General features: G+C 33.7%; 7 protein-coding genes and 2 long non-coding RNA genes across 14 annotated transcripts; 6 read left to right on the top strand and 3 right to left on the bottom strand.

Moving 5' to 3' along the window:
- Positions 1 to 21995: 21995 nt before the first annotated feature.
- Positions 21996 to 34527, top strand: ptc (protein patched). The gene is made up of 6 exons (XM_075310632.1): positions 21996 to 22977; positions 29564 to 30117; positions 30279 to 32217; positions 32282 to 32489; positions 32560 to 32831; positions 32895 to 34527. Exons 1-6 carry the CDS (start codon positions 22840 to 22842, stop codon positions 33810 to 33812), a joined length of 4029 nt encoding a protein of 1342 aa, XP_075166747.1. The 5' UTR covers positions 21996 to 22839; the 3' UTR covers positions 33813 to 34527.
- A 3135-nt stretch (positions 34528 to 37662) lies between these two features.
- Positions 37663 to 44056, top strand: Oseg6 (intraflagellar transport protein Oseg6). 2 transcript variants are annotated; one of them, XM_075309566.1, is made up of 12 exons: positions 37663 to 37985; positions 38167 to 38448; positions 38507 to 39229; positions 39288 to 39531; positions 40314 to 40679; positions 40835 to 41411; positions 41472 to 41754; positions 41816 to 41990; positions 42056 to 42883; positions 42945 to 43200; positions 43447 to 43816; positions 43875 to 44056. In XM_075309566.1, exons 2-12 carry the CDS (start codon positions 38231 to 38233, stop codon positions 43981 to 43983), a joined length of 4149 nt encoding a protein of 1382 aa, XP_075165681.1. In that variant the 5' UTR covers positions 37663 to 37985; positions 38167 to 38230; the 3' UTR covers positions 43984 to 44056. The 2 variants fall into 2 exon arrangements, with proteins under 2 accessions (XP_075165681.1, XP_075165680.1); XM_075309565.1 differs by lacking the exon at positions 37663 to 37985 and having other exon boundaries at positions 37992 to 38448.
- Positions 44057 to 45210: 1154 nt separating this feature from the next.
- lbk (leucine-rich repeats and immunoglobulin-like domains protein lambik) lies at positions 45211 to 57946 on the top strand. Of its 2 annotated transcripts, none has more exons than XM_075312306.1 (9): positions 45211 to 45650; positions 52075 to 53178; positions 53248 to 53319; positions 53383 to 53592; positions 53651 to 53794; positions 53865 to 54709; positions 54777 to 55154; positions 55219 to 55500; positions 55560 to 57946. In XM_075312306.1, exons 2-9 carry the CDS (start codon positions 52274 to 52276, stop codon positions 56810 to 56812), a joined length of 4089 nt encoding a protein of 1362 aa, XP_075168421.1. In that variant the 5' UTR covers positions 45211 to 45650; positions 52075 to 52273; the 3' UTR covers positions 56813 to 57946. The 2 variants fall into 2 exon arrangements, with proteins under 2 accessions (XP_075168421.1, XP_075168422.1); XM_075312307.1 differs by lacking the exon at positions 45211 to 45650 and adding an exon at positions 50250 to 51097.
- A 3744-nt stretch (positions 57947 to 61690) lies between these two features.
- RhoGEF2 (Rho guanine nucleotide exchange factor 2) lies at positions 61691 to 161996 on the bottom strand. Of its 4 annotated transcripts, XM_075312303.1 has the most exons (26): positions 161508 to 161996; positions 161088 to 161197; positions 153276 to 153342; positions 144632 to 145322; positions 142836 to 142928; positions 142708 to 142765; positions 136634 to 136767; positions 136400 to 136573; positions 134468 to 135649; positions 131844 to 131934; positions 130354 to 131176; positions 130104 to 130290; positions 129886 to 129997; positions 129658 to 129825; positions 129532 to 129585; positions 99803 to 100139; positions 99592 to 99729; positions 89737 to 90146; positions 89079 to 89670; positions 88956 to 89013; positions 88757 to 88876; positions 88486 to 88685; positions 62668 to 64543; positions 62346 to 62606; positions 62171 to 62281; positions 61691 to 62075 (listed from the first exon to the last, which is right to left on the bottom strand). In XM_075312303.1, exons 3-26 carry the CDS (start codon positions 153299 to 153301, stop codon positions 61899 to 61901), a joined length of 8073 nt encoding a protein of 2690 aa, XP_075168418.1. In that variant the 5' UTR covers positions 153302 to 153342; positions 161088 to 161197; positions 161508 to 161996; the 3' UTR covers positions 61691 to 61898. The 4 variants fall into 4 exon arrangements, with proteins under 4 accessions (XP_075168418.1, XP_075168417.1, XP_075168419.1 ...); XM_075312302.1 differs by lacking the exon at positions 161088 to 161197; XM_075312304.1 differs by lacking the exon at positions 161088 to 161197 and having other exon boundaries at positions 134468 to 135223.
- Positions 161997 to 163548: 1552 nt separating this feature from the next.
- LOC142237960 (uncharacterized) lies at positions 163549 to 163916 on the top strand. The gene is made up of 2 exons (XR_012722605.1): positions 163549 to 163645; positions 163703 to 163916. It is a non-coding gene; the product is annotated as an uncharacterized LOC142237960 (long non-coding RNA).
- A 155-nt stretch (positions 163917 to 164071) lies between these two features.
- On the bottom strand, positions 164072 to 164581 carry LOC142241432 (uncharacterized). The gene is made up of 2 exons (XR_012723634.1): positions 164350 to 164581; positions 164072 to 164292 (listed from the first exon to the last, which is right to left on the bottom strand). It is a non-coding gene; the product is annotated as an uncharacterized LOC142241432 (long non-coding RNA).
- A 202-nt stretch (positions 164582 to 164783) lies between these two features.
- Positions 164784 to 166150, top strand: LOC142240603 (PSME3-interacting protein). The gene is made up of 5 exons (XM_075312310.1): positions 164784 to 164934; positions 165002 to 165191; positions 165258 to 165356; positions 165419 to 165579; positions 165649 to 166150. The coding sequence occupies exons 2-5, from the start codon at positions 165095 to 165097 to the stop codon at positions 166045 to 166047; spliced, it is 756 nt and encodes a 251-aa protein (XP_075168425.1). The 5' UTR covers positions 164784 to 164934; positions 165002 to 165094; the 3' UTR covers positions 166048 to 166150.
- On the bottom strand, positions 166062 to 168354 carry Ns2 (nucleostemin 2). The gene is made up of 2 exons (XM_075312308.1): positions 168019 to 168354; positions 166062 to 167964 (listed from the first exon to the last, which is right to left on the bottom strand). The coding sequence occupies exons 1-2, from the start codon at positions 168226 to 168228 to the stop codon at positions 166159 to 166161; spliced, it is 2016 nt and encodes a 671-aa protein (XP_075168423.1). The 5' UTR covers positions 168229 to 168354; the 3' UTR covers positions 166062 to 166158.
- A 96-nt stretch (positions 168355 to 168450) lies between these two features.
- Positions 168451 to 169231, top strand: LOC142240602 (BLOC-1-related complex subunit 8 homolog). The gene has a single exon (XM_075312309.1). It carries the CDS (start codon positions 168495 to 168497, stop codon positions 169050 to 169052), a length of 558 nt encoding a protein of 185 aa, XP_075168424.1. The 5' UTR covers positions 168451 to 168494; the 3' UTR covers positions 169053 to 169231.
- Positions 169232 to 208175: the final 38944 nt, after the last annotated feature.

Below are 208175 nucleotides of genomic sequence, written 5' to 3'. Positions count from 1 at the left end.
TTTATGCTTTTGTACGTTTTGTGTGTCATTCAGAGACCTAGGAAATGTTATATTTGATATACCGCCTTTTATTCATTGATTCATTTCTAGATATCATTGTTCATTCCAGTTCGTTCCCCCCTGATGGGGGAAAAATCTATTTAAATTTGTTGCATGTCTGAAGAATAGTTGTTATTTCTTGGGGAATGTGTGTGGTATATAGAGATGTTACATTTTATTGGTATATGGACGTTTTAATTGGTTTACATTGACTTTTAATGCATTGTTACTGTTATTGGAGTTATGTTGGCGTGGGTTTGCTGGTCTCGATTACCATAGCAGCAAAAAGAAACGAAGAACAAACAAAATACAAACTGGTCTATGAAGCTCTTCACAATAGCGAACAAAATTAGGCATATGTGCAATGTGTGGTCATGAATGTGGCAAGCAATAGAAGTTTGGCACGTGACTGTTCTTACAGACACACTCATGGTCAGTTTCTCAGGGTGTTGTTCTTATTTATTGTTTTAATAAAAAAAAGGTGATCACATAAAAATTTTACAATCCATTTAAGTACTAGTCAAAGGTTGAAAAATCGACTGTTAAACTATAAGAATACACTCAAAAAACAGTGAACCCTCTAGGGCACTAAAGCCAATATTTTAGTTAAAAATTTTTTCAACATGTGAAAGTTCCTTGTCGTATTTTTTTCGCTTTCGTTCATTGAGTGAACTAAAAGCAGGGAAATCAATTATACACAAATGAAGCATATAGATTTACTAAATTCCTTGACCATGTGAAAAAAAATGTCTAATAAATTTTCTTGGATAAAAATTTACTTACTTCTATGTTATCGGTGTTTGTAATACAGTTTAGTTAAAATGTTCTAAAATTAACCTTAATTTTCCTTACTGGTGGGTTCACTTTTGTAGAAGTGTAGTATTACAACAGAACCTTCAGATTATACACAATGAAAACTCAGATGTTGTGATGAACGAACGCATCTGTACTCTATATGAAAAATCTTCATTAGGGAATATATCACGATGAAAATGAAACAGGTTTAGTATTTCCCTAAACTTTGGAAATATGATTTTAAATGCTTTTTAATAAAAGTCATTCATTTTTAATGCTAATATAACAAATAGCAAATATACATAGCTATAAGCAGATATTTGAGTTCACATTTGATAGACACTGTATATTAGGAAACCCACTAAACCCGCAGATATATTGTCGCCCGCACTTTCATTCGAACACGGTATGTCAAGATGATGTTGATACCAGGTACATACAAATTGAATACAAATTTATTTTCATTTTGATACATAGTTTCATAAACTATTCATGTGGGGTGATATTGGATACAACCTTTGTATGAGCTATCCAGAACATCGTTGCATTTATGCTATTTTTATGTGATTTACAATGGGCTAATATTTACATACATATATAGTTAATAAGTTGTTTTGTTCCTTTTACTAGAAGGCGTTGGAACCCCCAATACTAGTAAGAGTTGTAGACAATTTTAAAAATTTCTCTCTTACTAGGTTTCACTCCAAAATTTTTTTGTTTGTCTTTACCCTCCATAATGGAGGGTACATAAGACTCGGCCTGACCGAACTTTCGGTCGTGTACTTGTTATTTCCTTTTTAACGTTTTAAGACACTTGCACGGACGAAAACGACTGTTTTTCATATGTTTGGGTGTAAAAATGATATGTTTGGAACACAAATTTTTTAACACAATATTTTTAAGTACAAGCATATAATGTTCATAAACTAGCATAACATGTTTGGGACATATATGTTGATATGTTAGGTTAGGTTAGGTGGCAGCCCGATGTATCAGGCTCACTTAGACTATTCAGTCCATTGTGATACCACATTGGTGAACTGTCCGATTCCATGTTAAGCTCAATGACCTCCTTTTTATAGCCGAGTCCGAACGGCGTTCCACATTGCAGTGAAACCACTTAGAGAAGCTTTGAAACCCTCAGAAATGTCACCAGCATTACTGAGGTGGGATAATCCACCGCTGAAAAACTTTTTTGGTGTTCGGTCGAAGCAGGAATCGAACCCACGACCTTGTGTATGCAAGGCGGGTATGCTAACCATTGCACCACGGTGCAATTGTTAGCATGCCATTATATGTTAGAACATATTATGTTTGGGACATGAAATGTTTGTAAATATAATATGCTTAGATGCAAACATATATTAATTTAGGAATAGCCTATAAGCATATATGTGTTTAGAAAGAGAGACCTAGAGAGTATGCTGCAAGTAAAATAATGGAAGTAACCAATTGGCGCCTTAAAAATATGTCCACACAAAAAAAAAAATTTCATTAAAATGTTTTCTACCAGTGTATGTCCTGAGGTGAATCATAATATGATTGAACAAAACAAATAATATTTTGTTTGGACCAATCCTGAAAATATATATGCTTGAAGCAAAATGTGTTTTCGGTATGTTATTTGTTACAGAAGCGATTATTTTTGAGGGCGTGGAACACAAAACAAAATTCTGATCCAACCACGAATCTAATTAATCCAATTAATGTTTTATTTGAATTTAATTCGCAAAAATGATAGTATCAATCAAATAATTAATTACAAATAAAAATTATACTTTATTAAAAAAATAATTGATTTCTTCGGCACTTTCATTTAATTTTTTAATTGGTTTAATAATAAATTTAATTTTGGTAGCAAACCTCAATTAATTTTTTAATTGAGGCAATCAATTATTTATTTATAATTATTTTGCCTTTAGATAAAATAAATTTTTGGTAATTTTATAAAAGTTAATATATGTATGTATGTGTATAGAAATGAATTTTCTCCGAACAAAATTTCCGTTATATTTTTAATTGAAAATATTTTTAATAAAATTAAATTGTTTATTGGTATAAACGGAAAAATTTTCTATAATTTTCTTAACGGACTGTATTTTTTAAAATGACTTAAAATTGTATCAGTTGCCCGACCAAATCTAAGAAATTAGAATTTTTTGTCCAAAATGGCAACGCAGATACATACATATATCTCATTTACTACTTTTAGTACGAGTAAAGTAATGGAACACCCGCCTGTCATAACATTGTTTCCTCATTTGTGCTTATAATGAACATCGATTAATTTTTCGATACATGCCAATGTATGGAATTTCAGATGATTCCTTTTATGTACAAATATTAAAATATTTATTTATTTTTTATTTGCTATAAAAATTGTGGATACTACGTGCCGCACAGAAACCAAACCAATAAAATTAAAATTTCGAAAAAGCAAAAGGCGCGTCTTAATGACGCCAATATAAACCAAATTTGCAACAAAAAAAGTTACGAGGAACTACGATAATATTCATAATCATAACTACCGGCAGGTCTGCATCCCATGTTTCTATCGTGGACAACTAAAATTGTTTTTGTTTTGTTTTATTTTTGTGCTTCGGCGGTGGCCAGTTGTATTAGTGGTGTTTCTGATGGATGAGTTACTCAATGACGGAGAGACCCGGGGAGTGTTCTTTGTAAATACGAGAAGTATGAATAAATACGTTTAGGGTATAGACGGCAGCATCAGCGTATACACCTTAATGGTGGATAAATGGTTTGGAGGGGCGATATATGTATAGTTATTTTGATTTTTATTGTTCTGCAAAGACTTTACCATTCAAAGTGCATGATGTAGCTTCATGTGGACATGTGTGCGTGGTATGGACTCTTGTATTTTTTATTTATTTATTTATTTTTTTTTTTTTTGTACGAAAAACGACGACGAGGCTCATTAAAACGGTTTGCCAGGCATTCGCAGAAAACACGGAAATTATCAATATTTTCGGCGACGACGTCGTCTTGTGGACAAAACATATGCCAAGGGAGCCCACCATACCCGACCAGCGAAATGATTATGGACCACACACAGGCATTATGCCATTGACATAAAAACGCGAGTGAGTGGTGCGTATTGAGATTTGAATTTAGCGATGCTGGTGGTCCTTCTTCATTGGCATTTTGTGGCATGATATGGCGATAATAGAATTAATCATAGTACGACCTAGGGTGGTTCGCTTCAAAATGCAGCTTTGCTTATAGATAACATTCCGTAATTATTATCTAAATTTAGAAACTCAATTAAACATATTATTTCAAAAAATATATACATTTTTAATAAATACACTGGTAGAAAAAGCTTCGTTATATTAGTGAAATATAACGACATTTTTCGTTAATGTAACGAATTTTGATTCGTAGTATCGATTATAATTTTTATAGTTTGCTTATATAAATGATAAAATATAGCTCGCTCAATTCTATTGAAGTTTCTTTGTGTGTTTATACTACTATATTGGTGATTAATTCCATTGTAACAAACATAAATTTCATAGAAAAAGTTTTTATTAAATCGTCTTTGTAATTTGCGCCATTAAATTCAAATTTCAAAACACAAAGGAAGACAAATTCGTGATTTATAGAAATAATATCTGTTGACATAACTTAGTTTTGATAATAAACAATCTACTGTGATGTGGCTAGTATGCACTGTTTTTGTCCATTTTCTGTGTATTTAAAAAATTGCAGCTCGCTTCTACTTGATCTCAGTTTATTATCCGTTTTTTCCCTCCTGGTATATCAGCGCTCTCTACTGTAACATAAACCCCAAACACATTTTGCTTCAAGCATATATATATTTTCAGGATTGGTCCAAACAAAATATCACCATAGGCATACACTGGTAGAAAAAAAATTTAATGAAATTTTCTTTGTGTATATATATTTTTAAGGCGCCAATTGGTTACTTCCATTCTTTTACTTGCAGCTTACTCTCTATGTCTCTCTTTCTAAAATATATATGTTTATGGGCTATCTGTAAATTAATAAATGTTTGCATCCAAACATATAATTTTTACAATCTAAGAAGTTTATTCTTATTAATAAGTTGAGCACACTGATGCTAAAATGAACTAATATTTATTGCAAACATTTTATTTTGCTTTAACAGGTTGGCTGATAAGTCCCCGGTTTGACACATAGATGGTCGCTAGTATTAAATGCATATTATTTTTATATAGTACCAACCTTCAAATGATTCGTGTCAAAATTTGACGTCTGTAAGTCAATTAGTTTGTGAGATAGAGCGTCTTTTGAGAAGCAACTTTTGTTATTGTGAAAAAAATGGAAAAAAAGGAATTTCGTGTTTTGATAACATACGGTTTTCTGAAGGGAAAAAATACGGTGGAAGCAAAAACTTGGCTTTGTAATGAGTTTCCGGACTCTGCCCCAGGGAAATCAACAATAATTGATTGGTATGCAAAATTCAAACGTGGTGACATGGGCGCGGAGGACGGTGAACGCAGTGGACGCCCGAAAGAGATGGTTACCGACGAAAATATCAAAAAAATCCGCAAAATGATTTTGAATGATCGTAAAATGAAGTTGATCGAGATAGCAGAGGCCTTAAAGATATCAAAGGAACGTGTTGGTCATATCATTCATCAATATTTGGATATGCAGAAGCTCTGTGCAAAATGGGTGCCGCGCGAGCTCACATTTGACCAAAAACCAACGACGTGTTGATGATTCTGAGCGGTGTATGCAGCTGTTAACTCGTAATACACCCGAGTTTTTCCGTCGATATGTGACAATGGATAAAACATGGCTCCATCACTACATTCCTGAGTCCAATCGACAGTCGACTGAGTGGACAGCGACCGGCAAAGTAAATAATGGCCTCTGTTTTTTGGGATGTGCATGGAATAATTTTTATCGATTATCTTGAGAAAGGAAAAACCATCAACAGTGACTATTATATGGCGTTATTGGAGCGTTTGAAGGTCGAAATCGCGGCAAAACGTCCCCATATGAAGAAGAAAAAAGTACTGTTCCACCAAGACAACGCACTGTGCCACAAGTCATTGAGAACGATGGCAAAAATTCATGAATTGGGCTTCGAAATGCTTCCCCACCCATCGTATTCTCCAGATCTGGCCACAGCGACTTTTTCTTGTTCTCAGACCTCAAAAAGATGCTCGCAGGTAAAAAATTTGGCTGTAATGAAGAGGTGATCGCCGAAACTGAGGCCTATTTTGAGGCAAAACCGAAGGGGTACTACCAAAATGGTATCAAAAAATTGGAAAGTCGTTATAATCGTTGTATCGCTCTTGAAGGGAACTATGTTGAATAATAAAAACAAATTTTGACAAAAAACTGTGTTTTTCTTTGTTAGACCAAGGACTTATCAGCCAACCTGTTTGTTTATTTTTAAAATTTCGTAAGAAATTTCCCAGCTCAACGATTTTTTTTATTTCAAGTATGTCTCAAAAATTGTATGAACTAAATTGCTGTAAAATTTCAATGACATACAAATTAGTTCAATTCTAACCAAAACAGAGAAGTTATTCGTACATGAAAACTGTGTTTTTCTTTGTTAGACCAAGGACTTATCAGCCAACCTGTTGGTTTATTTTTAAAATTTCGTAAGAAATTTCCCAGCTCAACGATTTTTTTTATATCAAGTATGTCTCAAAAATTGTATGAACTAAATTGCTGTAAAATTTCAATGACATACAAATTAGTTCAATTCTAACCAAAACAGAGAAGTTATTCGTACACTTCTCAAAAATAGTAAGAATGAACTACAGCGTGGTTAACATAGGAATGATCTGGCGCCTAAGATTTGTTCTTTATTTTTAGTTAATTTTTGCTTTTCGAGAAGGATGAATTTCGTAAATGGTAATTAAAAATCCAAATATGTTGGAAAATTTTCGTTAATTTAATGAATCTCACAATTCGGAATACAACTTAGTTCAATTTTCGCACGAGATAGTTTATTTTTCCCATAATGTAGTTTCCTTTTTTCCTGTGCATAATCAGTATTTATACCATCAATCCTACATTCGCCAGAAACCCCAGGTTTACCCAAGAGGTTCCCAGACATCATCATCATGATAATTCTTATCGCAATGCTAGAACGTCTATATAGTATGTTGAACGCAGTGTGTCTTTGTTGCTATGCTGTGGTAGGTATTTACCATTATGTAGGGAACACCCTATTCTCATTAAAGATTTATAAATGAATACTATGGTGGTATGTGTCTGTTCGCTCCATTATATTCCTCTGCCTTGTGGTGATGCTATTTGCGAGTGTGTGTGTTCATACGCGTCTTCCTTAAAGTCGTTGAGAATGAAAGGAAAACCTCTTAAGTTCCTTTTCAGCTTTGACAGCTTGAAATATATTAACGCTGTGATGTATTCATCGAATTTCATTGTTGTCAAGCTGTCTGAGGTGTCGTTTGTCATTGGTTCTTCCAGGGGCGGCTACTCACGCATATCTCCTCTCTGTTTGCCTTTAGTATTCAGCGTCTTTTGTCATACTTTTCACTTCGATCGTTTTTAATTTTCAATACCTATTGGTAATGAAGACGATAAATAAAGAAAGAATCTGTATCGCTTTGTTGTTCATCTACAACAATGTAGAACGTAGGAAGCAAGGGAAGCGACCTCCATGGGTTGGCTTGTAATGATGCGTGGGATTGAATTTGACACAATGTAACATTTACCTTTACCTTTGTATTTTTTGGAACCATATCGGAGAAAGTCTAGGTTTAGTAAAAATTAAGGTAATGTTGTTTACATAACGCAAAATAAGAACTAACATTAAATGGAATTGTGCAACTTTGAAATGCATTACGGATTTAAATCAAAGGACATGCCGACAACATTCGTGGGAAATCACTAACACTCTTAGGTATTATAATTATTATCACAATCATAAACTGTTTGGTTATACGGATTATAATCACTTTAGAAAAATGCTTGGTATGAAATAAACGTATGGAACATTCATTTAAAAATTATTGTCCTAGGTGGCGAATTTTCAGCACGGCGGGTTAAAATGCATGTAACATTCTCAATTTGCCAAAAAACATTAATTTTGACTCGAAATGTCTGATGGTATATGTATGCAATGCAGATACCTACCATGACGAATAAATCTATTAAAAATGTAATTTGTTACAAGTGGTACCTGTTTGCTGCCAATAGATACATAATCATTCTCTCGCAGTTGTTGGTATATGCATACTAAACTAATATCACACTTTAATTTAAACATCTCATCACACCTAACATTGAACTAGAAAAGTAGCAATTCTTAATTGAGGACCACACAGGTAGCAAATATCATTAACACTCTTCGGACCCAGTAATCGCAATACCCAAAATGGAAAGCATTATTTCTTTATAGATGGCAAGATGATGACGAATGTAGCAAAGTACCAACAAGGAATTTTACTGGTGAATTAGAATTAAAAAAGTAAGTAAGGGGAAATCAACCGTAAAGTAATGATTAGCAATGCTCGCCTTGCATACATTGCATTTACCAAAAGCAATGAAATATGAAGATGGGAAATTCGCTGCAGAGACTATCACACAAATGAAGGCGCTAGGTTTAAATTTGTCATATACGAATTTTATTCCATAAATGAATCTACGAATAAAAAGAAATCAATGGCATAAAAGTCGGGCAAATTTTCCTCTTTATTAACACTGAAAATTGAACTTTATTAAAATAAAGGAACATGTACGAAACCTAAAGCCGTAAAATGCAAAAGTTGTATGATGTCGGCTTCTATTGTTTTTGATGTTAATATCAGCTGTTTTGATAGTTTTATCAAGTGTATTTTACGGCAAGTTTTTACTATATTCCCCCTTGAAAGCTCTGTGGTGAGTTCGTTGATTAGCGACAAATGTATTCTTCGTTTTCCTTCTCTAACAATTAAACCAAGCTATTAAAAACCTTGGGTGGTCAATCGATAATTGTGGTTTTAGTTATTTAATTAATGTGCCCATAACCATAAACCACCAACTGCCAACTCCAGTCCGTGCACAACACGCGCTGAGTGTGGCTTCATAAAAAAGCTTTTCAAAAAACCCACTGTGATTAAATGAAAGCAGTTTGAATTACAACCACAACATACCGCATGTTTTGCCCATACACAGAGAAAATATACCAGCTTTTATTTCCAAATACGTCTGTTATTAACTAATCAACACATATTTTTTAATATTTTTATTTTTATATTTACAAAGACATTTATTAAAAATAATATTTATTAAAAATGAATAATTGTATTTACAAATTGCTGTCAATGGTGACAATTAAATAAGATATTTAGTTTTTTTTTCTGTGTATGCAGATACTGGAAGTGTGGTCCACTGCAATTCCCGCACACACTGGATATAAATTGCTATAGTAATAGTTTCATGTACAATCGCCTAAACATCTTGGATGAAAAGAATCCAAATTATGTACAATAACACTGTGACGCAAAATTCAACGTTTTGATTCCAAACAAAATATCACTTATTCCGGCCGAAAGTACTCGATGAGTGGAGAAATATAATTTCTGGATTTTGTTAGATTGGTTGCCATTCGTCTTTTAAGAGCCTCTAAAGGTTTGTCGCCAAATTCGATTTTGAGCACTTTTTTTTGCAGTTTTCGTATGACCATATCTCGAAAAATGCTGTGAATTAATGTTTGATGTATTTAGCAAAGTTGTAGCTTTTGACTCGGCCAACAAAAGTGCAGAATATATTAATTCATAATTTTATATGCTACATTTCTTCCCTCGACTGTTTTGTAAAATTTTCAATAGTTCAAGAACTGTAGTTGAAAAACGGAAAAAACGGTGATAAAAGTAATAATTTTTTCGACATTTTTGCAATTTTGAGCATGAAGATGAACATTTTCCAACTTAATATATTCATTGTTTTTGTTTGCCTGGGTCAAGGGTTACAACTTTGCTGAATACCTCAAAAATAAATTAACAGCATTTTTTGAGCTATGGCCATACGAAAATTGCAAAAAGTGCTCAAAATCGAATTTGGCGACAATACTTTAGAGGCTCATAAAAGACGAACGAAGGCAACCAATCTAGCAAAATCCAGAAATTACTTTTCTCCTCTCATCGAGTACTTTCGGCTGGCATGTGTTTTTTTTTTTTGTTGCACCGTGTAATCAAATTTTCAGGATCAATTTATTACATCGTGGATTACACTTTCAATATTTAAATTCACTCGTCGCGTAAATTCTATCGACTATAGGAAAACATAATTTGTTCCATATGTTCGTATTATATTCTTGTCTAATGAGAGACGATTTGAAATTTGAGCGAAATATTGATATGTGACTTACACTTTTTTAAATGTAAACGGACAATTCTTTGAATGTAATTGAAAAGGTTACTGGAAAACTTAGGCAAATTAACAAACGCGTAGGAAGCTTTGCAGATAGAGACATAGTCCCAACATAAATATAGATAATGCTGCAACTGTCACTATGAAGTGGGCAATCACGGACAAATCCTCTTAACACACATTGCACTGTGGGTTCCGGGTCTTCATAGTGAAACAATTAAAAAATCCTCAGGGGTTTTCTTTAGGAAAGGATCGAAATAATTAATAATGTCAAAATATGTTACATGCCTGCGACCTTGAAGGCCTCGGAAAATAATTTGGTTGAATTACATTACTGTGGGGACTATTACACAGTATAAATTTGTTGGATTCAACACGAAATTAATTGACGCAATTAATTTTTTGGTAATAATTAATTTGAAAGTAATAGTATCAATCATCAATGTTTCACGCACATGGCAAACATGTTTACCGCAGCCATTTAATGCTTAAATATTTTGTCTTTCTGAAAAGAATTTTCTAGCCGAGAAAAACAGGGTGGCAATAAATATTTAAATGGTCCTCAAATACGATAAACATGTTCTATTATAAATCGTTGAAAATTGTCGACACAAAAAAATCCAAACATAGTATTTTGCTCTTCGAATACGATCGAACTAATCGAATTTTCAAATCAAGAATTAACTGATGTTTGATATATGGCAATAATTTAATTAATTAAAAAATTAATTGACAATGTAAATTTCGCAAACATATTCTCTTGTTTTACTAATATGGAAAGACGGATTTCTTTCTTACGATATCATATATTGTAGGATCCAAGTAATCCTATATTGAGTGTATTCTGACTGACACATATTCCCATGTATTCATAAATTTTAAAGCATTATTTATTGCAATGTTTAGAATATATACTTTTAATATACCTGTTTAAATTGACATATGAGAAGCAAAACAGTTTTCCTAATTATTGGGCAGCTCTCCCGGTATTAACTTAAAAAAAAAAAAAAAACAAAAAACACAATAATAACAATAAACTCATATTTTCCATTAAGATATATTTTTCATCATACGGTTCAGTGTGCAGAAGAGAGTATGTTCAATATGGTATTCTTGTTCAGGGAGGAGAAGAACATAGAAAATACAAACCTCTGTCCACCGTACAACTACATCGTCGAACAGACTGCAACAAAAAACAACGATGAAAGCAAGACGTATGGGGGACCACCCAAGTTAGACCACACACAATACGTCGGCCGCCGGCCTATGTGTTTGGGAGCCCAGAGCCCACAAAAGACTGACAGTTTGAAAGCGAATGAGTTGCTGCTTGTAGGTCCAACGACGATGACGATGTGATGTTGACGATGGATGGATACAAGCCTCAGAGGCACAATGGCAACAAAAGTCACGCTAATCGACAAATTTAAAGATTTCGCTACTTCAGCCAGCTCGCGTAAAACACAATATTTATACATACTCTTTACATCTATCCAATGATATGATACCCGGTCACAAACGGCAGCAAAACAAAGAAATACGGCTAAAGTGGCCAAGAGTGTATTACCAGTGGCAAGTAGTAATTATTACATTAAGTTGTGAGTTGCGCTTGGCATATGGAACGATTGATCCGCATAACAAAACAAGTAGGAACAATTTTTATGGATGGTCTTCGAAATAATATCACTCTATTCATAGAAAAATTTTCCCCTAAATATTGCCGATTAAAAGTTTGATAAAGTTTCAAACGTAATAAATTAAAAAACTTTAGTGACACTTTACTCATAATATATATATATATATATATATATATATATATATATATATATATATATATATATATATATATATATATATATATATATATATATATATATATATATATATATATATATATATATATATATATATATATATATATATATATATATATATATATATATATATATATATATATATATATATATATATATATATATATATATATATATATATATATATATATATATATATATATATATATATATATATATATATATATATATATATATATATATATATATATATATATATATATATATTATATATATATATATATATATATATATATATATATATATATATATATATATATAATATATATATATATATATATATATATATATATATATATATATATATATATATATATATATATATATATATATATATATATATATATATATATATATATATATATATATATATATATATATATATATATATATATATATATATATATATATATATATATATATATATATATATATATATATTTATATATATATATATATATATATATATATATATATATATATATATATATATATATATATATATATATATATATAAAAAAAATAAAATAATAAAATAAAAATTATGTTTTGTTCCAAAATTAAATATAATGAAATTTTAAAAAATATTTTATTATGTATTTTGCAAAGTATACATACGTACACAGAATTAAAAATTTAATAAAATATTTAATATTTCAATTATTTCTAGAATTTGAAATAGTTGGCAATGTCAAAAGACGTTCTTGAAATACTGTATATATACAATAAAAAAAGGATGGTAGAGAGGTTATCCCTACGATATTTTTCGATCATTTACTGTAGGTGGACTCTTCTATAATGCACAAATTGCATATATAAACATTTGGTTGTAAATATAGAGTTTTATTTAATTTTTAATAGGATACAGATAATGTTAAAATTTTTGATTAGCATACTAGTGGCCCTGATGCTTGACGCAGGCGTGGTACCTATAAGTATCCTTATACGTACCAAGCAACAATATATTGTTTTTGTAGTTGAATGTTCTTAACAAACTGGATTTTTGAAGGAAAAACAATACGATTTTTTTTAGTGGCGTTCGTTTTGCTCGCAGTATTATGTGCGCAGTGGTTGTTTCAAACTTGGTCCAAATTGAGGCACATCTTGCCAAATTCCAGGAGCCGATAGGTCTGGAAAATGTATAGAAATATAAAAACTTATTTCGACCACGATTTCCATGAAGTTCAAATAACTTTTTTTGCACTTTTACTTTCACTATATTGGATATATCAACGGAAGACATAAAATTATGTACTACCAAGCAACGAAACCAATGGAAACTTCAAAAATGACAAATTCTTCCAAATAACGGTATTTTCTGAAAGGATGTTAGTGTTATTAATTGTTCCAAATACGAAAATCGCAATATCTTTACACTGCTTTTTAAACTGTGCTAAAACCACTAATGTAATTAGTAATAGGTCCCATTGGACCTCATCACGCAGAATCGCACTAAACTTTTTCAAATACCTATAAAAACCGATTTAATGATTCAATCACATAAAAATTTAAAGTTTTCAACTTAAAACACTTCAGTACAAGAAGTCATAAACCATCAAGCTGAAATTCATATAAAAGATAAAGTTATGTATGAATAAAAATCAAAAAGGTCCAGCGGGACCTCATCACGCACAGAAGGGTTAAATGTACAAATTCGAAAATAACGTCCTGGTTTACAACACTAAAAAATAATTTTTCATCAAGACAACGCACAAGAGTGTTTTAACAATGGCTAAAATCAACGAATTAAAGTACGAGCTGCTTGACCACCCACCTTATTCTCCTGATTTAGCTCCCACAGACTTTTCTTCTTCTTTATTTTGCATATCCGATATTCGGATGTAAAGCGATCATACAATGTTACATTGTGTTTTTTTTTTTCAATTCTCATTTTCTTATAGTAATTGTGTCAGCTCTCGATTCTTAGCAGCATGTATTGTATTTGTTTCATCCCTGTATCCTGTCCAATCTTGAATGTTTTTAAGCCAGTACATTTCTCTTCTGCCTCTGCTTCGGCGTCCTTCAATATTACTTTTTAATATAGATTGTACAAATTTGTATTTGTCATTTCTCATTAGATGACCCAAATATGCGACTTTCCTTCTTTTGACCGTGTTTAGTAGTTGTCTGTCGGTATGCATTCGTCTCAGAACTTCCTGGTTTGTAGTGTGGGAAGTATAGGGTATCTTCAAGATTCGTCGATAAATCCACATTTCAAATGCCTCAATTTTTTTCTCGTCAGCACTTTTGATGGTCCAGGTCTCCACTGAATACAGTAGTACAGACCATATATAGCATTTGACGAATCTTATTTTCGTTGCGAGATTTAGTTCGTGGTTTGTGAGTGTCTTTTTGTATTTACAAAATGCGTCTCTGGCCATCTCCACGCGGCGCTTAATTTCGTTACTTGTGTTCCATTGGTCGTTTAATAGAACTCCAAGGTATTTAAAGTTTTTGACAGACTTTTACTTGTTCCCAAATCTAAAAAAAAAAACTTTCTGGTAAGCGTTTTACCTCAAATGAAGATGTAATTACAGTTGTAAACCACTATTTTGAAGACCTTGAGGAAAACTATTTTAATCAAGGGATAGAATTGCTAGAAAAGCGTTGGACTAAGTAAGGACTAAGTGTAATGAAGTTTCAGCAGATTATATTGAAAAATAAATAACGTTATAGTAGCCAATTAGTATATATAGTTGTTCTTTCGAGCCTTTAGTCATATAAGTAAATATCCCCATAAAAATATCCATATTAATATTAATGGAATTAATGTAAGAAAATTACCAACTTTTTCTCTGTTAATCTGATCTGAATTAAATGTATACATTTTAAGATTTTTTAGTGGCAGTAAACTATTATTGGCCTCATTTGGCCTTATATGAATATGATACAGTTGCAATGTTCCTTTGTAAGTGAGATTTCACTAACGTACACATCTCTACTTTCGTGTGGATGTTGATTGGAGCATGAATATTTCCTGAAACTTCTAAATTACATAACATAATACTAAATTTCATGAAGATTAGAAAGAAAGTATAAAACGGAGAATAAAATTAGGGATTGTAAGCAGAACCAGGGTTGGCCTGTCACAAACTGTGACTTTTGACATACATTTGCGACGGTATAATACGTATAGGCCGGTACTCTGTTCGGTTTTCGCGTTGAAACTCCATACAAAACCAAAACATGCCAAAAACTAGCGAAATTTTTTCCATTTGTGGTACTTTGTTTTATTTTCGAGTTGAAAAACTGACGTAACTCGCGTAGTCAGTATTTTCATAACATGGCGCCATTTGCAATGTGAATTAAGAAATAATTTATTTATTAAACTGATTTTTGTGAATTTATAACACAAAAGTGGATCTGATTATTATTTAAAAATGTAGTCTGATGATTGATAAAACAAAGTATAACATGGAGTTGTATTTCCATAATAAACTAGCAACAATGTCTAGCCGCTCCCTACTATATGGTAGAATATAAATAATGTACATATATAACATGAAATTTAAACACAAATGTTAACAAAATAAAAGCTTTATTTGGTGAATTATATTTTACAATCGTTTCATTTGTACTGGGCATCGGGATAATAAACACAAAACATAATTTAAACAAAAGGAGGCACTGCAATTGATGTTTCAAAACAAGCATTAGCACTTCAACCAACATGTATAGTACCGAGGTAGCAATGAATGGAATCACAAGAATTAATTGCTATGTTCTAAAAAATAAAATGCAGCACTGTAAAATTTATTTTTATAATTCCAAAGATATTTGTAAAATAACTTCGCCTGCTTCTTCTTTTTCAAATTATTTATTTTGTATGCGTGTGTGTGTAAATCGAGCCACTAGTTGCCTGTGTATATGTAATAATTTCGTGACATTTTGCGATGTTGTCAATACATTTCGATGAAATTAACGCGAAAAAGTTCCAAAATGGATGTTTTTTTCCTTCAAATTATATTGTCAACACTATCATTTTTCAACGCGAAACAATGATTGAGTGGAACTTTTTTCGCACCAACAAACAGAGTACCGGCCTTATGTCGCAAAAGTCGTAAACCTACTGTAGAAAACCAAATTTTGAATAGAAGAAATCCTGAACATTTTTTAATTTAGTTTGACAGCATTCGCTGTGAGTTTCTGCAGAAATTTGTGAAAGTTTTCCCATGGTCAAGCCTATTTTCTTAGGTGGTATCGAAATTCCCATTGGTGAGTGTGCAAAATACCTTGGGGTTATATTAGACAGAACTTGAAAGCTAAGAAAGGACGAGAAAACCCACGGTTACCCTGTACTCGTGCAAAAGGCAATGGGGAAAATGTGGGGACTAAAACCGAAAATTGTGAATATTCCTAAGAATTGAAACTTCTTCGCACATACCACCGTCTTGAATATCGCATTCGCTGCCTAGCTGACGCGACTTAAGTATTTTCAGTTTGCGACTTTTTTTACTTTTTCTACATTTACGACGTGTATGTGACGTTTACAACTTTACGACAGTCGCAAACCTAAAAAAGTTTGATACAGACCATCTCTGAGCAGAACCAATATAACGGCTTTTGGGGTTTTCTACTTTTTTAAAAATTTAGAAAAATTGAACTTTGGAATTTTACACATTCGTATTCACCGTCCATACGTATAACTTTTAAAATAATTTACTTTATGAAAAGTCGATTGGTCGGAAATTCTATTTTCCACTTTTGTCTCCCTAGGGCATATCAATGATAGAAATTTAATATGGCTGTGCGCGAATTATTGTGTAAACAAAACGCTGATGAACTCTTGTCATCATTCTATGCACTATTGTTGCAAGATTGAATACTAAAAAAACTCGGAAACAAGAAACGAGGAACAAGGTTAATGTATTTGTTCGACACGAAAAAATTATTTTTGTACATGAACAAATTTTCTATTTGAGAAAAGTATCATAATTGGTTATAAGATATACTGATTTGAACTGGTGCTTCATTTTTAATTTGTGAACTTAAAGAGGGATCAATAACGTGACACTTGAGTCACAGGGATTCCACCGATCTTTTTACGCAAAATGTAGCAAAAATTTACAAAACGTAACAACTTTACCAAATCTGATAGATACCTACCTACCAAAAATATTTTCTTATGTTATATGTATTTTTTCTAAAGCTCCCCTTCAGTATTTCCCTCTTAGTTGCACTCTCGCCAGTCAACTTGTTGGTGGTCCACTAAATGATACAAACAGCAACAACAACATAAACCACACAAAAGGCAACTTAAATCTATAAATTAAGACATTATATTGCAGCAGGCCTCCACATAAAGATAGAAGGAAAGACAACAAATACAGCGGCGACGACAAAAACACGACCAACAACAACAACAGTACAATAATACCCTAAGCGAAGACATCATATCCAGCAAACCACAAGCGGTGAAATTATGGAATATTGTCAGGCCTTGTCCCCAAATATGTCTTGTGCAACTATTGCCATGGTCTTATAGTCAGCAAAAGCGATATGGTAGTACCAAAGAACCTAAATGGATTTAAGAATTCTTTTACTTAAATGTCTTAACTACTAAACTGGATATTGCAGTTATATTATGTTTGAAACCTTTCTTTATAATTCCATTTACTTTTAAATATCGAACATAGTTCTTCTAGTCTTATTGTCTTGGAGAATTCCATAATATCCTCAAGTTTACTATATCAGTCTTTTATAATAACAATAAAGAGTAGATATGTAGTGACGATTTTTTCCGAAGTTTTATTCATTTTGTATAAAGAGCTTTTACTCTTCTAAAGAGGCATGTACTTGCTAGGCCTTTTAAATTTATTGCTTGTTACCGATTGTAGCACAAGTTTAGTATTAGCCACTCATACAAGTACAAACTTCCCCGCAGCAAAGCCAGTTGTTCCAAGCTTAGCTATGTTGGTGGCCAAAACCCATACCGTACTATCAAAAACTATGCCGAATATGAACTACCTCACAATCTAGAGAAGGTTATAAACAATAAAATTTTCCTTGATACCAAGCATTAGAGAACATAATTGAAAATCTTCAATATAACGGAAATTTACGTCATGTTCCATTTATTGGTAACTTGAGCCTGAGACAAAAAACGATTTAAATACACCCTGATTTAATTTGCTTTTAAAACTGAGGCATAAATATCGACTACAAATCGGAATTTTATCAACATGAAATCGATAAATACTTGTGAAGTCGTTGCTAACGCATTTAAGTACATCGAACTGCCAGACATTAGTGTTGTTTGTATGTACACCAATACCTCGCGTTGCGTCTTTCCATATTGCGTTCTTCGGCGTCGCTTCTGAAGTAGGTTAGGTTAGGTTATGTGGCAGCCCGATGTATCAGGCTCACTTAGACTATTCATGTACACCAATACCTCGCGTTGCGTCTTTCCATATTGCGTTCTTCGGCGTCGCTTCTGAAGTAGGTTAGGTTAGGTTATGTGGCAGCCCGATGTATCAGGCTCACTTAGACTATTCAGTCCATTGTGATACCACAGTGGTGAACTTCTCTCTTATCACTGAGTGCTGCCCGATTCCATGTTAAGCTCAATGACTTCTGAAGTAGTATAAGTTTTCTCTATGCGAGAATTTCGAAGGTGCATTGTTCCTTTATTTTTTTTTTTAATTTTTTAATGATTTTTTGTAATGTATCAAATGTATCGCATGAGGATAGTCAATGAAGTTGTACCGCCTGTTCGTGGAATTTCGTTCACCAATCGTCATAATATTTTCGGTTAGTCTTGGGCAAAATCGCTCACCGTAGTGATTCGGATTTGTAGTTCGTTTGATGAAACTTTCATTGGAATATGCTAAGTTATGTATTTAAGTTATTAATTTCTTCAGCTTTTTGGTTCTACGTTTCCTATTTTTAAACGCGTTTTAGCTTTGTAGCCAAGATACAAAAATCAACAAATTTAAAGACGATTTCAATAATTTGAAGCATTAATGCCAAGTTGAATTGAATCACTTAACTATTTATAAAAACTTTATAGGAGAGAAATGTTTCTTTTATGCTAAGCAAAACTCACATCCATATTTTATGGACAAGAAATTCATATGATAATTAACAATTATTTCAGACAATGATCACGGGGTTTTGTAACCACAAAATATTCAATACCATAGACGAAGAAAGGTATAGACGTCTTAAGTCCATTCACGTAGATGGCTCTTTTTCGTCTGCAAATGAGTGGTTTATTATTTTGACTGTAATTTGGGATATACTACTGAAGCTATAAATTTCCGTTCAAAAATCCAAATTACAATAGACACTTCAAAGTAAAAACGAAAATTTTATCACAAGAATGCAAATCTTCTTAGCCTATGATAAACGAAGTATGAAGAAGATTTCTCAAATATTTATGTTTCATCATGATTCCAATTGCCTTTTTTAACATTGTCAGCTTATCTAAAAAGACGTTTGGGAAGCGCTGCATTCATTTAAAACATATGTATGAAAAGCAGAATAAACAAGTAAATCGGAAACGCGGTTCGGCTGTATCGAAGTTCCACAGTACGTAATAACCGCATAGAGACCACCCACTTAGTTCAAAGCTGGTCTTCATGAAAGAAATTGGCGAGAACCGTCATCTGTGTTGTCTACCTTTTACATATCGACGGAAATTTATTAGATTAAGGTTTATTGGTCAACTCTCATATATATCAACATATGCGTGCAAGGAGTGCCAGACTCAACATATTGTTGCTTGGGATTTGGTGAATATGTTTGTGTGGATTCGCGACACTGAATTGAACATAATTTTACGAATCTCATAAAAAATTTTATGGAACCAATAAAGTTGAATGCAAAAATGATCATCATCGTTATAAGTTTTGGGTGGCAGTCGTCTGTCTGGTTTTTTGTTCCCTCCCCAGCAAACCCCTTCATAAGTGCATTTGCATAATTTTTAAGATTTTTTAACGATGAACGGCAAGGAGTATTTGTGCCTTGTCTTGAGGATTCGAGTCATGTGCGAAATGAATTGGTTTTGAGTAGACGAAGTCTCCACGGCTATAAACCCACTAAACAAACCACTAGCGGCCAAAAGCCACTTTATTACTCAAAGTATTTGATGAATGGTTATGTGTGGGGTCGGACGAATTTTTTAAAATACCACCGTGCTATGTTCTGTTAACATCATTTCGTATAATGTTAACATAGTTTCAAGTAATGACTTCATTTGAAGATATAAAATTCGATGCATCATCACCACATTAGACAGAGACGGTAAATCAAAATGGCCGCAAAAGAATCAAAACTACTGTTAAACGCACATGAGAGATTACAGATACATGATACAACGAGGAGAGTTAAAGGGAATATATACAAAAACCAAAAACTCTCAGCGGAAGATACAAGATGTATTAATGAGAGGCTATATAATGAAAACGGGAGAGTGAGAGCAGTGTTGCCAAATGTTTTGAGATATAAGAAATATAAAATAAATAAAATTAAGTTGGTTTTTTAAACCTAGCCTAGCACCATTTTTTTCCACTTTTAAGTTTGTAAATAGTGCCAGAGCTAAGGTTAAATGTCAGTTTAATAAATATCTCACTCGCTTCCACATAAATTATTTAGCTCTCACAACTTCCTCTTTTTGTAATAGGAAGATATAAAAGCAAATATCAGATTTCATTATTATTACCTTATTTCCAGAACATAGAATTGAATCACGAACCATTCAGTTTGTAAGTCAACTCAATAACACACAAATGACCATCAGGACAGTGTGTAATGAACACACAAGTGTCTTTTGGCTAAAACGAAAAAGGGAAATAATGTACGTTTTCAATATATCCCAAAAACGTTCGCAAAATTTCGAAGGGGTTGTGGGGTTAACATTAAAGAGGTTTCTATGTTCGGTTTTCCCAACAAAACTCCAAGCTAAAGGTGAGTATTAAGTTCGAGTTTAGCCGCTAAAGGTGAGTACTATGTTCGGTTTTTTCACGAAAACACTAAATTAAAAGTACAAATATATTTATGAAGACGATTATATTTTGATCAAATCTTGCCAAATAGTGGATGGAAAAGATCCAAGAAATTGATTGAAATAATTTTATATTTCTAAATGAATTAATTAAAAAATGTAACCGTGAAAACAAGCTGGTTTTCACCTTGAAAACTGAACATAGTACTCAGCTTAAAATCGTAAATTTTTCACTTAAGTGAAAACTGAATAAGTAAAAAAAGGCATAAAATTATACACATTTGTTACAAATTTTATTATAACTTGATGGGGAATAGCCCAAAGCAAATATTAACAAAGTTTGTATTCCTTAAAATTGATTATTAAAGAAAAGTAATCGTGAAATAATTACGATTTTAGCGGCTAAACTCGAACTTAATACCCACCTTAAACGTTAAAAAATTTATCTGACGACGAGTATATTTTTATCTATTTTTTTTCAAAACTTGGATGGAAATGTTTTATAGCATTGAATATGTACAATTTCATTGTGTGCTGGTACAATGGCTTGTATCAGGAAACAAATGAAATAGCCCGGAGTTTGGTGTTTATTGTTTAATTACAGAACGCATGGATAATCAGATTAACTAAGGTCTTCTATGAAAAAGTTAATTTGACAAGAAATGTATTCATTGGATTTTCGTTGCGAAACCTAACATGGATTGGTCCAAATTATCAATTCAATAATTTTTCTTCCCTTCAAATAACAAAGAAATGTAACCGTGAACATTTTTGCTTTTCATCTGAGAAACACAGACTTAGTACCGGCCTTTACAAATAATTGGTATATTTCTCCCGCTTTCTGCACACAACCAAAAATGTTTAAAAAAAAACTCACAAGGCTGTTTAAATGGATTTTTGGGAAATTATTTGGCAACACTGTCAGCATGGCATAAACAACAACAGCAAATACCAGCTGCGCACCACACACTAATGAAGTTGTTCGATTCGTACACTCAAACTGCATCAGATTGAAAATGATCTTCGGGCGAGTAACACGTTTCGACGGTTGATTTTTTTTTGTTATTCTTCATTGCTTCACCGCAACTCCGTCATTGTTTTAACAGGCCAACATAAGAGAAATAGTGAAGTGAATGCAATCAAAAGGGAAATAAAGAAAAAGAATGAATGCATAATAAAGTGTTTTAATAAAAAATATATGCACATATGTTTATTTTTTATATTTTGTTTTGTTTTATCTTTGAAAATTGTTTAAGTGTTCTCAACTGCAATACGCCAAAATCCACTCAATAGATGAACGATATTTAGGAACAACTTGCTATGTTTAAAGTTAAAGAAATCTAAAATCAAAGTGAAAAAAATGAAAACAGCTAAAGCGTAATAGAAAAAACGCTCGTGTAAAGAGTATTTCGCACCGACAGAGAGCGAGAGAGAATGATGAAAAAGAGCATGTGCGTAGAGATGAATTACCACACAATGGTTAAATTACAATACTGAAATTAAAAAAGAAAAACGTGACAAAACACCACAAATCAATGGTAAAACTAAAACAAAACAAAACCAGAAAATTAAAACGAACTTCAGCTAAATTCCACCAAAAATGACACATTGGATTTATCCTAACGATATATACCTATGTAGTACATACAACACATAATTTAATGGCCACCGAGCTGATATTTGGAATTTATAAATACACATTAAAACAATTGGTTAATTAAAATTGAAAGCTATACAATAAAAATATCCAAATATATCACCAATAGTGCCTAAAATTGGCGTCACCGACTGTAAATAAAGGGAATAGTAATACTGCATTGCGCGTATTCGTAATTACTTGGAAATATGGTTGTGCCAACAATGGATAGTCTGCCTCGAGTCCCGGACACCCACGGCGATGTAGTTGATGAAAAACTATTTTCTGATCTGTACATACGCACAACATGGGTTGATGCCCAAATAGCACTGGATCAAATCGATAAGGTATGTCATTATAATTTGTTTAATATATTTCGTCTAAATACATCATGTTGCCTCCTTTATCGACAATCCGACGTCAGTCCTGAACTGAAATTTGAAAACCACTTCAAAAATCCAATTCAATATCATTCTGGATTGTTTCGTAGTTCTTCTATGCTGACTTTGTTGGAAATCTCCTAGTTCTTATGGTTAATGAAATATTTTCCCTAGTTCTCTTGTATAATTTGTATAAATCATGAAACTCTCTGTTATCGATATAATAATAATATAATGTTCGAAAGAAATCTCCCTAATTATAAAATGTTTGAAGTGTACGTATGAAATATATAGAACTATTACTATAAGATTAATGAAAATATAGATAGCAAGACCTCTTTATTCAAGTTAATTCTGCATATGTCCTGCGTTCTTGGAGATACTCGATATATTGCTTTAGCACCTACTTAACTCTGGAGGTAAAGACTTTTTTATCAACAGGCCGACTTCTCAGTCCATGTACGCTCCTATTTCTATGTATATATCTTGTTTTTAAAAGCCGATAGCTTTAGCTGAAAGTGTTTTCGTTTTACACGTTTATTATAATTGGTAATTTTAGTAATTATATAAAAACTATATGTATATAAATATTTATACAAATATCTCTTTGAAATCCTTCTATTTCACCAGTAGAATCGAAATCAAATCTTTTTTTTATTCAAGTATCCTTGTTTATCGTCAGTGAAGGAATAAATTCATAATTTTTTTTTTGAAATTGTTAAAATTTTAAATAGATTAAAACTGCATAATTCATTTCACGGACAAAATTTTCTAATATCAAAAGTTATTGTAAAATTTGTTCAACCTGAATATAAAGTAGACGCAAGATCTGTTGTATGCAATATTCAATTTTGGCCCATCCCATGTGCAAAATTAGAATTTAAAATAGATTTTGGAACGTATTATAATAAAATGGCTTTGTCATTGACAAGGCTGTCTCTTAATACTAAAAGCTCTTTGCCCATTTTTGTATGCATCGAAAGGTTTCGACCTTGACTATATTCTATTCACGAGCATATTGCATAAAAACAGGTCCCTAAAATGTTTATAAATTCCAAACATGTTGACTTAAAATAATAAGTACAATTTAAAATCACCAAATAGAATATTTGTTATGATCGCAAAAGTTATTTATGAAACCCTGAGGACCCCACAAGCTTATTTTCTTAAATTTGTCTACATACACCTATATAGGAATTTGTGAGTTTCAGACTGAATGACAAATCTAATATACATACTTACAGAGTACATCGGGACAATAAACAATACAAAACAACAACCAAAACAAAAAACAAAAAAAAAAATAAGACGGACGGAGGTAAACGTAAATCTAAAATAATGAAGACATTAAAAACGTTAAAACAAGCGGACACACACAGTCATTCGACGGTGGTGGTAAGACAGATAGACAGCCTACCACAGAGAAAGATTGTGGTATCGCTGGAATTGGCCACAATCAAACTCATTCAAAGCATTTCAACAACAACAGCCATTAAGACATAAAAACAACAATGCTAACAACAATACCAGCATCATTATTATCATCTTCGATTCGGCCCTAAAGCACAACTTCATTATGGCGCTTACAAAAAAGCAACGGAAAAAACGAACCTTGGATATTGTACGATGTAAAAAAGAGTTATGGCTATGTGGAAGGCATGGATAGACGGATGGATAGATATACAAAAAACTCGTACAGTGCTAAAGTAAACCAACTCCATTCAAACAATATTATTTAATATTATTAATATAATAAAATAATCTCCCCTTGGATTACATTAGAATGGTTCCAAGTGACCAGAGAAAACAACTTGATGTATATATTGTATCCGATCTTCCATGTTGCTAATTTTACGGGTAAATACTTTAGTAGATATGTGTGTTTTAAGAGGAGTTGTTCAAATTTAATATGGACTGACTTGTCTATGCTCGAGTCATCTTCTGTTCAAGAAACTTTTATGGCATATATATCGTTGTATGTAAGCATCTAAAATTGTAAGCACGCAGACATATTCATAGAGATCAGTCCCGTAATAAAAAAGAACATGGAAAGCAGAAATAATGACTATGATTATTACTATCACTGAGAGCCAAAGTATTGTGTAAACTCAGAAGTGAGCGAAACTTGTAACAAATCAATTTGAACTAAGCTGAAGGAATATTGAACACAGCAAAGGGCTGAGGACAGATACTTATTCATTATGACCAACTTATTTCAACATAAAAATATAAAATACGTTGTTTTTCTGAAAAGTACCTATCTCACAATAATAAACAAGACAACAAGAGTACTACATTTCCGCTTAACGCGAAGTTGTTGTAACAGTTTGTTGTGTTGTCATCCATTTTGTTTTGCGCTATAATTTTAATTTAGCACACTGTTTCCAAAATTTGAAATATTTACAAACATCTCACGAACTTCTTGGAATTGAGCAAAACTAAATTAGCCACAAAGGCACTATAGCGCGACGAAAAGTATTTCCGGGTTTCGTTGAAAATCTAAATAAGCCGACTTCTTCTATCTTTAAATTCCCTATGAATTCCGTATTTTCCTCTTTTTCTCTCTTCACTATTAAGAGGCATATCATTAATAATAAAGATATCACCATTTCCGAAGATATTAAAGACTCTGAGAAAAGAAATTATGAAGACGTTAAAAAGACCACACTTCGTGTTGTTTATTTCTTCATTTTTGAACGAAGAAAAGAACTAAAATTACCAGCAGCCGCCCAAGGCTATGACGCAAGAAAATAACCCGAAACGTACAATGTCAATGGTACCGGAAAGAAAATCTGAATTGTCTTGCATCCACACAAAAAATGGTAATCACATACTACTAAGATTCGTTGAAAATACTATACAGGCATCCAAAAACATGTGGCACTCCAGTCAGCAAAGCACTTAAGGAGATGCCGTGTTTACCTGCGCACAGTTCACAATGATATCCATATTCATGGATTGGCCGGACGGACGAACAAACGGTCGGATAACTCAATCTTACCTGTATTGCTTTTACATTTTGATTTCATTTTCTCTTCAAAGTAAGATGTTCATCCCAGATTTCTTCCAAACACACACACGGATGGTTATGCTGCATGTTTGACTTGATACTATGTCCTCAGTTCACGTCTGCAGAGATGATCCAAGAAAAACATGGGCACCACAATCAAGTGTTTTTGTTTCAAAGAACACTTACTACTCACAAAAGTGATTGTAAACAATAGTTCTAAAGCCAAAAATGGATCAAACATGTCCAGGTGATTAGAAGGGATATATATGTTCATGGGGAATATGATTTACAATATCTCAATTGAAGTTTTTGCATTTTAAAAAGTAATATTGTAGTTATGTTTATTGAGAAAAAAACTCTTCCATCCCTTATGAAGATGGAATTGTAATTTTTGGTATGTTATTTGTATAAAATATACAGGACTATATATTTTTTAATAGAATATTAAAATGGCAATGAACATATTTTAATTTTGCTTTCTGGATCGTTCGGTTTTTAGGAAAATGCTTTGAGTTAAACACCGGCACCAGGTGTGAAATTAATGTTTTAGCTTTTCCTGGGTTGATCCCCAATTGAAGTAAGTATTTGGAGAAGTAGATACAAGTGATTTCAATTACAAAATTGGGTATACTGACGGTTCATAGAAGAGACCTTTTTCAGAACTATTTCTGCATGTCATGAAAGTGAATATATAGGTTAGGTTAGGACTTAGCAAGTGATTTCAATTACAAAATTGGGTATACTGACGGTTCATAGAAGAGACCTTTTTCAGAACTATTTCTGCATGTCATGAAAGTGAATATATAGGTTAGGTTAGGACTTAGCTCTTTTCGGGCCGGTTTCGAGTTCTCGTTCCAACGATTTAACAATTTAATCGTTTGGAAATGAGAAAAATATGGGGAAGATGCAGCGATAAAATTTGGATTTATTTCTATTAAATTGTTTTTATTTCCTGTAAAAAAAGTCAATATATTATACAAATTCTATAATTTTCTTCCAAACTAGGAAAGAAATATGTTGTTGTCTATGCTTGTATTTTTCGTATCATTAGATTGCAACCTGGTTCAAGTTCCTTTTGAGATTCAATTTATTAGCTCAATTTACTAATAAACAAGAGTTTTTGTACTTAAACGGTAAGAGAAAACATTTCGTCATAACGTTGCAGATTTTCAAAAAAAAAAAAATATGGTTTATTACACTAGTAATAAAAATTTATACATTTGTATGTATTTATATGTTTTCTTTGGCATATTCGAAGAAGCAAATATGTACGTATACTAAAAATCTTCACATAAACATAAACCTTGCCTCGTCTTATGTTCACCGTCAAAAGTGTTCTGAAATACAAGCCGGTAACCGAGCAGCTGTTGTACACTTTTATTTTAGGATCATCACACAACGTGGGTGTTCCCCTATATGTGAATGCACAGATACAGATCACCCGTATGTTTATACATTTAGTTTAGTCTCCACCATTCTTAATGTGATATTGCTGCATTGATTCGCATAACGTAATTCAAATGTTCGAATTCCAAAACAGTCATCTGTTATACCGAAAAAATATTGTTTAAATATATCTTACCTCTTTGCTATACACACAGCTCCATTAAAGGCTCTATTACATCTTTGCATTCAAATAATTAATTTCTATATTTTAACTTGACAAACGATTGAAACCAGCATATTTATAAATATCATATTATTCTTTAAAATTCTGCTAAAATTTTACTTACTAATGAAAATTCAAAAATGGCTACATATCTATATCTATTAATTTGCGGGTCAGATTATCAATTCAAAAGTTTTCTTCCTTTAAAAAACATAGAGAAAAAACTTATTACCGCCCAGTAGTAATCGAAATAGATCATCTCAGTATAGGAATTCCCTTCTCTAAAATCCTAGATGTTATAAACCTTTTATTTTCAATTATCAATGGAACAACATTTTGTGGAAATTGAGTTGTACTGACGGACGTAGGCAAAGAAAAATTACTGTGATTCATTGGAATAATAGATCTATTCCGAGCGTATATATCCTTTACATCGTCTGGATGGAGAGGCAAAGAAAATTAAGACTATGTATCCTTTAGAACGTGGTTAGACATTGCAGATATGAAGTTTGCAGTGACACATATACACACGTCGTCTGGGTCCCAAACGTAATTCAATGGAATTTTATCCAAAAGAGGAATAATCACCCTAAAGAAAGGTCTGAATGTTATTGATAGTATAGAGTCATAAAAGTGTTAACATGTCGGTGAAATGACAAGCTACCTAACAACAAATACGAGCACTATTCCGAAAAGTATACACTACTCAAGCATTCATGGAAAACTGTCCCGTAGCGAATTTTAGGATTTTATATGAAAAAATTAAGATATGTCGGCGCAGCGAGTAACAGACATGCACAGCATGACTTTCCGGACAACCGACATGAAATGAAATAAAAACAATGTGTCAATGGCAAAACCGTAGCAGAGAAAGCAATTTTGCATTCTACCTGTAGATCTTCCAATGCAGAGATATCTTAATTATGAGATTATGGGATCTTTGGGATGTTCTTCAAAAAGAATGTTCACTAAATTTTCGCACATTCCTTTGAAACATAAACGCTAGTTGTTATTTTTCAAAGAAATGCAATTCTCGTAATATTTACATTGTTCTCTACATTGAAGAAGATGCAAACATTCAAAGAAATTGTTTTTGGCAGAATCCACTACTCAATCTACTATAATAGCAAAATCATTACTGAAAAGGGGAAGATAATCACTGTTTGCCAAGGTAGCAAACATTGTCTGGTATATACAGCAGAAAATTCTGCTAAACCATCTAAAGGTCTGCTGAAAAGCAAACAATATTTTACGAATTACTCTTTGATAGTATAACGAAAATCAGAGCAATTTGTCAGTAAACACAATGGAAACGCCATATAAAACAGCGAAAACAGGATAGCCCTCCTATGTATTTATTTACTTTAATGACTTCGGCCAAGCTGATTCTCAAATATCCTTTTCTAGTATGTAAAGCTTTAGGACATGTTGCAGATCGAATTAGCAAATAGGATAATAATCGGGGTTGTGTATGAGGGAGCCATAAAAAAATCAGACAGGGCCACATTTCTATTTTACCAAACTGTCTTAAGTTTGTATGTTTTAGGCGCTGCGTAAATGAAAATTAATTTATAATTCGTCCTATATTAAACATTTTTGTTTTGTTAGATTTGGACAAGTCAATCTTCGGGATGCTCAACGAAAAATATCGGTAGATTAGTTTGCGTCGGGGCTATATTGAAAAATAGATCGATATAAATCGTAATTTCCATATCTGTTAATAGATCTAAAATAAGGCCAGATTTCATGTAAATCTGATGAATATTAGAATACACGGCTACTTTTATATAGTGTGTGTAGTGTATTTGTGTGTCAAATAATATGTAGTGCATACACGAAATATTAGTTACATCTAAATCTCTCAATCGCATACAAAAATTTTACTTAAATTTTCGACACCACACAATTGAATGTAATTCTCTTTTCTTTTCCAGGGTAAAGCCCGTGGTAATCGTACGTCAATATACCTGCGTTCAGTATTTCAATCACATCTCGAATCTTTAGGATGTTCAGTACAAAAGCATGCCGGCAAAGTTTTATTTGTAGCTATTCTAGTATTAAGCACGTTCTGTGTTGGCCTTAAAAGCGTTCAGATTCACTCAAAAGTTCATCAATTGTGGATACAGGAGGGTGGACGTTTGGAGACCGAACTGGCGTATACGCAAAAAACCATTGGAGAAACGGAAAGTTCGACCCATCAATTACTAATACAAACAGGACACGATCCAAACGCATCCGTTTTGCATCCTCAGGCGTTACTCACCCATTTGGAGGTACTAAAGAAAGCTACAGCGGTTAAGATACACATGTTCGATACTGATTGGAGCCTGAGGGATATGTGTAACTCACCGACTACGCCAAGTTTTGAAGGTCCTTACTACATAGAACAGATATTTAAACACTTGATTCCATGCTCGATAATTACACCGTTGGATTGCTTTTGGGAGGGAAGTCAGTTGCTGGGTCCGGAATTCCCCGTCCAAATACCGTAAGTAGTAACTGTGATAGGTGGCAGCACATGTATGTCTTTTAAACAGGCAGATATGGAATTTGACTTTAGTGGAATACTGTGCCATATCAAATTTTATGCAATGTTTATACAAGCACAATAACGATATTAAATGAGGATGATTTTTTTTTTCATTACAGAGTCATAGAAAAAAGTATTACCTGGAGCTCACTAAACCCTTCAAAACTGATGCAAACAATGAAACAGCAAATGCATGATCAAAGTTTCGATTTTGACACCGTAGAGCAGTATATGAAACGAGCAGCGATTACATCGGGTTATACTGAAAAACCTTGCCTCAATCCAAAAGATCCGGAATGTCCAGATACAGCACCCAATAAGAACAGCGATTTTCCCCCAGACGTTGGTAGTATCTTGACCGGTGGATGTTATGGCTTCGCTGCCCAGTATATGCATTGGCCCGAAGAGTTAATCGTTGGTGGGGTACAACGCAATCGCACCGGCCATTTAAAGAAGGCCAAAGGTATACAAACTGTAGTACAATTAATGACCGAAAAAGAAATGTACGATTTTTGGAGCGAAAATTATAAGGTTCATCATATAAGTTGGACTCCAGAGAAAGCAGCCGAAGTTTTGAATGCTTGGCAAAGAAATTTCTCAAAAGAAGTGGAAAACATTATGGCTAGTCCCTCAACATCAAAAAAATATGAAGTGTACGTGTTTTCTTCTGCAACTCTGGATGACATTTTAGAAAAATTCTCAAATCCGAAACCATTAAGTATTCTCATCGGGGTTATTGCAACTGTAAGCTATGCATTTTGTACTTTGATTCGATGGAAAGATCCTGTTAAGGGTCAATCCAGTGTAGGCGTTGCTGGAGTATTGTTGATTGGATTTTCTACAGCTGCTGGATTAGGTTTATGTGCGATATTGGGTATAGTTTTTAATGCTGCCAGCACACAAGTCGTGCCTTTCTTAGCATTGGGCCTTGGAGTTGATCATATTTTTATGCTAACTGCCGCATATGCAGAGAGTAATCGCAAAGAGCAAACAAAATACATTTTAAAAAAAGTGGGTCCAAGTATTCTCTTTAGTGCTAGTGCAACGACGGGGGCATTTTTTGCGGCTGCTTTTATACCGGTTCCGGCCTTGAAGGTATTTTGTCTTCAAGCGGCCATTGTTATGTGCTTCAATTTAGCGGCAGCTTTGTTGGTGTTTCCGGCTATGATTTCGCTAGATCTTAGGAGAAGGACAGCCGGTAGAGCTGACATCTCATGTTGCTGTTTCCCCATATGGAAAGAATCACCAATTAGTAACGAGCCCCAGATCAATAATAACTCATCGAGGGCAGCCGCCAACTACAACAGATCGAAGAATGCAGAAATGCCCTCCTCAAAGATGTGTAACAACAGTCCAAGGGTATCTGCACTTACCCCTCAAGAAGAAGCTCTCCTTTCGTGCTCTTCGGAAAAGAGACTTCCTTCATTTTCATTGACAAAGTTTGCGACTAGATATTATACGCCCTTCCTAATGAAAAGTTGGATTAAATTTTTTGTTGTGGTGTCTTATATTGGCACCATACTATTCAGTTTGTATGTCTCGACAAAGCTACAGGATGGATTAGATTTAATTGATCTGGTGCCTAAGGAAACTAACGAATACAAATTCCTAAATGCTCAAACTTCTATGTTCGGATTCTACAGTATGTATGCTGTGACTCAGGGCAATTTCGAATACCCGAACAAGCAACGTCTATTACATGAGTATCACGAAGCTTTTGTGCGTATACCGCACGTAATCAAGAACGACAACGGCGGTTTGCCCGATTTTTGGTTGTCTTTGTTCCGTGACTGGCTGAAAAATTTGCAAAACGTTTTCGATCGTGAGTTTAAAGAAGGGCGTGTGCATGCAGAAGGATGGCATTCTAACGCCAGTAGTGATGCAATTCTTGCATACAAACTTCTGGTTCAGACAGGTAATGTCGACACACCTGTAAAGAAGAGCATTCTACTGCAACACCGACTGGTCGACAACGAGGGCATAATAAATCCAAAGGCATTTTACAACTATCTATCGGCTTGGGCCACAAACGATGTATTTGCTTACGGTGCATCTCAGGTTAGTAAAAATAAAGATAAAATCGCCCCCATTAAAATCTAAACTGAACATTTAATATTTTTAGGCGAAATTACATCCTGAGCCAAGACAATACTACCATGTACCGACAGAATTCGATTTAAAAATACCAAAATCTTTACCTTTGGTTTATTCGCAACTGCCTTTCTATCTGCATGGACTTACAGATACATCTGAAATCAAATCGTTAATCAGTCATATACGAGATTTGAGTATTCGCTTTGAGGCTCGCGGGTTGCCAAACTATCCATCAGGTACGTTCAGACTGGACATTCATGAATGTTATTAATATAAATTAATGCTGAATATATATATTTTTTGTAGGAATTCCTTTCATTTTCTGGGAACAGTATATGACACTGAGATCATCTCTGGCTATGATCTTGTGTTGTTGTGTTGTGGCTGCTTTCATTCTTGTATCCATTTTGTTGCTATCGATGTGGGCTGCAGTTTTAGTAATATTCAGTGTTTTGGCATCTCTAGCACAAATATTTGGGGCAATGGCATTGCTTGGCATCAAATTGTCAGCTTTACCTGCAGTTATATTAATACTAAGTGTTGGAATGATTTTATGCTTCACCGTTCACATAACACTGGTACGTCAAATGTTTGCAATTGTTTTCGAAGGATTTCATTTTTAATTACCCTTTGCATTTCAGGGTTTTATTACGTCAGTTGGTAATCGGGAACGGCGAATTTTACTATCAATGCAAGTTACATTAGGGCCTTTAACCCATGGAATTCTTACCTCCACTCTTGCTGTATTTATGCTATCAACTTCACCATTTGAGTTCGTAATTCGTCATTTCTTTTGGCTTTTATTAGCTGTATTATGTGTGGGAGCCTTTAATAGCTTGATAGTTTTTCCCATAATATTGAGTATGATTGGGCCTGAAGCTGAATTAGTACCACTAGAGCATCCAGACAGAATTTCTACCCCTTCGCCGCATCTACCACGAAGTAATAAACGAATAAATAAGAACATGCCAATGGGTACATCATCACGATCGTCGTCACGTTCATGTGCGAAACAACATTATCTCCACAAAGATATAAATGACCCTTCACTCACAACAATAACTGAAGAGCCACCCTCATGGAAGTCTTCTAATTCTTCAATACAAATGAACAACGAATGGGCCGGCATGGCAGGACATTACGGAAACAACATCAATTATGGTCGTCATACACCCCCACCACAAAATTTTATGCGTCAACCGTCATCGCACTCTGGTCGACACTATTATAACCAGCATCAAAATTATCCCACTCATCCCCCACCTCCGCCACACTATCATCACAGTCATCAACCACCACCGCCATCATCAAGACGTTGCTCAAATAATACTTCAGACGGCTCTTATCGTCCGCACTCTGGAAATATGAATAACATCAACGACAACATGAACAATTTTGCGCCCGAACTTCAGAGCATTGTTGTACAGCCGGAAGTAACTGTAGAAACTCACCACTCAGATGAAAATACCACAAAGACGAAAGTGACGGCAACTGCAAACATAAAAGTAGAACTAGTTACTCCAGGAAGAGCTGTTCGAAGCTACAACTTTACATCATAGCAATAAGGAAACCTTCCGGGAGAATCCTAAAAACAACTACAGAAGTTAGATAATTTTAAACTATTTATTTAAACAATACCACTGTAAATGAAATTCACATAACCCAAATGTAAATATGGTGCACGACGAAAGAGGGATAATATAGCAAATGCTCATATTAAGATAGATCTGAACCTGACATTATGCCAAAATGTGTCGCATGCAGGAAATAGTGTGACTCGAATCAACATTTTTTATGTGTTGAAAATATACTATTTTCTCAAATTATACATAGCAACTATAAAAATAAAGAATATATTGGTCTAACCTTAAGTATATTGTGAGAATGTTCATTAGTAGATATTAGTTCCCCTATAGTTTTATATACTAACTCCTTAATTTATTAAATAAAAATCCCAACAATCCCACATTTAAAAGTCCTATATTGGACAATTATGTAAGACGCAAAGATTGGTCAGAAAATCTACTCATTTCCATTTTAACTGAATATTCTAGTAATGTGATTTCTGTTGAGGAAAATATGTGGATTAGTAAAAATGCAGTTATTCGACAGAGACCGAATATGACACTATATTTTTATACCAGTCCGAACGTCAAATTAATACAATACCCGAAAGTATTCTATTATATAGTATGTAAACATATATACAATCATATCGACAATGTAAATGTAAATATGTAAATAAATAAAACACGACTTTAAATGCGATATATATATTCCTTGTTCGTAATTTTATTCACTTAATCCACAGAAAAGTTGTTTATGTGCTAAAGTACTACAGAAATCTGCAAAGGAATCCCAATTAGTTAAACTAATAATATTTAATATGATTTTATTCTAAAGGATATATATGGACGTGTTGGAAGTTATTGACTCTAGAAAGTTAAAGTTCATACATCGCGTAGATATGGTTTTGGAGAAAAAATAATTCTCTCTTATGTTATCGATTATTTTATGGGAATCGACCTATATTTGAGCATGAAAGGGTTAAAAGGACAACAAACTTTAACCAAAAGATTAACTTTAAACCCGTTAACAATGTTCTATTTGTAACTTCTATGAATTGAAAATATCCGGATAAGATGTTGCAGATGTGTTTTTTTTTTTTTTTTGTTGTTGCATATTTTTTAGAACGCAAAAACACCACAAATGGAAAAATATATAATAAACTATTCAAAGTTATGTTAAAAAGCGATATTTATTACTTTTTATGAAGATACGATGATTTCCACAAGTCGGGATGATATTATTTTATCACTTTCGTGTGAGACGATCAACTCTTCAAGTAAGCAGTATAATTATGCCTGTTCTGAGTCTCACCGCACTGTACACCACACACCACACTTTCTTCGCACCTCTCAAAGAGCTAGTTGTTCGAAAAATGTAAATAGATGATTTTTTCTGCAATACATTTTATTCGCAGAAGCAACCATAAGATAAACGTATTTTGCAGGAAAATTACACCAGAATGTGAAAAAAACCATCTCCAAAAATATACAACAGTCAGAAGATATTTTTGTTCAAATTTTAGATAGTTTTATAAAATCTTATTTCGTGGCATATTTAACTGATTTTGCACAAAAAAATTGCAAAATATATAAAAAAAAAAAACATTAAAGTTTCAAAATCTGCTATTTATATAAGTTAAGAATCTTCTAAACTTTGCATACGATAGCTGTACACTTGGCCCACACAGAAAAAATGCTCGTGTACATTTTTCATGTCTGTGACGGTGTAAAATGTAGTCCAGAACACCTCTTAAGGTGAGTATTAAGTTCGAGTTTAGCCGCTAAAATCGCTAAAGTGAAAACTAAATCAGTAAGAAAAATGCATGAAATTATACGTATCTGTTGCAAATTTTATTATAACTTGATGGGGAAAAGCCCAAAGCAAATTTTTGTATTCCTTAAAATGGATTATTAAAGAAAAGTAATCGTGAAAAAATGACGTTTTTAGCGGCTGAACTCGAACTTAATACTCACCGCTAAATTTCACTAAAGTGAAAACTAAATCAGTAAAAAAGCCATACAATTATACATATTTGTTGCAGATTTCATTATAACTTGATGGGGAATATCCCAAAGCAAATTTTCACAAAGTATGTATTCCTTAAAATGGATTATTAAAGAAAAGTAATCGTGAAAAAATGACGATTTTAGCGGCTAAAGGTAAGTACTATGTTCGCTTTCGAGTTGAAATTTTCGCGGTTACTTTAATAAAACAGTTCAATATGAAGCAGATAAATTAATTCAATTGATGCGCAGTTTCTTGTTCCCCTAGATTTCGGCAAGACTTTACAGGAATATTTTGGTTTTAATTTATAATTTTGATTATTTCAGGAAAAGTAATCGCGAAAATAAAGTTATTTTCAACTCGAAAACCGAACATAGTACCCACCTTAAACTCGAACTTAATACCCACCTTTAGGGATGACACCTCACGAAAGCGATACATGTTTGTATGAGAAAAGGCACGTATATGTTATTATTATTTACTAAAGGGTGATTCTTTTGAGGTTAGGATTTTCATGCATTAGTATTTGACAGATCACGTGGGATTTCAGACATGGTGTCAAAGAGAAAGATGCTCAGTATGCTTTGACATTTCATCATGAATAGACTTACTAACGAGCCACAACGTCGAATTTTCAGTGAATGGGCCCTAGAAAAGTTGGCAGAAAATCCGCTTTTTTATCGACAAATTTTGTTCAGCGATGAGGCTCATTTCTGGTTGAATGGCTACGTAAATAAGCAAAATTGCCGCATTTGGAGTGAAGAGCAACCAGAAGCCGTTCAAGAACTGCCCATGCATCCCGAAAAATGCACTGTTGGTGTGGTTTGTACGCTGGTGGAATCATTGGACCGTATTTTTTCAAAGATGCTGTTGGACGCAACGTTACGGTGAATGGCGATCGCTATCGTTCGATGCTAACAAACTTTTTGTTGCCAAAAATGGAAGAACTGAACTTGGTTGACATGTGGTTTCAACAAGATGGCGCTACATGCCACACAGCTCGCGATTCTATGGCCATTTTGAGGGAAAACTTCGGAGAACAATTCATCTCAAGAAATGGACCGGTAAGTTGGCCACCAAGATCATGCGATTTGACGCCTTTAGACTATTTTTTGTGGGGCTACGTCAAGTCTAAAGTCTATAGAAATAAGCCAGCAACTATTCCAGCTTTGGAAGACAACATTTCCGAAGAAATTCGGGCTATTCCGGCCGAAATGCTCGAAAAAGTTGCCCAAAATTGGACTTTCCGAATGGACCACCTAAGACGCAGCCGCGGTCAACATTTAAATGAAATTATCTTCAAAAAGTAAATGTCATGGACCAATCTAACGTTTCAAATAAAGAACCGATGAGATTTTGCAAATTTTATGCGTTTTTTTTTAAAAAAAAGTTATCAAGCTCTTAACAAATCACCCTTTATATGTAATTGCTTGAAGTTTTAAACATGTATCTTGAGTACCATAATTGTCTCTTGATAAATAACAAAATTTTCTATTTGCCTCACAGTCTGGCTCTATATTTTTGATTTCATTTATTATTTGATTTGAAACGATGTATTTTTGCATGACGTTATATTAAGGACTGCGTACTGACGCACCTACAGGAGAACTTTAATTAATGGTTCTAAACAGGATCAACTGATTAACCACACCACAACCGAATAATCAGATGAGCATTATTTGCAGTACCCATCACAATACTTGTGTTAATAAAATCGCTCCAAACCATATTTCGTACCCTGACTGGTACGATCACAATAAGCGCTTTTGAATTTGGTAGTGCATTCACATGTTTGTTTGAAAATAGTAATCATTGGCGTAGCTAGCGGATCCTGGGGATGCTAAACGTACTAGTACGTTTTTTACTGATTTGTTTTTTGATTTTAGGAGCTAAATTCGAACTTAATACCCACCTTAAAGTAAAACTACTGTGCCTCGGACGTTGGTTCAACTTTCAAAAAAGATCTTGTTAAATGTTTAGATGTCCAAAAATGGAGTACGTATAATTTTAATAGTCACGCCAACTTTTTTCGTTTTAAATTTTTTGTAGAAAATTCCAATATTTCCTTAGGGGCAGAGTGCCCCTCCCCCCCCACCAGCATACATTTTCTAGCTCCGCCAATGATAATAATATGTGTGCATTTTTGAAAGTATTTTAATGTAAGTACATACAAATTGGCAACAGATAATTTGTTTGTTTCTCCGTTTTAAATTCCAAAAAACAATCAATATTCGGATTTTGGAAAACGTAAAGCAATATATAAATAGTGTCATCTTATAAGCAATGGCTAATTGGACGAGAAAATCAAGTGCACAAATTTCTGTTGCTATGGTAACGCAGGCTATGAACACCCGTATTAAGCACCAGAACAACGCATAACGACGATGACACTGACTTTGTAGGGATGGTATCAGATAAAATAATAAAACTCAAGAGGAGGCCTATTGAAAGAATGTCATTTGAAAAGGTTTTGTACAAATACGAAGAACCTCATGGTCCAGGAGATGTGTATTTTATATGGCAAAAGTCACAAGGATCATTTTTGGCCACGACGGGCAGTGACTGCACTGTGGCAGTTTTTAATCGTCAAGGTCAAATGATAGAGAGAATAGTATTACCTGGGTAAGAGTGGAACTCGCCTTTAATGGCTACTTTTATATGCGTGTAATTATTATTATAGGATCTGTTCTGGTTTTGCTTGGGATAATGACGGTGAAATCTTGGGGATAATAACTGCCTCATCCCCGACAATTACACTATGGAATTCAGTAACACTGCAGAAATCTTCAATTGAATCTGGTCTGAGGGATCCACTGTCCTGTGTTGTTTGGTCCAAACAGGAACAAATTATGGCTGTGGGAACAGCTAGAGGAAATTTGGCTATTTACAACCACCGAACAGGAAAGCGAATACCAGTTTTAGGAAAGCATTCGAAACGGATAAGTTGTGGGGCATGGTCTGCTCAAAATATCCTTGCACTGGGATCGGATGACAAAACGTTTTCATTGAGCAATGAAGAAGGAGATTCCGTTCGCGTCGTCCAGCTTCGCGATGTGCCAAGTGACATGTATTTCGCTGAAATGACAAATGACGACCGCATAAATGGAGACAATGCAATTAGCATGATAATTGGAAAAAGAACGCTTTATCTTTACTACTTACCGGAACCGGATGCTCCAACCGAACTTGGATTTCAAAGTCGGTATGGGTCTCTGTTACAACATAAATGGTTTGGAGATGGTTATATTCTTTTGGGGTTTTCGAACGGTCATGTCGTAGCCATTAGTACGCATCCAAAGGATATAGGACAAGAGTTGTGGCAGGTAAAAAATCACAAAGAGCTACTAACTGGTCTTGCATACTGCCCAGCTTTAGAAATTGTTGCTTCATGTGGAGATGATAAGTGAGTTTTACTCATAGCAATTGAAAATATAAAAAATTAAAATAATTCAATGTATTAGTATCAAGATCCACTCGATAACAAATCTTCATGAAACGGAGAAAATCATAACTGTACCAGATCATAGTCCAGTGCAAATGATTGACTGGTCTGCTGACGGACAACTACTTTCGATAACAACAATGACGGGCTCAGTGTACATTTATGTTACGCTTCTGCCACGAGTTTTTGCCGTTTCAGCCCCACGTATAGCAATTCTAAGCAGCTTAGCGGAAGTTTGTATTTACGTTTATTCCCCAGAGAAGGTATGTAAAATTTTAAAATAGATCATTTATTTCAAGGAATAACAAAATGAATAACCCTGCATGTTAGCCTGATTCGAACCAATCCATCCAATGCATGATTTTATATTTTATACGAGGTTTTTTTATATACACTTTTTTTAATTTATAAGTCTGCGCTCTTCTCATAACTACTATAGGCAAGTAGTTACAATTGTTTTCTTTGGTCAAATTTGCAACTGCATTGTAATTACTTTACTTGGCTAAAAAGGCTTAGAATTACTAGCTCTGAAAGAATGAATAAATAAAGAAAATTCCAATTGTAATGGTAAAAATGTTACTTCCACGCTCAAACAAAACTGAATAAACTAGTCTATAAAACGATAGAAAAGGGTTTGTACGTAGTACGAAGTGTCATCGTATCGGGCTTATAACTATATCTAATATTTATTTCAAAAATTAGATGTTCAAATATTCGTGGATACTCTAACGTTTGTACAATGAAAAACATCAAGCGCCGACCAACACCAGTTTTTAATATTCTTTAAATGCAGATTGAAATCAATGTGATTTTATTTCCCAAATTGTCTGATTTGCTAACTTATACATATAACATGTACAAGAGAAAATGGTCTCATAAGAGGTTAGCCAAATTTCAATTGAAAAGGTCCATTCCTTTTTTGGTGTTCTATCAGTGTCTGTGTGAGAACTAAACTTTTTTTAGAAAGCGAATAAATTTTTTTTTACTTTATATTGTAAAACATGAATGACATTTATTGAATTAAAGAACTATTTTGTCCTCGTAGACGAAATCTATTCCTTATCGTCAATCTCTGGAAACGGAACCTCAGTTTTTAGCATTGGGTGCGTATCATTTGGCCGCTGGAGTTGACAAGCACGTATGGTTTTACGATTTAGGAAAAACGCTTGGAGACCGACCAGAAGCTTTAAGCGAAAGGGACTTCTCACATCCTATACAAGAAATAAAACTCAACGCAGATTATTGTGCTGTGTTGTGTACACCTCAGTTAATCTTACAGGCCATAGTTACTGACAACCCCAATGTAAAGGATAAACTTATGCAAACGTTCCCCAATTCTGTCCCTATTCTTAATGACGCTGTGATAACATGTTTTGGACTGACACAAGAGTACTTGATGTTTGCAACAGATGTAAGTAAAAACATTCAATAAAATACCAAAACTATTCCTTTGGCCATGTCTTTGCGTATTTAGTTGACATGATTCTAAATTATTAAGCTACAAAAAATATGTAGTTAAATTATCGAAAGCCTTTTAGCTCATCATGCGTGATAACACTTTTTCAGATAGGACATTTGATGTATTTTTCATTGGAGAAGTGGGAAATTTGCACCACTTATCGTCATAATATGGGCATTGCTAAAATGTTTTCCGACTGTGAGGGAACAAAGTTAATATTCATCGATGATCATTCTCAAGGTTACGTTTTCCTGCCGGCGCTCGAGGAAGCAATTATAATATCAGACTTCCCAAAAAGGTGCGAACTTTGTTTATGGGATTTGGCGCAATCGAACCTGTTCATTACTTATAATGACAAAATAGCGTCCACGCATATTTTTGTTCGATACTCCATTTACGGCAAGTTTACACTTAAAGCAGGAGAAACTAAGCTTAATGCTTCCCAAATTCCGCTAATGCTATGTGATGGTGAAATGGTATTGCATATTGACGGAGGTCAGTATGCAACACAAACATTGAGTACACATTTAACATTACCTGGAGCTAGTCATAGCAGTAATCTGAAAAATGTATTACAATTAAGAAAATACACCGAGGCCTTCAAAGTTTGCGAAAAAATCAATCTGAAAGGTTCGTGGATTGAACTGGCTCAACAAGCGATATCAGATCTGGAGCCATCGATAGGTATCGATATCACACTATTTGGTTGTTTTTTTGATTATAACTCAAATGGTTTACTTACAGCCCTGAGAGCTTACCGTCATGTTGGCGATGCGGGTATGGTGAGAGTGTTAGAGGATATTCGTTACGTGGAGGATATAAATCTTTTATCAGGATTTTGTTGCACGCTTTTGGAGAAATATGAAGAAGCCAAAGAATTTTTCTTAAAAGGATCATATACCAAAGATGCTTTAGATATCTGCAGAGATATGCTGCAGTGGGAACCGGCATTGCTACTAGCTCACAAATATGAGCCAGATGAAGTACCATTTATATCCAGGGAATATGCTCAACAATTGGAATTTAGGTATGAACATGCTCATTTCATAAAGCAACATTAGATAATGACTACATGTTATATTATTCAGCGGAAATTATATTGACGCATTGTACAACTACGAAAAGGGTTATAAAGAAGACTTAATTGACAACACGGAACTTGAACAGCTAATGAATTCCTCTCCTGAATATGAGGAGCATGTCCGTCTCTGCAAAATGGGAATAGCAAGAACGTCGATCAGAACTGGCGATTTTCGGAGAGGTGTATGTGTTTTCCAAATGAGTTTCAATGCCACATGAAATTAATTCAAGACAACCTTTTATTTTAGATCCAATATGCAGTCGAATTGAATGATAGACAGCTTTTATATGATTGCGCTGAGCTTTTATGTACTGTAGGCCACACCCTGGAAGCTGCAGGTCTCTATGAACGTGGTGAATATTTTGATGATGCCTGTTCACACTATATATCTTTAAAAATGTGGAACAAAATTTCGCAAATTTTGCCCTACGTGAAGTCAAAAAAATTACATCTACTGTATGCCAAAGCTAAAGAGTCGGATGGTCATTTTGAAGATGCTATTAGTAGCTATCGAATTGCAGGCGATTTGGATGCATGCGTGCGAATATATTTGGATAATCTATCCGATCCCCATTCAGCATCGGAAATTGTCTTGGAATCAAGGTCAAGTGAGAGCGCTAAACTACTAGCAAAATTCTACCAAAAAATAGGCGATATTGACCAGGCATTACAATTTCTTGTCCTTTGTGGTTGTGTTCAAGAAGCATTTTCATTGGCCCAGAGGCACAACAAACTAAAAAGGCATGGAGAGCTGTTGGAAAGGTATGAAAATGGACGGTCAAGTGATTTCTTGGCGCTTGCTCAGTACTTTGAAGGCGAGAAATATACACTACTAGCTGGGAAATACTATTTTCTTGCTCGAGAATTTACGAAAGCGTTAAGGTTTTTACTAAAAGCCTCCGCATTTACCAGTGATGAATCTTTATCTTTATCTTTGGCCATTGATTGCGTCGCCACATCGAATAATGAACAACTCTCTTCACAGTTGATAGAATTTTTGCTTGGCGAAGTTGACGGTTCCCCTAAAGACCCCAGATATTTATTCAGATTATATATGGCTCGTCGGCACTATAAGGTAATAGTAATGTTATATACGAAAATGGAATACATAGTTCTTAACATTAGTATATATTTAGGATGCTGCAAAAACTGCCGTTATCATAGCAAATCAAGAACAACTAGCTGGGAATTACAAATCAGCTAGAGATCTCCTGTTTTCAATGTATCAAGAATTGAGACGTAACAATCTAGCCGTCACCGCTGAAATGCGTCATAATTTAATTTTGTTACATCGTTATTCGTTGGTACGAATTCATATCAAGTTGGGAAATCACCTCTTGGCGGCTAAATTATTGGTGCAAGTAGCCGGAAATATATCTCAGTTTCCACTCCGTAAGTATTGTATAGTAAAATCGCATTTCCCTCATTCCCTCGATTCCGATATTCTGAATCGCATATCGCAAGAATTTATTTTTCTTTTAAAGAAAAAAATAGTGATACTTTTTGACTCCAATACAATTTTAATTTGAAATTCTCATTTAAGAGAACTACATTGCCATGGTTTAAGTTTGAAAATTTCAGGTTTAAGAAATTATGGTCAAACGATAATCGTATAGCGTTATTTTGTCTCACTTTTAGATGTTATTCCCATAATCACGTCAACCGTCATTGAATGTCATCGTTCTGGTCTAAAAAAATCAGCCTTTATATATGCTTCTATGTTGATGCGTCCCGAGTACAGAAATAATCTTGATCCTCGCTACTCGAAGAAAATCGAATCAATCGTTCGAAAAGCTCCTAAGGGAATCAAAAATTTCCGTGATGAGATCGATGATGAGACAATGGAATGTCCCATTTGTGATGCAAATTTACCTAATATGGAGGTCACTTGCTACAATTGTAAAACAACTCTACCAATTTGTATTGCCACTGGACAACACATAATAAAACAGCATATGACTTCATGTCCGTCGTGTGATTTTCCATGTTTCAGGGCTGAAATGGAGAAGTAAAATAGATACACCCATTATATGTGTAAAAATTATTCAACTGTTTTATACTTTCAGCATTCTATCCGAACTTAATGAATGTCCGATGTGTGGAGATAATGTTCCTCCTGAAAAGCTTTTAGATGTGGAAGACATTAGGCCTTATATCTTGTCATCCTCCCAATAGTACCAAGAGATTTCATAAATATGAAGTAATAATAGCAAGTTATAATATTCTGTAATAAAAATAAGAACAAGAACCCTGCTCCTTTTCAAAGTTTTACTACCCATCGCTACCATCGCCTCTTAAGTGATGCTATAACAATCGTCACCTGTGATGGAAAAACACAAAAAATTGTAAAAACACATCTGCATAAATTGGCCATTTTTTAATGGTTACTTTTCTTTTATAAGTCATTTCACTGAAAATAATTTTTGCATTGGATCATTTCCCCATCAAGTTATAATAAAATTTGCGACAAGAAGAAGGTATTTTGTTCTGTTTTTGCAGATTTAGTTTTGATTTTAGCGGTGGGTACTAAGTTCGAGTTTAGCCGCTAAAATAATCAGAAATCAGAAAAACGTATAAAATTTGTATTACTTCGTGGTTATTAATCCATAAAAAATAAAATTATACCTCTTTGATACAAATTTTAATATAACTTGAAAAAATGGGGATTTTAGCGGCGAAACTCGAACTTAATACCAACCTAAAACTCGAACTTAGTACCCACCTTAAAGATTAACTAAATTCGTGAATTTCGTATGGCACCAAACTATCAAAAAAATCTCCCTCAAACTACCAAATTTTTTTAATAACAGAAAATAATAATTATGTCGAATAAATTTTCTTGAATTTGTCGAAAAAAAAAAATATTTATTATTTTTTTAAAACTTTCTCTTTAGATTTAGAAAAAAAATCTAAGATTCCTTCTTGGCGTTACATACAAATGAACAAATATAATAAATACCGTGATTTTCCATACATTATTTTAAAGATGTTTTTTACTTGAAAATGAATGTGGAAATTTTTGATGCAAAATCCTAAAAATCACTTAAAATGCACTTTTATATAATATCAATTTTTTAAATTTACGATGAGATAAATTATAAATGTATATAAATACTATAAAATTGGTTTATTGATTGCGATTGTTTTATTTCGATTTACATCTCTTTTTACATTTTCCAGTAACAGTTACTTCTAACATTTGGTGTTAACATTTAAACATTTTAAAACAAAAAGGCCTTTAACAAAGGATCGCCTTAAAGCCGGATAACAAAAATTTAACGCCTTCAAAAAGGCCAAGTTATCGATATATCATGCAATCGTGGTATGTATCATCTCTGATAAGAATATCATCTCTGACAATAGAAACGACATAAACGAATAATGTAAATAAATAAAACAATAAAAAAATGTGTAATGAGTGTAATAGGCAAAAGTGGATGTGCGCAGATATAAAATCAAGAAGAACAAAGATTGTTTTATTTATCTTTTGCTAAAGTAGATTTGTTCCCATTTAAAACAAAAAGGCCTTTAACAAAGGATCGCTTTAAAAGCTGGATAACAAAAATTGAACGCCTACAAAAAAGACAAAGTTATCGATATATCCACTAGGAAAGTTGCCGATTTGTCGTGCTATCGTGGTATTTATCATCTCTGATAAGAATATCATCTCTGGTAATAGAAACGACATAAAATGAAAACAGAAGAAAATGATAAGAAATAATATGTGAAAAGTAAATAAAATTAAAATTGGTAATCAGCTTGTAAATGTGCAATGAGTGTTAAGCAAAAGTGAATGTGCGCAGATATAAAATCAAAAAGAACGAAGATTCTCTTTGGAAATCGTGAGTATTTTTTATTTTTCTTTTTTTTCCTTAAAATATGTATTTGCCATCAATGTTGCCAATTAAAGAAATTCTGTCAGTTAAATGGGCAACTTTCAATAACAAGTCGAAATAAAACAGGGTGACATTGACATTCGTTTAGAATGCAATTTGAGTATTGTTTGAGAAAATATAACAACGTTTATTTTTTTATTCGAAATCAATAAAAGTTATAACAATTACAATACTGAAACAGTTTGTACCATGCACCCAAAAGAAATTTGTTAATAGAAACAGCTGAAAACATAATAGCAGACAATGTTTACTATTTCAGCAAACAGTAACTGCTGAAACAAAAAAAAAAAAAAAAACACAATTAAAACAATTTTTTATGAATATCTGTAGTATTTGATCAAAAATATGAATATCTATCAAATTTAGGTCTAACAGCCCCTAATTGCTGATTGCATTTAGGAGCTTATAAGTATATTACAGTGCAAAAATATACCAAAAACTACTTTTGGTTCTCAATTATGCTCTAGCGAAAAATTTAAAAGCTACAAAAATATAACAGCAGACAATCGACTGCAATTTTTAGCAGACTTTTCTATGAGTGTGTACCATCTAAAAGTGTTTACTTATATAACATATCCAACAATTATGAATATAAGCGACATATAATTGGTAGAAAAATGTAATCATATCATACTACGAAATCATCACGAATGTAAAAATGAACGCAAGTCCATATTCGAGCCAACGGAACCAAAAAGACCATCTATAGAATTGAAAGGACATCAAAGCAACTTACAGTTGAGTGTTTCTGGTTGTCCTGCGAAAGACAACATATTTCACTCACATGTTATCCGTTGAACAGAAATTTTAGTAGAGAACGACAAATTTTGAGATTTCATCCGCAGGATGTGAAATGTTTGAACATTTATTTGAGTATAAGACTGAACACAAGGCAGAAATACTTTACGCATTCGTGGTGAATAGTTGGCAGGGCAAGCGAGCAAGTGTCATGTGGCTCTTGGATACACGCGCGGCTACGCTACCATCCATTGCGGATAAATAGGAATTAAGCCGGCTGCTCTTGCCATGAATGCTCTTCAGAATAGTCTGCTAAGCTGATTCATCTAGAGACATACTTTTGTAGCAGTGGATCTAGCTTTCTAGAAAATGAAGATCGACACGGTCTCCACTCTTGTGATTGCGGTAATAACCCAGGAGATGCCCAGGAAGGATCTTGGTCTCCACATAAAGATGACTAGGTGAGGTCATAGTTCTGAGGACAGCATTGTGAGATGTCTGTAAGGTACTCCACCGTGTTGTTTACAAACCCCATCGTGACAACTTCTCTACTATGCATGTTATTAGTAGTGGTAGGCTATTGGCGAAAGAAGGAAGATATAGACCCCTTTATGAACCGCCCTTGCTCTTTGCGTGGCTTCTGTAGTGGTGAAAAATTGATTAGAAACCCTCCATGCTAACTTATGGTTAGGCTAGGTTAAAAAAGAAATGTTTATTTTCTTTAAACTAAATTATTAAAGAAATGTAAATATTTTGTTGTTTGTCCATATAGTTATTAATTATATATGGACAAACATCCATAGATTGGCGTGGTCCTAGAAAAAAATCCTTTAGTTGCATTGATAATAATTTTATGTTTCAACGTCGAATGTTACATCCGCAATTTCCATTTGCATTCTTAGTGAAACCAAATTCACTACGTTTCAATCTGTGGTACCTTCATTCCCATTAAGCTCCGAATCGTTAAAACCAAATATCGAATACTTCCTATGTACAAAACCATACGAGAAAGAAAAATCATGTCGCAGGCAATCTGTACATTTTCTTGACACCTTTCGAGCACAGAAGGTTTGAACTAGCATGCAATTGTTGAGGATTTGGACTTGTTCTTCCTATCATGGCTGTTTCTTCGTACTGATTGTAAAGTTACGTTCGATTGTTCTTGGTCGAGAGGAAGAGACAATGGCAAGATTCAAGTCTATTGGCTTTTGATATACACAAATGGTCGTAGAGTTTTTTATGATAGTATTTGTGTTGGTGTGAAAAGTTCTCACTTCTGCCAGAACATCATTTAGCTTCAAAAACAAACACTTAGCCAAAAACAACACTTTACATCTATTTAATTTACGTTTTCTTTAGCTCACATTGAATTAAAAATGTGTATTTTTTATTTTGAATGTATTGCTTCATTGGGCTTTGTTCCCTTGTTTAAGATATTTTTCAGGGATGTGCAATACTAAATTCTTGCTTTAGCGCAAGTTTACGTAGATAAATTAAATTAAATAAATTATTTTTTAAAAGCTTAATTCCAAAAAGAATTTGCAGATAGAGAACAAAAGAAATTTATTCACTCATCACAAAACAAAAAATTATTTAACCCGATTTTTTTAATTTTTAAAATCTTGACATTTAATATAGGACAAAGCTATTTTATTCTAATATGTTAGGATGGCCTTTCATGCAAAAGTAGAAAAGTATATTTCTCCAAATTTTGAAGCCCGACTTTTTGACAGTGCTTACAATTTCATAGCTTAAGAGCGAATTTATTTTTTGAGAATGCAGAGTACCTGATATTGGACAACGACAAAAAGTCGTTTATTGCCTTTTGATGAATTTAAAGATTGTTGTGTTACCTTCTTTGGGATATTGGGATTTCTTCGAGGAACAAAGGTATCTTGCCCTCTGTGTAGTTGTTGTTGTTCTTCTCTTCTCAATTTAAACCGTCACCTGAGGTGTGAAGAAGAGACGTTCTTGGTATAGTTTATATGCATGAAGATTATGTGTCCTACAATAATACACTGTAGCACAAAATTGTGCATTTATTACCTTCTTATTTTATTTCTTTATAGAATTTATTTATCAATTATGTTTATAATTTTTGTAAATCGTATTCTTAATACTGAAAATTAATGTTGTTCCACGAGTCAAATCATTCAGAAATACAGTATGTCAAGAACGACTTTACACTTCTTAAATAAATTAGAATTTTTAATATCGTCGCCAATATTGTTTTTGTAGTTTATTTTTTCATATTATGTTTATTAGCTACATATGAAATATAATACGAAAAAATAAACCACAAAAATACAAATGTGTTTTTTATTGGCGACGATGTTAAAAATACTAATTTATTTAAAATAAGTAAAGTCATTCTTGAAATACTGTATGTTAAAATTCATTAAAAATGTGTATATATAAAAAAGTGTAACTGAAGGTTTTCTTTTGTACGAAGACCAGCTTTTGGGTATGGTCTATTTTTATATCCTTTTTGAATGTTATTCACGGTTTGAACTTAGGTTCAAATTTTATTAAAAATTTAAAATAAGTAGTAAGCAATATTTAAGGCATAGATATTTACGTTGTAGTATGATGCTCCCATCTTTCCATAACATTTGCATGAGACTGTTAGCACTCTATATACGCTCTATATACGCTTTCAAGCAGTAAGGCGGGACGTCTAGATCATTATATTTTTAGTCATGCTTTTCATTAAATATTGAAATATGATCAGAAGCCTTCGTATGCATATATATTTTAATAGAATCGTAGTGACGTTTGCATTATATATGTACAGTGGTACATTCATTGATGTGAGCTATATTCTGTTAAATCCCTTTGTAAAATTGGAGACTTTACAGATTTTCCCAACCGGGAAAAACTTTTCCAAAATTAAAAAAAAAAGAAAAACCAACCTTGACCGCTTGTCCATTAGCCCTATACGTGCATTAAAACAAAAAAAAAAATACAATCTGAATTTAATACACTTTTTCGGAAGAGCATCTCTATATATAATGCCTACATATTGAAGTTGAATACGTTTAGAATAGGATCCATCGATAACTAGAAAATGTTGAAGAAGCCCAAATGAATTTTCTAACATTTCGTTTTGTGTTTTTCGTAAAGAGCAAATTTGCTCAAAATTAAATTTTGTTTTTCGCGGTTTTAGTCGCAATTTTTTGTTCAAATATCAACTTTTGAATATTTAATTTGATTATAAATCATCTGGTGTATCAAAAGTGTTCAAATTGTGGATAAAATAGGAAAATTGTAAAAACGAATCTCAGAGAGAATTTGAAATTCCCCCTATTTTCTTCGTTTATTCTTCTTTTTGGGAAATGTCAATTCGCGTTTGACACCAATGGGTCATCTATTACTTAGTTATCTATGATAGAATCGACCTGTTCTAATGTACGTGTGTGTATATCTGTCTGTCTTTTGTCTGATGTGGTATTGTGTCTGACGTTGTTTCTGTTCATATGTCAGTTTATTTCTGGCCGGTTTTGGTCTGTATTGAGGTGATGCGGTATGAGAATTGTTGTTGTATTTGATTTTTTTTACCATTAATCTTGATTTCTTTTTGAGATACGTTTCGTCGTTATTTATACCCTACCTTTTTGATTTTTTGTTTTGTTCTTTGTTTTCGAATTAAGTATGTGTATGTGTAGCATGGTGCACAGTCACATAAAATGAATGTGTAAATGTTTATTTTTGTATGTGGAGTACATTCTATGCTTGCCGCCGTTTATGTTGTTTCTTGTTCTGGATATGCTAGCTAGCCTATGGAAGTATCGAATTGAGAATTGTTTTTCTCAGCCAACTCGCACCAACGGACTCACGCGGCAGTTTGTCTGATCTTTTCGGTTGTTGGTTAAATCGTTGGTCTTCCTTGATGCCTTACGACTACCTACTCTCTCAACTAACAGAAAATCAGTTGGCGCGTTTAATGCCATTAGACTGAAACGCGACGCATTTACACTTTCGAATAAAAATAATTGGCAATCATATTAATTGTGGTGCAGTTTGGGAAACATCACTTCCAACACATTTTTGGAAATATAACTTCAAGATACTCCTAAAAAGTCAGTACTTGAATTGACTGACCAATTAGTACCTCATAATCGGAGTGCAAAATTTGATTCAGTTACGGTGATTTACTCTTAAAAATGGTATATTACAAAAAGGTTCGAGGAGGGTGACGTGTACGAAGAAACTGATATGCTCAAACATTTTATTAAATATTATGCTATCAATTTATCAATTGCAAGTGAATTTGAGACATATTATTTCCAAAGAAGTGATAACGTTGATAAAAATATTTGTGATTTCACAGCACATTCGAATAAGAAAAAGCATAATTCAGGTGTTTTTTTCGTAAAAAAAAACATTGAAAACAAAAAAATTGACTATTCCCCATGAAGCTCTCGCGTGAAATAGAGTAATTCCACATTAACTCAATTGAAGATATGACGATATGCAAATGAAGGTGAATCCGATTAGTCTTCAAAACGCGCAATATTCTCTCATAATTTTCATCAGACATGGAAAAATATTTTTCTATGTCAAGTTCAATGGTCGTCATCGTTTGGAGCAGTCTATCATAATATCAAAAACTCTCGTACCAACGAATGCTGTTGGATTTTATTTTTGACCTAATGGTAAGGGAACGATTTCGAACTTTGATAAACTTTAGTATAATGAATTAAAAGTGGATAAACTGCTACCTGTGATAAAGTTGGAGGCGAATCTTTGTACCGATCGATACCCACATATATTGCAAACAGAGAATGACCCTTTCAAGTATAGATTTATAAAGCACATACGAGTACTTGAATGCATGCATTTCACTCAATTTGGTTTAATAATTGCATTAAAATTTTACTGGAAAGTATGTTATGGTTACAATCTATGCATGAAAGACAAAACCAAAGCTCAAACAAAATAAGTCGAATGAATTACAATTGCCGTGGGTAACAATAATCTTCACCCAGGGTCAAACTGAAAACATTGTGAAATGTGGCATAGATCCGTTATTATTATTAACCAATTTAGGTGCACCAAAATGAACACTATGTAAAGAATATAATTTCCATTAATATTGAGAGAATTTCCAACAATGATGATGCAGATTGGATATGCTTTCGGTAGCACTGGAAAAAGTTATTAAGTCCATCACTTTTTCAAGTTTCTGCTGAAACAATTGAGTCCGGCTGAATTTACAAGATAAATACAAGCAGCACCTTTAGTGGCGAATATTGATAATACTCGATTGACATCCAGAAAGGCGCCCAAGAGTGAAGTCAAAAATTAAGAATTATCAACTCAATCTCCTGCAGCAACAACGACAGATTAGAAAGATTTGAAAATTTGAATTGACTTTAAATTTATTTGAGAATAATGAATTAATTTATGCCAAGTTAACAACTGATTTGGCGGCATACTCTTTATGTAGGTTGTTACTCGGTGTTTGCCTTATTAAGTAATTATGAACTTCATTACACGCATCATATTATATTTTTTATACACAAGGAAAGATCGGAGGCAATGTTTTGTTTCCAAAGCTTCTAAATCAACAGATTTTTTATTTCTTGGTTACCTTATATGCAATAAAAATTATGTTTCATTCTTTTTTAAGACAATACTGCGAATTACTGAAATTTCTACTGCGCAACCATAGATATTTTCGCGATGTAAAGTGATCATTGTTACTGTAGTCCTCATGCGCTATTAAAAAAGGCTTTAACTATATTAAATAGTTAGCAATGAAATGATACGGTAAAAGGGGTACGAAATATTGATACTGTAACCAAGACGAGATAAAATTGCAAAAGAATATGCGGAATCAATCAACGTCACCGTGCAATGATGAGGCCGTACAAATGAAGATAAAGTACAAACAACGACAACTGTTATTACAATCATATAAACATTGTAGGCGACGAAGGAGAACTATCCGTGAGTTAGAAGACGAACCATCTTGGATGTTTAAGAATAGAGATAATTTATATGTGGAAAGGTTTAAGAATCATTTTAATGTTCTCGAAAGTAGCTTGGCTTTAATTTGGAGCATATTTTTAAGATACTTGGAAAAGTTACCACTTTTTGTGGTAATTTTGGGAACATGCCTAATGTGTTCCCCTACAATCTATAAACCTGTTGAGGCTACAGTGGTAACGAAATCCTTAAATATCCTATCTACATCGCAAGACAACCAAAACATAGCCCACATAGCATCAGAAACGTTCCAACAGCCGATCGAAAGTACAGACGTGTTTTCATCAACTCCACCAACTACGTCAAAGCAACAGAGACAATTGCAGCAACAACAGCTATTTGCTTTATTGAAATTTGATGGTATGTCAAGGCTTGGACCGTCTCAATCGCCATTGAACAAATATAAGAAGACTGAAAGCGAGCAGTACAAAAATTTTGTGGATGACCATGGAAATAGAAATGGAGGGGATGACGTCAAAGTTGTTAGAGACTCGTTGAATTTCACTGTAAACCAAGCAGCATCCTTTTTGGAAACTACAGGTTACGTATCCGATGATGGCCAGCAATATGAAAAAGCAGAAAAGTCACTGGCGGCTGGAGCAGACGGGTCAAATGGCCTTCCAACACAAGGTGCCAGTAGTAACGTTAATTGTCCCAAGGAATGTAAATGTCTCAATGATTATTTCGATTGCGGAAAAAAACATTTGGATCGTGTGCCTTCCTTGCCAAATTATGTTCAAGTCATGTAAGTCTTTCTCAGTAATTATTTGTGGCCAAAACCTAACAATATACATCCAAATATTTTAATCTGCAGCGATTTTATAGGGAACAAATTGAATGACACTACGGTATTGCAAATTCGAAATCTACCAGAACTAAGTAAATTGTGAGTATTCCAATAAATAAACAACTCTGGACTTCCATTTAAATATTATTGCCACCACTGTAGGATCTTGAAACGTAATCAATTAGAAACGATGCCGGCATTTTCGGGACTTTCTTCATTGAAACATCTGAGCTTGGCGCATAACCGTATACAAAGGATATCATCTGAAGCTATGGCTGCTTTACCTAAACTCAAATCGTTGGATTTGTCAAAAAATTACTTGCATACAATTGATTCAACCTATTTTCCGACTTCAAATCGATTGGCCCATCTGTAAGAATATTTAATGTTATTGTTCACTTTGAGAGTCTGAATTTATAATTTATCGTAGTATCCTAAATGGGAATGAGATCTCCAGTATAGAAGAGGGAGCATTCGAAAATCTTTCAGAATTACTCGACCTAGAACTGAATAGCAATCGTTTGTCTTCTCTACCCGCGGATGTATTTAAAAGTTTAAATAAACTGCGAAAGCTGTAAGTCTTCCTTAGCAGACGAAATATTTCGTTACACATTTAAATAAATTCCATGGTGCAATAATTTCAGATCTTTGAATTCCAATCAGTTGGAGATTATTTGGTCAACATTTCGGGGATTAACTTCGCTGCAAAAGCTATTCCTTAAATCGAACAATATTAGGTCATTGCAGGACGGCGTGTTTCACGTAATGAGATCAATTGAAACTATTGAATTGGATCATAACTATATAAACTCATTGAGCCGCCAGGGGTTGTTCAATCTAACAAAACTACACCACTTGAGTCTTTCCAATAATTCAATATCTCGGATAGAATTGGATACATGGGAGTTTACACAATCGTTAATTAGTCTTGACCTTTCACATAATAATATAAGTGAGTTTAAGCCGCAACATCTAGACTGTTTGCAAAGATTGAAACATTTGAATCTGGGACACAACAAAATACAATATCTCCTGGAAAATACTTTTGATTGTGTAAAAAATTTGGAAGACCTGAATTTGCGACGCAACAAATTGTCATGGATAATTGAGGATCCTGGTGCAGCCCCTCCATTTAAGTCTCTTAGGAAATTGAAGAAACTGGATCTTTATGGAAACAATCTCAAACAAATCAATAGCAAATCGCTAAGTGGCCTATCCAATTTAGAGTCTTTGAATTTGGGAGGAAATTCCTTGGCTTCCATTCAATCTGGTGCCTTCGATGCTATGACACGTTTGCAAAAATTGACTTTTAAATCTTTGAATTTCATATGCGATTGTGAAATATTAGGCTTTAAGCATTGGCTAATACAGTATTTGCAAACAACTGGACAGCGTCCGTCATCAATGTCGTCCCAAGTAGTTTGTGGGTATCCGGAACATTTATTAGACCGTGAACTGCTCTCGTTGCAGCAGAACGAACTGACATGTGGTAAGACCAGTTCCAATCCAATGACCCTAGAATTATAAGAATTTTATTGAACATATCGCTTTTTCAGCTGAGACCCCGAAACCAAAACTAACTCATGAGCCCTCTAATCAACTAGCAGTCAAAGGAGCGAATATTACAATGGAATGTCGTGCAATTTCTCCCAGAGCAGCATCTTTTGCTGCTACTGATGAACTGAAAATAAAATGGCGACATGATAACCACAATGTGAAGGAAAATGATCGAAATGCTCTTATAGTCGCTCCAAATGCAGTCTACACAACGACTGAAACTCAAGTTTACAACGACCCGTCAAACAATCAAACATCCATCATTGGCTACTTGCGTCTATACAATGTTAGTTATGAGATGGCGGGGAAATACCAGTGTGTTGTGTCGAATGCCTTTGGGACGACATATTCCCAAAAATTTAAAATATCGATCGGAAGTAAGAAATTAATACTTGTACAAAAATTGAATTGAATAGATTATAGCCATTGTGTTTGTTTCAGTACGTCCAACGTTTTTGCAAGTACCATCTAACTTAACGATAGATACAGGTGACACGGCTCGGTTAGTTTGCTCCGCTACTGGTGACCCTACCCCAGAGATAGCACTACAAAAATTTGGTGCGAGTGATTTTCCAGCAGCCACGGAGAGGCGCTTGCAGGTATTGCGGGAGGAGAATGCCTTTGTTATTTTGAATGCAAAACCCATAGATAGTGGTATTTACATGTGTACAGCGGAAAGCCCAGCGGGTGAAATACGAGTTAATGCTTCTTTGGTAGTGAATGGTAAGAAGAAAACTTTGCTGCTAGTAAACTTTTCAAAAATATCTTTTGCAATTTTGTAGACAACCCTCAGCCGGACATACCCTCCGTTAAAAAAGAAATTGTTGTGGGCAAGTCTAGTGTATTAGAGTGCTTGAACGATATTACGTCCGAATTAAATCAACCACATCGCGAATGGTACAAAGACAATAAACCATTCCATATCACACCCACTTTAGATTCAGACAGATATTACTTTACCTCCGAAAAGGAGCTCTTGGTCATTGTAAACTCACAGTCTATTGATTCTGGACATTACCGGTGTGAGATTACCGACAATTCCAAAACCTACACTATGCAAATGGAATTGATTGTGGTTAAAGAAGATTTTAGTCAACATATCATTATCATTGGTGTGGTATTGGTTACCGTTGCATGCATTGTGGTGGGCTCCCTCATTGTTTGGGTCATCTTATTTTGTCAGAAGAAAAAGCTTTACATGGGTTCTTCTGGACAGCGGAACGGAGGTGCGAGAGTTGCTGCGGTGCACGATTCTAATCCATTAGCTGCCAGTCGTATAAGTACTTTGGACCAAACTCAAATGACTACATTAAGTCGCACTTATTTAAGGTCTCCGAGAGAACAATATAATAATAGTAGACCTCGTAGTTTGGCTGCATTGGAGTTAAGTGCTGGTCGTTACCAAGCAGGTGAAGATGAACACCAGCCATTAACAGAACAAAGAAGTTGTCTTATAGTTACCACCACTCCGAATTACCAACAATTATTGATGCAACGAAATGCCCATGACCGGAACGTCCTAAGTGATGATGGGGAGCATATAACATTGGAGTTTCTGCGAATGAACACATCTCAGGATACCGACCACCAACAAGATCATCTATCCAGCAAAGACTCTGGTACTGGATCGGATGCTGCAAACAAAAGAAGTTTAGAAGATTTTTCTATTACTTTGGTACCTAACGCTTCGACTCCCACAACCAGCTCTGCTTTGAAATGTTTGCATGGTAGAGCATCTTTGGCTAAACCGGACACAGATGATGATGATGCCACGCCGGAATTAGACACGCCTACGCCTACTAATCATGACGATAACGAGGATATTATAACGTCCCCCGTATTAGGAGTTTCTTTATATTCTTTAGACAACAATGCTCTGTTACAAAATAACAATGATGCACTTAGCAGAAAGGAACACGTTAGTACAAATACCATGTCGCATATTCCGGAGCGAAATTTTGTAATTAACAGTCATATGAATGCCCGCTCCATATCTCCTCAGTCCTCCCATACATCGCAAATGGTAGACATTTAGTTTTTCCTCTTCTAGGAAAAATTCAAATTAAAAACCAAAATACATAGTTAAAAAGACTGTCTTTTAACAGATGTAAGATTTCTATCTATAGGAAATACATCTTAAGCCTACAACACTTCTAAACACATCTTTTGTTTTATAAGTAAATATCTACTCTCTTCCCGCACTTTGATAAATGTATTTTCCAAGAAAATGACAATTTCAAGGCAGCTAAATAGTTGGGATCACTTCTAAAGTTTCAATTTAAGTGAACCCATTATATTTGTAAATAAGTTTTGTATGTACCAAATTATAGTACTCCAATCCAGTGTTTGATTTAGGTTCTTCTATGTACGTGTGATATTATTATTTATTATTAGTATCTTTTGTGTAAATTATTTGTATGATAGGAATTCCTGTGTATATAGCAAAACTACCACTTAGCCCAGCCATTGAGCCAAAAGGTGTTTCTAGTTTAGTTCACCGATTATAATAACTTGATTTCCGCGATAATCAATGAAATGCCGAGTTTTACATACCGAATAAGCAATGCATGCAATTCCATCCCTATTTTCAACCATGGTTTCAGTTTATGTTGTAGCAAAAGTGCAAACCATAATTTTTTATATATAACAAAGTTCGAAAGTATTTCGTGTATACATTGAACATTATTGGGTTCAGTGTAGCTATCAGTTTGTTTTACTAAAAAATAGCAGAGTTAATAGTTACCATCCATCTTTATTTCTATAATACTGCAAGTAAACTTGACCAAACCAAAGAGGAACAAACGATATTGCCCACAAAAATAATAACTTACTAATTAATGAGAGTGCGAGTTTGTGCATAAACACGTGCCTGTTCTTGATAACAAATTTGCCTTAAACATGTCTGAAATTTAATGTTTTATTTGCTATTGCGTTTTAAACAAACATTTTTACATAGAAAATATAACAAATATGATATTATACACATTTAATATATAAGGCAATTAGAAGAAAATGGAGCTAAATAGTAATTAGACATAGATACCATTGCATTAGTATAACAAATTAAAATTATAGTATTTATACATGTAAACTGTAAAAAAAAAACAAATACTTAATATTAAAAAATAAAAAAAAAAAATAAAAATAAAAATACATACATCACAATAAATTACGTATTTATTTCTCCTTTGAGGAAAATCTTCCACTTGTTACAAAAATAACTTTTCCAAAGCCTCGCTTGAAGCCCTTGAGAGAGCATAGACATAACGAAAATGAAGGTATCTTCGAAAATAATACCAATGATGAAAGTGACAGTGAGAACAATCAGTCTCCCAATCAATCTGTTGAAGAACTTCACCCAAATGGGACTCAAGACGATTTGAAAAATATACCACACAACGCGTCTACGTGATATGATAAAAGTAAGTGGTATGATGACTATGTTAGGACTATTTCAAATTGATTTTGTGATATCGAAACACCTTCAACATATATAGAAGCAATGCAAAGTAAAAAAAAACATTTTTGGATGCAAGCAATGAAAAGTGAACTTGCTTCTTTAAAAGAAAATCAAACATGACAATTAACAGATCTACCATACGGGTGTAAAGCTCTTCCGTGCAAATGGGTATACCGAGTCAAAGCAAATCCTGACGGCACCGTAGAAAAATTTAAAGCACGTCTAGTGATAAAGAGATTCAATAAACGCGAAGGTGTCGATTACGGAGAAACTTTTAGTCCCGTAGCTAGAATGGAGACTGTGCGCGCTCTTTTGAGTACAGTTGCCAAAGAAGGACATCATTTAGCACAATTCGACGTCTCCACAGCATTTTTATATGGAAAGCTGGATGAAAATATTTATATGACACAACCTCCGGAATTTGAAAACAATTCAAGACAGGTATATTAACTTGAGAGGAGTTTATATGGCCTAAAGCAAGAACCGCGATGCTGTAATAAATGATTTGGGCCGTTCATTCAAAATAATGGATTCAAGACAAATGAGTCGGATCCGAGCCTTTATATCAATGAAAGAAATGGAAGAAAACTGTTTCTATTTCTCTATGTGGATGATGGATTGATTGCAACAAATGAAATCTATGATTTGGAACAGTTTCTATATGATCTGAAGGAAGAATTTAAAATTGTCCAGAAGGAGCCAAGTTTTTCCTTGGAATCGAAACAAGTAATTGTGAAGATAAAATAACGATTGTCAGAAAGTATACGCCGAGAACATTTTGAAGAGGGTGGGTTTCAGTTCCAGTAGGAAAGTAGATATTCCCATGCTTAAACCAAGCGATCAAGTAGATAATATAGAAAAACCCCTCTGAGTTTTTCTTACAGACAAGCCGTTGGGGCAATTATGTATTTAATGTTAGGCACGGAGTTTTGTCAAGAAAATTGGATAACCCATCTCAAGAAGTCATTGGAACATCTACTGCGGAGGCGGAAATTGTAGCAGCTTCAGAAGCAGCAAAACAAATAATTTGGATACACCAACTTTATAAAGAACTAATCAACATCAGCAGTGTACCCATAGACAATTCCGCCGCTGTACATTTAGCACAAAATCCTGTACTACACAGAAGAACTAAGCATATTGCAATACACACTTTTTTGTAAGAGAAAAGGTAAAAGGCCAAGAAATGCAAGTTCAACAAATAAGTACATCTGAACAACTGACAGATATAATGACAAAACTTTTGCACCCAATTCGATTCAATTTACTATGTTCACATATTGGTCTTCAAATGCAATGATGTAAATAACAAGGGAAATTATTGAGGTTGTTATCTACACATTGGATTCTATTGTATTAAACACTTTGTGTGTTTCACTTGTTACAAAAATATTCTATTTCATGTAGATTTTCTGTACCGACATTATTTCATTCGAATAAAATATACTTTAAAATAATTGGCTGACTCTTGCGTGCGACGCTTTGCAGAAGTTAAGTTCCTATCGTTTATAGCAATTCTGTGATCAAAAATATTGTTTGAATTACTCTTTTCTGGCTCAAAAATGTGTTTGTTTTTATTTAAAATTTAAGCATAATTATATTCAAAATTTAAGCATAATTATATTCATGTAACTTAAAAAGCAAAAATAATGAAGAGGAATGGAAGAAAACTATGAGAAATACTCACAATGGACCAACCTGGTATAAGTGGAAACCAAATCCCTTTCTAAGGATTTGGTTTCTTCTCCATAACCTAACCTAATCTAAAAAGCATTACACATTAGTTAGATGATTCTTTGAGCGAGTCAAAGCTGCGTTATTAAAAAAATGCGATTATTCTGAAAGATTCGGGTATGTCTTGGTTTTCCCTTCAAATATATTTCACCTTTCACTTTGGTTTCCCCCCAAAAACTTTTGTCTATTCTTGGTTTCCCACAAAATAAAATTTTTTGAATTCGCATGCCGAAAAATGAAAGTCTGGAAATTATATAATTTCCAGAAGAAAAAGTAAACAAGTTGGGGTAATTTGATTTTGAAGGTTTCACAAATACTATAGAGTACTTAATGGACGTATTAGCAGCCCACATTCATCCTCAAGGCAAGTCATTTGGATTATCCACATTAGTAAAATTAAGTGCTGCTCTATGCTTCTTTGCCGAAGGTAAGTGTCGCCTGAGCAAAGTTCTTAAAGAAATCATAGATATATTTGAAGAACACCTATGTCCAATTTCATCAAAACGGAAAAGAAAAACAGAAAATGTCAAGGGAAAAGAGAAAAATTCCCCGAGGAGATTTTCAGAATTGGGCTATATATTTTTCTGACCAATATCTGAAATTCTTCTGTTATGATAAACTCATCTACGATATCCAGCCTTTTAATGCTTTGTTTATAGGATGATTCGCAAATTGAATCTTCGAATTTTTAAAATATATACAGCATATTTCGAAAGTTATCGACCCATTTCAATAAAATATCTGAATAAACCAACGTTTTTATTTTCATGGTTTTAATTACTTTAATTTTATTTGCAAGATATATTTTTTATTTATTTTGTGTAAATATTTATGCAGGTGTACTGTAATTTTAATACATTATAGTAAAAGTAAATGTAAACTAAAAACACAATTAGTTATTAATAAAAATATTTTTAAATACAATTCAGTAAGACATTAATGTTTACTTTCAATTTTTTTTCTTGTCTTCCATAATAACTCTCCAAGAGAAAGTAAAGAAGAAACAAAACAAATATTTATCAAATCTATATATATATATATATTCTGTTTTCGTTTTTATTTTACTTGTCCCTAAAACACACATACATTTATAAGGCTTGTTTTTGTAATTATTAGTGGTTTTCGAAAGATTTAGAGAGAGAGAGAGTGAGTGATGCGCATCTGTTATTGGAGGTTACCATCAAAAATTCAGCTAGTTTAGGCAATGATGTCTCGTTTTGTTAAAATATGGATTCATCAGAAGAATTGGCAATGATACATTTCGCTATTACCTAAAGACATCACTCATTTCACCATTGTGGTTTGTAACCAAAATTAGTTAATTCGTTAAGATTTTGTATCTACATGTGTATGTTGCAATAAATGAATATTGAGATGTGGAATTGTTTGTCATGTTGACATTTGATAAGAAATACTTGTATCACCCTGTTTCCTCTATTGTATTGGTGCTATAGGAGGTTTTGAAAATACATGCAATTAGATCAATGCATCTATTTTGCTTTATTACATTGATCACATTTAATATTCGCAAGCATATACTAAGGTACTTCCATAAAATAGCCTGAATATCCATTTACATACAACTTTCAATTCCGGATATCCAGGCTATTTTATGCAAGTACCCTAGTCCATATTCACTAGCATATTTAATATGATCGACAGGAGCGGTGGAAAAAAAGGGACGGGATATAATACGATTTCAAAAAGAATATCTATAGGTTAGTTGTGTATGTGTATGTATATGTATATTTATAGTTTCCTGATCTAAGAGACTATTTATATGTAAGTTAATGTGAATAATATATGTAGGTATATCGATTGTAAATCTTTACTTTATATAAGCCAATTCTATTGGCAGGTGGTTGGTTATATCAAAAATATTGTAATTTTTGTTTACATAACATTTAACACTAAGTCAGCTCAGATTCTAATTTTGTGCCTCGACAGATGGGTCTGTTGTTTTTATTGCTGTAGCTTCATTATCTTCTTCGTAATCCTGTGCGGTGGTGGTCGTGGGTGTGGTTGGTGTTGATGTTGTGAGAGATGAGACATTGATTTCGTTATCGTCCGTTTCGGCACATTTTGTGATGTCACATGGAGTTTCCTAAATACGAAAATGTAAAACGTATTAGTACAAAGAACATTTGAAACAGAGTTAGGCAATAAGCTTAGTAGGTGCTCGTATTTCATTTGACATACCAGTTTTGATTCAACTCTCTGTCGTTCGTGCATCGCATTCAGTAATTCTCTTAAATGTTGATTTTCCTTTCGTAAACGTTCCCGCTCCATGTCGCGCTCGTTTATTTTGGGCTACAATTATATGAAAATGTAATACAAATGAAATTTAAGCACACTAACCGTATTCTGCTCTTACCAATAATAATGAAATTTGTGAATTTAGAGAACTAACAATACTGCTTAAAGCATAACAAGGTACACTTGGCCCTATAGAATTTGCATGTTGAATGCGATTTGGTCCACATAACGTAGCAATGGGCATACTGGATGCAGTGCTGGTTATCGAGGTTACTGCGACGCTGTTGGAGCTCGTAGGTTGAACTGGTGTTGTGGGCAACGTTTGGGTTGAATTGTCGACCATGGAAGAGATGCTGCTAGTTAATGTATTTAATGTAGACTAGAAAAATGGAAAAAGAGCAATTAGTTAGACGTTCTTGGGAATATGTATGTAAACTTACCAAGCACTCATTGGCTTCCTTGACTTCGATGCGTTCACTGCCAAGTGATTCGTCGGCCTGAGTGGCACTGCTGTTATGTCTTTGGGGCTCAGCAGTCATGTGCGAGCTAACTTCTTTCTGAGACTCCACTTCTATTGGCTTCCCGTCTGTTTCTATTTGATGATTTGGGTTTTCATCAACCGAAATGCTTTCACATTCGGCAGTGTGCATAGCCGAATCGTCTTCCTTGTCATCCTCATCATCTATGGTAGCTATAGGAGCAGTCGCTTCTATATCTTCGGAAATGTTGCATTGAGATTCAACCAATGTGCTGGTGATATCTTTCCCGCTTTGTTGTTCGTCGGAGCAATCCTTCAGCCTAGAATCATCGTCAGTACCTTGTTCAACTTGATCTATAAGAGCATTTGTTACGTCATCCGATGACTCCTCGGGAATGCTGCTGGCACTGATTGTACTTTGGCGTTTTATTAATTCCGGTGTTGCCGATGTTGAGGCCGAAGGGCAAGTGGTAGGCATCGCAGGGGATTTTATTGGTGGTGGAGGAGGTGGTGGTGGAGTTTTAAAACTACCTGCTGGGGGCGGCAATGGAGGTGGTGGTGATCCCTTTTTAGCTGCAGATGTCTTTGATAGAGGTGTTGCAGGCGGAAGTGTTACTGTGGTGTTTGTCTTGGATAAAGGAGGCAAAGCTGGTAAGCGCAGTTCGTCAATTTCACAGTATCCGTCGTCATCTTCGTGGATATTTGTCTCTTCCAGGGCACACATTTGTATTTTCGTAGCCAGTGGCGTCGGAGTTTGTTGTTGAGCCTGTGCAGTTTGCTTATTTGGAGGCGGTAAGGGTGGAGGTACATCTATGTCTCCGCCCGAAACATTACCCGATCCATGTAAACGTTGTCGGTTTTGGTGTTGTTTCTCGTGACACTTGTCACACACAGCTGTCGAAACTGCTGATACTTCTTGCTCTGGAGTTACTTTCATGTATTCATTGATCACCTCAGTAAGTGATTGCACCTGGGCATAAGCGGCCAATGCGATATCAGTACTATCCTTCGGCGCCTCTGGCATTGCTGCTATATCAACAATTTCGTGAAAGTGTTCTACTGGCAGACGGAACATATCGCATATTATTTTTTGTTTTTCCAATAAACCATCGCGTATACTGGCATCCAAACGCCTCAATTTTTCGGCGGGCGTTAAAACTGGCTCTGCGGTATGGGCTGGGCTTATGCTTATGTGTATGGCTGTGGGTTCGACCAATGGTGGGGATGACTGCATTAAAGTGCGAGTTTGATTGGAATTATTTGAATAAACGATACTAGCACTGTCCCTCTTATTGCCAACCGATCCAGACGAATTGTCTTCACCCGACCCGTTCGCCTGTCTGGCTGACTGTGTATGGCGCAATGTGACACCATTTGGCCCAATTAAATCTCCGGTATTGCTGTAATTGTGATAAGCATCACCACAACTGCGAGTTGACATGGTACGATTGACAGCATTCGCATTAGCCGACATTTCATTGTGGCTTAATCTCTGTTTTATATTGTAATATGGCGGATATGAATCACTGGCTGAGGCCACTGAAGTGGGTGTACTCTCCCGGCGACCATTACGCATCTGAACATCGCTGCTGTTATGACTACCCAAACCACTTCTCTCGTTATTTGCACCTGGTATTGGCATTATGGGCGCCAAGGGCGTTGTTATCACAGTTGCTGTAGCCGACTGCGGAGGCGGGCGTTCAGGTGTCAAATCCAAGGACTCGCGAGTATTGGAATGCGGTAAAGTCGCAATAGCCGGGTCATCGACATGTTCATGATTGGTATTCTTTGAACGTGGCTTGTATTGCTCTGCAGCATCAGATATGTGTTTAAACCATCTGAAAGAGAAAATGAAACACAGATTTACACAAAGTTCTTCAATTGACGCATAACAAGCTAGCTTCGCTGGTCTACAATGATCTTTTTTTGTTTCAGCAAATCTGAATATTTATCATTTTGCCCATTATTTCTGCCTACGCAATATTACCTGGATACCAATGATGCTCGTCGCACGCCATTGTCTTTATTGGTGCTACCGCTAGTTGCTGATATCGGATCATTAAAGCTACCGCGTCGACGTTCTTTCTTATTTTTATTTGTCGTCGAGGAACTTGATTCGGCATTGTGTTTAGCGGATAGTGTTAATAGGGATCCATTACAAAGGCTTTTGCGTCGGACGCCAGTTAATATATCGTCCGGAGATAAGAAATTCATTGCGTCATAATATAATAGGACATTAATTGACGACTATGTTACATTAACGTTTATTCTCTACTCTTCTTATCTGTGATTGCAATTGAGTTCTTGATGGTTATCCTTAAATCTCATTATATAAGTTCTTGATTCATTCATTTGTATTTTACCTGATAGAAACTAACGATTGTTTTCCTAAATGGTAGTTTATATAACCATGAATTGGTGGTCATTATGTCAGTTTTACCTCCTATTTTCAACCTAATCTAAGCTAACCTGAAATGCAAACATGATGCATATTTTTATTTTGCGAGTAGTACACGTGAAAACCCGAGTTTGAAGAGGGTAAGATATTATTCGATTCTTTCGGTAAGCAGTTTTTCATCAAAATTACGCACCCAATAAATAAATAAATGTGGTTTTTGAATCATAGCCTAATTTTGAAGGTGACTTAACGACAACGTATCCCAACGTATCTTTATGTACCCCATCTTTACATTTTATGCATACCAATAGTACGTAGAAAATATCAGTCCATATCTGCTGTTATATTTTGTAGTTTGCTAACAACAGTTCAAAAAAAATTAGGCTCGCAATATGTTTTTTTTAACCGACTCAGAGCAGAAGGTGGTCATATCAAGCAAAATGAATTGATAATGGAATTTCGGTTGTTTCTACGCAGAAAATAGTAACCATAAATAAAACATCAATTTTTTCCTAGTTATTAATAATTCGTATTGTTTTTCACTATTAGACACTCTTCTTGCCGAAGTCGCCGTCGCTTTTCGTCTGTCGCCACTAATTCGTATTGTGTTTATCGATATCTTATGTTGTTAAGCGGTATCGATCGTCTATATTGTTCATGTATTTATTCCAGCTTCCAGTTATGCTCTCTTTTTTCAATACTATTACTTTGTAATACAAAGCCTTTAAGGCTAATTTCTAATGACCTGACTGGGACAATCTTAAATTAAAATGGTTTCCTTCACGGACTTTGAAGATCGACCGAAACGGGGTTTTTTGCCGAAGCCGATGTTCGGCAAAAAAAGCAATAATCGGCCGAAGCCAAAGCCGATTGTTTTCCTGAAATTTGTAATTAAAGAAGTTTCGAGTGTTTTAGTTCAATATTAGCATATTTTATTGAATAAAGGCATAATAACAAAAAAGGTATATCAGTCCATGCCTTATAATAATCGTTTAGAACTAACAGACTTTTTAGTATTCAAAATACATTTCTTTACGTTTTATTTGTACTGTGTGTTTTGACCGAGAAAAAGTCAACACTGGGACAATTCGAAATGAAATAAATTATTCAAAAAGCTTCGGCTGCGGTTAATCGACCTGTTGACGCCGAAGGCTGATTCGTGGTCGATTATCGATTTTTGGCCGAATGCCGAAGTCGATTCTTCGGTCGAGCTCCAGGACACATAACGTCAGTGTTGTTTCAGTTGTACAGGCTAGTTGTTGTTTTTGTCTTTATGTTAGTATCAAAATATTTCCCCCGTGTTAAATTTAATATTTTTTCAATTCATAATTGGGACACAAAATAACATTTTAAACGCAAATAACCAAAATTTCTGTTGATTGCTTTGTAGCTGAGCATTTCGTGTATTGTATTTGGTACAAAAAGTCGTCGCCTCTGTTCAGGAATATAAAATTCGTCGCTTCGATACGAAAGACGACAATAATACATGTAAGGGGAAATAAATCTGTATGTGAAAATACGTTTCAGCGCCACTTATATGTGAAAAAAATTAGTTATATAGAATACATTTTTTTTTGCGATATAATCCTCTATAGAAATTGGCAAACATCGGCCGAACGGGAAGAGGTAGAAACGCAAAATTTTAACCAAAGATACGATAGAATAGAATAAAACCTTTTGCAAGAAATCTTTCGATTCGCAGTATTGTTGTATATACCAAAACAGAGAGAAATGTGTCCACAGTGGCCAAATGAAAAAAAAAAAATATGGGGTTCCAGATTTATATGTGTATTCTCTCTGTTTTGTATATGCAACAATACTGCGAATCGGAAGATTTCTGGTTTTTATTCCAATCGAAAGCTATCGTTTCAGTTTATCTTTGGTTAAAATTTGTATTCGTATATAACTCATTTTTTCACATATAGATGGCGCTGAAACGAATTTTCATATACGGATTTATTTTCCCTTATGCTATATTCCCGCTGACTCGTTTTCCTTGTTCGTTTTTCTAAAACATTTCACCGTTCACACCGAGTTGAGATGTTTTAGTTTGACGGTTGCCATGGAAAGCCAAAATTTCCATTTACTCTAATTTCAAGTATACGCACCGTTTGTTCAAATAAATACCGCGATCGCAAAGGGAAAACATTTTTTAAAGATATTTTCGCGTCCCTTTTCAAAGCCTTTGTCTAGTCGTTATTTCTATGAATTTTATTTTAATAATTTGACAAATATTTTGGAAAGAGTATGCTCAGTTGGAGCATATTCCAAATTAGGGGCGTTTACATTATAAAATTGACGTGTTTTGGAGGAAAACTTGTGTTTTCAACTTGATTTTTTGTATGGGGAAAACGACTAGTTTTGAAATGCTTATAAAGGGAAAATATTTCAAACCCCAAAACATGCTTGGTGAGAACGCCATATTAGATCAATAATACTACATATTTCGTTTATTTAATATGAATTGAATGAAAGAGAATGCAAATAAAAAATATTACTTTCATTCACTAATTGGATCACCATATTTTCTGGTCAGAAACATGTATTCGAATGAAATATATTTAATATAATGACTTATTAAATATTATTTTTATTACATTTTCCTATGTGTTCATTACCTTATAATATTATTATAAATACTAATCATATATGGGCCCACTATGCTCGGTTAAATAAATAAAATAAATGAAAACACAAATTTTGGGAATATAATAAGAAAGTTGCATTGAAGTACATAAAAAAATAAATACTAACATTATTTATCGAATTTTAAAAACCTTTGGCTTGAATGAAATTCACTTGTGTTACAAACGGCTTCTGCTATGTACCATCATATACCCCATTATTTATTATACCCTCCACCATAGGATGGGGGGTATATTAACTTTCTCATTCCGTTTGTAACACATCGAAATATTGCTCTAAGACCCCATAAAGTATATATATTCTGGGTCGTGGTGAAATTCTGAGTCGATCTGAGCATGTCCGTCCGTCCGTCTGTTCAAATCACGCTAACTTCCGAACGAAACAAGCTATCGACTTGAAACTTGGCACAAGTAGTTGTTATTGGTGTAGGTCGGATGGTATTGCAAATGGGCCATATCTGTCCACTTTTTCGTATAGCCCCCATATAAACGGACCCCCAAATTTGGCTTGGGAGGCCTCTAAGAGAAGCAAATTTCATCCGATCCGGCTGAAATTTGGTACATGGTGTTAGCATATGGTCTCTAACAACCATGCAAAAATTGGTCCATATCGGTCCATAATTATATATAGCCCCCATATAAACCGATCCCCCGATTTGGCTTGCGGAGCCTCTAAGAGAAACAAATTTCATCCGATCCGGCTGAAATTTGGTACATGGTGTTAGTATATGGTCTCTGACAGCCATGCAAAAATTGGTTCATATCGGTCCATAATTATATATAGCCCCCATAAAACCGATCATCAGATTTGACCTCCGGAGCCTCTTAGAAGACCAAAATTAATCTGATTCAGTTGAAATTTGGTACGTGATGTTAATATATGGCCTCAAACACCCATGCAAAAATTGGTCGATATCGGTCCATAATTATATATAGGCCCCATATAAACCGATCCCCAGATTTGACCTCCGGAGCACCTTGGAAGAGCAAAATTCTTCCCATTCGGTTGAAATTTGGTACGTGATGTTAGTATAGGGTATCCAACAACCATGCAGGAATTGGTTCCTATCAGTCCATAATAATATATAGCTCCCATATAAACCGATCCCCAGATTTGACTTCCGTTGCCTTTTGGAGAAGCAAAATTCATCCGATCTGGTTGAAATTTGGTACGTGGTGGTAGCATATCATATTTAACAACCATGTGAGTTGACATTTGTGGATGACAGTCTTTCGTAGAAGTTTCTACGCAATCCATGGTGGAGGGTACATAAGATTCGGCCTGGCCGAACTTACGGCCGTATATACTTGTTTATATTATTATTTATCAACATTTGAAAAGTATAAAACATTTTTTGAATGGAATGGGATTGGTAAACAGGATATACAATTCAATTAAAACATTTTACAGTATTCTTTAGGGTTTATATTTGGAATATTTTATTGAGTTTGTTATGTCGGTTGACAATTCGTCATCGACTGAGTAGACGGTGGGTATGGGTGGGACTTAAAGGGTACACTGTTAGAAAAATAGGTTTTTCATATGTTCCGATATAAAAAAAAATGTGTTTCGGGCACAATTTTAAAACACAATATATTTAAGTGCAAACATGTAATGTTCCTAAACTAACACTAAATGTTTGGGACATCTATGTTAATATGTTAGAATATATTATGTTTGGGGCATGAATGTTTCATAAAAATCATATGTGTGAATGCAAACATATATAAATTTACAAATTTCGACTAAACATACATATGTTGTGATATTTTATTCAAAGCGACAGAGAGAGTATAGAGAAAAAATAGAGATGGAAACCGGGAGAGTTGACGAAAGATATCAACATAACACAACAAAAGAATCAAAAGAGAACAATTTCTGTGAAACCGCTTGTATGTTGTTTCGGAAAACTGTTTTATGATAAGGCCAAAAATTTGATATGCTTAAGTCTAAATATTATTTAATTCGAATAAAGAGAATAGACATTCGGAACCAAGACATTTGAAAAACAAACAGCATATGTTTTCGCCTTGAGAGCAGCATTTTATGTATGTGTGGACATTTGTTTTGTTTATCATTTTGGCATAATGGCACAAGTTTTTTCTTGGTTCGCTAAAAGAAATCAGGGGTCTTCAGAAAAATAACGTGTTTTGATAAAATACTGTTTCCTGAAGGCAAAAAATACGGTGGAAGCAAAAACTTGGCTTGATAATGAGTTTCCGGACTCTGCCCCAGGGAAATCAACAATAATTGATTGGTATATAAAATTCAAGCGTGGTGAAATGAGCACGGAGGACGGTGAACACAGTGGACACCCGAAAGAGGTGGTTACCGACGAAAACATCAAAAAAATGATTTTGAATGACGATAAAATGAAGTTGATCGAGATAACAGAGGCCTTAAAGATATCAAAGGAACGTGTTGGTCATATCATTCATCCATATTTGGATATGCGGAAGCTCTGTGCAAAATGGGTGCGCGCGAGCTCACATTTGACCAAAATCAACAACGTATTGATGATTCTGAGCGGTGTTTGTGACAATGGATGATACATGGCTCCATCACTACACTCCTGAGTCCAATCGACAGTCGGATGAGTGGACAGCGACCGGTGAACCGTCTCCGAAACGTGGAAAGACTCAAAAGTCCGCTGGCAAAGTAATGGCCTCTGTTTTTTGGGATTCGCATGGAATAATTTTTATCGATTATCTTGAGAAGGGGAAAACCATCAACAGTGACTATTATATGGCGTTATTGGAGCGTTCGAAGGTCGAAATCGTGGCAAAACGGCCCCATATGAAGAAGAAAAAAGTGTTGTTCCACCAAATCAACGCACCGTGACACAAGTCATTGAGAACGATGGCAAAAATTCATGAATTGGGCTTCGAATTGCTTCCCCACCCATCGTATTCTCCAGATCTGGCCCCAGCGACTTTTTCTTGTTCTCAGACCTCAAAAGGATGCTCGCAGGGAAAAAATTTGGCTGCAATGAAGAGGTGATCGCCGAAACTGAGGCCTATTTTGAGGTAAAACCGAAGGAGTACTACCAAAATGGTATCAAAAAATTGGAAGGTCGTTATAATCGTTGTATCGCTCTTGAAGAGAACTATGTTGAATAATAAAAACGAATTTTGACAAAAAAATTGTGTTTTTCTTTGTTAGACCGGGGACTTATCAGCCAACCCGTTAAGGAGGAAATAGTGAAAAATTACACAGTAAAATGTATAAAAACAAAGTTTAGTTCCTCTTTATTAATAAGTAGTCCACGAGGAGTTGACGGACACCATCAAATATAAAAGCGGGCATTAAGTTCGAGTTTTGCAGATAAAACAATTTAAAAAGTTTATTTTCTTTAAAATGAATTATTAAAGAAAATTAAAAGGCATTTCAGAGCGATGGTGTTAATGCTAGTAAAAAACTGTTCACGCCTAAATAAATTTATGTTTTTATTATAAATTTATTTATGTATGTTTATACTCGACTCCACGTTCTTCTTTTGTTTTCGAATTCCTTCCAAATTTTAAAGTGTTGTACCAAAAACAGTTTTTTGTTACAAAATTGTTGTTTTTGCAATAAAAAAATATTTTATCCAAAAATCAGTCAATTTCGTTTATCAAGCACCGTTTCTGACAATAATCTTTAATAACCCACATTTCGAAGTTTTATTATAAAAATGTAATATAGTATAAATATAAATGTGTAAATAAAAAAAGTGTTCGGTCGGAGTAGGGATTGAACCCACGACCCTTTGCATGCAAGGCAGACATGCTAACCACTGCTCCACATGGCAAACAAATGTATGTTTCTGTTAAATAATGTTATGTTTGCATGGGCTCGTGGGCGCTGCAAACTATGCTATATAAATGTAACTTATAACGATAATTATCTACTGGTGACTATAACAGCTACGTAGCCCAGTGGATAGTGTGTTGGCTTATAAACTGTATGGTCCTCGGTTCGATTCTCCGTGCAGGCGAAAGGTAAAATTTAAAAAATTTATAAAAGTGAATAATTTCTTCAACATTATTTGTATTACAGAAAAAGGTGCCAAGAACTAAAAAATTTCGTGGAAGTGCAAAATTACGAGTATGTTAGGGAATGAGCACAATCGTCTTTGGGAAAAATTCTCCCAAGCATATAATATTTTTGGGCTCAAAATGCTTCCAGACATATAGTATGTTCACATAAAACAAACATATTAATGTTTCGGCAGTATCCAATAATATATGTGCTTCCTGCAAAATATGTTTGGAACATATGTTAAAGAAGCGATTTTTTTTGAGGGTGTAGAGTTTCAAGAGTATGGGGGAGCACAATCGACAGTTTGCTATGTGGTCTTTTCACTGTTCTTCAATTTTCATGAATTTGTGCAGCCTAAACACGATAAGATGCTAGCTTCAGGACCACTTAGTATCACCCAAGCATCTACTCTAGTTCAATTTAAATCGAATTATGAGGAAGATTTTAATCAATTTCACCAGGATGAAACCATTTATAACTATTTTCTTAGTGTTTATTTTGTAGCTTGCCTTTAAAAGTTTGTGATAATTGGCAATAGAAGCACTTCTCCCATTTTGATTCAAATTGACATACCTACGTCTTGATTTGTCATTACGATTATTAACCGCATTACCTTAGTTGTCCACATATGAGCCTGACGTTAAATTAAAGGCATGCTCATATTACAAAATATCTTGGCATTGTGGAAGCATTCTCTCTATTTATAGAGCTTTTACATTGGTTACGCTTCAAGTATATTGAAATATTTGTAAACAAGACTGAATGACTTTCACTTGTGTGGTTAAGTGTTAATTGCTTAGGACCCCTTTTGAATTTACGGTAGAGCAGTGGGTGATAAAGGGGTTCTTATTGTAACTAAATTAATTTCCCATTGTTTAAAGTGGTTAATAAACGGGTCTATTTTCTATCATCGCTGAACGTAATTTGTAAATTGTGCTCCAGGTGATTTATGTAATACTTTTTTCCACTATTCCTAGAAAATCGTGGTCTTCGATCCCTAACTTGAAGGAATCTATTTGAATTTTGGAATATTTTAACTAAACAGTACTACAAAAACACAGATGTCACCCCGATTTCACAAAAATAAGTAAATATTTTTGTAGTGTCGCCATATGGGGTTTTAAGTAATATTTTGTTAGAGACCTATGGCGTTCACATTTTTTTTGAGTGTATAAGGCAGTTATTTCTCAAGGTCAGTTGATTACAAATTAACATTGGCCAACGGACAACCTAATGGATTTAGGAATTCAGAATGTTGTGATTTTAACTGAATACACTTGAATCTGCTAATGATTTCAATAACGGTTGTCATTGTCTGATATATATGTCCTAAAAATGATAAGATAAATCTGAACAGTCCACAAATAGCATTTTAGTATTCTCTCAATTTTGAGATGTTAAATCGTGCGCTTAAGCAATTATACAAGAGAAAGATTCCAAAACAAAAAAATAGCTTCTGAAGGTCGTCTTAAAATACAGTTCTCAAACAGATTATATATAAAAATAAATACAGAATACATTTGTAAATTTCAGATACATAAGTGTGTCGTGCAGTGTTGCCAATATTTTTTGGGACACTTTCGTTCACGAAAAAATCCCCAATTTCAATTAAAATTGCTCACAAAAATTTCCAATAAATTATTGAAAATTAAAAAATTATGAAAAATTGGACAGTAGTTCAATATGTAGGTGAACCATCTTCATTATTTCTATATTTATGGGAGATATTTTCCGAATCAGTGAGGAACTCCGATGAGGGGGCAATATTTAGGACAAAGTTCTCACAAAATGATTTCATAAATGAGTAAAATGGCATAGAAGCGCTTGGGCCCCCAATATAAAATCCTGTGTCAAATTGTCTATTTTCATCCTATTGTATGCCATGGAAACAGTTTTCTTTTTAAAATTTTGACGAATCATTATGCTTCTCTTTTTTAATCACAATGGACTTTTTTATCGCAATCGTAATTTCATTTAAAAGCGATAGGGATTTAATAAAGGTATTTCCTGTTTTAAGCTACGATAGTTAATTTTGTTAGGATAGTATCACATAGATTGTTTTGCCGGTGCTTTACAACAAGTTTCTAAAAGACATGGACTCTTCGACTCTACTTTTGAAAAACAAAATAGAAACTCAGTTAGCTTAACAGGTTGGCTGATAAGTCCCCGGTCTGACACATAGATGGCGTCGCTAGTATTAAATGCATATTATATAGTACCAACCTTCAAATGATTCGTGTCAAAATTTGATGTCTGTAAGTCAATTAGTTTGTGAGATAGAGCGTCTTTTGTGAAGCAACTTTTGTTATTGTGAAAAAAATGGAAAAAAGGGAATTTCGTGTTTTGATAAAATACTGTTTTCTGAAGGGAAAAAATACGGTGGAAGCAAAAACTTGGCTTGATAATGAGTTTCCGGACTCTGGCCCCAGGGAAATCAACAATTATTGATTGGTATGCAAACTTCAAGCGTGGTGAAATGAGCACGGAGGACGGGGAACGCAGTGGACGCCCGAAAGAGGTGGTTACCGACGGAAACATCAAAAAATCCACAAAATGATTTTGAATGACCGTAAAGTGAAGTTGATCGAGACAGCAGAGACCTTAAAGATATCAAAGGAACGTGTTGGTCATATCATTCATCAATATTTGGATATGCGGAAGCTCTGTGCAAAATGGGTGCCGCGAGAGCTCACATTTGGCCAAAAACAACAACGTGTTGATGATTCTGAGCGGTGTTTGCAGCTGTTAACTCGTAATACACCCGAGTTTTTCCGTCGATATGTGACAATGGATGATACATGGCTCCATCACTACACTCCTGAGTCCAATCGACAGTCGGACAGCGACTGAGTGGACAGCGACCGGAGAACAGTCTCCGAAGCGTGGAAAGACTCAAAAGTCCGCTGGCAAAGTAATGGCCTGTGTTTTTTGGGATGCGCATGGAATAATTTTTATCGATTATCTTGAGAAGGGAAAAACCATCAACAGTGACTATTATATGGCGTATATGAAGACGAAAAAAGTGTTGTTCGACCAAGACAACGCACCGTAACACGTCATTGAGAACGATGGCAAAAATTCATGAATTGGGCTTCGAATTGCTTCCCCACCCACCGTATTCTCCAGATCTGGCCCCCAGCGACTTTTTCTTGTTCTTGAGAAGAAGTTTCTTGAGAAGGGAAAAACCATCAACAGTGACTATTATATGGCGTTATTGGAGCGTTTGAAGGTCGAAATCGCGGCAAAACGGCCCCATATGAAGAAGAAATAAGTGTTGTTCGATCAAGACAACGCACCGTGCCTCAAGTCATTGAGATCAGACCTCAAAAGGATGCTCGCAAGGAAAAATTTGGCTGCAATGAAGAGGTGATCGCCGAAGGTGACGCCTTTTTTGAGGCAAAACCGAAGGAGTACTACCAAAATGGTATCAAAAAATTGGAAGGACGTTATAATCGATGTATCGCTCTTGAAGGGAACTATGTTGAATAATAAAAACGAATTTTGACAAAAATATGTGTTTTTCTTTGTTAGACCGGAGCCACCGTGGTGCAATGGTTAGCATGCCCGCCTTGCATACACAAGGTCGTGGGTTCGATTCCTGCTTCGACCGAACACCGAAAAGTTTTTCAGCGGTGGATTATCCCACCTCAGTAATGCTGGTGACATTTCTGAGGGTTTCAAAGCTTCTCTAAGTGGTTTCACCGCAATGTGGAACGCCGTTCGGACTCGGCTATAAAAAGGAGGTCCCTTGTCATTGAGCTTAACATAGAATCGGGCAGCACTCAGTGATAAGAGAGAAGTTCACCAATGTGGTGTCACAATGGACTGAATAGTCTAAGTGAGCCTGATACATCGGGCTGCCACCTAACCTAACCTAACCTTGTTAGACCGGGGACTTATCAGCCAACCTGTTATATCCAAAGATTGAAAGATTCGTACATTGTGTGATATTTTGAAAGCCATAGGTTAGGCTAGGTATTGTGGCAGCTGGTTATTTTAAGCTTACTTCGACTATTCAGTCAATAATGAAACCAAAAGTGGGCAACCTCCCTCTTATCAATGAGTGTTGCCTTATTCTATGTTTAGCCCAATGACAAGAGGCCTCCTTTTTTATAGTTGAGTACGAAAGGTGTTTTTCCATTACGGTGGAACCACTTAGAGATGGTTCCACTTTGAAGCACTCTGAAATGTCACCGGCATTACCACTTAAAAACCTTTTGGTTTTGCGTCGAAACTGGGATTGAATAAATGAAAGAAACAAGTAAATTCTAGAATATTGAAAAAGCAATGGATGGAATTCCATAAATTTGATATTTTATTGAAACAAATCATAGAAAATATATTGTCAATTTCTAATAGTTACATTTCAATTCTATTGAAATGGCTAAATGCTCTTTGAATATGCCAAAGTTATGGCTCCCCTATATTAGGAGTTTACAAAGTGTCAATTTTTGGGGTTTAAGAAAATTAAGATGTAATAAGTTCAATTAATTTTATATCAAAGCAAAATTGGAGTTGTTCTTCCTTCTCCGATTCGTTCAATTTTACACTTTGTGAAAGATTGTTCATTTTTGATACGAATCAATATTTTGCATAATCTTTAAAGAATACAAAACTCTCAAGCGTCTACTGACATGTTGGCTATAGTTGAAATGTCATTGAAATGTCTACGATAAATGGTTCTGCATAATGTATTCGTGTGTCCGTGAACTTTCTCCCTAGCTATGGAAACGACACTATGATAGATTTCTTTTTATGTATTGTTTCCTTGATGGCTTATTGTCATATTACTCTACTCTTAGTACATGAACCAGACAATGGTAAAGATGTCAATTCTTCTGCTAAGGTTGCGCGAATAATAAGTGCCTCGTTGAAGCATCATAGTGGATACAATAGATTGTAATAACAATCAAGAAGTCGACTTTTCGTATATTGAAAAATTTAAAAAAATTGACTTTCGACTTTTGCGATTATTAGTATTGAAAAGTTGGTTTTTGATGACATGGTTTTCGAATTTTTTATGAATTTTCATGCATAGAAAGATCTCTCTTTAAACCTTGTGTATGTGATAACACTGGAAGCGATACCAGCGTGATGAGGTCCCGTGGGACCTACAATAAAAAAGGATGGTAGAGAGGTTATCCCTACGATATTTTTCGATCATTTACTGTAGGTGGACTCTTCTATAATGCACAAATTGCATATATAAACATTTGGTTGTAAATATAGAGTTTTATTTAATTTTTAATAGGATACAGATAATGTTAAAATTTTTGATTAGTATACTAGTGGCCCTGATGTTTGACGCAGGCGTGGTACCTATAAGTATCCTTATACGTACCAAGCAACAATATATTGTTTTTGTAGTTGAATGTTCTTAACAAACTGGATTTTTGAAGGAAAAACAATACGATTTTTTTAGTGGCGTTCGTTTTGCTCGCAGTATTATGTGCACAGTGGTTGTTTCAAACTTCAAACTGGTCCAAATTGAGGCACATCTTGCCAAATTCCAGGAGCCGATAGGTCTGGAAAATGTATAGAAATATAAAAACTTATTTCGACCACGATTTCCATGAAGTTCAAATAACTTTTTTTGCACTTTTACTCTCACTATATTGGATATATCAACGGAAGACATAAAATTATGTACTACCAAGCAACGAAACCAATGGAAACTTCAAAAATGACAAATTCTTCCAAATAACGGTATTTTCTGAAAGGATGTTAGTGTTATTAATTGTTCCAAATACGAAAATCGCAATATCTTTACCCTGCTTTTTAAACTGTGCTAAAACCACTAATGTAATTAGTAATAGGTCCCATTGGACCTCATCACGCAGAATCGCACTAAACTTTTTCAAATACCTATAAAAACCGATTTAATGATTCAATCACATAAAAATTTAAAGTTTTCAACTTAAAACACTTCAGTACAAGAAGTCATAAACCATTAAGCTGAAATTCATATAAAAGATAAAGTTATGTATGAATAAAAAAAATGAAAAAAAAAATCAAAAAGGTCCAGCGGGACCTCATCACGCACAGAAGGGTTAAATTACACTTTTGTTTTTTTTTGCCGTGAAAAGTCTATTTTCGATTTTTTTATCCCCGTTTAATACTGGGATGCAAAAATCGAAAATTTATTATTTGGCGTTAGGTAAAAACAAAGACGAATTTTCATTATCTCCAAAATTTATAGTTGCAGTATTCTTTGGATTTATTTAACATTTAATGAACCATTTATATAGAAAAACTTTTCAATTATATTTGGACATATTTTTTAATAAAAATGTTAATTGGGATAATGACTGACTTTATGTTTTAATTTTATTAAAAAATTAATTGTATCAGTTAATTTTGTAATTGTTTACGTTTTCATCTTCAAAAGACTTTTTTATTGGAAATATTTTCTTGATATTTTTCCTGTGCAGCCTAGTACAGTGTTCTAGTGATGATTCTCAACGATTTTTTTCATAATAGAGCGGGCAGGCAATTGGTAACGTATTGATATATACCTAAGTACATGTTAAAATTTCGATTAATTTGGCAACCGATTATTTTAGGCTCACTTATACTATTCAGTCCATTGTGACACCATACACGGACGAAAAAGACTGTTTTTCATATGTTTGGGTATAAACTTATATGTTTGGAACTCAAATTTTTAAACACAATATGTTTGAGTGCAAACATATAATGTTCATAAACTAGCATAATATGTTTGGGACATATATGTTAATATGTTAGAACATATTATGTTTGGGACATAAAATGTTTGTAATTATAATATGCTTGGATTCAAACATATATTAATTTAGAAATAGCCCATAAACATATATGTGTTTACAAAGAGAGACAAAGTGTATGCTGGAAGTAAAATAATGAAAGTAACCAATTGGCGCATTACAAATATATATACACAAAGAAAATTTCATTAAATATAGGAAAAATACTATGTGTGAATATAAACAAGTATAAATTTACATATTATGAGTAAACATATATATGTTGTGATATAAGACTTCGCCAAAAATTGTATATGCTTAAGTAAAATATTAAAATTAGTATTCGGAGAGAAAATTCATTCGGAACCAAGATAAAATATATTTGAAAAAAAGAGCATGAGTTTTGTTTATCATTTTCGCATTACGGGCACAATTTTTTTGTTTCGTCAAAACAAATCGGAACGTAGGACGAGATCTCAATAAAAACTAACGAAAGGGCACTATACACTGATCCGGTTCCAAAGATTGTGTCTCCACTTTAACAATTTTTATATTGATTCCGAACCAAAGAAGCGGAGAATACAAGTAAGGATGCTTTTAAGACACAATTCTCTTTTAAATGGTTTTTTTCGCTTTTTAAGCTTTTTTTCATATGCTATAAAATGTCCGCTAAAAACAAGACTTCCAGTAGAAATTATGCTATGTTTCAAGTAAAAAATGTCTTTAAAATAAAGTATTGAAAAACATATCCTATTTTTGAATGATTTTTGCCTTGTAGTCAAGATGCAAAAATGCAACAAATTTAAAGACAGTTTCATTAATTTAAAGAATTTTTCTGAATTATTAAAGTCAAGTTGATCTTAGTCCAAAATTTGTTCTTTCATGTTATGATATCCATTTTTAAGTCAAATCACTTAATTATAACGACAACACGACTTTATTGAAAGTATCGACCTTTGAAGATCTATAAAAACAAAGATTAGTTCCTCTTTATTAATGAGTAGTTCAAGAGGAGTTGACGGATTTTTTCGAAAATAAAAGTGGGCATTGAGTTCGAGTTTTGCCGCTAAAATTATTTCTCATTTTAGCGGCAAAACCAGAATAACATTACAACTTTTTCCGGTAAATTGTATTATTTTCTTTAAAAGAAATTATTAAAGAAAAGTAAAAGGGCAAGCATGGCCATTTTAACGCGATAATGGCAATTTATACCGGCCTTAAGAATTAAATTAAGTACAAAATTATTCGTTAATAAAAATTCATATTTATTTGTATTTCTAAATTAATGGTGTTACATGCTAGCAAACAATTGTTCACACCAAAATAAATTTATGTGCTGTTTTAAAATTACTGTTTAGAATTTAAATATAATGTGCTTTTGAATGGTTATCGTTAACCTTAGGATTCGATGGAAAAATATTTATATATACTCGACTTCACGTTCTTCTTTTGTAAGAGTTTTTGAATTTCTTGGAAAATTTTAAACTTGTATACAAAAACCTTTATTTCTTACACAATTTTTATTGTTGCTATAAAAAAATAATATTTGATTTGAACTCAGTCCATTTCGTTTATATCAAGCACTTTTCTTTTCTGACTTTAAGTCTTTTATAAAACACACTTTACAATTTCGTAGTAAAAATTTAATATAATAGTATGTAGTGCTGAACACCTTTTCGGGAACTTCCGAACGTATCTGGAATATATGTTAAAAAATATATTAAAAAAAAAAATGGTGTTGGTCGAAGCAGGGATCGAACTCAGGTCCCCTGTCACGCAAGGCGGACGACCAACCACTGCTCCACGCTGCCAACAAATGTATGTTTAACAATGTTATGTTGTTAAACAATGTTATGTTTGCATCGGCTCGTGGGCGCCGCAAGCTATGCTATATAAATATAACTTATAACGATAATTATCTCTTGATGACCATAACAGCTACGTAGGCCCGTGGTTAGTGTGCTGGCTTACAAACTGTGTGGTCCGCTGTTCGAATCCCCGTCCGGCAAAAGGTAAAATTAAAAAAAATATAAAATATAATAATTTCTTCTAAAATGTTTGTATTACAGAAAAAGGTGCTAAAAACTCGTGGAAGTGAGAAAAATGTGAGGGAATATACAATTAGGCAGAAAAAAAAAATTGAGCACAATCTTCTTTGGGAGAAAATTCTTCTAAGCATATAATATTTTTGGGTTCAAAATGTTTCCAAACATATTATATGTTCACATAAGAACATATAGTTTTTTGGAAGACAACATTATTGAATTTGGATGGGAAAAATACAAAATGTTTGGAACTTCGACTACCCAAACATATTATATTGTTTAGACCAATATGCTTTCAAACATATTATATATTGGAAGAAATCAAATATATAAATGTTTGGGCAATACCCAAAAGTTTATATGCTTGAAGCAAAATATGTTTGGGAGTATATGTTACAGAAGCGATTTTTTTTGAGGGTGTAGGAGGTGAACTATTGAGTACTGCCCTATTACGCCCTTGGTTTTTATAGCCGAGTCCGAATGGCGTAACCCCCGGGGGGATAACCACCGCTGAAAAAATTTTCGTGTTCGGTCCCATTTTCGATTGCATCCATGACCCTTTGTATGCGAGGCGGGTATGCCAATCATTGCATCATAGAGGCTCATGTAGCTTGTATTTAGATTTGAAATTGTTATCCGGGAAAATAAGAATAGTTTATTCTCGGAAAAATTTTTTTATTTCCATAAAAATATGTCGCCTTGCTTTCTCTAGGTTTACTATATCTTCGGGCTAATACCGCTTGCTATTATTTCTGAGTAATTTCACAAATTCAGTTATCACTTGCTAGTATGACTCTCCTCCAGTAGTTTTTCTATACTTCAGTATTATATCTATTTTTTAAGCCTTAGCTTCTAGCACTTTTTATTTATAAATGCGTTTAATTTGTAATTATAAAAAGGATTTAAATAAAGTAACAAAATAAATCTCCATTTCCCTTGTAGATGTGGTTCTCAGCAAATACACACACTCCGAGACTGTCTTTTAATTTGAACTCAAAGTTGAACAATTTTTATAAACTCAAACAATTGAATCCCAATCGCCAGGCAAAACTATACAATATTCCTATTTGTGACTACAATTTATTCTATGGATATTAATTCGATTATGCCTTGACTTATTTCCGGGAATTTCAACAAGGCAATCGAAAATGTACGTAGTTTTTGTCGATTTGGATTTGTCTTTGATGTTGCAAACACTTGTTTTACCGCACAACAGTTGCTGATTCTGATTATTATTACTATTTTTATTCGCAAAAAATTGGGAAAATAATTATTTGCAATATATTCAGAATATTGCCAATAACATTCCAATTATGTTTTTGTTGTTGTAATCAATTTGATTCGCGTGGCGGCGCTTTTTCTATTAAACACGTTTGAGATTGAGTGTTTGTTTCTTTTTATGGCTGCCCGTGGGTTTGTATGCGTGCGCTTTTATGTTGATATCTATTAACAATTTCCTTATAAGGTGAATTGCAAGGACTCCACCGTAACAACGAAATTACATAGCGGCTGACAATTAATGAATTATTACCATAAATGGTGATGGTATAAACAAAACTAAAATGATTAGCTTTTTCAGGGCAATTTAATAATCACAAAAACAAGAACAAAAAAATAAAAAACAACACACAAAAACAAATGGGAAGCGCGCGACTTAACTTGAAAAAAAAAAAAAAACACATACACACACGACTTCCGAAACAACGAAGCGGTTATGTTAGGTGACAAATGAATACTGAAACACCTATGGAAATAGAGATACGGTTGGTATATTTTGTATACAAGTTTTCCTCGTTGTGGAGACACCAAGAATGAACGCCTTACACACCATACATTCGCATGTGATACTTACGAAAGTGTTCGACAGTAGTTCGAGAGATGTAAAACCACAGAAACACAACAATTGATGGTGAAACTTCCGTTTGTGTAAGGATGCATATAACAGAAATCTGTGAGTATTATGAAGAGAGTAAAAACATATCTCTCAAATTATGCTCTGGGAATTTTTATCGTTTACTTATTTCTCTTGACAGTTTTATTTACATTCTTGGGTACGTAAAATACCGGCAAAGACGATATAAATGTGGAAATTTATTTCTACAACAATGAGTTGGGCTAAGAAAAGTTTGCGGTTTACTAAGGTAACTACCGATGTCGGCCAATCAAATTTTTCAGGAGAGCTAAATAAATAAAATGGTATGAATAATAAATATTGTGTTTAACCACAGAAGTATGCTTTTCCTTGTCCTCAATATTTCTAGCCATGGAATGCTTTATACTAATAACCCTTTATAACAATTGAATTGATTTAATTTTTCGGTTTTCAGAGATTAACATGAGAAAGAGCATTAAGATATGTTAATAGGTTATTTTCAAAACAATTTTTTTAAGTTTATTTTGCACAACCATAAATTGAACCCTGTGTTTAACTAAAACCAGAAGCGTGGTCAATTTATAAAAAAATGGGTTTCGGTCGGATTCTGATGCTAACAATTGTAGTTATATTAACATATGTTCACACAAAAAATACTGTTTTAATCACTTTAGAATGATCTAATTTTTTATTATAAGAAATTTCAACTCTAGCCATCATTGCCTTCTTCGATTCAGTTATCTCCTCAATCGACTCGAAACGCATTCCCCGGAATGGTCTCTTAAGTTCTATGAAGTCACACGGAGCCAAATCAAATCGAAAATTGTGCTTGCTGGAAGATATTATTGACAAAATGGTTACAAAGAACTTCAGTGTGAGGCGGTGCATCGAAAATGTTCCATGTTCACCTTCCAAAAATAACATTTTGCTCTTGAAACATGTCTGGGGTGATCATATTCCTTCTTTGCGTGTGGAAGAATGCAGCGCAATAATGCGAACTTGACAATTGACAACGGTTTTAAGGTGGAATTTAAAATTTAACATTAAACTTCGCTGGCTTTACATTGCATTTTATTCTTGTCTTGGCAGGTCTGTTAATGACATCTGCTGAAGCAAATTTCAAGTCATTCAGGCCTTTACCCAATTTCACAAAATTTTGCGATTCGTATCGAAAATAAAATCGTCCGATTTAGAATTGCTTGTTCCGGAAATCACGCGAAAGCGTATGGAATTGAAAATCGCAAAATTTCAATTCCAAAATATGTCATAGCTGTTAAAATCAGCTGTTAAAGAAAAAACATTTTAGTCCAGCAATTTTTTTTGACAAAGAAAACAATAAATGAATCTGTAAGTTACAAGGAATGGCTTTTTTTGAATGCAATTGCCTATTTCGAATTACTTCGACGCCGCAAAATTAGCGAAAATTAGCAAATTACAAAATAATTATGGCGCCACGCAACTCAGTGTTGCATTGAGATCCTTTCTCACCAGTTTCTAAATAAAATCGTAATATTTGGAACACGATATGCGAATCGCAAAACTTCCCTTCAGTAGATTGTGTCGAAATGGGTCGCTCCAAAATATACGCGATAATTACTTTACAAGTACATTATTTCGATATTTTATATTTTTGATTTACTGCCAAGACATATAGCAATTAATTGTTAAGCATGCTTTATACAAGTTTCACAATACCTTTGAAAAATTGATTAATTTGTTTTGAATTCGCAGATGCAAGTCTCATCGGTTTGAAATCGGAAAATGTTTGCGATTTTCAATGACCGGAACAAGTCTAATTGGAGAAATCGCAAATTTTTGGCGATTACGATTATGGGAACAGGCCGGATTGTCATTATCTGCAGTTATTAAGGCATGTGTTTGCCAAACGACCAATAGTGCATTTTTCGATGCACAGCCACACACTGCAGCCGTTCTTTGTAACCATTTTGCCGATATCTTCCAGCAAGCACAATTTTCGTCTGATTGGCTCTGTGTGACTTTGTAGAACTTAAGAGACCATTCCGGGGAACGCATTTCGAGTCGATTGAGGAGATAACTGAATCGAAGAAGGCAATAATGGCGTTAACGGAGGAAAATGATTATTTGACATGTTTCAAGGATCGGAAAAAACTTTTACCAAAGTACATTTTATCGGACGGGATCAAATTCATTTAGAGGAATAAATAAACATTTTTCACCTTACATTTTAGCCAGAGTATTATATTCCTCTCGATTAAGACTAAATCTACTAACTAAATGGAACAAAAGACCAATATTGTGCAGAACAATTGCCTCGCTTCTCCATTAAACCCCCGGTAGATCGGTAGGGAGAATATGGTAAAATCCCGGGAATTCCCCGAAATTTCTGTTCTTTCTTCTATATAGTAAAATTATAAATACAATTAACAATACGACAACATATTCTGAAACGTTATCTTTTTTTCTAAGTCTCAGTGTGATTTCATTTGATTATTGTGAATGTATTTAAGCGTGATTGATAATGTACTCATTGTTATATCAGCGATGATGTGAAAGTGCAGCTCGATTTTTTTAATGATATTTGTTAATTTCGTTAATACTGTCTTTTTTGCGCTGCCCCAAGGGGGATTAAATAAATGTTTGAATTTCAAAAACAAAATAAGTCTTCAAAACTAACCTGGAATATTAAACGAGAAAAAGTAGCTTCCATATCCACCTTGGAATTTATTGGATCTCTGAGGGTCAAAGAAATCTTCACATATCGATTTCATTTCATCCTAATGCATCGTCGCAGTGTGTAACGTAAAATTGTGCCAATTTACATATAACAAATCAAATATTGTATTGTGGTTGAAATAAAAATGAAGACATGGAAATTGTGAAAATAATTACGATTGCCAACTCGGACTAGGTGGCGGTTAATTTTCGTTGATCATACGCAACAGTGGCCATTGGCATAACGTATTCTTCACGTTTAAGAATATGTTTGTCAAAATTTGTTATTCGGTCGTTTTGGCAGAAGTAGTTCCTCCCTTATTCATTACTGCATCTTCTTTGATGCAGTAATGATTTGCGTTCATTATGTTATCTTAAATAATAGACATGTTCTCCCTATTGTAAATATTTTTTAGTCTAAAACACACATTTTAAATTCTCGATTTTGTTGATAACCCTAAACAATATATTGTTGGTATATATAGCATTACAATAACTTTTCAGGCATTACTCTTATTTATATTCAAATTTTCAACTTAAAATATTCCTGACATTGTCGTAGACCTATAGATCTATTGAGTTAATATCCATTGAAAATATTTTAATATTCACAGTTTGAAATGTTCTTGACATAGTTGGATGTATCAATTGAGTTAATAAAAATATGCACAGAGTTCACCGTAACCAAAAGTATACATATATGCAAAAAATATCACCTCATCAGTAGTTCAATGTTAAAATCGAAATAAAAAATATTTTTAAGTAAAATTCTTTAAACATTTTGTATACATTAGGTTCTATAGCTCATATTTTGTTCTAAAAATATTGTAAATACACTATAGGTCTTCTTATATTACACAGAAAATTAGTTTGCGTTAATATCTATGGGTTGAAAAAATAACCCAGCAAAACCTAGGTAACCACATCTCATTACAATTTACATTACCAGGAGTAAAGCTGTCATTACACGTTGCATTACATTGCGGCGAGTTATAATGACTAACTTGTATGACAAAAATATATACTTCTCGGTAATTTTCGAATTGTTATTCTCAAATTTTTAGGCAGTTGTAGTTAACGAATTAATAAAATAGAATAAATGATGGTACCATTAGGTATAATTATTCACATAATCGAGCACTTATATTTTTCCGTTAAGAAATTTTTATCACAAATATTTCATTATAATTGTGTTTAGTGACATTATCATATTATGTTTTAAATAAATGCTTTCTTATACGTCATTCACATTACACTTCCAAAATGCGCTTAAACTAAATTTCAAATGCCATTAGCCTTATAAAAAAAGAGACTTAAAATCCACTTTTAGTAGATTTCGAACCTTATGTGAATTGGCTATTGGATATATTATAACGTAATTCACGAATCCAACTCACTTAAACAACCTACATTTATTTCTATTTTAAGTGTGAAATTAAATTGCGTGTAAGTCATTACATATTAGGTGATTATATGCTTTAAATGCACTACTTATTTTATGACCGAAAGTATGCCTGGGGAGAAGTACTTTCCTTCTAGGACATACGTATGTAAATGTAATCCGAAGCGATGCCAATTAATAAGTGGTTATTAATTTTTAAATAGGCTTACCTACAAGATTACCGGGTAATGAGAGTTTTTGCTGGGAATGTTTTAATGTCGTAATGTCTTATTTTGGGATGAAGAAAAAATGTGAGTGTTAATATTTTCAGAGCTAATTCTTTATATTTTGAAACATATTTTTAATTAACTCATTAAGAAGATACCAAAAACCTACTCATAACAAATAGAATTTTTCGTGCAACCAAATATAAATATTTTTTTTCTTTTTTCTTCCAAAATACTAATTAAAATATATAAACGCTTTTTACGCTTACCGAACTACTCTTCATCGAATCCGTACTTCGAATTCTGGAAGAAAGTTTTTCTTTTTCCGAGAATTAGAATTCAGATAATGTTTCTGAAGTTTTATTGGCCAAGGGGTTCTAAGGTGCCATCAATTATATATGATTGTATTAAAGAAATGTACTTAGTTTAAGGTGGATATTAAGTTAGAGTTTAGCCGCTAGAATCAAAAACATATCTGCAAAAACAGAATAAAATTATACCTCTTTGATGCAAATTTTATTATAACTCGATGGGGAATAGCCCAAAGCAACTTCATAAAGTTAATATTCTTTAAAATGAATTATTAAAGAAAAGTAATCATGAAAAAGGGGCGATTTTAGCAGCTAAACTAGAACTTTATACCCTCCTTTAAGGAAAAAGTGGATATGGAAAGAGGGAATGTAAATGCCTTGTATGGTTGTACCCTGTGCAGTGTTGTAACATCGCACTCTCAAATTTTACGAAGAACGACACATGAGTTATAATGCTCAAAACTTCTTCATCCCACAATACGCTGATTGGGAAGTGCTATGTGGCATTCCATTCGTACAGGAAATGATACAACTGCAAAAAATATATGCATATCATCTTTAACTATCGACTCTTTATTGGAAATATGTGATCAGAACAAAAATATAATACAGGAACTACATCAACAGGAAACGAGAACTTTTAAATCCAAAATAGGCAACTCCAATCTACCCAATTAACGTTGAAAAATATTCTCTTATATTCTCTCGCCTGGAATTTCTGTAATAGCCAGAGTATTGAGAAAATAAAAGCAGTCATATCTTGTATTTATTACAAGAATAAAATAATCAATACATAAATAAAATGTTATTTATTTTAACAAAATGTTGAGTGTTATTACACAACCCTTTATCGGCAGACAGAATGGCCCATGGCTTCAAATTACAAAATCGAGAAAATAAAATAAAAAATAAGTGGTCAAAAATATGAATATATTGGTAGGGCAAATTAGTTTCGAAAAACATCACTAAAATAATTTATTATACCACTACTCTTCAATAATATCCTAATGTAAACATATCAAAAGGTCAAATTATATTTGGCAACACAAACACGACTTGCACTTATACCTTGGATAAACACCTGGGCAGCGATATTATGGATTATATACAAAAGAAATAATTTTTATAGGCATGTCACATGTGTGAAACACTTTGACACACGTCACGACTTTTCGGCCAAAACTGGGACTGAACCCACAACATGCTAACCATTGCATCACGATGGTTTTCTCCAAGAAACGCAACTTTATCGAAACTCGATATGGCAATACTACTTATATTTGCACTTATGATGTATTCTCCTAGATTGCTATACGCTTTCTTCACACCTCTATCAGGATATTTATCGACTTTAGTTTATGGTAACAAGTACAAATAATTATAAATAAAATTCCTTAAAAGGATTTTGTTTTTCAATTATTATGTAAAAAATGAAGATAAGAAAAATAAAAAGTACTTACGTTTTACATTCTGAACTGCTAGGGGCTCTGAGCTCTAACATTTGTGATGTTTTAGTTTTAATAAGGAAAAATGAGTTCTTATCGGCAGCCTCTTGGCGTACCAAAGTCTCCGAATCAATGCTCATTATGGGGCTGACGGGTTTATTATTGACTTCTGTATTTCGTGGAGCATGCAAATATTTCAATGAATACTTGTCGTCCTGTAAATAATGCGAATTTGTACACATATATTATGAAGTTATTAACCTTTTGAAAACGTTTTTATAATTACCTGTTTAGTTAGCAGCACAATCATTGTCTCGAATAATAGACCATGCAATTGGATACTTGGGTTCTTCTTCATGGTCAAACTACCATCGTGTATCAAACGGTATTGAGTTAGATCCAAATTCTAAAATAAAAAAGCAAGAAAAAAATTTGGAACAGTATATAGAAAAATAATCATCAAAAATACTTCATTTTATTCCCACCTTAAATTCATCTTTATCGAAAGTTGATTTATCCAATTTACGCTGAATATTTTGCAATCTAAGAAAAAATATATCGACATCATTAATATGGTAGTTAATTGTTGCATATTATATTTGTCATACTTGTGTGCATCTTCAGCCGTCTTTACCGCCTGATTTACATCGACCAGTATCTTCTTTGACGATTCCAATGCTTTTTGTATAGCCTCAGCCTCTGATATATCCTCTGGTACTACACGAACCGTTACTTTGTACAAATTTTCGAATAACAAAGGATATTTGGTTAGGCGCTGCAAGACCGTAGGCAACAAGTCCTTCAATTGCAAACGGCGACATGCTTTATGGGATTCTGCTTTTGAAAGCAATTTTTGTAACTGCTCATCCTTGCGACGCTTCTCCTTTAGCGCTTCTAATGCTATTTGTTGGCGTGCACAGAATTGAGCGGCAAATTCTCGCAGTTCTTCTCCAGATTTGCCATCGAACATGCCGGCAAGTAAGTCACCAATGTTATTTACAATATATGAATGATCTATGCGACGTTGCTTGATCTTTTGCTCAAATGATCCGTGCAGATCGCAAAGTGTTAGCAGCGATGGTGGGAAGAGTAGTTGTAAATGATCTTGCGAAAGTAAGCCGCTTTCTTGTAGGGGATAAAAAAATAAACGCTCCAAAAGCTTCAGTGTTCGTACATGGCTACGTTCCGTTTGATAGATTTCTGCAAAAGAAAGAGATCACAGCATTCCAATGGTCTTGCAAATATTTCTGTTACACCCCTACTTACCATTTATAATTTCCTGCCTCTTCTTTTCCGCGTCTGTTAAAGCTGCTAATACCTCTGCAGCGACATTGGAACTCCAGTCGGCTTCATTGATGAGATCATCCTCTTCGTCACTCTCAAAGTTCCAATGTCTTGCCATTTGACCACTGACACCAGGACCACCCCAGAAGCTTGCATTCGAAGAACCACCCATGCTGCCATGAAAGGAGTCTTGGTGACTATGCTGGTGCTGGTGAATATGTTGTTGATGCGGATGTGTAGATGCTGTGCCAGTTGTGGATGTGTTAACACCCACACCTCCCATTTGTTCCATTGACGTCGATGGACTTTCCAATCCACCGCCCGAAGAAAGACTAGAATTTGAACTTGCAGTGAAGTTGGAATTTGATAGACCCAAATCAGGTTGATCATCACTAAAATCAAAAGATATTTACGCAAATTTACAAATGAAATTCTATTCACAAGAGTTTACTTTTTATTGAAACTGAAAACGCATATCTCTGAAATTGAAATTACCTTTCATGATTGTAGCTCAGCATTTCTTTGAAACTTTTACTACGTGTATAACCAATTTTGCTTTTCATTTTCAACGGAAATCGAGATTTGCGAAAAATTTAATAGCTATTTTATATTTAACAGATTTCAGTCCATTTGCATAAACATAAGTTCATACTTTTCCTGCTTTATTCTATTTGAAATTATTTTGACCAATACTTAACTACAATTAAAACTGAAAGGATGTCTAACCAATTCAAAGATTCTAATCCAACTAAAAGCTGGTGGACATAACAAACAGGTTTAAGCTGTCACTGGCAGTACAATTGGCTAACAGCAATTCAGATTCTCATATCTTGTTGGCTACGTGAGGACGAAGTGAATAAGGTTACACCAAGTAGCAACAGGTTGGTGGATCTTGGACATACATGAATTATTGAAGTATATCAGTCACAAAGCATGTCAGTCGCATTCACAGTTGGCAAAGGAAGCAATATACGTTCAATTTATATATCCTTCAGAGCAGGACATGAAACTTGTACTAGAAATAGTTGTTTTTTTTTTCTTTTTGATTATTCACCTACAATGGAGTAACAAAACACACGGATGTGTACATTAAGGAAATTATCGCCAATTTTTATCAAACCTTCGAATCCGGAATAATTGAAATAGAAAAACAAAACACCAATTTCAAATTATTTATTTTTTTTTTTTTGGTAAAATCTACATTGGCACACTCTCAACACTATTCCTTTCTAGGTCTCCCACCAATTTTCCGCAGTACCCTATGGTGATATCATATTGTTGTTCGAACTTTGTAAATCTAATAACTATGGGAGGAAGGTCGGGGTCAGTCTCAACTGGATTTGCCATGAACGCTTTATGGCGCAAACTTTCCGTCTGGTTGCCATTCGTAACGACATTCATAACAACCGTTTTAATATTCATCCCTACAATTAAAGGACGCACCTCAAAAATCGACCTCCAACATTCTGTCCCCTATTTATGGTTTACTATGTGCGTGTGCGTTTGTCACTCCTTCTCCTTCACTCAACACATTTCTCTATTTGTTATGGCGATTGAAAAATCGTCATAGTCCTTCCAACTTCTGCATACTTTCAATTCATAATCAATTATTTTAAATTGATATTGTGTGTAATAGATTCTCCGAAGGGAAAGTATGAGACGAACCCATATGTGTCACGGAGGAAATTTTATGATTCGTTTGAAACTTCCGTTTTCTATTGCTTTTCAATATAGTCTATCAAGAAATGTGAGTAGAATTTTCCATTGACCGCATTTGCAAATAATTTCAATGTCATCAGAAATGGGGTGAAGTTACATTTTTTATCAAAAGAATAGGTAGAATTATCGAAAGAATTTTTATAGGAAGAAATTATGGCGAGATATGTATCGTTCGATTCCCATATACAGATATTTGTTTTATTTCATACCGACATATACTTTAAATCCTTTCCTTAAGGATCCGTCCTTAAGGAAAGGATTTTGCCGTCATCCAGGGAGCCATCGTGGTCGTTGGTTCAAATCCAGTTTCGACGAAACACCAAAAAGTTTTTCAGCGGTGGATTATCCCATCTTTGTAATGCTGGTCACATTTCTGAGGGTTTCAAAGCTTTTCTAAGTGGTTTCACTGCAATGTGAAACACCGTTCGGATTCGGCTATAAAAAGGAGGTCCCTTGTCATTGAGCTTAACATAGAATGGGGCAGCACTCTGTGATAAGACAGAAGTTTACCACTGTGGTATCACAATGGACTGAATGGTCTAGGTTAGCCTGAAATATCGGGCTACAACTATACCTAACCAAACCTTGCCGTCATCCAGCATAAAATATGGATATGCGAGGCAAAACAACAAAAACTTAGCAATCAAATTAACACTTTGTCTACTGATGTCAACTACGGACATTGAAAAAGAACAGCAAACTCGTAAGTCCCCACATAGTTTCGGAATAAGGATTTGCAAATGAATACATTTATTAAGGAAATTTCCTATTTTGCTAGCCGTTTGTGGTACCTCTTGGATGTCTTAAATGTCTATTATAGAGGAGATGGTGTTTGGTTTTTGGAGAAAAATAATTATATTTTCTCTTTATTGTTTTCTATTAATTTTTCGTTGGGTCATGACGTTTGTCCATCATGCAATCCAGTCTGCTGTGGTTACAATGGATTCTGAAATATGTACACATTTATTGGCGGAATGGATGGCACCATCGGTGTTTTTATACAGCAGCGTCGGTTAATGCCACCGTAAAATGCGCAGTTTCTTTGTTTGAATTGCTAACGAGGAGGATTGCTCAAATTTCCGATCTAGAGAATGAGGTAACAGAAACGTAAAATGAAGGCTAATCCAAGTAATGTGAGTAAGAATGCATATATATCAATATATAAAATACATTCTTTGGCCAGATATAATTTATTGGAGGAGCTCTATGGAGCATAGAATTTACGCTTTTCTAAAAATCTGATTTCTGAGGAACCGGTATCTACCGTGTAAGAAAAAAGAGTTGAACTACAATTCTATTTTACCAAAAACGTCTTATATTTCTGTACAAAATTTGACACGAGCAAAACGCGATATTGTCTTAAAATATAAATTAGTACAAGCGTGGCAAAGGTTTTCTCTAACCTATTTCAGTTGTATTTTAATAATGGTTTCAAGCTAAAAGAAAACATCGTTTGTCTAAAATTTCATTTCTGAAAAAAGAAAACTATTCTTATAGTTGGGACACAAGAAACCGTGAAATGAAAAATACATCACGACATATTTTTTTGGTCCACCAAATATTCGAAAACTCTAGCAAAAGAAATTTAAACTTTGCTTTCAGCCCAATTCAATTTTTTTTTCACTGACCATGTACCTTCATTTTATAGACGTGTCCAAAGTTTGGATTCCAAACTGTTTGTCACGTTGTGTTAAGAGGCTCTTTTGGATAAGTTTTTATCTGTAAGGCTATGGTCACACTAGGCAAATATTTGACCAAAATGAGGGTCAAACATTTTTCCATAAGAGTTTGGGAATACTGAGGAGACGAGAAGCTATCATTTCATCAAGGCAGTCCCTCATTGTTTTATTGCTCCCAAATTTCTTTGAGTGTAAATACACAGAAAACTGTTTTACTTTTTATTGATTTTACTTTTTATAGCAAGAATGAAGTACCTTGTGCGAAAATTTAACTAAATTGTACTCCACATTTTGGGATTTCCACAAAGCGTCGTTAAAACAAGGAAAATTCTATGCCCTGATGTACTTTTTAACTGCAATTCACGAAATTACACCGAAATTACTCTCATAGAAGAAAAAATTGACTAAAATTTTATGGAAAAATCTTTGGTGCCAAATCATGACCATTTTAACCATGCAGTAGTTCACTCGTACTATTTTTGGGAATCGTACGAAATTTTTCTTCTGCTTTAGTTCACATTGAACCTATGTGTACCACATATTTTGGTAGCGCAAATATTGTTTGATTCACTCATTCATTCATATATAAAAATGCATCACAACACTATTAATTGTTTGTTTATATAGAAATTCATGCTATAATTTAAACGCTTTCCTTTTCACCATTCATGATGGAACATATACAATATGGTGTCATATGGTGTTTCCCTGCTTTAGGTACGAGATATATAACATTTTTACATTACAGAGGCTCCCACATATATGATGTTTGTTTATACACTGAACCCACCAGGAAGAAAAATTTTGGTTAATTTTAGAAAATTTAAATTAAAATCATCACAACGATATCACAAAAATAAGTGAATATTTTTCGACAAATTCAAGAAAATTTATTGGGCATAATTAATTTTTTTACTTGGCAAAGAAAATTTTGTAGTTTGAAGGAAAAAATTGGAGTTCAAAATTCCAAAAATGTCTTTAGTGCCATACGAAGTTCACATTGGGCGAATTTGTAGTAAAATTTACAAATTTAAAGAAATAATGAACTATTTTGCGAAAACTACGAATTTAGTAAATCTTTATGCTTCATTTGTGTATAATTTTTTCCCGTTTTTTTTTGTTCATTTAACTAACGTACGCAAACATAAATAATAATACCATGAACTAAAATAAAGTTAAATTGGCTTTAGTGAAATAGAGGGATCACTTTTTGTCTTGAGTGTAGAATCTGCACAAAATGGACATACCATACCACAAAATAAGCGATATCGATTTTTCCAGGATGAAATATTTTATGGTTGACCTGACCTGAGAATTCATTCAATTTCTTGACACATATTGTATATGTTCGTTTCGTACTCGACAACAAAATATGAAGTGACTTGCCATTCGACATAGAGAAACCAAAATCAAATTTCTTTCGATTGAAATACGAATTAGAAAGACAAAATATTTCGTAATCAATGCCCTGGACCCAGTGTTACCGTTGTATGACTTTAGTCGCATTTTGCAACTTTTTTGGTGCCAACTTTTTTGGAAATGATTAAATGTAAAGCAATGTTTATAAATGGGAATTCGCCGTGCGCCTTACGCGGAAGCCACCTTGGTGCAATTGCCCGTCTTGCATACAAAGGGTCATAAGTTCAACCCCAGTTTCGACCAAACTGCAAAAAGTTTTTCAGCGGTGGATGCTGAGTGTTTCAAAGCATTTCATTGAAATGTGAAACGCCCTTTCAAATCGGCTATAAAAAGGAGTTCCCTTGTCATTAAGCTAAACATAGAATTGGACAGCACTCATTAATAAGAGAGAAGTTAATCACGTATGGCTTCACAACGGACACCTAATCTAGATGGTGTCCTGGTTTGTTCCGCCGTTGTTTTATTGCATACTATTTCAACCACTGTCAGCTACTCTTCTGTTGTCAAATGACTTTTTTTAAATTTCCAACTGTAACACTGCCTGGACCTTTTCCATCCCTGATTTCACGAAAGATTTTATACAATTTGGTCATTATTATTTAAGACGTAGTTCTATTAAAGACTTCGATTAGCCTAAATAGCAAATATGCATTGAATTCCTTTTCTTCGAAGGATACAACAAATGTTTGTACATTAATGGACAATACTACAGCGTTTTGTATAGTGCTCACGTATGAACATAAATATATTTATATTAGTAAAGTAATTTTACATTCACTTTTCACACAATATTAAAATAGTATATTATTCATGTCATACATGATGGATTTATTTTGTTTTATATGGATGTTGTTGTATTTTAGCCCGGTGCCATTCGACCGAATATTATTATACGCAACAAACATATAGGAGCACGTATTCATGATCGTTATAGGCTTTCATTGTGTGTGACATATGCATGTGAGTGTGTGCGTGTGCAAATATTGTATATATGGATTTTCATTTATATGGAGGAATTATTCCTTGTACATGCAATAATGGTAAAAATTAGCTAAAATTCTTGTAACCGCAGTTTTAAACGATGAAGGAATAATGGAAACACGTCACAATTCTACTAGAAAAGCTAAACAGAATTTTCTGCGTGAACTCCAATGGATGGATGTTGTGAAAGCCGAACGTATAGATACCATACTGACTGATTGTCGATTCTTTTCGTTTCATTGGGAAACAAACGATTGCCAAAAGTTTGCGTTTCGTTTGAAAGCAAAAAATACCATAAACACACCTACATACACATATTTATGACTACACGAATACAAAACAAAACACCGTTCTTATGGTCATCGATGTGCTTCTGTGTTCGCTCAATTGACTGGCGTTGAGAACATAAAGACTTAACCAAGTAACGAGGACCAGATACTAAAAGCTATTGCGATTAATGTTGTGAAATACAATGAGTAACTTTGGTCACGAAAGCTTTCCGGCTTGTGGAAAATCGGTATGTGCTGTGTCAATAGTTTGGCAAAATAAATATTTCAAAAGGGAGGAATTTGTTACTAAAGAATACACTGAAAAAAATCACTTGATACACTAAAAAAGAACGTGAACCTCCACGACACTAAAGCCAATTGAATTCAATTATTATTTTTTAGTAAACATTTCTGCAGTTTGAGAAAGTTTCTTTGACTTTAATAATTTTTGTATACACGTAGATAAGGAATATGATCAACCAAACCTGTTTAAGAGCAAAATGTTATTTTTGGACGGTGAAACGGTTAAAATGTTCTTTTCTCCGCAAACATACGAAGGCAGTTCGTAAACTTCTTAGCCTAGCACAAAAAGCGCGGTATAAACAGAAAAAAGTGAAGTGTTTTGGAAACTTCCATCTCTGTTATGAACACATGTTAAATTTTGTTTCGATCTGGCAAGTCCTTCATATAGAGAAAGGTGTTCAAAAAAGACACATCCGCAATTTTTTTACAATGGAAAAATTAGAAATGCGTGCTGTCATTAAATGTTTACATAAAAAAGGTTTATCGGGACAAGAAATTCATAATGATATGGTGAATGTGTTAGGTGAAAGTGCTCCTTCATATGCAGCAGTAAAAAATTGGGTTGCTGAATTTAAACGTGGTCGTACAAGCATTGAAGATGAACCACGTAGTGGACGTCGAAAAACAGCATGGTATTAAATGATCGACGAATAAAAGTGCGTGAAATTGCTAATATCATGGGCATCATCCCACCTCAGTAATGCTGGTGACATTTCTGAGGGTTTCAAAGCTTCTCTAAGTGGTTTCACTGCAATGTGGAACGCCGTTCGGACTCGGCTATAAAAAGGAGGTCCCTTGTCATTGAGCTTAACATGGAATCGGGCAGCACTCAGTGATAAGTTCACCAATGTGGTATCACAATGGACTGAATAGTCTAAGTGAGCCTGATATGCGGGCTGCCACCTAACCTAACCATGGGCATCTCAAATGATCGAGTCCATTTAATTTTGCATGAAGAACTACAGATGAAAAAGCTTTCTGCTAGATGGGTGCCGCATTTGTTAACAGTCGATCAAAAACGCATAAGAATGAACATTTCTCAAGCTTGTTTGTATCGTTTTAAGCGAAATAAAATGGTTTTTAAGCGTCGTTTCATAACTGTTGATGAGACATGGATCCACCACTATACTCCAGAGACAAAAGAACAATCCAAACAATGGAAGTACCCCAAAGAAGGCAAAAACAATTCAATCGGCTGGTAAGGTTATGGCAACGGTTTTTTGGGACTTCAAAGGTATTTTATTGATTGACTATCTGCAAAAGGGTAAAACAATAAATTCAGAGTACTATTGCAACCTTTTGGGTCAATTAAATGTACAAATTCGAGAAAAACGTCCATCAAGGCAACGCATCAGCGCACAAGAGTGTTTTAACAATGGCTAAAATCAACGAATTAAAGTACGAGCTGCTTGACCACCCACCTTATTCTCCTGATTTAGCTCCCAGTGACTTTAACTTGATCCCAAATCTAAAAAAATCCTTTCTGGCTAAGAAGTTTCCGAACCGCCCTCGTATACATGGGTGCGAAATCAGATACATAATTTTCGAGAAAATAACATTTGTGAGACAAATATATTCCATGTTCACCGTTCAAAAATAACATTTTGAGGTGATAACAGGTTTGAGGTGATCATCTTCCTTATCTGGGTGTACGCTACGTTTGTTAAAAAATTGTACACAAATAAAAGAATACTTATTTTAGTTATATCGGTATTTGTAATACTGTTTAGTTAAAACTTTCTAAAATTAACCTACATTTTCCAGGTTGTTTCACTTGTGTTTTAGTGTACACTGATGCTAAAATTAATTTATTTTTATTGCAAACAAATTATTTTTTAGTTAATTTTAAAAACTTTTTATGAAACTTTCCCCAGCCTTATGACATTTTCTTTATTCCAAATATGTCGCAAAAATTGTATGCATTTTTATGAAAATTTGTGAGTATCAATTTCAATGACCGTACGAATAACTTCCTAACCAGAGCAGAAGGCATTTTCGTACACTTCTCAAAAATAGTAAGAATGAACTCCAGTGTGGTTATTATGGTAATGATACGGCGCCAATGATTTCTTCTTTACTTTTAGTTTATTTTTGCTTTTATGAGAAGGAAGAATATCGTAACGGTAGTTAAAAATCCAAAACTCTCAGTAATCTGCCGTTATTTTAACAACGCATTATGGAAATATCAAAAACGGGATACAATTTAGTTCAATTTTCGAATGACGTAGTTAATTTTTCGTTCTGTGTAGCTATTTCTTAACATATCTTAAGAATTTAAGAACATTTTGCTCATAGTAAAATGGGAAGACCATTTTACGTTGCCCACAATGTAAGTTTTCGGCATTTGGCCATTTCTTTTCCGTAACCATTAATTTCAGTAATCGTACTTAATGTCATATCGGGATAATCCAACAGAAAAGCCTACGTTATATCCATCGCTAATGGATTTAATGCGTGGTGTGTTTAGTTCAAAAATAACATTTTGAGGTGATAACAGGTTTGAGGTGATCATCTTCCTTATCTGGGTGTACGCTACGTTTGTTAAAAAATTGTACACAAATAAAAGAATACTTATTTTAGTTATATCGGTATTTGTAATACTGTTTAGTTAAAACTTTCTAAAATTAACCTACATTTTCCAGGTTGTTTCACTTGTGTTTTAGTGTACACTGATGCTAAAATTAATTTATTTTTATTGCAAACAAATTATTTTTTAGTTAATTTTAAAAACTTTTTATGAAACTTTCCCCAGCCTTATGACATTTTCTTTATTCCAAATATGTCGCAAAAATTGTATGCATTTTTATGAAAATTTGTGAGTATCAATTTCAATGACCGTACGAATAACTTCCTAACCAGAGCAGAAGGCATTTTCGTACACTTCTCAAAAATAGTAAGAATGAACTCCAGTGTGGTTATTATGGTAATGATACGGCGCCAATGATTTCTTCTTTACTTTTAGTTTATTTTTGCTTTTATGAGAAGGAAGAATATCGTAACGGTAGTTAAAAATCCAAAACTCTCAGTAATCTGCCGTTATTTTAACAACGCATTATGGAAATATCAAAAACGGGATACAATTTAGTTCAATTTTCGAATGACGTAGTTAATTTTTCATTCTGTGTAGCTATTTCTTAACATATCTTAAGAATTTAAGAACATTTTGCTCATAGTAAAATGGGAAGACCATTTTACGTTGCCCACAATGTAAGTTTTCGGCATTTGGCCATTTCTTTTCCGTAACCATTAATTTCAGTAATCGTACTTAATGTCATATCGGGATAATCCAACAGAAAAGCCTACGTTATATCCATCGCTAATGGATTTAATGCGTGGTGTGTTTAGTTTGAGTTCATAAATATTTATATTGGAATTAGGAACTAAAAGATGTGTGATATCATTCGGTTCCTGGTTTTTCCGAATTGAAATGTATGCAAAAAGGAAAGAAAGTTTCTAAATATACTTACTTTGGTCTTGATGTTAAATTTGGATCGGATGTCTTACGTTGGCTACGATTACGTTTGTGTGAAAGGCGTTCTTTGTACGATTCCGACCTATTCACAGAAACGGGGGCACTTTTGTTTTGTTGATGTTGTTGGTGTAAACTGCAATAGAAGAAATAAACAGAGTATGTAAATATTTTGATCTTTGTTCCATGTTGTTGTGAAAGTCACGTACCGTTCCCTGCGAAGTATATTGCTCTCACTTGCGTCCTGCGCATTTATGTCGTTGAGAGCATTTAAGGCACCTGATACGCCCGGTGACACCGCAGCTCCAACGGTGCCAGCGATTGTCAAACCACCCATGGTTGGTTGTCCAATGTCGGCGTTTGAAGCGACGCCCGCTTGGGAGCCGCCAACGGCGCCCATGCTTGTATCCGTGGCATTAAAAGAGTTTTGCAAGTCGCTGGCATTTAAATGAGCCGAGGTGTTACCGTTGGATCGTATTGAAATATTGGCTGCATCCGTCCTGCGGTCTGAAGGGTGTCTTTGAATTGAAGTGGAGTTTAGGCGTTCTGAAAAGGAAGGTCAATTCAAATTAAATTAAAAGGAGGGCAAATAAGAAAAGCATATCGTATTAATATTTCAATAGTTTTTTGCAAACGGCGTCTGTCAAATACAAATATTCCATATTTGAAGCACAAAATGGAACCATTTTTTTTTTGTAAAATTTACAAATTTTAGGAAGTTCTGAAATACCTTGTTCGAAATTCGAATTTACATAAATTTTATGATTTATATGTATATATTTTTCTCTCATTTTTTAGTTTAGTAATGTCTATGTGAATCGAAATTTAACTATATAGTGTTATAATTCGAAATGCTCACCAACGCTTAACTGCTTATAAAACTCTGGTCTTATGAGACCACCACTGCTGCTCTCATCATCGGTTAGATTTTTACGTTTTTTATTACTTTTATTGGTCGCCTTACGGTTTTTATAATTATTCGTGGTCTCGTTTATCTTGGCCGCAACTCTGGAGGTAAGTGAAGGTGATGGTGATTTGCGCTTTGATTGAAATATGACATTGGGTTGCATGGATTGTTCCTCTTCGCGTAGACGTTGTTCTTCCACTTCATCACACGAATAGAAAGCCTCATCTTCGAAATTGCCGCTACTTTTACTACTATTCGAGCTATTACGCTTCACCTTGGTCGAAGTAATTGTATCACAAGGACTCCGCAATGATGATGATTGGGAACTCACAGAAGACGATGAAATGGATGGAGTTGATTTTTTTTCCTTTACAGGAGGCTTTAGAGAGTCAGCATGTATTGAGTTGGTGTTATTGTTTAAGAAGCGGTCATAGAACGAGTTATTCAAAGGCTGTTTCTTGACCAAGATCACATTCCGTTCGCCTTTGTGATCATTCTCTTTTGGTGTGTCAGCGACGACACCATCGCTATGATACCTCAGGGCTATGGGCAGAGGTTTGCAAGTGGCGGCAACTTGAATAACCGCCGAAGCGGCTTCTGACAAAGATTTTCGCCGTATCAAATTAAAATCGTCACTGTTTAGAAATTTCTTATTGTTCACTACAAATTTAACTAAAGCTTGAAAATTTAAGTTGCCCTGGGGTTTGGATGACTTTTTCGATTCTTTTTGTTGCTTGTTATTTTTGGAGACTTTACTCTCTTCGGCTAGCACGGGGGCTTGGTATATCTTGCGGCTGCTACGGGATCGTTTTATGCTCTCCCTTTTATCTAAGTCGGCTATTTTCGATTTGGATGAACTTTTTTCAATACGATTATTACGAAATTTACGATCGGTCAAAAGAATTTTTTCTTTACCAGGATGCGGTAAATTGTCAGGTAATATAGGAAAAGTCCTGCTTTTAGCTCTGCTAATACTGACATTCTGCGCTTCATGAAGTGTATCGCCATCTGAGTGAGAATCCTCATCATCATCGTCGTCGTCTTCGGCCAAAGGCGAAATAGATATGGATGTTGTATTGGGGGGGAATATGCTAAAATTTGTTAACACCGTCTGATCTCTTAAGTCTGGTGCTGTATTGGATTGATCCTCGAGTGATGACTGTTTAGTGTTGTAAAAACTTTTGTAAAACTTCTTCTTTCCTGCATCGGAATTTTTAACTGCCTTAAGAGAAGGTTTTTTATTCTTCGGTTTTGTTTTGGAATCACTCAAGGGCATTGAGGATATGTCGACTGACTCTTTTGTATTATCCTCCGATTTGGGAATAACACTACCCTTAATGTTTTGAGATGGTATATCCTTTTCTTCCATCTCATCGAATTCATCCAAAGATGTAGATTGCTGCTGTTTCAGTATAAATCTTGGGGAGCTAGATCTTTTACCACTACTGGGACTAGGAGTTGATGACTTCCGGCGAAAACTGCCACGACGAAATTTATCGAATTTCGATGACGTCTCATCAGTACATTTTCTGTTAACATTTGGGGAATTCTGTTTGCTGGGAACATTGCTGCCACTTGGATCTTCCGTCGATGAGCCGCTGCCCGTCAAACGAAACCACATTCGCGATAAATCACTCATTTTATGGTACAATATACAATGTCTCACACAACACTACAATTTTTTTTTATAATGCACCGCGATCTTCTGAAATACTCATGTACAATAATTTCCAATCCATTCGTTCTCTTATTCCTTCGATTGACGAATTTGGATCACAGTTCACGATCGTTTATTGTTTGTTTATCTTTAATTTTTATAGCCCTTGTCAAGTTCACCATTCGTTATTTGTATTGGCGGAAGAATGTCATTGATATACGCACATACATATGGCGGCAATGCTGAGAATCATATGCAAGTGCTTAAGTCTCAAAGTGAAAGTCAGAATTCACCTTATACTCTCAGAGCGATATGCCATACTTTTCTCGCCACTCTTTCCTTCAATACAAATGTGTGTGAGGAAAATTTCGTATATGTTAACATTAAAAGTTACTGTCGTTCGTTTATTTCGTTCAATTTTTTTCAAAATGGGATTATAATCAGTACGAAACATTTCTTGTAGTTTTTGGCCAATGCAATTAAAAAAACAAAAATCACAATTTTCAATATCAAGATGTTTGGGATGATTATGGCGACGAGAAGGTATATAGATGTGTTCTCGTTCTTAACAATATTCGGAAAATACTAAATAATTATTAAAAACTCTTGTCTTGGTGGTTCTTCAAAGAAGGAAAATCTGTATATTTTTCGTGTCTATTTTAAATTTAGATTTGTTTGTATCTGTCATGAATTTTTGAGATTTTAATGGCCTTTATAGCCACAGATATGGCAAGCAATATACATATATAGAAGAAGAATGAAATAATCGAGCAAGTGAGTGGCACTTTTGTTTGGAAATTTCGGAAAGAGACATATTTTCAAATCTAAAGGTCAAGTTTAATGAAAGGCGTGACACAATCGTTCAAAATGCACTGTGAAATCGTTAAAAACAAAGCCTGTGATTCTGAGTGCCTTTGCCTCTGTGGTAAAATGTTTAACTTTCAAAGTTATTTTTAAAACTGAAGTAATGTTGATCGAGCACAAGCACTCAGGTATTGAGTTTTTTTTATTGCTCAAACCCTAAATAGATTCGCAGGTATATCATTACCCTCTTCTTCTCGCTAGCCTTCAAGAATTATCAACCAATACAGACAGCAGGTGTTTTTGTATTTAGTTACTTGTGCTGTATATCGGATGGGGTGTCATGGGAGAGGTCGATGAGGACTCATAACATTTTTTGCAGACATGATATATTTATTGACTCCACTCAAGCAATGGTGATAGTGTTATCACCAAGTTTACTTTGTGAAAGCGACTGCATTATGAATATTCCCAAACAAAAAGTAGATTATATAAATAATAGACAAAAACAACAAGCAAAAAATGTGCAAATGCCAATGTAAACCAAGTTAAACAAACAGTAACCCTATGTCCAATGTCGTGCGTTTTTTGTGTCAAGAGCACCTCTTCGGCCCATTTGACGCATCAAACATTTATCTGAGGTATAAACAAAAACAAGCAACAATAGGGACAATTCAAACTCCTACATACAGACTTCTATTTTGACCACACACATATGATGTCATCGTACCCTTCCTTGCTCTTCTTGGAACACCAAATCATTAGAAACAAAAAACAAACGTCAGTCTCACTAAGTTAAGGTATTTTGTTAGCTTTTGATGGTTAACATCATGAAACGTTGCCAATATTCTATCTATCAGCACAAAGGATTATGAGCATTTTATTCCACATCTGCCATTTGGAAGTTTTCTAGATTTATATATACACTCGTCGAACCCAAACCGTTGTATATTTGTAATTCCGATAATTGTCATAAATTTTACAAAGTATTGTATACACTCAAACAAAAATTTTCTAGGATACGTGATGTTATATATTCAATATGAGCTAAAAATATCATGAACTTTCTTTTAATTAAAATGTCATTATTTTAAATAATTTTCCTTAATATTTTGTTTTAGTGTAGGGTTAGTTTTCAAACAAATATAACTTCGATTTCCTTACTGGTGGGTTTACTTTTTTTTTTGAGTGCACGGCAATTCGATAGCTAGTATGAATATATCGTCCATTCATATGTCCTTATCACTGAGTTAAAAATAGAATCATTCTGAATTTTTTTATTTGATAGAAACATGGGATTATGCTGCTAGACCGAGTTACTCTGTATAAACAGACATTTAGCTAACATAGATTAAGTTAATTATGGTAGCTGCCCATTCTGTTTGAGCTCCTTTGTTCGACATTCTGTCCAACTTTGAAACACTCAGAAATGATGGGATCATGAGTTAGAAGAGATAAACCACAGCAGACAATTTTTGGTGCTAGACTGGGAAAACCCAAATTTGCAATTGAATAATAATTTTAACAAACTTTAAGCGGATTCATAGACTGACCATATATATGTATATCCAATCGTGATGGTCTACATTGCCATGAATGGATAAAATTTTTATAACTTTTAAAAGAAAAGACCGATATGCACTCGTAACTAATTAAAACCAACGTGAACCAACGTAACGTGAACTAATTAAAACCAAGAGAATTCACGTTAGAGAACTTTGAATTTCAGAACAAAACAGCGTGGTAGTCTTTTATTTTTGTTAGTAGTAATATTAAATTATCGGTAAAATATCAGTGGGTATGGAATTATAAGACGATTTAAATTAATTATTAAAATTCACGAAAAACGCTAAACGAGACACAAAAAAATCCATCCATTTGAAAATGTATTTGGCGTTGAGAATCTGTTTTTAACGTCAAATAAGCGGTGTTCACGTTACCGCGTGTACATTGTACTTCTGTATATAGGTTTTCTAGTTTTATCATTATGTTATAAGTTCAATGTGAACTAAAGTAGAAGAAAATGTTCGTACGATTTCTAAAAATAGTAAGAACGAACTGCTGTATGGTTAAGATGGCCATGATTTGGTGCCAATGATTTGTTTTTTGAGAGGGTTAAATTTCGTAAATTATAGTTAGAGGTTTTTGCAATAAAAATAAAATCCTTTCTCCTTGTTTTAACGACGCATTGTGAAAATCTCAAAAAGTGGAGTATAATTTATTCAATTTTCGCACGAGGTGTTCATTTTTTTCCATAAAACAGTTTATTTTTTTTACCTGTGTACATTTATTTTTTGCTAGTGTACCACAAATCTTTAATTAGAACAAATATTAATCTATTAAAATAAGTGAAAAACTCGCCTTACAAACATTTCAAGTGTCAAAAGAATGTGACGCAACTCATCATCAGCCCGAAAAGAAAATCATCTTTGGACACTAAACATCATCAGATGCAAAGCAAATGGTATTTTAAATATGGGAAAATCTTAAAATAGTCAAATATACTGTGGGTATGGGCATACGTCGTTCATATACTAAAAACAAATATGATTCACCTCAATTGGAAAGAAGAAGACAGGTGAATATCGCAAACAAAAAGACGAAACCCCCAGAAAAAGAGTTCAATGTCGAGGTAATAAAAATAATTAATAAAAAAATTTTATTAATTGATCCCCGCAATGGCATGTAATGCGCTGAAATGATTAAATTTTTAAATCATTCCATTGCTTCGCTTTAGTTTTAGTCCCCACGCTTGGGAGTCACTATTAGAACAAGACTTTTTGACGAATATTGTAAATGTAATTGCTCTATATTGGCATGAACTAAAATAGACTTAAATTGGCAATATAGCCAATTTAAGTCTATTTTAGTTCATGCCAATTATCATGTTTTAGTTAAAAGTACTCCAATTTGAGACGATATCATATGATATTAAATGAACTAAAAAAAACATATACATACATGAAGTATAAATATTTACTAAATAAGTATCTCCCAAAAAATAGTTCAGAACATTTTAAAAGTACGCATTTTTGGCAAACTATTGGTTCCTTTATTATTCATTCATATTTAGTTCACTCCAAAATCATAATGGATGAAATGGAAGAAGCATGAAGGGTAGAACATTGCGGCAAATGCTGCACGTAACCAACAAAAGATTAAATAAACAAAAGTAATTTCTTTAATGAATGTGTATGCCGATATATTTAACGAATTGTGAGCATATGTAAGATACACGGAAAAAAATTATTTACGTAATATTAAAAATTACTCAACCTAAATTTTAGGATGCGCAATATACAAATTACTAAGGACAAATTTCTTTAAAATAATGAAATTTTAATTAAGATAAAGTTTATAATCTTTGCTTCAACAAATTTTTGTTTATTAAATTTAGGACACAAATTTTGGAAATTTGCGTCCCTCGGTTAAAGTCGTATATCTTTGAACTAAGGCCATTTTTCCTTAAAGTAAAGTAACATATTTTTTATTTAAAGAAATCGTCCTTATATTATCTGAAATATTGAATCTTTAAATTTAAGATAAAAGCGTTTCAAATATAGGCTAAGACTTATTTTGAGGATTTAGCATCTTTTGTATAAAGTATTTTTGGAATTAAGAAAACATTTTTATGTTGATGTATCCGTTATAATTTGGATTTTTAAAGTGTCATTGGGTTTGTACGTGACTAGCTTTATGAATATACAACGAAATGAGAATGAAAATTCGATAAATGGAATCTCTATCTTAATTTTAATTTTATTGATCCTAGATTTAAAGCAACATAGGTCGCTAAAAATGTCTTTATTTTAAAGAAGAAGCATCGTTGGCTCGGAATCAATATCAAAATCCTTAAGGGAATGTCAAAATCTTTGGATCCAAGTAAACTTTTTTTTTTTGAGTGTATAAACATTTTTATACACCATTAAGTTTGGTGTGGTAACTATGAATATTACTGCATTAATACGTTAATATGAACAAATGAATGTTTCTCACTAATTGCAATTTACAAAATAACCATTTCACTTATACCGGCTAGCCATTATCCAAACACAATGACCCAAATTCTATGACCCATATTGTTCTTTAAAAATATTTGAAAATGCTAACTTTATAAAGCACTTTCCCTGATATAAATATTTTGCTATAAATGCGTAAATATTGCACCTCCATTTATACATATCCATGTACACATGTGTACAAATCGATAGAATATTTTTTTTTTTGTTTTGAAAACATTAAACTCGAAAGCAAACAAATAGTCCATATCGAAATATGATACAACATGTGGTGTTTTTGTTTTAGGACGAAGGCCTATTCATAGTATATGTTACCTCACACATATGATTGTACACATCACTCATAAAATTAAAAAAAAAAAGAAAAAGGAAAGCTCTTGAAAGTCAATAAGAAAATATAAGGCGCATTGTGCAAAATTATTCCGATATTTAACTTTAGCTTTACTGTTGCTTCAATATTTTGGACATTATACAAAGAATCATCCGGGGGCAGCCTTAAAATGTTGAGGCAATTTCGTTTCGCAAAAAAGGTTTTTTGTTGTGTGTGCAGATAGATAAAAACGTAGATAAATTGTTTGAAGTATGTGTACATTTATTTGCAAAATATACAAATATGATGTTCTGTTTAACATTTTGTGTCTGTCCGAATATAATTGTGATGTCGATGCATTCGAAAGCAATACAGTCGAACTCGGTTGGACTGGGGACCGGGATTTCTAATTCGTTGTATCCGTAATTCGATATAACAGTAGTAAAGAGCAAAGATGGTAAATTTTATCAAGTGGAACTTAAAAGGATGAAACCCCCAATGAGTTTTAGATGTTTTGTTTTTAGCGGTCTATGAGTGATTGGACAAAAATCCAAATTTAAAACGTATGCTTTCTCCATTACCAAACATCTCCGTCATCACGATATTGTATTTTTTAAATCATATCAGATCACCTCTGATTCCGCAAAAAGTAATTATTATTATTGTTTTTTTTTTTTTTTTTTTTTTGATAACTGTAGACAATATTGACTTTTGTACCATTAATTGTAATAATAAATGTTTAATGTTCTTGCATTTATTTAAAGAAATTTCTAAGGGTCCAGTCTTTTTTGAAGGGTAATAAATATTAGACATTTCAATTAGAAAAAAAGCAAATTCTTTTAAGAAATACGAATTGGAAAAAAAATTTTGCAGAAGAAAATGACCTATCATACTGAGTTATGGTTAAGATCCATTAAATAAATCTCTCGAATTTCGGAAATATGTTTGGAAGTAATCATAACGTTTTTTGGCCACTATATCCACGTTTATTATTACCTTAGTTTTGCATTTATTTACTCAAATCTATATTTTCTTCAAAAGTATTATATTTCATGTTAGCCTGATACCGAAACAGGCAATTGACGTCCAAATGCATTATATCTAATTATACAATTATTTTTCGAGCTTTATGGACAGATATAGATTAAAAGTTTAACTTTTAAACTTAAATACTAGTATGTTCAGTATATTTTTGATTTATAAGTACAATACGAAATTTTTTAACCATGCGTATTTAAAGTTAAATTACAACGGGAGGTAGGTTAGGTTAGGTGGCAGCCCGATGTATCAGGCTCACTTAGACTATTGTGATACCACATTGGTGAACTTCTCTCTTATCACTGAGTGCTGCCCGATTCCATGTTAAGCTCAATGACAAGGGACCTCCTTTTTATAGCCGAGTCCGAACGGCGCTCCACATTGCAGTGAAACCACTTAGAGAAGCTTTGAAACCCTCAGAAATGTCACCAGCATTACTGAGGTGGGATAATCCACCGCTGAAAAACGTTTTGGTGTTCGGTCGAAGCAGAAATCGAACCCACGACCTTGTGTATGCAAGGCGGGCAGGCTAACCATTGCACCACGGTGGCTCCCTACAACGGGAGGTAACACGTTTAACAACTTTACTTATTTCCATGTGTAAATTAATTCTATGGCCAGTCTCATCTTCCTGTTCTATTGTTTTTGATTGTTGCAATATATTTTTCGGCTTACGCATCTTCTATCTTTGTTGTATTTTTAAAAGCATTTTTTTTATTTTTACATCAATTTAGAAACATAAAATCGTAATTTATTGGATTAAAGCCAATGCCCCATGCCAATCTCTCTGATCTGTTTCCCCGCCTTTCTGCATTCGCTGACAAGAGATGTGAAAACGTTAAAACTACACTGAAAAAACAGTTTTCTTTTCTGAAGAATGAAATTTCAGACCAGCAAAGTTTTCTTTTGACGCTATAAAAATTTATTAAAAAAAAAAATAAATATTTTACAAACAATCGTTGAGTCATTTATCATAAATTCGAGTTTATCTGCTCTTGTCATTGCAAATGTCATTGAACACTGGACTGGTGCCGATGCTCCAGTTTCTCATAATTTTAAAATGTTCACATAATTTGTTATGTTTTATAGTCTCTTGGTTTTAAAACATTTTTGAATGTACATATTTACTGAAATTCAATTATTAGAATAATCCATTGTTCAACATATTCCAAAAGTGTTTTCTCTGGTGCGATTCGAATGGAACAGTTTGAAATGACAACCCCATGTTAAAGTGCTTATACGGACATACATAGTGACATGACATTGTAAATTTGAAAAAAAAACCATTACATATACATATACACGAACCCAGGAAAAGGATACATAAAAAGTTAAACTTTTGACCACATAACCTTTTTGTTTATGTCTGTTTTCAAAATTATGAAATTGATACTGTTTTTAAGGATTTTCATGAAAATATTTATTACTTCCACAATAAAGTCTAGAGGACTAGATTGGACAAAAATGAACACTTTGTTTTTTAAATTCATATATATAATCAGCACTTTAACATTTTCTATTTGAATTTTGTATATGCAGAATGTTTTGACAAAAATATACTGAAGTGGTTTCACTGCAATGTGGAACGCCGTTCGGACTCGGCTATAAAAGGAGGTAAAAAGGAGGTCCCTTGTCATTGAGCTTAACATAGAATCGGGCAGCACTCAGTGATAAGAGAGAAGTTCACCAATGTGGTATCACAATGGACTGAATAGTCTAAGTGAGCCTGATACATCGGGCTGCCACCTAACCTAACCTAACCTACTGCACTTGAGGAGTACATGTCATTGGGCCTTTAATAACTTTTATTCACTGAAAAACAGTTAACCCACCAGGAAGAAACATTTTGGTTAATTTTACGCTAACATCACGCCGATATCACAAAAATAACTAAATGTTTTTCGACAAATTCAAGTACAAAAATTTGATAGCTAAAAGCTTTTATATGAAATGGAGAATTTGATTTGCGGCACTAATTTGCAAAGGAAAAAAAATATGTACACTAACTAACCAATAAATGTGATCAAAATGTTACAAAAATAAATCCATGTATATTAGAGGTGTTTTTGTAGCAAGAAAATGCACACACATAATATTTTTGTTTTTTTTTTATTAAAAAAGTTATAAATCGGCTCTGTAAAATAGTGCATGAAACAGTTTTCCCAAAAATATTATACTTAAGGTCGTTGTCGCACTGTCTTATTATCCTACGATAAACGGATTAATTCAAGGACCGGTACAGGAATAGCCCCTGGTGTATGGAAAGGATAGGGGCACGGTAAAACATGACTATTATTACACATAGTTCTGTGTATTTAACAATTTATATTTTAAGTTACAATTTTTTAGTAATCGAAAATAATTGGTGTCACTATTTTAATGCCAAAAACAAAAGAAATGTTTCTTCAATAAACGAAATGACGAATTAATTACACATGAAATGATCGAAGTGGGTTAAATGTACATATGTAAATGTAAATCTCCATTCTTAGTAATCCGGATGTATGTGTATACTTGTGTATATAACAAGTTGTGTGTGTTAGAGAGCGTCATACTCTGCTGCTGCTTATTTACATTTTGAAATTTTCACTTAAAACTTAAAGGTACACATTACTCGTTTTAAATGATTTGGATAATTTTGATTATTTGAAAATATATTGCACAGTTTCACAAAAGAGAAAAACGTTAAACTTTACAAAATTCCTTTGGTTACATAGAAACAGTTATTCTTTTTTTCAATTTGTTGTTCATCCGGGACAAAAATAAAATTCCGTTAAAAAATTGCCGGCAATTTTTTTTTATTTATTTATGATTAAAATATATAGTAAGTTTAAAGAAAATTGAAGAGTAGATCATCTCGTAAGCCATGCGGTTTCCCTTCTTATTTTTGCAATTTTGTCGGAATTTTAGCAATGCACTCGTATGTCGTCCTCGTTTGCTTATCGTTGGCCTGCGATAACTCGGGTTTCGATTTCTATATGAAAGCGTGCTTAAAATTTCCGATATAGTGACATAATCGCGATCGGCAACGCATGATCTCACTGTACGAGTTGAAAATGTACTAAAGCGTTGTGCAAAATTTGTTTGTTTTGCCGGGAGAATTTAAATTACGTGAACTCTTTACCCTCTCAGTACTGAGAAAATAAATCTCCACCAGTCTACATGGCAGAGCGCCAAAGAGTCGATATGAAGAACAACAATGTGTATGGCTACAAATCAGAGATGAGAGTTTCATTTAGTACTATTTTCCCAATACAACAGTACAAAAACATCAATCATCAGATGATCTAAAACACACAAAATAGGTGTTAAATATGTAATCATTGGCATTAACCATCTAACTCCTAAGAGCGTGTCTGGAAAATTCATGGCATTACAATTGAACATTCGTGAAAGTTATTAAAAAAATAACGGTATATATTTTGGAGTTAAGACTTGATTGATTTTTAACTCAATTTTTTGTTTTGCTTAATAAAGGTATATTAACACAGCCTCCCCATATGTTGAACAATCTCATTATACAATTTGGGGCGTTTGTTCTCGATACTGGGACACAACTTTCAATTTAGTTGTTTTTCTGTTTTGTTTTTTTAACTAACTTTAAATTACAAATTCCAACTCTACTTCAAGTATAAAAAACTAGATTGGATCCAAAAATTTTGAATTATAAGGATTTTTCCGAACCAAAAATACGGCTTCTTCAAAATAAAGACACTTTTTAAAATTGATTTCAAATTAAATTAAAAATTAAAATTAGGATACAGTCCTCATTTATCGAATGTTCATTCTCGTTTTGCGATATATTTACAAAGCTAATATATATCAGTTTAAAAAGTATTTTTTTTTTTTAATTAAACAAAAAATTAAACCAAAGATGTAAAGTCCTCACAACAAGTGTTATTTCAAGTTTTTTATCTTTTATACAATGCTTCAATGTTTCAGTTAATTTAAAGATTATTTCTTTAAATCAAATATATTTTTCTTAACTTTAAGGAAAATATGCGTTACTTCAAAGACATACGACTTTAATGGAGGGACGCAAATTTCAAACATTCGTGTAGTCTAAGGAAATTTGCATAGTTCAAAGACATACGATTTCACGGAGGGACGCAAACTTCTTAAACTTGTGTCCTAAATTTAATAAAAAAAAATTAAGCAAAGATTATAAACTTTAATTTAATTATAATTTCATTATTTTAAAAAAATTTGTCCTAAATATTTTGTAAAGTGTGCATCCTAAAATTTAGGTTGGGTAATCTTTAATAGCACGTAAATATTTTTTTCAGTCTGACACATAAATAGCGTCGCTAGTATTAAATGCATATTATTATATTTATATAGTACCAACCCTCAAATGATTCGTGTCAAAATTTGACGTCTTTAAGGCAATTAGTTTGTGAGATAGAGCGTCTTTTGTGAATCAACTTTTGTTATTGTGAAAAAAAATTTAAAAAAAGGAATTTAGTGTTTTGATAAAATACTGTTTTCTGAAGGGAAAAAATGCGGTGGAAGCAAAAACTTGGCTTGATAATGAGTTTCCGGACTCTGCCCCAGGGAAATCAACAATTATTGATTGGTATGCAAAATTCAAGCATGGTGAAATGAGCACGGAGGACGGGGAACGCAGTGGACGCCCGAAAGAGGTGGTTGCCGACGAAAACATCAAAAAATCCACAAAATGATTTTGAATGACCGTAAAGTGAAGTTGATCGAGATAGCAGAGGCCTTAAAGATATCAAAGGAACGTGTTGGTCATATCATTCATCAATATTTGGATATGCGGAAGCTCTGTGCAAAATGGGTGCCGCGAGAGCTCACATTTGACCAAAAACGACAACGTGTTCATGATTCTGAGCGGTGCTTGCAGCTGTTAACTCGTAATACACCCCGAGTTTTTCCGCCGATATGTGACAATGGATGAAACATGGCTCCATCACTACACTCCTGAGTCCAATCGACAGTCGGTTGAGTGGACAGCGACCGGTGAACCGTCTCCGAAGCGTGGAAAGACTCAAAAGTCCGCTGGCAAAGAAATGGCCTCTGTTTTTTGGGATGCACATGGAATAATTTTTATCGATTATCTTGGGAAGGGAAAAACCATCAACAGTGACTATTATATGGCGTTATTGGAGCGTTTGAAGGTCGAAATCGCGGCAAAACGGCCCCGTATGAAGAAGAAAAAAGTGTTGTTCGACCAAGACAACGCACCGTGCCACAAGTCATTGAGAACGATGGCAAAAATTCATGAATTGGGTTTCGAATTGCTTCCCCACCCACCGTATTCTCCAGATCTGGCCCCCAGCGACTTTTTCTTGTTCTCAGACCTCAAAAGGATGCTCGCAGGGAAAAAATGAAGAGGTGATCACCGAAACTGAGGCCTATTTTGAGGCAAAACCGAAGGAGTACTACCAAAATGGTATCAAAAAATTGGAAGGTCGTTATAATCATTGTATCGCTCTTGAAGGGAACTATGTTGAATAATAAAAACGAATTTTGACAAAAAAAAAATGTGTTTTGTTTTGTTAGACAGGGGACTTATCAGCCAACCTGTTAGCTTGACTAGGCTTTAAAATTCAAGAATGAATTTTGAAATTTATGTTATGATTATGAAGGTCTTCGATGTTACTTGATGAATAAAAGTAGAAATTATAATTTAGAAATATAATTTATATCTTAGATTACTTTTAAAACTGTCTGTATAGAAATTTATCCTTAAAACAAGGAGTCATTTTGTTCCAATGTTACACTTTCGTACAGTGTACTCAACTACATCAACCGTTGCCATCTCCAACTTTGGCTATACACATTTCCCCACTATACGCATATGTATTTGAGATCTTGAGGTAGGGATTCCAAGTTTTTTTGCTTAGGGAGGAGCAAATAAACTTTTTACAAACCATAATTCTAAAATTATTGATTAGTAAACGCAATTTGAACTGCTGGCCAATTCGCACGGATAACTCATTGCTCACAATGATAACTAAATGCTTGTATTCGAATATAAGAACACTCAAGAAATTTCTCTTAAAAAAATGGAACATGAGTGTTTTCAGTGGTGAGTCTTTGAATTGGCATCTCTATTACTTATTTATAATAACGTACGGGAACGAATTCACGTCTGCACAGTGCTTTTATTTGATGGTTTCCTACTCGAAGACTGAATTCACCATACATGCGACGATTGTTCTCCTATCTCAACTAAAACAAAAGGAATATACATGTTTTGAAAGCTTTAGGTTTGTGTCAATACTTATCGATAGACAAAAGCCCAAAAATGTATTATTTTTTATTGTGTAAATCAAATGTGAATCAATTGGATGTTTTGGAATGGAGAGAACAGTAATCAATACACTACGGTTAATACATCAAATATATTTAAGCCACAAGACAATAACCGAGGAAAGGCGTTTAGTTTTTCAACCCACAAATCTCTAAAAGTTCGATCTCGTACACTCAAAAAAAAGGTTACTTGGATCCAAAGATTTTGACATTCCTTTAAGGATTTTGGTATTGATTCCGAGCCAAAGATGCGGGTTCTTTAAAATAAGGACATTTTTTTTCGACCTATCTGGCTTTAAATCTGGGATCTATAAAATTCAAATTAGGATACAGATTTCATTTATCAAAATTCAATTCTATTTTTCCGGTATGTTAATAAAGCTATTCACGTACAGAAAATGCCAGTTTAAAAATCTAAATTATGACGGATACTCGAAGTAAAAAATATTTTCTTAATTCCAAAAAAACTTTAAACCAAAGATGCAAAATCCTCAAAATAAGTCTTAGCCTATATTTGAAGCGTTTTTATCTTCAATCTAAAGATTCAATATTTCAGTTAATTTAAGGACGAATTCTTTACATCAAAAAGGTGTTTCTTTACTTTAAGGAAATTTTACCTTAATTTAAAGACATGTAACTTTAACGAAAGGACGCAAATTTCCAAAATGTGTGTCCTAAATTTAATGAAAAAAAATTTTGAAGTAAAGATTATAAACTTTCTTTTACTTAAAATTTCATTATTTTAAAGAAATTTGTCCTTAATAGTGTGTAAATTGCGCATCCTAAAATTGAGGTTGCGTAATCTTTAATATCACGTAAATATTTTTTTCAGTGCATATTTTAGTTTTTTTTTTCAAAATTCTTATGAAAAGGATACTGTTGTTCAATAAGTGTTCATCAATTATTGATAATGTTTTACAAATTAGTAACCAAAAATCAGAACAAAGAACTCTTCTATATAGATCAAAACATTCCCTTCTCAAAATTCTATTGCAATGTATAGCATTTTCGCAGAGTAATGGCGAATGCCACCACAGTGAACACGTGGTATTTACTCTTCCACTCGATCAAACAGCAAAGGCACAATGGAAAAAATTGATTTGATTTATCATCAAAGCGATTTGTTTATGTTTGCTGAACAAACAATGGACGAACGCGGCGGGTGTGTGGCTACATTAATTTATCATTTGCGTATATCTGTTTATGTGGGAGTCTGTGCCTAATGAAATGTGTTCATCCATATGCTGCAGCTCAACGATTTCTGTGTGTTTATAAGTCAATGGAGGAAATGAAATGGTGAAAAATGTTATCAGGTCAAGTAATTCGCATTTTCGTTCACACAAATTTTTTTTCTGATTCACGAAATTAATAGATCCAATGAATTTTTAATTGAAATGTATTCAATCACGAAAATGATAGTATCAATCACAGTTTTAATTGGGCATAATTTTTTTTTATTAAACAATTAATTGATTTGATTTGAAAATTTCAATTAATGTTTTATTTGATTCAATTAAAAATTTAATTGCAATTCAATTACTTTCTTATCTGACTTTGTGTTTTTAGTTTGATTAAAAAATTGATTGTGTGAAATAATTTGTTATTTAAACATTTAAAAAAAATCCATCACTTTTTTAACTGATTTAGTCTTTCGAGTTTGATTAAAAAGTTAATCAATTAATTTAAAAATGTTCAATCACTGATTTAATTAACTTAATGCTTCTATTTCGATTAAAAAGTTAATTATATCAATTAATTTATTAATTGAAAGTATTTTCAACTTCAATTAACTTTTTAATTGGAAATATTTTGGTGATATTTTTTTCTGTGTTTGCTGAAAGTCAGAACAAGGCAAAAACTGTTATATCCTAAATCCCTAACTAAATGCTTGTATTCGAATATAAGAACACTCAAGAAATTTCTCTTAAAAAAATGGAACATGAGTGTTTTCAGTGGTGAGTCTTTGAATTGGCATCTCTATTACTTATTTATAATAACGTACGGGAACGAATTCACGTCTGCACAGTGCTTTTATTTGATGGTTTCCTACTCGAAGACTGAATTCACCATACATGCGACGATTGTTCTCCTATCTCAACTAAAACAAAAGGAATATACATGTTTTGAAAGCTTTAGGTTTGTGTCAATACTTATCGATAGACAAAAGCCCAAAAATGTATTATTTTTTATTGTGTAAATCAAATGTGAATCAATTGGATGTTTTGGAATGGAGAGAACAGTAATCAATACACTACGGTTAATACATCAAATATATTTAAGCCACAAGACAATAACCGAGGAAAGGCGTTTAGTTTTTCAACCCACAAATCTCTAAAAGTTCGATCTCGTACACTCAAAAAAAAGGTTACTTGGATCCAAAGATTTTGACATTCCTTTAAGGATTTTGGTATTGATTCCGAGCCAAAGATGCGGGTTCTTTAAAATAAGGACATTTTTTTTCGACCTATCTGGCTTTAAATCTGGGATCTATAAAATTCAAATTAGGATACAGATTTCATTTATCAAAATTCAATTCTATTTTTCCGGTATGTTAATAAAGCTATTCACGTACAGAAAATGCCAGTTTAAAAATCTAAATTATGACGGATACTCGAAGTAAAAAATATTTTCTTAATTCCAAAAAAACTTTAAACCAAAGATGCAAAATCCTCAAAATAAGTCTTAGCCTATATTTGAAGCGTTTTTATCTTCAATCTAAAGATTCAATATTTCAGTTAATTTAAGGACGAATTCTTTACATCAAAAAGGTGTTTCTTTACTTTAAGGAAATTTTACCTTAATTTAAAGACATGTAACTTTAACGAAAGGACGCAAATTTCCAAAATGTGTGTCCTAAATTTAATGAAAAAAAATTTTGAAGTAAAGATTATAAACTTTCTTTTACTTAAAATTTCATTATTTTAAAGAAATTTGTCCTTAATAGTGTGTAAATTGCGCATCCTAAAATTGAGGTTGCGTAATCTTTAATATCACGTAAATATTTTTTTCAGTGCATATTTTAGTTTTTTTTTTCAAAATTCTTATGAAAAGGATACTGTTGTTCAATAAGTGTTCATCAATTATTGATAATGTTTTACAAATTAGTAACCAAAAATCAGAACAAAGAACTCTTCTATATAGATCAAAACATTCCCTTCTCAAAATTCTATTGCAATGTATAGCATTTTCGCAGAGTAATGGCGAATGCCACCACAGTGAACACGTGGTATTTACTCTTCCACTCGATCAAACAGCAAAGGCACAATGGAAAAAATTGATTTGATTTATCATCAAAGCGATTTGTTTATGTTTGCTGAACAAACAATGGACGAACGCGGCGGGTGTGTGGCTACATTAATTTATCATTTGCGTATATCTGTTTATGTGGGAGTCTGTGCCTAATGAAATGTGTTCATCCATATGCTGCAGCTCAACGATTTCTGTGTGTTTATAAGTCAATGGAGGAAATGAAATGGTGAAAAATGTTATCAGGTCAAGTAATTCGCATTTTCGTTCACACAAATTTTTTTTCTGATTCACGAAATTAATAGATCCAATGAATTTTTAATTGAAATGTATTCAATCACGAAAATGATAGTATCAATCACAGTTTTAATTGGGCATAATTTTTTTTTATTAAACAATTAATTGATTTGATTTGAAAATTTCAATTAATGTTTTATTTGATTCAATTAAAAATTTAATTGCAATTCAATTACTTTCTTATCTGACTTTGTGTTTTTAGTTTGATTAAAAAATTGATTGTGTGAAATAATTTGTTATTTAAACATTTAAAAAAAATCCATCACTTTTTTAACTGATTTAGTCTTTCGAGTTTGATTAAAAAGTTAATCAATTAATTTAAAAATGTTCAATCACTGATTTAATTAACTTAATGCTTCTATTTCGATTAAAAAGTTAATTATATCAATTAATTTATTAATTGAAAGTATTTTCAACTTCAATTAACTTTTTAATTGGAAATATTTTGGTGATATTTTTTTCTGTGTTTGCTGAAAGTCAGAACAAGGCAAAAACTGTTATATCCTAAAATGTACCCAACATTCCATTTTTATTAAGACCATATGTTAAGGGTTTTGGGGAATTTAAACCCTTTGTCAACATAAAAAACTAAGACGGTTTTATTAACGACCTAAATGCCACAATTTCTGGCAAAGATATTTTCAAACTTATTAGAAATTTCCGTGTCCGAGGTGACACTTGATTATAAACCGATTTTATATAAAATCTGTGATGAAACACAGATCAACAAATCCACTGGAATTTGGGGGCAAATTTGAGCCACTGGATTGTGGGATATTACCTTTTTGTACCAAACCAAAAAAAAAAAAGTTATATATAAAAAATGCTAACTTTCAGAATCAACTTACATATGTATTGGTTTTATTTAATGTAGCAGGGGGACGATGTGGTTTGGTTGACTGCTGAGACTAAAAAGAGGTCTCAATCTTTGTCGTTATTTGACAGATCGACTCGCTGGACTATAAAATTGAATAAAAACTGACTAAAAAGAGACCGCCACATTTAACATCTGTCCGACAATAGAAGGAGAAAGACTATATTATAGTGGATAATTTGAAAACTAATTTTGTTTTAGATTTTTTTAAGTTTACAAAAATTGAATCAAATTTTCAAAAAAGGTTTTAATTGCAGTAAACACCATATTTGTTGCAGTGTATTGGTTTTATCCAGGCTATGTGTATGTACTCTATCTAATAAAATTCAGATGTCATGTTCTAAAATGTAACCAACGTTACTATTTTTATTGCTGCTATATTTTTTTGCGTGTATTCGTGTGTAGCTTAATATTGGCTGCACGAACAATGTGTACAAATTAGGTTCATAATCCTCCACTTTCCCATCTCCAATATATTTCCCTAACATCGTACGAAGTTTCAGTCAATTTGGGGTTTCCTATTTTTGAAAGATTCTGCCCAAGGCATATTAAGTAAGGTAGTTTTAGTATTACAAAAACAAAAATGTCAGTCGCCATATTGAAACTTTGATTGTCAGTCAAACTGATTTAAATTTCCCACTTGTTGAACAATGTGTTCAATAAAAAATTGTAATCACCTGATAGCTTGAAACTACCTTCCAAAATATGCCACGATTCTGCCGTTTGATTTGTCCAAAATCAATATTTTTGAATGATTGGCCTGAGAATTCAATCAAATTTTAAAAAGGTTTTTTGACACGTATTGTATAGGTTCCACTACTAATCGACAGCGAAACATGAAGTGACTTGCCTTTCGAAATAGAAGAAAGAAAATTACTTTTCTTTCGTTTGGAATACGATAGAAAATTCGTTTGAGTGTAAAATTCGAGTCATCGATCCTAGAATCACTTTATAATAAAATATTTAAGGAAGCAAATTATCGTTTATTGCATAGTTTGTCATTCACAGCCACCAAAACCAGGAAATTGACAATATCTCATCGATTGAAAAATAATTGAGTAGAAAAAATAGGCTGGTAAACACTTTTGGCTTTATTTGAAAATAAACAAAAATATCCACACAAAAAAAATATTGTACAAACTTGTTTTTATTGATCTAATACGACTTTGTTGTGGTATAATGGTGCAGAGTTACCAGCCACTTTCGAATAGTCAATATGAGGGATCTGCCATCAATATACAATAGATCAACTTACTGGATTTGGATTGCTAGCTCAAATTCTGGATTTGATGGTAACCCCATCGGTTAGTTTAACTACGGCTAACAAAGCATAGAAAAAGTCAGTTTTTTTTTCAACGAAAACGACAGAAAAATGACGACACATCCCCTCTTCTAGTTCTTAATATTTTTGTTCCGACCGAACGTATGGAAATCTTTCACAAACGTATGCTTGTAGCTGGAAAATCATTTGGTGATGATGAGTTGAAGAAGAAAAATACCAAGTCAATGGATAGAGAATTTTATATTGTTACTATTTTTACTGACGTAAATCTGCACATTAGGGTTGAGCTTAAAATTAGAGCAAAACTCTTCGTTTTTGTTAAATAATTTGTTTTAAAATAATCTAAACAAAAAGAGATACATTTTTAATTATTTCTATGGCTCCCTGTACGAATAATAACTTGTATGACTACACTTCCATAAATAAATTAATAGCCTTCAAAGGCCATCCAAAAATAGAATATCTCGTTTGTCTGGGTTACGAAGGAGAAAATAAGTCGAATACACACCTGGTAGTTTTTTTTATCGTTTATCATTTCACCCACCCTATAACACATAAACAAGTATGTAATTGATATTGACTATGCCCTGTAAACAATTCGCACTAAACTATTTATTTAGAATAGCTCAAGTGAGTCTGTGCTGTTTCACATCATCTCCAGAAAATTTTAATTTTGTTTTTATTTTTGTAATCCTCTAAGGAAACCATTACATTGCTCTCTTCACTGAAATCTGCCATTTTCGGTATAAGACACTGTGGCACTAGACAAATAAATGGATCAATGTTAAGGTGTTGAGATAATTAGGATTACGCCATAAATTTATCACAGAAAAATATAACCAAACTATTTGCATTTAAAAAGTTCATTAACGACCATTTTCATGTAGCTCCGTTAGGCTTTAACTGTAAGTAGATTGCAAATATCTTCTCTTCGGTTAAATTTAACTGAAAATTTTTCAGCAGTTAAGTTCCTAACTGACATATGGAATATATATGCAAGATAACAGATATGTCCATAGTACGGTTTAAAAGTTCGTTAGCTAACGTAGCACTAACGAAGCTTCATGAAAATTGGGGTAAAACTGTAAACTTAATTAAAAAATTAACTGACGCAATTGACTTTTTAATCAAAATAAACAACGAAGTCATTTATGAAAAAAATTGCTAAATTTTACGTTCTTAATTCAATTATAAATGTTTATAATTGAAAATGTTCGGAATAAATAGTTTACCACAATGAATGTAATTGTGGTAAACTATTTAAATTTCGCACAAATCCGTGGAAAAACTTTAATTAAATTTGAAAAAAAACATCAAATTATTTTTTAATTGAATCAAACAAAAAATTAATTAAAAAAAGAGGTGAAGTCCATCTAAATAACTGATTATCTCAATTAAAAGATTTATTGCATTTTGCGATCAATTCAATAAAAAAAATAATTTAAATTTTATTTTATTTTTATTTCCATTTATTTGAGCAATTCAAAACCTTTAAGAGTTCGATTAGCGAAATTTCGAGAAAAGCTTGATACAAAAAATCTTGTTTATAATGCACCACGTCACTTGAATTTGAATTCTAATTTTTTTTACAGCCAGCGTATTCTGTTGGTCTTACCCCCGAGCCTAATTTCTACTCTCAGTTCTCCAACCCAACGAAGATATGATCGCAAGTACTTCTGTATGTGATTTAGCTATTTTAGATGTTATTCATGAACCCTTCTCTTTTTTGACGTTGTGGAGTAAAAAACAAATGTCAGTAAACATTAAGCGGAGCTAATATTTATATGTAAATAATCTCTACATTACAATTATGACACAAATGTATGTTTGATTGACTCATAATAGGCTTACCTTGACCTTGACCACCCCATGGAAATTTGAGTAATCTCTTTATACTTGGATTTCTTCGGACTGCAGATGCAACTACCGGCTCTCCATCCATGGTTAATTTTACAGCTAACTACCGTTGGAATGTAGTTGTTTATAAAGAACTAATAGGGTTATTCACTTCACTCCATCTCGCACTAGTTTTTCACACAATTATAGAAACTGTTGCATGCTAGATTGCGTGCCTGTTTCGTATGGTCGTGTGGATGGATGCTTTTTTTCAGTAAACATTTCCCACGTATTTTGTTAACATATTTCTTAAAACTTTTTCATTTTGAAGATCGAAAACACTTAATTTTTTTCAATCTTCATCTAAACGATTTTCACCTCTATACGTGGAAGGACTTTCAATACACTAAGGAAATACAATAACAAATAAATATTTTTTTAGCGAGCAGTTCAAGTTCGTGTGATAAGCCCTTGTGTATGACATTGTTTTGTTTCATTTTTACACCACTATGGCACACGCATGCTGGAGGGAATTATTGTAAATTTGTATAAGCAATCTCAACGATTGCTGATAAAGAAGTTTTGTGTTACGATTTGTTACAGTGTTCATATATGTATGTGAATTACAAGTGAAATGAGCCATTTTCTTAATGTAAAGTATTTGGAATTGTTTTTTTTTTTTTCAAGCATGGAAATTCATACAAATTCAAACAACTACCTCATTTTTAAAGTTTTTATTCCCGATTTCCTATCGTTTGAATGTGTTGTTATTTCAATTAATTTTTGTTTCTAGTCTATAAATTTGCATACTTTGAATTCATGAATTTATCGGTGTATGTATATTATTTTCACGTTATAAATATCTTTTGTTTACTGCTAATTAAAAAAAAGTAACTAATTAAAAAAAAAGTTATAGTGCTTTTTTGGGGGAAGTATAAACAAAGGTCCGATTGAAAATGTGCGAGAATTATGTTTAAACAATATTGTGGTCATACGTGGCGTGCTGATGTTGTTGTTATTCGAAAACATGAATGAACAACATCTGAAAGAACGATCCAATGACGACAGCAAATAAAATATTGATCACACATTCCCCACTGAATTTACGGACCCAACAATTGCCCTACTTGGAGGAATAAGACAATGGTACCTGATGGTCATTCACAAGTATTGAACACATGTTCCATTTTCTTCATTTTTAGTAAATTATGTAAATATGGGAAATTGCCATTTGCAAGTAAAATTATTACAATCAAGCATTATTTGCCTTGATAGGCAAACAATGATACAGTGAAATTCGTTAATAACTGCGATTCCCAATTCCCGGGATCGCGATCCCATATTTGCGTTTCAATTTTTCGGTAATTAGGTGCACGAATCACTGGGTATTTTTTCGCAATATTTTATATAAAATATTACTGTCAATAATACAAAAATTGATTTTTACTACCATTGGATTGATTTACAAACAAAATCATCATTATCTGTTAATCTATATCTTCTTCTCCGAGCAGATAATGGATTCCATAATATTCAGCAAATATCGGAAGCATATAATCCTAATTATGCGCAAGTATTAAGAAATGATAACTCCCCAGCAAGAAAAATGGAAGTTCTTCTAAAGGCATAACTTTCAAAACACTTCCAAAAATGCCCTACCAATGATGTTCTTTATTTTAACTACACATGAAGTTCTATTGATTCAAAATTTTTAATAAGAAAATTTTTAATAAGAAATTTAAATTTTTTTTGTTTCAAATTGTTATTTTCAGTGGAATAACGTGAAGACGTATTTTTGCAGAGAAAATTCTTTATTTCTTTACAATATATATTTTAGGATGAAGAAAAATTTAAATTTCCCTTTTGACAAGAAAAGACTAATTTTAAAATGTTAATATATAAAATTCATAAAGTTAAAGTACCAAGTAATGAACAAAATATAGAATTTACAGGAAACAACACAAATAGGTTTAAAAAAAGTAAGAATTAATAAAATAGTTCAAATTATTTAAATTTTTTCGAAAAAATTCTAAATCCATTCTAGAAAAATTGCAAATTTTTGAAAATATTTGAAGTCAAACGTCTTAGACAAGCGTTCGACTGCATTAATCATACAACATTTTAAAAATAATTTATTTGGCAAAATATCACACAAAACATTGAATTCGGACCACCCCTTAAGAAGTGATGCAAATTCAGTGCAACGGCTGTTGAAATGGTGGACATCCGTCCTATGACAAGCCCATGTTAAATTCATCTCTTCTGCGCTTTTTTTGCTGGGTCTGTTGTAACCAAATTACAATTACAAAAGTTTACCAACACATTGATGATGTCAATGAAAATGACCAAATTGCATAGTTAAGTTTTCTCACAGCAAAATGGAATGACAATGACATTCTAAATTTTTTAAATGAAATAGAATGCTTTCTGAAAATAAATAGTATTGAAACACCCTAATATTAAATAAAATCTAATACTAAATATGAAGTCAGTGAACCATTTTCTGAACTATATTTTCTTGAATTTATTGAAAAATATTTACTTATTTTTGCCTATCGACGTTTGTAATGCAGTCTTTCCTGGTGGGTTCACTTTTTTTAGCGCGATATCGTGCACGAATATTTTGGTATGAAAAAACTCTTTACAAATATGTATAGTTATTGCGTCGAAATCACCGCAAATCGGTCGCATTTGAAGACATTTTGATAAATCACTACTACTATTTTAGGAATCGTAATAAATTAAGACCTTAGCGTAAAATTGAGTTGCTTATGAAAATGATCTTTGCCGAAAAGCACTATCTATTTCACTTGGATCTGGATGTTTCCTTCATTGTATAAAGTTATGGTATTCAATACTCAAGGATGATGCAGTTCTATGTGAGCACTTTGATAAAACAATCAAGACAAACCACAATTACTTTAAAATAACAAAGAAAGAGCTATGATTTAAGTTTACCTAAGCTACAGAATTTTTCTACCCTTGTTTGAAGTAGTCATCGTGGTTATCCAAGCAACTATTCCATTGGCTTCAAAACCGGAACACATATCTTCGTGCCTACATTATTCAATGTAGAACAATATTTCTTGCTTCTGAGACTGTTTAGCTTTTTGCAAGTGCGTTTTTTTTTTAAGATAATATATAAATTAAAGCTTCTTATAAAACCACCTGTTCCAAAAATAAAGTAAATAGTTCAAAACTAAATTATTTATAGGATTTTTGGATATTTGTTTAAGGTATTTATATGAAAAAAAAAAATGATGACAACACGTTGCAGACATATCTGCGATCCATAATATCGACTCTTGTGTGAGTGAACTCTATAGGCCCTTAATTATGGGGAAGTATCACCAACCAGTAATTTTTTGCTTTGTTCAATGTATTATACGAGATTTTCCTCAACCACTATAAAGCATCTTCCATTTATGCAACGACATTGTACGCAAACACAGTGGTTGGTTTCAATCTGTATTGATTGTGATAAAGATGCGTTGAACTCCCAGCAAACTCTTCCAAACGAAACAAAAAAATGGACAATGGATGCACCATGTATGCAACCCAACGCTGCTCGCAAATTTCTCAATCAATTCTTGGCATTCTATGATTAATTTGCAAATTTCCTTGTAACAATCACACATACATATATGGACAGAGCAACCTTATTGATATGGGTACATGAAAAGCAAGTTCACATAAGAATAAGATTTGAAGTTGCACATGTTGTTCCTCCAGTAGGGGTTGAATCACTTTCGCGAGATAATTAAAATTCCAGCTGACATCATATATAGGGAACACATTAATATTTTCCGTTTTGCGTTCGGAAACCATTACAAATGTTGACCACGGGTACAAAATCTTTTCCCCAAAAAACAAGAAAAGTTTTTTTATTGCAAACTGGAACAGCACATGCAATGTATATGGATTAATATTTTAACATTTTTATTTTTATATTTTTATATTTTTATTTTTCACTTCACACTTCTACGCCCGTCTGGCTAGGAACTATCACGTCTAGCGGCTTTTTTAGTATTGTTTTCTTGTTTGTTAACGATTTCGAAGTTTTCTCAGAACATACTGATTATGCGGCTTCTGTATAAAGAGGAACAATATCACACGTCCGTATTTGCCGTTTAAAAAAACACAACTGATTACTTCGTTGTTTCAGTGTGATTACCGTTCCTTGTTTGATTCTACTGGTGTTGGGTGGAGAAAATGAGGTGGTGGTGATGGCGAGTGGTGATGTTACTTTTGCACATATCTAAATCGGGAGAAATGAACACCGAATACAAACAAAATACCAAAAGAATACCCGCAACAACAACAGTGCCGACTCTCTTTGTTATAACATAAGTATGTACATATGTATGCACAATGTGCTGCTAGTCGGGCTGTTACTGATAGCTTTTTCGTGTTTTAAGAGACTCGTAGGTAACAACACCACACCATATCAAGAGCGAAAATTATAAGATGTTTTGGCGAACAATGTTAGAATGGAACATGTTAAATACACCGAGAGAAAATTGGTTTTCTAAAATGTTATTTTCGTTTCATTAGTGTTTTGATTTGAACTTAAATATAATTGTATATATTTATATATGACATCATATCTGATAATATATAATATACTGTTGGCATTAAATCAAGTACCAGTACTGCTACATGGATAGAAAATATGTTCTTTATAGGTTTGGGTGTAAACATATTACGTGTATGGTTATAATTTTACATTATATTCAAGAAGTAATATATTATGTTTGGTGTACATATTAATCTAAAGAAAAGATTAATAATATAAATTAATATAAATAATGTCTAGATTCGAACTAATATCTTTTACAACTTAAGCCTAGTACTAAGATCACGTTTTCGCACGAAAAACTGTTATGCTCCATATAAAAAACGTTAGCGCGGAATAAATGCCAAATCTTTGTTTTGAGAGCATTTTCAGACATATATTTATACAAACCTAGAATCTTCGCACGAAAAAATAGGCAGGCATATTATTTCGCATAAATAAGTTAACATCCCTGGGTTTGAGACCCTATTTATGGAGATATATGAAGATATTCGTTTTTCGCAGAAACGAACTTAGTACTAAGCATTAAGCATAAACATACTTTTTTTTGGGGAACAAATGTTTGTTTTTTTGTTTTAGGATTTTTTGTTTTCGACAAACAACACATATTTCTGAGCTATCACCTTTAGCAATTTTTTTTATTAATTTTCATTCAACTATTGTGAAGAAAATTTGGAACTATTATATGTATTTTTTTCTCTACCTTTTATCTTAACCTTAATGATATTGGTTTAAATTTTGGCGAAAAACTAGAGGTAAGGCAAAACAGCGTCGACGTATAATTCCAACTCAATAGTATTCCCTGTTGACAATTTGGCTGTCCGGAAGGAATTTAGAGTGGAGAGAATAAATAGACGTAGAAATTACTCACGAATAAAAATATATTTAAATTTCAACGGGAACCACGAATATTATCAAATTTCAAACATGCAAGCATATAATAACCCGAGTAAAAATCGAGAGATCTATTTAGATCTGATCAGATTTCAATATTGGCCTAGATCTAAGTCTTAGATATAATTATATATAGATAATGTAGATAAATCTGATGTTAGATCTAGTCATACATGGGATGATTTCGAGTTACTTCTACTTATATCTCATCAAAGTGGGCAATTTTGAGATCTGATCGTATCTAATTAGATCCACCAATTTTTTACACGGGAATGCCAAAAAAAAATTGTTATTTATCTTACAATTTGATTTAAGATTCCTGGTTCAATTTTCATATGTGATGGTTGTTTTTTATTGATTAATTGACGCTTTCTATTTTCATATAATATAAAACTAATTTTATTTTTTCTTTAGATTTTTTTTCAGAATGGTCAAAGGAAGAAAGCGGGAGCCGCGGGCTATGTGAGAGAATGGGACATTGTGGATATATTATTTGCTGTTTATATCCGATTTGTTTGTTGTTTATAGTGTATATTGTGTATGTACGATCCCGAGAATGCAACCGCCGATTTTAGCCCCGCCGACCCATCTCGACTCAAATTTAGCCGCCAATTATGATTTATATCAGAAAAAGTGGAATAATAATTGTTATATTTTTTTGCAAACATTTTGAACTCTCCACCTATAATCAATTAGTTGCTATAACAGTTTTACGAAATTTGAATGAAATGTAAATTTGATTGTTGTACAACTAATCTCATTACAATTCGGAAAACTTCAAATTGATTTTATAACGGATAATTGTGCGTAGCCGAATAAATAGACAATTTTATATCGGCTTAGCCGTCAAGCCGCCGCCGCCGGAGGCAAAAATTTAGTGGCAGCCGCTGACGACAAAAATGTGTCGGCTTCATTCTCTGGTCCGATCTCACCGTTAAAGTGGCATATTAAATATTTTTATTATAGAACCCTAATATGATTATTATTTAAGACCAGCGGGCAGATCTATCACAATTTATTATACGGGTTTTTCATTTCCATAAGGTTCAACATAGAAAACTATCCATCTATGCAATGTATGTGTATACACCCGTGTAAAAATTGGAGGATCTAATTATCTCAAAATTTGCCACTTTACATCTATGCAGATTTACCTAGATATCATGAGATAGAATTAGATATAATTATATATAATTCCAAATATAACGATATCTAACATCAGATCCAACTACATATATGGGGATAGATGTAATTATATTTAAGACATTTGATCTAGCCCATATTGAGATCTGAGCAGATCTACTTCCATAGTAATTAAATATGATTATATCTTACCATTTTTCGGATCTACTCATATCTAATTGTATCAAAATAGATCTCGGGCAGTTATATAATATTCAACATATATTCATTCGAGAAGTGTTTACTTTATAACTTCACATTAAATAATTTGTTTTTAATAGAAATAACTGAACATTTTGAATGATTATCGTTCCTTCATCTTACAGCAACAGCATTGTAATGCGGTAAATGCTCGTCATATATTAGAATCGGTGAGAGACGTAATTATTTTCGAGAGTTCAATAACTAACAATAACAATTACTGATTATTTTTCAATCTTCGGTACATTCACTAATTTCATGGACGAGGGTATGCATAGAATTGATTAAAACAATTTTAAGTTGACCATTCTGGTTTCACTGCAATGTGGAAGCTTAACATAGAATCGGGCAGCACTCATAGATAAGAGAGAAGTTCCCCACTGTGATATCACAATGGACTGACTAGTCTAACATTTTAACTAAAATTTTACTTTTGGAAGATTTTTATGTTACGCTATATAAATATATATTTGACTTTCTTATCTATGAAATCCATTTCAGATTTATGAACAACTTAAAGGTAGCAAATGGCCACTTACCAGTAGGAAATTCCAGAGGGTCGAATTCGTCGGGATCTTGACGTTGGCGTTTATCTACAATAAAACATACAAACAACATAAATGTTCAGTAAAATATTAAATAAAAAGTGAAAATAAACTACGAACCTCCGCTAGCATCCGTTGAAGTTTTTTGTCGTATTTTTCCCATAATTAATTTACTTATTTTACTATCATTATTCAAATCCTTATCTTTCCGCTTCGCTTGAGGTAATGGGCCTGGACAATTCTCTTCTAATATTTTCGAACAAGGACGGTGAATATTTAATTTACAGTCTGCAAGTAATTAAAAAAGGTGTGAAACAAGAGCCCTAATACATACAAGAAGTTATATACCTGTACAATGGAAGCCTTGTGGGCTAACACCCCAAATAATGGTCTGGCAATGATTACAGTGGGTCACTTCATAGTATTGTCTCAATACTAATGGATGACCACGTACAATCATCTGCAAATAAGTAATGATTAATTATGTTGCAAATCCACATCTTAATCTTGCTTTTCCTACGGGTATTAGAAAAGAAATACTGTAAAATTCTGCTTTATGTACTCACCTTTCCTTTTTTGCCCATTAGACGTGATTTGAAACTCTTCTCACGACTTACAAAATGATGAACCCGATCGATTATACTATTTGGGTGAGAACGCGTGATAAATATTCTGTGAATAACTGTAGATAGTGCAGAACAAAGCGCCAACTTTTTCGGATCTTCGACAGGGTGATCTTTCTCATATTCATCACTACAATATATAAAAGCTTTATTTATCCACAAACAATATGGCAAAATAAGTTGTAATACTAACATTAGAATTTGTAATTTTTTCATTAAGGTCTCCTCGAAAATATGTTGTTCTCGCTGTTTATCGCCTTTAGCCTCCGCCAACTGGGCGTCAGTCGGACCATATATAGTTCCCAGTCCCGCAGTTCGTTTCTGTTGAAATTCTCTCAGTTGTTCGCATATAATATCTCTGGCCTTTTTGCGGCTCTTCCAGAAAACCTTTCTCAGTATCTCGACCTTGTCAAATTCATTCTGAAGAACGGCATCCACTTCTCGAGCCAGCATCTCATCGTGACGATACCAAACCAAAGGTGCCCGAGGTACCAAAAAAGTCGAATGGATTTCATAAACCCATTTTCGCATATCTTTAGCAGTACCCTCCTTATAAAGACCCGTGATTAAATAAAAAAGAAGAGGCGCTGGCTCAGAATTGGACAGAACATAATTTAGAAATACTGCCAAGAAAGCAACATTTTCATTTTCCAACAGCCGCTGGAGCGAATTGAATGGTCCATTCTCATCTATAAATGGTCCCTCTTGATCGGATGCATCCTCGTCTTCCATTGATATTATTTCCTTTTGTGTACAGCTTGTTTGGGCCGCGTGTATACGACTGGAATGTAACGTGGGTGGAGGGGAAATTGCCCCAGCCAAAGGTGTAAAATGATGAGATTCGACAAAAATTCCACTTGTTGCAACTCCACCATGTTCATGAATACTATCTTCATTTCCTGACATGCTGGCGGAGTGTGCATGCCTGTAAGGCGGAGGCGGAGTACCCGGTGGTGTACTCTCGTCGTCTTTTTCTATTAACTCCCAAGATCCAGAATTTGTTTTGATGTGCCGATCTAGAATATACAATAAAATAGATATGGTGCAATAATGTCCGTACTATTCTAAAACGTCCTGGTGCACATTCCCAAAAACACCTCTAGCTAGGTCCACATGCTAACAACACGGATCTTCAACAAAATCTAAGGTTCAGAACTAAGATAGTCATATTACGGTATGTTTTGACGGAATTGGAAACTATTCAACTTTACATTAATACATAAATTTTTCAAAAATGATAAAAATAATCATCACATATATGTATTCGTATATGTTAGTTGGCTTCGAAACAATTTGTTATATTACAAAAGGGCAGAGGAACTAAGCCACGTAGTCTCAGGCAACTGCTGACTGACATTTCAGTCGTATTTGTGTTATATCGAATTTGCATATATTCAACTATGTCAGCAAAAACTGTAGAAATAATACAGTCATACATGTTGGAAAACATTGCTAACATAATTCTTAATCTAATAATTTTATTAAGGAAAATATTTTGTGATTTAGCTTAACGGGAAAATTAATATTTTCATATGAACTCCTTTTTCATTTCATGCTTCACAACATATTACTAATAAATGTCATGTATACTATAGGTCTACACTATTAAACCCTGCATAAAATGCAGGTAACATAACATTTACCCATAAATTATGGCTGCATCTTGGGTGCACATAAACTTACCCGGATGTCGTTGATGCATATTTTCCGGCGACGATACCACTCTTCTATGTTTGTTCATATGATTTACATTGTGCGGAGTTTGTCCCAGAACCTAGAAAATTGTGAAAAATATCGCAGAATGAGACAACCAATAAACATTAACTCTTTAACAACGTGCAATAATGGTTCAACATGCAAACTAAACTTTTCACATAATACCTCGTATATATAGCAAATTTTGTTTTGAGATATATTTTATATAAAACCAATACTTCTTTGGTGTACTACATATTTTATACATTTCCATAATAACCATTGAACAAGGTGCACATTCAACTATAGTGGTTTGGTATAGTAAACTTTAGAATAAATGCTAGCAAATACAGGCCGGCATTATGTTCGGTTAGCGGTTACTTTTTTTAACGAACTATATATATATAATTTTTAAACACACAATTTTACTTAACCGATGCGTACTTGCACTTGCATATATTTTTTTCTCTTTATTTGAATTTATGTTTATAATTATTAAAAAAAAATAATCGCGAAAATTAATCAATACGAAAACCGAACAAACTGGCCTGATGATATGAAATTCAAACTGGATTTATTAATTGAGACCTATATCAATATTTTTTTGTTCCTAAATATTTAAAGGAGGGTTCCTCTTTGCAAACGAATCTTTCAAATGAATTGAAGATGAACTGAAGCTGCAATGTTATTGATGCAAGAGTTTCGAACTATATTGGACGGTGAACGTATTGTAATGAGTTTAATCCTCGACTCGGACAAAAAAATTTATAAATATAGTGATTAAACACTGGATTTGATTGCAAAATATCTATGAGTTTCACCATTATAAAACTCATTTTATTTGAAGCACAGCGATGTTTGATCCATGTGGAAAATATTTATTTGCTTCATAGTTTATTTTCATCAATATCATGTCGCCTTAATTTTCAGCAGTTACATTTTGAAGTTAGTGTCTCAATCAAAATATTATTTGTATTTTATTTTATTATTTTTTTTTAACATTTAGTAGTTCTTAATTATCATTACTATGGATTAATACCATTTGTTACGATAATACGGCCTCTCTGAATATATGTTAGTTACTAATAGTTTTGGAAATTAAAAAATAATAATAATTATATAACGTTCATAAACTAATATTTAGTAAATTTTTAACTCCCAACTTAATAAGAATAAAATAAGAACTGTACGGAAACTAAAATTCTAGTATGATAAGAAAGTAGGGAAATCATGATATTGATGAATTCTTCCATCGTCCTAGTTCTTGCAATATCATAGGAGTCTTGAAACTGATGAGTAAAACTTCGTTCTTTTGTGAGATTCAAATGGGGTATGTTAACTGAGAACATCATATATTTATATATACAGTGACGCACATAAGTATTGGAACACCAAACAATTTTGTTTAAAAACCACATGTTAAAAGTGATGTGTAGCTATTTTAAATTAAAAACTATTTGAATTTGGATTGTAACTGCATTTTTGTTCTTTCAATATTTAAATTATAAAAATTAAAAAAGTCAAATTTTTGAAGAACAAAAGTATTGGCACAGGTAGTTCTAAATTAGTTTTTTGGTACATTTAATACTTTTTGGGCATTCCTTTTTGTTTGATAACAGCAGTCTAGACAATGAATGGACTATTTTTTGTTTTATTTGCACCTATATTCCCCCATTCTTTCATCAACACTGTACAAAATTTCAACAAATAATAATAGTGGCGTGAATACTGCGAACAACAAATACATGGTCATATAAGGCAAAAAGTCTATAGTCTAAAACGATCCAAATGACCAATTATCTTTATTCTTCCGACAATGTTTGGTGATTTTCACATTGTATATATACATAATCACCTTCAACAGTTTTGACCTCCGGAATGAAATAGAGTTAACATGTTTGACTTTAAACACTTTTTGACTTTAAAGACTTTAAAGATATGATATCTTAAGCACCTGGATATTGTAGTTTTTAACCGATTCATCGGTGTTCTTTACAACCAAAAAACTCATATACTTCTAGATATAAACTTCATATAAACTCCTGATCTCCTGACTTAGGCTATTTGTGCGATTTGCCTGATATTTTGCATTTAATTTTATTTTGGAATAATGGAAATGGCATTCGATCCAGCAGATCAAAATCATATGAAAAATAATATTTTGAATCTTAATGTTCTTTGAGACACCCCCTACGTTATAGATTTAATATTAGAGTAACATTCTGATACAATAAGATAATTAGATTCAGCCAATAAGAGAAAACATAGCTATTACTTGTTAGCATCAGTTCTACAATACTATGTAGTGTGTTAGGAGTGCGGAAGATGAAGTGAAGTATATACATAAGAGACGATCGAAATGCTTTTAGTTTTTATATGAGAAATGGATTAATGGAAGTGGGTTAAAGCAGTGCTATATGATAAACAACTAATTTCATAGAACGTCACGTTTTGCAATTTACCAAAAAGCCAAAATGAAATCAATTTCGATTAATTTGAAATCCAACGAAAGTTTGAAACCCGCCACCATTGATAATAGCATTTAACCAATAATACCATTATATTTTAAAAAGAACGAAACCCTCTTGTAAACTGTAGATTTGTATACTTACAGCCGCATTGGGGGCACCACTGCCAGCGGCATTCATTTGTTGTTGCTGCTGATGTTGCTGCAATTGTTGGACAATATTCGGTCTTTGAGACAGGGGGAAAGCAGCAGACATATTATCTCGATGCACCGGAGTGCATGTCGCTACCAATGGATATTGCATGAGTGTTTCGACACTATTTGGCGAAGGTCTGACATTGCTCAAATTTTGAATACTCCCCCTGTGGCCGGCTTGTAATTCCTCAATCATGCCTGGCTGTCGTGGCGGTAAGGGTGGTGGCACCTCATCTATTTGAGCGCCATCATGGTTTGCCATATTGTGTGTACCAGCACTTTCCATCTGAAGGAACATTTGAGTCGACATTTTGGGATCGGATAAGGCTTTGGTTTTTGCTTTGGACCTTTTCGATTTGCTCCCAACATTTTGTACAGCATTCGCATTTCCCGTAAGTGGAGGCTGTGGCGAATTTCGCAAAGGCGAATTACCACCGCAGGCGATGGTGTTGTCTAGATCTGAGATAGGCGAAAGGTTTTGATTGGCGCTATTGTTATTTGAGGCGTCAACTTGAATTTGGCGTGGAAGATTTCGTTGTGGTAAGGGTGGTGGCACATCATCTTCTTCTATTACACTTTTCGACTGCGCTGCAAATTTATTTTTACTTTTTGACGATTTCGGAGTGCCTTTGCCTTGCTGCTGTTGCTGTAAATGTTGTTGGTGCAAGTGGAATAGTTGTTGGGCCGAATTTCGCGATTGTTGTGTCTGCAGAGGATTGTGCAAAGATTGCGACATATTAAAGGATGGTGTAGGAGATGTTATTATATTTCCCAAAACCATAGATGAAGCCGAGTCGGTAATTGTTGAGGAGGTATGTAAGAAATCCGTGGTATTATTTAAAGGAGCTGTTATTAAATCTTTGTCAATTTTATTTCTACGACCACCCAACGATAAGGACGATAGCGAACGCGGTAACAACGACAAAAATGCTGGTGATGATTGTGATTGTTGTGGTGTTGTGGCTTGACTGTGGTGATTGTGGGAATGTTGGTTAAGATGTGTAGTAAATTGTGGTGATGTTGTCTGATTGGAGGAGGACGCAGACAAGTGATGTGTTTGATTTGGTGATGAAAGTCCTATATTTTTACCATTATTATTAGCGGACGATTGTATCTTAACCGACGGTGCATCCTGTTGATTGAGAATAAAAATATGCATTTGCTTGGGGTATGCTCTTTGCTGTATGTATTTTTAATTTTGCAGGTGTATGGATGTGCGTGTATGTATATGGATAGATTGAAGTAGGAAAAAAAGACATTTGCAAAACATTGCGCTAATATTCCCAGAAACTAACATGTTTATGCAATGGATTATTGTATAAGTATTTTTGGTTTAGAAACTGTTATTGATGTTATGCGAGCAAAAGCGTAAACCTAATTTGATTTATTCTTCCATTTTGCTTAATTTGCATTAGGATCAGTTTGTAAAATTATTATTTTGGGTTTTGTTTTTTAGTAATGCAAGCACCGTTCTACTATTCTATAAGGAATGTGTATAAAACATCTATATATACTCTATAATCTATCACATTCCAATTTTTCTTAAGAGCACATATAAGTAGGCTTTGCTCAAGTCTTAAATATTATTTCTAAAAGGGGGCATATTCGGACAATCCTTTTGGATTGAAAGAAAGACATGTTGGTTCTAAACGGTTTGACGTTGGGTCATTTTGAACGCCGAAGTCGAAGGAATATTTTCAAAATTACAAAGGCTTTCTAAGCCTAAAGCAAGCAAAGCTTTTTTGGTTGGTGTGGGGAATTAACCAATAGAATTGGGACACTTTTAAACCGGAGAGATATATTACAAATGATAGATACTCAAGGTAATTTGAAAGAAAGGAAGATTGTATACCAATATATGTTCATGGAAAAACAAGCTTACCTCAGCACCAACTTGTCGCAATTGTTCCCGGAGCTTTTTAATGTTTGCATCGGAGAGTTTATAACTCGGATTGTTGGTATCGCCTTTTAGACGTTCCAAATTCAATTGTTCCTGTTCCAACATTTTTTGAAGTGTTTTTATTTTATATGTTTCCATTTCGCGACGCTTAATGCTCTGCAATAAAAAAATGCGGTCACTAGTAATACAAATAAAGTACTACAAATTTTGCTTTACATCAACGGGTTGGGGTCCAGTTATAGAAGCTGTACGATCTCGTCCTAAAACCGGAGTAGAAGGAACGATACCCACGGATGTGGGGCGTACTAACTTCTGACTCCGTTTAACTGCTAATTCCACAATTGTTGATGCTGGAATTGAAAAAAAATATATAAAAAATGAGTCAAATAATGTAATTTTTAAAAAATGTGTTCAATTTTTTTTAATATATCTAATTAATTGTGAAAATGTATACTATGTAACATGTTAAAGTATTATATACTAATAAAGAAATAGTAATAATATAAGAAATTCAATTCAACGTTACAGACAAGGCACGCAAAAGTTATGATTTAAACTGATTTTTATGACATCAATATATAGAGCATATATAATATTCACTAATTCCAGATGCTCAAGAAGTTAAATCGTGTATCCGTCTATCTGTGGATTAATATATTTCAAAATATTTCTTTATAGTAACCACACAGGCTGATTGTGAATTCCAAGCTAACCAGAGTCAATCTGATTTAGCCCTATTTTCACTACGATATCTAAATTTTGGACGATTGTAGCGTTATTGCATGAAACACATAGGTGAATTTTGCGCCATGGTCTCAGAATATAGAAATTGAAAATCTTAATAATAATGGCAAGCTTATTACTTATAATAAGGTGATATGCATAAAATGCAGGAAAGTGCTTAGGTTTATGCAGAACGATTTTCCATGTTTTTTTTTTATCAATGTATCTATCTTTGAGGACAAAGTTGATTTAATTGCATTTTGTGTGTCTACAATTTAAATTCATCGCGAGATGCAATGAAATGTGCATTAGTACTCACATCAATTTGTGCATGTTACAACCCTTCCAATAGCTAATTGCTGTCTAAACATCTGACATGACAACAAATTGAAATCTTCACATTGAAGCCAAGCTAGATAATTATGGAAATATGTACATATCCATCCATCGCTTTGGATTAGTTTAAATGTGTTATTGAAGGTGTTAGGTTAATTTTTATCAAATTCCTATCTTTTCGAGACATTGGAAAATTTCGCGTGATAAACATTATTTAATAGACCTATGCCAAGGAACACTAGTGAATGTTGCCTGATTCAAGCTTTTGTATAGGATAGACACTGGCCACTGGCAAAATAAATATGAGTCAGCCTATACTGATAAAGGTCTGTTGAATAGCAACAGAAATAAAACGTAGCATGCCTTTCGTAAATTTTGAAAAAGAACTAATTGCAATGAAGTTAAAATTAAGAGAAATTCATCACCATCACAAGTGTGATAGGACTTTTCCTCTCATTGTCCTTCCCCCAGAATGATTCTATTTTTATTGCTCATTCATATTATAAGAGATGCTAAAACCATTATCTTTGTTGTTGTCATTCATATTTTGCAAAGAATTTCGAAAATGTTGCATCTTTTAAAAATCGCTCTCGAAATCGAAATCACTACATTGTGTTTCTGAAATAGCAGACTGCCACATAGACTAATCTAATAGGGTTACGATTGGTAACACTTTCCACCAGAATATACAAATTTTTGTTCGCTTGGAAAATCCAGTGCAGCCTAACCAAAATGTGCACGTTCGAAAAACGGGGTGTAACCCAACACAAGACAAAAAGTGTAACAAATTTTGCACTGTAGGTTGCCTGATCTTAGTTGGGCCAAAACTACCCTATGTTATGGTCGGTGGTCGGGCTCCGAGAACAGGATTAACCTTGTAGCTTCTCACCACTTCAGCTACAAATCCTGTTCAGAACTGTCTGGAATGCTGCCTGATCTAGAGGCTTTCTTTTATAACGCTGGATCTCGCGCTCTAGAAGGTGAAAATCAACCCTTACATTCCTGGGTGGGGGTTGCCTATCCACAAGATGGTGATTTGGATGACAACTTCGATAGCCACCCAAGATATACTGCTTTGACAACATGTAATTGTGTCGACGCACTGGGATGATCTTGGTCTCCGCATAAAGGTGATCCAGGGGTGTACTGCGGAAACATCCTGCTGCAGTTCTAAGGGCAGCGTTCTGACAGGTCTGTATGTTATTCTACTGCGTGTCGCTCGTTTGAGGTGTCCACACTGGCGCTGCATAGTTTACCACTGACCGGTCAATTGCCTTATATGTAGTCAACAAGGTTTCTTTGTCCGCACCCCAAGTGCTTCAGGCAAGCGATTTGAGGACCTTGTTTCTACCGCTGAGCTTATCACAAATTGCAGTGGCATGAGCAGAGGACTTAACAAGTAAGGAAAGTCTAAAGTTGGGCGGGGCCGACTATATTATACCCTGCACCACTTTGTAGATCTAAATTTTCGATACCATATCACATCCGTCAAATGTGTTGAGTGCTATATATAAAGGTTTGTCCCAAATACATACATTTAAATATCACTCGATTTGGACAGAGTTTGATAGACTTTTGCAAAATCTATAGACTCAAAATTTAAGTTGGCTAATGCACTAGGTTGAAACACAATTTTAGTAAAAAATATGTGAAACATTTAAATCTGAAGCAATTTTAAGGAAACTTCGCAAAAGTTTATTTATGATTTATCGCTCGATATATATGTATTAGAAGTTTAGGAAAATTAGAGTCATTTTTACAACTTTTGGACTAAGCAGTGGCGATTTTACAAGGAAAATGTTGGTATTTTGACCATTTTTGTCGAAATCAGAAAAACATATATATGGGAGATATATCTAAATCTGAACCGATCTCAACCAAATTTGGCACGCATAGCTACAATGCTAATTCTACTCCCTGTGCAAAATTCCAACTAAATCGGAGCAAAAAATTGGTCTCTGTGGTCATATGAGTGAAAATCGGGCGAAAGCTATATATGGGAGCTATATCTAAATCTGAACCGATTGCAACCAAATTTGGCACGCATGGCTACAATACTAATTCTACTCCCTGTGCAAAATTTCAACTAAATCGGAGCAAAAAATTGGCCTCTGTGGTCATATGAGTGTAAATCGGGCGAAAGCTATATATGGGAGCTATATCTAAATCTGAACCGATTTCAACCAAATGTGGCACGCATAGCTACAATGCTAATTCTACTCCCTGTGCAAAATTTCAACTAAATCGGAGCAAAAAATTGGCCTCTGTGGTCATATGAGTGTAAATCGGGCGAACGATATATATGGGAGCTATATCTAAATCTGAACCGATTTCAATAAAATTTGGCACACTAGACTACACTACTAATTGAACTCCTAGTGCAAAATTTCAACCAAATTTGGGTAATACTCAGGCTTCTAGGGCCGTATAAGTGCATATCGGGCGAAAGATATATATGGGAGCTATATCTAAATCTGAACCGATTTCTTCCAAAATCAATAGGGTTCTATTTTGACCCAAAACACATACTTGTGCCAAATTCGAAGTCGATTGGGCTTGAATTACTACCTAATCCCTTGGTTACAAAAATGTGTTCACGGACAGACGGACAGACGGACACGGCTATATCGACTTAGGAGCCCACCCTAAGCATTTTTGTCAAAGACACCATGTGTCTATCTCGTCTCCTTCTGGGTGTTGCAAACATATGCACTAACTTATAATACCCTGTTCCACAGTGTGGCGCAGGGTATAAAAAGGCTGTCGAATATGACCCCAAGAATCTTGGGATAATTTGTGGTCGGAATTATTTCGCCGTCGACTCTGACTTTCAACTGCCTGCGTACTTCCGCCGTCCATGTAGTAAATAGTGTAGCCGAGGATTTGGTGGGAGATATCCTCAAATTTCGGCGAGGTAGACGTTCAATCGATCGCATATGTCACCAACAATGGGCCCGGATGTCATGATTGTACAATCGTCCGCATATGATACAATCTCGACGCCGTCAGCAGGGGGTGGAATCGAGGGCGAGATTAAACAGTGCCGGAGATATCACCCCACCCTGGGGAACTCCCTGTACTGTAGAACACTATAGGTAGTATACGGTACAGATGGGTGCACATAGAAACAGTTGTTGTAGACGCGTTTATTCCTCGGCCTAAATAATAGCGTTATTGAAAAAAAAAACAAAAGAAAGTGTGTGTATTGAGGTTCCTTTTGAATTTTTACACCACAGCTGATTAATTTACCCTGAAGAATCATGTAATTCTTTAGTGCCGCGACAACGAATTCGAGATTGCATATATTTAAAATAAAACAAAAATGCATAATATATATGCGTTTTTTTTAAATATTAGTTGATAACAACAGTCGAAATGTCGCAAACGAAATCACCATAACATAAACGCAAAATTACCTTCTTTGCACCTCATTTTCATAAAATGTTTCAAGAACTCCTTTGTCCAAAACAGTATTGCATATAAATTATCTCAAATAAAACAATAAATGAAGAATCATTTTATAAAAAAAAAGTCTTTGGGTTGAGTGAATTATCCGAATTTATTCTGATAATTGGTTGATAGTTTTGCTGGAAGTAGAGGATGCTGATGAGGAATGTGGTAATTCCGAAACAGCTGTACATCCAACCATTTTGCAGTCTTTAGGGCTTTGCCCAAATAAATTTGACAAGCATACTTTTCCTCTGTTGGTTAAGCTACACTTGTAGTTTAGTCAATGCATGGTTTTAAGCTGAGATCAAAAACAACAACATAAAAAGAAAGCAAAACAAAAATATCTAAAGAATTTTAGAAAACAATGTTACCCTATACCCTATCCCACTACCATAAAAATTTATAATTTGAAGTTATGATACAAAATTCAAAAAACGACTTTTCGACTAATCCACAGTTAGGGTCTAGCCAAATTGACTTTTATTAGTGACCAAAATCAACTAACCAACTTGTAAAGAGAAAAATTCGGAAAAAATATCGACTTCCCAAATTTGGACAAAGTCGAAGTTTTGATGCTCATTAAAATCCATAATTTGGAATTTATGTCTCAATTGATACGATATAAAGTTCATCATGGTCACCCATGCGACGTCTTTGAGAACTTGAATATATAATTAGAAAAGTTATTTATGTGTCACATCAAGTCTTAAATTTTTTGTATTTCTTTTATTCCCTCGTAACTCACATTCTTTCACTCATAGCCTGCGTCACATTGTCTCGTTTTAGACAATAAAACTAAAAGTTGTTTCCCCGCTTACTTTTCTTTTACGAACTTCACTGCTAAAGTTGTTGTGGTCCGATTGTTGATGTTATTAACATGCATATAGCAAATACTGTAACTCGTTCGGACTGAATCAATGCAAACAATCTGGCCCGATACGCAAGCAAATACCCCACAGTCTACAGTTAGTACGACCACAAAGACCAATTCATTTTGTATTCTGTTATTGCAAGTTTCCCTCTTCCACATTTGGACGATGATGTGTTCTGTTTAAAGATGTGTTATTCCGTTTGTTTTGTTTTGACGCCCAATGCTGATGGATTCTCCGCACCCACGTTCATGCACCCTCCTCTTCTCTCGCTATGACCATCGTATTGGTTTTACTAATTTACTTAATATTGAAATGCTCTTGCTAATTTGCATTGTACTATATTTTCTCATATTCATTTGTTTCTTAATTCGCATTTTTGATTTGTTCAAAAAATGTGTCGTTGACTTCGGTTTGTGTAAGTTCAAAATTCTTATTTCGAATTCTGTCTTATTTATATTTTTCATATTTTTCTTTTGCTCTATTTTGGTCGGCGCTTTATATCATTCAGAAATAGGAACGTATTTGGTCGTTGCATGCGGACCATAGTGGAAGAGAGTTCTTGGATATAGATGATACTATGTAAACTACATACATATATAGAACATGCATGTGTAAATGTATTGAAGATAAAAATGCTGAACAATGATTGCTCTATACAGTGCCGTTGTTCCATGTTGTTATTAGATAACTATTAATTCTGCAGAAACAAAGGAAATCGAATCTTATACAAAAAAAATCCAAAGACAATACATCCCCAAGTAAACTTGTAATGTACTTAGTATTAAGAGCCTGTTTAAGGTCAGTTATTCGCTTTACAGTATGTTCAATATCAATTTCAGTTTAAAATTTCAGATCATTTCCAAAATGACCCAAACTAAAGTGTATTCTACCAATATTAATATACAGTACCTTTTATCAAGCTGACAACTGTTGGATGCTTTTCCGAGCGAACTTCCGTACCATTAACCTGTAATTAAAAAATGATCTCCTTTTAGTAGGGTTTTAATAAAATATTACTTGGAATGGTCGTAGCGAACCTTAAGAATCATGTCACCCGCAACAAGGCCAGCTATTTGAGCGGCACCTCCTGGTTTTACGCTTTCAACAAAAACAGGATTGTCACCAGAGACCTGAATAAAACAAAAATTTCAATTTCAATAAATAAAATATTACAAACAAAACGAATTGTGCTCTAATCCCACTCTATCGAAATCGCATAGTCAAGTGAGAAGTATACACAAACGCACTATTAATTATTTCGTCTTATCAAGTTATTATCTAGTAACGATTTCTAGATGTACCTTCGCCGCAGCAAATGCGACATTTCATTAAAAAAAATGGAGATTTCGTTTTTTAAGAAACGAGCTTTCAATAATCGCAAGACACGAAAGCATACTCTTCGAAATTGTCAAAGAAATATCTTAAATCGGACAGGAAATGGGATTTGCATGCTGGCACTGCTTTTATGTGCATTAATTACATATCATGTAAACTCGCACATTGACTAATATCCCCTAAGGATGCATCAGAAGACTTTTCGAACAAACATTTTGCATTGCATAATGGATAATCCGATTCATTCTGCAACGATTTTATATGCTTTGATAAATCCATTTAGTCTTTACTCCAGATTTTCTATTTAAACATATATGTACGTATATTTTACCTTATAAGTTCCCATCGTATGTATTTTATCTAATTTGCACAGCTTGCTAGGAACTAGAAGTAGGCGCGTGACACGAAATTGTCGTGATATACGTGAATAGTGAACAAAAAAAATTTAAGCAATACATGTGAATGTGCGTGTATGGGAATGAAAAAAATATATCGTTCGTGGTCGTGAGTGAAAACAAAATTTGTTGGTGAATGTGTGTAAAAAATCGCTTCAAAATTACGATAACGATAAATTTCCTCTCACGAGGAACTTCAAGTTCACGACAAAATTCATTCTTTTACTCAATTATAGCTCCATCATTCTATTACTCAAGTAGTGAGATTTGGCAGGAATTTTCATGAAACACAAGAACTATTGTGTGACTGGAGTGAAATTTCACTGATGCACACATCTCTACTGGAAATATAACGTTTATATTCCAAATTTTATTTGGAATAAAAGTGATTCTATATTTTTAATGTTTTCCACGGATACATATAATATGAGAATTACTATGTTCAACATAATATAAAATATTTTTACATGCTTCAATTTATTTCATATCAATCTAACCGAACGTAAGAACAACCTTATGGGAGGCTGTTTATAAAGTTGACTCTAAGCCGGTGTCACACCGAATCAGGTTTATGCAATCCTTAACTTCCTTCTGAGTTACTCTTATTCCCAATGCTGTACACCATAACAAATTGTAGTGCATTTTCCGCATAACACCAGGTATCTACGATAATTTGTCGTTTAAATAGATATTGGGTATTTATCCACTGCGCCCGATGCTGATAATGATGACGACAATGACGGTATTATCGTCATAATCATGACACGATCACCTCCATTCATTGCGAATAACAACTCGTCGTATGACAACAGCAGCTACAACAACAATGGAAGAGAAACAAATTATCATTTCTGATGATTTCATTTTAGTATTCCTACGTTCCGTTAAGAAATTATAGAAATATACATTTACGTCGATGATTTAATCGCCAGTAGACACATTAGAAATGAGTAAAATTGCCGAATTTTTGATTAGAACTTGGAATCAAAGGTAAATGGGTTATATGGTTTACACAATTTTAATGCATAGACCAACGGGTGTCCAAAGTCTGTACAGTTAGAATAATTGTATGTATATGTATTTAGTTTACATTTTACACTTACCTTCATCCCATATCCATTTTCATCTTTCCGCACAGTCAAAGTCAGAAATTGAAAATTTTTGCCCGATTCACCACTTATTGGGGAAGATATTTGAATTTGAGGGCGACGCGAATTAGCAGCCATATTGACACTATTACGCTGAGCGCTACCATTCGAATTTGTCACACAACCAACTCCACCACCGCTGCCAGCACTGCTACCCCCAGCCATTATATTGCTGTTAGTATGGCTGCCGGAGAAGAAATGTGCATGATTTGTGTCTATGGGTGATGTTGGCGAATTAAGAGGTTTCCCTTTGTTTTGATAGCATAAAGGAAGTGGTGGGGTTTGTGGGGGAATTCCCGAAATAGGAGGAGGTTGAAAGTTGTTGTAGCTCAAAGCGCTTGCCAATGAAGGCGAACGCGGTATTTTTGACTTGGATGATTTGGACACCTTCGTTTTGCTGGCTTTTGTATTGTTATTCACCACAGATTTGTTCTGTTTGGGTAGTGGTAGTTCGGGTGCCAATTCAATGTTGCTGTGGTTATTATTATTTGACAGCCCAGATCCACCCGCAGGCAAAGAATTTCTTTTTCCGGATGCAAAGTTGTTATTTTGGACAGAGAGTAATGATTGATCAGTGGCTGTTGATTCCTCTGGTAAATCTTGAACTTCGTCATAGTCATGTTCTTCAGCACCAAAATCAATCAATCTGAAAATATATTGAAAATGCATTAAACAAAACTTAAAAAATAGAGAAAATGTCGAAAAAGAAGGAACGTGAAGATATATTGTAAATTAAACTACTCGGGCAGAAAAAACTGTGCTCAGCGTTTTTCTATTCCATTCGAGAATCCGATAAAAGAGAGGGAGAGAGAGAGAGAGAGATTACATTTGACAGATATCAGATAGGGAAATTGCAAGTTTTTGCTGGAGATTTTCCCCAGTAAAATCTTGCAAACCATAGAATACTTTGCCAGCAGGTTGTTGATAACAAACAAAGCACCAGTACAATGTACATGTTCCGCAACCTCAATTGGAAGTTAAAAGTCAGGAATAGTTTTTTTTTGTTTCTAATGTTTTAGAAACTGAAATTTTGAATGTGAAAATAGTTACTAGATGCCGTTCGCGTAATTTTCACTAATTTTAAACCAAGAGAGTAAAATACAATCTTACACTCTTGCTAGTTTTTACTGGAAAAGCCCTATTGTATAACTTGTTTTCATTTGGAGTTACATGATGTGTGCGTTTGTATATTTGATGAGGGCACGACGTAAATATGGAATGATTATATATTGAACCGAAATAGAGTATAAAAAAAGTTTGCTTCCATGTCATTATGAATGTAAATAAACAAGAAATTAGTTAAAAAATAGATTTTATAAAATACTTTTTTTTTTCTTTTCTCAAATGATGCCCTTTTTCGCCGAGGGAAAAAAGTTTTTCATAAAGATCATAACATTTTAAATTGTGTTTTTTGAATTGGAACAAATTTATTTGCTTGTAGATCACAACGCAATCAAAAAAAACAAAAGCACCGGAAAATCGTCGTAAATTCATTGTGAACGGTTATACACGTTGGGGAAAGGCGTTCTTGGAACCCCAAAATGATAACATCAATCTTCGCTGTATCGATTGGATTTATCAGCGTTTCCAAAACAGTACGAAAACAATATTTTATACGCTTTTCCGATGGTTTTACGAAAGCAAAATGAAAACATCGTTATTTGATTTTGATAACAGTATTCGATTTACCAAATCTATAATAAAATCGCCAAACATCCCAATTTCTCAAATCAACAGAAAAATAAAAGTATTTCACAACGAAAATCCTTGAAGCAATCTGATCTCACATTTTTTAGTACAAAACAATCTGACCTCACGTTGTGACGACATAAAAGTTCTTATTACTCATTTACGTAAATATAATGTTTTTATAAAAACTAATTATTTTGACTATTAATGATTAGCTATATACATAAGTGGTTTATTATTTAGAAAATGCATGAATCGCAATTCGAAATATGCTTTAAAACCCGCCAATAAATTGGTTAAGCAAGAGTGACCATGAGCCTTTAGAAGGAAAAAAACATTCTTGTCGAAGACCAAAACATTGTAGATAGTAATAATATTCCATTATTAGGAGCAAAATTTGTTTAAATTAAAACCATATTATTTTTCTTATCACTATGTTTGCTGGGCTATCAAGGTTGCCATGAAAATGTTGCTTGTTCTACACAAAAAACTACAATCATATTATTTTTCTATGTGTGTAGCCTTGATACAAACCAAGTCGTTTTTGCGACACACCTAATGAGATACTTACAACTTGCGAAAATAAAATATATAATGCATATTTTTTGTATCAAATGAAGGGTCTTAAAGAGTGTTATAAATCTACGAGGTTCAAATGTAACCCAGAGTTGGTTTCTGCTTCATTGTTTTAAAACTTTATTTTGTTTTAACTTAGTTGGCACAATTTGAAATACAGATCAACTGCGCCCATTGTGCAATACCTTCTCTACATTTTTTGCTATCAAAAGAAAGACCTTGAATAGTACTATAAATGCAAGTTGTTGCTTTATTGGAAAGAATATAAAATATATGGATTTTACTCTTTAAGCATTGTTGTTGTTGTTTTTTTTTTTATTACAGCTTAAAACCATACATTTATTTAAAAATAATGAAATTATTCTGCAATATCTGCTCTACATTTTTTGGTATCGGAAGAAAAGTCTTTAATGTGCTTTACAGACTATCAGTTATTCCGGACGGAATGGCGGTGTTTGTAAAGAATTTTACAGTGTGTCGGATCGATACGACTTGTCGGCGATGACTAAATAATCGGTAAATCTGTTATCGATCCCATAAACATGCAGCAGTATCGATTAAGCCTTCGGACTTAACTTATAATGTGCACAATATATGGGATATGTTCGACACGAGCACTGTCGTCCGGAATAACTGATAGTCTGTAAAGCGTATAAGTGTACTACAAATGTAAAGGGTTAGTTATGCATCCAAAAATGTAACGTAGCCGTAACATAACGGAAACGTTTATTTTGGCGAATGGTCTAATTGGAAAAACGTTCCAACAAACTGTCAAGAAAAGACAGAAAAATGGTTGAGTTTTTGTACTTAAAATGAATTTCACGAATAATATCAATTTCTCATTGTGCATTTTACGCGAAAACAATAATAGCCTTTTTATTTTCACGCTAATCACATTTTTTCTACTTCTTTTTATCGACAATTTTTTTTTGGTCAGCTGATACGCAAACGAGACGAAAATTTTTGTTTTTTTTTACAAAATGTTTACGCTTTGCTTACGTTTGGTAATCGCAAAGTGTTTATTTTATTTATTTATATTTATTTTTGCATAAATGCAACATGGTCGATCAGACCCTAAGACAGTTACAGTTACAATACAATAGCAATACTACTAGAAACACTTAAATATAAATATATATAAATAACAATTAAAAAGTATATAAATAACATTTAAAAAATATAGATATATTTTTTACTATTAAAGCCGTCATTTATTTGTACCCCGGCTTTTTTCTATACCAGGATACTAAAGGGTGATTCTTTTGAGGTTAGGATTTTCATGCATTAGTATTTGACAGATCACGTGGGATTTCAGACATGGTGTCAAAGAGAAAGATGCTCAGTATGCTTTGACATTTCATCATGAATAGACTTACGATCTGCCACAACGTCGAATTTTCAGTGAATGGGCCCTAGAAAAGTTGGCAGAAAATCCGCTTTTTTATCGACAAATTTTGTTCAGCGATGAGGCTCATTTCTGGTTGAATGGCTACGTAAATAAGCAAAATTGCCGCATTTGGAGTGAAGAGCAACCAGAAGCCGTTCAAGAACTGCCCATGCATCCCGAAAAATGCACTGTTTGGTGTGGTTTGTACGCTGGTGGAATCATTGGACCGTATTTTTTCAAAGATGCTGTTGGACGCAACGTTACGGTGAATGGCGATCGCTATCGTTCGATGCTAACAAACTTTTTGTTGCAAAAAATGGAAGAACTGAACTTGGTTGACATGTGGTTTCAACAAGATGGCGCTACATGCCACACAGCTCGCGATTCTATGGCCATTTTGAGGTAAAACTTCGGAGAACAATTCATCTCAAGAAATGGACCGGTAAGTTGGCCACCAAGATCATGCGATTTGACGCCTTTAGACTATTTTTTGTGGGGCTACGTCAAGTCTAAAGTCTACAGAAATAAGCCAGCAACTATTCCAGCTTTGGAAGACAATATTTCCGAAGAAATTCGGGCTATTCCGGCCGAAATGCTCGAAAAAGTTGCCCAAAATTGGACTTTCCGAATGGACCACCTAAGACGCAGCCGCGGTCAACATTTAAATGAAATTATCTTCAAAAAGTAAATGTCATGGACCAATCTAACGTTTCAAATAAAGAACCGATGAGATTTTGCAAATTTTATGCGTTTTTTAAAAAAAAAAAGTTATCAAGCTCTTAACAAATCACCCTTTATTTGAAGCCGTGAAATAGTATCCTGGTACGCTTACGAGCCGTTTTTGGATGCATAATCAGCACTTAGTGGTTAGATTGATAGAAAGTATTCCAGAAACGATAGTTGTCTCTCTTTTTTTTTTAATTTAATTGGCATAAATTCAACTGTACCCAATTTCACACGCGCCCAAATGTAGAGCATGTATTGCACAGTGGGTGGATGCACTATATTCTAAATACAGACATATCAATGCAATTTCCGATCAAAATTGACATTCTTGGGATACTTTTAAACGCAGATATTATACGTGGTGCCGATTTTTATTAAATATTTTATCTTCGTAATTTTCATTACTTTTCATTACTACAAATATTAACCCCACCAATAATATATGTAACATTAAAAGATTCTTAAAAATTGCGAACATGTACACATTTAGTAACAATTTATAAAATAATGAAGCTAGTTTTTAGTACCTAAATAAAATACTTTATATAACTATAATATTAATAATATTATTGTTATATAATATAATCAATGTAAATATGTATGTCTCCTTGCTTTCAGTTAAGTTAAATTTTTAATTAGTTTATAGTAAACACATATACGAGGGGTCTCTTGAATTGCTAGTTTATCCCTACATTAATATAAGACAACCCACAGGCCATTCTCGGCGCTATTGCTTTTTCTCACTTATTAACAACAGGTTTATTTGGCTTCCACCCATACATTGAAATGGCCACTACTATACTCTATACAAACTTGACATAAAAGCCGCCCACCCGTTTCTTCGTTCATAAAAATCATCTCTCTTACTCTCAATTTCAATGAATTTGTTTACTCCGGCATGGGCAAAGTTAAATAAAAAAAGCTATATATACTCAATACAGGTTTTAAAACTGCACTCGCATATCGACATACAACACCTCCTCTCTACTATCTTCTAAATGATAATAGCTAACAAGAAATTCTAAGAACTGCATTTGCCTGTGTTACCTACATATAAACGGTGCGGTGCGTATGTCCACTTCAATGTCTAATATCCACATTAGCAGTAAATTCAAGTTAATCCGCTAAACGGTGTTCCCCTTTCCCAGGAGCAAAGAACATCGGTAAGACATATTTGTCATGCCCCTCAAAGGACGGACTGTTTCTCCTACAGTCATTCTTGAGGACCGGTTGCTAAATTGAAAAATGAAAGTGTTATACAAATGTCAATTACGGTGGGGATGTAAGTCGTTCTAAAAATTGCCAACCACCGACCAGTAAAGTGTTTATACTCAAATGATTGCATTGATCGTGAATCTATATTCCGTCACTTTCTGAGTTTTTAACGAATTGTTTGTTTACTTTGATATCATATTCAGTACAAAACTTATTTTGATGCGATTTTTGGAAGTTGTTACAAAAAGCGTCGTAATTTTATTTTTCGCTTATTGTATTTTAGCAGATTCAGGAAGATTTTCCCCGAGTTTTTGTAGAACAGCATATTAGGGCTTTTGGACAATAATGCCTAAATTTCTTTAGCTATAAGTTCCTCTTCTTGCTAAAGAACAAATTCGACAATAGTCGAATTTTCTAAACCTTCAATATTTTGAGCTACTGTTTATTATTGAACAATCTTTTTTAATAATAATGCAACAATTTTAAAAATCTTTGAGGAAGAAGTATAATTTTAAATATTATAACTTTATAGTTTTCTAAAAGAAAAAATCGTAGCAATAATTGAACTGATTTATTTCCTTTTCGATTCAACAAATATGAGACAAAGTGGAGAATAATTACATGACACACAACAAGACCAACCTTCCAACAAGCATCTGTGTATTGCAATTTAACATATGTGACATTTAATTGGCATTCAAATACAGGCATGCACAAAGGCATTTCGGGTCCAGTACACCCTCTTTAATTCTCCCACACCATGAATATTCCATACTTTCGTTACATTTATTATTACATCATCAGATTCGGTCGGATCGCATATGAATTGACAAAACAATGTAACCTTGGGCGATTAGACAAACAGGAACCTCGAATATTCGTATAATTTGAAATAAAACCTAAAATAACGTTATTTTCAATTTATTTTTCGACGATATAAAACCACTAATGCATAGTGTTTTTTGGCAGTTTTTTCACCACAAAGTTGCCTCTTTTTAAGAAAAACTATTTTTTTTGGAATTCGTTCCACATGTTCAATTCGTCCCATAAAGTTAAATTCGTTCCAAAAAATTGAATTTTGTTTAGCCGAGACACGAACCACAAATTTAACTCACACCCTTATTTTCAAGAAATTTAACTTCGTTGCAGTCTAAGCAATTAATTTACAAAGGTATATTATGATAAACAAAAAAACTTCACAGTTGAGGTATTAATGAGGTATTCTCGAGGAATCACCCGATTACAATTTTTTCACTAATGGTAGAATTTTTATTGTCAGTTGTTGCTTATCATTTAATATATTTTATTAATTATATTGGCGTAACTAGGGAGAGTTTTGGTGTTTGCAATCTCCCCTTGCCAAACACTATGAAGTTTATGTCTTGAAACTATGATTCTATATCATTGTATTAAATATTATAAATGCTTATATTAAATATTCAAAAACAATAAATATTCAATTTGCTTTAAACTGATGATGGTCCTCATGACAGAAGAATTACTTTTTTTATTCTAAACAATCGGCACTATTGAAAACAAAATTAAGAATAAAATAATTAATATGTTTTGGAATATGTATCAATATGACTGATATTGCGTTTGTATTTCCTTTGCAAGGAAATACATCACCACTGCGAGGAAATACATCACTGTAACTAGTCGATGAAAATCATGAACTTTGTACGTGTCCTTTTGTACATTGCTCTCCAAGAATCAATTTTCCATAAATACCTAGTGGTTGAGAATTGATGGGATTTGCCTATTATTACAGTATCTTTATACAAACGGTTTCTAAATCCACATCTAACTAAACCTATCAATTCGCTGCCGGGTATTTTCCATCACAACAAAAAAAAAACGATATTTTATAAAAGAGTCCTTTCAAACATTTTTATCGCTTTAATTATTGTTTTATACATTTTATATTCTTATGTTTACTAGACCGTCCACCCTTTGGAAGCAACTATATCAAAACCTTTCCTATTTGTCGTTATAGCCATTTTCGTGACCGTGCCAAAAGATGATTTCACACATTCTCTTTAAAATTTTGTAAAAGTCAATACCAAAAGTAGCAGCGGTCTTATTAATTACGCTATAAACACATGTGTCTATGTGTTTATGCCAATAAATATAAATATGGGTGTGTTAGTGAAAAATAAATAAATTTCACTTTGATTTCGTCTTTCAACTGCCCGCTTTGGAATTATGTATTTGCTAACCAGCAGCAATAAAAGTTAAGTGAAAAAGAAAAACAATATTTCTGTAGTCGCAAATCGAATAACAAATTCTTCGTTTAAGCGTTTAAGCATAGAAATACAGCTACACTCGCATATAACATTCATGTGTGTATACATGTACCATACATGTTTCCTATTTCAATTAATTGACTTTACAGCAAAACACAAAAGGAGGCGACGAGCCCTCTAACCGCCAGTTTTTCACCCAAACTTGAAATTTTACTTTTGAAATCAAATTCGCAAGGACAATACTCACTTGACACATGGACGCATGCCTTAAATTGTATCAAATGAATCTGAAGCCCTTTTCGGGTTACAGTATGAGCAACAAACTAACATTCAGAAAAATGCCGTTTGTTAAGCCAAATGATGTCATCGATGTGAGACCACAAGAACGAGGGACCACAAATGCACCAATGCTAACATTGGCATAAACAAAAACGCAAATGGAGAAAACTCATTGGAAATAATGCTGAAAAACACCCCCATAACATTAACGCAGAGATCAACAGAAGAAGAAACTTGTATGCAAGGCTATTATTATATTCCATGAACGGAGTTTTTAGCACACAATAACTGAAGTATGCGTCATGTCATGCCAAATTATCCTGAAGTGATCCCATGCAGGATACTCTTCATCAGTCACAAATGTTACTGACTTTTTGGTGATAAATTTTTGTAGGCAAGCATTTATTGTGAATTATTATCTTCTACATATTTTAAACAATCAATACATCGAAATACTGTGAAACAATTTCAGAATTCTTACCTCTTTGTGATTGATGGGTCTTCCATAAGTCCAGAACCGTAGTATTGATCTCTATTTTTCGACAATTCTATAGACAGCGGCATAATTTAAAGAAAAAGAAAGAAACAAGAAAATTATACATTAAACCTCGTTATGAAGTTTCAAATATTTTTAGTGTATATAACGATACAAAAATACATATATACAAAATAATTTTCCCCGAAAATTTATAATTTTTATTATAGTTATAGTTAGTGGTTTTTTTTATGAATCCTGTTATTCAAATAGTAGGAATCCAAATTGAATTTTCGGATAATTGAAAAGTCGAAGCTATCACAAAATTCGACTTATCAAGTTTTTAAATTTTTCGAATCGACTTTTAAGAAAAATCTCGAAAAATCGGAAGGAGAATGTGTCCAGGATCTTTTCATGTTGACTAGTGATCAAAAAGTCGAATTTTGCGATGTTAAAAACGAACTTTTCAAAGATCGCAAAGGCTTTTTGATCTCATTAAAATTGATTAAGGTAACATAACAGTAGGTTTTAGCTATTGTCTTAATATTTTATTGGTTATGTTTGCAGTTTTGGTATAATGTCAGTGTATGCAAGAATATTTATGTAAAAAATTAGAACGTTTCATTGTTTGTACAATTAAAAAAGTAATTAGGATCCATGGAAGTCTTAATCTATTTTACCTTCTCGCGTCAGTGACTTTTATTTATTTATTTATTCATTTAATCAACTAACGCCTCTATGGACTAAATGTTGATAGATTTAATATAATTCAAAGCAAATTGCTTAACACTAACTCTTAACCTAACCTAGCGTACAATCTTTTAATAATATGTAAATTTGAATTAAAATTAGTAAAAAAACAGTAGGAGATAAATTGTCAGTATCGGAGCCCAACAAAGTACTAAATCAAACGTTCGAGAAATGTAATAAGAGTTTACGCTTAAATGAATAAGGGCTAGCTGAGAATTTTTTTAGATTGTGAGGCAGCGAATTCCATAACCTTGCCGCACGCACTGAGAAAGAACGTTCAAGCACTACATGGGAGAAATGTTCAATAAGAACCTGACTGTTTCTACTAGAATTCAAGAAAGTAATAGAATTAAAAAGATACAAAGGAAGACCATACTTGACCACACAGAAGAAAAAATAAATACACCTAAATCGCAAGAAGTTGTTAAACGAACAACCTAAAAGACGAGAAGCATACATTTCATAATTATCACGAGCATTCCTGCCATATATTTTCGATATTTATCTCTTTGACCCCCATTTTCATAAAGCTCCGTTAATGTTCCGTTAACTAACCAACTTTTAAACCGTATTATGGACGAAGCTGTCATCTTGCATATATATTCCATATGCCAGTTAGGAACTTAACTGACGAGAATTGTTCAGTTATCTTTCACTGTAGAGAAGATATTTGCAATTTACTTTCTGTTAACTGGCAGTTAAAGCCTAACGGAGCTACATGAAAATGGCCGTGAGTGTAATTTTCTCTTAACGTAAATTCATTTGGATTATTTATTTGAATTTTTTCATGCCAAAAAACTGATTTTGTGAAATTAATTGTATATTTGCACAAATTCACTTTGGACGATTTCTTTCTTAAAAAACGATGCAGATTAAGCGACCAACAATTTTTATTATTAGGTTTAGGTCAAATATTGCAGCATAGTTTATAAATTCCTATTTCTGTCTAGAAAATCTGGTTAATTTTTCCTAGCATAGTAATGAACACGTGTGTAAAAATAAACTGCAATGTTAGTAGTGTTGTTCTGAATTTGAATATGATATGATTAATACATTAAATTTTGCGTTTTGTGCAATTTTTTTACAATTAATTGTTCTTTCGATTAATTATATTTCAAATATCGGTGATGTTTTTATTATGAATTCCATCATATATTATTTCCATAAATATAGGTATGATTTCTCATCCTCCGATTTGTACTTAACCGGTTAGTATTTTTTTATTCGATTAGTTGTATTATATAAATTGAGAATCTGGCCCATAATTATTCACATACCAAAATTATTAAGTCTACTGAAACATTTACAACCGGCCACTCCATTCTATATTCAAGGCCATATTCTCCCAACTTCCACAACAATTAAAACATAATCAACCCTTCCTCCAGTCGGTCTTACAAACCGGGGTTGACACAAGACTCTCCTCATCCAGACTACTGTCTTTGCCCACGTCAACATTAGGTTAGGTTATGTTAGTTCACCACTGTGGTATCACGATGGACTGAATAGTCAGTACTCGATTGTCAGGACTGAACAATTACAAAATCATTGATTAAGATGTGGCAAGCATATTCACGCTTGCAGTTCTATCAAAAGAGATATGGTATCGTCTTCTTATCGAAGTTTACAATCTTTCTTTATTTGATAACATTTGCAGTAGTAATTTAGCACCTACAACATTTCATCGTTATTTACTTGTTATGGCGCTACAAATTATAATTTATGCTAAGGCTACTCACGTTATTTAATATCATTACTTAATTCTTAGTCTTAGTTAAGGTAGTTTCACGGTGAAATTAAAAAAATTGGAACGAAAGAATATGTGAAGTACATAACAGGTTGACTGATAAGTCCGCGGTCTAACAAAGAAAAACACATTTTTTTTGTCAAAATTCGTTTTTATTATTCAATATAGTTCCCTTCAAGAGCGATACAACGATAACGACCTTCCAATTTTTTGATACCATTTTGGTAGTACTCCTTCGGTTTTGCCTCAAAATAGGCCTCAGTTTCGGCGATCACCTCTTCATTTTTTCCCTGCGAACATCCTTTTGAGGTCTGAGAACAAGAAAAAGTCGCTGGGGGCCAGATCTGGAGAATACGGTGGGTGTGGAAGCAATTCGAAGCCCAATTCATGAATTTTTGGCATCGTTCTCAATGACTTGAGGCACGGTGCGTTGTCTTGGTCGAACAACACTTTTTTCTTCTTCATATGGGGTCGTTTTGCCGCGATTTCGACCATCAATCGCTCCAATAACGCCATATAATAGTCACTGTTGATAGTTTTTCCCTTCTCAAGAAACTTCTTCTCTTCTCAAGAACAAGAAAAAGTCGCTGAGGGCCAGATCTGGAGAATACGGAGGGTGGGCAAGCAATTCGAAGCCCAATTTATGAATTTTTGCATTCGTTCTCAATGACTTGTGTCACGGTGCGTTGATTTGGTTGAACAACACTTTTTTCTTCTTTATATGGGGCCGCTTTGCCGCGATTTCGACCTTCAAACGCTCCAATAACGCCATATAATAGTCACTGTTGATGGTTTTCCCCTTCTCAAGATAATCGATAAAAATTATTCCATGCGAATCCCAAAAAATAGAGGCCATTACTTTGCCAGCTGACTTTTGAGTCTTTCCACGCTTCGAAGACGGTTCACCGGTCGCTGTCCACTCAGCCGACTGTCGATTGGACTCAGGAGTGTAGTGATGGAGCCATGTTTCATCCATTGTCACATATCGACGGAAAAACTCGGGTGTATTACGAGTTAACAGCTGCAAACACCGCTCAGAATCAACACGTTGTTGTTTTGTGTGAGCTCGCGCGGCACCCATTTTGCACAGAGCTTCCGCATATCCAAATATTGACGATTGATATGACCGACACGTTCCTTTGATATCTTTAAGGCCTCTGCTATCTCGATCAACTTTTACGGTTTTACGGTCATTCAAAATCATTTTGTGGATTTTTTGATGTTTTCGTCGGTAACTACCTCTTTCGGGCGTCCACTGCGTTCACCGTCCTCCGTGCTCATTTCACCACGCTTCAATTTTACATACCAATCAATTATTGTTGATTTCCCTGGGGCAGAGTCCGGAAACTCATTATCAAAAGCCATGTTTTTGCTTCCACCGTATTTTTCCCTTCAGAAAACAGTATTTTATCAAAATACGAAATTCCTTTTTTCCATTTTTTTCACAATAACAAAAGTTGCTTTACAAAAGACGCTCTATCTCACAAACTAATTGACTTACAGACGTCAAATTATGACACGAATCATTTGAAGGTTGGTACTATATAAAAATATAATGCATTTAATACTAGCGACGCCATCTATGTGTCAGACCGGGGACTTATCAGCCAACATGTTAATTGGAAGATGTTGAGATTTCTTATTTCAATTGTTATTATTTTCTGTAGAAGTTACTTTGCAGGCCAAAATTTTAGAATATTTCCTATATAATTAGCTAACGGATCCGTTAAACGGAAAATATTTACTGTCCATATCATAATTAAAGGCGACATTTAAACTGAGTTGCATCACAAATTAGTTCGAAATATCTAAACCATTGCCGAACATTTTTATTGGAACAACTTACGTGATAAGATATCTGTTGTGTATAAAACTTTGAAAAGATATTAGCTTAAATTGGATTATGCAATTTTTTCTTAATTCAATGAAAATAAATGAATTTCAAGTCAATTCGATTAAACTTTATGTATGATATTCATTTTCGAACCAAGGATATGTTCTTTCTGAATATCAAATGATACATACTATACATAGGTGGGAGAGTCAGAATGGTGTAATGGTTAGTATGTCTGCCTTGCAAAGGGTGGTGAGATCATTTACAGTTTTGACCGAACACCAAAAATTTTTCAGCGATGGCTTATCTCCTCTCAGAAATACTGGTGACATTTCTTTGTGGTTTCACGGATTGTTTGACAAGTCGATGGGAGCCACCGCCTTGCATACACAAGGTCGTGGGTTCGATTCCTGCTTCGACCGAACACCAAAAAGTTTTTCAGCGGTGGATTATCCCACCTCAGTAATGCTGGTGACATTACTGAGGATTTCAAAGCTTCTCTAAGTGGTTTCATTGCAATGTGGAACGCCGTTCGGACTCGGCTATAAAAAGGAGGTCCCTTGTCATTGAGCTTAACATGGAATCGGGCAGCACTCAGTGATAAGAGAGAAGTTCACCAATGTGGTATCACAATGGACTGAATAGTCTAAGTTAGCCTGATACATCGGGCTGCCACCTAACCTAACCTTGACAAGTCGATGTGACTCGACTAAAAGCAGAAGGTACCTTGACATTGAGTGTAACATAGCACTCATTGATAAAAGGGAAGTTAACCACCTATCTTCTATCACAGTAGATTGAATAATCTAATTGAGCCTATAATATCAATTTGTAAGCGGGATATTGAGTAATAAAATTATTGTTGTAAAGCAAAAAAAAAAATATTCATCAAACCAAATTTAATCCGTTATTACATAACGATCAAATTATAGAACAATCGGTCTATGTTATAAAACCAGGGTTTTGACCAAAGGAAATCTTGACAGAATTTACATGCACACTTCACGTAAGGATTCTAGAAGAAGTCGTAGCTTTTCAAGTTGGTAAATTTCTCCAAAGTGTTTTATTTGAGCTGTAGTAAATGTGCTGCAGTTGTTCCTAATACTGATGGTTTCATTTTTACATAGTGGACATTTTTCTGCTCTTGAACGGTTAAAAATATAACGGGGGGTTAGATAGATATGTCCTAATTGTAGTCTTGTGTAGTTTTGAATAGATGGGCGTGAGTTTTCAGCAGGATAAGCTATTTATTTGTCAGGGTTAAATATATTCTAATGGTGGCTGTAGTTGTTCGCCCACTTCATGTTATTTTTTTGAATCATTCGAATGGTATGTATCATTTTTGTTTGAGGTTGTACAATTGAAGACTACAGCGGAGTTAGACAAATTTGCTGCTTCATCCGTTTGGGTATTGCCTAATATTCCACAGTGGCTATGTATCTACTAGAGGAACAAATCTACATTAGCAAAAGTTATTATTTTTTGAGGGTAGGAAAAGAGGTTTTAAAGATTTGTGTCTTTGGTAAAAATAGTACATTATAAGAGAAAGTATTAAGTAAAAATTTTGTCGGAATAGCGCAGTTTTCGAGATATCGACCCTTGAAAATTGGGGTATAGGCGGCCGGCCATCGGTCGGGGTTTGAGACTTTTTCCTATGTCCAAAGTGGGCTAACGCTAACCCGAAGTGGATAGGTTTGAGACTTTCTGCTATGGACAGGGGGTTTGATACTTTCTCCTACGGACAGAGTCCAAAGTGGGCTATTACTTTTAGGATTGTTATGTGCGATAGATACCACATTCAATACACATACATGATAATGAAAACTTTAGGGGCCCTCACAAAATAGGTCTTTCCGACAAAAAGTGGTATACAGTCGACTCTCGATAATTTGAAACTCAAGGGACAAGAGAAAAAGTTCAAATTACCAAGTGTTTCAAAATAATAAATTCAAATTATCGAGAGAGAGAGAGTTTTACTTCATATTTTTATATTTTCTTCTGAGTTAGCGATCTATCATTATCTAATGAATTTTCTATTGTTATGAGTGCTGATTAGAATTAGTCACTTGTGTCAGTTCTAAGGGCGTAGGTTATTAATATAATGCCCGCCTTGCATACACAAGGTCGTGGGTTCGATACCTGCTTCGACCAAACACCAAAAAGTTTTTCAGCGGTGGATTATCCCACCTCAGTAATGCTGGTGACATTTCTGAGGGTTTCGAAGCTACTCTAAGTGGTTTCACTGCAATGTGGAAAGCCGTTCGGACTCGGCTATAAAAAGGAGGTGCCTTGTCATTGAGCGTAACATGGAATCGGGCAGCACTCAGTAATAAGAGGGAAGTTCACCAATGTGGTATCACCATGGACTGAATAGACTAAGTGAGCCTGATACATCGGGCTGCCACCTAACCTAACCTTGCCTCTTCATTTTCCTCCATGTTTTTGTCCAAATCTAAAAGTTCAGCATCGGTAAGAACTCCATAAACACAGATGTCAGTATCAAATTGAACAAAATCCTCATAAGTTAAATCTCCACAGTTAGGTAAGAAGTCTCGAAAATATTGATAGTTCTGATAACTATGGCTCATTATCTGTTTGTCTAAACCCGCACTTTTTGAAACAGTTTGTAAGAGTCTTAGGGTTGACATTTTTCCAGGCCTTATCGAGCATCGCTACTGCGGCTAAAATAGCTATATTCACCTTTTCATTCTTTTAATGCTATCCAGCACAAGAGAAACAATTTCTCTGTGGTAGAGAGTTCTAAAATTCTGGATAATGCATTGGTCTAATGGTTGTATATTTGATGTCGTGCTGGGTGGAAAAAATATCAATATCACATGATCTAAGGGGGGTGGTGAGTTAGTTATTATGCACGCTGCAGTTAAAAACAATAAGATTTTGCGTTTTTTCTTGTTCATGTCATCTTTAACAGAGGAATCACCGACTTCAAAATAAAGAGAGTAAAATAACAAAAATTCAAATTATAGAATGTTGGCTAGAAAGATGCCATTCCTACGGCTTCAAATTTGTTTTTTTCAATTTATCGAGTTTTTTCAAGGAGCCGGTAAAAGACTTCAAATAATCAAGAGATTCAAATTAACGAGTGTCAACTTATCGAGAGTCGACTGTATTACATTTTGTGTTTAGAATCGAAAAGTTGGTCGAAAATTGGACAAATCGGACCACTTGTACTAAAGTAGATTTAAGCCAATTATTTTCGTGACTTTGCATTTGCTGTTTCATCAGCGTGATTAACGAAAATCCGTTCATTTATTTATTTACTTTTTTTTTTGCACTTCTAGTTTTAATTTTAGAAATTATTTATTCTTTCAATAATATTTTTTGCACTTTCTTTTATTTTTATATAAGTGGCATGATGTAGTTGTTTATTCTATATACTACAATATTTTAATCATTATATAGTGTTCGCATTATTTTTGATTGATATCTATTTAGTATTATTATTGGCCTTAAATAATATAATTACCTATTTAAATGATCATTTCGATACTAATTCAATGATCCAGTTATTTTGCAAGTTATTTTATGTACACACCTAACTCACAAAACAACCATATGGTAACACCAATAAGAAAACTGGAGAATGGGAGAGCACGAGCAAAAGAGAATACAATGAGATTTGAATTAGGAATTAGGAAGAAATCTAAAAACAATATGCACCAATTTTTTCGAAGATCTTACTAAGATATAGTTGCAAAATTGCAATATATATTACTTTTGGTAAAACTTTATGTCTCCTTGTTTAATATTAAAAGAAACATAGGATTTTGCAACACTTTGTTGCCGCACCTACAAAAACCAAGATCCCACTCTCTCTTTCAAGAATTTTATGACATTTTCGATATAATATACTTGTAGTAATCGAAAGGGCGGTGGGGGTGATTACCTCAAAAAGGGAACAATGACTGACGGACCTTATCTCTTTACATGATGTTACACACAATATATTCGATTTCTTTTTTTCTTTTTGTCTTGTTCAAAACTTCACTTGCATTCTCTTTAAGAAATACAGTTTTGCAACTTTCTATATTTTCTATTTATTTATTTTTGTTTGCTTATTATCAAAAATACTTCAACATCCAACAAGTGGCGGCCATATTGCCTTTTAATATTCGCTGAGATCACTTTTTCACTTTTTTTCTTACACGACGAACGATCAAACACGAACAATTTTGACTTGCTTTCTTTCCAAATTTCTCATAAAGTTCCTTTATTGCTATATTTAACGAACTTTGCCACAAAATGGACGCGGATTATTAGTTTTGGTAGCACACGGATTGTGTTTTAATAACAAATAATTTTATTTCTCGAATCGATAAATTAAAAACTCGCGTTCCTCTTCCGTTTTCACATTGCCAGCTGCTGACTTATCACTCACTATTCCAATGCTCGAAATTTCAGTAAATATACATTTTTCATTCTTTTTGTTTGACGTTCGCAAATATAAATGTGGCAACGCATGGATATTAGAGCCAGTGTTACCATATTCCACATTAATGGCAAATTTGCGAAATCAAATTTGAAAAATCAAGCAATGATAACTTGTCACTTTTTTATCGTCAAAACCATTCGCAACATAAATTCGACCAGCATTACAAAATACTTGCCTTCAACACATTCTTTAACATGTTCGCCAATATATTGAATAACTGATAGTCTGTAAAGCGCATTACTGTTTTAAGAACAATACGATTTATTGGCCACGAAGGCTGACTGTATTGTTAAATAAATGAAATGAAATAATGTTTGGCGAACATGCCCTTACACGTGATGATTTGTGCCTCCCAACCAGAAAAAATCAAAGTCGTTTTGATTTTATGCCAACACGTCTCCGCAACACGCGAACATGGCCTTGTACTAGCGGATTTGTCACCACAACGTGTTGTGTCGCAGGGTTTATCTGAACATATATGGTCCCCTTTATGCCGTCGAACATTACTTATAGTGTGACCAACATCTGGGATATGTTTGACACTGAACAAACTTATAGTCTAGACGGCGCATAAGTGTGTAAATATAACCATGGCGATAGGCGGTAGGCGAACACTTATTTACGTGTATTTGTTATGGGAAGCCCAAAATCCGCGACGGAATACCGTAACGGCTAGCGGCGTGTCGCTAAATTAAAACTTATTCTAACTCCTTGGCGAAAACTTGTATAGTGTTGCCATCGCTTATCAATTTTTTTAACTCGACACTAGGAATTGCTGTTGCCTGGACACGTGTAGATTATTTTTTCTTGAAATAACTCAACAAATAACAAGCCATTGTATGTTTTTATTCAACTTCATTGTTTAATATTGTCAAAGCATGCTGTATTGACAACCAAAACGCTTTGAAACGTGAAAAAGGGAATTATTCGCCGTCAAGCTTATTGTATTTGCCGTTGCGGCAAAAATGTTTCGCCTACCGCCATGGTTATATTTACACACTAACCCTGCCAACATTTTTTGAATTTGGGGACTCTTTTGAGAATCCCCACTACGTCGAAAACAATCATATACGACATCAAAAACTCGTCGGAAAAGCGCCGTCACTATTGAGAAGTTGTACCACGCCAAGTTACTACAAAATTGTTTCGCATGAGTGCAATTATTAGGTGCCTTTATAGATCAATTTAGAACGACGCCAATAAGGGACCCTCCAAATAATCAGAAAAAGTGCATTTTAAGATAGTTGTAAAAGAATCATTGTGGTCGAGTAAAACACGTTTGTTTAGATATTTATTAATTTGATTAAACATTTACAAATTCTTAAAAATATAACATTTATACCACTATCACATCCCTGCCAGCATTTCAAAGTTCCATTTCAACCTCATCGTTACCACAGACTCGTAAATGTCACTTCGACCATCATGAAAAGGTACATCAAAAAGTACATGCAAGTAATTTGCCATCCCTACTGTTAAAAAAGCCATTTTTTTTGTGAAACGCCAAGCGCAACCAGCTTGTTATATTTTAATTAAATAAAAACGAAAATAAAGTTCTGAAAACATAGATTATACGCTTAAAATTGTGAAAGGTATATTGGTGAACAATTTGGTGATTTTCCAAATGGAATAAAGTGATTGTTTTTCAGATATTTTACAGACACGCTGCCTCCATGGAATAAAAACACTGGTTGATAGACGCAGCAACATGTAACTCGCTACTTGTAACTCAACATCATCATTAATGCCAAAAATTATGTTAAATGTAATGTGATAGTAGTATAAATGTTATATTTTTAAGAATTTGTAAATGTTTAATCAAATTAATAAATATCTAAACAAACGTGTTTTACTCGACCACAATGATTCTTTTACAACTATCTTAAAATGCACTTTTTCTGATTGTTTGGAGGCTCCCTTATTGGCGTCGTTCTAAATTGATCTATAAAGGCACCTAATAATTGCACTCATGCGAAACATTTTTGTAGTAACTTGGCGTGGTACAACTTCTCAATAGTGACGGCGCTTTTCCGACGAGTTTTTGATGTCGTATATGATTGTTTTCGACGTAGTGGGGATTCTCAAAAGAGTCCCCAAATTCAAAAAATGTTGGCAGGGATTACATTTAACATAATTTTTGGCATTAATGATGATGTTGAGTTACAAGTAGCGAGTTACATGTTGCTGCGTCTATCAACCAGTGTTTTTATTCCATGGAGGCAGCGTGTCTGTAAAATATCTGAAAAACAATCACTTTATTCCATTTGGAAAATCACCAAATTGTTCACCAATATACCTTTCACAATTTTAAGCGTATAATCTATGTTTTCAGAACTTTATTTTCGTTTTTATTTAATTAAAATATAACAAGCTGGTTGCGCTTGGCGTTTCACAAAAAAAAATGGCTTTTTTAACAGTAGGGATGGCAAATTACTTGCATGTACTTTTTGATGTACCTTTTCATGATGGTTGAAGTGACATTTACGAGTCTGTGGTAACGATGAGGTTGAAATGGAACTTTGAAATGCTGGCAGGGAACGATTAGGTCATTCCACAAGTAACTGTTGTTTATGCTGCATTGTACTTGGCAACTCTGCTAAGAAAAACCGTGGAATGACAGAAAAAACAATAGTCCGCAAAATAAGAAATTGTTTGCCAATTTAAAAGAAATGCAAATAGCGGGAAGAGAAAAATAGGCGATATTCTCAATCTATATGAAATTCGGGCATTTCCGCCCGACTATATTCTTAGAACGCGTTTTCACCTTTGCAGAAAAAAATTTTGTAATAGAAAAAGGATCAATTTTTTGCTACTGCATCGAAAACAACACATCTTAACGAACCGATTCATCGTTAAAATTGAATACAGAATCCAACTACAGGTCAGTTTGTTTTCAAATATCCTAATATACCACAAATAATCGAATAAACACCTTATTTATCGATTAGCATTTGTCATTTTCAATATCCCATCACTATTTCATATTCACATCACCATTGTGTAAATATTTCCAACTTGGAAAGAATATCCATAATAAAAAGATGAGTTCTGGATTTATTACTGAGACGGAAATAGCTGAAGCCCGACAAAGACGACAGGAGGAATGGGAAAAAGTTCGTAAAGCAGAAGACCCTGTCGGTAAATGCGATATTGTAAAAAAACGTAAAACTTGGGGAAAATTAAAATATTTATAAACTTTTGCAGAACGTCCTGAAGAGGCTTATGATAGTCGTTCACTTTACGACCGCTTGCAGGAACAGAAGATGAAAAAAGATTTGGAATACGAAGAGACACATAAACTAAGTAAATTTGTTATGAATTGGTTTTATGATTCATTTTACTAATTTATAATTTGTTTTCTTCAGAAAACCTAATTCGGGGACTGGATGATGATGAAGTAAGTTTTTTGGAGATGGTCGATAAAAACAAAATGGACATGGAAAAGAAACAAATGCAAGAAGAGGAAAAAGAGTTGAAAGAATTTCGTGAAAGGGCAAGAGCCTTACAGGAAGAATGTGAGGATAAGGTATGAGTGGACTTTTTGGTTGAAATGCATTTAATTTCTCAATCTCATCAACTTCTTACAATAATATAGAAACTGCAGTACGAGTTAAAAGCTAAAAAGCAGACTTCTGTTTCCAGACCGTCGCAGAAGGCCCTTTTGGGCATTGGAATCAAACGGAAAAATGGTGAAACTGCCACCCCAATAGAAGACAAAAGCTGCAAGCAAACAAAAACCAATGCTCAGAATGAGTCTAAAGCAACATCCGCCACTTTTGAACAAAATTTGGAATCTATTCATGCCGACAATTTAGATAAAGGACACTTTAAGTGTGTTGCCATTCTGCCAGGTTTAGGTCCCTATAATGAATCCAGCGACTCTGAAGTGAGCAGTGGGAGTGAGGATGAACCTGTTGGTTGCGAGGATAAGAGTACTTACGATCTTATGGGTCGTAAAAATGAAAAGAAAAAACACAATCACGGAGAAAATTAGTCCTCCACATGAAATTCTTTGCTTAGCCTATAACAAAATTTTTATTCTTCAGCTTGCAAATCTCATATAAAAAAAAATATTACTTTGCCAAAAGAACATACAATTCGCCATTCATTTATTTTCCTTTTTATTGCGGTTACGATTTTTAACGTTGGCTACTTCATAGAAATTACTACCCACCTTCTTACGTTTCTGTTGTCTTTCAATGGTACGTTTTTGCTTCGCTGTCAACTTCTTCTTAGCAGGGGGTCCGAGTTGGCGTTCCCCGGATTCTTCGCCAGAATCTTCTTCCTCCACTCTGAATTTTCCAGATGACGTAATTGCCACCGTTTTCTTCCTTTTAGGAGCAGCCTTTTTGTGGACAACTTTTTCCAGGTCTTCGTCGTATTCATCTTCTGAATAAAAATCGCTGGCGCCATCGCTAGAATCTTCCTCCTCCGTTGGGTTCAGTAGACGAGCTTTCTTACGAGCGGCTCTTTCAGCTTTTTGTTTTTCTAACAGCTCTAAGTCTATTTTATCCAATTCCTTTACGTCATCCTCCTCGAATGTAACACCAACTTTGATTTTGCGGAAGTCTTGCAATTGCTTAAACTCTCTGGCTTTTTTCACGGATTCGCTTACAAATGTGGGAGCTTCTGACTTGTCGTCATCTTGATTGTCATTAGACTCTTCCGATGGTTTTTCAGGAAGTTTGTCAGTCTGCGACTTGGGTATTTCAAATCCTTCCGGGGCCACATAATACGGCAATTTTCCTCTTTGGAAGTCATTTAGTATCATTCGTGCCGTTACTGTTATGTCAGGTTCTCCTCCTCTTAAAAGCTTACCACTTTTTTTAGCTATCTGTTCTAAGAAGTCCAAATTTGATGACCATCTCTCAATTTTGTATGTTTTTTTTATATATTCCGGCCGTACTCTTTGCAAAACTGTTTCCACATAATCTTCAGGATTAGTAACAAGTTCGACTCTTACTACGCCTTTCAGGACCTTTTCTGTGTCCGTTTCAGCTGAAGGATAAACCACACCTGGACAATCGATGAGAAATATACGCTTCATTAAGGTAATGTACTGCCAAACTTTTGTCTCTCCAGCTATCGGAGCAACCTTGCACACCTTTTTTGACCTCAGTGCGTTAATGACTGAGGATTTTCCCACATTGGGATAGCCTATGAATCCAACGCTGATTTGCTTTTTGTCTAAATGCAGCTTACCCAATTGTCGGAATAGATTTATAAGAGCACCTTTGCCAAAAGGATGTTGAAGCGAAGCATGGAATGCTATGGTCGGATACTCAGCACTGAGAATAGCCACCCACCGCTGCGTTACCCAAACTGGAACCAAATCAACTTTGTTTAATATGAAGAACAAGTGCTTGTGGGGTTTCTCTTTGCGCAGGAACTCCTCTATGTATTTCGATCGGGTACCCATAGGATCTCTTGCATCTAAAACTTGAAGCAACACGTCCGAAGCGTCTACAACTTTATGTAACTCATTCCAAATACGCTTGCTTTGGCCAGCAGCGAAAATCCAATCTCTTTGCGCATCTTTTTCTCCCGTATCTTCACGCACTAAGTCTACGTCCTTGGTAGCATCGTACCCTTCTTCCTGTTCCTCCACTTTTCGACTTAAGTCTTCCAAGTCTCGTACTTTTATGTTTACACGTTTTCTCTGTTTCTTAGGACCAAACACACTTTCAAAGCTTTCAGTTTCCAGCAAATGAACTCTCTGGTGTTTTGCAGACTCGTTCAACAAAGTAATGGGAAGTTGGCTAGGCTTCATTATTACTTGGTATGGATCTTTGACCGCCTTTCCTATTTCATCTTGGAACTTTTGTAAAGCCGACTGTGTTATAACCCTTGAATTACTGAACCATTTTGGAGTAGGCTCAACTCTCGCCATAGTGCCAGATGGTAGACGTCCCTAAAAACATCTGTATAAAAATACTACTGAATATTTTTGTAAAACACATCCTACCTGGAAGGGAGCAGGTGATATTATTTTGCCTGTTCGATCTCTCTTGGCTTTGAAATTTCGATACATTTGAAGCCGTTTGATTGTCCCTTTAGTTCTTGGATTTGCCACCCCTTTCAGACCAGATTTTGGCCGCTCGGGATTCATGGAGTGATTGGATTTATTAAATCCCTGTTTTCGGGGGGCTCCCGAGGTACTTCTCACTTTCGGCATCGTACTCAGCTATTTTATATTACTATTATCAAGATGAAAATATTCCAAACTGGTTAAGGACAAATGAAAATAAACATGCGTTCAACAAAAGAACGCAAAATCTATGAACGTGGTCTGGCGATGACAAAAAAAAAACAATTACGAATAAATTACCGATAAACGCGACGTCTCGATAATCGATTACATCGAAAATTTTGATATCGTTCTCTACCCATCACCTTTACTTTTTTGTACATAAACAAAAGAAGCAGGAATCTCTTGGAAAAATGTCACCAGTAAATAGTAAGACAACTGGAGTCTCACAAAACAACGATCTAAACGTTAAAGTAAAGAAGTCGTCCGAGAAGATCATAGAGAACATCCACATTGTTGGTAATGATCCCTCTTTGGCCTTTTTCCGGATACAAGAACATGTGAGGAAAGTCATTTCTCCTATTCTCGACAAACGGATTGAAGTCATAGAGCTACAGAAGAATTTACAAGGACACTGTTTCGATATGGAGTATGCCGTCAAGTCGATCAAGGATATTGAGTCTTCCAGCGACATTTTTGCCAACATACAAGACATGGTTAAAAATTCAATTTTTCTAAAACAGCAACTTAGATACCAGGAGGCCAAGAATAATAAAATGGAAAAGGATGCAAAGTCTTCGATGTATAAACGATTTTCGGCACATTTGACTCTAGATCTGGACTTCACCGATATAACAGGTGTAATGCGAGAGACTAGTCATCGAATGGAATCAATTATGTCGTCGAGCAGAGACAATGGGACTCCGAGTAATGTCGGCGAGCTTCAAAGGTCCCATACAACACTCCATTAACACATCCACTAGGAGTTGCTAAAATAATCGTTTCAATTCCAACAATTGTATTATTTCTTTTGTCTCATATTATACTATCAATTCAAATATTATGTCAATATATGTACCATAATGAAAATTCGTATACATACTTCATAAATATTTAAGTTACGAACCAATAAAACCAAAGAACAACAAAATTCTGAGTTTACTAAGGAACTGCGTACAAAAAAAGTGCCTCGTTCACAAACGGGGATCTCAATTTTCATTTTGAGAAAAAGAAATAAGATTTACATACATATATATTTTTTAAACACTACAGTAATTCCCGGAAAAAAAGCGTCGACAAAAAATAGTGAAAATGTTCTTTTTGGATCCGGAAGTGGTGCAAAATTGGCGCAGAAGCGATGAATTTAACATGTCCACTATTTCAACAGCCGTTTCAGTGTTTTGGATATGAAGTAAACATTTTTGTCATATTTTGCCAAAAAAATAGTTTTCGTAATTTTTTATTTTTTATGATTTTTTATGAATGCATTCTAACGCTTGTCTGAAACAAAATTCAAAAATTCGCAATTTTTCTAGATTCTTCTCTAAAAAATTTAAAAAATTTGTAGCATTTTATTAATTCTTTCTCTGTTTTTAATCCTATTTGAGACGAAAAATATAAAATTAGCCATTAAATATGAAAAAAACCAGTTTAATTAAAAGAAATTCCTGTGTAGTTAAAATGAAGAACATCTTTGGGATTTTTAGAAGAAGTGCTTTTAAAATTGTGCCTTTAGAATAACTTCCAATTTTTCTTTGCTGGGAAGTTATGCTGCTAAAAGCATTTGATGTTGTAATTTGTTTGAAATTGTTCCAGCTGATGCATTCTGATATCTTACCAGGGATTTTTATGAAAAACTTTAAGCAAGCACGTTTGCTGAAAACATTCCTTGATTCAACTAATACCCATTAGTAGAGAAAAGCCAACTAAAAACAGCAGTCGGTATCTGCTGTTATATTTTCGTAATTCATGGTCTAGCGAAAAAGATTCGAAAAACAAAATTATTAGGTTTTATTAAACCACTACCCAAAGTATTTTCAAGAACCTCTAATATGGTTAAAAGCATTAGAATTTTCGGGAGCAAAATGCAGCAAGTACACTTGCATGAACTACTTTGCCTAATTCAATAGTTAGAATTTGGATAAAGGAGCATACTCGTCTTCCCCATCTCACACCAATGCAGCAAAAACTCTCATTGTCCTGTAATCTTGTAGGTAAGCCTATTTAAAAAGTAATAACCACTTATTAATTGGCATCGCTCCTTATTACATTTACATACGCATGTCCTAGGAGGAAAGTTCTTCACCCCGGGTATACGTTTGGCCATGAAAAAAGTAGTGTATAAAGAGCATATGATCACCTAATATGAATCCGTTGTTCGTAATTTGAAAAATAACTACTTATTTTCTCAGGTATCCAAATCTCGATAATAAATACTTCTTATGTATAATTGTATTCACATGCCTATATACAAGAAGCCACCGTGGTGCAATGGTTAGCATACCCGCCTTGCATACACAAGGTCGTAGTTTCGATTCCTGCTTCGACTGAACACCAAAAAGTTTTTCAGCGGTGGATTATCCCACCTCAGTAATGCTGTTGACATTTCTGAGGGTTTCAAATCTCCTATAAGTGGTTCACTGCAATGTGGAATACCGTTCGGACTCGGCTCTAAAAAGGAGGTCCCTTGCCATTGAGCTTAACATGGAATCGGGCTGCACTTTGTGATAAGAGAGAAGTTCACCAATGTGGTATCACAATGGACTGAATAGTCTAAGTGAGCCTGATATATCGTGCTGCCACCAAACCTAACATATATAGAAGAATTGTTTTTGAATAATATACGTGAAAAAAGCTTGCCCGGTTCCAAAGATTTTGTCTTTACATTCATGATGTTGGTATTGATTCCGAGCCAAAGAAACGGAGAATTGAAGAGATCTACAGTCATAGAAAAAAGTCTGCTAAAAACAGCAGTCGATGCCTGCTGTTATATTTTTGTACTTCAGGGTCTAACGAACAACAAATTATAAAATTTTTAGGTTATAAATTTTTCCACAAAGCATATTTAAGAACCAATAGTAGTTTTTGGTATATTTTTCCATTGTAATATACTTACAAGCTCCTAAATACGATCAGCAACCATTTTGTTTGATGTTATGCCTGAATTTTATAAATATTCAGATTTTTGGGCAAATACTATAGATATTCATAAAATATTGTATTAGAATAGCTCCTAAGTTGACATTTTTATTTGTTTCAGGCAAGCTAAAACATGTTTTAGTAGACTTTTTGCTGTTTTAGCAGACTTTTCTGCTGTCCCTACTAACAAATTTCTTTGGGTGTAGGAGACGAATTTGAACTTTTTCGATTTTTTTTATATTATGAATGTTTTTTATTTTTTTGTTCATGTGCTATCAGAGTCCTTCAGAAACTTTTTCGCGATTACTCAAATGCTATGTTTCAAGTAAAAACGACTTTAAAATAAAGTATTAAAAGACATCTCCTATTATTTAATCCTGTTTAGCTTTGCTAGATACCAAAAGTCAACAAATTTAAAGACAATTTCATTACTTTTGAAGAGTTTTTTTTAATTATTAAAGCCAAGTTGATCTTAGTACAGCAAAATTGGTTTTCATGTAAAGATACTTATTTTTAAGTCGAGTCACTTAACTATAAGGACAAAACAACTTTATTGAAAAGTTTATCCACTCTTGGACAAGGCAAAAAACTTTATGCGTCTTCTATGCTAACCAAAACTGGCAACAAAAAATCTTTTGTCTCACAATATTTTCTTTCAGTTTATGTTAAACCTTATGAAATTAATAAAAAATTCAATGCATGTGCCGTTTATAAGGAAATTTGGTCCACGGAGAGATGTAAATTTAGATGTGCATATACCCTAGAATGAATTAGACGCAAATTAATTCCAAGATTAAACTAGAACTTTAATCTTTATTATAAGTTAGTCATTATAACTCATCACAATGTAATGCAACGTGTGATGAGAGTTTTACTTCTGGTAATGTAAATTGTAGTGAGTTGTGGTTACCTAGTTTTTGCTGGGAAGATTTTTTCAACAGGAAGCTGCGATTTGTTTTTAACGCATTGTAATTTTTGGCATTTATCCAAAAACTGACAAAAATTAAAATTAGTTTTCGAAATCTCTACACTGCACTGTAAAGTATGTTATTTTTTCTTTGCTGAAATGGCAAACAAATTCGTATATTTAACGTTATAAATTATAAGTAAAATATTTTGCCTTGAGGTTTTTAGTACATTTATAGTGTACGGATTTTACATATATCTTTAGCGTCCAGAGGTCGCAATTTTCATTAGAAAGCAATCAAGATGTTTCGGTAACTCCGAAGCATCTAGATTGCGACTGAAACAAATATGTTCCATCATATCAACCGGAGACCTGATGTAAATTTCTTTGAACTTTTGAACATAAGTGGAGACCTTGTATGGAACCGTTTTTTATAAATATGTAGTCATATATACTGCGAGAGCTAGCATTGAACAGGTTGTCTTCTGTTCCAAAATTACAAATTGTTTGGGGTTATAGCCAAAAAAGGAAGAACCAAAACTGTAGATTTTTGTCTGCTATCATGATTGCTTGATTGATTTATTTGGAAATATTTATGCTATTTTAAGTACAATTATGTGTATAAATATCTACTTGAATTGGATTTCATTTAATTAAAATAAAATGAATGAATATCATTTAAATAAAATATGAATATCAGGGCGTTCATAATAATTCTCTGATCAAGACAATTAGAAAACAATTTAACAATTAGATTATAATATTTAAAAAATATTAAATACAATGAATATTTACTAGATTGTACTTTTTTTAGACTGTGGTGAACATATATAATAAAACTGTAACATTTCCCCCCAAGGTGAATTATTTTAAGGGGAATGATTCATTTGTTTGGGACACTAATATCGTGATTACGTAAAGCTATGAAGCTTTCATAATTTCTCTCGCTTTGAGCTCCAAAATAGTATTGTCCTTGTACTGGACTTTCGGGAGCTTTTGCAAAGAGTGAATCGGTAAAAGCTTTTTAATTTTATTTAGACTTTTGCAACAAAATAAAAACAACAAGGCAATGAAAGCCATGTGAGCAACGACATTGTATCAGTGTGGAAAGTTCTTAACAAACATGGGGATGATTTCAGTTGCACGTGTATGAAGAAGAATTTCTGTGTCTTAATAATCATGTGGGGAAAATTAGACTTATACAAAACTCACTAAGTAAACTGATGGCTAAGCACTTTTTCTTATGTTTCATAAGGTTATGGAAAATATTTGACCAAAATGAGTGTCAAACCTTTTTCCAGGAGCACTTTCGAAATATCTGGATACAGTTTTTGGAAAACACTGCTATCGTGATGTTATATATAATATGAGCGGTGGTGACGAACTTTTTTTCGATTTGTGTTAAATATTTGCCTAGTGTGACCGTACCACAAGTTTTTTGATGGGCACAGTGTACTTGGTAGTAGTGTGACTACAATCCAATATAAAATTTCCAAGAGTATAAGAGAGAATGATTGTCAATTTTTCAAAGCCCTTACAAAATTTATTGGAATAGTATTTCCGCGCCAAAGATTCAGCTTCTTTCAAATGGGGACATTTTCAGGGAGCTATCAAGCTTTAAATCTAGGCTCTATGACACTAAAACACAGATCTAATTTATCAAATTATCATTCTCTTTTAGCGATTTTTTAACAAAACTATTCATTTATACACTCTCATAAAAAATCGCTTCTGTAACATATACTCCCAAACATATTTTGCTTCAAGCATATACATTGTTGGGTATTGCCCAAACATTTATATGTTTGATCTCTTCCAATATATAATATGTTTGAAAGCATATTGGTCTAAACAATATATGTTTGGGTAGTCTAAGTTCCAAACATTTTGTATTTTTGCATCCAAATTCAATAATGTTGTCTTCCAAAAAACAATATGTTATTATGTGAACATATAATATGTTTGGAAGCATTTTGCACCCAAAAATAGGATTTTGCATCTGTGGTTTAAAGTTTTTTTTTTATGAAAATATGGTTTACTTTTATAATGAGGATTTTAACTGACTTTTATTTACACGGATGAAAAAGGCTGTTTTTCATATGTTTGGCTATAAACATTATATGTTTGGAACACAAATTTTTAAACACAATATTTTTGAGTGCAAGCATATAATGTTCATAAACTAGCATAACATGTTTGGGACATATATGTTAATATGTTAGAACATATTATGTTTGGGACATAAAATGTTTGTAAATATAATATGCTTGGATGCAAACATATATTAATTTAGAAATAGCCTATAAACATATATGTGTTTAGTAGCTTGGAGCGCTATTTAACAGGGAGCGATATTGAATTAAGTTGGTGGTTGTTGCTTGTTATTACAAAATTAACATTTTATTTTTCCTTGGGCAATTGATCAGCTACTTCTTTGGTCCTTACAAACTGTGTGGTCCGCTGTTCGAATCCCCGTCCGGCAAAAGGTAAAATTAAAATAAAAAAAATCATACAATTGAATAATTTCTTCTACAATGTTTGTATTACAGAAAAAGGTGCTAAGAACTAAAAAATCTCGTGGAAGTGAGAAAGATGTGGGGGAATATACAATTAGGCAGAAACAACATTTTGAGCATTCAGGTCGAAAACCTATGTTGTTAGCACCTATATTACCTGTTTATTTTCATAATTCATTATGATTGTAAATATATAAATAAATAAATAAAATTTTGAGCACAATATTGTTTGGGAGAATTTTTTTTAAGCATATAATATTTTTGGGTGCAAAATGCTTCCAAACATATTATATGTTCACATAATAACATATTGTTTTTTGGAAGACAATATTATTGAATTTGGATGCAAAAATACAAAAGGTTTGGAACTTAGACTACCCAAACATATATTGTTTAGACCAATATGCTTTCAAACATATTATATATTGGAAGAGATCAAACATATAAATGTTTGGGCAATACCAAAAAATGTATATGCTTGAAGCAAAATATGTTTGGGAGTATATGTTACAGAAGCGATTTTTTGTGAGCGTGTATGAGGTAACGACGTCGACAAACAGCTTGAAATGTTTTTTTTGCATAAGTTATTCCACATAGTAAAAGACAACTCTAACAAATTGTTTTTGGTATGAATAAAATAAAATCTTTCACAAAGGAATGGAGTGCATACAGGATAAGGAACAAAATTATACTTTTTTGGTCGTATAAATATTCCTACAGAATTAAGACGATGGAATGTCACTGGTATGGCTTTGTGTGGATGTCGGCTTACCACATCCACTGCATCGAAAGGACATTGTTACAGAAGTGCAGTTTCTATATATAAATTCTACTAATTTGCATATAGATTAAGAGGAGCTAAAGCCCATTGTGGGTTATTTGGTCACAACCAGCAAGTTCCTGCCAGTGGTATACGCAGACATAGGCACAAAGAATTTCATCATATTAATATTGCAAGACGACTAAACAGTACTTGTATATTGTATCTTCATGTGCAGAACTAAAGAGCGACATTACTCCTACAACAGACTCCGTTTCGCCTATGAATATGAATATCCTATTGAGAAATATATGTATGTGCGAACGATAAGCACTGTGTAATCCAATTACAAACCATACTCTAAGGTGTTGCTATTTATTATTGTACTTGCATACTTGTTATCGTGTTAATGGCTAGAACAGGCCTGGTGCCCGTCAAATCCTTTTCAATAAGGAAAAGTTACAATTTTCATCAATTACTTCCAGTAATTATACGAGGAATCATAGTATTTTATTCTATAATGCCTCGAGAGAAAATATTTTGATGGACAATATCTCCTATGGAAAAATTATGTTTTAAGGAGAAATGTTGATAGAATTAAGGATGTACGACCAGAAACCGATAATGCTTTCCTATTTGTGTGTATGATTACAAATAGGAAAGCATTATCGGTTTCTGGTCGTCTTCCTTCGTACATCCTTAATTCTATCAACGTTCCTCAATACTGTATTGATATCTATCATCGTGGCATTTCCAAACATTCATAGTTATTCGATTTAAAAAAATGTACTATCCATATTCATTCTTTCTTCTGCACTTGTCGTTTGAGGTGGTGAGGGGCATATCGTAGCTACAAATCCAACTTACCCAAGGATATCTCGCCTTGTCCAAACAAAATTTAATATAGAAGCGAATAGGATGGCTTTTATTTATTATTTTGTCCGGATTTTACCAATTGCGTGATACTAAAGATGAAATCTTTATGAAGGAAACGTTGTTAAGGAGAGCAACATCTTGTATTGAAAAAGAAAATATGTTTTCCAGAAGGTCGGAAATGCCTTTCTTTTTATTCAATTTGTATGGATTTTTGCTCTTTCGATGCAAAAGGCTTTAATAAAATGGATCAACTTCGGTATTAATATGGTATAGGCTTTGCAAACCGTGATTAAAATATTATGGATAGTAGATGTTTGAGCTGAAGTCGTTAAATCACGTGTATCACGAAAAAAAAACCTATAATAAAAATGCAGGAAAATAGATTTCGAAAATAGCTTTTGCGTTACGTATACGGTAAAATAGCAAGTTTTCAGAAATTGAATCTAAAAAATCCAAACAAAATCTTTGCTATATCACTCAATATAGTTAGTATATGTATAAGTTACATAAGAAATTTTTATTTATGTTTCACATTAATTGTATCTCCTTCATTCCATTCTAGCGATGCCTTAGATTTACCTCCATCACTACATTAATAAAGTCCAAAGCGGAACAAATGAATATTATTGCTAAATCCATGAGAACATATTTTCGTAGGGAATCGCCATCGTATTTAAATCCTAATATATTAATATATATTATGATAAATCCTAATGAATTCGCCAAATATTCGGCACGTCTCCGTTCCTTCTTAACTTTATTCGACGAGGTTTTTCATCATCTGGGAAACCACCTTCGGGTCAAAAACTAATACATCCCATCATTTGCAATAATTAATGCGAAGCTCGAGACTGACTTTGCGGTCAGATTTCTGTTAAATATTCACACACTGAAAAAAGGTTAACCGGTTCCAAAGATTTTGTCTTACACTAATCATTTTTTTGGTATTGATGCCAGGCCAAAGAAGCGGCGAATTTAAGTAAGGATACTCTTAAGACACATTTCTCTTTTAAATTTGAGTTTTTCGTACTTCACACTAGGAAACAAAATTATTTAATTAATTTATTCGTTTTTTCTTCTTTATGTGCTGTCGGACTTTTTAAAAACAATTTTAATTTTCAAATTACCAACTCGACTTCAAGTAGAAATTGTGCTATGTTTCAAGTAAGAAATGTCCTTATAATACGGACATTTTGAACGCTGTTTTTCTTATTATTCAAGATACTAAAAGTCAACAATTATTCAAGATAGCATATGAAGAAAAAAAAACTGAAGAAGCGAATATTTGCTTCCTAGAGTCAAATACACAAAACCCAAATTTAAAAGAGAATTGTATCTTAAAAGTATTCTTACTTGAATTCTCCGCTTCTTTGGCTCGGAATAAAAACCAAATTTGTTAAAGTAAAAACAAAATCTTTGGAACCGGGCATGCTTTTTTCAGTGTATATACCGGAGTTTAAATTATCAAATTAGCCCAAAAACCTTTGTTGTTAGCACCGATTTTTTGTTATATTTATTTTCATAATATATTGTGAAAAAAAATTAAATATGAATTTGTACATTGTCAAGAATTCATGGACTCTTCCATTAAATAGATGTACGTTCACGTAATATATTTTTTCGTAAATACATGTTACTAAAATATGAAATTTTTATTAATGTGCATATTATGTAAAAGTAAATATTTTTCATTGTCAAAAATATGTATATTTCATTTATAATATTAAAAATTTCATTAATATAATTTATGAAGTTTTTTCATACAATTTATGAATTATTTATAAATAATATAAAATATTACAAAATTATGTTCTTTATTTGCTGGACTTTAATAAATGGGGGAAAATCCAAAGAAAATATACATTTAATACATGACATTTTTAGTATATATTATGTAAAAGTAAATATTTTTCATTGTCAAAAAATATGTATATTTCATTTATAATATTAAAAATTTCATTAATATAATTTATGAAGTTTTTTCATACAATTTATGAATTCCGTGTTTGGAAAATTTTTGTGAACCCTATTCATAAAATAAATGTATTATTTTTTGGTTTGAACAGAGGAAAGGTAGGCTTGTCAAAATTATTAGATTGTAAATATTGTAATAAATAATAAATAGATGATAATACCAAAAACAATTAAGTTCCAAGTGTGCAAATATCATTTTTCTGACGAACTAGGGATATAATGAACTAAAAGTCCTGGTCCCTTATAACCATGTTCTAGCGTATATAGGTCAGACATTAGATCGAACCAATTTTAACTACATTCATATACAGTGAAACCTCTAAAACTTGGACACTTTGAAAGGCAGACACCTTTCAAAGTGTAGAGTTTTCGTGAGACGTTTGCTACACTATAACATCAAAATTAGCCTCTCATAAGAAGACATCTCCCAAATTAAGGCGGCCGTGGGTGTCCACTTCTAAGAGGTTTCTCTGTAGGTATCTGAGTATATGAAACATGTTGAAATATATATAATTATGTGTGTGTGTGTAGTATTCTTCTCTGCTTGAATATTTATGGTTTTGAACATTTATTTCAATTAATGACCCCACATTTATTATGACTATTATCACTGTTTGCGAATGTACGAGTACACGGTGGCGAATTTGGCATGCTAGTGTATCGAGTATGGAGAATATTATCCATGGGATACGGATACATTTTTATGGCTTTAATTACAACGGACAACAACATACAGCATCACAGACATTGTTAGTCGACCATAGATACCATGGGTATGAGCTATAAAATTAGATAAACGACCATTTAAATCCTTAATTTATAATGTTTCTTATGTTTTTCTTGCCCTTCTTCCTTTTCGTGTTCCTCACTTTAACTTGCAACAATCGTTCTCTATACGCGCTCATCGCTTTGGCATCCCGCTTGCTAAATGTAAAAGATAAAGTGTTAAAATCGTTTTTATACTTTGCAATTTTGGTTTGGTGCCAAAGAGTTCATTTTCACAGAAAAGCCAAAGCAAAGCAGCAAATACTAAACAACGTCTACATAAAACGACAACAGAGGGAAGACGACAACTGTGAGAGCAGGACCAGGACAATGAAGTAAGGCCAAGCCAAAAGTAGAAATAAAAAATAATTAAATCGCTCATATTTATTTCATTATTGTTTACTTGCTGGAATGCAATTAGGCAGTATTTGAATTGATGCTCTCTGCGAGTATATTTTCAAATCAAAAATGGTTCATTACAACTTCGTATTTGTAAAGAACATAGAAAAATAACTAAAGGGTTTAGTGGAATTTGAAATTGACAAAATTATTATGCTGTTTTGTTTTTTATTTAGATGAATATTTTATGTTGACCATATTTTATATTTTAAAAATATATCTGATAATACATAACTTTGATTTAAAAAGTAACCAATGGAAATCATTTTTTCTTAGATTGAAGTGGTTCAATTCCAGGTTAAAAAAGTTTATCGCCCAGAGAGTCATGTATGTATATCTAGTTTTTCAACAACCATAAAAATGACATTAACATTTTCTTACTGTGAAAAGTGGAAGCTTCTAACGTATTTAGGAATTCAAGATGAAAAAATTCATGATGCACATTAAAGCTTACATAAATCATAGTAATGTTTGGCCATTAAAATGAAAACTTCCCCGAAAGTGTAAGGCTGTGGCCATTCAAAAGACACGTAGTTTAAATAATAATAAAATCTGTCACCTCCTTCCCAATTAGCAAAAACGACTTTCCCTATTGTGAAAACATCGCAAAAGCTAAGGTACATATTTAAGACAATTTTGTAATTATTAACTGACCTCAAATGTAGGACTTAGGAAAAAGGAGGTCATTTTCTATTCACGCATACACACATACACACGCACAATCTCATTTTTAACAAAGAATAAACATCTATTGTGGCTTCTACCATTGCTTCCCTTCGCCACGACATAAATTGTACGTCCATGTAAGTCACTTTAACATAAACTATTTCTTTGATATTCTTTCTATTCATAATTAAATGTAGTCAGGGGTGAAGTTTATGGCCAAATTTGTGAAAATCTGGCGATACATATATAGGGGAGCTATATCAAAATCTGAACCGATTTCGATGAAATTTGGCACTCTTAAAGGGTGGTCAATTGGATTACTTAGTGGTCAATTTGACGCCGATAGATTGTAAATGAACGCAATCTGACCCCATTTATCGAAATCGGCCGATACATATATATGGGAGCTATATCTAAATTTGATCCCATTTTTCCAAATTCAATAGCGTTCGTCTCTATACTAAAAAAATGCCACATACCAAATTTCATCAAAATCGGTTAATAATTGCGACCGGAATCCTGCGAACAACAAATACATGGACGGACACCAAGCGCTAGATCGACATTGGAGGCGATTGTGAGTCGATCGGTATATATTTTATGGGTTATAAAATCAATATTTCTGGTAGGCAAATTTTTTGGCAGATCAAAGTTATTATACCCTGACCACTATGTGGTTTAGGGTATAATGAATTGAGGGAAAAATCCAATTTTTCCTTCAAAAAATTTTATTAGCGGAAAAAATGTTTTATTTTTAATAAGTTTTCTTTAATTAAAATAAAGTACTAACATATTTGTATCATGTTTAAATTAGTAACATATTTTAGTTAAAATTTTCTAAAATAAAGCTATATTTTTTTTGTACCAACAAAACCACAAGAGGGTCTTCGAAATATTACCTACAAGTTCTTAGAACTTTAGTCTGGGGTCTTTATCTAAGTAGAAGGAGTGATAGAATAAAATATTTTTTATTGTAACCATTTTGAAGGCTTATTTCGATTTTCTCAATTTAAGACGCATATGTGAAGGCTTATTTCGATTTTCTCAATTTAAGACGCATATGTGATTTGCTTACATCCAAACAAGTTTAAAATCGGTACCCATTAGATCAAAATTGTGCATTTAAAAAATCATAAACATTTCTTACACAAAATGATATATCGCCTAAGCACAAACATTTAGGGCAATATCAAAATATGAACCAATGTGAGCTAAATTTTACCCAAATCGTTAGTTTCGTGGCACTTAACAAGTGAAGTCGGTGAAAGTAAAATATGGGGCCTACATCAAAGTAGCGACCGAAAATGTTCGGAGTTCGCCAAAGCGCACAGTAACGTTCATTTTGTATTACATATCGAAAGGATTGGAATTAATGGCATTTTCTTGATATACTTTTGGGCGGCATTGGCATGTTGGCTTGTTTGCTCTTCAAGCTTATATCCCGATGCAAACGCATAAAAAATATGTCCATCTATAGACGATACTACCGCCTTAACTTTATGTTGTGAATCGAAATATGAAAACCATAAATTCTTGTTAATTTTAATATACCGCCATTTCTCTTTGAGCTTCTGCAGACTATGGGTAGCAATGTTATATTTATATATGTGTACTAGAGTTTATATGAATGGTCATAATAGGGAAAACTGTGTATAGTTGCACAAGTATTGTGTAAATAATAACAGCCATAAATTGTACTGTTCGTAATATGTATGTATATACAACAATGTAAAGCGAGTATGGTGGAAGCGCAACAAGGTCCTTCATCAATCCATAAATGCGTATGTATGTATCCTGGAGGATATGTTCTCTTTGACTTTTGCTCATCTTGATGAATGGCTAGCCATTATAAGGAATAAAATAGAAAGTACTTACACAATGATATTGTAAAAAGGTATTTTGACAATTTACAATAAAATTTAATTATCAAAGATTTTCCTAGATGAAAATGTAATTTAATGTCAATAAAATTGTTGGTTATGGAAGAATGTAAAATTTGTTTTAATTTTGCTATAAATTCCTGCTGGAACATTTGTGAGATCAATGCACAATCTGGCCCATCGAAATCGTCCTCTTTTTTTATAAGTATTTTAATTATTTTCAAATTTTTTGTTAACTTTCAACAGAGTTGGTATCTCGACAATCTTTAGTGAATCATTTACTAATAGGAATTCATCTCATGTTAGGTTTTTAGGAATTTTATTGTCTTTAATATGCGCATTAAATCGACTTTTTGTCGATATACTGATAGAAATTTCGTTTTATTTCTAAAATTTCGTTTCGGAAGAAAGTATTTTTTCTTTGTGTAATTAGCGATAACTGCGGTAATTACGAAATACGAGTTAAAATTTTGTAATTACCGTAGTATTTACGAAGAATCTGCAAATTGAAAGTGATATCTTACGACCTTTACTTTTCAACCAAATACACAGTCCATTTCGTTTACATCAAGCACTGTTCTTTTCTGACTTTAAGTCTTTAATAAGACACATTTTGGCTTACAAATTATATGGTTTAAATTAAAAAAAAAATTAAAAATAATTTCTTCTACATTGTTTGTATTACTAAAAAACCTAGTGGAAGTGATAAAGATGTGAGGGAAAATGTAATTAGACAATAAACGTTCACAAAATCACAAAAAGTATATACTTTTCTTCCAAAGAAACTTCCTTACAGCGAAAAGCAAATGAGAAACGGTCTTTGTTTGTCTAAAATTTCGTTTGGGAGGAAAGAATTATTTTTTTTGCGTGCAATCGAAATATGTTTTTCTACGATAGTCGTTTACGTAAAGATATTCACGAAAATAGGCAACGCTTGGGATTCAAAGCATCTTCGAATACTTGGCATAAAGTTTTACGATTATAATTTTGTTTTCATACATTACGTTTTTTCTTTAGTTTTTATATATAAAATAAATTTAATATATGTATTATTTTATTTTTCCTTTGCAAAATACTTTTTTGTGCTTTTTAAACTTATTTTTAATTAATTGTAATTTTGACAAATTCATCTATGAGTACATAATTAACCCTTTCATTACCGAAAAAATGCAATTTTGACAATTACAAAAATTCATTGTACGATTTTCATAAAATAAAGGAGCAATTCTTCAAAAAGTTTAGAATGCTTTACAAAAGTTTTATTTTTCAATTATTCAACCGATATCGTTCCACAACCAAAGTATTCGCTTGTGAAACTTATAGCTTTTCAGCAAACTCAAGCGACTCTGTCCATTGGGCTTTCTCTTTTGTTTTGGTTTAACATCATTCGTTCGAGCCCTTAATGCCACAGAATATGTACACATACATATGTAATGGGAATTTAATTAAATACTCTAAATCTGATGACAGAAATGAGGAATGTTCTTCAAAGCAATAAAGCTCAGGTGTCTGTCCAAAAAATAATCAACATTTTTGTTGTTTTTTAATCGAAGAGTTAGTTACAGATCTATGACATTTATTTAGAACTGAACCGAAACTGAAAAATATCCAATAGAGTTCAATGTAATGTAATTGATGTTTCCCAATTCAGTAAAATCGATGGCCATTTATCCTTAGCACAAACAGAGATGTTGTGGTTAAGTTTTGACGAATTAAATTTGTGATAAAAGCTTAATTTTTTTGTGCAGAATCAAATGGTTTACGAATCTCAAAACGTGTATGTCTGTTGTGAATGGTGGTCTATGGTACCTACCTCGTACACCCACTGAACTTTTTGACATTTTAATTAGCTTTGTGGTTTCCATTGCGCGCACTTGCAGCCTTGGTTTATTTTAAAAAAGAAAAGCGGAACAAGTAAAACATTGTTGAACTAATACGCTCTGTTGATTTCCATTCTATGAACGGAAAATACAAATAAGCAACAATAATAACAAAATACCATTTTATTGTTTTATTTTTGTGAGAGAGATGTGAAGAAGAGGAAGATGAAATGAGAAAGCGGTTACGCATATATTAACATTATGAAAGGCTGTGGTAGTTCTCTGGCATTTAATTACCCTTTAACATAGAAATAATATTTTCACATTGGTAACCTGAGGCCTATGCATTTATAGAAATACGAATTAGCATCAGGCGTCTCTGTGTCAGAAACTTATAATAACAAAAGTAAAGTAAACAATTAAAAGGATGTCTCGAGAACGAAAAAACTATGCAAACATATGCGAAAACATTTCATCTAATTTTTCGACATAATTTATATAATGGATTATTGTAGATAGAATTGTAATATCATCACGCATAACGCCCTATTAATATTCCTTACTAATAGTTTGGTCAACATTTTTTCAAAACTTGGAAAATTCGATTTTTTTTTTTAAATATTAGAAAAATCGACTTTCAACTTTGGCGACTAATGAAAAGTAGATAGAAAAAAGTAGCATTACACTGAAAATATATTGTTTCCCATCCAAAAATAACATTTTGCTCCAAGAGGTTATCATATTCCTTCTCTGCGAGTTTACACGTTAACCCTTTGACCATCGGTGTTCCCTGCTCATGGTTTTAATACCACGACCTCATAATCTAATTTCCTGTCTAGTTTCTCAAGGTTAATTTGAAGTAGTGAATGTTATCTAAATAATTCACCGTGGTGCAATGGTTATCATGTCCACCTTGCATACACAGGGTCGTGGCTTCAAATCCAGTTTCGATCAAACTCTGTAATACTGGTGACATTTCTGAGTGTTTCAAAGCTTCTCCGTTCTGACTCGGCTATAAAAAGGAGGTCCCTTGTCAATGAGCCTAACATAGAATCGGGCAGCACTCAGTGATAAGAGATAAGTTCACCACTGTGATATCACAATGGACTGAATAGTCTAAGTGAGCCTGAAATATCGTGCTGCCACTATACCTAACCTAAATATGCTATTGTTTTGATACAATCAACCATACAAATCAAACAGTAAACAAACAGTATCGAATGCGAATCACAGATAATAAGTGCAATATGCTATAACTATTTTCTATATTGGTAGATACTAATAGTTTTTTTGTTTTATATTTTAGCACATACAAGCAAAGAAAAAAAACCGTTTGGAAAACGTGTACCGAAAACGTTTTTCTTTTGTTAGAGTTTTTTGAATTGGTTCGAAAAGTATACACTTTTATCACCAAATAAATTCGTTTGTTACAAAATTTTTATTTTTTCAATATAAAAAGTTATTTTTGAACCAACAACACAGTCCATTTCGTTTATATCAAACACTGTTCTTTTCTGACTTTAGGTCTTTAATAAGACACATTTTACAGTTCATAGTAAAAATTTAATATAGTAGAATGTAATGTTGAACATTTTTTCGGAATCTTCCGACCATATCTGGAATTTATGTAAAAAAAAGCTTTGGTCGAAGCAGGGATCGAACCCACGACCCTTGGCATGCAAGTCGGACGTAGCAACCATTGCTCCACGGTGCCCAACTAAATGTATTTTTCTGTTAAATAAACTTTGTTTAATCGGCTCGTGGGCGCCGCAAGCTATGCTATATAAATATAACTTATATGGGTAATTATCTATTGATGACAATAACGGCTACATAGCTCAGTGGATAGTGTGTTGGCTTACAAACTGCATGGTCCGCGGTTCGATTCTCCGTCCAGGCGAAAGATAAAAAAATTGTAAAATTTATAAAATCGTATAATTTCTTCTACATTGTTTGTATTGAAAAAGGTGCTAATAACTAATAAACTTCGTGGAAGTGAGAAAGATGTGAGAGAAAATTCAATTAGCTAGACAAAAATTTTTTGAGGTAGTATTTATGAAATTGTTTTTACATCCTGGAAAAGAATAACCCCCATATGCAATAATGTTACAGAATACTTCAAGCCTACTTTTGCCATATAAATTCATTCGATAAACTGTCAATAAATTGTTTTGCATATGGGCATAAAGGTTTATCACAAAAATTATATACTTTTCTTCCAAATACACTTCCTTTCAACGAAAAGCAAATGAGAAACGAACTTTGTTTGTCTAAAATTTCGTTTGGGAGAAAAGAATTATTTTTTGCGTGTATATTTTGTATATCATCAAAGGTATAGAGTACATCTTACGTATACGTGTTATTGTCTCTATTGCAAAACACATACGCTCCGATGCCCCGTAAAGGTGATTATTTATCGACATTTTTGTTTTGTTTAACCGAATGATAATTCAAATAAAAATGTATTCCGAAAGCCATCGTGCGTACAAGTTATATTACAAAGATTCAATTTTTTTGAAAATTATTTTTTTTTCAATTTTTGATTTTAGGCTGAGCCTTTTGGTTATCAATTTATTTTGTTTTGTGTCAACATACAATTGGTCTGATTATGTTCATATTTCCTGGAAAATGTATTTCTCGTTATACACTGACTATTTCGCAGCTTTGCGTGAACTTCGACAGTGGGGAATGAAGGAAAATTAAAGGATTTCAAGATAGATGCATAAAATATCCAAGACCATATAAATATATGGAATGTATCCTGCAGAAGTAAAAAAAACATGAAAACAAAAACTGAAAATTGGAACACAAATGCACTTAGCATGTGAAAGATTAATGTTGCACAAAATGAAAGAAACGTTGAAAATTCTCCGTCCTTCATGCCTTCTACTTTCGGGGTGCATGGATATGATGAAAAAAAAAAAACAGACATGTAGAATGGTATGCAACTGGAAACAGAGAACAAAAGATTTGGGGAATGAATCCATTGTCGCCCAAATAGTTAAAAAGGTCATAATTTCGAATCAATGAAAAATTACGAAGAAAACCAAAGAATCCTATGAAATAGTTAATCTTTCTTTATTTTTTTATAGATGTAGCGTAGAACTTATTTACCTTTCAATGTTGTCCTTCCCAATTATTCTGCTTCAGTACTTGGGATTGCATCAAAAGCAAAATCTGCTGCCAGTGAGTTGGTCGTAATTATTGCCCTAAAGCAAAGAGGACAAAAATCCATGTGAAGTGGAAACCGGAATGCAAGCAACATGATATCCTTCATTTGATGATACAACAATACCGGCAGCTAAATGCTGTAAGAAATGGGATTTCAAGACTGACAGAGCCCTGCCACAAATCATAAACAACATTGAAGGTACGTTATAATTGACACCATTTCATACCATTTCAAATACAATAGTGCATTGTCAATGGAACTTCATATTAATAAATTTACAGGAAATCAAAATGTTTGCTTAAAGAATAATGTTAAGCATATTGGAATTTGCCCAAATCCTAGAGTCTCAACATCACGGAATTTTTAAAACACAACTTTCTCTCTATTATAAATTAAATAATGGAATTTTGAAGATACTAAATTTTTATCTTCAGGTAGAGAGAAGTTGTTACTATACATTAAAAAAAAGTATATTGTTTGCTTAAGAAAGTTGTTGAACCAATGTAACAATTGTATATCAATTAAACCATGTGTGTCAAAGAACAATACATTCGTGGGAGAAAAAAATAAAACGTATGAGGATTATATTACGTTTAGATTGCCTTGTGTCTACCCAGAAAACGTTGTTGCGATGACATTCGATACCTTTGTGCTCATTTCTCTCATCTTGATTGCTTCTAATTAATGGAGATAACTATCATATCGTTAATTCAAACAAATTGTGACAGATTTCCTCGGCAGAAAGAAATCTACGTAGGTGAAAGAAATACCATAAGCCACAAGAGAACTCTGCATTATTCCCGGGATTTATTCTTTGTCAAAGCCATAGTAGAGCTAAACATATACCATGAGATAGCAGCCTGTTGTTGTGTTGTTCAAAATGGAGCATATGCACATGTTAGCTCATATGAAGCAATGCGATGTTATCTTTATAGTCAAAAAGGCCTCTTTATATTTCTATTATTACAAAATTTGCAATGTTCGAATTCCGGGCATTGAATATAATCATTAAAACAGTCAAGTGCTTTAAGTTTTGCAAGCTTAACGTTTCGATTCGATGGAGGCTTCATTTTAGCTATGGTTAGCTAAAAGATTTGCTGACGGGCCCTGTTTGAAATACGAATCTTTTTCATATTTACGAATTCTCAAGCCGCCAACACATTTTGGACGGCGATTAGACGTTTCAGTAATAATCGACACATGAACCGTTTAATTTAGTCATGTAATTCTCCTAATATTGTGCGAGGAGTCGGCCCAATTCATCCATACTATTCAGAATAAACTAGATTCCAGCTGCACTGATTCATATGGCAGAAGCTACCCACATGCTTTATCGAAAAAAATTATATATATACTTAAAAGGCCTAACCATTACACGGATACTTCATACAATCGCTTTGCTTATTGAGTTTCTTGAGAAATCCCTTAGAGTACGACACATTATAATTATGTTCTTCCTTGATGTCATAAATTGCCAAGGAGAATGCCAAGGCTTTTCGCTCGGTGAGGCAACAATTCATCATTATGTCTCCTTATTTCAGACAAGCGGTTGTTTATGTTCACCTCGATCTTTTGCTTAACATATTGCTCAGCTACTTGGTTGGCGTATCATTTGGCTACTTACATATATACTCGTATGTGTGCGTATATGTGAGAGGATTGTGTCATCCATTGCGGCATACACATCTGGTGCACACAAGAGGTGCATAGTTATTTGTCAAGTCTTTTGGAGTAACTTCTTGATATTTGCTTCTTCTTAAGTTCTGAGGATTAGAATGTGTCAGATCCACATATAATGATAAATGCATTTCTCATTAAGTGAAGATGAATTAAAGATAGGTAATGATAGGAATGATGTAAATTCTGGGTACACGCACAGAAATGGGCATGGCTGTCGCATCCATTTAGTGCTTTTTAGAGCATGTAATTGTCGCGAAAACCATGTATTTTATCTTTGTAAAAATAATTTTCGAGCAGAGAAAATTGTATGCTGGCAATAAGCATTTAAATGGTTCTCAAATGCCGCAACTATGTTATATTATATAAATGATAGAATTTGAGACCATTAAATGGTCATGTACCTGACCATTAAATTTTTTACCTTTTTGCAGGGGAAAAAAGGTGACGTATGCACCTGTCTAGGACCATTACATGACCATAAAGACCATGTACATTTTTCGTGACCAGTTAATTTTTTAACTTTTTTGCAGCGAAAAGAATTTTGTAAAAATATTGATCAGGTACACACAATTTTCATTTTGCACGTCAGTCGTAGATTGATTGTTGCTTGGAATAGACGGAGAATACGAAATTATTGTGTGTTGTCTTAATTTATTTATTCATAAGTGGCACGTGGTTTTATGTGAACACAAAAAGGGAAATGTAATTGAAAAAAATATACCTGTTTTTGCTCTGAATTTTGCTATATGGTATCATTTATTTTTATTTACAGGTACATGATGTCTGCACTCGTACATTTGATGGGCACGACAAAAATATGGGATGATTACTTATTGTTGAAATTGTACCAAAATAGAGTGTGTAAAAATATGTACAATATTATAAATAAAGTTAATTTTGTGTTTTCCTTTTTCAAGTGGCGACGTTTTTTCGACAACGACAAATTTTTTTCATAAAGATCAAAACATTTTAGGTTGTGACCATGTTCTTTTAACTGGAAGAAAAACATTTTTGACGAATACCATAACATTTTAGATTGTGACCATTGTCTTTTGATTCAAACAAAATTCCTTTTGTCAATATAATAACATTTTAGATGAGGAAAATTTTATTTTTCTTAGAACTATGTTCACTGAGCCAACATGGTTGCAGGTGAAAATGTTACATGGTCGCCGCAAAAATAGCTCCTATCATATTATTTTGCTCTTCGAATATGATCGTGAAAATCATGTTTTTTCTCTGCGTGTATACATCCTAAATCTTCAGGCCTAATTTTATTTACAAAGAATCACAATATTTTAAATTATGAATTGCATTTTGTTCATTATGCTGGATCTTATATTTACCGCGTACCTCAATAGGTATCAAATTGTTGCCTGACGATTCCGCCTTTCAAAGTATAGTCTTAATAAAAATAAAATAGTTCCGCTTAAATATAACTTTAAACGCGTTTAAGCATATATATAACTTTAAACGGGGATATTGTCATTCGAACTGAGAAAAGCATACAGAGTTACAAAGATGTAGTTTTCACTTTAATTAATTTGGTTCTGCTTCCGAGCCAATTATAAATTTGGTTTTGCGTACTTGATAGTGGGAAATAAAACATAATTTATTCCTATTTTTTCATAGTGTAGTGTAAAAGTTATTCACAAACATGTTAAGCTGAACCTAAATTCAAACTCGACTTCAAGCACAAATTATTTCAAGTAGAAAGCGATTTTAATATAAAGAAACACATCTCCTATTTATACCCTTCACCACTACTGTGGTACAGGGTATAATAAGTTTGTGCATTTGTATGTAACGCCAAGAAGGAGTAATCATAGACCAACCTTTTAGTATATGGATCGGCTTAGAATTAAATTCGATTTAGCGATGTCCGTCTGCCTGTCTGTCTGTTGATGTCTGTCTGTTGATGTATTTTTCACCGATCTGGTCATAATTGGCGTGTATATCAACCGATCTTCCTCAAATTCCGTACATCCGAATATTTTATGAGTCTCGAAAAACTTGCAAAATATCAGCAAAATCGGTTCAGATTTAGATATAGCTCCCATATATAGCTTTCGCCCGATTTACACTCATTTGCCCACAGAGGCCAATTTTTTGCTCCGATTTAGTTGAAATTTTGCATAGGGAGTAGAATTAGCGTTGTAACTATGCGTGCCAAATTTGCTTGAAATCGGTTCAGATTTGGATATATCTCCCATATAAAGCTTTCGCCCGATTTACACTCATATGACCACAGAGGCCAATTTTTAACTCCGATTTAGTTGAAATTTTGCACAGGGAGTAGAATTAGCATTGTAGCTATGCGTGCCAAATTTGGTTGAAATCGGTTCAGATTTAGATATAGCTCCCATATATATGTTTTTCTGATTTCGACAAAAATGGTCAAAATACCAACATTTTCCTTGTAAAATCGCCACTGCTTAGTCGAAAAGTTGTAAAAATGACTCTAATTTTCCTAAACTTCTAATACATATATATCGAGCGATAAATCATAAATAAACTTTTTCGAAGTTTCCTTAAAATTGCTTCAGATTTAAACGTTTCCCATATTTTTTTACTAACATTGTGTTCCACCCTAGTGCATTAGCCGACGTAAATTTTGAGTCTATAGATTTTGTAGAAGTCTATCAAATTCTTCCAGATCGAGTGATATTTAAATGTATGTATTTGGGACAAACCTTTATATATAGCCCCCAACATATTTGACGGATGTGATATGGTATCGAAAATTTAGATCTACAAAGTGGTGCAGGGTATAATATAGTCGGCCCCGCCCGACTTTAGACTTTCCTTACTGGTTTTAAATTCTTTTTATTTTTATAGTCATGTTGTAAAATATCATTGAAATGAGGAATGATTTCTTTAATATTGGAGAAATATTTCAGATCTAATAAAGCACCGATGACCTCAGTTCAAAAGAATTTTCTTTTATGTAAGTCGAATCTCTACGCAAAAATTGCATTTGTGTTTTAAGAGAAAGAACTTAAGCGAGAGTTTTGGCCGTAGGCGTTCTTAATTTAAAAACTTTTCCGTGTGTCAATGCAAACAAAACGATTTTGTTCCAGTACCACGACTAAGTTGAAGAACAAACAAGAAATACAAAGTCAGTAGCTCAATTTGTATTCGAAACAGGGAGAATTTAAAGCGCCATGGTAAACTAAAAAAGAATTAAAGGTAATCAAACTGACGACAGACATACAAATCTTGCGTATGTATAGTACTAAAATACCTCAGTAGAATGACATGTGAATTTAATAAAAAATAAATACTTGCCACTTCATATTCTCTATCAAATCACACAAACTTCTATAGATGTGCAGCTATCAAAGGCCACTTGCTGTAAAAGTTTGAAACATTTATGTTATGCTGTACTGCAACGTACTGACGGCCAGATGCGCTTCTCCACTGCCTGCATAGAGAAACTTTCCTATTTGCCAAATTAGATTTTATTATGAAAAAGTTAGTGTCATTTCCTCCTTCCTCCTTGAATCCAGCTTATGTTTTACTTTGATGCACATCGTCTAGGGCAAATGCATGCGTATTTGTGTGTTTGTTTGTAATTGTCGTTCTATTCAATTTGCATGTGACAAATTTATTTAATAAACTATTCTGTATATCTCCCTACCGTATTTATACAAAAGATAAACAGAGGCACAAATGTACTCACCTTCAGATAAATAAAAAATAAAAATAGAGTAAAATAAAATACCAAAAACAACAGCATTAAACTGAAAGTTGTTATTTTAGCGTACTCTAGTCTCATACCTGTGTATTGTTGGTCACATGTGAGTATAGCAATATTCAACGTCCAACAGAAGACGATGATTTCTCATCTTTCGTCGATGTTGCCATTCATTTCGATTTTTTTTTTTGGTATATTTCTAACGTTTAGATGGATTTCGCCCAACTAGGAAGGAATCGATTATTACGCATTTAATATTATATAACCATGCACAGACTAGCCTAGACGAACAGACATTTGTCTAATGGAATAATAATAGATTATCTGAGGAGACGGTATGAAGGGGATCCATATCGCTCAATTTTCTGTTTTTAAAAGTGAGGTTGTATATAGAGTCTGTAGACTCTTGTACCACAAAAAAAACAACAAATTAACTAGAAATGCCGACGCATCTTTATCCATTCCTTAATGTCCAACAATTCTTATTTAGCCTTAAAGCAAAGACGTAAAAATTTCGGACCTATGCAACGGACATTCAAATGTTTTATTATTCTCCTAATGCAATGGTGATTAAGATAACGCAGTGTCCGAAAATTGTTCTCAGACTGAATATCGCTTCGAACTGAATGTGGAGTCTGAGAATTGATAATTTTCCTGTGGCAACACTGCAGCTCACCAAGCGCGCATATCAACTTCCTTGAATGCAAGAGTGTTTTTTTCACATTGCCACTAATATATGTGTGTGGATTTGATGAAAAGCTTTATGCTGTGTTAACTTTTCAATATGTTTAAGCACACACGCGTGATGTGGGTAATGGAGTACGTGTTAAACTTATGAAGAGAAAATAAAAAAAAAAAACAATCCCATTCACACTCTTTTTCGCATACCCAAACACACACAAACACACTAATAGAAAAGTTGGCTCGTACTACCATAATTGTTCTAGAGATGAGGAAGGTGAATTTAAGGTGCACACACAAACGTTTTGAAAAGAGTTTCACAAAAATAAAAACTACCGCCAGCCGCATTTGGCCTTTGAAAGCTACTGGGGCGAAGGGCTTATGCTTTAAAGCGGTGAGTACATAAATGATAACTCGGAAATGGCAACGAATATTGCCACTCATTCACCCCTTAACTTGGCTGGAGATTCACACTTTGTCCTGGCTTTAACACCAAAGTAGCCCATAGGTACATGGCAAGTTTCCGGTACTACTGTTTTTTCTGTCACCTTCGAAATTGTTGTGTGAATTGTTTACACTATTAAAGGATATAAATTCCAAACAGCTTGGAGCACAGCATAGTTGCACAAGGAATACAAGTCCAAATCTCCGATGTGCATATGTATCAAAGACAATGGTGGATGCCAAAATTGGTCAGAATTCATAGAAAAAATTATTATAAAAAATGGTAAGGATAATTTGTTTCTACGAAATATTGGTGGAAAATATTATTTCAAACACATGTAGTGCCACGTCTTTAGGTTAAAGTGGCAACCCGATTTAATTCAGGCTCACTTAGGCTATTCAGTCCATTGTGATGTGTGTCACGTCCTTCGACCGGTGAGAATTCTATCATAGAATATTTGAAGACATTTGAAATTGTACTTTTACAAAACTAAATCAAGAACTGAGTTCGTGTCACGAAACATTTGAATCCTGCAGATTTTTAACTTGATCTGCGTTATTAACTCAAATTATTACAGCAAAAAAAAAAACTAAATAAAATAATTCCATTAAAGTATTATATGTATTTTTAGGATATAAATTTGTAAAAACTTATTCGAACATATTTTGAATATTTCTTTGGAGAGATCATTTTGTAGGCACTAATCGCACTTGATTCACATTTTTACTTTGAATGCAACAAAAAACCAACTTTGAGAATAATTTCATTTGCGTTTTGAATTTAGTTTTAAATTTAATTTCGTACTTTAAAACAATCCATAAATTTCAATTGTTTCCTTTCCCAATGAGTATGAAGGAGGATGAGAGGAAGGATATGTTGAGGACACTTTTTGCATTCTCTAAAGTTTTTACTCCATTTCACAATAAGCGAGAACCCAGTTGAAAACAGATTCCCCACAAACACCTTTGCGGAGGGAGACAGGTGTATATGTTAATGATATCAAAGTTGGTCCTTTTATGTGTGGATTTAAGCGAATGTGTTTATCGTTATGTGTGTTTGTGTTGAATAAGTTCCTGATTTTAATTGACATCGTCAAAAGCACCCACAGTTTGAATTCACAAAAGCAACATTGGTGGCATTTGTCAGTTAATAAGAGAAAAGTTTAAACTTTTTCACATCATTATACCTTGGAGAAAAAACTCTACCCTTGAGATGGAGACAAAAGTGTGCATATGTATGTAACTACCAAACAAATGAATTAACTAATGAATTTGTACGTGTATGTGTGAAAGGAAACTAGAAAGACTTATATATATATAGTTCTGGGGAAATTTTATGTTGAGTACTAAACTTGCACAGAAGGAAATAATATATAATATTGCAAGTTTTTATGCGTATGTATAAACATACTAACCTTTTGCAGATATTAGATTGACTACTTACTTCCTTTATCTAATTTAGGTTGTTACAATAGAGCTTCCATTTTAAATTAAATTGTATGTGTTCTTATACTATTGTTGGGTTTCTCCTGTAGGCATCACATTATTACATTAATTTCAGTTAAAACACAGAGTATGGCTTATTGTGACAGGCCGTTATGTCAGACTCACTTAGACTATTCAGTTCATTGCGATTGCACAGTGGCGAACTTTTATAGGCGAGTCCGAAGGACGTTTCACATTACGGTGAAACCACTTTGAGAAGCCTTGAAACACTTGTAGATATCGCTACAATTACTGAGAATGGATAAATTACCGCTGATAAACTTTTTGGTGTTCGGCCGAAACTGGAATTTACCCTTTTTATGCCAAGCGTGGATGCTAACCATTGCCGCACGACTGCTTCCAACTACAAAGGTAGCTAACCAACCGAGGAAAATACGTTTGTCACATTGGTGCAAAAACCTTTATTTTCCTTTTAGGTTGTCCTCCTGCTATTTTCGAGATTATTACGCACTGAAGGAACAACTATTAGCCCATTAATTTGTCTTCGATAGTTAACAACATCTACTTGGATTCAAGAAAATTGAAGAACAGTCCCTGTTCTTTCTCTATATGTTTAAGTTGTTTACTATACCATTGCTTTGGACAATAGGAAAAACTAATTGTCGGTTTAATAAGTAATCGTCGATAGTTAAACATATGTAAGAGTAAAAGTCGCACTACAAGTTCCAAGAAAATATTGCACTTATTTCCTAATAATGTTCTTGTTGATATTGGTTGCCTTATGCCGTCTGATATTCATGACATTTTTCAATTTTTTTCAACAACAGAAAAATGTGTCATTGGCGACCACGTGACGTTGTGTTTGAGTGCACACATACAGAGTTAAATAAATATACACGTATGTGCATTCGTATTTCAATACCTAACAGAAGATCCTTTGGCGTCCCTTTCCGAGTTGATAACTCACAAGTTTTTTTATGTATGAAAAGCTTTTAAGTTTTTTTGTACCACATTTACTTTTTGGTAGTTAGACACATCATCTAGAGCAATTTTATGTCATGACTCGTAGATGGCACCGCACAACTTTACGCAAACTCGCGAGTGTTGTATTTCATGAATATGGAGATGTGCGTACATTGAATGTTTTTGATATGTTTGCCTAAATGGCCATAGCTTGACTATATTCTTATTAAAGAGTTCTTCTACATACTTTTTGTGAAACATAATAGTTTCAATATAATAATTATAAATATTATGAAGTACCATAAGGTTCCATTTTGGGGCCGCTTTTATCAATCTTTATATAAATGTTCATTAATGACATATATCCCTTAATTTTTATATTGTTGTTCTTACTATTTTAAGGTAAGAATATGAACAAACAATATTCTAAACAAAATTAGTTCTTATATCCTTCGCTAGTACTGTGGGACAGGGCATAACAATTTGCACATTTATATTCTATACCCGTCTTAGGATAAAAATCAGAGCAGCGTAGTTGATTTGCCTATGTATGCATTTTGTGTTCGGAGTGTACCTTATAAAATCCGATCATCTTTAAATTTAGTACAGGTTCTTTGGTTAGGTAGCATGCAAATCGGTTCAATTTTAGATATAACTTCCATATATGTTTCACAAGATTTTCACTAATATGGCAATATTGCCCTCATTTATTAACTTCAAAAATATAAACAAATCCGTCTCGAACAAATCAGCAATATTTCGCGATTGTGAGAGTGGCTTAAGTCCTTCGGAAATGTCCACAAAGTACGGCATTCCCAAGATATTTGGATTCCATCAAATGTTTGGAAACAAATATTCCATGGTCGGGTAACTAGGTAAAGTTAGGTTATATAAATATCTGTTGTCCTCGCAATATGATTCCTTTTCATTATTGATGGCTTACATTCTACTTTATTATGAAACAAAAATATCCGATCATTTATCTCAGAAAATTTAATTTTTCTTTGAATACAAAAATATCATCTCTTATTCGAAAAGTCTTTACAAAAAAAGAGTACTTAAAAAGATCTTCATCGTGTTTGATTTTGATGTGGCTATTATATGCGACTACCGAAGACTTTGACATCATCATCTCTTATTCGAAAAGTCTTTACAAAAAAAGAGTACTTAAAAAGATCTTCATCGTGTTTGATTTTGATGTGGCTATTATATGCGACTACCGAAGACTTTGACACGTGAGATTTTGGGATCGAGAGCAAAAATTTCTTCTAACCACATTTTCATAGTTTGATAAAAAAATTAACAAAAAGTATATGGGCCATATATCGTGTGGGCCATATATTAAAAACTCCAAATATTTCTGCTAAGCGTTCAATTAAAAAATATTAAAAAAGAAATAGAAAAAAATAGATCTCCGTGTGGGTCAGATATAGTTCATCATATTTCTCATTTCAAAACGAACGCGTGCCGCTTCACTTTAGTGTACGAATGTGAATGTACCGATAATAGATGTGTGCACGTAGTAATATTTTGCTCACGCTCACGCACTCTCACGACGGAGAAATCTTATTCCGACACGCTCACGCACAATATTTTTTGGTAGGACTCACGCTCACGCACGGTCACGAAAAGAAAATTTGTACACACGCACACTCACGCACGTAAATCTTTTAAATGTCGTGACTAACGAAAAATATCGTGAAAAAATAGAAAAAATAGATCTCCGTGTGGGTCAGATATAGTTCATCATATTTCTCATTTGAAAACGAACGCGTGTCGCTTCACTTTAGTGTACGAATGTGAATGCACCGATAATAGATGTGTGCACGTAGTAATATTTTGCTCACTCTCACGACGGAGAAATCTTATTCCGACACGCTCACGCACAATATTTTTTGGTAGGACTCACGCACGGTCACGAAAAGAAAATTTGTACACACTCACGCACGTAAATCTTTTAAATGTCGTGACTAACGAAAAATATCGTGACTCACGAAAAATGTCGCGACTCACGAAAAACCTCGTGACTCACGATCTTCGCGTGGGCCATATATTAAAAAATTAAAATATTTCTACTAAGCGTTTAATTTAAAAATATTTTTAATAAAATAGAAAAAAAATAGATCTCCGTGTGGGTCAGATATAGTTCTTCATATTTTTCATTTGAAAACGAACGCGTGCCGCTTCACTTTAGTGTACGAATGTGAATGTACCGATAATAGAGATGTGCACGTAGTAATATTTTGCTCACGCACACTCACGACGGAGAAATCTTATTCCGGCACGCTCACGCACAATATTTTTTGGTAGGACTCACGCACGCTCACGAAAAGAAAATTTGTACACACGCACGAAAATCTTTTAAATGTCGTAACCCGCGAAAAATATCGTGACTCACGAAAAATGCCGCGACTCACGAAAAACCTCGTGACTCACGAATAATTTACCAATAGAACCTGAGTGAAAACATGAGTATGATTAAAATCGAGAGCGTTATAAAACTCTTAACACCTAGGATGTCACTAAAATTATAAATGAACTCAACTCGTAAGCATTTTATGTTCGTAAGCGGGATTATTTTCGTGAGCGTGTTTTTCCGAAATTCGTTACTCACGCACACTCACGAAGATATTATTTTCGTGACTCATGCTCCCGCACGACATTTGGCTGGTTAATCACGACGCACATTCGCGCCGTTGCCGTCAGCGTGAGTCACGACATTTTTCGTGAGTCACGACAATTTCTTGTCACGTGCACACCTCTAACTGATAACTTTACTCACTTTCGTCCAAGAAATATTCAATTCTTTTCAATATCTTCCTCCACTGAATGGTTTTCTGGAAATCACAACAAATTGTTTGTTATGAAGCACTCCTCCATGAAGAACAGTTCATTATGTTCGCTGCAGTCGTAAATATTAACGCTGTGCGTCAAATTCCAATTCGTATATAGTTACGATGTTACCTTCTCTTGTTTCCATGCACATTCGCGCCGTTGCCGTCAGCGTGAGTCACGACATTTTTCGTGAGTCACGACAATTTCTTGTCACTTTCGTCCAAGGAATATTCAATTCTTTTCAATATCTTCCTCCACTGCATGGTTTTCTGGAAATCACAACAAATTGTTTGCTATGAAGCACTCCTCCATGAAGAATAGTTCATTATGTTCGCTGCAGTCGTAAATATTAACGCTGTGCGCCAAATTCCAATTCGTATATAGTTACGATGTTACCTTCTCCTGTTTCCATCCCACTGAAACAGTTTGGAATAGCTTATAAATACAGTGTTTCATCTCTGGATGCAGTGTTAATGTTTTTATAACTTTCGAAATTGTTTTTATCAATGACAAAAACTCCAAAGTTGACGCCAATAGGTAAAATAGTTAGAAATGGACCATAGAACGTCATTAACCCTTTCGACCCTAAAGTTGCCTGTGGGCAACTTTTTGTGTTTTGAGACTCGCTGTCAGCGTTGTTTTTGTTCATAAAATTGTAACGGTATCGAAAGCTACAAGTATTTTCTTCAAGTTGAATGAAAAATCAGCTAATTTGGTTGTCAATTAGCAAAAATTTTTTCATTAATACGCACGTGCCTCAAGAAAAAAATATTTGCGAATTTAAAAAGAAGTTTTTATACATGTGACTTTTTTAAAAAATTTCAACTAAAATGTTGAAAGTTTTTATTAAATCTGTTGTAAAACATGTCGAATAAAATATTTCTGGAAGTCAAATCTGAGAATTGCAAAAACACAACAGATGAGAAATTTTTAAAATTGAAAAGTTGCCTGTGGACAACTTTGGGCAATTATGGTAGTAAAATTACATATTTTTGAACATACGAGTAAGACCTAGAGAAAAAAGGTTTGAAAAACAATGATTTTGAACAAATTTTGAACTTCGATTGGGATGTCCCAGTGACGAGAAATACAGCGATGATGTGGATAATATATCTGCAGTGTAGGGGGGAATTTGGAAGGAATCATAAAAAGGGAGGAAGGCATAGATATCGACCTTCTTGGCAACATACTAGTGGATTAGCACGAATATTGGCGCTTTATATGTAATGCCTTGGTTTTTTTACACCGCCAGTTAAATTGACATGGGTTCAAAACAAAAAAAAAACAAAACATTTTCGTGAGTCACGCGTGATTCACGCGAAGCCGAGAATGAAATTTAAACGAAATCTCGTGAATGTGCGTGAACGGGACTAAACAAAAATGTGTGGCGGGTGAGCGTGAGTAAAAATCAAATTGTGTTCGTGATTGTAAGTGAGTAAAATTTCTCCGAAATCACGCTCCCGATAAAAATTCACTTTCACGATCCAACTCACGCTCACGATCCAACTCACGCTCAAGATAAAATTCACACTCACGGTAAAACAGACGCACAAAAAGTCACAATCACGAACAAATTCACGTTCACGATAAAATTCAAACACACCGATTTTAATCACCTTTACTTATTTAATCACGCTTAAGATTTCAATAGGGTTAGTCACGATAAATTTTGTGAATTACGGGAATTTTATTGAGCCACGAAAATTGTCGTGTTCCGAAAATATTCGTGAATCACGAGATTTGTCGTGAATCGTGCGAAAGCGTGAGGCATAAACGTTGTTTATGTGTGAGCGTGCGCGAGTATGACTTCACATTTCGTGAATTGGCGTGAGCGTGAGTACAAATATTTCTTCGTTAATGTGTTTGAGCGTGAGTGAAATTCCACTCACGCGCGCACCTAAGTATATATTTACTGTAAAATAACAAACAACTTAAAAAAATTCAATAAAACGTAATACGTCTATAATTACAAAACAAACTAGATTGCCCAAAGTTGCCTACAGGCAACATTCTCTACCGCCTAAACGAATGGGCGTAGCGACCCGAAATTTTGGCTAAACGCCTCTTAAATGATTTCAACATGTTTAAAAGTAAAAAAATAGCGATACCTATAAAAATTCGGGGTCGAAAGGGTTAAACTCTTTGAAGGGTGTAGTTGATGAAAGACTTTCAGCTATCGGAAAAATGTAAGACCAAGCATTATTGGTCATTATATGGGAGAATATATTGGGAGTATATTCCTCAGTATTCAGATGTCATTTTCCTATCTTTCGTTATTGTTTTGCAAACACCGATATGTACATAAGACCAATCTGTTTAAACGTAAAAAAAAACATTTGAAATGCCAAAAAGTAAAATGCAGTCAACTGCGAATGATGAGAATAGCAATAATGCGTGTATCTGTGCAAATCCATATCCCAAACATGGAAAACGAACCTTTAGAAATCTTCTTATGTGATTGTTTCCTTTCATCGGTGCGAAGAAATTAAATTGAATTTTCTGCAACGTCGCTTCTGTCGGGACATTGTCTTGCGATTTGGCTTTGTCCATATTGATGACCCTACATCTCCATTTTGATCCAACCAATATGTGAAAAAACATTCAACAATGTCCGCCTGGATTTAACCCATAATTGTATGGTGTGATGTGGTCTTCCATGTTTTTTGATGTTTTTATGTCCGAAAATTGAATTATTATCACCGTTTCCTACCAAGGACAGCTTGCTTACCTTAGCTCCAGTATTTGGAGAATCCCTTATGTATGACCATTCCTAGTTTTTGTTTGTCTTTTTACTCAGAAAACAAACGTGTAAGAGTAACAAAGAAGGAGGGCGAGTGCAATCCAAAATATAAACAAGTATATACGGCCATAAGTTTGGCCAGGCCGACTCTTATGTACCCTCCACCACGGATTGCGTAAAAAAACTTCTACTAAAGACTGTCATCCACAATCGAATTAATTAGGTTGTGGTAATGCTTGCCGAGGGCAAGGTTTCTTAAAACTCCTTAACATCGTCTTCTAAATGGGAAGTTAGTCTATGCGGGGTATATATTCGGCAAAAAAGGCAGATTACAAACTTACATAATTCCGGTTATGGGGGCTATATACAATTATGAACCTATTTGTACAATTTTTGTGTGATTAGTATCAAATTTTAGCAAGATCAAAAGAAATTTGCTTATGCTGGAAGAAATAAAATCTGGGGATAGGTTTATCTGGGGGATATATATAACTATGGACCGATATGGACCACTTTTGGCATGGTTGTTAGCGACCATATACTAACTCAACGTATGTACCAAATTTCAGCCGAATCGGAATTTGCGCCTCCCAGAAATTTGGTTGTTAGAGACCATATACTAATATAACGTAAAAAATTTTGACCGAATCGGACGAAATTTGCTCCTCCAAGACGCTCCGGAGGTCAAATCTGGGGATCGGCTTATATGGCGACTATATATAATTATGGACCTATATGGGTAAAGTTTTGCATGGTTATTATTAGTGGCCACATACTCACACAACATAGAAAATCTCAACCGAATCAGATGAAATTTGCTCCTCCAAGAGGCTTCGAAAGCCAAATCTGGGGATCAGTTTATGTGGGGGCTACATATAATTTTGGACCGATATGGACCAATTTTTGCATGGTTGTTAGAGACCATATACTAATAAAACGTACACAATTTTAACCGAATGGGGCGAAATTAGCTCCTCCAAGTGGATCCGGGGGTCACGGTTTATATGGGGACTATATATAATTATAGACCTACATGGAATCTGTGGAGGGTATAAAAAGACATAAACAAAACAAAGAAATTACCTTTTTGATGGTCACTTTAACTATGGCTGAGGAGCAATTCTAGAAGTGAATAAAGCTGATAGTTTTCTGTCTCATAAATAAATATATAAATAAAGTTCATTTTGATTTGATTCTCGAAAAGATTTCAAGACAATCCAGAATTAACAGTGTAGATCGATTAAAGGGTGATACGGTCAAAATTTGATCAATATAAACTTGACGTATTTATTTCAATTTTGCTTTTAAAAAACCTGAACACCCCTCATTTTGAAGGTGTGTGTGTGTAGAATGTTGCTCCTATTTTGATTTTGGAATTCACTCTTCAGTTGTCAAAATGCCGTCCAAGCAAGAAGAGCAGCATATCAAAATTTTGCTCGCGCATCGCGAAAATCCGAGCTACTCGCACGCAAAGATGGCAAAATCGCTAAAAGTTGCCAAATCAACCGTTACAAATGTAGTTAAAGTGTTTGGGGAACGTTTGTCGACAGCCAGGAAGTCTGGATCGGTAGGAAATCGAAATCCGGAAGCCGCTGAGACGACAAAGAGAGTTTTCGGTAGTTTCAAGCGAAACCCTAACCTCTCTCTCCGAGATACCGCAAATAAGCTGGGTGTATCGTCTACAACCGTGAATCGAGCCAAAAAACGAGCCGGACTATCGACTTACAAGAAGGTAGTCCAAATCGCGATGATAAACAAAATACGACGGCCAAAGCGCGATCCCGGAGGCTGTACACGACGATGCTGACAAAGTTTGACTGCGTGGTAATGGACGACGAAACCTACGCCAAAGCCGACTACAAGCAGCTTCCGGGACAGGAGTTTTATACGGCAAAAGGAAGGGGAAAGGTAGCAGATATTTTCAAGCACATAAAACTGTCAAAGTTCGCAAAGAAATATCTGGTTTGGCAAGCCATCTGTACCTGTGGCTTGAAAAGCAGCATCTTCATAGCTTCCGGGACTGTCAACCAAGAAATTTACGTGAAAGAGTGTTTGAATAAACGTCTGCTGCCTTTCCTGAAGAAACACGGTTGTTCCGTACTGTTTTGGCCGGATTTGGCATCTTGCCATTACGGTAAAAAGGCCATGGAGTGGTACGCCGCCAACAATGTGCAGGTGGTTCCCAAGGACAAGAACCCTCCCAACACGCCAGAGCTCCGCCCAATTGAGAAATACTGGGCTATTGTCAAGCGGAACCTAAAGAAGACCAAAAAACTGCTAAGGACGAGCAGCAGTTCAAGGCACACTGGCTTCAAGCGTGAGGCCCGGCAATTCGGATTTGGAAAAGCGAAAGCCTAACTGAATATTTTTCCTGAATTTTATACTAATTGAACTTGAAAAAGAAATTTAATTTGATTTTTTAAATAAACGATTTCACCGATTTACACGCGTTTTCCCTTGACCAAATTTTGACCGTATCACCCTTTAACATTGACATTGAGAAAACAAAATTGTCTATCACAACATGTTTTTCCTAAACCCTTGCATAATCCCTTCCTACACGCTTGCAACAAAAGGTTTCCGACAGCTTTCCTAGTTAAAATGCAACTTTTGTTTGAAACCAAGTTTCAATGGCTTTCGAAGACATCGCCAACAAAATTTCCACTTGAAACGCATTAATACTCGCAACTGAGCTCGTTGAAAATTTTAAATGCATTTCCAACGTTTTTGTTTCTTTCTTTTGCGCCGGTATCGAAACGAATTGGGCAAACAATAAAAACCTTCAAACTGTGTGGCTTCATAAAACATATGATATAAATCATCGGTTGCTGGTTTTGGTTTATATTGCTTTTCCATCTAATCGCTGTTCTTGCCGATTGAACAATATGGGGTTAAAGGTGGAGTATGCATTTAGAAGCTATTAAAACCCTACGGATATGCATGAAAATGCCAATAGTAAGTGTGAAAACTTCTTACCAATCGACGTAAAGAATCCTATCACGAGAATCTGCAATAATTTAATTGAAAATTTTATCCCTTAGGTCATTTCCAATGACGCTTATTAACAACTAATAAAGTTTCCAAGCGACCTCACAAATAGCAAAGAGTATTATTATAGCATTAATTTCACTGTAGTAGGATTGTTTATTGTGTGAATCTATGATGAAACGAGGGTTTTTAATGGCGATTAGTGACTGTTTATTCATAAATATTCAAGGAAGACAGAAGCTACACATTTAAAATTATTTTCAGAAGTAATCTCAACGTAAAATCCATGGATTCAATTTGTTTTATCACATTAGATATTAAATAACCCAGACGTTTCGTTCAAATTCTAAGTACTAGTTTGGATACACAGGCCGGCTATATTGTCACTATTAGTATAAAAAGTGCGTTCGCAATTATTATTCTATCTACGTCCCAAAGTATCTGATCTATGGTATTCGTGAGTTCTTTTTACACGCAGATAAGGAATATGATCACCCCAAACATGTTTTTGAGCTAAATGTTTTTTTGTCGCAAAAATTTTGTTTTCTCGGCAAACATATACATGGTTGACGAAATCAGCTACACAATGTTCGAAAAAATAACATGGTTGCGACAAACATGTTGCATGTTAACCGTCCAAAAATAAAATTTTGCTCTTGAAACATGTCTGGGGTGATCATATTCCGTCTCTGGGTGTAGTCATAAAGCATACATTAAGGGGAACTTGATGTATATTCAAGCCTGGTAAAAATGTTCTATATTGATTTTATAATTGAAAACAAATAAAAACTACAAAAAAAAAATGGTTGACGAAATCAGCTACACAATGTTCGAAAAAATAGCATGGTTGCGACAAACATGTTGCATGTTAACCGTCCAAAAATAAAATTTTGCTCTTGAAACATGTCTGGGGTGATCATATTCCGTCTCTGGGTGTAGTCATAAAGCATACATTAAGGGGAACTTGATGTATATTCAAGCCTGGTAAAAATGTTCTATATTGATTTTATAATTGAAAACAAATAAAAACTACAAAAAATGTTTCCTACTACTTGCACTTATTGTTTCTGTCTTGTAATTTGCCTAACTAATTTACCGTCCGAAATACCTAAGTTTAATGGAACCAAGAAATATTTAATCAATTCTTCAACAGAGAATGACATCGACCCTTTTTTGTCGGCGGCAGCGGCTGACACTAAACATTTAAACGTTTTGCCCCCGGCGGCGGCTTGACGGCTAAGCCGATATAAATTTGTCGATTGGGGTCTGGATTTATTCACTCAAATCAAATTCAGCAGATGAAAATAGATAAAACGTCACCTCTCATCAAATGGGCATCTTCGATGTAAACTAATGTTATTAATACATTTTTCTGATATAAATCAATATTTTTGGTTTAATTGGCTGCTAAATTTGAGTCGAGATGAGTTGACGTATTCGGTGGCGGCGTCGACTGGCAAAATCGGCGGCTTCATTCTCTGCTCCTCAAGGGCGTAAAACTTAACTTTTTGATTAAAACGATTTTGCGGACCGATTATATTGGATTTGAGTATACTAAGGCATACTAAGAAGCCAGAGGAAAACAAATTCAGTTTTTGGGAAATCACTTATGAGATAGTGATACAAAAGTCGGAGATCGAACTTTCCACAAATCGACTTCTCGTTCAAAAAGTCGAATTCCACCTTTTGTTATCTTCAAATTCGACTAATCGACTCTTGATATATTTGAAAATCGACTCAAATCGACTAATCAATTTCTTACTAAAAAATCAACATTGGATTAAATATAACGGAAAAAGAATTTCATTGTATTTTTTTAATACTATAATCGAAATACCATAGATAAAACTTAAATTTCTATTTGCTATTGCCATTGAAATCAGTGGAAATAATAGTTTTATTCACATTCACTTCTAGTTGCCGTACAACACTTGATTGGCTTGCTCCCAATGAACGTTTAAAGTACATCCATTTGTAAGCCACCAACCATATAATCTCACTCACGGTGATGGATATATCGAGAAGTGCTGCTTGCAACACTTACGGGCAATGCACTTGAAACAAAGAATGTATGAATGTCAGAATATCGAATACCATGAAATACTCTCTGTCATACATGAAAATGCTTTTTACATTACCCCAAGAAAGCATAGCGAACGGATGAGGAAGTGAAAAGGTTTCCCATGTTGAAAAAGTGATCACAAATCTAAATTGGTTTTATTCAAATAGTGTTTCAATTCATTAGATCCCTCACATAACTAAAAAGCCAGACAGCTTCAATTTAAAAAGACATTCAAATGGTGTGGAGGTGGCTTCAATTGCTAGAAGGTATTAGCCATTTGAAGATTCAACAATAATGATATAAAAATAAGTTGTGAAGTACGGATATGTTATTTGAATTTTAGCTTTCAATTCATATCAATAACATCAATATTCGAATGTGAATACACACAAGGCTAAAAATAATCTTTAATTATCTAATCTAGGTCCAACATTAAAACGAATGTCCACAGAACACATGCATATCTGCTGTGCATTCATGAATGGGGGGTTGTGCATTCTTGATTTATATCCGGTTGAGATCATTGGGTTTTCCAAAAATTCAACCACAAAATTAGTTAATTACATTTGGTAACAAATCATCTAGGCTCACATGGTCATACACACACACACACAAATATACGCACCATTGTACGATTTGCATTATCGTAGAATTGTGTGTAAATAAATGAGATTACTACACCCATGAAAAGACCCAAATACGCTTTGGATAAACGTGAATATGCAGTTGAATGCAAAAATATGAAACTGAAGTCCATGTATATTGGGATGATCAGGATATAATTATTGTGAATAGTTTTGCAATTTATTTGTTACACTTCTTGCAAGATCTCCTACAAAAATTGAACTTTTTACTGTCATTTTTTCTACAAACAACAGTACTAAAACATCAATTAAGTCATTTTGATTTCAGGGCAACATAGGAGGTTTGAGTGTGAGTATTTGTCTTAGCCCAATGTTCAAAAGTGTGTGCGTGTATGCCTAAATTGGTGCGGTTTTACATGCATTGCATAATAGAAAATAACTGCGGTCAACACTTAAAACGCTAGTTGTGTTCGGAAATGGCACAAAAAGTTGGTGGTAACTGTGGTTTCGTTAGCGGTCATTACTTTAATGGCAATAACAATGTAAATAAATAGGGGATGTAGCTTTACTATCGCTTTACTGAGTTTATTATTCGTATAGGGCCGGTACATAAGTAAAAAGTTTAGAGTTTAGTTTATTTTATTAATATACACGCAAAGAAAAAAAACGTTTGGAAAACGTGTACCGAAAACTTTTTTCTTTTGTTAGAGTTTTTTGAATTGCTTCGAAAAATTTAAACTTTTATCTCCAAAAAAATTCGTTTGTTACAAAATTTTTATTTTTTCAATAAAAAAAAGTTATTTTTGAAACGGTGATACGGTCAAAATTTGGTCAAGGGAAAACGCGTGTAAATCGGTGAAATCGTTTATTTAAAAAATCAAATTAAATTTCTTTTTCAAGTTCAATTAGTATAAAATTCAGGAAAAATATTCAGTTAGGCTTTCGCTTTTCCAAATCCGAATTGCCGGGCCTCACGCTTGACACCTGCCATCAGATTTTGTACAGCCACCTTGTCCACCTTATTCGCCGCAGAAAGCCAGTGTGCCTTGAACTGCTGCTCGTCCTTAGCCGTTTTTTGGTCTTCTTTAGGTTCCGCTTGAC

This window comes from Haematobia irritans, chromosome 5 (assembly GCF_050003625.1).
Source record: "Haematobia irritans isolate KBUSLIRL chromosome 5, ASM5000362v1, whole genome shotgun sequence".
Lineage (NCBI taxonomy): Eukaryota > Metazoa > Arthropoda > Insecta > Diptera > Muscidae > Haematobia > Haematobia irritans.
Note: the sequence above shows the minus strand (reverse complement) of the source record. Positions and strands in the feature narration are given on the sequence as shown.

Bases quoted from the DNA above. Each gene is read 5' to 3' on its own strand.
- Oseg6 (XM_075309566.1), top strand. From the start codon at position 38,231: ATGGTATCAGATAAAATAATAAAACTCAAGAGGAGGCCTATTGAAAGA. The intron at 39,532-40,313 runs GTATGTAAAATT...TTGTCCTCGTAG, and splicing joins ACGTTTATTCCCCAGAGAAG to ACGAAATCTATTCCTTATCG. The intron at 43,817-43,874 runs GTAAAATAGATA...TTATACTTTCAG, and splicing joins TTCAGGGCTGAAATGGAGAA to CATTCTATCCGAACTTAATG.
- LOC142240603 (XM_075312310.1), top strand. From the start codon at position 165,095: ATGAGTTCTGGATTTATTACTGAGACGGAAATAGCTGAAGCCCGACAA. The intron at 165,192-165,257 runs GTAAATGCGATA...AAACTTTTGCAG, and splicing joins TAAAGCAGAAGACCCTGTCG to AACGTCCTGAAGAGGCTTAT. The intron at 165,580-165,648 runs GTATGAGTGGAC...ACAATAATATAG, and splicing joins AGGAAGAATGTGAGGATAAG to AAACTGCAGTACGAGTTAAA.
- Ns2 (XM_075312308.1), bottom strand. From the start codon at position 168,228: ATGCCGAAAGTGAGAAGTACCTCGGGAGCCCCCCGAAAACAGGGATTT. The intron at 167,965-168,018 runs GTAGGATGTGTT...AGATGTTTTTAG, and splicing joins TATCACCTGCTCCCTTCCAG to GGACGTCTACCATCTGGCAC.
- ptc (XM_075310632.1), top strand. From the start codon at position 22,840: ATGGTTGTGCCAACAATGGATAGTCTGCCTCGAGTCCCGGACACCCAC. The intron at 22,978-29,563 runs GTATGTCATTAT...TTTCTTTTCCAG, and splicing joins CACTGGATCAAATCGATAAG to GGTAAAGCCCGTGGTAATCG. The intron at 30,118-30,278 runs GTAAGTAGTAAC...TTTTCATTACAG, and splicing joins GAATTCCCCGTCCAAATACC to AGTCATAGAAAAAAGTATTA.
- lbk (XM_075312306.1), top strand. From the start codon at position 52,274: ATGCGGAATCAATCAACGTCACCGTGCAATGATGAGGCCGTACAAATG. The intron at 53,795-53,864 runs GTAAGTCTTCCT...CAATAATTTCAG, and splicing joins TTAAATAAACTGCGAAAGCT to ATCTTTGAATTCCAATCAGT. The intron at 55,155-55,218 runs GTAAGAAATTAA...TGTTTGTTTCAG, and splicing joins ATTTAAAATATCGATCGGAA to TACGTCCAACGTTTTTGCAA.
- RhoGEF2 (XM_075312303.1), bottom strand. From the start codon at position 153,301: ATGGAAGACCCATCAATCACAAAGAG. The intron at 142,766-142,835 runs GTTCGCTACGAC...TTTTAATTACAG, and splicing joins CGGGTGACATGATTCTTAAG to GTTAATGGTACGGAAGTTCG. The intron at 62,607-62,667 runs GTAAGTTTACAT...CCATTTTTCTAG, and splicing joins AGGAAGCCAATGAGTGCTTG to TCTACATTAAATACATTAAC.
- LOC142240602 (XM_075312309.1), top strand. From the start codon at position 168,495: ATGTCACCAGTAAATAGTAAGACAACTGGAGTCTCACAAAACAACGAT.